Source organism: Dermochelys coriacea, chromosome 6 (genome assembly GCF_009764565.3).
Source record: "Dermochelys coriacea isolate rDerCor1 chromosome 6, rDerCor1.pri.v4, whole genome shotgun sequence".
In the NCBI taxonomy this organism is placed as follows: domain Eukaryota; kingdom Metazoa; phylum Chordata; order Testudines; family Dermochelyidae; genus Dermochelys; species Dermochelys coriacea.
The window spans coordinates 71553116-71772744 of record NC_050073.1 but is presented as its reverse complement, the minus strand read 5'-3'; the positions used below and the strand labels follow the sequence as shown (position 1 = coordinate 71772744).

The 219629-nt window shown below is 42.3% G+C and overlaps 2 protein-coding genes and 2 long non-coding RNA genes across 10 annotated transcripts; 3 read left to right on the top strand and 1 right to left on the bottom strand.

The window, feature by feature from the left end:
- Nucleotides 1-61586: 61586 nt before the first annotated feature.
- Nucleotides 61587-112134, top strand: FAM98B (family with sequence similarity 98 member B). The gene is made up of 8 exons (XM_038406585.2): nucleotides 61587-61742; nucleotides 63961-64109; nucleotides 66636-66770; nucleotides 68349-68527; nucleotides 80137-80217; nucleotides 80633-80749; nucleotides 96570-96737; nucleotides 110052-112134. Exons 1-8 carry the CDS (start codon nucleotides 61678-61680, stop codon nucleotides 110370-110372), a joined length of 1215 nt encoding a protein of 404 aa, XP_038262513.1. The 5' UTR covers nucleotides 61587-61677; the 3' UTR covers nucleotides 110373-112134.
- Nucleotides 112135-123764: 11630 nt separating this feature from the next.
- Nucleotides 123765-214514, bottom strand: RASGRP1 (RAS guanyl releasing protein 1). 7 transcript variants are annotated; one of them, XR_006281839.1, is made up of 19 exons: nucleotides 214252-214468; nucleotides 213383-213457; nucleotides 210928-211109; nucleotides 166055-166160; nucleotides 163212-163274; nucleotides 161499-161630; nucleotides 160141-160294; nucleotides 154773-154946; nucleotides 153982-154098; nucleotides 152950-153225; nucleotides 148179-148259; nucleotides 146246-146350; nucleotides 143754-143863; nucleotides 142683-142827; nucleotides 141974-142010; nucleotides 141144-141290; nucleotides 136355-136728; nucleotides 135303-135439; nucleotides 124281-124418 (listed from the first exon to the last, which is right to left on the bottom strand). XR_006281839.1 is itself a non-coding variant. In XM_038407533.2 (18 exons), exons 3-18 carry the CDS (start codon nucleotides 210998-211000, stop codon nucleotides 124284-124286), a joined length of 2229 nt encoding a protein of 742 aa, XP_038263461.1. In that variant the 5' UTR covers nucleotides 211001-211109; nucleotides 213383-213457; nucleotides 214252-214480; the 3' UTR covers nucleotides 123765-124283. The 7 variants fall into 7 exon arrangements, 6 of the variants coding, with proteins under 6 accessions (XP_038263461.1, XP_043371669.1, XP_038263465.1 ...); XM_038407533.2 differs by lacking the exon at nucleotides 135303-135439 and having other exon boundaries at nucleotides 123765-124418; nucleotides 214252-214480; XM_038407536.2 differs by lacking the exon at nucleotides 124281-124418 and having other exon boundaries at nucleotides 134916-135439; nucleotides 214252-214514.
- LOC122460504 lies at nucleotides 170855-174346 on the top strand. The gene is made up of 2 exons (XR_006281841.1): nucleotides 170855-171277; nucleotides 173989-174346. It is a non-coding gene; the product is annotated as an uncharacterized LOC122460504 (long non-coding RNA).
- LOC122460503 lies at nucleotides 214415-217411 on the top strand. The gene is made up of 3 exons (XR_006281840.1): nucleotides 214415-214542; nucleotides 215178-215240; nucleotides 217073-217411. It is a non-coding gene; the product is annotated as an uncharacterized LOC122460503 (long non-coding RNA).
- The last annotated feature ends 2218 nt before the right edge of the window (nucleotides 217412-219629 follow it).

Below are 219629 nucleotides of genomic sequence, written 5' to 3'. Positions count from 1 at the left end.
GCGTCAATTTTTTGCATGTTCAAATGTAGCATTCCCATTTCTGACTTGTTCTCTTTTGGATGATCTTTCCATGTGTACTTAGAGGATAATATTGAAAACCCACTTGTAAATAATGCACAACTTTTAAATTGGACTTTAAATTTTCACAGAATTTACACCACTATATGTGGACAGAACTGTGATGCATACATATTCATTAAAGGAATATCAAGGTAAGGATTACTGGGTGGGGGGAAGCCTTATGGTACTGTTAGTCAGCAGCCAAGTGGTTAAAACTTCCATATGCTTTGGTGCACTGATAAACGTAATCATTTTTTTCTTAAAGCTTCTTAAATTACAAAAGTTGTTGTTAGTTTTGAGATTTCTAAAGCATTACCTAGTGGAGAAACAGTTGTATTTGAAGTTATAATATAATCTGTACATAGATTTTCATTTGTGAACACTGCCTCCTCTTTTGCTTAGTGCCATTTGCTTTCCACCCTAACGACCTCAAAAGTGCCTCACTTGTATATTATTTCCATTAAAATCTTAACAGCTATTTCTTTCTACTAAACGATGTATGATTTAGTTTAACTCATGTCATAGATGTATTTCTTCTGTGTATAAGAATATAGCTTGTTACTTTTGAGTATATAATGTAAATATGCATATATGTTTGTAACTGTTTTGTTACATCATACACTTGTAAGTTGACATCAGATAATATCATACAACAATTTCAATGTTTTTCTGCAATTACCTGATTAAAACTATCATGAAATTAAACCGGTGACATGTTTTTTCCGTTGTCTTTTGGGGCTGCTCAGAACAGTACATCAGAATTTAAGTATTGTTGCTGGAGAATAGAATACATATAGCATTAATATTTACTAATTAAAGTGTAATCAAATCTCTAATACATTTGAAAAGTTACCAACCACTGTGTTACTTTGAAGCTCTTGCATTCTTTACTCTATCAGTTTTAAAGGTGTTACTATTATGTTTTAATCAAATACTTGGCTGTTCCAGATTACTCTGTGTACATAAATAGTACAACATGAATTGTACCTGCAGTCATACTATAGAGCTGTCTGTTTTTAGGTTAGCTGCTTATATCAGATTTATTTGTTTGAACTTCTGTTGAACCATGCAAGACAATTAACCAATTTCGTGTTAACCTCATATTTGGATTTTAATTTTTAGATTTTTCACAAACATTAGAAAAATGAACACTTACTACAGAAGGAAAAATTAAGTAGGATAGAAAATAAATTAGTAAGTATATGAAGGCCAAAAATCTGTTCAACAAAGAAGAAATTCAGTGAAAGGTGGACCTATAGAAAACATCAACATTGGAAATTATTTGAAAGGTCAGTTGTCAGAATTTAGTACAGACTTCTAAATTGAATTCCATGTGCCTCTAGCTCTTGCAAATGCCCTCACATTTGTTACACATGATAAAGTAATCTCTAGAGGGGCTTTGCTGCATGCTTCCTCAAACTACTCCCTGTGTGTGAATACAGCCACTCATCTAACAAATACCTGAGGATAGTTGGTCTAGTTATGGTCAAAAGGACTGAGCATGTGATTGACATAGCTGACTTCCTGGAGCAGCTAATAGACAGAAAAGGTAGATATTGCCAGAAAAGGGAAGTAGGCAAACTAACACAGAGACCAGTAAGTTTGTAAAAAAAAAAAAAAAAAAAAAAAAAAAAAAAAAAGGAGTACTTGTGGCACCTTAGAGACTAACAAATTTATTTGAGCATAAGCTTTCGTGAGCCACAGCTCACTTCATCGGATGCATTTGATGAAGTGAGCTGTAGCTCACGAAAGCTTATGCTCAAATAAATCTGTTGGTCTCTAAGGTGCCACAAGTACTCCTTTTCTTTTTGCGAATACAGACTAACACGGCTGCTACTCTGAAACCAGTAAGTTTGTGGTTTTCTACAACCCATGGGGGCGGAGAGAGTACCCTGGGGGAAATTCCAAGTTGAAATGCATAAGTACCAAAGGACACTTGACGTAGTATTCCGGCAGAGTCTATTTACAATAATTAAAAATGTAGGGAGTGCCTACTGTCTGGCTCAAGAAATTCATCTCTACCATTGCCACTGTCAACTCGTAGATGACAAATACCTTTTTGTTCTTTTAGAAGGGCAGGACGTGCAAAAGGCTAGATGTGGTTGCTTTTAGCATTAAGTACCAGACTAAACTCAGGTTCTGGGGTATCAAAAAGTTAAATCTAGAACTGAAGGCAACACATAACATACTCTAGCTTGCAGCTAGAAGTCCGAGGGGATAAGAGTGCAAAAACTTTCCAGCTGCACTTAATTGCTTTGTAATTACTGTACAGAGCATGATGTACTTTTAACAGTGTGTAGACAGACATTCATGTCAGCAAGAGAACTTACTATACATTGTATTGAAAATAAATTTTAAAAAAATCCTGAAATCAAATAAAAGGTGGGAAATGTATCTGTGTTTGTAACAAAACAAACTAGATTCACTCTGGAGGAAACAAAATTGAAGTTGTAGTAGTATGAAAGACTAAGAATTACATTTATATTTATGCACAAAGAAAATAGAAATACTACCTTGAAAATCTGATTGGTAGCTTTAATCTTTATGCCTTGATCTAGGAACTTAAAAGGTGTGAGCAGGAAATGTTTCCAAATTTCCAAAGTAGCTGAAATGTCATTCCATCTCAGAGGTTTGCTGTCTGTCAGTGAAAGTTGTGAACAGTAGCTGTTGCCAAATTCCATTCCCTAAAGAATTATATCAGCCAATGAATTATTAGGAACATATAATTTAAGTAAGGTCAGTTTCAAATAAACAATGTACAGGAACTATTTCACAAACGCATCATACCCATTTTTAAGGATCTGGAAGGCCATGGTGGATTGTCTTGTGTTTGACAATGACAAAAAATGTAAATACCACCTGAAATGCCTAGAGAGCAAGGAAAGGTGAACCTAAATGTCAACATGGATGCAGAAGCAAAATCCAGATGCAGAGCCCTGAGCGGATACAAAAGTTGTATCCACAAAAATGATCTGTGGATGCGGATATCCGCAGATAGCAGGGCTCTAGATGCAAAATTTGTTTCCGTATCTGATGTGTGGATATCCAGATTTGGGCCCTATCCATTTGTAGGTAACTCGCTTTCAAAACTTCTGAAAACCAGCACAGCATGAAAACAGACACATCTTGAGTAAAAGCTACTGCTGAGTTTGACCCCCTTTAAAAAAAATTTTTAATAGAAGTAAAGATTTAAACACATACCGGGGGAAAGTCCATACTAAACCTATCTGACTTGACAATCTCACAGAGAGAGCTATTTCAGGATATAGCATGACTTAGAGGGAAAACATGGAGATTTAATTAAAAGTAATCCACTTAGAGCTGGAAAAAAATCATGTTCTTAGCCTCTCATGATAAATGCATGGGGCATCTGATTTTCACTTTTAACCATAAACACTAGAAATAGCTCCAGTACCTGTATCTAAGAGCTTCTATACAGTAATGCAGACTCAATAGTCAGCCTGATTTCTAAAGTGTTGTGAATTAATTGGTCTATGTACACCTTGCTCATACACAGGAAGGTTTCCCTAGTATATTTACCGTAGTGCTGTTTGAAATAGTACTATGACAAAATGCACTAGGGAATATTACAAAGATATGCTACCGTCATGAATGTGTAAAATAGATCTTGGAGTGATTGTGGATGGTTCTCTGAAAATGTCCACTCAATGTGCAGCAGCAGTCAAAAAAGTGAACAGAATGTTGGGCATTAAGAAAGGGATAGGATATTTTCTGTCTTATCTATTGCCGCTATATAAATTCATGGTATGCCCACACCTTGAATACTGCATGCAGATGTGGTCATTCCCGCTCAGAAAATATATTGGAATTGGGAAAGTTTCAGAAAAGGGCAACAAAAATGATTAGGGGTATGGACTGGCTTCCATATGAGGAGAGATTAATAAGACTGGGATTTTTCAGCTTGGAAAAGAAACTACTAAGGGGGGGATATGATTGAGATCTATAAAATCATGACAGGTGTGGAGAAAGTAAATAAGGAAGTTTATTTTATTCCTTCTCATAACACAAGAACTAGGGGTCACCAAATGAAATTAATAGGCAGCAGGTTTAAAACAAACAAAAGGAAGCATTTCTTCACATAACACACAGTCAACTCTGTGGAACTCTTTGCCAGAGGATGTTGTGAAGGCCAAGACTATATAACAGGATTCAAAAAAGAACTAGATCAGTGGTTCTCAAACTTTTGTACTGGTGACCCCTTTCACATAGCAAGTCTCTGAGTGCGACACCCCCACCCCATACATTACAAACACATTTTTATATATTTAACACCATTATAAATGCTGGAAGAAAAGTGGGGTTTGGGGTGGAGGCTGACAGCTTGCGAGCCCCCCCATGTAATAACCTCGAGACCCCTTGAGGGGTCCCGACCCCAGTTTGAGAACCCCTGAACTAGTTAAATGCATGGAGGACAGATCCATCAATGGCTGTTAGCCAGGATGGGTAGGGATAGTGTCCCTAGCCTCTGTTTGCCAGAAGGTGGGAATGAGCGACAAGGAATAGATCACTCGATGATTACCTGTTCATTCCCTCTGGGGCACCTGGCATTGGCCACTGTCGGAAGACAGGATACTGGGCTAGATGAACCTGACCCAGTATGGCCATTCTGATGTATTACTCATTACAGTATATGCAAGGAAATCCTGGAAAAAAAATTTTTTTAGAAAGCAACACAAGTCAAAAATTGCTAAAAATACACCCAAAAATGAAATTAACAAACCCCAAGAAACTGAAGCCCTATAAATACATCTTCATTAGAATTAGTTATCTATGCATCAAAATCTTCGACAATGATGCAGGTAAACAAGGTGAGCCAAGAGGAGTCTATTGAAACTGCTTACGTTGGCCAAACTCTGCCCAAATGCTGATACCACAGAGCGTCTACTTCTACAGCCAATGTCATGACTAGTCTTAAAAGGGTGTCTCTCTAGATGGTGAAAAGAGAAATCATGTTACGTAACATGATTTTAAAATCTCACACATGAGTGCATAAACCCATTTTTCCTGACACAGGTCGCCTTTAAGATCTTTCAGGACCATCATCTAATACACAAGGACCTCTGAAACCTGCTGCTTTTCTGTGGTACAAAATCAGTTGATACCATCTTTGTGTTTGCTGAATATTATGATCAGGCTAGACTATAAACTGCAGCAGAGATCTTGTCTCCTCTCTGTACAGTTCCTAGTTCTCTGTTAGCATTATAAAATAAGGCAGCATCAACACCTTTTTCCCCTCATTTTATTTCCTATTCTTATAGCTGATAAGAGTAGGCTTCAGCTTGAAGCTTTCATTCCCTCTGTCGATCTGTAGGTTATTTAACTAATCAGCCCAGTACTATGTTACTCGCTGCAAAATGAACAGTGAAAATGCCATAGCTTCTAAGGCCCAAAGGGATCATTGTGATCATCTAGAGTGACCTCCTGTATAACATAGGACTTTCCTGAATCTACTCCTATTGGAAGTAGAGCATATCTTTTTGAACTCACGATTGGATGTGTCTAAATTTCCAGTGATGGAGAATCCACCATAGCCCTTGATAAGTTGTTCCAGTGGTTAATATAACCTTACAGTTACATTTGCACCTTACTTCTAGTCTGAATCTGTCAAGCATCAACTTCCGGCCATTGGAGCTTGTTATACCTTGGTCTGCAGTATAGAGTACAGACCCGTTTACGCACAGATGTCCGGAGTCAAGCCATCATGACCGCGTGTTAACGAACTGCGGGTTAAGAGGGCCACATTGAAAAAGGTGTCTGACTCACTTGGGAAAAAACGCCGTTATTTTCCGCTCTTTCTGGCTTCCTTTTTTTTCTTTTTTATGAAGTCTGTCATTTGCTGCAGATGAATGATTTCGATATTTTCTACATTTTGCTGCTCCATAAATCTTACAACAGTTTCTACAGCACTAAGGGCTTCTGTGGGTGAAAATTTGACCTTTTCAATGACATCCTCGCCATCATTTTCACGATCTGACATAGCCTTGCAGCCTGTTCAGAATTTCTGTCCAAGGAAGAAATATTAAGTCGGGCAATCTTCATCCATCTCCAGCCACTCGGTGATGATTTCTGGCGACGTATCCAAACTAAAATCTCTTTTATCATTTGAAAGAGAAGTTTATTTTTATCCTCTTTTGTCTGCGTGCATGTTTGTAGGATGTCGCCTTCTGAAAATCCTTCAAAGTCTGAATCAGTACCACTACTGGAGTTTTCTGAGTCTGAGCCGTCTTTGACAGAAAAGGCATCACCGAAAGCCTTCATCCAGCTGTTTTCAATGGACTTTTGTTTTACTCCGTCCCAAGCTTTTTTAACCTAATAAATAATTTCCTTCATGTTTAACTGTTTCAGGAATTCAGAAATGCCTGAAGATGTGCATCACACGATTGCCAAAATCAGCTCCCATCAATAATTGTTTTTAAAATTCTGAATAATGCTCTGGTCTAAAGGTTTCATTTTGGATGTTGTGTTGAATGATAGGTATAGCACTTCAATTTTTCCATCTCTTGATACCACTGATTCAGCTGGAGGATGGGCTGGACAATTGTCAAGAAGCAAAAGTGCTTTGGCTTCAAGTTTCATCGACTGCAGATGCTTACGAACAGCTGGAACAAAGCTGTTGTGGAACTTGTCGTCGAAAACGTGTCTTGCCATCCGAGTATTTTTGCTGTTAGCATATATTACTGTCAGTTTGGCTCTACTGAGGTGATTAAAGCAGCGAGGGTTATGAAAGCGGCCAATGAGAAGAGGGACAAGCTTTTGGCTGCCTGTCTTATTACTATAAAAAAGAAGAGTCACACGATCTTTTATCTTCTTAAATCCAGCTGTTTTCTGTGTCTCGTAATTAAAGGCTAAAGTCTTATCAAGTAGCAGTTTTGCAAATCAAACTGTTTCATCACAGTTATAATGTTGTTCTTCGTGGTAGTCTTCATTTTGTAAAACAGATTTTAACTCAGTGGGAAATGCGTTCACGGCCAATTCATTGGCTAATCAGCTTTCTCCAGAAATCGATACCTGTGCTATTCCATGACACTTTTTAAAATGACTTATAAACCCTTTGCTGGCTTGCAATGATTCATCCCCCGTTAAATTTCCAAATTTTATCGCTTGAGTTTGAAGAATTGGCCCACTTAGCCTTTCCTGAGCAAACCACATGCACATGGCTTTGTCTGTTGTGGGTTTTCCTGAATAGTGCACACGTTTTCGCTTAAGCCCCGCGGCAGAATCAGTATTTTGTACAAAACCATTCAGTTTAGATTCATTTTTTTAGCCATCCTCGGAGAGTAGATTCAGCAATCCCAATATCTTTTGAAACTTTGGCCTGAGTTTCTCCACTATTTACTCGATCTATCGCAGCTAGCTTTTCTTCTACAGTGTAGGAACACTGACGCTTGCCCTCTGCCATTATTTTAGTCCTAGGGTTAAAATTTTCTAATGTAGTATATATATTACTATATAACTACTATATATTATATCTCTAGCGTGACAATGACTAAGCCTGTGTGATGTGTCTTTACCAATATTGGTAAAGATGTACAACACATTTTCGCTCTGCACTTCCTGTCGGTTTCTATGTCGGTGAGTTCATAAGCAAATCTGTAGCGCTACATAGCAAGTTCCTGTATCGCATGTTAATGAGTCTCATGTGTTTAAATAGGTAGTACTGGGAGGCATGGTACTACCGCGCGTTTACTAGATTCGTGCGTAAATGGGTCTGTACTGTATGTACTGTAGTTGTAGCCATGTTGGTCTCAGGATATTAGAGATCTGAACAAAAGCTCTGTGTAGCTTGAAAGCTTGCCTCTCTCACCAACAGAAGTAGATCCAATAAAAAATATTTACCTGTTGCCCTGTAGGTACTTATAGACTGTGATCAAGTTACCCTATAACCTTCTTTGAGCTCATTTGACTTAATATAGAAGTGTTTTTTAATCCTTTAATCATTCTTGGGCTCTTCTTTGAACCCTCTCCAATCTTTTCTTTCTTTATCTGCACAATATTGCTACAGATCTGGGGTGAAGATGGAGCTCTTTGTACTATATTTTTTAACAGTGATGATAGTGTTTTCCTAAGGCTTTGTCTGTGTTTGGTATTAGCTCCAGTCAGAGCCATCCCTTGGGTCTGGTAAATTGGGGTGACCACTTCGGGCACTGTGCTTGGGGGGGCCCCATGCTTCAGAGTGAGTGTGTGTGTTGTGCGGGGGGTGCTAGGCCGGCCCTGGGGGGGGGAATTAGGGGTGCCTGGGGGTGCTAGGCTGGCCCCGGGGGGGGGCAGGAACTAGGGCTGCCTGGAGGGCACTAGGCTGGCCCTGGGGGAGGTGGGGGGCCTAGCGCTGGCAGCAGAGGTTGGGCCCACACTCACCAGCAGAAAGTGCGCATTGTATATCTTTTTCTTGCTCACCTGCAATTGCACCGGCCGCCAGCATCCTAGCGCCGCCAGAACTCACCAGTGCCAGGCTGACCTCATCCATTGCCCTTCTGCACTGGACCCCTCCCTTTCCTGGGAGGAAAGCACAGCACAGGTGCCACCCTGTGACTCTACATCATCCCTCACCGCCACCCCCCCCCAGCACTGGTGTCCGCTCCCCACCCCGGATTTCACCTGTATAAAAAAATGTGAAGGGGGGGCCTATACAGGCTGATTTGTCTCAGGCACACGCCACACCTCCCTAGCTCCAGTTTAGCAATCAAATGCAGCATTGCAACAAACACTGTGCATAGAGAAAAATGGCTGCACTTTGCGCCATTTGAGCTTTATCCGAATATATCCTTATCTAGGGTTTACATAGGTATTGCTACACCTGTTGGTTGCCACTGATACTCACTCCAAACTACAGACAAGGTCTAAGGTTCTGTAATGAGTGCTAGGAGTGCTTGAATTTTATTTTCATCTCAAATGTCGTACTACTGAAAGCGTCCTTAGCAGACAGCCATGTCCATGCTCTCCGATACAAAGAATGAGCTCAGTCCATTCATTGTTTGCACCTATGTTCAAATTTGTACCTAACCACATTTTTACGGCAGTAGACCCAAATTAGGCCCTTTGGGGAGACAATATCTAATTATCAGTGGACAACTCTTTAAAACAAAGCGCTGAACAGTCCTTGTATGGTTCAAAGAGCAAGAGTATGTATCTGTAGTACAGTTACCTTGTCTCCCCAGTCGGTATTGTCCTGTAGACACAGGAACAAAATAGTCTGAGAGGCTTGCTGTCAGTGGTCTGGGTCCCTTGCCAGTGGTTGAAATGCTCTGCCTGAGGCAGAGTTGCAATGCTCTGCAATGAGTCATTTGCTGTGCTGGATCCCAAGTGCTTGTTTTCCATAATGATGATAGAGTCATGTGTTGTCAGTTGTTCCAGAACTCTGCTTTTGGAATAGAGAGCTCTTTTTTCCTTACAGGGCTACTTCTGTCAGGAGAGTAGTTAATATGGTGAAATGGACTGTACCTTCTTCCCTGAAATAGGCAATATGTGATTTCAGAAGTTTGGAAATGTCTTGGGGCCCACAAAATAAGCTCCATTCATGTGAGTCACCAAAATGAGACATCACACACAACAGATTGTGTACACTCTGAGAGCCACTGGGCTACTTGAGCATGGCTCATCCTTTCTAGGATTTGAATATGCTCTATTACAATTACTGTTATAGTCCTGGGCTTGACTTCTCCTTGCCTGGGTCCAAATGCAAGTAGTGAGATCTTCCAAATGTCATCAACTCATGGCACCAAAAAGGAGATGTCTCTCTCATAACTCATGCAGCTCTATGATCCTCCCACTCCTTTTAAGGAATGAAATGATTCACAACATTGACATTTGAATTAACACCTCATTGTGATAAATGAGGCCATTGGCATCTCTGAGCAATTTTTCCAGGCATCTCTACATCGGTTTCACTCAGTTCATGTTTTTGAGGTTATAGTTGCAAAGACTTCTCATTTAAAGGGAAAAATGTAGCATGGTGACCCCACATGCCAGGTTGCAATACCACTCGCTCAAATTTGGCCAATTCTCCTCATCCTCTTCCCCCCCCTTCCCCCTATGATGGAAGGCCAAACCATCAGAAGGCTTGCTGCATTCCCACAGAAAGGAGGGGGTCCCCAATTTCTGTAGTGCACAGGCCCCCAAAATCTAGCACTGTACTCTCTACACACAATAGTTGCAATGATTTCATTTATACTTTTATTTAAAATATAAGTACATTTATAAATTTTAATATATGAAGGTATATAAATATAGCATTGAGTTCAATAGGGCTACTTCCAGTGCAAGTTGCATAAGTAAGGATCTGCGTGCAGAAGGATAAGTCTTTACAGGAACAAGGGGTGTGATTGAATTGGTGTAGAGAAAATCTGCACAGCCATATCATTACCAAAACTCCTAACCCATCTTAAAACTGGTTTAGTAAAATCAGTTTAGGCTACCCAAGCCTGGGCTATATTACAGCTCCAGCTAAAACTGATTTAAAAACTGGCTGAAGTTTAGGGAAAGCTTCCCCAGAGTCGGCAGGCCTGTAGTGCCTAACCAACAGCCAGCATACTGGAGAGATACCCACAGAGAAAGGCAGCAGCACCAGGGTGGGACAAGATGCTACGGGTTGTTCTATCACATGAGACAGAAGGGGGACTGGCTATGGCTCTGAGATTCTGTACACTCTGTAAAATACAATATGCTGAACTGGTTACAGGAAGACAACTGTGTGTAAGCCTAGGTAGGGGCAAAATGCCCTTAAGTGACCACGATTACTAACTAAGCCCCTGGCTCTGCAACTAGTTGTGCGTATGGACCCATGCAACAGCCTACTGAGGTCAATGAGATTCCGTGCAGGTTCTCTCTGAGGCACAACAAATTGTAGGACGAGTTCAAGTTTTAACCAAGTTTGTGTGAACCCACGTCTTGCTTAGAACCAGCCATGCCAGTAACTGGTTACAAAGTCAATTGAATGTTGTAAGGAAACCTCACAGTTTTCTCTCTCCCTTGTAATCTAACATTCTCCAAACCCTTCCTCCCACCACCACTGTTGTCTTCTCCATTGGCTTGCCTTTATTTCCAAAATACTCCCTTACTTGCTCCCTTTTCTCTTGTCTCTTCCTCATGTTCCCCTTCTCTCTCTGATCTCCACAATCACAATTTTTCTAGATTGAGGCCTCTGATTGGCCTCAACAGTTCATAACCATAGTGGTAGCCCTGATCCTCAACTATATTGTCCCCTTTTCTTACATCTACAAATCTGTTTATCACTGCCATGGCAACATTGCCCACATACACCCTGCTGCTGCTTCATCCCTGCTAAAACTTGAATCCATGCTTTTATTTCCTGTCTCCTTAACTACTAGGGCTCCCTTCTCTATAAAAAATCCTATTTCTCCAGGCTCCAGAATGCACTGAAATATGCTGCCTGCCTGTTCACACATTCAGAGTACACCCATCCTTCAATAATTCCAATGATGCCTTGTTCATTTCAAATTCCAGTTCAAAGCTGCTGGTTATTACATTCCTCCATAGACTTGATCCAGTCCATTACATGGACCTTGTTCCTCTTTCTACTCCCCCCATCTATTTCCTCCACTAATCCTTCTCCTTATCCCTTGACACAATTTCACCACTGCCGATGCAAGAATATTCTCCTTTGCAGGTTGTAAAACCTCCTTTTATCCCACTCCATGAACTGTAGGGGCTTGTCCACACACAAAGTTTCACTAATCTAAGTAATAGTATGACTTAAAATCCATGGCAAAAGGCCATGACACTCTTAGATGGACATAAACCTGGCATATCAATTTAACTTAAATATATTAGGAACAGGTTTGAGACAAGCTGCAATAACCCACTGATGAAATGAAATAACAATGTCTACACAGGGTTTGCACCAGTTTCAATAAATCTGTTTTAAACCAATTAAAACTAAAGCAGTACAACATCTGTATATAAGCTAGGGCTATATCGGATTTCAGGGACGGAGAAACATCTCTTTTCTCCTTCATATGTACCTGTTAATTTCTCCCTCCCTTTGCTTTTTTAAAATTAAACATTTTTTTAAATGAGCAAATCCTCATCACTAAATTCTGTTAGATCAGATTTTTTGCTGATCACATTAAAGCACAAATGGAGGCTATAGCATGTGCTATAATGTAGTAATACACAGAGCGTGAAACAATTTGAAATTATTGAAACATTCTGTGTGGGCAGAATCTGATTCTATCTTTTGGTTATCATGGAACCAAAAACTGTCTGGCCCCTAAATACTGGGATGATTGGCACTCTAAAAATACTAAACACAGACAAGAAAGAGGTATGTTAATGGGAGTATGCTAAGAACCTGTTAGTGTATTCTATCCCCAGAATATTAATGAGAGATGGTTGTTCCTTTTTAGTGGGCTGACCTTTGATACCTCTCTCTCTCTCTCTCTCTGCTGATTATTATCTCTGTAAATGAGAATTGTTTTAGTGGCAGTTTTTATTAAACATACAATTTGATAATGCTTCTTGAAGCTTTTCATTTTCAAACCTCCTTACAAAATACTCAAGGACCTGTGAGAAGTAGATAGGTATACTGTCCTCCATTTACACTTAGGGAAACTGAGGCAGGAGGGTTAGAGACATGCTACATGTGACATTTTTGCACCAGAGTGGTTTGCCTCATAGCAGCTAGCATAATGTAAAAAGTGGCATGCACTGGGATAAGCTGCACCAGTGCAAGTCACTTTTTACACTGAGGTTTGCATCAGTGCAGTGCTGATGCAGCTGCACCAGTGGGGGGAGGGGGGAAAGGGGGAATCACAGACCAGCCCCAAAGTGTTTTGCCTGGGAGAGAGTCACTGACAATCTCCACCAATAACTGACACTTACACTAGTAATACTGCCCCTACACTGGTATAAATCTGGAGACACTTCACTGAAAACTGGAGTTACTCTTGACTTACACTGCTGCCAGGAGCAGACATAGGTAAGATTTTCCAAAGCAGCTAAATCACTTAGGAGCCTAGGTCACATTGGAAGTACGAATGGGACTTAGGTTCCTAAGTAATGGAAACATCTATGAAAATGTGACTTGGGTAATTTTAAAAATGTTACAGGCCTAATTCTGCCATGCACCTTGTGTAGACAGCTACACCAATGAAAAGCAGATGTAAACCACTACTATTTTAATTTGGTAGCATTTTCACTCACCTAAACAGAGGGCAAGGCAGAGGAGAATCAGGGTGTCGGTTGGCAGACACATGAATGACATTTCTGAACCCATCTGTTGAGCGGATGGGGATTGTGCGAGATAAAGGGATAGCTCTCAGCATAGAGATAGGGTCAGAGGTTCAGTTCAATGTTGTGAGGGAAGATTGGGGGCAGGAGAGGACATTCATGGGACAAGGTTGCTTGGTGAGGATTTTAGTGAGTTAACACATTTATGAAAGTAATTATGGGTTTATAGACAAAGGTTTTGTCAGTAATAAAATGTAGATGAAATCTGAGGTCTACATGAGAAATATTTCTTTTTAGCTGAAAGTAGGGTAAGGGAAAGATACGTATGTGGTGTTAAACTATCAAGATGTATCCATAATTGTTTTCAACCTTCATCCCTTCTATTTCATCCACATTTACTGTGGCCCATGCTGCCTCTGAAAATAATGTTGTATTCCGTTGAGTTCTCCACCACCATTAGGAACTTTCATTTTTTTTTAATGCACAATTATTGTTAGAAGTGTAACTTATATGATTTTATAGGCTTTACCTCAGATGAAAGCAGAATGAGGATCCTGGCTTTTAATGGTTCTTATTAACCAGAATGTTGAGACAACTGCCATTTGGGGAAATCCTGACAATGAGAAACTGGCTTGACTAACTAAACTCTATATTTCCATATGATTGAGAGAAATCTTGGCGCTTCAAACTTAAGATGTAAATTTAATGTGCAATACTCAGATCAGGCAGCTGAAATTGATCATGTATCCACTGAAAAGTTGCTTTCAAAGTATTCCCAAGATTTACCATACAATTTTGTTAGCTCTCTAGTGAAAGACTGTCTGAATTAGCATACTGGTTTTGCAGATCTCTTGACTGCTTAAGACATTTTTCATTCTATTTCCTAGCCAACAGAAGTTTCTTTAGATAAACAATGGATATAGTAACTAAAGGACAACAGGTTCCATTTCTGATCAAAGAGCTCTGTTGCTGTGCAAAGAGCCTACATGACTGAAGAAAATATAGCAGCTACACTTGATGGTATATTCAGTGGCCTTGTGTGTAGTAGGGTTATTTTCCCAAAATGTCATAGCAGTTTTAAAATCAGGAAAAGTGCCAGGTGAGCTAGGGGTGCTGCCAGATCTATTTTTATAACCCATTTACTTAAACCTCCTGAAAGCAGGTTTAACTAAACCAGTTCTGAAAAAGTCTATATGGCTAGAGCTGTCTACATTGCAGCTCCAACCAGATTTAACAGCTCAAAAATTTCCCCATGGTAAACCAGGTTAGAGGGTTCAGTGAAGTCCAAGAAATGTGTGTCCAGTGAAGTCTGCTACAGCAGTGGTTCTCAACCAGGGGTACCTGGAGGTACGCAGAGATCTTCCAAGGGCTACATCAACTCATCAAGATATTTGTCTAGTTTTACAACAAGCTACATAAAAAGCACTAGTACAGTCAGTGCAAACTAAAATTTCATACAGAAAATAACTTGTTCAATCTGTTCTGTATACTATATATGGAAATGTTAGTTCAATATTTGTATTCCAATTGATTTATTTTATAATTATATGGTAAAAATAAGAAAGTCAGCCATTTTTCAGTAATAGTGTGCTGTGACACTTTTGTATTTTTATGTCTGATTTTGTAAGCAAGTAGTTTTTAAGTGAGGTGAAACTTGGGGGTATGTAAGACAAATCAGACTCCTGAAAGGGGTACAGTAGTTTGGAAAGGTTGAGAGCCACTGTGTTAGAGAGCCAGTATGGATGGGGGGAACCAGGGAAGAGTGGGTGCAGTTAAAACAGCATTTGACAGCCATATAAGTGCTACCTGTAAAAGGTTTCAGAGTAGCAGCCGTGTTAGTCTGTATTCGCAAAAAGAAAAGGAGTACTTGTGACACCTTAGAGACTAACAAATTTATTTGAGCATAAGCTTTCTTGAGCTACAGTTCACTTCATCGGATGCATTTGGTGGAAAATACAGTGGGGAGATTTATATACACACACACAGAGAACATGAAACAATGGGTTTTATCATATACACTGTAAAGAGAGTGATCATTTAAGTTGAGCCATCACCAGCAGCAGGGGGGGAAGGAGGAAAACCTTTCATGGTGACAAGCAAGGTAAGCCATTTCCAGCAGTTAACAAGAACATCTGAGGAACAGTGGGGGATGAGGTGGAGGGGAGAAATACCATGGGGAAATAGTTTTACTTTGTGTAATGACTCATCCATTCCCAGTCTCTATTCAAGCCTAAGTTAATTGTATCTAGTTTGCAAATTAATTCCAATTCAGCAGTCTCTCATTGGAGTCTGTTTTTCAAGTTTTTTTGTTGAAGGATAGCCACCCTCAGGTCTGTAATTGAGTGACCGGAGAGATTGAAGTGTTCTCCTACTGGCTTTTGAATGTTATAATTCTTGATGTCTGATTTGTGTCCATTTATTCTTTTACATAGAGACTGTCCAGTTTGACCAATGTACATGGCAGAGGGGCATGCTGGCACATGATGGCATATATCACATTGGTAGATGTGCAGGTGAACGAGCCTCTGTAAAAGTGTGACTCTCCTTGCTGTAGGTTAGTCTACAGGGGCTTTATACAGCTGCATTTTTGGACAATTTTCATTCATAAATTAATTTTTAGTTGTGCCAGTTCCATATTTTGTCTCCCTGTTCCGCCATTTTAATGATATACCTCTTAATAAGTCCCAGGCCTGTGAGTTTGTCATTGCTCACTGAGAAAACCACATTGACACATAGAATTTTTGTAAATTGCATGGAATGGCCCTGGTGTTCTCTTCCCTTCTTTCCTCTCTCCCACATAAGTAGTGCACATAAAATTCAGCATTGCTTAGCCACACAAGAATAGGATGCTACTAAGTCAGTGAAAAAGGATGCGACTTCTGGGCCAATCCTGTGAGGGGATGAGCATCCTTAACTTCCCCTGAGGCCAACAGGAGTTAAATGTGTTCAACATCTCACTGATTCAGACCCTTAGCTATTAAAATGTCTCACTTAGATGATTCACAGTAATACCTTTTCCAAGCAAACTAACAGGGAGTTTAGGTACAATACTTCTGGACATAGAAGTGTGAACTTCAGCCCCTGGCTAGAATGAAAATTTGGCCAGTATGCACATTGAATGAATACTTCCAAAATTATGGTTTGGCCCTGCAAGTAGTTATTGTTAAATATTATTGGCTCTAGACCAATATTATTTATATGGAATGTAAACATAACATAAACATAGGTTGCTATGTAATTTAGGAATTTGTGTAGGCAGAAGGCTGTTTGATGCCTATCTAGCTCTGAACTAAAACTCACTTTCAGTTAAAAACTTACACACATCTGTCATAAAAACCTTGAAGATAGCCATAATGCTAAGCAAAATAAATACTGTTAGCGTGACATTTGCTGTAATAATATGTCTCATGAGGTAGTTCTGTACTTTTTTTTTTATTACCTTATTTTCATTGCTCGCTCACTGCATTGGAGTTCTGTTTTGTGGCTTAATCATTATTACATCACTTTCCCTTTTTAATTTAAAGCTGCTGCCCTTTTCCTGTCATTTCATGCCATCTCCTTACTTCTTGAGCTTTGTGCATGTATCCCTCTGGCTCGTCTTATTTAATATTGTTTTCGACACTCATATTTTTGAGTCACCGATGAAGACTGACTGTGAAATTATTTTAAAACATATCTGATTTATAGAAATCACAAATTAGGCAGGTTGTGAAGAATGCGTTAGCATTAGTAAATACTGAAATAAGCATACAGGACAAATATAGAGAGGATAACATGGTGAAATAAATACAACAAAGCATATGAAGTGTACAGGTAGGCAAACCAAGTTGGGGCATTGCCATATCACATCCATATGAAATAAAAACATATGTATTATTAGCTTATGCATTGGTCTCAACACATTTAATAAACCGTGGCCCAATAGCAATGTATTTTGCATATTCTTGTATTTAAAGCTGGTAGGTTGTTCCTTATCCCCACTACTAAAATGCAACATTAATTGCAAATCCACTGCCTGATTTTCAAACATGCTGAGCATGCAGCAGCACCCACTGAAGTCAATGACAGGTTTCAGAGTAGCAGCCATGTTAGTCTGTATTCACAAAAGATATTCTATGATTCTACAAAAAGAAAAGGAGTACCTGTGACACCTTAGAGACTAACAAATTTATTTGAGCATAAGCTTTCGTGAGCTACAGCTCACTTCATCGGATGCATTCAGTGGAAAATACAGTAAGGAGATTTATATATACACACACAGAGAACATGAAACAATGGGTTTTATCATACACACTGTAAGGAGAGGTTTCAGAGTAGCAGCCGTGTTAGTCTGTATTCGCAAAAAGAAAAGGAGTACTTGTGGCACCTTACAGACTAACAAATTTATTAGAGCATAAGTCCAGCCACGAGGAAGTTTCAACTTCATGAAAAAACTCGTACAGATACAGACAGACATCATCTTCCTCTCCAAATGCAAACAGATGGACATCATACCGAAAGGACTGAAGGTAAAAAAATCCATTACAATCTACATACCACACAGACTATGCTGACAGCTTGTGCCACACACTCTCAAAGAAACTGCGGAACCACCTGATCAACATCCTCTACAGCAAACAGGGAAAGATTAAGAATGAGCTTTCAAAACTGGATACTCTCATAAAGAACCAACCTTCCACACAAACTTCCTCGTGGCTGGACTTGTACTGTAAGGAGAGTGATCACTTAAGATGAGCTATTACCAGCAGGAAGGGGGGGAAACCTTTTGTGGTGATAATCAAGGTGGGCCATTTCCAGCAATTAACAAGAACGTCTGAGAAACAGTGGGGAGTGGGGTGGGGGAGAAATAACATGGGGAAATAGTTTTACTTTGTGTAATGACTCATCCACTGCCAGTCTTTATTCAAGCTAAGTTAATTGTATCTAGTTTGCAAATTAATTCCAATTCAGCAGTCTCTCATTGGAGTCTGTTTTTGAAGTTTTTTTGTTGAAGGATAGCCACCCTCAGGTCTGTAATCGAGTGACCGGAGAGATTGAAGTGTTCTCCGACTGGTTTTTGAATGTTATAATTCTTGACGTCTGATTTGTGTCCATTTATTCTTTTACGTAGAGACGTAGGTCCAGTTTGACCAATGTACATGGCAGAGGGGCATTGCTGGCACATGATGGCATATATCACATTGGTAGATGAGCAGGTGAACGAGCCTCTGATAGTGTGGCTGATGTGATTAGGCCCTATGATGGTGTCCCCTGAATAGATATGTGGACAGAGTTGGCAACGGGCTTTGTTGCAAGGATAGGTTCCTGGGTTAGTGATTCTGTTGTGTGGTGTGTGGTTGCTGGTGAGTATTTGCTTCAGGTTGGGGGGCTGTCTGTAAGCAAGGACTGGCCTGTCTCCCAAGATCTTTGAGAGTGATGGGTCGTCCTTCAGGATAGGTTGTAGATCCTTGATGATGCATTGGAGAGGTTTTATTTGGGGGCTGAAGGTGATGGCTAGTGGTGTTCTGTTATCTTTGTTGGGCCTGTCCTGTAGTAGGTGACTTCTGGATACTCTTCTGGCTCTGTCCATCTGTTTCTTCACTTCAGCAGGTGGGTATTGTAGTTGTAAGAATGCGTGATAGAGATCTTGTAGGTGTTTGTCTCTGTCTGAGGGGTTGGAGCAAATGTGGTTATATCGTAGAGCTTGGCTGTAGACAATGGATTGTGTGGTGTGGTCTGAATGAAAGCTGGAGCATGTAGGTAGGCATAGCGGTCAGTAGGTTTCTGGTATAGGGTGGTGTTTATGTGACCATCGCTTATTAGCACCGTAGTCTCCAGGAAGTGGATCTCTTGTGTGGACTGGTCCAGGCTGAGGTTGATGGTGGGATGGAAATTGTTGAAATCATGGTGGAATTCCTCAAGAGCTTCTTTTCCATGGGTCCAGATGATGAAGATGTCATCAATGTAGCACAAGTAGAGATGGGACATTAGGGGACGAGAGCTGAGGAAGCGTTGTTCTAAGTCAGCCATAAAAATGTTGGCATACTGTGGGGCCATGCGGGTACCCATCGCAGTGCCGCTGATTTGAAGGTATACATTGTCCCCAAATGTGAAATAGTTATGGGTGAGGACAAAGTGGATGAGTGCTGCTAGGTGCTCAGCACTTGAAAAAAATGAAGGCACTTATTCAGGTGTCTAAACTCTGAAATCCCTATTGAACTGTAGGTTCAGATTTCTTTTTTAAATTGTGGCCCCCAATTAATTAAAGTGGAAAATTTTAGTGTTCATCACTGGAAAATAACAGAAAATGCACCAACCAGCAAAATAAAACTGGTATGTTCATTTAGTTGTAGAACACAGAATCTTGCTCTTATATGTTTTGAATTTTTCTCCAAAGGTCTATAATATTCCCAACACAGATGTCTAAATATTTTAATTATAGGATTGCATCCTCAGCACTCATTCAGAATCTCACCATTTTATCTGCAAAGGTTTGGACAAAGTAGAGAGTTCCAATGAAAAATCTAACATGGCATATTTCACTGACTGCAGAGTGATGTTCCCATGGGCTGATTCCAGACATCTCTTAAGTTCTGTTTTTCAAACAATATTCTGGAGATACTACCAGATTTTCCAACTCATTTCAGGCAAGACTGTATACAAGTGCTCAGTCAAAAGAAATAGGCAACATGAGATTATTCCAGTTAACTACAACTTCTTGTTTGGTTTGCAAGTTTAATTTGATTTGCAAAAATTCTTGAATATGTGGAAGCCAAATCTTGCAGTCCTTATTCAGATTATACTCAGTCCTAGCTCAGGCAAAATGTTGTAGGCTTCAATAAATCTTTGGCCTAAGTAAGGATTTCAGGATTTGACTCATATATTTAATAAATTCTAGGGCCAGAAGTGACTATTGTGACCATCTCTTTTGACCTCCTGTATAGCACAGGCCATAGAATGCCCCAAAATAATTCCTAGAGCATATCAAAGGTTTTAACTGAAATATGATGAAATAAGAAATTGGTCATAAACTCTTTGTGTAATATTAGCTAATCCTATGGACAGAGCAGTGGTTTCACTGAAATTTATTTAAAAATTCAAAATATCTTCAGAATTGTCAATATAATTTTAAAATGTAAAGGAGGGATGTGATAGGGTTACTGCAAACAATCAGACAGTATGGAGCTGGATGTCATGATATACAGATATATCTGCCCATAAGACTATGGTCCAGATCACTCACCTTAATGTTAAAGGGTATATCTTGCCCTGTGTGGATTTTCTGATTTTTGTCCCAAGGAGTTCCCATGACATTGTAACTGATATTTCTTCCCTCCTGCTCAATGGGCAGGGACTTGAGGCTAATAAACCTGCTGATCTCAAAATACCTGAAGAACCTCAATTCAGTACTTCCTCAAAGCTCCCTGTACAAGTTCCTAAAAGATCCAGGCTTCTGTACTCTTCCTAATAACTGATCCTCATTGAGGGTTCGGTGTTGCCTCATTGGAGGGGAAACCCATGTAAGAGAGTGCTGGGCAGCATTCTTCCTCAAGGAAGCCATAGATTTTCAGGGGCTGGAGACAGGGAAGGAGGCAGACATCTCCGCCTTGCTGCAGAAGTCCAGCCCTGTTACCAAGCCACATAGTGCCCTGACCCCAAAGGAGACCGACGGTGGAGCAGAGCTGCTGGGACCGCCGTCCCCTGTTTACCCAGAGGAGATTGAAGACTTGTAGACAATGGACTCATGCCAATGGACTGTGGTAGGAAGTAGCCCAGGAAAACCAGATATTAGTCCGGTTGTGCTGTTGCAATACGAGTCAGCGTGTTTCAGTAGGAGCCCTGCTGACCCAGTGGCGGGACCATCTACCACTGTCCCTTGCCTGGGACCTTGTAGAGTAGGGTGGGCCTGGGTCCCTCTGCTGCTGACCCCACCCCTGGGATGGCCATCTACTCTCCCTAGCCTGAAGGTCTGTGCCTGACTGCTGTCTGCTCTAGCCAAAAGGCTGGGCTAAAGACTGCCAATTGATTTACACCGCCCAGAGGGTCAGAGCCCTGACTGGGTTTGCTGTCTGCCCTAGCCAGTAGGCTGTGGACTAAAGACTGCTCATTGTTCTTCTCTGCCCAGATGGTCAGAGCCCCAGTCAGTATAAATTACTGTCTGCCCCACCAGGAGGCTTGGGCTATAGACTGAGTGGTGTTCAGCCCTGCCCAAGGGGCCAGGGCCCTAGCCTAATAATAAACTATCTGCTGTGAGATGTAGTGAGGCAGAATGGCCTCCCTCCAAGCTTGTTGGGGAGGGACGACCACAAGCCACTACGCCATACTACCTATGGAGGAATCTACAGAGCAATTTGGGAGAGCAAGGTTCTAAGTGCTATAACCGTTAGTAGACTTAGTACATGGCTTCAGGCATCCATCCCTCTATCCCTCCAGCATAGACAGGAGCACAGATCTGGCTAGCTGTATCGAGAAGCAAAAAGTAAAAGGTCACCTGGTTGCAGAATTCCATATTTTGGCATCTGTTCTCTCTCTCAAGTCTCTTAACATTACTGGACTGAGGAAATACACCAACAGAAAGCATGAGCAGGGAGCCCAGCACATTGTTTCAGGTCATGTTGCACATTCTCTCTGCTGCCTACAACCATAAACTTTTGAAGTCACTACTAGTGGAAAAGGTGGCAGAAAAAAAAAATGATGACAGCAAGTCAAATACTACTGTGACAGTGGTATCAAATAATTCCCTGAACTCCAGGAAGAGCTTCAGAGTAGTAGCCATGTTAGTCTGTATCCGCAAAAAGAAAAGGAGTACTTGTGGCACCTTAAATTTGTTAGTCTTTAAGGTACCACAAGTACTCCTTTTCTTTTTCCAAGAAGAGCATAACTATCACCGAAGGACAGGGACGAAAGATCAAGGTCAGGGACATTCATGAAAAGAGTAGCGGCAAGGTCACACATACTAGAAGTAAAAGGACAATTTTACTGCTGCAACTGTTGTTTGCTATGAACTATCAAAGAACATTTGTTCTCAAATGAAGACCCAGATGGGTCCAACCACATGATACACAACTGAGGGCTACAATGGAAATTACCCATAACTGTGAAACAAGTTCAGTTACAAGTAACATTCAAATTGACAATGGTGAGGGCTGAGGCTAGAAAATCTACCAGCCCAGAAACCTTTTGAGGACAAACCTCAACAGAAAGAAGAGGGCCAAATTAAAATCAAACAACAAAAGAGCAGAAAAGTTCAAAGATTGTGTTGTGAATGGAAAATATTTAACACCTGTATAGAGCAAGAGATAAAAGTAGGCTATACATATGTTGTGCATGTAGATAATATAAAGTGCACCAGCCATTGGCCTGCAAGAGTCTGTAGCAGCTTCCTGAATCTTCCTGACAGCTGAGATCTACAGCTTTGTCGCTTCTCATGATGTGTTTTTAAGTTTTATCTTCCTTCATTCAGACATATTTCTGAACTATGGTTCACAGTGCAAGGTGGCTACTATGCATATAAGATTATTTTTGGCAATAACGGAAATAATACTATTCCTATACTTCCAATACATGCTTTGCTCAGAATGAGATTACAACTGTGGGGAAAAATTAAATTGCATTGGAGAGAGAGAGAGAGAGAGAGGAGTATGCCTCTATGTACAAAAAATTCCTCTTTCAGTGGCAGTGGGTTAGATACTAATCTGTAAAAATCATAATCTGTAACTTCTTTCCCCCCTTGGCATGATTTGCACAGAAGCTCAGCTCATCTGAGGTGATATTTTATGACATCCCTAGAAAAATAGAAACCAGTGCAGTTCTGAGTTGTCTCCCTGCCACAGCTACAGGTCAATTTCCAAGATTACTCTTGGTTTATTTTAAAGACATTGAATTCAAAAGTCTGATTTATGCAATCTTTCCACATATTCATAGCTTACTCCAAGAAAATAACATGGATCAGACAATTCATTGTAGAAAGCCCACAGATTCCAGTATTACTATAGATTCTCTGAAGTTGTTGTGTTATCTTGGCTGGGATAAGATAATGTATCAATCATGCTCCAGATGCAAACTTGTATTGCAAAAGTGGGTTCAGATACCAATAATCTATGTGCAGTTTTCAGAGACTTCAGCTGTTATTCGACAAGAAACATAAAAGAAAAAAAGATTCACTTCTACTCTTTGAGGAGACTTTCATAGGTAGTGTGACCTGCATTCTTTTATTTTTTTTTAACTGGTTGAGGCAAGAATGAGGACTGTGGGGGTTTTGCAGGCTGTTTCAGAAATGCATTTGTGCTCAGGCTAAGTGCTTGATAATGCAACCTTTTCCTCACACTGAGTACCACTTAGTGAGGCAACAATTCTGTTGAAGTCAATAGGCCTTATTGCCTAAGAGGTTCTTGAGTAAGTGTTGTAGAATTTGGCCCTTAATGGTAAGCAGGCTATAATATTGAGGAGATAAAATATACTATCCACTACCAATTGCCTTTAACTCCTCATTAGAGCTCACAGTACATAGTTCTGCTGGAATTCACAGAGATTTCTACAAGGTCAAAGTTAGGCCAGATCTATACTGCAGACTTTTGCCGATATAGCTATGTTGGTCAGTGTGTGATGAGGTGTGATTTGTGACCTAGCTCTGCTGGCATATACTGGCTAAACTGCAATTTTGCTGGTATGGCTTGTTTTGCTCAGGGGAGCTGGACCAGCGTCACATTTAAGGATGAACTGCACCTCAGACCTCTTTCAGACCCCTTAGGTCACAGGCCTGGCTTTCTGTATCTCACTATAAGTGGAATGACTTGGACTAACCGCTCGTATTCAGGATCTCTGAGCTGTGTTTGGCACTTGTCAGCTTTTTCACACTGGAGACCTGAGACAACTGAGGTGACTCAAAAAGAAGCATTTTCAAAACAAAGCATTACTTATTCCTCCCCCCAAAGGTACAAAGCATGTTGAGCAAAGGGTAAAAACCATGGGCTCTACAGTTATATTTCCCTTTACCTTACTCTTAATCTTTCCTGGCCAACTTTTTCATACATTTCAGCTAGCCCAGTTACAGAAGCAGTCCGTCCTGCTCTAAGCATGATCCCTGTCTCTGAGTATCTCCTTGCCTGCTTGTCAGCTCTCACCACCATTCCATGGGCAGACCCAATCACATTCTGGAGTGCAATCCAGACTAGTGAGGGACTGTGTCACTGCCTACCTAGGTTTTGTGCCATTAGAAAATTGGCAACCCTAACACCCCTACCCCGCCCCTTCTCTGAGGCCCCACCCCTGCTCGCTCCATCCCCTTTCCTTCCCCCGCCTCTCTCACTTTCACCAGACTGGGGCAGGGCATTGGGGTGCGGGAGGGGGGTGAGGGCTCCAGCTGGGGATGCGGGCTGGGGACAGGTATGAAGGATTTGGGGTGTGGGAGAGGGCTCTGGGCTGGGACAGGGGGTTGGGGTGTTGGGGGTGTGTGTGTGTGTGTGGGCTCTGGGTGGGAGTTTGGGTCCAGGAGGGGACTCCTGGCTGGTGTAGGGAGTTGGAGTGTGGGATGGGGTTTGAAGTGCAGGGTCCAGGCGGCACTTACTGCGGCTCCCAGGAAGCAGCCACTGGTTCCCTGCAGCTCCTAGGATGGAAGCTACGGAGCTGGCACTGGAAGCAGGGGCAGTGAATGGAGCTTCCCTGATTGTCCCTCTTCCTAGGGGCTGCAAGGACCTGGCGGCCACTTTTAGGAGCTGCACGGAGTTAGGCCAGGCAGGGAGCCTGCCCTAGCCCCATACCCCTGCTGCACTGCTGACTGGACTTTTAATGGCCCGGTCAGCAGTACCACCCAGAGCACCAGGGTCCCTTTTTGACCGGGTGTTCCGGTCAAAAACTCGACACCTAGCAACCCTATGCCTGCCTCACAATCTTGGGTGCCTCATAATGCTTTTCTGCAGTAGCTCCCAACCCTGGCTGCTCTCAAACAGCCTGCCAGCATGCAGGTAACACCCTGAGTGTTTTATAGTTGTAGCCCTGGGCCAGCAGCTCTGACCCTAGCAGCTTGTCGGCAACATATCAGTCACACTCTGGCTTCCATCAGCCTTGGTTACTATTTGCAGGGTGACCCCAACACAGTCTCAGTCCTGAATTTTCCCAAAACATGTGTTCTGTACTTTCTAGTCTTCTCCTGGACAATTCAGATATTAAAGGTCTGTTGCCCCTGTAAAGGATCAATGTTCAACAGTTTGCTACTTTAATGGGAATGACCAAACAGTTCAGTTTAAACACAACACTGGATTAGTTTAGATTAAAAATAAAACAAGTTTATTTAATGACAAAGAGGGAGGTTTTAAGTGAGTGCAAGTACAATGTATTAAAGTCAGAAATGGTTACAAGAGAAATAGATAAAATGCTTTCTAGTAGCTAAAACTTAACAAGCTACACTTGGTTCAAGGTAAAATCTTTACCACTTTTCCAGCAATATGGCTGACCAAATTCTTGTGACTGGTTCCTTTGTCTTCTAAGGTGAGATAGAGAGAGAGAGAGATTGGGGTGGTTTTGCCCCTCAGTTTTATAGTCCAGTCACCCTTTAAAATGCATTTTCCACTGAGAGTTACCCGTGAATAAAGTTCATTCCAGCTGTGAGAAAGGAGACATGGAGTCTTGTAGTGAAAGAGGTTCCATACTGTTATTTGGATGTAGATAGATCTGTTCCTGCCCCCCTTTGTTGCCAAAGAATAGCCAGTTGACAGGTGATTGGCAATCAACTTTGACGACACCTAGCTAGAGGTGTCAGCTTGTTCTTTGTCTTTGAGAAACAGGTTTATCCCCACCCAAGACTTATCTAGTAAATGCAATTTAGTCATAATTTCAGTTTACGTTCATAACTCTTAATATCCATTTTGGATGCACATTACACAATAATATTAATCATTGTGTTATTAGTTTCTAAATGATACCTCACAAGGCGTATTTGGCATTAAGATTATTACAATAATGTGTAGTGTGTGAATATAGAAGTGCTTAGCATCAGAGACCCCACCTTAGTTCATTCAGAGTCCTGTAACTCTTTGATCTCTCTCTCTTCTAACTTTTGCAAAACAGCTATGTTACCAGAGTGGGGGCCTGAGGAGTTGGCTCTTGAAGGCTATAAATCTGGTTATTAGGTTTTGAGTGTGTGTTAGAATGTTCTATATCTAGGTCATTATGTTGCCTTTCCAGCTTTCCCCTAACACCACCTTTTGGTCTAACTCCATAGCAAAAAGAAAAGGAGTACCTGTGGTACCTTAGAGACTAACAAATTTATTTGAGCATAAGCTTTCGTGAGCTACAGCTCACTTCATCACTTCATAGCAAGTAACCCATCATAAACGCACAAAGGCATGCACCATATTCATAAAAATAAGTACAGCTATTTGAAGTTCATCACAGCTGGCAAAAGCACAGCTTTGCTGGTATAAGCTTTGGCCACAAGGGGAATCCTTTGCCAATATAGTATACTCATATTCCTATACGGGCAAAGTGCTCTTTAGTGTAGACTTGGCCTTGGCTTCATCAAGGGAGTTTGATGAAACTCTATAAGTGCTGAAAAATAAGTGGTTCTTGGAGAAGAAAAGAAAGTTTACATGCTTGAATTGCTTAGCTACTTCTCTGTTAAACTGTATATTAAGTTTTAAAATTGTCAGTAAATAAGCCAATTTAAAAAAGAGACTTGAATATTTTTTCTTAACTAAGTGGCTTAGCCACTAGTTAAATTGACTTTTTATTAGAGCTGGGCAAATAATGAGGGGGAGGGGAAATTTACAGAGTATCTATAGGTTTTGTGGGAGTGATGATGCCAGTCCCCTGGCTTCACCATGCCCCCTTCTGAGTTGCAGATTCCCCCTTTCAGGAACTACCATGAGGTCTGGAAAAAAGGGAATAATGTAGCAGATGCAGCAATCAATTATTTCTGTGTTCTTAGGAAGATCACACACACGTACACACACACACACACACACACACACACACACACAACTTTTAGAGACTTCTTGTGTGACCTTTGGCAAATCACTTAGCCTCTCTGTGCCTCATTTCCCCATCTGCAAAGTGGGGATATTAGGACTTCCCTACCTCACAGGGGTGTTGTGAGGGTAAATACAATAAAGATTGGGAAGTATTTTGAGATCTACTGATGAAAAGTAAAGCTAGGTTTTATTATGATCTTTTTATTTCTTGTTTAGTAATTATACATGATGGTATGTACCTGGTTAACGTGTGATGTCATTTGCCAAAGTATATCATACACTGGCTTGATAGCATATCTGATATTTTCCAGGGCTGATATTTTTATGGTTTATAACCAATGTTAATAAGACACACAAAGTCCAGACAAACACTTTCTGTAAGAACTGAAAAGAATCTCAGAATTTCCTGCATATTCCCAAATGGCATGTAAAAAATATCCTTCATGGATAACACTTCTGTTTTCATCCCAACAGCAGTTTGCTGAAGCTCTTGGAATTTGGACAATGCAGACATTTAGAGGAGGTTTCATTTTTAACAGGATTGTGGGGGTTCTGATGGATATTTGATTTTTTTTCCCCCATTAGAGAAAGCTTGGAAATATGTTGAGAGCCTCTTAGGACAATCAACCATGATGTGAAAGTTTGGAGAGAGAGCCACTCACAAAATGAGAATGCAATTGACAAGTCTGCTAGCAGGTCAGAGGAAGAATTCAGTACTATCAGAATGGAGTGGGTCTAACCCTTTTTTCCTGATGGGGGAAATAAATAGCCATAAAAATGATTGTTACTATTTATGAATATCAGGTTGCTAGGTGACATCATGTGATGCTCACTGCTTAAACTGCCACCCACAGTTCTTGAGCAACAGCAAGAGGTGCGGGGAGGGGTGTGGAATAGAGATGGAGGAAAATCAAAGAATCAGAGTGACTGTAAAAATACTCAAAAAGAAAAGGAGTACTTGTGGCACCTTAGAGACTAACAAATTTATTAGAGCATAAGCTTTCGTGAGCTACAGTTCACTTCATCGGATGCATTTGGTGGAAAAAACAGAGGAGAGATTTATATACACACACACAGAGAACATGAAACAATGGGTTTATCATACACACTGTAAGGAGAGTGATCACTTAAGATAAGCCATCACCAGCAGCGGGGGGGGGGGGGGGGGGGTGGGGGGGGAGGAGGAAAACCTTTCATGGTGACAAGCAAGGTAGGCTAATTCCAGCAGTTAACAAGAATATCAGAGGAACAGTGGGGGGTGGGGTGGGGGGGAGAAATACCATGGGGAAATAGTTTTACTTTGTGTAATGACTCATCCATTCCCAGTCTCTTTTAAAAACAATAACAAACGAACTGAGTATTCTAAATGTCACCCGGCCTGTTTTCCCCTCCTTTCTCTCCCCTTTTTTAGCAGATTCCATTATGGATTGGTGAATAGGTTCCTGCAGAAAAAAACACCAGTGAAGTATCTGGCAGAGAAAGCCTAATAGCCAGCCCTGCCTCCCCACCCCAAATGTAAAGCTGAGACACTTTCTATTATATACACATATGTGTATGTGAGTCTGTGCATGCATGAGAGTGGGTAAAATAATATGTAATGTAAAATGTGCGTATGTATTATATATGGGGCTGCTAGCAAAACCTAGTATTGTTCACCTGAAGCTTCCCATTATAAGACACCGTTTTCAGTTATTTAGCTCATTGTCAAACTTTAAGTGGGCTAAATTTTTCCCTGCTGGATGGCTGTCTCAGTCTGAATTTTTGTGGATCTTCAGCCAAACAGTTCAGCCATTTCCAAGAACAGGGCTATTAAAAATAAATAAATAAATAAATAGTCGTTTTGCCCATGTTAAAAAATTCTAATGACCCAGTGTTTGAAAAGTTCCTGCACCATGATGTTTTGGAGCAGGGACTTGAAATTTGGCAGGAGGTGACCTTTGTGTCAGGGTTGTGACTTTTGCCAATCCCATGAAAATCTGCCCAAATTTGGCCAATTTATATGCATCTGAGAACTATTAGTTCACACACGCTCAGTAGAAACTTCTTACATTTTAGCGGCTAAAATCTTCGAAGATTTTTGAGCATCTCACAGCTCTTAGTGTTGATCAGACTGTGCATGTGCCATCCTCACAGAACAACTGAGCATACTCCAGCCCAGGGCTATGGGGCTGCCCTTTTTCTGTAATGGTTGCTCCCTGTTGCTCAGGGCCGGGCATCAGTTCTGAGAACAGGGAGTCAGCCTCTCCTGTGCTGTCAGTGACCTCCCAGATGGCACCCATACAGCATTGAGACGGAAGCTGTCTGATTCAAATGCAGAAGGGATAGAAGCCTGAACAGGGAGGAAGGGAAGGGGTAGATTGTGACAAGGGATCTGGTGAGATTGGGAGTGGAGAGGTGAAGGGTGAGAGAAACTGGGACTTGCAGGGCCAGGAGACTGGGACTGGGAGCCAAAGGGTGGGAGTGGAGAGGGGAGACTGGGACTCGTTGGGAAAAGAGATTGGAACTGGGACCCTACGGCTTTGAAAATCCCAGGCCAGCTGGCTCCCCAAGCTGCCTAACTCAGCTGCTTAATGAAACTGAAAAAAATCATGTCCATTTCAGTCAGCAGCTGCTGGTCCTGGGAAGCATATTTCATTTTGGAAACACCATGTGTCAGTGTTTCTGAAATGAATTTTTTTGGAATTTTCAGTTCCTGGGTAATTTTAAAATACTGAAATTTCTTGCAAACTGGAAATCCTGAATTTTGGCTAGTTCTAGTTGTTATTGTTGTTGTTATTTATTTGTATTATCAAAGCACATAGGAGCCCTGATCATGGACCATGATCCCCTTGTGCTATCATATGTCACACCAATGCTTGCATGAACATAAATCATAAACAACTGTGAATTAGACTGATTTAAGGATGCATGGTAAATAAATGCACCAAAGCTCTCTGATATGAATGATCATAAAAGATGAAAGCAAAGGGGATTATCAGGTCTTCTTCCTGCCTGGGAACCTCTGTCCTACTGCTTTGTCTGTCAGACAAAATAGTTGTTATTTTTCAGCTCTCAGATTTCACACCTCCTTTCCTATCCTAGGATTCTTCTACTGCTTTTTCCCCCACCTTCTTAGACCCAATGTGATGATTTGGGAAATCTGTCTGGACAATTTAAGAAATGTGATTCATATGAAGTTATTATGAAGTTCTTGCCATGAATATTTCTGTATCATTGAATTCCCTGTATAAGTGTGGAATCCACTATTGTGGGTAAGACCTACAGCAGGTACACACCAAAATTAGCATAATGGGGAATACTTAACTTTAATGACTGTATTTTGACCACACAGTGGCTATGCTAAGGAGGGAGAAACCAGCTTAGCCACGTTGGTCTGTAGGGCTCTGGGTTCTTGGAGCAGTGGAAAGTTACCAAGCAGGCGATTAAGCTTGAATTTGTAAAAGGACATACAGAAACAGTCAGGAAGTTTGGGCAGGAGGAAGGAAGGGGACGGACTGGCCAAAGTCAGAGTAATTGAGCTGAGGAAGATAGAAGAACCCTGATCCGAGCCCAAAGAATATTCTGGAGTGATGAGGAAACTGAGGCAGGGAAATGTGTGTCAGGATTATTATTTTTGTATAGCTCTATATATTACTTGTGTGTTTAAGTAAAGGGAAATAGTATGTTAGAATTCTGCACAAAGTGTCTGTGTTATAGGATACATCTACCATATGATCCCTTGAAGAAGTCAACCAGAAGGCTCACACCTTTAGGTGGAGTTCTAGGAGAGGGTTCTTAAGATATAGGGGAGATCTTGGGGATGAGTACTGGTTCTAGGGCTATAGGCAGAAGGTCTGTGAGATTCCATTTCTGGGAAGGGGTAATGGACTGAGAGTCTGTGCCCAGGAAATATGCCAAAGAGAACAAAGGGGAAAACAGTGCTGCAACCCACTGACATCCAGGGAAGCTTTTATAAAGCATATGGGAAATTCAGTGTCTGGATCCCCTCACAGCAGTCTGGTGAGCCGCCAACAGGGGGAGCCTGACTAGATCTTTGACATCTTCCTATACCCATTTTCCAGCTACTACTTTGTATAGAAAGTCCTTAAGAATGTAAATCAAAGGTACTTTTTGCCCATGCATCTCCAAAACTGGTGATGTTCGGTTGGGTTGGCCTCAGTTTCCATCATGAGGCTTCATCTTCATCAGGACTCAGGACCTTCTTAGTTTGAGGATCCCATTTAGGAAAATCCCTTCTAGATACATCCCTCTGAATGAACCTGTTTTTTAGGTTTGGTGGAAGACCTTTCTATCCAGGTTGGTTCATCTTTCATCATTTTTTTTATCCCTTTTCCACAGACCACAGCTCTTCCATTTAGAGTTTTCTTTGCCATCCTCTTGGCTGCTTTTCCCTGAGCTCTGTGGACCCATCTTTATTTTAGTGATTATTCTTTTCACAGCATTTAGATACAGAGTGATCAAAACAAACAAATATATACTAAATGCCCCTTCTCCTCTTCCATTGGTAGGGCCGCCATGTTGCCTCTCTCCTCTCTTGCCCCATCCTGACCTTTTCTGTCATGACACCTACCAGCAGTAAAAGTCAACTGCACTTTTCTGTGGCTGTTTTCATTTTGTTTTGAATATGCGTACATGGGAAATGTTATTGTTCTGGTTTTGTTCTCTAAAGGAAACCCAGTCTTAAATACTGATTTTGCTCTCCCCATAAATTTTCAATGTGTCCCAGATTTTTTTGTATTGCTAAAACAACTGCTTTGTAGAAGTTGTCAGGTTGGGGGGTAGAGGGGAGAAGCTAAAGATTTTGGCAGCTGGATGGGGGACAATTTGGGCTTTAGAGATATGACACTGGGCCAGAAAGGGTTAAGCAACTAGCAGGCTAAATGACCCAAATTAAGCCTTTAAAGACATATTAGGAAAGTCTGTAAATGGTAATTAGGGCTATTCCTTATAAATAGCTAACAAAGCCATGTGAGACAGACTAGAGCTTTGAAATGTAAACCTATATTGTTAGAAGAAAGAAAAGGAGTACTTGTGGCACCTTAGAGAATAACAAATTGTAGCTCAAGAAAGCTTATGCTCAAATAAATTTTAGTCTCTAAAGTGCCACAAGGTGTACTACTTTTCTTTTTGCGAATACAGACTAACACGGCTGCTACTCTGAAACCTATATTGTTAGAGAATTGAAAGAAGATAGTGATTGTAGTGGTCTGTTTACCTATATCTTGTTAGTGCTTAACAATGTAACCAAATGGTTCCTATCTGTTACTATATTCTGTTGATTCAGAGATCAAAAGGGGGATATGACCATTAAGATGGAACTTGGGTGTAATAATATCATTGTCTATATTTCTCTTTGTTTGTAGTAAACTGTCTATGAACTGCTTAATGAATAATTACCTTATGCTGATGAATGCAGATCATTACCCATGTACACATAGGAAATAAGAGGTTTTACTTCAAAGCCACAATGGAAGGCCTGCTGTCAAGAGGCTGGCAGAGATCTATAAAAGAACTCTATGGTCCCATTTCTATATCTCAGATCTGCTTAAGCCTCATCAAGGGAAGTTTGAATCACAAGACTGAGGTCTCCAGCTTCAGTCTGGATCACCTTGATATTGGACATGGTCTGCCTATTTTGGACTATAACCTGATGAACTGATTCTGGAAAGAACTTTTTGCAACTCTACAGTTCACCATCTCTACTATGAAACTGACCTAAGAACTTTATTCATATCTGTATGTATAAAGATCTTTTAACCAATACTCTTTTTCTCTTAAATTAAAGTTTAGTTTAGTTAATAAGAATTGGCTGTAAGGGTGTATTTGGGTAAGATCTGAAATATTCATGGACCTGGTGGGTAATGTGTCTGATCCTTTGGGATTGTTATAACTTTATATATGATGAACAAAATTTTCAGTAATCCTCATCATATTTGACTTGACTGTCTGGGTGGGAGCCCAAGGCGGGGTTGCTTTAAGTGTTTTTGGCTTCTGGGTAACCAGTAAGGTATTGTAGAAACTGTTTTATTGCTAGCTTGGTGAATCTAATTATTAGAATTACCACCAGCTTTGGGGATTGTCTGCCCCATTCTCTGCAGTTTGCCCTGATGGAGGCAAGCTCAGTGTGGGCCTTCTAGGACCCCGGTCATGTGAGATTTGGGCATTGGTGGGAGGTGGTTTGGGATTTGGGAATAAATATGTTAGCTGATATTTTTGCTAAAATGATCAGTTATAAGTTAACAACGTTGACATTTAAATGATCATTATTAGGTTCAGAGTTGAGGATCACCTGAGACAAGTGGGGGCATTTCACACTCTCTTAGAACTAGCATTTTAGGCCATGCACAGCCTCAGGAATATGACACTGCATTGATTTACATTCAGTTCACATTTGATTTTACAACATCATTCTGTGGTAAGGAGTAAATTCTATTGTAGAATACAATATACCGAGATCCACGCCTGCTTTTTTTTATTGCTCACATGTGACCAGCCTTGATGAGAGCTATAGAAATGTCTGTAATAGATTTTTGAGAGGGAAAGACAATACTTTTATTTCATATGCTCATTTGTTTACATTTCATATGTGCATTAAAAAAAATAGACAAATGCACTGGATCCATTTTCTTATACTCACAAAGTAGATTCTTGATTTCTCTTTCTGTGGCAGTCACAGCTTCCAGACAGGGAGTTGCTTTCAAACTTTAGTGGTTCACTCCCTTCCTGCTGGAGACCAGTTGTGTCTCGTTTGCCATACCATTAGTCAAGGGAGCAGCTATGCTGAGGTCTTTCCTTAGCCTACCCTTCCCAAATGGCACTGGGATGCCCTTCTGCCAAGCCACTGGACCAGAGCACTCTTTGTGGCATAGCCTCCTCCCAGTGCACAAGCAATATAACCATTTCAGCATTAGCCACAATGGGTGTGAATTTCAGTCCTCCAAAAGAATTTGAAGCTGTGGCTTGAAAAATGATACTGCCTATTTATTAAAACAGCAAGAATGATCGTACCAAGCCAACTTACTAGTTTAACAGATGGAAGCTTGTTAAAATCTTTATTCCTATATGTTAAGAACCCATTTTTGCTACAAATTGTGAAGTATGACTTGTGAATCAAGCCCCAGAGGAATGGATGGTTCATACTCTTCAGTTCACAGTTTCACCTTCAAGACTGAAAAATCTTGAGTCTTTAAAGAGAGTCTTTGACTCGCTAAAATATTTTTTTCCCCCTGAATAAATGAAATCATTCACATTGTTCTCAATAGTTCTTACCTGTCTTCTGGCTTTTATTTTTTCTAGGACACCCTGAAATCTGCTTTACTAGTGAATGGGGAGCAGAATAAAAATTCTTATTCATTTGAGGCCTGATTCTACCAACTTTATTCACAGTGACTAATCCCTTACTCATTGAGTAATCTGGTTGATTTTAACAGGACTACTCAACCAGTAAAGTATTACTGTGGCAGAATGGACTCTTAAGGAGGATAATTTTAAACTATGAAGGCCTGTAGGAGAAGAACAGCTTAGAAGTTGCTGTGTGCACCCCTTATTGCAACCCTGATGGTAAAGCTGAACACATATCTCACCCCTACCTCTTATTAAAAAAAAAAAAAAAAAAAAGTCTGAGTGGGTAGTTTGCCTTTGTCCTTGCCACAGTCCTCAACCAGAAGGATAATAATGGTATTTCATCAGTAGACCTCACCTGAGATTATCCAAGGACCTGAAAGTGCTTTACAAAGGTAGCCAAGTAGTAGCCTTCCCCTCTCCCATCTTACAGCTGCAGAACCTTTGGCACAGAGAGGCTGAGTGAACTGCACAAGGTCACATAGCGTAAGTGAGTGGCAGAGCCAAGGAAGTGCTTCTCGCCTCATACTCCTGTCCTGCTTCAGCTCATTAAAAGGATCTTCCTCTCTCTGCCTTCCACTCTGTCCTGCCAAGGGAAGCAGCATGGGAAAAAGCACAAGGAGTCCACTGAGCCGTGAGGAAACCATAGCACAAAGAAGCAGATAGGCAGGAAGACAAAATGATGGGTGAAGAAGCTCTAGAGCAGAAAGCGGCTACTTTTTTTTTCTTTTTTTTAAAGGTGTGTTTACTTGGAAGCTCCTTAGTGCACTCTTTGTTTTTAAACTTGGCCTTCAAGTAACATCGAGTCAATATTGTATGAGGCACGGAGCTGTCTCTGTTCTCCTACTGGACATTCAGGATTTGAATTTCTTGAGGATGTAAAGGAGGATCATTTTTTTAAGTGTGGCCCCAGCCCACCTACTGCCCATGACTGTCACAACAAAACTGGAGATTGAAGGGTGAAGGACAGGATGGAGATAAGATGAAAGGGATTCGAAAAAAGAAAAAGAAGTTGAACAGACTATGTTACAAAAGACCACTTGTCTCTTCCTTCTTACCTTTGTGGCCTGTGGAAAGCCTGGGGTCAGTGCAGGTGGAGGAACACTGGGATAGGGCAGCTCCTCTTGGAGGTGGCGTTATTTACTGGTCCTGTGCAATTCAGAATGGCAGGTAGCATAGTTTAGAATAAAAATCTTAAAAACCATGATCTAAATCAAAGAGTAAAGGTCAAATGCCTCTTCCCAGATTCATTGCGAGCACCTCAAGATCTCAAGACAGGTCCATGTCTTTCTGTCTCCTTCTTTTCTGAGATAAGAGACATTTCTTATCTCTTCCTTAACTGACTTGTTTAATGCAATAAGGGCACTTGCCCTGACAGGCAAACTGGAAAGGGGGAACTCTTGCATGCCCGTAAAACAAGATTAGGATGAGGATTCAATATAAAACTACTTAATCCTCTAGGACTTGTAACTGGCTTCTTAGGATGCTTTGAGTTACTTCGCAACATTCCAGTGCCAATTATACACATTTCAGGGATTGCTTTTGGTCTGAGAGTCTTCCCCTATTAAGCCCACAGGACCTGAATACCCAGATATGTGTCCTTCCATCATCATGTTCTAGTTAAACTGCTACTTGAAAAAGACCTGCTGCAAGGTCCATCCATATTGCAGTTCCTCCCTTAGAAGACTGGAAAAGGAGAAGGGTATCAACTACCTATGATTACATCACAGTGCAGGAATAAGGCCTCAAATATAACTTTGTGTATATTCAGGAAGAGATTCATGTAAAATTCAGGTTTCAGAGTAGCAGCCATGTTAGTCTGTATCCACAAAAAGAAAACGAGTACTTTTGGCACCTTAGAGACTAACAAATTTATTTGAGCATAAGCCTTCGTGAGCTACAGCTCACTTCATCGGATGCATTCAGTGGAATATACAGTAGGGAGATTTATATACACAGAGAACATGAAACAATGGGTGTTACAATACATACTGTAACGAGAGTGATCAGGGAAGGTGAGCTATTACCAGCAGGAGAGCGGGGAGGGGGAGAACAGGGGGAACCTTTTCTAGTGATAATCAAGGTGGGCCATTTCCAGCAGTTGACAAGAATGTCTGAGGAACAGTGTGTGTGTGTGTGGGGGATAAACATGGGGAAATAGTTTTACTTTGTGTAATGACTCATCAACTCCCAGTCTTTATTCAAGCTAAGTTAATTGTATCCAGTTTGCAAATTAATTCCAATTCAGCAGTCTCTCGTTGGAGTCTGTTTTTGAAGTTTTTTTGTTGAAGAATTGCCACTTTTAGGTCTGTAATCGAGTGATCAAAGAGATTGAAGTGTTCTCCGACTGGTTTTTGAACGTTATAATTCTTAACGTCTGATTTGTGTCCATTTATTCTTTTACATAGAGACTGTCCAGTTTGACCAATGTACATGGCAGAGGGGCATTGCTGCACATGATGGCATATATCACATTAGTAGATGCGCAGGTGAATGAGCCTCTGATAGCTTGGCTGACGTGATTAGGCCCTATGATGGTGTCCCCTGAATAGATATGTGGACAAAGTTGGCAACGGGCTTTGTTGCAAGGATAGGTTCCTGGGTTAGCGGTTGTGTGCTGTGTGGTTGCTGGTGAGTATTTGCTTCAGATTGGGGGGCTGTCTGTAAGCAAGGACTGGCCTGTCTCCCAAGATCTTTGAGAGTGATGGGTCATCCTTCAGGATAGGTTGTAGATCTTTGATGATGCGTTGGAGAGGTTTTAGTTGGGGGCTGAAGGTGATGGCTAGTGGCGTTCTGTTATTTTCTTTGTTGGGACTGTCCTGTAGTAGGTAACTTCTGGGTACTCTTCTGGCTTTGTCAGTCTGTTTCTTCACTTCAGCAGGTGGGTACTGTAGTTGTAAGAACGCTTGATAGAGATCTTGTACGCGTTTGTCTCTGGAGCAAATGCGGTTGTATCATAGAGCTTGGCTGTAGACAATGGATTGTGTGGTGTGGTCTGAATGAAAGCTGGAGGCATGTAGGTAGGCATAGCAGTCAGTAGGTTTCCGGTATAGGGTGGTGTTTATGTGACCATCGCTTATTAGCACCATAGTGTCCAGGAAGTGGATCTCTTGTGTGGACTGGTCCAGGCTGAGGTTGATGGTGGGTTGGAAATTGTTGAAATCATGGTGGAATTCCTCAAGAACTTCTTTTCCATGAGTCCAGATGATGAAGATGTCATCAATGTAGCACAAGTAGAGATGGGGCATTAGGGGACGAGAGCTGAGGAAGCGTTGTTCTAAGTCAGCCATAAAAATGTTGACATACTGTGGGGTCATGCGAACAAGAGGCTGCTAGGCAGCTCTCCAACACCACTTTCTACAAGCCATTACCCTCTGATCCCACTGAGGGTTACCAAAAGAAACTACACCATTTGCTCAAGAAACTCCCTGAAAAAGCACAGGAACAAATCTGCACAGACACACCCCTAGAACCGCAACCAGGGGTATTCTATCTGCTACCCAAGATCCATAAACCTGGAAATCCTGGATGCCCCATCATCTCAGGCATTGGCACCCTGACAGCAGAATTGTCTGGCTATGTAGACTCCCTCCTCAGGCCTATGCTACCAGCACTCCCAGCTATCTTCGAGACACCACTAACTTCCTGAGGAAACTACAATCCATCGGTGATCTTCCTGAAAACACCATCCTAGCCACTATGGATGCAGAAGCCCTCTACACCAACATTCCACACAAAGATGGACTACAAGCCATCAGGAACAGTATCCCCGATAATGTCACGGCAAACCTGATGGCTGAACTTTGTGACTTTGTCTTCACCCATAACTATTTCACATTTGGGGACAATGTATACCTTCAAATCAGTGGCACTGCTATGGGTACCCGCATGGCCCCACAGAATGTATGTAAATTATGTAAAATTCAGAGAGCCAAAATCAGTCAAGAACACTATGGGCTTGATTCTCAAGTAAACTGTTTTTTGTTCAGCTCCATGGAGTTATGCAAGTGTAAAACCAGTGTAACAGAATGGAGAATCAACCCATCTGTATGCTGCTCTTCACAATAAAACACTTACACTTACCATCTAAGAAATCATCATCATCATAATGTCAATGTAAATCATGATGTGCTGTGCTGAATACTTCCCTGAAAAGATTCATGCCATATGGGCTGAAGAGCAAAATGGGCACTGTTTATTTCTAAAAGAATGAGAAATATGAGCTTGGAATATGCATTGCTTGGTCCTGCCAGGCAGACAGCCAGGATTTGCTGAGGAGGAGGCCAGATCTACTGCATTTCTGGCTTTTTTGCCTGTTTGGTGGCATATGTCCCATGAGTTTGTGGCTTCAGTCTGGTTCTAGTGGAATGATGTCCAGACCACAAAAATCATCACTCCTCAGCAGTATCAGCTGATGCCAAGGATTCAGTGGTCATCATGGAGACTGAATTGCCTTCTTGCGCCTATCGTTTTCTGTCTAAATGTGCCCATTAAAGCAATTTTTTCCTGAGGAAATCCCCAGAGTATTTAGCCATTGTAATGCCTATTGTTTTCCATCTCTGGGGCTGAATTCAAGCCAATGTGATAGAAGTGAAAGGCGCTATTTCTCATTGCCAATCCTGAGCCATCCAGAAATTCCAAGGCCAGAAGTGACCACTGGGATCATGCAGCCTGAGCCACAGAACTTCCCCACAATAATTCTTAGAGCCCTATCTCTTACAAAACATCCAATCTTGATTTTAAACTGTCAGTGATAGAGAATCCACCATGACCGTTGGTAAGTTGTTCCAAATGCTAATTACTCTCACCATTAAACATAAAAAGAAAAGGAGTACTTGTGGCACCTTAGAGACTAACAAATTTATTAGAGCATAAGCTTTCGTGAGCTACAGCTCACTTCATCGGATGCATTCGGTGGAAAAAACAGAGGGGAGATTTATATACACACACAGAGAACATGAAACAATGGGTTTATCATACACACTGTAAGGAGAGTGATCACTTAAGATAAGCCATCACCAGCAGCAGGGGGGCAAAGGAGGAAAACCTTTCATGGTAACAAGCAAGGTAGGCTATTTCCAGCAGTTAACAAGAATATCTGAGGAACAGTGGGGGGTGGGGTGGGGGGGAGAAATAACATGGGGAAATAGTTTTACTTTGTGTAATGACTCATCCATTCCCAATCTCTATTCAAGCCTAAGTTAATTGTATCCAGTTCGCAAATTAATTCCAATTCAGCAGTCTCTCGTTGGAGTCTGTTTTTGAAGCTTTTTTGTTGAAGGATAGCCACTCTTAGGTCTGTGATCGAGTGACCAGAGAGATTGAAGTGTTCTCCAACTGGTTTTTGAATGTTATAATTCTTGACGTCTGATTTGTGTCCATTCATTCTTTACATAGAGACTGTCCAGTTTGGCCAATGTACATGGCAGAGGGGCATTGCTGGCACATGATGGCATATATCACATTGGTAGATGCGCAGGTGAACGAGCCTTTGATAGTGTGGCTGATGTGATTAGGCCCTATGATGGTGTCCCCTGAATAGATATGTGGACAAAGTTGGCAACGGGCTTTGTTGCAAGGATAGGTTCCTGGGTTAGCGGTTGTGTGCTGTGTGGTTGCTGGTGAGTATTTGCTTCAGATTGGGGGGCTGTCTGTAAGCAAGGACTGGCCTGTCTCCCAAGATCTTTGAGAGTGATGGGTCATCCTTCAGGATAGGTTGTAGATCTTTGATGATGCGTTGGAGAGGTTTTAGTTGGGGGCTGAAGGTGATGGCTAGTGGCGTTCTGTTATTTTCTTTGTTGGGACTGTCCTGTAGTAGGTAACTTCTGGGTACTCTTCTGGCTTTGTCAGTCTGTTTCTTCACTTCAGCAGGTGGGTACTGTAGTTGTAAGAACGCTTGATAGAGATCTTGTACGCGTTTGTCTCTGGAGCAAATGCGGTTGTATCATAGAGCTTGGCTGTAGACAATGGATTGTGTGGTGTGGTCTGAATGAAAGCTGGAGGCATGTAGGTAGGCATAGCAGTCAGTAGGTTTCCGGTATAGGGTGGTGTTTATGTGACCATCGCTTATTAGCACCATAGTGTCCAGGAAGTGGATCTCTTGTGTGGACTGGTCCAGGCTGAGGTTGATGGTGGGTTGGAAATTGTTGAAATCATGGTGGAATTCCTCAAGAACTTCTTTTCCATGAGTCCAGATGATGAAGATGTCATCAATGTAGCACAAGTAGAGATGGGGCATTAGGGGACGAGAGCTGAGGAAGCGTTGTTCTAAGTCAGCCATAAAAATGTTGACATACTGTGGGGTCATGCGAACAAGAGGCTGCTAGGCAGCTCTCCAACACCACTTTCTACAAGCCATTACCCTCTGATCCCACTGAGGGTTACCAAAAGAAACTACACCATTTGCTCAAGAAACTCCCTGAAAAAGCACAGGAACAAATCTGCACAGACACACCCCTAGAACCGCAACCAGGGGTATTCTATCTGCTACCCAAGATCCATAAACCTGGAAATCCTGGATGCCCCATCATCTCAGGCATTGGCACCCTGACAGCAGAATTGTCTGGCTATGTAGACTCCCTCCTCAGGCCTATGCTACCAGCACTCCCAGCTATCTTCGAGACACCACTAACTTCCTGAGGAAACTACAATCCATCGGTGATCTTCCTGAAAACACCATCCTAGCCACTATGGATGCAGAAGCCCTCTACACCAACATTCCACACAAAGATGGACTACAAGCCATCAGGAACAGTATCCCCGATAATGTCACGGCAAACCTGATGGCTGAACTTTGTGACTTTGTCTTCACCCATAACTATTTCACATTTGGGGACAATGTATACCTTCAAATCAGTGGCACTGCTATGGGTACCCGCATGGCCCCACAGAATGTATGTAAATTATGTAAAATTCAGAGAGCCAAAATCAGTCAAGAACACTATGGGCTTGATTCTCAAGTAAACTGTTTTTTGTTCAGCTCCATGGAGTTATGCAAGTGTAAAACCAGTGTAACAGAATGGAGAATCAACCCATCTGTATGCTGCTCTTCACAATAAAACACTTACACTTACCATCTAAGAAATCATCATCATCATAATGTCAATGTAAATCATGATGTGCTGTGCTGAATACTTCCCTGAAAAGATTCATGCCATATGGGCTGAAGAGCAAAATGGGCACTGTTTATTTCTAAAAGAATGAGAAATATGAGCTTGGAATATGCATTGCTTGGTCCTGCCAGGCAGACAGCCAGGATTTGCTGAGGAGGAGGCCAGATCTACTGCATTTCTGGCTTTTTTGCCTGTTTGGTGGCATATGTCCCATGAGTTTGTGGCTTCAGTCTGGTTCTAGTGGAATGATGTCCAGACCACAAAAATCATCACTCCTCAGCAGTATCAGCTGATGCCAAGGATTCAGTGGTCATCATGGAGACTGAATTGCCTTCTTGCGCCTATCGTTTTCTGTCTAAATGTGCCCATTAAAGCAATTTTTTCCTGAGGAAATCCCCAGAGTATTTAGCCATTGTAATGCCTATTGTTTTCCATCTCTGGGGCTGAATTCAAGCCAATGTGATAGAAGTGAAAGGCGCTATTTCTCATTGCCAATCCTGAGCCATCCAGAAATTCCAAGGCCAGAAGTGACCACTGGGATCATGCAGCCTGAGCCACAGAACTTCCCCACAATAATTCTTAGAGCCCTATCTCTTACAAAAACATCCAATCTTGATTTTAAAACTGTCAGTGATAGAGAATCCACCATGACCGTTGGTAAGTTGTTCCAAATGCTAATTACTCTCACCATTAAACATAAAAAGAAAAGGAGTACTTGTGGCACCTTAGAGACTAACAAATTTATTAGAGCATAAGCTTTCGTGAGCTACAGCTCACTTCATCGGATGCATTCGGTGGAAAAAACAGAGGGGAGATTTATATACACACACAGAGAACATGAAACAATGGGTTTATCATACACACTGTAAGGAGAGTGATCACTTAAGATAAGCCATCACCAGCAGCAGGGGGGCAAAGGAGGAAAACCTTTCATGGTAACAAGCAAGGTAGGCTATTTCCAGCAGTTAACAAGAATATCTGAGGAACAGTGGGGGGTGGGGTGGGGGGGAGAAATAACATGGGGAAATAGTTTTACTTTGTGTAATGACTCATCCATTCCCAATCTCTATTCAAGCCTAAGTTAATTGTATCCAGTTCGCAAATTAATTCCAATTCAGCAGTCTCTCGTTGGAGTCTGTTTTTGAAGCTTTTTTGTTGAAGGATAGCCACTCTTAGGTCTGTGATCGAGTGACCAGAGAGATTGAAGTGTTCTCCAACTGGTTTTTGAATGTTATAATTCTTGACGTCTGATTTGTGTCCATTCATTCTTTTACATAGAGACTGTCCAGTTTGGCCAATGTACATGGCAGAGGGGCATTGCTGGCACATGATGGCATATATCACATTGGTAGATGCGCAGGTGAACGAGCCTTTGATAGTGTGGCTGATGTGATTAGGCCCTATGATGGTATCCCCTGAATAGATATGTGGACAGAGTTGGCAACGGGCTTTGTTGCAAGGATAGGTTCCTGGGTTAGTGGTTCTGTTGTGTGGTGTGTGGTTGCTGGTGAGTATTTGCTTCAGACTGGGGAGCTCTCTGTAAGCAAGGACTGGCCTGTCTCCCAAGATCTGTGAGAGTGATGGGTCGTCCTTCAGGATAGGTTGTAGATCCTTGATAATGCGTTGGAGAAGTTTTAGTTGGGGGCTTGGCACGTTGACAGCAGGATTGTCTGGCTATGTAGACTCCCTCCTCAGGCCCTACGTTACCAGCATTCCCAGCTATCTTCGAGACACCACTGACTTCCTGAGGAAACTACAGTCCATTGGTGATCTTCCTAAAAACACCATCCTAGCCACTATGGATGTAGAAGCCCTCTACACCAACATTCCACACAAAGATGGACTACAAGCCATCAGGAACAGAATCCCCGATAATGTCACGGCTAACCTGGTGGCTGAACTTTGTGAATTTGTCCTCATCCATAAATATTTCACATTTGGGGACAATGTATACCTTCAAATCAGCGGCACTGCGATGGGTACCCGCATGGCCCCACAGTATGCCAACATTTTTATGGCTGACTTAGAACAACGCTTCCTCAGCTCTCGTCCCCTAATGCCCCTACTCTACTTGCACTACATTGATGACATCTTCATCATCTGGACCCATGGAAAAGAAGCCCTTGAGGAATTCCACCAGGATTTCAACAATTTCCATGCCACCATCAACCTCAGCCTGGACCAGTCCACACAAGAGATCCACTTCCTGGAGACTACGGTGCTAATAAGTGATGGTCACATAAACACCACCCTATATCGGAAACCTACTGACCGCTATTCCTACCTACATGCCTCTAGCTTTTAACCAGATCATACCACACAATCCATTGTCTGCAGCCAAGCTCTACGATATAACCGCATTTGCTCCAACCCCTCAGACAGAGACAAACACCTACAAGATCTCTATCATGCATTCCTACAACTACAATACCCACCTGCTGAAATGAAGAAACAGACTGACAGAGCCAGAAGAGTACCCAGAAGTCACCTACTACAGGACAGGCCCAACAAAGAAAATAACAGAACGCCACTAGCCATCACCTTCAGCCCCCAACTAAAAACTCTCCAACGCATCATAAGGATCTACAACCTATCCTGAAGGACGACCCATCACTCTCACAGATCTTGGGAGACAGGCCAGTCCTTCCTTACAGACAGCCCCCCAGTCTGAAGCAAATACTCACCAGCAACCACACACCACACAACAGAACCACTAACCCAGGAACCTATCCTTGCAACAAAGCCCGTTGCCAACTCTGTCCACATATCTATTCAGGGGATACCATCATAGGGCCTAATCACATCAGCCACACTATCAGAGGCTCGTTCACCTGCGCATCTATCAATGTGATATATGCCATCATGTGCCAGCAATGCCCCTCTGCCATGTACATTGCCCAAACTGGACAGTCTCTACGTAAAAGAATGAATGGACACAAATAAGATGTCAAGAATTATAACATTCAAAAACCAGTTGGAGAACACTTCAATCTCTCTGGTCACTCGATTACAGACCTAAGAGTGGCTATCCTTCAACAAAAAAGCTTCAAAAACAGACTCCAACGAGAGACTGCTGAATTGGAATTACTTTGCAAACTGGATACAATTAACTTAGGCTTGAATAGAGACTGGGAATGGATGAGTCATTACACAAAGTAAAATTATTTCCCCATGTTATTTCTCCCCCCACCCCACCCGCCACTGTTCCTCAGATATTCTTGTTAACTGCTGGAAATAGCCTACCTTGCTTGTCACCATGAAAGGTTTTCCTCCTTTCCCCCCCTGCTGCTGGTGATGGCTTATCTTAAGTGATCACTCTCCTTACAGTGTGTATGATAAACCCATTGTTTCATGTTCTCTGTGTGTGTATATAAATCTCCCCTCTGTTTTTTCCACCGAATGCATCCGATGAAGTGAGCTGTAGCTCACGAAAGCTTATGCTCTAATAAATTTGTTAGTCTCTAAGGTGCCACAAGTACTCCTTTTCTTTTTACGAATACAGACTAACACGGCTGCTACTCTGAAACTTACCATTAAACACGTACACCTTAATTTCATTCTGAATTTGTCTGGCTTCAACTTCCAGCCATTGGGTTGTGTTGTACCGTTCCTTGCCAGATTAGAACCCATTATTAAATATTTGTTCCCCATGCAGATACTTACAGACTGTAACCAAGTCTCTCCTTTACCTTCCCTTTGTTAAGCGAAATAGATTGAGCTCTTTGAGTCTATCACTGTAAGGCATATTTTCTAGTCCTTTAATCTTTCTTGTGGATTTTCTCTGAACCTTCTCCAATTTATCAACACCCTTCCTGAATTATGTGCACCAGAACTGGACACAGTATTCCAGCAGCAGTAGCATCAGTGGCAAATATAGAGGTAAAATTACCTCTGGACTCCAATTTGAGACTCCTCTGTGTAGGCAACTGTGACACTTTCCCAGCATCACCAATCCACCGTTCATAGATGCAAAAAGAGCAGTTCTTTTTGCTCTGTCTATGATGGATATCCAAAGTGTCTTACTTGTCAGCCGGCAAATATTCAAAATGCTCTCTATTGTTTATTCTCTGGTGTGCTGATCCCCATGTTAACTTGGAAGGCAATGTAGCTCCCATTGGATTTGACTTACAATGCTTTATTTACATCAGAGACAGGGCATGGTGAATAGATCTGCTTTGTCTGGGAGAAAACCTGTTTGTCAACTCTGCTTTGTTACACAGTTTAAAACGTATTTTAGTAGGTACATATAACTCTTTAAATGTCATCTGTACATATATTTCCCAATGCTATTGATGATCAGCATGTTCCTGGCTTTCATTTATGATCTCACACAACATTCTTTATAGATAAATACCATGACAGCAATGTGTTGGGTGTAGTGAGTTTGTCAGGCCTGTTAGGAGTCGCTGACACAGCGTGGTGAACCCTTTGCCAGCTGGCACCAATGGGCCTCTGTGTCAGAACATACTAGGATTGCATTAGCTCTTTTGACCACAGCGTAACACTGGAAGCTCATGTTCTGCTGATTGTCTGCCATGACCTCCAAATCCTTTCCAAAGTGAGTGAGTCCCAAGTTCGAGTCCCCTGTCCCATATGGCCTACTTTTTTTGTTCCTAGATGTATACATTTACATTTAGCTGTATTAAAACATATATTGTTTGCTTCAGCCCAGTTTACCAAGCAATCCAGATTGCTTTGAATCAGTAACCTCTCATTACCATAGATTCCAAGGCCAGAAGTGACCACTGGGATCATGCAGCCTGACTTCCCGCATAACACATAGGCCACAGAACTTCATCCGGATTTTGGAGTTGGAGAATCAATTGTGGAGGCCATTGTCATGCAAGCAAGTAGAGCCATTAATCATCTCTTGCTATGCAGGAGTGTGACACTCAGCAATGTGCAGGACATAATGGATGTATTTGCAACAATCAATTTCTTGAACTGTGTTGAGACGATAGCTTGCATGTCTTTATCTTAGTACGAGCCCACCTTGCCACAGAATACACTAACAGAAAGGGCTACTTTTAGCTGCATATGCAAGCGTTGGTGGATCACTGAGGATGATTCACCAGTATCAATATGGGCTACTCTGGGAAGGTGCATGATGCTTGCATCTTTAAGAACGCAGGACTGTTCAGAAAGCTGCAAGCATGGACAGGCGATGTTGAAATGCCAGTGGTGATTCTAGGAGACCCAGCTTAGCCCTTGCTTCCTGGGCTCATAGAGCCATAAACCAGCCAACTTGACAGACTCAAGGAAAGACTCAACCGGTACAGAATGACAGTTAAATGCTCTTTTGGAAGGCTGAAGGGATGCTGGCTTTGTATATTCACAAGATTGGATCTCAGTAAGAAAAACATCCCAATGGTTATAGCTGCCTGCTGCGTCCTGTGTAATATCTATGAGGCAAAGGGGGGAAAGTTGCAGCTGGGTGGAGCAGCTGTCTGCTGACTTTGAACAACCAGACACCAGGGCTATTAGAAGAGCTCAACACAGCGCTACATGGTTTCGGGAGACCTTAAAAGAGCAATTAACAGTCAGGCACAGTAATGTAGTGTGTTGGACTGTGCTTCACTTGACCCTGAAGGTTTGGGAGCTATTAGGAATTATGTAGTACTTGGTGTACATTTATGAATATACCACAGTCTTTTAATACATCTATGAATTATGTGGTGCTTGCGCTACATTTATAATTATTACACTGAGTTTTTCACTGAACCTATGAGTTCTGAGGCTTCATTCAATTACAAATAGTGAGTTCTTTGAGTAGCATCCTGCATTCTATGTTGTGAAGTAATAAACATGAATTTATTTCCACTAAATATAAATTTATTACATACCAATATTAGTGCACAAAAAGGTAATTAAAAATAAATACAATATAAACTTCTAAAATAAATTAATGAAACAAAACTTTAAAATTAAAAATGGTAGAAAACATTCCTTTCCATTGTGGGTACACTACACATATGGCAACCGTGTCTCTCACAGGTCAGTGTATGTGAAGCTGTGGTTGTCCTTGCTGTCCCCCAGTCTGGAGTGGTAGGGGTAGGTGAATGGCTGCTAATGTCACGTGCTGTGCTTAATTTGTAATGAAAGAGGTGCCAGGGCTCAAGCAATTATTTTACTTTCATAACCGACACAGTAAGCCCACAGTTGCCGGGGCTATGAACTACAAAGCCGAGAAGGGGTGGGGCTCAGCCCTGGCAAGCCCTGGCACAAATTAAGCACTTGTCATGTGGAATGTTGGAGAGTGTAGAGAAGTCCTAAAATTGAGTTCTCCATAGACTGCAAAGGGAAGCAAGCCATGATTGTTGGACCTGGAGGTCAACAACTCTGCAGCATTTGTGTTTGCTGCCTGAGAAGACGCATTATGTCCTGGTGCATTTCCCTCTGCTTTTCCTGGGTCTTTTTCCTGTCTTCTCTTTCCTTCTCCATGCTGTCTGCCATAGTCACCTTCCATGCCATGTGTTCACAGTCTGATCCAGCACTGGTTTGCAGGATCTCATTGAATGTATCCTCCTTAGTCATCTTCCTTCTCCTTCTAATCAGGGTCAGGTGTTCCACAAGTGTGGAGGAGAGGCACCCTTCAAGCCACAACGGCAGAAACTACAGATAAAACAGACAGATGAATCATTGGATTTACAGTCACAATGGAAAGGGAAAGGTACATTTCAGAACGCCCATCCCTTATTCCCATAAAAGTTTTAAATAAGACATGCTTATTGCCATGTCAGCTTTTGGAGAGTCTGCACAGCACTCTCCAGCCCCATCAATGGTCAGTATGGCCTCCCACAAGTGAAAGTGGGGGAGGAAAAGAGGAGGGTCTTGTTCAGTTGCATGAAACAATAACATTTCAGTCCCTATTTCCATGGGCGTGGGTTCAGGGCAATGGCACCAAGTATTAGTACTATTTTCCACAGACGGTGGTGATTCTAGCTGATATCTCACTCCTGAGGGTAAAAAAGACAGAGAGGAAAGCTGCTAGTCTGCTTACTGCAATGGTGCCATCCAAAGTCATTGTGGAATGGCGTGGGAAAGTGTCCTACCATAGAGGAAGAACTAAGGCTGCCATTCCTTCAGGAGAGGATTGCAGAGTATCTCCATTAAAGTTTCATTGAGATCTCTCAAGGGGATACAAGGAACTTCCCTATCTACATAAACTGCTCAACATCTTTGCCTCCTTCCACCTCACCCTGCCTAACCATCCAGGGGAATAAAAAGCAGGTAACAATACTATCTCTGTTTGTTGTATCGCTACCTCCTTTCATATGAGTAAAACAATGAAAAGTCCTGTTAACTTGGGGTTGGGGGAGGCGCCTTCTTTACATTTAAACATTGTAAGAAAAAATGCATACACACACTTCCCAAGGTTTCCTTCCCCTTCATTGGACTTGTCGGTGCCTGCCTGGCAGCACTGGCTAGGCTGGGGTGGAGTCTTGAAAAGATCCTGGCTCATGGCATAGCTGGTTCCTCCTGCTACATGTCCTCCCCCCTCCTTCTCCTCGCTGTGCTGTTCTACAAACACAGTTACACTGGTTTAACTAAAGCTGTATTTCTAAACTGATTTAGTTAAACTGGTCCAACTTTGGGTGGAGAGTCTTAAATCAATTTTAAACTGATATCAGTGTGTCCACACATGGGTTTGCACCAGTTTAACCGAATCAGTTTTAAAATCAATTTAACTTACACCAATACAACTTCCATGCGTAGATAGAAAAATATTGCATGCTGCTTTTTAGACTTATGAGGCTAAAAGAACAGTGAGTGCTTCTCTATACTCAATTTGCATAGATTTAATGTATATCTATTTACATTAAACTGGGGCAAAACCCTGTGGCTGCATCTGCACTAAAATGTTATGTTGACCCAGTTACTTTGCTCTGGGGTGTGAAAAATCCACCCCCGTGAGTGACATAGTTAAGCTTACCTAACCCCACTCTAGACAACCCTAGGTCAATGGCAGAATTCAGGTCACTGGAAGAATTCTTCCATTGATCTAGCTATCACCTCGCAGGGAGGTGGATTAACTACAGTGACAGGAGAACCCCACTTGTCACTGTTCTAAATGTCTATGGTAAAGCCGCAGCACTACAACTGTACCCGTGTAATGGTTTAAATGTAGACATAGCCTATGTAAAAGTTCTTATTTTGGTTTAAGAGATTTGGTTTTATTTTATTTTAGTGTAAAATAATTAGTAATCAATTTAAGCTAAATCAATATAAACCAGGGTTATACTGATTGAACAGTGCCCAGACAGCATTTTGTACTGTATTAACTAAATCAATTTTAAATTACATGTTTTCTTAAGTAAGAACAACTTTGCATGTAGATGAGCCCTTTTAAGCACTTTGTATCACTTACTCCCCTTCTTTCTCTGCTACTATGGTCCCCTCTAGTGGTTGATAATTTTCTGCTGTTTCTTTTTATTCTAACAAAAATGCACAGAAAAAAGACTTGTAGACTTGTTGCATTAAAATAATGACTGTGGAGTCTGTATCTCTTTAATTCAATTTACATTTGATCCTGTGGGGGCAGAGAGGCTGTTCCATGCTGCATATTATAAAGGAAAAAACAAGTGGATTTTTTGGAAACATTTACTAATTGTATCTGGAAATATTTATATTTTCTCCATGAAAAAACTGAATACTGCTTTCCCAAAGTTAATCCCTTTATCGCTTCACATCATATAGTGTACATCCTGCAAAGTTCCAGTCACATGGGCCTTGAGACCCTTCTTATTAATAACAACAACTGGAATACCTAAAGGACCTGGGCCTTGAGCTTCTTGGGGGAAAGGTAGGTGAAAAAAGAAACACAAGTTTCAGCTATACTATTATTTTCTCTGTCCAAAGAAAGCTGAACTATTGTATTTAATCCATTATTCTACTGCAGATTTTAAATTAATCTTTTTCCTACACATAAACTTTGATAATAAAAGAGAAGAGAAAATGGATCATATGTTGAGAGCAATACTACTACTACTTTGTGCACTGATCCTCTTGATTCTCACAAACTGAGCAGGCTGAAGACTGGTCAATACTTGGATAGGAAACTAAGAAACTTATTTTTAAAATCCAATTAGTTTTTATTGCTCTGGGCCAACTCCAGATGAATTTTAAAAACAAAATGAATGCAAGATAAAAAAGAGCACCAAAAGGAGGAGAGGCTGAAGAGCAGGAAGGAAACATCCATTTTGCATTAAATGTTTTATTTCAATTTCTGCGAGCCAACCCAGCCTGACTATTCTTCAGAATCCAAGAATGTACTTCTCTAAATACGGACAATATTACGATATTTCAGTAAACTTCAGATTGACCTAAAATCCTGGACAACCACCAATTGAAATTAACTGAAAATGGCATGGGGAGGCAATTTCTTTGTACCATCAGTTGTTAGGATGCTTGGATGTTTTAAATTTGACCCAGAGTTTAACATGTAAGTTCCAAAAGTGTTAAAACATACTAACATTTTAATTACATTTTTTTTAAAAAAACCCTATACTAAAAGAATGTTAAGATTGCAAACTCAAGCATTCAGAAGTTAGGAAATACCAGAATCAATGTTAGCCATGCAACCTTAATTTGATCTGCTTTTATGAATGTATAATAGTCTGGATCAGTATTACGTAGGAATGTGTGACAAACACAGGGATCGTAGAGAGTCCCACTTCAGTGCCTAACTCCCAAGAGAACATCTTTTTTTCATCTGCAGCCCTCTGCCTCATTCATCATCCACCCTAAGCACTGAATGAGGCAAGGGTCCTGTGGCACAAATAATGTCTGATCATGTAATTAAAAATTATATTGCTGCATTGTAATGCACCCACACTGGCAACCTTCACACTGTTTTCCTAACATCTGAGTGCAACCTTTGCAACCATAATATTATCTTAACATATTTTTGATATACAGTTCCCTATTTTTTTAAAAAAGCAACTGAAGCCCCCCACTGAAATTCCAAAATATGAAACCATATTGACACCCCACACGCTCATAAGCAATGCTGGAACCCAGGACTTTTAGATGCACACACCTCTACTACTAGAGCTAAAAGATGGAAGTCGTACTAGGCTGTTCTGCTTTGTGGACCAGCCAGATGAGGAGATTTACACTTTGGCAGAGATTTAAATAACTCTACTGGAGAGCAGAGGACTGTTAGGACTCAAAATCCTAGTTTCTATTCCTGTCTTTGGAGGGGAGTATGATCTAGTGCAGAGATTCTCAACCTTTAACATATCGTGACCATACCAGGACCTCCCTCTTCCCTCCCTTTAGCTGCGATCTAAATAGGGACCCCCTTTCTATTGAGGAACATGGGTTTGATAGGATGGTTGTGATTCCCTGACAGATGTTTGCAACACCCAAAAGTAAAGTAGCAGAAATTTCCACATCATCTCTCGCAAGGGCATTATCATAGTTCAGGCCAGCTGCACCTGTACTCCCCCCTCTATGGGCCAGCAACGACACCGACTCTCAGGTTTCCAGCTCATGGCCACTGCCTTTCTTGGCAGAGACCCACATCTCTCTCCCTTTGGACTGGTATATTTCCAGGTGGAGCAGATCCCTCCCTTCCCTGTGTTATTCCTAAAAAGAGACTCTGCCTAAGCAGATCTGCACACTTCAGAGATTGATAACAGAGTGATTGCCAACCTTTATAAGTTACCACACAGCACTTCCTATGGAAGCCTATTTTATTTTTTTAAAATATAATAAAACAATAAAAGAGCCTACATACATATGCACAAGTTTACCAGAGATTCCCCCCAACTGTCTTCAACATAGGTTCTGACGTGTGTCTTTCAACTCCCACCCCCTCCTACCCAAAAGAGTCTCTCCAGGGTCACAAGTTCATAACAGTCTTGGCTGAGGACTAACACCCAGTCTTATGAGCCCTCACTCACTTATAGGCCAACTTCCTAAGAATTGGGGCCCACTGTGGCCCAGGAGTCCTGTTCGTTAGCTGGATCAGGAGGAAACCCCTGGGCCTGTTTAAAATCAGGCTATTTATCCAAAAATCCATTTTTTGTCTTTTGGTCCCTGGAGAATCCAGTTTGAACTAGTGTACACGAACCTCCCCAGGGAATGGCTTCAAAGGGCTGATAACCAGAGAAATTACATTAGCATTCCCCTCCTCCTAGATGTTACATTCTTTCCACAATAACACATACACAATTGCATTTTTAATATGATGGACCCCAAAGGTATTAAACCTAATTTAATAAGGTTTAATGTAATGCAATGAAGTTGAATCTTAATTCCATAAAGTTTGTCAAGGATATTGTCAGTCTGTCAAAGGCATACTTAATGGTCCTGGAATTAGACCTGGAAAACATATGTTTGGCAAACCTGTAATAAAACTTACAAAAAAGAGTGGGTTAGAGAAATTGCTGCAGTACCTATGTACTGTATCTCTTCAATTATCACATTACTAGTTTTGTTTTGAATGATTATTTCACTTCCAATTGTACTAAAGCTTAATATAATGAACTTTTCTTACCATGCTCCTAGAGTGACAGGAAAATTGCTCGGTTCCTAAAAACAGCTTTAAAACGATGATTCATTAAGGGAAACAGTACTTTGTAGTTGTACTGTTTTTAAAAAGATATCAAAAATAAACTGTTATAATGAAAAGCTTATTCATACCCCATATTTTTCCAGTTTAACATTAATTCGGCATGTCTCTCTACTGTATTACATTCAATTAGATTCAAACTAGAAGTTAATGAATAGTGCTTACTGTTGCTTGGTTAAGAACATGGCGTTTCAAGACTTTAAATGCACGTTATGAAAATGTGAGGGAAAAGTATCCACGTTTATGGGGGTGTGGGAGGCAGGACAGCAGCTGGAGTTCTCACGTGGGATTTTGCCTGACTTAGTGCTCCCACACAGCTCACATTGGCACACCACTTGAATAAGGTACAACATGTTTCCCCCCCCCCCCCAGGCTGCTGCACCCATGGTCCTCTTGCCACATTTCAAATAGCTAATGCCTGGAGATGGGGAGCATTAGGAGTGTACATTCCCCTCAGAAGATTGCCTATTTCCCAAACAAGTACAAAAGAAGATGGGGAAGCTCCTCCTAGCCTCCTCCCACTGGACCCAAGTGCTATCATTTAAAATTCAATCCATCCCTTATGTCTGGAACTCCTTTTCCTCTCTTCATTGAAATCTATCCTTTCAGTTCCGGGCTGAAAAATCACTGTGTAGACGTCTGGCCTCAGGCTGGAGCCCAAGTTCTGGAACTCTGTGAGGGCTGAGTGTCGGTCTCCAGCCTAAGCCTGAATGTCTACATAGCAATTTTTAGCTCCATAGCCCAAGCCCAAGTCAGCTGACCTATGCCCAATGCAGGTCTTTTATCCCTGTGTAGACACACCACTTAGGACAGAAATGGTATTCACGCTCTGTTCTAAATAGCAGATGGGGGTAGGGTGCAGACGAGGGTTTTGAGAAAGCAGTGCTGAGCCACTGATATTGCTGTGCATGGTGGGTTGGCATAAACACAGTGTCCAGTAGATTTTAACATGGTGATTAAGTGGACTGTGCAAGAGTATTTTGATAGAACCCTTGGGCACACTTCAGTTCTGAGACTGGCCCTCGTGGCTGCCTTGGTGTCTGTTTCTTTTGAGTGAAGCTCTTAAACATGCTCTGCTAAGCCAGCATAATTGAGCAGGTTCCTGGAGACAAGAAAGAGAGTAGAGAGAAGGGAGAATGGGATTGTGTGATAACAGGTGTCAGTGTTCCCTGGAGGCAGAGAAACCACAGCTGTTTGCCTGACACAACTGAATGTGTGAGATGACAGCTTGGCTGAGGGCAGGTGCAACAGGACTGCTAAATGCATAGAATCATAGAAGATTAAGGTTGGAAGAGACCTCAAAAGGTCCGCTAGTTCAACCCCCTGCTCAAAGCAGGACCAACCCCAACGATATCAACCCAGCCAGGGCTTTGTCAAGCCGGGCCTTAAAAACCTCTAAGGATGGAGATTCCACCACCCGCATAGGTAACCCATTCCAGTGCTTCACCAGCCTCCTAGTGAAATAGTTTTTCCTAATATCCAACTTAGACCTCCCTCATTGCAACTTGAGACCATTGCTCCTTGTTCTGTCATCTGCCACCACTGAAAACAGCCTAGCTCCATCCTCTTTGGAACCCCACTTCAGGTAGTTGAAGGCTGCTATCAAATCCCCCCTCACTCTTCTCTTCTGCAGACTGAATAAGCCCAGTTCCCTCAGCCTCTCCTTGTAAGTCAGGTGCCACAGCCATAGCCGCCAACTTTAGCCAGCGCTGGTGGGTGCTCGTGCCCCCCCTCTGTCCCCAGTCCCGCCCCCATTCCAACCCCTTCCCCAAATCCCCTGCCCTGCCTCCTCCCCTGGGCGCGCCACATTTCCCCTCCTCCCCAGCAAACTTGGGAGGGAGGGGGGAGAAGCGGCGTGCTCAGGGGAGGAGGCGGAACAGAGGTAAGCGGGGGGGACCCTCAGGAAGTAACCCTGGGGGGGAGCAGAGGAACTGCTCTCCACCCCAGCTCACCTCCGCTCCGCCTCTGAGAGTGCTGCCGCCGCTCCGCTTCTCCCCCCTCCCTCCTGCTCCCAGGCTTGCCGTGCCATTGGAGCGGGAGGGAGGGGGGAGAAGCGGAGTGGCGGCGGTGCGCTCAGGGGAGGAGGCGGAGGTGAGTTGGTGGGCCGCGAGGAGCTGCCAGTGGGTACTGAGCACCCACCAATTTTTCCCTGTGGGTGCTCCAGCCCCAGAGCACCCACGGAGTCGGCACCTATGGCCCCAGCCCCCCAATCATTTTCACTGCCCTCCGCTGGACTCTCTCCAATTTGTTCACATCATTTCTGTAGTGGGTGGCCCAAAACTGGACGCAATACTCCCGATGTGGCCTCACCAGTGCCGAATAGCGGGGAATAATCACTTCCCTCGATCTGCTGGCAATGCTCCTACTAATGCAGCCCAATATGCCATTAGCCTTCTTGGCAACAAGGGCACACTGTTGACTCATATCCAGCTTCTCGTCCACTGTAATGCCCAGGTCCTTTTCTGCAGACCTGCCACTAAGCCAGTCAATGCTACCTCAGCCTGTAGCAGTGCATGGGATTCTTCCATCCTAAGTTCAGGTTTCTGCACTTGTCCTTGTTGGACCTCATCAGATTTCTTTTGGCCCAATCCTCCAATTTGTCTAGGTCACTCTGGACCCTATCCTCTCCCCCTAGCTTAGTGCCATCAGCGAACTTGCTGACGGTGCAATCCATCCCATCATCCAGATCATTAATGAAGATGTTGAACAAAACTGGCCCCCAGACAGACCCCTGGGGCACTCTGCTTGATACCGGCTGCCAACTAGATATCGAGCCGTTGATCACTGTCCATTGAGCCCAATGATCCAGCCAGCTTTCTATCCACCTTATAGTCCATTCATCCAATCCATACTTCTTTAACATGCTGGCAAGAATACTGTGGAAGACCGTATCAAAAGCTTTGCTAAAGTCAAGTATATCACATTCACCGCTTTCCCCATATCCACAGAGCCAGTTATCTCATCATAGAAGGCAATCAGGTTGGTCAGGCATGACTTGCCCTAGGTGAAGCCATGTTGACTGTCCCTGATCACTTTCCTCTCCTCCAAGTGCTTCAAAATGGATCCTTTGAGGACCTGCTCCATGATTTTTCCAGGGACAGAGGTGAGGCTGATTGGTCTATAGTTCTCCAGATTCTTCTTCTTCCCTTTTAAAAAGATGGGCACTATATCTGCCTTTTTCCAACCGTCCAGGACCTCCCCTGATCACCATGAGTTTTCAAAGATAACGGCCAATGGCTCTGCAATCACATCAGCCAACTCCCTCAGCATCCTCGAATGCATTAGATCCGGACCCATGGACTTGTGCATGTCCAGCTTTTCTAAATAGTCCTTAACCTATTCTTTCACCACTGAGGGCTGCTCATCTCCTCCCCATACTGTGCTGCCCATTGCAGCAGTCTGGGAGCTGACCTTGTCTGTGAAGACCAAGGCAAAAAAGCATTGAGTACTTCAGCTTTTTCCACATCATCTGTCACTAGGTTGCCTCCCCCATTCAGTAAGGGTCCCACACTTTCCCTGACCACCTTCTTGTTGCTAATACACCTGTAGAAACCCTTCTTATTACCCTTCACATACATTACTAACTGCAACTCCAATTGTGCTTTGGCCTTCCTGATTACACCCCTACATGCTTGAGCAATATCTTTATACTCCTCCCATGTCATCTGTCCAGAAGTTTCCATTTCTTGTAAGCTTCCTTTTTATGTTTAAGTTCACTGAAGATTTCTCTCTTAAGCCAAGCTGGTCGCCTGCCATATTTGCTATTCTTTCTGCAGATTGGGATGGTTTGTTCCTGCACCCTCTATCAGGCTTCTTTAAAATACAGCCAGCTCTCTTGGACTCCTTTCCCCCCCCATATTAGTCTCCCAGGGGATCCTGCCCATTAGTTCCCTGAGGGAGTCAAAGTCTGCTTTTCTGAAGTCCAGGGTCTGTATTCTGCTGCTCTCCTTTCTTCCTTTTGTCAGGATCCTGAACTCAACCATCTCATGGTCACTGCTGCCCAGGTTGCCACCCACTTTTACTTCCCCTACCAATTCTTCCTTGTTGGTGAGCAGCAGGTCAAGAGTAGCACGACCCTTAGTTGGTTCCTCCAGCACTTGCACCAGGAAGTTGTCCCCAGCACTCTCCAAAAACTTCCTGGATTGCCTATGCACTGCTGTATTGCTCTCCAGCAGATGTCAGGGTGATTTGAAGTCCCCCATGAGATCCGGGACCTGTGATCTGGAAATTTCTGTTAGTTATCCAAAGAAAGCCTCATCCACCTCATCCTGCTGGTCTGGTGGTCTATAGCAGATGCCCACTACGACATCACCCTTGTTTCTCTCACCTCTAAACTTAACCCAAAGACTCTCAACTGGAGCTCTGAACAATCATACTGCTCTCTTACATACAGTGCAACTCGTCCCCCTTTTCTCCCCTGCCTGTCCTTCCTGAACAATTTATAGCCATCCATGACAGTGCTCCAGTCATGTGAGTTACCCCACCAAGTCTCTGTTATTCCAATCACATCAAAGTTCCTTGACTGTGCGAGGACTTCCAATTCCTCCTGCTTGTTTCCGAGGCTTTTTGCATTCATGTACAGGCACCTAAGATAACTAGGTGATTGCCCTACTTTCCCAGTATGAATAAGCAGGCCTCCACTGTTGCACCCCCTTCCTTGCGTTTCCTTCCAGTATCCCACTTACCTCTGGGCTTAGGTCACCATCCCTTGGCAAACCTAGTTTAAAGCCCACCTCACTAGGTTAGCAAGCCTGCCTGCAAAGATGCTCTTCCCCTCTCTTTGCTGGCTACTTCTTCCTAGCAAAAGAATCCAAAGCCCTCTCTCCAACACCATCTGTGTAACCACGCATTTACCTCCACAATTCAATGGTCCCTATCTGGGCCTTTTCCTTCAACAGGGAGGATGGATGAGAACATCACTTACGCCTCAAACTCCTTTATCCTTCTTCCTAGAGCCATGTAGTCTGCAGTGACTGCTCAAGGTCATTCTTGGCAGTGTCATTGATGCCCACATGGAGAAGTAGGCAGGGGTAGTAGTCTGAAGGCTTGATCAGTCTCTGTCACATCCGAATTCTAGCTTCAGGCAAGCAGCACACATCTCAAGTTTCCTGGTCTGGACATCAGATGGATGACTCCATTACCCTTAGGAGGGAGTCCCCGACCACCACCACCCGTCTCCTCCTTTTGGGAGTGGTGGTCGTGGAACCCCCATCCCTAGGACAATGTATTCCATGCCTTCCAGTCGATGGGGTCTCCTCCTGATCCCTTCTCTCAGATGACTCTTCCAAACCATTCTCCACCGTAGTATCTGTGCAGAGAGCCTGAAAACAGTTTCTTACCTCTATCTGCATTGAGGGTACATGGGTTCTCCTCTTTCTTCTTCTGGAGGTCATATGCTGCCAATTTTCTTCCCTGTTCTGCATTGCACTCTCAGATTCTTCAGCATGCTGTGCCTGCTGTACCAAATGCTGACTTCTATCCAGAAAATCTTCATTTTCTCTGATGCAATGCAGAGTTGATACTTGGGTCTCTAGTCCTTTAACCTTCTCTTCCAATATGGAGACCAGCTTGCACTTTGTACAGACGAAGTCGCTTCTATCCTCTGGGAGAAAGACAAACATGGCACATCCTGTGCAGGTCAGAACAGCTGATCGCTCACTATCCATAATGTCTTCCTTCTAAGAGCCTCTTCAGATGTTGTATTTACTGCTCACATAAGCCTGAAAGGCAAAAAAAAAAAACCTCTTTGAGAACTCCCAGGCAAACTCCCTCTGTTTGCCTGTCCTCGGTTTGTTATAGATTCATAGATACTAAGGTCAGAAGGGACCATTCTGATCATCTAGTCCGACCTCCTGCACAGCGCAGGCCACAGATTCTCACCCACCCACTCGGTTGCTCACTCTGTTTGCGATTGGCTGCTTTTTTATAAGGCTGCTGGCTCAAAGCAGTTGGCCCAGCTCAAAGCCTTCCCCCAGTCAACCACTCAAGGCTAACCTGGAACAAAGTACTCCCAATTCCCACTTTTCAAACAAACAAACACATGGTCAAAGAGTCCCTGCAACTAGCTCCAGTCAAACAAATGGTCACAACAGACAGACACTTGGATATTCACCCGACCAGCTCACAACACAGCCCCTGTAATGTAGCATTCACTGTAGCTCCTCTCGGATGGTCCCCAGGCAAATAACCTCTGTTTGCCTGTCCTCAGTTCACCGCTCACTCAGTTCGCAACTGGCTGCTTTTTTATAAGGCTGCTGGCTCGAAGCAATTGGCCCAGCTCAAAGCCTTCCGTCCAAGTGCATAACACTTGGCAGCCCTGTACCACCCCTCAACTGTATTGAGGTCAGTACAGGAGTAGAGGTTTGCTCACTGTAAAGGTTCTTGGGGTACCCAGGACTGTGAGTCACCTTGTTACTCCCTGCCACCAGCAAGAGGGAGTCATGCTTGTGCTTAACTGGGTGTCATCTCCCTAACACCACCAGCTTGTCAGCCGCTTAAGCACTCTCCTCTGGGGGATATGCCAGGATTTACTTTGCCTTGCAGGTTAACAATATGTCTATCCTAGTCCCTGAGTCTCCTGTACTGTTTAGTCCTTTATTCACTCAACACTCACAGAAATGCCAGGTCTGCTGTCTCCAAAGGAACAATATACACGTCAGCTTGTAAGATTCAGCTCAGGAGCAGCACTTTGCTTAATATCACAGCACTTAGATATATTTATAGTGAAATCAAGAATAAATTACCAAAAGTTCAAGATAAGTGACAGTGAGTTAGAAAACATATAATTACATAGAAAATTTTAACATGCTTTTCTAGAGAGTAAACTTAACTAATGGGTTAATTTCTTGCTTAAAGAAACTTTATCTCACCCAAAGTCTGCAGTGTTTTCAGCCAAGGCTGGCTGTGATCCTGTTTTCATGAATGCAAATATGGCGTTAGTTTACTTCCAAAGTGCAGGATGAGGATGGTGTCTGCTTTGCCTTCTACGTGTACCCCCCCCCCCCCCCGGAGTTAATTGTCTGTACTCAGAGCCAGGATAACCACCCATGGCTTATTTTTTCTGTGCTGCTTTTCAGTTGACTTTACATCTCTTTATTAACATTTGTATGTAAACGGGAATTCATTGTTGGCGTACAGTGCTTCATTTACATCCCTACAGAGAGAGAGAAACATTCCTTATCTCCTGTCTTAGAGAAAAACCTGTTTTTCACCTCTGGTGACTAATTCCTTGACACAGATTTTAAAACCATATTTTCAGGATATACACATAACTCCTTACACAGTATCTGTACATACATTTCACAATGCTATTAATGATCAGTGTTTTTCACCTCTGCTGGTGCCTAATTCCTTGACACAGACTTTACAACCATATTTTCAGTATATACACATAACTCCTTACACAGTATGTGTCCATACATTTCACAATGATCAGTGTGACCCCCAGCTTTCATTTAAGACCTCACTTGACATTCTTTGGTGAACCAGGATGTACATAGCAGAATCAAGATACACCTGTAACCTTCTTGCCCGCTGGCATTAAGGGTTTCTTAAGCCACCTTCTCATTACTGAGTACCAGAGGAAGTCCTGATGAGTGCCCATGTGTCAGAGACGACTGACTGGGGCAGTCTATGGAGGGAGCTCAGAGACCAGGGCAATGCTGTGGGGCAGAGGTGGGAAGACATGAAAAATAATTTGTTTTTAAAATGCATGTGTAAACTCTGGCCTCCTTTATCCTTGACGTCCATCTCAGTCACCCTGCTCTGAGCTGGAAAGCTTCCTGCAGAAGCCAAGCACGGATACTCTGGCCTCCCGTGCCTCTGGGAGGCGGCCTGGGGAAGGCTGGGGCTGGGGCTGGGGCTGGGGCAGGGGCAGAGTGCGGCTTCCCCCACGCCGTGCAGGTCACCAGAGGGACACTCCACTTCCTGCCCCAAATTGCCGACCAGCTTCCTCGGGCCCCGTATGGAGATGGCGGGTCGGAGGGGCCCTGGCTCTGGCCTGAGCATGTCAGGAAGCGCCTCGGCCTCTCTGTGCCGATCTGGTCAGGAACGTTTGACGCTCCCCCGTTCAGCGCGCCCCCGCACCGGGAGGGCTGCGTGTAAAAGGTGCCGGGCCTGGCTCGCTCGCTGGCGGCCAGCAGCGCCTAGCGGCCCCAGAGGGGCGAGCGGCGGGACCCGCGTGAGGGGGCGGCGGACACCCGGCGCCCTGCGGGGCGGGGCCTGTGTGAGGGGAAGCGGGAACCCGAGGCGGGGCGGGGGCGGGGCCTGTGGGGGGAAGCTGAGGCCGTGCGGGGCGGGGCGGGGCGGGGCCTGTGTGAGGGGAAGCGGGAACCCGAGGCGGGGGCGGGGCCTGTGTGAGGGGGAAAGCCGAGGCCGTGCGAAGCCGGGAGCCGGACGGGGCGGAGTCTGGGGGCGGCGGGGCCGCGCCAGCAGCATGAGGGCGCGCGAGCGGGAGCTGAAAATGGAGAGCGACGTTCTAGACGCGCTGGAGGCGTTGGGGTGAGTGTGCGGGGGCGGCCGCCTGCCCTCCTCAGCCCCCGGCGCCGCCGGGCCTGTCTGCCGTTCCCGTTGTGCAGAGGCTCCGTGGGCCCCGTTTGCAGGGGGGCGGGGTAGCCGTCGCTCCCCGCAGCCCCACTACAGCAGCCTGCACTGGATCCTCTGCGCCACAGTCCCTCGCCTCAGCCCCTGAAGCCTTGTGAGCAGCTCGGCCTCCCCCGGCGCTGTCCGCCTGCGACGGGGGCTGCTCGGGCGGGACACGGGGGCGCCAGCCCCGGCGTGTCTCTCGCGCCGAGAAATGGCCTCCAGCTGGGACGGGAGGGGGGGGGGGAGCGAGAGTGGGAAGAAGGGGAAACTGCGGCGGAAGGAGCGTCCCCAAGGGGATCTTTGGGGGCCAACGGTCTGTGCTGATTCAAAGAGTTGTGCCCCCCCCCCCCCGGCAGTGTGGGTGAGAAGGGGGCAGGGGTGCTGTGGTGCCGCCTAGGAAGGGCCGATCCTCTGGAGGGGGCGGGGGGGGGGAAGGTGTGGAGATGGGTATGGGAGAAGTGGGCACACAGGCTCGAGGGATGGGTGCAGGGACTTCGTAAACCGTAGTGCGTGTGTGTGTGAACCTGGGAGATCTGGGTAGTTCATCTGTGGTGTGTGCTCACCCTGTCAGAACCATATGTTGGAAAGGGGAAGAGAGCTAGAGTGCTCTAGCATGTGACGCTTCTGTGGGAATAAAATAAACTATATATATGTATCTATGTCATGATAAAGGATTCCATAAAATGACTATTGGAAGACTAGAAATCAATAAATGCTAAACGGTACAAGTAGTGGACGTGTGTTTTTCTCCAGTGTATTCATTCAACTTTGTCTTCCTTAAAGTAAGTCCTACTGCATTCTATTTGTTGGGAATAGTTCGGAGTATAGGGTACCCGTCCTGCAAGTTGCTCCGTGTGGGTGGAAGCCCTATTGAAGTCAGTGGGGCTCCATAGAGGCACATACAGTGCACTTCTCAGGATTGGGCCTTAAGATTTCAAAATAACCCTTTTGTGATACAGTGGCTATCAAGAATATAATCACACAAATTGGTAAGATCTTGGATGTTTAATAGAAAATATATTTAGATCATATATGGAAAAGCAAGACTTTCTTTACGTTTTACTACCTATTTGACTCCTACTTAGAGTTAATCATTTGATGGATTTGAACGTATTAGGATAGTGAAAACTATATATATTTATTTCTCCCTCAAGTGTAATCATGAAATAGAGATCTCAGATGCACATCTCATGGAAGTGGGAAGAGTTGCACTAACTCTGTGTCTGTAAAGCTAGAAACGATGACCAACATTGTAAGCTTGCATGAGATTATGAAAAGGCAATGAAGATATTTCTTCTATTCTGCATAGGTTGTATTGGTATCTAAGCACCTATATGCTATTAGGAGACCAAGCAAGAAATAAAGGAGAATTCTATGTAGCAGGGCCTTTTACTCGGTACAGAAATTCATCAGAACAGAGTCCCACAACAATAGAATGTGCCAATCCTGAAAAAGCCTAGGTTCTTTGAACTGCTAGAGATAATGATTTGAAGAAATGAAAATAAGGATGAGTTTACAGTGTAATTTTAAAAATTGCAATGAGAACTGTTTTTAAACATTTCCCTATAGTACCTGAACCCCAAACGTTGCAGCACTAGGAACCTGAAAGTGAAATATATTATGAGCAAAATCAAAGAGATTTTATTTATTTTCATTGACCAAACTCAGGGAAATGCAAAAAGTAAACAGGGCATAAATAATGAGAAGTACATTTGATTTTCAAATTATTTCATTGCTAGTAATTTGAAGCAATAGGTAAAAGTTTCCTTTACAATTTTTTTTTAAATTGACTAAGTCCATTTAAATTATGTCCTGATTTATAATCTCTTCAACATAGTCCAAATCTTAAATAAAAATATAAATATGTGTAAGTGATTTCACATATCTGTGATATACAAACACATGCATGCTGTCTGCATTGTCAGAAGATCAACATTAGTACAGCATAACTTCTTTTACAATATTTAACATTTAGGAAAACTTGTAAGAGATGTGAATTATGAATTTAGTGATTCAAAAAACTGTAATGGATTAGTCCCGTTTCTAACTGTGAAACAATTTACATGAAAATAAATTTAAAATCCAGGAGCTGTATTTGTCAGACTTTTTTTTTTTTTTTTTTTCCCCTGTTCAGGTATGAAGGTCCCCTGTTAGGGGAGGAAGCACTTAGCAAAGCAGTAGAAAATGGATTATCTTCACCAGACTTTTCTGAGCTTTGTGTTTGGTTAAGTTCTGAAATAAAATCAGTGTGTGACCTGGAAGAAAGCATCACTTCAATAGCTGGTATTTCCACAAAATTTGAACTTTAATTTATTGAAATAATGTAGTGGTTAAGACTGTTTATTGTTTATATTTTGTTTAATAATAACCTTGTAATCTTAGTCAAAGAAACAGTATTGATGCTTAGGAGTAAGATAGTTGTAGTAAAGAACAAACCCAAGGGTAAAACTCATGTGTTGGTGTGTCTGTTTTTAATTGTTTAAAATTTTCTTAAATCTTACTATAAAAAGACATTCACATACAACCTACAAATAATTGTAGACTTTATATTTTTGTAATGAAATGGTAAAACAATATGTACGTACCTCATTTAGTTAAGTTTTCCCTCCATAACTTCTTCATGTGAACACATCCTACGAGATTGACTCATAGACATTAATGCCAGAAGGGACCATAGTGATCATCTAGTATGACCTTCTGCACGTTGCTGGCCACAGACCTCTTCTGCCCACTCCTGTAATAGACCTGTAATCACTGTCTGAGTTACTGAAGTCCTCAAATCATGAGACTCCTCCATTATAGAGTATCCACCATTTATGGTAGTTGAAACATGCAAGTGATGCGTGCCCCGTGTTGCAGAGGAAGGTAGAAACCCCTGGGTTCTCTACCAATGTGACCTGGGGAAAATTCCTTTCTGACCCCAAGTAAGGTGATCAGTTACACTCCAAGCATGTGGGCAAAATCCACCAGCCAGCCAGCTGGGAAAAAATTCCCTGTAATAAAAGTCAGAGCCCTCCCCATCTAGTGTCCCTTGGACTGTTGGAGATATTTGCTACTAGCAGTCGCAGATTGTCTATATGCCATTGTAGGCAGGTGCATCCGATGAATTGAGCTGTAGCTCATGAAAGCTTATGCTCAAATAAATTTGTTAGTCTCTAAGGTGCCACAAGTACTCCTTTTCTCATACTACCCTCCATAAACTTATCAAGCTCAGTCTTGAAGCAAGCTAGGTATTTTTACCTCCACTACCCCCTTGGAAGGCTGTTCCAGAACTTAACTCCTCTGATGATTAGAACCCTTTATCTAATTTCAAGTCTAAATTTATTGATGGCCAGTATATATCCATTTGTCCTTATTAACTCTGACACTTAAATAATTCTTGCACATCCCTGGAATTTATCCCTTTGATGTATTTATAGAGAAAATCAGCCTTCTTTCGATTAGGCTAGTGGTTTTCAACTTTTTTTTGCATTTTCAGACCCCTAAAAAATTTCAAATGGAGTTACGGACCCCTTTGGAAATTTTCGAGTCTGTGGACCCCCCAGGGTCTGCGGACCACAGGTTAAAAACCACTGGGTTAGGCTAAACAAACCAAGCTCTTTGAATTTCCTATCATAAGGTTGGTTTTCCATTCCTACGATCATGCTAGTAGCCCTTCTTTGGTCCTGTAATCAATCAGTAGACCTAGGTCTTTCTCCTCTGTCACTTCCAATTAAATTCCCAGTTTATAGCAAAAATTTCTGTTGTTCGTTCCTAATTGCATGACCTTGCACTTCGCACTATTAAATTTCATCCTATTACTATGATTAGGACCCTACCAAATTCACAGCCACAAAAAAACGCATCACAGACTGTGAAATCTGGTCTCCCCCTGTGAAATCTGTATAGTATAGGGTAAAAGCACATAAAAGACTAGATTTCATGGGAGAGACCCAGCATTTCTCAAATTGGGAGTTCTGACCCAAAAGGGAGTTGCAGGGGAGTCACAAAATTATTTTAGGGGGGTTCCAGTATTGCCACCCTTCTGCGCTGCCTTCAGAGCTGGTTGGCCAGAGAGCGGTGGCAGTTGGCCAGGTGCCCAACACTGAAGGCAGTGCCCCAGCAGCAGTGGTGCAGAAGTAAGGGTGGCAATACTATACCATGCCACCCTTACTTCTGCGCTGCTGGTGGCAGTGGCTCTGCCTTCAGAGCTGGGCTCCCAGCCGGCAGCTGCCACTCACCAGCTCCCCAGCTCTGAAGGCAGCACTGCCGCCAGCAGCAGTAAGAGTAGCAGTATTGCGATCTCCCTGCCATAACTCCTTTTGGGGTCAGGACTCCTGCAATTACAACACTGTGAAATTTCAGATTTAAATAGCTGAAATCATGAAATTTACTATTTTAAAAACCCTCTGACTGTGAATTTGACAGGGCCCTAACTATGATCTATGATTTTTGATATAAAAATGACACCCATGTTGTTATGGTTTGAAAGGAAAATAAAGCCTATCCCACTCACTTTACACTAGTTGTAAACTACTAGTCCACTTCAACTGATTGCGTTGGTTCCTTGGGGGATCATTATAGCGTTCTCTTCTGGTTTTGAAATGTGAAGGTGTTATTGTTTCTTCTAATTTAAAATTCTTGCTTATTTATGTATAGGACTCCATTTTTAATTTAACAAAGTCCTATTGCGTTGGTCTCTACCATAAACTAATATATTATGTTTAAACTTGTAATTATAATTAATTTTCGTAATAACAAATATGAGTTTAAAATAAAATAAAAAAATGCTGAATTTTTGCAGTGATCTTTTTTTCTTACTTTCTTAAGGTGGGGAAGATGTAGAGAGCTTCCAGCTTGAGATTAGTGGTTTTTTAAAAGAAATGGCTTGCCCATATTCAACACTTGTGTCTGGAGACATTAAGGACAGGTTAAAAAAGAAAGAAGATTGTCTTAAACTCCTGTGTAAGTTGCAACAATTTTCCCTCTTGCAAAAATATTTATTTTTTGTAAGCTCTTTGTTGTCGTCTTTAATATTTTGCATATTTATCATCTCTAACATCGTAGTTTGTTTCATGTTTTTGGTTGCTTATCTTCCACTGTCTTCAGTGTTGATATTTTTTTTGCCTCATATTTGTCTTCACAGTTATGTTTTGAAGCCCTTGATCTATAAGTATAACTCAATGGGAGTTTTGTGCAGTAATTAAGAACACCCAGTAGACTTTAGGGTTCAAGTGGCATAGAAAATACTAGTTGTTTTTTAACATCAGTGATGCTCTACCTCCCCCATTCTGAGTGTCAGAATATGCTGTTTTCTGGTTGCTAATTATATTACACACCAGAAACTGTGTTTAAAAGATTAACTTTTCAAAGTCAAGCATGTAAAAGTTAAAAAATACCAGCATAAATGTTGCCTGTGTATATGCATGCGAGTGCTTTAGCTGAGATTAAAGTAGCTAAGATCTCTGAAGATTCCATCAGCACTGAGCATGCTGCAGCCATTCACTTTCTGTGTGTCACCAGAAAGTACATGTGCATCCCAACAGAATAACTGCATATGCTCTACCCTGGAGATACAGTGAAGAAGCTGGACTTTCCCTGTAACAGCCGCTTCGGGTTAGGTATGTCAGTGGAACTGAGAGCAGGGAGTCTGTCTCTCCTGTGCTCTCAATGACCTCCCTGCTGGCACCTAGGTAGCATGGAGGAAGCAACTGCCTGACTCAAATGTAAAGGGAACGAGAACTGGACCTTTGGGGCAGGGAGATACATTGCGACAAGGAACCCAAGGGACTGTCTGGACAAGGAGACTGGCACTGGAAGTCCAGTGATATGTGGAGGGGAAGCTTGAACTGGTTGGACATAGAGATTCAGACTATGGCTTAACTTGTAACTTTTAAGTGTAGACCAGCCTGAGGTTGCAAAGTCAAGTGTTCAAAAGTTAGGAAATGCTAGAAATTAGCTTATCTGTCAACCTTAATTCATGCTGTATGGATTATGATACAGTCTTTAATGACATCACATAGGCAACCTCAGTTTTGACCTTTCATGACTTTTGAACCCGGCTTGAAAAATTTCAGCCCGGACTATTAAAGTTTGACAAAGTTTTATAAACAACTGAAAACGGGGTCATGTAATATGATATATTAGGCAATCTTAATAGGTGGCATTGCCAGTTCCACATGTAAGGGCAATATTCTGAGGATTTTTAGAGGAAATATAACTCTCTTATGATGAATCTAAAAATGTATAAGAAAATCCCATATTTAGAGGAAAAACAGAATTATATTGGTGGTCTTTGTCAGGAAGGAAGTAGGCCTCTTCCCAAAAAACTGAGTACCAATCAGTTACATGCTTATAACGCTTTCTGATACGTTTGTATAAAGTAGTAGCTCTTTGGAATTTTTCATTAAGTTTGCAGTATTCTGGCTACTTCTTTTCTGTTATGTTTGTATTACATGTATGTTTTATTTACTATGAGAATACCAGCACAAAAATATTCAAGATGTCTTAAAGATGCTATTATAACACTTTTTCTCTCTCTAGTATTTTTAAGTACAGAACTTCAAGCTTTACAAATATTGCACAGCAAGCAACTTAAAAGTTCTCATTTGGAAAAGAATAACGAAATCTATCAGGAAGTGCAAACTCTCTGTGACTCGCTGGGCCTATCAAAGTCATCATCTTCTGACATTCCTCTCTTGTTAAGCAATGTGGAGTCAAAGGTACAGAATTTTTAATCTTTAAATATTCTTTTACTATATGTTTAAGTGTGAAACCCAACCTTCTAGTTCATTAAAGTCCTGTCCAACTAGCACAAAGGTATTCTGGTTTTGAAAATAGTTTAACCCTCTCTAAATTATATGTAACTGTTTTACACTAACCCATTTCAGTTACAATGTTAAATACGTGTGCTGCACTCACAATGAGATGTGCTTTATATCTGGTGATGTAGACTTTTCAGTCTATAGCTTTGTGGGACAAGGTGAAGTAGTGTACTAATTTTCCTGATATGCAATGCAAGTCATTTTAAGTAATAAAGGGGAAAAGTTTTTATGTTAGGTGCACATAACTGGTTGTGCAAAAATTTATCTGAATAAGTAGTGATCCAAGTATGTATGTGAATATGATCATACCAAACCTCCACTTTTATTTCTTGGTTTGAAAATATTTACAAGTACTTACTTTGTGAATGCCATTCTGTGAATTATGGAATTGCCTGAAAGGGCCTGACTAAGTTAGCCACTTCACCAAACAACTTAAGGAAAACTGTTTTTGAGACTTTACCCTACCAAGTTCTAACTTGTTTGATTCTAAATTGACTTCTGTGCTGTAGAATATAGAATAGGCTTTAGTTTCTTATATCATTTTTAAAAAATAATTTAAAATGATTAAGTATTAGAGGGAACACCAGTATGCATTTCTGTCCCTCAGAGTCCTCTCCAGTCTTGAGTGTTGTTGGGCTTTTGGTGAGTTCCTTTCTCCTGGACCCCACTTTCCCATCTCAGGCTTCTTTTCCTGATCAGGGAATCTTCTCTCACTCCTGCAACAAGCTCCCTTTACCTTGTTCAGAACCAGTGGTTTAAAGGTTCTCCCTCTTCAAAGAACCTTTGTTACCTAGAGTCTGTATTTATTAAAAAAAAAAAAAATGTTCTAACACCATGTTTTACTTTGTTTCTTCTTTTCTGCTGTGGATTTTCAGCTGATCAGCCCCTTCTCCTCTAGCGCAGTGGTTCTCAAAGCCGGTCCGCCGCTTGTTCAGGGAATGTCCCTGGCGGGCCAGACCGGTTTGTCTACCTGCCGCATCCACAGGTTCAGCCGATTGTGGCTCCCAGTGGCTGTGGTTCGCCGCTTCAGGCCACTGGGGCTGCGGGAAGGGCGGCCAGCATGTCCCTTGACCCACGCCGCTTCCTGCAGCCCCCATTGGCCTGGAGCAGTGAACCGCGGCCACTGGGAACCGCGATCGCCTGAACCTGTGGATGTGGCAGATAAACAAACTGGTCTGGCCCACTAGGGGCTTTCCCTGAACAAGCAGCGGACTGGCTTTGAGAACCACTGCTCTAGACAAACTGGGTAGAACTGGCTTTCCCCTAGACTGCAGACATCCCAAGTGCTCCCATTTGAAGGGAAGGCCGTTCAGTTTTAATGACTCTCTCTCTTTTTCCTGAGCCTTGAGATATGTGACACTAGCACTGGTAACAAATGACTTGTTCAGTGATAGAGCAATTTCATAGAATCAACCCAAATTCACAAATTTCACATAGACACATTTCCCAGACTGTCATGATTCCTATTGTAAAATGGGAATAATTATTTCAGAAGGATGTATGCTTTTATTTCAGTTGCCAGTATTGGTCTCAAATGCTGCAAATGCAAAAAATATTGTATTAGTATGGTAAGACTGGTAACACCTTGCATTTTAAATCCCTGAATCCCACAAATCAAAGTATTCTTTCAGCCATGTAACTTTTCTATTGTTTTCAAGGATGTGCCTGTACAACAGGCTAGATTACATAAGTGAATCAAGATATTGACCCATTTATCAAAATCTTTGCAATAACAGACACAAGTAGCCTAATTAGGCTTATTTGTAGGGATGTCAAGCGATTGAAAACATTAATTGCAATTAATCGCACTGTTAAACAATAATAGAATACATTTATTTAAATATTTTTGGATGTTTTCCATATTTTCAAATATATTGATTTCAGTTACAACACAGAATACAAAGTGTACAGTGCTCACTTTATATTTTTTTATTACAAATGTTTCCATTGTAAAAAAAGAAATAGTATTCAATTCACCTGATAAAAGTACTGTAGTGTAATCTCTTTATCATTAAAGTTGGACTTACAAATGTAGAATTATGTACAAAAAATAACCGCATTCAAAAATAAAACAATGTAAAACTTCAGAGCCTACAAGTCCATTCAGTCCTACTTCTTGTTCAGCCAATCGATCAGACAGACAAGTTTGTTCACATTTGCAGGAGATAATACTGCCCACTGCTTGTTTACAATGTCACCTGAAAGTGAGAACAGGTGTTCGCATGGCACTGTTGTAGCTGGCATCACAAGATACTTACGTGCCAGATGCACTAAATATTCATGTGTCCCTTCATGCTTCAACCACCATTCCAGAAGAGAGACGTGTCCATGCTGATGACCGGTTTTGCTTGATAATGATGCAAAGAAGTAGGGACCAACGCATGTTCATTTTCATCATCTGAGTCAGATGCCACCAGCAGAAAGTTGATTTTCTTTTTTCATGGTTTGTCTTCCGTAGTTTCTGCTGCAGAGTGTTGTTCTTTTAAGGCTTCTGAAAGCATGTGCTACACCTCATCCCTCAGAGATTTTGGAAGGCGCTTCAGATTCTTAAACCTAGGTGAAGTGCTGTAGCTATCTTTAGAAATCTCACATTGGTACCTTTTTTGCATTTTGCCAAATCTGAAGTGAAAGTGTTCTTAAAACGAACATGTGCTGGGTCATCATCTGAGATTACCATGACATGAAATATATGGGGAGGCATACAATTCTCCCCCAAGGAGTTGAGTCACAAATTTATTTAACGCATTATTTTTTAATGAGTGTTGTCAGCTTGAAATCATGTCCTCTGGAATGGTGGCTGAAGCATGAAGTGACATATGAATCTTTAGCATATCTGGCACAAAAATGCCTTGCAATGCCGGCTACAAAGGTGTCATGCTTATGCCTGTTCTCACTTTCAGGTGACATTGTAAATAAGAAGCCGGCAACATTATCTCCTGAAAATGTAAACAAACTTGTTTGTCTTAGCGATTGGCTGAAAAAGGAGTAGGACTGAGTGGATTTGTAAACTCTGAAGTTTTACATTGTTTTGTTTTTGAGTGCAGTTATATTTAAAAAAAAAAAAAAATCTACATTTGTAAATTGCACTTTCAGGAGAGAGATTGCCCTATAGTACTTGTATAAGGTGAATTGAAAAATTATTTTTTTAAAATTTTACAGTGCAAATATTTGTAATAAATAATATAAAGTGAGCACTGTACAGTTTGTATTCTGTGTTGTAATTAAAAGCAGTATATTTGAAAATGTAGGAAAACATCCAAATATGTTTAATAAATTTCAGTTGGTATTCTATTGTTTAACAGTGTGATTTTAAACTGTGATTAATCACAATTAATTTTTTTGAGTTAAACCCGTGAGGTAACTGCAGTTAATTTACAGCCCTACTTATTTGCCATCTCTTTTTAATCAACTGTTTTCTCTCCAGTTCTCAAGATCAATAAGATTTATAGGCAAGGAAGCTAGCCAGCAGACCTCTGTAAATTTTAAAAAACTCACGTACAGTATGTCTGCACAGTGATTAAAAACCTGCGGCTGGCCTGTGCCAGCTGACTCGGGCTTGTGGGGCTTGGCTAAGGGATTGTTTAATTGCAGTGCAAATGTTCAGGTTCGGGCCTATGAGATGGGAGGGTCCCAGAACCTGAGTCTAAACGTCCACACTGCAATTGAACTGCCCTGTGAGCCTGAGTCAGCTGGCATGGACCAGCTGTAGTATCTAATTGCAGTGCAGGCATACCCCTAGTGTGATTGCTTAAATCATGTTGTCAAAGTTGTAAGAGACAACAAAAGAAATCTTTTCAAGCAAATAATTTTAAACCTACATTTTCAGCTCAGACTGATTATTTTGAATGTTTAGTACACACATAGCTGCTAGTACTAAACATTCCTATGTACTTTTGTGTGCCATGATGAAAACTTATACAACAGCATTAAAAGACCACTTCCCTAGAAGTTGATTCAGGTTCACTTAGCATTAACAACTGCACTGCATCTGCTGGTTTTACTGTAAAATTCAAAGAGGAATCCTAGAATCTAATTTAGCTGAAAAGGCCTTTGAAAAACCCTTTCATACTAGTAATACTCAATTTAGCAATGGGTATTATGTGAAGATAAAATTAATCATCATCCTAATTGATTATCAAGTGTAATTCTATATGTTCCTTGACTAGTCCCTGTCATTTTTTTCAGCAGGTCAATATAAACACTTTTAAAATTTACATTTGCTCTATGTGCTAAAAAAAAAAATATAAAATGGAACAGTATTTAATGTCAAATAAACATTATTTCATAATTCTGCCGTAAAAGGGGGGTTGTCTGAGGTGGCTAGGCAAGAGCATGTAGGGTAAGCAATTTCATCCTGCAGTTAGGCAGGCTGCTACAAGCTCTGTAGTATGAACTGAAGTGTGTGTGCGTGTGTGTGTGTGTGTGTGCGCGCGCGTGTACGTACACGTGTAAATTTTTTTTATACATAATATACAAGACGTGCACCACGTCTGATATCATCACTGAAATTGTTATACAATGGAAGACTGATATTCATGAGCTCTGGGAGGGAAGCCTATTTTGCCCTAATTTTGAAACAAAAAACCTCTCTCGTTCTGAATGTTGAGGTGAGCCACAGATATATCTGACAGAATGGGGAAAAATAAGGAATCCAGCAAATATTCATCAGACTCTTACATCTCCCAGGTCTATCATATCTGGCAAACTTGAAGGTTTATTTTTTCCAAAAAGATATCCTTTTATCTGCACGGATGTATAAAAATGTTACTGCTGTAATTTATGGAGAATTACAACAGATACTAAAACAAACAGAAGATTCCGGTGCAAACTTTTCTTTTTATGTGAAAACTATTTCATACTTCTCTTCCAAAATGCCTGCCAATTCAGCAATGAATTGATACCAGCTACGCTTGCTTTGGGGTCTTTATAGGTGTCAAAACTAGTGTATTAATCCATTGTGGCATATTCCATGCAGCTATTAAGAATTAATGTGCAAATGTTTCTTCACATACTCGTTTTATACATATTATAGTTTTCCTTGTCCTAGTGCTTGAGAAATATTATAGAATCTTTGTGCATCTTCGATTTTTATACTCCAAGGCTTAATTTTAAATGGCACAGGTTCACAATTTATCTTGACATATCAGAAGGAATTCCATGTATCTGTAGGGGGAGCTGCATTAGGAGGGATAATAGTGATGCCTTTATTTTGTTGGTCTCTTCAATAATAAAAAAAAAAAGGCAATTTTTTAGAATTAGTGATTATGCCTTTCTTAGTATTAGTTGCTTGTAAGCGTTCACTTGAAATAAATTCTTGGATTTTCAAATGTCTGTTACATTTGACTTAATTTGGTTCCATGTAAAATTATATTATTAACTTATAATTTCATGTTTGTCATTTGTAATAGAAACTTACACTCTTATCAGTTTTATCCAATTTTCAAATGTGTTTGCTGTATTTCAACATGTCTGCTCTTTCTCTGTCTAGCCTCATCACCAATGTCAGTAGCTGTGGGAATAGTTCTGAGAATAGTGTTTGATAGACTGCTGCTGCAAAGCCAAAGGGACAGATCACACATTGTATTTTGGTATGGCACATCAGAATGTTGATTGTGTTTTTAATAATGTCTCAGATTATTTTAAAGATAAGTATAAAATCCAAACCGCTTTCTTCACTGTGACTATAACACTTATGGTGTAACAAATTTTGGACTTGAAGAGGTTGAAAATATCTCTTCAGATTTACATTTCTTATGGCAAACTGGTGCAGTGGTTACCAAACTATTTAAGACAGTGATACTCAGACCTCAGTGATTCAGGAGCCAAATTAGTAGTCAACATTACCCAAAAGAACCACAGTAGTGTGAATTCATTGTTTCATTTACTGTAGTACTATATATTCATATTTAAACAGTATAATGGGAAATATTTAGGCTTTTTTATATGTATAATTCTCACAATAAAATAGCTGACCAAGTATTATTTTATCAACTAAAGTTGGTTAATAACATAGGAAAAGTAACCTGATTAGTTAATAACTTAGACTGGTCAATAATTAAATCACACAGTGTTTTAATATAGTGTGCTGCACAGAGCCACAGGCGACACATTAAAGAGCCACTTGTGGCTCAAGAGCCTCTGTCTGGGTATCATTGATTTAAGACAATGTGAAGAATTAAGTCAGTTTAATGCTGCAGTGACCACAATACTAGATTTATTTACTCCAGTAGGTAGGTTGAAAAATTAGTATGGCAACTTGAAGTTTGCTTGTCAGGATGTTATTCTACTCTGGAATTGCACTGGAGGGGTAAACTGAGGTAGAAACATTGACATTTAGTACAAAGGAAGCACAATGTTGGCACAAACACCAAATCCAGGAGAGTCACAGGAATTTAGTATCCTGTGGTTCATACTTTTCTCACGTGCAAGATTGTGTGAATTTAATAACTGTTTGGAAAGGAACAAAGAAAAAGTGACTAACATCTATATGAAATAATAATATAAAGATTTTAAAATGTCTTCTGTCACCTAAATGTTGCCTTATATACTGTGGTCATGTGTACAATAGAAAAGATCTAAATCCTTTAAGTAGCAGACAATGAAATGAAACACTAAAGAATGATTGAAAGCTTTTGAAAAAATATTTAAAAGTTGAAAAAAGAGGGAGTTACTTTACTTTCTCGTGTTTTAGTTATTTTTACAAAAGTTAAATTTTCTGTAGTTTACTTTTTAAATTGAAGCTAGCATGTTGTCTTTAACATGATTAGTTTTCAAAAGCATGTTTGTATGGCATTCACTAAACCTACAGTCTAACAATGAATAATGCACTTTAACATAACAACATAGTTAGTTATTAAAGAACATGGCAGATGTGTTCTGTTGTTATAGACTATATAACTGAACAGGTCAGAGTAAACATGCATAAAAGTCAAGCAAAAAATGTCTTTAAAGACTGACAAATACCACACCAACACAAGCTTCTGGTAAATGGGGGGAGGAAGGAGGGAATGGATGTAAAATGTTTGATACTAATGGTTTTCATATGATTGTTTTGTAAATGTGTCACTTTACAGATAGTGAAGGGTAAATCTGCCCTTCGAGGTGGGTCGTGATTCCCAGTTTGAGGAGTCATACTTGTGCTAGCTCTCATCAAGCTAGTGTGCTAAAAATAGAATGTAATGACGGGATCTAGCCTCACTTGCTGCTGTAGCAGCTACATTCTGTTTTTAGTGTGCTAGCTTGATGAGAGCTAGGGCAAGGATGGCTCCTCGAGTTGAAATTCACACCACAGCTCAAAGTGTAGATATACCGTAAGATCAATGCCCTTTTTCTGGAAGAGTTTACAGTTTAAGATAAATTAATGTTATAGTTCAACTCTTAGGGCCAGATTTTTCAAAGCATCAGAACCCTTATGAGCACATACAAATCTGATACTTACACGAACACGGGGTCAAGCAGAAAGAAAGAACTATCCTTACCGTCTCTCATAAGATAGTCTAGAAAAAAACAGTATGTATTAGAAGATGGAACTTTTAAAACTTATCAAAGAGCTACAGGCTTAAAAAAAATCAAAGGAAGAAAGCAGATTTAACGCATGGGATTTTAAATTGGTAGGTACAGGACAGCTGCATATTTTAAAACATAATAGATTTTAGTGCAATATCCAGAAACTTGGCTGTGTCTCTTTTTAAACAATAGAAAAACAGATCAAATGATTCAGTGACTAACATATTTACTAGAGGATAAAAATAATCAAAGAATTGCCCTAAAAATGCACAGTGGTGACAGTGACTTTGGAAAAAATCTCTGTTAATTAGTCAAATGTGTGCTCCTGCAACTGTGATTTGTGGAATTACGATGGATCGAGTTGTCTTTTAGGACTTTGATCTACTCATATGTTTAAGTACACAACAACCATATGCTGAGGTTGCTTTCATAACGCATGGTTCTAAATTCGCTTTAAAGTGTATGTCTTCACTGTAGAGTTAGTCTAGGCTCTTATCTGGGTATTTCTGCTAACCCCTCTCTGTTCCACATGCAAAATACCTGTGACGTGAGTTTATTGGTCCTTTCTATTCAGGCTTGCTGGCTTGTTTGGGACAGTAGGCTAAAGCATGTAAGCTGCTTTCACGCAGGCTGGTAACCCATCCAGTTTGCAGTGAGAACACAGGCTAAAGCACATGTGTGTGCTGATAGTTGTCCAGTGCCTTCTCCCAAACTCCCGTGTGCCCAGACAGCAAACAAATTCTCCCACAACTCACTGGGAAAAAATCAGAGTGGTTCAGGTTGCAGCAGTACAAAGAACCATGGGATATTCCCCCCCCCCCCCCCCCAAAAGTCCTACTGACACATGTCACCAGTGAGAACACAGTAACTTGCATATGGCTTTGTAGTGTGGCTGCTCACGCCCAGACTCTGTTGATTGTGGTGCTGATGTGGCATACCCAAAATGTTGCTACATTTTTAAATTAATGTTGCTGACTAATAAAGTTGATTCTGGATGGAAGTGTGTATGTATTCTTTTAAACTCACAAAAGTATGGTATAGAAGTTAGAGAATTTTCACAGCTCATCAGTTTAATCTCCCCGCCAATACAAGGTTGTTTCCTCTAGAACATCTTACAGTTTTTGTCTCGTTTCTTATAAACAATGGGGAATCTCAGTTTGAGGACACTTTTCCTGATGTTTAAATTGTCTGTTACTTAGTGTCATTGCATATGGTATAGTCTACCTTTGTGTGTTGTCTGTAAATATTAGGAGAGTTGAATCTCTCTCCCTCTTCCCTTCACATTGCTAAACCGTATGCATTTAGCACTTCTTAATCTTTCCTCATGAGTCCATTCCTCCAACCCACTCCTTTTTGTTCCTCTTCTCGAGATTCCCTGTTATGTCTCAATCCTTATGCTAATGACAGGTGCACGGAGCTGACCTCAGCATTCCAATTGTGCCTGTCCTGTATTTAGCATATTATCTGTGTTTATAGCTTCTTCCTAATAATTATTGGATATGGAGCCCAGAATTGTAGTACCCTTGTATAGTAACCCTATCCCATTGCAAATTCATCTCTGATTTGCTGTTAACTCTCATTTCTAGGTCTCTTTCAACATCAGTGCTTTCCAGATTTTCTTTCCTACATTATGCTTGTTTTAGATTGAGATGTATATTTTTTTCTTTTTCCTCTCGGATGTCTGGGTTTATATTTTTTCCAAAGTGAATCTCACTTTGGTGCATTTTGCTCTTCTTTGTGATCATTAGAGCATTTAAAATTACATTTCTGTCCCTAACTGTGTGTGTGCGCGCAACTTCTTAGTATCATTTCTAATGATCATTTAATGTGCTTCTTATTCCCTCTTCCCATCGATCCTTGCAGTTCACCAACTCTACCATCACAAAGGTTGTTACTTTGCTATTTATTAACTTTAGTTAATCCATTTTTCACGTCCCATGATAGTATTTATTTAAGCCAATTTGACTTTTGAGGCAGATGTTATGATATTGTATACAAATAGTTTTACTAAAATCCAGGCACAGTGGCCAGACCCTTGGCTATGGCTGAGGAATGCGCAGCTCATGCTAGCGTTTGAACGCAGGGCTTTGAAATTCTCCTGATCCTGGTATGGATATACACGAGAGTGGTACCCCTGTTAATTTGGACAAGCCTGAAGTTGGCTGTAAATTATGCAGGCTGCTGATGCCCTCAAGGAGCCAGTATAGCAGATGGGGGATCAGTGGAGCATAAGGAAGCCCTGGCCATGTCCTCTTTTCTTATCCATAGTCTTATTGTGAGCAGCACTGGGGCGGGGTTGGCAGAGGAGATTCTAAACTACCAGAGGATCACCTTACACTGTATAGCAGGCCATTTTGTGCTGGAGTCAAAGCAGTAAGTTTCCAGACCATTTTCTATTCATTTCAGTGTGCTATTGGTTAATAGTCTGTAAGGCGAAATCACAGTTTGAAGAAACTTATTTCAGTGCCTTCTATCTGTGTCACTGGTGATGTAAGAGAAAACAAACACAAAATACCATATTTTCCAAAAGAAAAGTGGGGGAAAGGTTCTTGCTCTCCTTGGGCTATATAAACACTTATATATGAGACATACTGAAAAGAAATTTTCCTCTTGGTTTTGTTGACACCAAGAAAAATAAAACCATGAATCAGATATTAAAAAAAAAAAAAGGAAAACGGGAATTAATTAACTCACTTAAAAATATTGCTACTAAAATAGATTTCTTAACACATTGATGATGCTGTAGATTTTGATTCCTAGTGACAGCCTAAAGCTGCTTCTTAACGATTATTGCAAAGATCCTATAATGTATATAAAATATGGCACACCTCTACCCTCTGACGGAAAGGTCTAAGATTGGTGGAGTTTTAGTGGAAAGAGAATTTGGAATTTATCCTTATACCATGTATCTTCTTCAAATGCCTGAGTGTGTGTACATGCAGATAATTTCAGCCCTGAGGAAATGATCTGTTGGTTTGCCTTGGGTCTAGGGTTATAATGGCATCCTTTCTTCATAGAGTGTAAAATTGCATCAGTTCTAGCTTTATTTTCATTTGTTTATTTGGACAATAATCATCCACAGTTTTGTGTATGTTTAAAAAAAAAAAAAAGAGGATATTGTCCCTTCTCCAAGCATCCCAAGTTCACATCCTAAATTTGCTGTGGACCATACTGTTCAGATGCGCAGAATCCTGCATAAAGGATCAAACATTTCAATGATTGCCCACATAATTTCTACATGACTTTGGGGCCAATTGAAGAACTGCACATGAAGAAAACGGCTGAATGAAGAGGGAGCTTACATCAAGGTGGTATGGAACAGTTTGCTATGATGAAAGGGATGATGCAGCTAGAGCAGTTATGAGGAAGGTAGAGGAGGGCATAGAGAACATAAGGGGAAATAGGAAACAAAAGGCAGAAATGAAAGCAGGGGTGGTGCTGGTCAGATCTCTGAAGAGAAGTCTGTAGAATTGGATACAGAAGAAAGCTAGTAACGGGATTAAGAGACAAATGGCAAGACAAGATCTTTAGCTACTACTTTTAATACTAGTGCTTATCTTTAACTTCATATATGAGGTAGTTGCTCCCAAAATATTTCACTTCACAATTACTGATGGGTCATTTGGTGCTGGATTTCTTTGTTTCCAGCTGCTACATTGCATTAGATAGCTTAAAATACAATAAATATTTCACTCATTCTAATTTTCACTGTAAGTAATTGCCGAAGTTGTCACAGGGCTATTATGTGATTGTGGGTGGCCCACATAATTGCAGTTGACGGTGGAAGTGATTCATGAGACGGTTAAGATGTGGTCCCTGCTATGGAAATATTTGAGAGCTCCCCTTACAAGGGATGTTAGCAAGCTAAAATATCCTAGTATAATTTTATATGAAGATAATGAACACCGCATAATAGGACCAATTTTTCGTAAAAACTTGTGCTGAAGTACATTTGGGAATATGAGTTGTTTTCTGAGAAGGGTGTGTGTGTTTTGTTTCAGATCAAGGACATTCTTTCAAAAGTAAAAAATACCCACGTGGGGAAACCACTGCTAACAACACCTTTGAATCCTGATCAGATGGTAAAACCCCTCTCCATTTTACTTTCCTTATTTCATATAATGGGCAAAATTAATGCTGGTGACCTTTTTTTCTGGCTTTTCATACTTGCTTTGCGGTTTCTAATTTAAGTAGTGTGATAGTGAATGATCAGTGTTAAATTTGATTTAATGGTACAATACCATTATGACCTCCAGTTCAGATACTTCATATGCTAGTTTGTTTATAGATTTAAATTAATGTAACAAAATCATATAAAAAGTTGTAGAAGATATTCACTTACATTGTAGCAGTTGGTCACAGCCTAATTTTTGTTAAGTGGTTTTTCATGATGGTCAACTGTTGACAGACATTTTCATTGGTGAGGCAGGTTAGCTTGTGGGGCCTTGTGTATTTTAATGGAATCAAATATCTGTCCTATTTATTGCAATGCCGTAGGAAAGACTGGAAAAAATCAATGATGCCCTCTGCAATGAATATGAATGTCGTCGTCGGATGTTAATGAAGCGGCTTGATGTGACCGTGCAATCCTTTGGATGGTCTGATAGAGCAAAGGTAAACATGTTTTATTGTTTGCTTCTTGTAGGTGGTGGTAGTTTGTTACAATTCTCTAAGCTGTCTTACCAAAGACATCTCATTACAACTAACTTTTCTGAGCACTACTTGTAACGTGCATGTTGTGAAGAGAGAAGGATTTGACTAAACAGTTAAATCAACCAATCCTTGTGATCCTAGATAGAAATCCACATAGATTTCAGTGGTGTTCTTCACTTGAAGATGTCAGTCTCCCTTTGTTTTTCCCTTGTGCTATTGTAGGAAAAAGCTTCAAAGTGTTCCTCATACAGAGAGACACCCATCCACCCACCCCTCAAGGAGAGCTACAGAATCCTTGGGATCTTTCTGAAGAACCTACTAACTGTGAATGCCGCCAGTTAATGAACCCCAAGCTTCTGAACCAAGCACAAGGCCATATTCAAATAGCCATTTGTGTCTCCTCTGCTAGTTTCAATTCATACTTTATCAAGATGAATAGTAGCTTGTATCAGAAAAATTCACGGTTATCTGTAATGGTTCAGTGAGCCATAAAGGTGGTATCTGCTTCATGGGGAAGCTTCCAAATCACTACTATAGGGTATGCCTGCTGGTGTCAGAATTTTTCCAGAAGACTTAAAAAAAGATAGTTACTGTGGAATAAACCATTTATGCATCAGTAACTGTCTGTCCCACCATCCTAATGGCTGAGTATGTTTTCAGATTATGTTTAGGCATTTCTATGGTGCTCACTGTCTTACTCATTTTTTTCAAGTATTCATATATTATTAATCATCCCAGCATCTCTGAGAGGTAGAGAAGTATTATCAGGGGTGCAGAGAGATTTTTGGGGAGGCCGAGGCAAAATCTGAAACAGTCCCCCCCACCTTTGCAAAAAAAACAAACAAAAAAACATGGATTCCATGACCAGACGAGACCATTGTGAGGTATCTACTTTGACCTCCTGCAAAACACTGGTCATAGACCTTCCCAAAAATAATTCCTACAGCATACTTTTAGACAAACATCCAATCTTGATCTAAAAATTATTAGTGATGGAGAATCCACCAGAACCCTTGGTAAATTGTTTCAGTGGTTACAAATGTATACCTTATTTCCATCAGAATTTGTCTAGCTCCAACTTCCAGCGATAGGATCATGTTAAACCTTTTCTCTCCTATACTGAAGAGCCCATTATTAAATATTTGTTCCCCATATACATACTTACACTTTAATCAAGTCATTTTTAACCTTCTCTTTGTTAAGCTAAATAGTCACTATAAGGCATATTTTTTAATACTTTAATCATTCTCATGGCTTTTCTCTGAACCCTCTCCAATTTATCAACATCCTTCTTGAATTGTGAGCACCAAAACTGGACGCAGTATTCCAGCAGTGGTCACACCAGTGTGAAACATAGAGGCAAAACAATCCTCTCTGCTCAAGACTCCTGTGTTTGTGCATCCCTTGCATTAGCTTTTTTGACCACTGTGTCACAGTGGAAGCTTGTGTTCAGCTGATTACCCATCCTGACTCTCAACTCTTTTGCAGAGTCACTGCTTTCCAGGAGAGAGTCCTTCATCCTATAAGTATTTGGAACATTCTTTGTCCTTGATGTATATATTTACATTTAACTATATTAAAATGTATATTGTTTGCCTTCACCTAGTCTACCAAACAATCCAGATCACTCTGAATCAGTGACCTGTCCTCTTAATTATTTACCACTCCCCCAATTTTTGTGTCATCTGCAAACTTTATTGGTGGTGATTTTATGCTTTCTTCCAGGTCATTGGTAAAAAAATTAAATAGCATAGGTTCAAGAACCGATCCTGCGGGACTTCACTGGAACACAACTGCTCAATGCTAAGACTAAGATTTTGTCATGGTTATTTTTAGTGAAATTCACAGACAAGTCATGGGCAATAAACAAAAATTCACAAAGCCTGTGACCTATCCATGACTTTACTAAAAATAATGGGGGGGCGGGGGCAGGGCTAAATGGGGGGAGGATAGCTCAGTGGTTTGAGCATTGGCCTGCTAAGCCCAGGGTTGTGAGTTCCACTTTATTAACCAAACTTGTAATCTCATCCAAAAAAGAGATCCGGCTATTTTGACAGGATCTTTTTTCCACAAATGCATGCTTATTGGTATTAATTATATTACCCTCCTTTAATTCTTTATTAATCAAGCACATATCAGCCTCTCCATTCTGATCTTGCCTAAGATTGATGTCAGGCTGACAGGCCTATAATTATCTGGGTCATCCCATTTACCCTTTTTAACAATTGGCACAACTTTAGCTTTCTTCCAGTCTTCTGGAATTTCCCCAGTGCTTCATGACTTATTACAAAAAATCAACATTTAAATATCCAACAAGCTCCTGAGCCAGCTCTTTTTAAACTCTTGGATGCAAGGTATCTGGACCAGATAATTTAAAAATGAAAAGGAGTACTTGTGGCACCTTAGAGACTAACAAATTTATTAGAGCATAAGCTTTCGTGAGCTACAGCTCACTTCATCGGATGCATTTGGTGGAAAAAACAGAGGAGAGATTTATATACACACACACACACAGAGAACATGAAACAATGGGTTTATCATACACACTGTAAGGAGAGTGATCACTTAAGATAAGCCATCACCAGCAGCAGGGGGGGGAAAGGAGGAAAACTTTTCATGGTGACAAGCAAGGTAGGCTAATTCCAGCAGTTAATGAAGTGAGCTGTAGCTCACGAAAGCTTATGCTCTAATAAATTTGTTAGTCTCTAAGAATATCAGAGGAACAATGGGGGGTGGGGTGGGAGGGAGAAATATCATGGGGAAATAGTTTTACTTTGTGTAATGACTCATCCATTCCCAGTCTCTATTCAAGCCTAAGTTAATTGTATCCAGTTTGCAAATTAATTCCAATTCAGCAGTCTCTCGTTGGAGTCTGTTTTTGAAGTTTTTTTGTTGAAGAATTGCCACTTTTAGGTCTGTAATCGAGTGATCAAAGAGATTGAAGTGTTCTCCGACTGGTTTTTGAACGTTATAATTCTTAACGTCTGATTTGTGTCCATTTATTCTTTTACATAGAGACTGTCCAGTTTGACCAATGTACATGGCAGAGGGGCATTACTGCACATGATGGCATATATCACATTGGTAGATGCGCAGGTGAACGAGCCTCTGTAAAAGTGGTTCTGTTGTGTGGTGTGTGGTTGCTGGTGAGTATTTGCTTCAGATTGGGGGGCTGTCTGTAAGCAAGGACTGGTCTGATCTGGATGAAAGCTAGAGGCATGTAGGTAGGAATAGCGGTCAGTAGGTTTCCAATATAGGGTGGTGTTTATGTGACCATCGCTTATTAGCACCGTAGTGTCCAGGAAGTGGATCTCTTGTGTGGACTGGTCCAGGCTGAGGTTGATGGTGGGATGGAAATTGTTGAAATCAATCAACTAGCTTTCATCCAGATCATACCATTCGATCCATTGTCTACAGCCAAGCGCTACGATATAACCGCATTTGCTCCAACCCCTCAGACAGAGACAAACACCTACAAGATCTCTATCATGCATTTCTACAACTACAATACCCACCTGCTGAAGTGAAGAAACAGATTGACAGAGCCAGAAGAGTACACAGAAGTCACCTACTACAGGACAGGCCCAATAAAGAAAACAACAGAACGCCACTAGCCATCACCTTCAGCCCCCAACTAAAACCTCTCCAACGCATCATCAAGGATCTACAACCTATCCTGAAGGACGACCCATCACTCTCACAGATCTTGGGAGACAGACCAGTCCTTGCTTACAGACAGCCCCCCAATCTGAAGCAAATACTCACCAGCAACCACACACCACACAACAGAACCACTAACCCAGGAACCTATCCTTGCAACAAAGCCCGTTGCCAACTCTGTCCACATATCTATTCAGGGGATACCATCATAGGGCCTAATCACATCAGCCACACTATCAGAGGCTCGTTCACCTGCGCATCTACCAATGTGATATATGCCATCATGTGCCAGCAATGCCCCTCTGCCATGTACATTGGCCAAACTGGACAGTCTCTACGTAAAAGAATGAATGGACACAAATCAGACGTCAAGAATTATAACATTCAAAAACCAGTTGGAGAACACTTCAATCTCTCTGGTCACTCGATCACAGACCTAAGAGTGGCTATCCTTCAACAAAAAGCTTCAAAAACAGACTCCAACGAGAGACTGCTGAATTGGAATTAATTTGCAAACTGGATACAATTAACTTAGGCTTGAATAGAGACTGGGAATGGATGAGTCATTACACAAAGTAAAACTATTTCCCCATGGTATTTCTCCCTCCCACCCCACCCCCCACTGTTCCTCTGATATTCTTGTTAACTGCTGGAATTAGCCTACCTTGCTTGTCACCATGAAAGGTTTTCCTCCTTTTTCCCCCCCCTGCTGCTGGTGATGGCTTATCTTAAGTGATCACTCTCCTTACAGTGTGTATGATAAACCCATTGTTTCATGTTCTCTGTGTGTGTGTATATAAATCTCTCCTCTGTTTTTTCCACCAAATGCATCCGATGAAGTGAGCTGTAGCTCACGAAAGCTTATGCTCTAATAAATTTGTTAGTCTCTAAGGTGCCACAAGTACTCCTTTTCTTTTTGCAAATACAGACTAACACGGCTGCTACTCTGAAACCTATAATTTAAAAATGTTTCACTTTAGTTTCTATTTAACATCCTCCAGAGATACCAGTAAAATGGAATAGTGTTATCACCATATGAGGAAACAATATTATCTGCTTTTCTCCCAGATACAGAACAGAAATATTTATTGAACACTTCTGCCTTTTCTGCAATATTATTCATAATTCTACTATTTCCATCTAGTAAAGGACCTATATCTTTGTCAAGATTCTTTTTATTTCTAATATATTTTAAAAATTTCCTTAGTGTTCTTAACACTGCTGGCCTTAGATTTATCTGTGTCCATTTGTTTCCCTTATCAATTTCTCTATTCCTAACTTCAGCTTTATATTCATTATTGTTAACTTCCCCCTTCCTCCATTTGTTTTTTCACTTACTCTCTAAACCTGGTCAGTTTTTTGACCAGTAGGCCGCCTTCCTGGATATCAGTTACTCAGAAACAGGCAATGCCATTTTTGACATAAAAAGGGAGAGAGAGTGGCTTTCTCCCACTCAATCCTTCTAAATAGTTTATAACCATTGATTTTTAACATTCCAATTGTGTGAATCATCCCACCAGGTTTCAGTAATACCCAAGTAGATTGAATTTATGCTCATAAATGAGTAATTTTAATTCCTCTCGTTCGTTATCCACAGTCTTAGCATTGGTGGATGGGCAATTCAAGTATTATTTCTTTTCATGTCCCTTGGTTCCCTGATGAATTATGTTCTCAACATCTTGATTTTTGTGTGGAGTGTTCCTATCTTCTCTCTCTCTCTCTTTTTTTTATTTTTATTTTTTTTAAGTCTCCCTTTATTGCTGAGGAGAGGCACTTCTGTGGGTTTTGGAGAACAAGCTTACCTTGAAGCTGTGGCTCCTATCCTGTTGGTCTGGGCCCAGCTCTCTGTTTCAGGTTGTGCGACCTGGTGCCAGGTTGTAATGCTGCTCGCTCAAATTTACCCAGCTGCCTCTCCTGAGTGGCACTGCAACTCTTTATGCCAGGCTGCAATGCCATCAGTTTGAGGAAGAGGGCGGGGAAATGAGGCCCAGGGCAAATTATCCCTTTTCGTCCCTTGTCCCCCTCCCCTAGCAGCTCTGGTTATTTTGCAAATTAGGAAGCTGAGACACAGTGAGGTTGTGATTTGACCAGTAGACATACAGGAAGCTTACGGAAGCACTGGAAATAGCGCACAGACATCCTAACTCCCAGTTCTGTGCATGAACCAGAAGACTACCTTTCCTTACAAAGGAATACAATAGTTTAGGTCCTGTTCATTTTTAAACCGGTTTAAGGCTTTGCATGTATACTGAAAATAATGGAAAACAATGTACAGTTTGTTTTTAAAAACCTACCTGGTGGTGTCTGTTGTAGCTTTAGTGCAAGTGCAGACAAAACCTCAGTTGTATGACTTTCATTAAATATCAGTGGGAGTGATGCAGCTACATCTTCGTATACAGAGTTGAAAATTTATTCTCAAACATGCAGCTATGGCTTCTTTGTGCACCTCTCACCTCAGCAGCTTGCAGGAATTTTGATGCACTGTAGGAAAGGAAAGGAAAAGGGAGTTAACTCACTGTGGTAAGGAGACTACTGCATACATTTCTTTCTTTTCTCCCTCTCCACAAACACACACTTTTTTTTTTCTTACCTTATGACTGAAGAGCAACTGATCCAGTAGAATTCGGAGCAAGGCAAATTTTATTTTGGTGCCTAAATAGGATGTAAGTACCTAATTTTAGACACCCAAGCTTGAAGGTATAGGCCTATATTCTTATGATTTTATACCAAGGATAAAGTAGAGATTGTTTGTCTGTCTTATATGGTCCCACACTGCTCTTTGTGTACAACTATATAAATCTTCACATTTAAATAATTTAAAATAATATTAATAAATAATATTATTAAAATTGTATTTAATTTATTACTGTAGCTTAAATTGACTTAATTTGAGTCATTTGACATCGTATTAGTCCCTAGATGTGACATTAAACACTATTTAAATGGTTTTTGTTCAATCATGAAGAAAGTGTACCATTGTTTTATTTAATGAAGTTAAAGTGGTGAGATGAGTCAGCAGCCTGTTCTTAGAAACTCTGCAAAAACAAAATACAGTTACTGAGATTTCCAGGCGGCCTATTGTAATCTTGCATTAAAGGTTGAAATTACATTACTGGGTAGATTTTTAAAGAGTTGAAGTGCAGCATCCCTTTTGAGGGTACAATTTTTGCCTGCAAAAATGAATTGAAGTGCAAATCTGAGTACTTATGTCTCTTCATACCTGAACACAGATACACGTGAGGTAGCAAGAGGCACAAGTACTCAGTTTTATAGCTATTGTTAAAATTATGTAAAATGCAGGTATAATATTGGTGGGTGTAGATTGCACCTGAAAAAAAAAAACTGCCCTTTTGGAAAATTTTAAACTTAGCTTTGAGAAATCAATTTTCAGTTGCGTATAGCTTTTCATAGCATGTAACATGGAATCTTATAAATATTTAGCTGAGAACAATATATATTTACAAGAGCAGATTTCAGATATATATGATATTTTCATATGACAGATGGGCAAACTATGGCTCGCAGGCCACATCCGGCCCATGGGACCCTGCCGCCCAGTCCCTGAGTTCCTGGCCCGGGAGGCTAGCCCCCCCGCTGTTCCCCCTCCCCCTCAGCCTCAGCTCACTGCTCTGCCGGCGCAATGCTCTGGGCGGCAGGGCTGCGAGCTCCTGGGGCAGTGCAGCTGCAGAGCTCGGCCTGACCCAGTGCTCTGAGCTGCATGGTGGTGTGGCTGGCTCCAGCTGGACAGCTCGGCTGTAGTGCCGCCAGCCACCGGCGCTCCAGGCAGCGTGGAAGGGAGCGGGGGGCGGGGCCGTGTTGGATAGAGGGCAGAGACGGTCGGGGGAAAGGGGTGTGGATAGGAGTCAGGGCAGTCAGGAATGAGAGGAAGGGGGGTTGAATGGGGGCAGGGGTCCCGGGGGAGGGCAATCAGGAATGAGAGGAAGGGTTGGATGGGGCAGCAGGGGGTAGTCGGGGCGGAGGGTCCAGGGGCGGTCAGGGGATGGTGGATGGGGCAGGAGTCCCGGGGGGCCGTTAAGGGGGCAAGAAGCAGAGGGGATTGGTAGGGGTCGGGGATTGGGCCATGCCTGGCTGTTTAGGGCGGCACAGCCTCCCCTAACTGGCCCTCCATAGAATTTTGGAAACCCGATGTGGCCCTGAGGCCAAACAGTTGGCCCGCCCCTGTCATATGACCTACTGTTTTGTTTTTTGTATAGCTTGCAATATTCTGGGGGTCAGGGCTTTGAGCCAGATGACTCCTTAATTGGGAACTGAGGTTACAGAAGAAGCTGCAGAGATCCAGATCCTTCTCTCCCTGTTTTCCTTAGTACTTTCAGCTCTAGCAGTAGGTGGAAAGGTTCATTCCTTGAAATGTGCAGCTCTTCTTAGAGATACCAAAATCAAGGACTATCTTCAGAGAGGCATTTTCTCTCCTCCCTACCTTCAGGTGTGGAGCCATGTAGTCTAGGCAGCCTCCTTCACCTCATATTGTCCTGAATGTTATACAGTTGGGAAGGATCTCAGTTAATGCTGGGTGAGATTTAACTTAGTTCTGTTTGATTAGTTGAGAAGTGGGGAGCAGAGCTGAAGAGAACATCCATTTCCCACCCTTTTCACATCAGGCTTGCCACTTCTCTAACTGTAGATTACTCAGGGAGGAGCTGCAGAGAGGAATAGGGAACTATGCAGAGAAGAGACAACTCCTTTATTCTGTGTCCCCACCAGCTTTTTGTCCCCTCTCCTCATGCAGGTGGAAGGAACAATTTGACCCTTTGTTTAACTAAATTTAACCTTTTGCATATTATGTGTAAAATTTTATCTTTAGGTTCTTCCTCTTTTTCTGTAGTAATAGTAAAAACGTTAGTTTATTTCTCATAGTTTATAACTTCCCCAAACAGAAGGATAATTTCAGTCCAAAATGTTACTGAGTCCAGAGGTGAATTGCCTTTATTCATTTAGATCAGGAGTCGGCAAACTACGGCCCGCAGGCCATGTCCAGCCCATCAGGCCTTTTAATCTGGTGCTTGAGCTCCCGCCAGGGAGCAGGGTCAGGGGCTTGCTGCACAGCTCCCAGAAGCAACAGCATGTTTCCCCTCCAGCTCCTACACATAGGGGCAGCCAGGGGGCTCTGTATGCTGACCCCACCCCAAACAGCTCCCATTGGCTGGAATCGCGGTTAATGAGAGCTGGAGGGGTGACGCCTGTTGATGGGGAAGCACACAGATCCACATGGCTGGCGCCATGCCACCGCATAGGAGCCGTAGGGGGGCATGCCACTGCTTCTGGGAGCTGTGGGGGTGGCGCCTGCAGACAGGGCAGCGCGTAGAGCCGCTTGGCCGCATCTCCGCATAGGAGCCGGAGTGGGGACATGCTGCTGCTTCTGGTAAGTGCTGCCCGGAGCCTGCACCACTGAGGTTTCTTCTCCCCCCACAACTCCCTGCCTCAGCCCTGATCCCTCTCTGAACACCTTGGTCCCACCTTCCTGCACCCCAAACTCATCATCCTACCCTCACTCCAGAGCCTGCACCCCCAGCCAGAGCCCTCAGCCCCCCTCTCCCAACTCTCTGCCTCAGCTCAGAGTCCCCTCCTGTTGTCCAAACCCCTCGGTCTTAGCCAGGGCACCCTTCTGCACCCCAACCCCTTTTCCTCAGCCCCACCCCAGAGCCCACATCCCCAGCAGGAGCCCTCATCTGCTCCCCTGCCCCAGCCTGGAGTCCACTCTCCCCCCACACACCCTGAACTCCTCATTTCTGGCCCCACCCCAGAGCCTGAACCCCAAGTTGGAACCCTCACCCCCTCCTGCACTCCCAACTCCCAATTTTGTGAACATTCATGGCTTGCCATACAATTTTTATACCCACATGTGGCCCTCAGGCCAAAAAGTTTGCCCACCCCTGATTTAGATATTATTGGCCCCTGTGTTTGTTTTTTGACCATGGTGTTTTTTTAATTCAGGTTTTCAGTTTCCCACAGTGGGAAAGTCCTACTGTCAGTCATTCCTTAACAATATATTATTGCAGAGAACAGTGTGTGTCCAGTGTCAGTGGGCAAATGTCCAGTTGCTCTGAAGCTCCCAGTTCCCAAGGAACATTTTTTTTTCTCCTTTTTTCCTGTTTTAAAAAGTTCATATTTTCTCTCCTTCTCAGTTTCTTTTCACATTCTGCACAATGTCATTGTAGTTTTGCCCTTCTTGCTGGTATCTGTGCAATACTGATTTTTTTTGGTAATCGATTGACCATATTTTCAAGATGTTATGTTTTCATGTTGCTCATCATTGGGTGCATTTAAATCCCTTAAAATAGCAGCCTCATTTCGAAAGTGCTAGAGTTTTGGGTACTTTGGAAAATAGAGATTCCATTTGTTTCCAGTGAGAAGGAGAGGTGTTGTCGTGGTATGATGAATGTGGAAATTCTCAATATTTTTATGAGCTATCTGTATGACTCTGTACCTGTCATGTTGGCATTGCTGTCCATTGCGGGGGGCGGGATTTATTTTCTCCATACGATGTGGGAGTTCAGGGTAGCTATTTGAGACATATTGCCACTAGGACTGTCTGGGCTGGAATAACATATTTGAGTGGAAGCCCTACAGAGACAATGGAAACTGCAATGGTCAAAACTTAACACATAGCTGCAGAGGCAGCTGAAGATGTGGACACAGCATGGCTGTGTCCAGAGAACAAAGACAAAAGGTACCAGGTGTCTATGTTAAGAGCTGAGCTATTACAGATACAGGATAGTCACCTGAAACTAATGGAAATGAAACAAGACAGAGAAGGGAGGCAGAGATGGTTCTTTCAGCAACATGGCTCAAGGGAGCCTTGTCTTGAGCCAGTCTGAACTATCTTAACTTTCAGTTCTCTATGCTAACCTAAGCACTTTTAGATTATGTATACCAGGTGACTAAGGGTATGTCTACACTACGAAATTAGGTCGAATTTATAGAAGCCGGTTTTGTAGAAAGCTTTTTTTTATACAGTCAAGTGTGTGTGTCCCCACAAAAATGCTTTAAGTGCATGTAGTCAGCGGACTTTGTCCACATTACCGAGGCAACAGTCGGCTTTTGGAGCTTTGCACTGTGGGTAGCTATCCCACAATTTCCGCAGTCTCCACTGCCCATTTGAATTCTAGGTAGAAATCCCAGTGCCTGATGGGGCTAAAACATTGTCGCGAGTGGTTCTGGGTACATATCGTCAGGCCCCCATTCCCTCCCTCCCTCCATAAAAGCAAGGGCATACAATTGTTTTGCACCTTTTTTCTTGAGTTACCTGTGCAGACACCATACCACTGCAAGCATGGAGCCCGCTCAGCTAACCGTCACCGTATGTCTCCTGGGTGCTGGCGGACATGGTACTGCATTGCTACACAGCAGCAGTTTATTGCCTTTTGGCAGCAGACAGTGCAGTATGACTGGTAGCCGTCGTCGACTTAGTCCTGGGTGCTTTTTTAACTGGGTGCCTGGGCAAACATGGGAGAGACTCAGCCAGGTCATTTCCCTTGTTTTGTCTCGTGATTGAGTCCTACCGGCAGTGCACTGTCTTTTAATTTGCAGCCAGCAGAAGACGATGGCCAGTAGTCATACTGCACCGTCTTCTGCCGAGCACCCACGAGGTGACGATGGCTAGTGGTCATACTGCACAGTCTGCTGCCAGTATGATGTGTAAAGATAGATGAAGTGGCTCAAAACAAGAAATAGACCAGATTTGTTTTGTATTCATTTTTTCCTCCCTCCCTCTGTGAAATCGACGGCCTGCTAAACCCAGTTTTGAGTTCTTTCCTTGAGGTTTTGAGTTCTATCCTTGAGGCGGTCATTCAGTTTCTCGCAAAGCCACCCCCTTTGTTGATTTTAATTCCCTGTAAGCCAACCCTGTAAGCCATGTTGTCAATCGCCCCACCCTCCGTCAGGGCAACAGCAGACAATTGTTCAGCGCCTTTTTTCTGTGCAGATGCCATACCACAGCAAGCATGGAGCCTGCTCAGATCACTTTGGCAATTAGGAGCACATTAAACACCACATGCATTATCCAGCAGTATATGCAGCACCAGAACCTGGCAAAGTGAAACGGGGCGAGTAGGCAACATCAGCGCGGTGACAAGAGTGATGAGTACATGGACACAGACTTCTCTCAAAGCACGGGCCCTGCCAATGTAGGCATCATGGTGCTAATGGGGCAGGTTCATGCGGTGGAATGCCGATTCTGGGCTCGGGAAACAAGCACAGACTGGTGGGCTCGCATAGTGTTGCATGTCTGGGACGATTCCCAGTGGCTGTGAAACTTTCGCATGCGTAAGGGCACTTTCATGGAACTTTGTGACTTGCTTTCCCCTGCCCTGAGATGCAAGAATACCAAGATGAGGAGAGCAGCCCTCATAGTTGAGAAGCAAGTGGCAATAGCCCTGTGGAAGCTTGCAACGCCAGACAGCTACCTGTCAGTCGGGAATCAATTTGGAATGGGAAAATCTACTGTGGGAGCTGCTGTGATGCAAGTAGCCAACGCAATCAAAGATCTGCTGATATCAAGGGTAGTGACCCTGGGAAATGTGCAGGTCATAGTGGATGGCTTTGCTGCAATGGGATTCCCTAACTATGGTGGGGCCATAGACGGAACCTATATCCGTATCTTGGCACCGGAGCACCAAGCCAGCGAGTACATAAACCGCAAGGGGTACTTTTCAATAGTGCTGCAAGCACTGGTGGATCACAAGGGATGTTTCACCAACGTCAACATGGGATGGCTGGGAAAGGTACATGACACTCGCATCTTCAGGAACTCTGGTCTGTTTGAAAAGCTGCAGGAAGGGACTTTCTTCCCAGACCAGAAAATAACCGTTGGGGATGTTGAAATGCCAATAGTTATTCTTGAGGACTCAGCCTACCCCTTAATGCCATGCTCAGGAAGCCATACATAGGCAGCCTGGAGAGTAGTCAGGAGCTGTTCAACTACAGGCTGAGCAAGTGCAGAATGGTGGTAGAATGTGCATTTGGACGTTTAAAAGTGCGCTGGCGCAGTTTACTGATTGGTTAGACCTCAGTGAAATCAATATTCCCACTGTTATTACTGCTTGCTGTTCGCTCCACAATATCTGTGAGAGTAAGGGGGAGATGTTTATGGCAGGGTGGGAGGTTGAGGCAAATCGCCTGGCTGCTGGTTCATAGATTCATAGATACTAAGGTCAGAAGGGACTATTCTGATCATCTAGTCCGACCTCCTGCACAGCGCAGGCCACAGAATCTCACCCACCCACTCCTACGAAAAACCTCACCTGGTTATGCACAGCCAGACACCAGGGCAGTTAGAAGAGCACAGGAGGGTGCAGTGCGCATCAGAGAAGCTTTGAAAACCAGTTTCATGACTGGCCAGGCTACGGTGTGAAAGTTCTGTTTCTCCTTGATGAAATCCCCCACCCCTTGGTTCACTCTACTTCCCTGTAAGCTAACCACCCTCCCCACCTCCCTTTGATCACTGCTTGTAGAGGCAATAAAGTCATTGTTGCTTCACATTCATGCATTCTTTATTAATTCATCACACAAATAGGGGAATAATTACCAAGGTAGCCCAGGAGGGGTGGTGGAGGAGGGAAGGCCACACAGCACTTTAAAAGTTTAAAACTTATTGAATGCCAGCCTTCTGTTACATGGGCAATCCTCTGGGGTGGAGTGGCTGGGTGGCCGGAGGCCCCCACAACGCGTCTTGGGCATCTGAGTGAGGAGGCTATGGAACTTGGGGAGGAGAGCGGTTGGTTACACAGGGGCTGAAGCAGTGGCCTGTGCTCCTGCTGCCTTTCCTGCAGCTCAACCATACTCTGGAGCATATTAGTTTGATCCTCCAGCAGCCTCAGCATTGAATCCTTGCCTCCTCTCATCACGCTGCCGCCACCTTTCAGCTTCAGCCCTCTCTTCAGCCCGCCACCTTGCCTCCCGGTCATTTTGTGCTTTCCTGCATTCTGACATTGTCTGCCTCCATGCATTCATCTGTGCTCTGTCGGTGTGGGAGGACAGCATGAGCTCAGAGAACATTTCATTGCGAGTGCATTTTTTTCGCCTTCTAATCTTCGCTAGCCTCTGGGAAGGAGAAGATCCTGTGATCCTTGAAACACATGCAGCTGGTGGAGAAAAAAAAAAGACGGTATTTGAAAAGACACATTTTATAGAACAATGGGTACACTCTTTCACGGTAAACCTTGCTGTTAACATTACATACATAGCACATGTGCTTTCGTTACAAGGTCGCATTTTGCCTCCTCCCCACCCCCCGCTTCGCTAACAGCAGGGAACATTTCTGTTCAGCCATAGGCAAACAGCCCAGCAGGAACGGGCACCTCTGAATGTCCCCTTAAGAAAAGCACCCTATTTCAACCAGGTGACCATGAACGATATCGCTCTCCTGAGGATAACACAGAGAGATAAAGAACCGATGTTGTTTGAACACCAGCAAACATACACTGCAATGCTTTGTTCTACAATGATTCCCGAGTACGTGCTACTGGCCTGGAGTGATAGTGTCCTACCATTGTGGATGGAATAAGGCTGCCCTCCCCAGAAACCTTTTGCAAAGGCCTTGGGAGTATATCCAGGAGAGCCATGAATGCCAGGGCAAATGAATCATTAAACATGCTGGCTTTTAAACTTTGTATAGTATTTTAAAAGGTACACTCACCAGAGGTCCCTTCTCCACCTGGTGGGTCCGGGGGGTACTGGCTCTAGGTCCAGGGTGAGAAACCGTTCCTGGCTGTCGGGAAAACCGGTTTCTCTGCTTGTTTGCTGTGAGCTATCTACAGCCTCCTCATCATCTTCCTAGTCCCCAAAACCTGCTTCCGTGTTGCCTCCATCTTCATTGAAGGAGTCAAACAACACGGCTGGGGTAGTGGTGGCTGAACCCCTTAAAATGGCATGCAGCTCATCATAGAAGCAGCATGTTTGGGGCTCTGACCCGGAGTGGCTGTTCGCCTCTCTGATTTTCTGGTAGGCTTGCCTCAGCTCCTTAAGTTTCACGTGGCACTGCTTTGGGTCCCTGTTATGGCCTCTGTCCTTCATGCCCTGGAAGATTTTTACAAATGTTTTGGCATTTCGAAAACTGGAACGTAGTTCTGATAGCACGGATTCCTCTCCCCATACAGTGATCAGATCCCGTACCTCCTGTTCGGTCCATGCTGGAGCTCTTTTGCGATTCTGGGACTCCATCATGGCCACCTCTGCTGATGAGCTCTGCATGGTCACCTGCAGCTTGCCACACTGGCCAAACAGGAAATTGAAATTCAAAAGTTCCCGGGCCTTTTCCTGTCTACCTGGTCAGTGCATCTGAGTTGAGAGTGCTGTCCAGAGCAGTCACAATGGAGCACTCTGGGATAGCTCCCGGAGGCCAATACCATCTAATTGCGTCCACAGTACCCCAAATTCGACCCAGCAAAACCGATTTCAGCGCTAATCCCCTTGTCAGGGGTGGAGTAAGGAAATCGATTTTAAGAGCCCTTTAAGTCGGAAAAAAGGGCTTCGTCATGTGGACGGGTGCAGGGTTACATCGATTTAACGCTGCTAAATTCAACCTCAACGCCTAGTGTAGACCAGGGCTAATAAATTGTTACCTTGTTTTTGAAAAGGCTGCCTGCATATACATACTGAGAGCATTGCACCATGAAGGGGTACAGTACAAGCCTCCCGCAGGCATCTGGCTTGGCTGGATTTGCTGCAGGGAGCCACACAGAGAAAGAGGGATGGCTGGTACTCAAAGGTCCAGTTTTGGACCCCTGGACGCTGTGGGCCTTCCCCTGTAGAACTGTGTGGACCCTTGGGGTTTGACACATTAAAGGGGTCACTCACAAGGAACTGGTTACAGCTGGGGCATGGACTAGACCGTATCAATTTGTGACAGGGAATACTAGGATTCAGCACTAATGAAACATCTGCATTACCATTTTTTTTGTGTACAGTAGCTGATTGTTGTGAGCAAGGCCAGGAGACATTTATAAGAGTGACTGGCACTGTTTTTACTAAGGTAGTTTGAATGTCTAAACTTTGTGCTCTGTGTATAAGTCACCAAACAGCACATGAAGAACAGCCATTGAGCGTTTGCATTTTTATACGTGAAATACTTAGCAACTGAATTATATTTGACTTTATCATTTAGGTTAAAACAGATGACATAGCGAGAATTTATCAGCCCAAGCGTTACGCACTGTCTCCTAAAACAACCATTACGTTTGCCCACCTTCTCGCTGCTCGAGAAGACTTATCAAAGATCATAAGGACAAGTAGTGGACCTACACGAGAAAAGACAGCCTGCGCCATCAATAAGGTATACTTTTCTTTTGTGGATTCACAGATCTATTGAAAGTAATGTGGCATAATAACTGATGATGTGTAATTAATGATACCTTTAGCAAGAATGTTGACTTTTGCTTATCCTCTAATACGGTTTTCCTTCTTTTTTGCAAACTATTTGTATTTAGCGCACTGGAAAAGGAAGGGCTGCAGCACTCCCATAAGCATCACTACAGCTCCATTGTCCTAGTTTTTGTTACAAAGTACACTGCACACTCCTTTTGGTGGCCTGTAGAGTACATACACTACACCCCTGCCCTGTACGGGTATAAATAGCAGCATAGATGGTGAGGCATTGCTTAGGCAGGTAAAGACTCTCTGGAACCTTGTGGGTATGAACCCTATAGGGCTTTCTACTCACCCATGCAGTGCTTTCCCTGTCTACACTGCTATTTTTAGTGTTTTTATTTTTAGTGTCCCACTGCCTCCCTGCTGCAGGATCCTTGCCCTGCTGCAGTGAAAGACTCCAGCAGCAAGGAAGGGCTCTGACAATTCCGCACTGATGAGCTTTTCTGATCTGCCTCCCCCGTGCCAGAGCCTTTCACTGTTACATGTAGCTACACGCTGCAGCGTGAACATAGCCTGCTTTTCATTGTGGTGCATAACTATGCATACCCTACATGCATCCTCAAGAGGTAAGTAGTGTATATATAGATCTACAGTCGCTTTCATACTGAGATAAAACAGTTCTAGATAAGAATTGCAGTGGATGGAAAAAGGAGGATTTAGAATCTCACGCCTCCTACATTGGTATTTCTTTCTTATGCTTCAGGAGGCAGGACCAAATCTGTCAGTCCTGGGTATGACAAATGCTTGACTCTTTTCTGGAAAATTTGCCAGTTCACTGCCTCCCAGTAGCAACAACAGATGGTCCACCATCCTGCTTTCTCTGAGCAGGTCACATATGCAACTTGGAGCGAGCCTATGTATAAGAATGAACTGTCTACTTCAAGATCTCCTCTCTCAGAGGAGAAATTCCTTTCAGGATAAAGCTAGGAAGTAGAGGTGGTCATACCTGTGGGTACTGGGTACTCAATCATATAAATAAAAAAAAAATGTGGATACTCAATCATATAAATAAAAAAAAAATTTCCTTCAACTTTCATAAGAGAGCTCGGTATACCTCTAATAATTACAAAAGCATGTGGTAATTCCCACTCCAATTTAACTAAACAAGATTAAGAGGCTCTCTAATCTGTCTAAAAAATCTTGTGCTGGTACAAAACAAAAAATCAGACTGTCAGCCTCCCAATAGTTGATTCAGCCATTGCTAAACTTATGGATTAATTGGACAGCCATTCAAAGGCAACCTTCTACCAAAAGAGCCAGCTAAGCCTCCACTACTACTGCAGTTAGGCAGGGTTGGCAGGCTCCCTATCAAAGGAGAACCCACTGAACCTAAGGGAGGAAGGACGGTTCTGTGATTGAGGTATTAGGTCTCAGGAGATCTGGGTTCAGTTCCTGGAGATCTTGGGCTAATCACTTAATCTCTCTGTGTCTGGGTTCCCCTTCTGTAAAATTGGGGATATACTTCACATTTTTGTTGTAAAGATAACTCCTTTAATATTTGTGAATGCTATGATGCTGGGGACCACAGAAGTACCTAGCCTACACCAGAACACCATTATTTCTAGATAAGATGGAACTGTCCTCTTTTTCTCTTTACCACTTTTGAAAGACCTCCTAAATCAAGGATTGGTCGTGCATCTAGACCTACGGATACTCAACAGTGTAGATGCTAAATAGAAACAACTGCTGGGAGAGGGGAAGCAACTAATTGTCTCCTGGCTTTGAGAAAAAAATAAACAGACTTGGAATATGCTAAAATTTGGTTCAGTTGTGCTTCATGATGTAGAGAAGAACATGAAGAATCAAAGCATCAAAAACATTTCTAATTCTGGAATACTGCTGGGGTAGTCTGGCGATTGAACTAAAGGCATAAGCTCTCTAAAAGCATTCATCAGCATATTGGGGGTGAATAGTTCTAAGAGTCTTTCCACTTATATCAAGTGCTTTTTCACAGCAGTCTCCCTATTTAACCTTCTGGAAATATATAGGGGAGCCCTGTGGAAGTTGAATCTGTAGTTGGACACATTAGTTTTGATTTACTTCTCCATTGAAGGAGCATTACAAGTGGCTATCACTTGAGCAATGGAAGTCTTGGGAACTGGGAGAATTATTGGGAACTGGGAGTGGTAGTACTGTACCTTCAATGTGATAAAGAGGTATTCTTCCTGGAGCCTGGTTTAATTCCAAAAGTTAACTGTGTCTTTCACAGAGTGGAGATGATTCTTTCCCAATTTGCACCAAAACACCCCAAAGAAAGGCAATGATACATGCTAAATGTCTGCAGGGTGCTCAAAAATATAAGATCACAGGCCTGTATAAAGTCTTGTGTCCTAGTTGTACTATAACACCCATGAGGTAAAAAAGATATCTATTAGGTAGTTTAAAATTTTGCATCAAGAAGGCTTGCAAAACAAAAGCTCTAAAATCTTTAGGTAAAAGTTAAGTCAGCAAAGCAGAGCAGTATCCCCTTCATGGGTAGAGAACTCCTTTGCATCATATGAAGAAATCTGCAAGGTAGCAACTTGTCTATCTCTGCATGTGTTCATGAGACTTGACGTGTTAGCCATCCAAACTTCAGCAGATATCTCCTTCAGAAGACTCTACATTGTGGTACCTCAGTCTATTTTCTGAATACAGCCTGCAACTAATTAGCGTTAAAAGCCTGCTCTTGAAGTTGCACTGCTGTTTTTAAAAAAAAAAAAAAAAAAAAATCCCACTGAAAGGATGGTGAGCCTGTATGAAAGTGAGAGTGAAAGATGGTACCTGATGATTCTTTGAGTGGCCCAGTATATTCCTGCTTATGGGTGCAGTGCAGCCCAACTGTGGAATCTTCTCCAAGCAGTCCTGTAGGAGTGCTCATGCATCCCCACCTATCCTTCCCCTCAGTGTTTGCTAATGTTCTGAGGGGAAGGGCATAAAAGGGGTTTCTTCGTTTCTTCCAACTTCAGCACCGGACGAAGTGAATAGTCTGTTCCTGAGGATCCAGGGTTTTCTCCTACTGTAGTGTCTTATAGGAATAGTCTATTAATATTAGATAATTAGTTTTCTGTAGTTTTAATATAGTATGAAACATCGCATCTGGTATTTAACATTTTAGGAGCTCCTTCGAGAAGTAGGACGGACTTTTGCAACCTGTTAAACAGGTTGGCAGGAAGCAAGAGCTGCACAAACTAATTTCTAAGAGGGCAGATAAACACACAATGTCTTCCTGATGGCCCCGTGTTTAGCAAGGGAGAGCAATGTGTTTGGCAGATCAATTAAGCAGGGACAGCTCTCAGATGCGTGAGTGGTCGTTAAAGGACCAAGTGTTGTAGGCCGGTTTGCAACCAGGTTCAACAAAAAGTTGTCACCGTGCCTTCATGGGTCACAACTGAATACCAAATTCAGGACAATCTGCTGGGGAAAAGAGCAGACACCCCCCCCACCCCCCACAAACTGGTGGTTATTCTTCCATGAGATATACCAAACCAGGAACAAAAGTAAACTTCTGGCTCACCTCACTGGCTAACAAGTCAGAAATGCAGCCTCCATAGGTATTCCAGTCTTGGATTCAACATCCAGACACTAGACTTAATGATGAGTGGTTATGTAAAACCAACTTCATCAAACAAAAGGTTCTTCTGATCCCAAAGGACCAGCCACACACCCGGTCAATATACAACTCAGATCTTATCCAGTAATCACACTGATGCCAATCCTTTAGGATCTAAAATTTAAAGGTTTGTTTATAAAAAGAATGAGAGGTGAGAGTTAAAATTAGTAAAGGAATCAAATTCATACAATAAATGCAAAGTTCTTGGTTCAGGCTTGTAGCGGTGATGGAATAAACTGCTGGCTTGTTAAATCTCTGGTTGCTTCCAAATCATTGGAAGGTCCTCAGTCCTTCGCTTAGAATGCTTCCATTAGTAGAAGTTCATAATCCAGGGGCTAAGCAAGAAAGAGGCCAAATAGAGATGTCTCCAGGGTTTTTTACAGCATCTGCCAAGTGAAGGGAATTCCATTGTTCTCACTGTTGAAAATTACAGGTAACAAGATGGTGGTTGGAGTCACATGAGCAAGTCACATGTCCATGCATGCTTCGCTTAGTCATAGCAGAGGTCACTACCCATATTCCAGTTAGAACGTTCACAGAAAAGTCCATTAAGTGTAGATAGGCATCTTCCATTGTGAGTTAAGTGTTCTTTGATGGGCCATTCAACTTAAATAGTTCCTTCACAATATGCTGGCTAAAAACCTTGTGGGTGCTACCCAAAAGCAAATGCATTTGAAATACATATATAGAGCCAATACTCATAACTTCAAATACAAAAATGATACATGCATACAAATTGGATAATCATATTCAGCAAATCGTAACTTTTGTATAGACCCCTTACTTGACATACTTTGTATAAGTTTTGTTGCGATTATATAACAGCGGTGGCAACAATGATCTACGTGGCCATATTTTAATCAGATAACGTCAGAGAAGTGTCATCTCTTTTATCCAAGAGTAGAAAAGGACAACTGGTCTATCTCCTACTTTCCTAGTGCACTGGGAAAAGTGGCTTCTGTATACAGTAAAAGCTGTGTTATCCGGCACTTTACCAACTGAAAAGCTTTAGAAACCAGCATTTTTGATCTCTCCCAATACAAATTTTCAATAGAGTTGCCAGGTGTTTGGATTTAGACCAGAACGCCCAGTCTAAAAGGGACCCTGGTCAGCACTGCTGACAGCACAGCAAGCAGCGGCATGTCCCTGCTGCTCCTAGGTGGAGGAATGGCCAAGGGGGTTCTGTGCGCTGCCCCTACCCCGAGGGCTGGCTCCACCGCCAATGGGTGGAGGTAGCGTGCATAGTCCCCTGGTCACGCCTCTGCCTAGGAGCAGCAGGGACATGTCACCGCTTGCAGGGAGCCACCTGAGGTGAGCACTGCCTGGATCTGGTACCCTAAAACCCCTGCCCCGAGCCTGCTCCCGTGGTCAAATTCCCTCCCAGAGCCCATGCCCCGCACTCCTTCCCATGCCCCAACCCATTAGTAAGTATAATTCTTAATTAACCAGAATTTTTAGCTAACCAGCACCCCCCCATTCCTCCAACGTGCCGGATAACAAAGCTTTTACTTTACTTCTCTCCTCCCCCCGACCACCTTTCCATTAATTCGGAAGGTGGTGAAGAACATGAGATAAGACGAGGCAAGGTTAATTTGTGTCACATGGCTTGGCAAGGACAGATGGTATATGGATATAGACCTGCTTCAGCTGTCAGGAGGAGTGTATTGACTGCTTCCCTTGTCTTTGTACCTGGTGTTACAATAGTATGGCAGAATTCTTCATCCGTATCCTCAGTCTCTTCATCTGATGGCCTGGTTTGTCAGACTCTGACTAGTGTAAGAGCAATCCCATTTAGTAATGGTTCAGAATTATTGCTTACCTTTAGAAAGCAGTCTGCAAGAAAATGTTGTCACTTGCAGTGGGCTCGGTTTGCCTCTTCTATAATGCAGTGTAAATTTGAGTTGCAGTTACTGCTTCTGTTCTGTGTTTTGGAATATGTGATCTATTTAAAGCCTAAAGTTTTATGATTCCTCTCAGAATCCACTTGGTGGCTCTGTCAGCTTATTTTGTCTTTATGGATGGTAGATCATTATTTGCGCATGGTGCAGTTAAAAAGTTCTTAAAGGGGTTATGTAATGGGTCTCCTTTCTTGAGAGATACTGTTGCAGCATGGGATCTTAAGTTTTGTCTGTGCTTATGAAGCTGCCTTTTGAAACTTTGCCAAGAGTCATCTTTCTTTATCTGTTAATATTGTTTATTATTGCTATAACATCTGCTGGGAGGGTGAGTGAATTGTATGCATTGATGGCAGACCTGCCATTTATCATTTTTCATAGGGATGAACTGTTCCTTACATCTGACCCAAGGGTTTTGCCAAAAATAGTGTCAGAGTTTCACATCAGGCAATAAATTTACTGTTTGGTTTTTTTTTACTCAAAGCCAAACACTATTAATGTGCAAGGGTCTGGAGGGCAAGAATCTGGGACCATGGAGATCGTGGGCTGCTGACACCTCTGAATCACTTCTAGAGGCTACTCCTGGGGGAATTCTGCAGGTGTGCAGAATTCATGTCCCCTGTAGATTGTATTTTCTCCGGGGGGAGGGGGTGAGAGGTGCTGTAGTTACACCTTTCACCCACCAAGGTCTGCTGTGGCACCAGAACAGAGGGCAGCTGGCTCACAGACTGGAGCAGCCAGCTGTGACGAGGCTGCGTTCCTCACAGTGCCCTGCCTGCGGGTCCAGGTGAGAGGTTATGGTGAGGGGGGACAGTGTGGGGTAGACTATGCTTCTGGGGGGGTGTCATATGAGCTGGGATTCAGAAGGGCTAGTAAAGGTGGGATAGACTGGGACAGAGGCACAGGAGCTAGTGAGGTGACAGCATTGAGCCAGGGGCTGAATGGGAGTGGGGGTGCAGGGCCACATGGGGGAGGGGGGTGCAGGAACATATGGGGACGGGGGAAGGAGGGGTGGCTGAGTGGGGGTGCAGGGATACATGGGGATGAGGGGAGTGGAGGGATACATGGGGATGCAGGGAGGAGGGGTAGCTAAGTGGGAGTGCAGGGATGCATGGGGACAGGGAGAAGGGGGTGGCTGAGTTGGGGTGCAGAGACACATGGGGATGGGGCAGATGTGCCTGACTGAATGGAGAGGCTAGGGATCAGCCAGAGTATGCATGGGGGAGGCCCACTAACACCCCCCCCCCCCCCCAAAAAAACCCAAAAAACCCTGTTCCATACTTCTTCCATCTAAACCCAGCAATCCTTCAGGTTCATTCCCAGGCTCCTTCCCAGCAACTGCTTCCCTCGCCCTCCATTTCTCTGCTACCCCTGACTCCCATAAGCCTTTGCACTGCTTCTCAGGGGTGCAAGAAATACATTTCTTCTTCGATTGATTGCTCAAATTTATTCCAATTAGGTGTGAGCGCACTGCGCACATGACTGTCAGAAAGTTTTTCTCCTAGCCAATGTTCCCTCTAATTTTTGACAGGCCGTGTGTGCAAAAAATTTCTTCTGTACAAATTTTTGTGCATGCGGTGTTTTGCCATGTGCATGGGGTTTAGGATCTGTGTGCGCATGCACACAGCTTAGGGAACAGTGCCCCTAACAGCATCCATTGGGTCGGCTGTGGAGCCCCCTGGAGTGGCACCTCCATAGCGCTCAATATATGACCCTGCCGACTTGGCGCCTCCTCAGTTCCTTCTTACCGCCCATGATGGTCGTTGGAACTGTGGCGTCTTGTTAGCAAGTTCTTCACGTTTCCTTAGCTTGATTCTAATAGTAGTTTGTTCTTTCTTGTAGTTTCTTTTTCGTTTTTGTTGTAGTTAGTAGCAGTTGGGTTGGGGGGTTTCCCTCTGCTCTGATTGCTTTCCCTTGGGAGGGCTCTCATGCCCAAATCCCTGGATTCAAACCCTGCAAATCCTGCGACAAGTTCATGCCAACGAGCGATCCCCAGGACTCTTGTGTGAAGTGTCTGGGGGAGGCTCACCAAGCCGAAAATTGCAGGATCTTTAAGGGGTTTCGTCCTAGGACCAAAAAGGAACGGGACTTTCATCTCAAGTGCCACCTCCATAAGGCGCTGCTTAGACCCCAGCCTCCTTCGGTGCAGCAGGACCCGGCACCGAGTTCTTTGGTGCGCCACGCCCTGGCAGCAGTGGTGGAAGCGGCACCATGGATGGACTCCGGCCGAGACCTGCCGCTCCAGGAGCAGGAGAAGAGTGGAGGCCCACCCTCCCGGAGCCGGCCAATTGGGCATGTCCCAGAGAGGCAGGGCCTGCTCCAGGCACCAGCTTTCCAAGCAGGTGCTTAGGGTGGCATTCAGAATGGGGCGGCAGTCCGTGTCCTGCAGTGGCAATTCGGAGGCAGCTCCGCCGCTCTTTCGGGCGCAGCAGCAATTCAGTGGCGACTGCTTGGGGCAGCAAAATTGGTAGAGCCACCCCTGCAGAGAGACGTGCCCGGGGGCAAATGCTGTGGATGCAGCACTGTCGACTTCAGCCCCACAAGGGGAGCCGTTGAGTCCAATGCCCTTGGACTCCCCGACCCACAGCATTGTGGAAGTACAGCTGCCGTCCACCCCGGACACCTTTGCGGCTGCGAGGGACCTCATCGCCATGACAGCACAGGGGTCTCCTCTTCTCCACGCCAAGTATCTGGTGCCTCAGTCTCGAGGCAAGCCAGCATTGATCTAACCGTCGGTTGAACCTCGGCACCGTTCAAGGTCCTGGCACTGCTCGGAGTCCCAGCACTGGTCGCGATCATGGCATTGGTCAGACTTTCAGCACCACTTCTGATCATGGTGCCGCTCCGTACGGCGGTCGCTTTCGTGGAGCAGGTCCCAGACTCAGCACTGGTCCTGACGCAGTTCACCATCTCAGTACTGCTCCAGGTCATGACACTGCTCCCCAGCCTTACGATGCCGCTCTCCAGCTTCTTGGCGCTGTTCGCTGGAGCAGGTCCGCTCGGAACCTCCCTGGCCGTTGCGGTCCAGATCCCATTCCTCGGGCTCGGAGACGGGGTCTCGGTATTCGGAGTGGGACTGGTGCTGGTCAGACCGTGGATGCCCTGATGTGGGGGCAGGCCCATAGCAGGCGCACTGGTAAGCACCCGCTCAGTGACCATTTTGGACCCCATGGGCATACCAGCAGGCCCAGAGTGTGCAGTCTGGAGCTTCCCGGTCGGCCACATCTGAACCGAGAGTGCCGGAAGCTTCGGCCAGTCGGCCCACTTCTAGGGGTGCGGAGGAGACCCCCCTCCCCGGCCTCTTCGTCCTCCTCTCCTGACGATGCTGTAGCAGGCACCTCCATCTCCGGGCCGCCCCCGTAGACAGCTGCATCCACCAGGATCTTCTGCGCAGTGACCGAGTTGTGGGTGGTTTGGCCTGGTGGTCAGGAACCCGAGGCCAAGGGGTAGGTCCAGAATCAGGAGCTAGGTGTCTGAGCCAAAAATGGGAACGGGGTCAGACAAGAAACGGGAGCTGAAGCCAAGAGACATTGCTGAGTTGGAAGTCAAAGAGCCATGGTCTGAGCCAGAGCAGTCAGTCACCAGGCCAACAGTGTTCAGGTCCTGAAACAAGACAAAGGACAGGAGCCAGAAACAGGGCAGCGTTGAAGGCAGGAACTGGGGACGAAGCCGGGAGTCAGGAAGTGGACAGCGGGGGCCGCAGTATCAGCTTGCCAGGATCTGCCTAGTTGCATAGACTACTTCCTGTGTCTCTTTTGTCACGTAACAAGTGATCAGCAGCCCAAAGGTCCCTCAAGGTGAAGTTCCAAAGGCTTAATATATAGATGGGAGTTTACAGTCCATTCCTCCAAGTATTTCCTAGGAATTCCACTTCAGACATATTGTCCCAAAAGATCATTCGTGTCTGCTACATTGTTCAGCATAGTTTTTTGAAACTCACGGTACTTCCTAGAGATCACCTTAATCCTGTCTTCCTCTTAAAGATATTCCGTACGGTCCCACAGTAATACATAAACAGTTGCTTTTTTAATACAACGAACTCCTAAAGTACTTAAATTTTAATTCAATAAGATTTCTCCAGAATATTGCAGGAAATGGCCATAAATGTCACAAGAATCCTTAGTTGTATGAAGTGTTGTTGTAGCCGTGTCGGTCCCAGGATATTAGAGAAACAAGGTGGGTGAGGTAATATCTTTTGTTGGACCAACTTCTGTTGGTGTGAGAGAGAAGCTTTTGAACTTACACAGAGCTCTTCTTCAGCTCTGGGAAACTTACTCAGGGCTTGTCTTCACATACAGTGCTGCAGCGGTGTGCAGCTGAGCTCCTGTAGTACTTTAGTGAAGACATTACCATGCTGACGGGAGAGTTTCTCCCATCAGCATTGTTAATCCACCTCCCCAAGAGCCGGTAGCTGTCTCAACTGGAGAAGCTCTCCCATTGACATAGTGCTATCTACACGGCGGTTAGGTAAGTATAATTATGTTGCTCAGGGGTGTTGATTTTTCACGCCCCTGAGTGACATAGTCATACCGATTATAGGTCTGAAATGTAGACCTGGCCTGAGTAAGTTTTTTCCAGACCTGAAGAAGAGCTCTGTGTAAATTCGAAAGCTTGTTTCTCGCACTGACAGAAGTTGGTCCAACAAAAGATATTACCTCACTCACCTTCTCTCTCATAAGAATCCTTGTACATTTTCCAATTTCGGAAGCAGCTTCACTGGGCAGATTTCAGAGCCAGCCTACCTTTCCCTGGAAGCTAACAGGTGTGAGCCTGCTTTTTTGAAGCTACAGAGCAGAAGAAACCCATTGTAGAAATGGCAAGCCTGGATACTTCAAGAAAAAAATGATCAGATATCACTTTTTGATTCCCTGGATTTGCTACAAAATCTTCTAATCAGTAGAGACTGTCAAAGTGGATTTGTGCAGACCTGCAAGGAGTCTTGAGAAATCTGAAGAGCATCCAAACATTTTCTTGCAAGGAGAACCTCAGAGAAAAACTGAATTTATCATTGGTCATCAGTGCTTTGCTAACAGGGACTCAAGTCACAAGAGATGTTAAAGTGTACATTGTTTCTTGAGTAGGAGAAACTTTGCTGAGATCATTCTTTTTATGAACTAGTGAAATGAAGTGAATTTCCAGATTGCTCAACCAGCAGAACTTGAAATTGGGAATGTGAGGAACTGAGGCTTCATATTATTGAGGCGCTTGTCTGATCAATGTAAATTGTCTGATATTTTGAAATCACAGTTGAGGATCAATATGCTTTTCACAATTTGTGTAACTATTTAATGAAAGTGGTCTCCAGGGTTAAGAAATATTATGATCATAATTACATGCAAATGAGTTATTCAGACCATATACTATACTCCTGTGATTAAATCATAATGGAAAAAAGATTCTCACTTTTTAACTGCTCTCCAAAATCATAAAATGACATTAACTTTAATCAGAAAATAGCTTGCTATTGAAAATATTAATCTTTAGGGGGTTTTTTTATACCTTACTAAATCCAGCTTTGGATGGTTCCCCCACTTGCCTCTCATTTAAAATGACTTTGTCATTTATTTCTGACAGTTTTTTCCCACCATTTTATTTTGTAACATCTAAATCTGCTGCCTAATTAGAAACAGGATTATCTGGGGAATGTTATTTTTTTGTACATATTTATTGCTGATAGATCTTTGGTTCATTTTAATAGTGACAAGTGCTTTTTTAACAGTGTAAAGCCACAAAGCTGTAAAGGATCTCCGTGGGGTTTATAGTCTCTATTTCAGGACTTGTAGCTAAATGTAGTAGCCAATATGTCCAAATGCATTATTTATTCTTGATACTTTACTTACAACAATGGGCCCCAATTATGCACATGCTTAACTTTACATTTGTCTGAAGTTAAGCATATGCTTAAGTGTTTCTAGGATGAAGGCCTTAGCTACTAAATATCAGGTTTTGTAATTCCTTCCATCACAGAAATATTATGCATACCATAACAGCTAAGGATTTAAAAGGATTTTCATTATGGCCTAATGTTCTGAGATTTATAACTCATTGATAATTTTAAAACTTTTTGTTGAAACTAGGCACAACAAGCATCTATGGGAATGAAATTATTACTACAAAATTAAAAAAAATATATTGTGGTTTACCTATGTAAATGTGATAGCTACATATGAATGATGAAACTCAATAACTACAAACAATGTTATTAGTTTGTTATAATTTTTTTCATAATTACTCAAATGAAGATGAAACAAATTACTTAACTATTTATCTAAACCCTTTGAAAGACTTTTTAGAAGGAATACATAATCACTACTATAGTCCCATGTTTCTTATTTATTTAAGGGGTAAGTTGGAATCTTGCTGAGGAATCCTATTTGATGTTAATTGCAGTGATGGGTGAGCAAAGGGGGCAGATTGCTGAGGGTTTGGAAAGTAGAAGCAGATGGAATGGGGTGCAAATGGAATAAGGTAGTAATTGCAGGGTGCAGGAGCCAGTTGAAAGGGATGGGTATTGCAGGTTAGACACAGGCAGACTTAGGGGAGGATTGGCTTTGGAATACTTGGGAAGTGGGTGATTCGGTTAGATCATGAAGTGTGTGTGGGCCAAAAGAGCAAGAAACTGAGAAAGCAGCAGGAGAGGTGCAGATCGAGAGTGAGCTGGAGACAAGAGGAGACATTAGATGTGGATCAGGCAGTATCCTGAATAGTAATAAAAAAGTAAGACCCAAGGGTTGTATGTCAAACAAAACTGGTATGTCCCTTTGGCATGCAAGTGATCCCAGGACATCACATGAGTGGCCAACTGGAATCTAGGGGTTTACTTGACACATGCTTCCTTGTTTTTGTAAATACTAATTTAGTACACAGTATATGTGTTAATGCTATTTTGACTGAGAGTGATCTGAGTAGCTTGCATGTTGGTATACATTATGGTGGGGTGGGGTGAGAGGGAACCTCTGAAAGCAGGAAAATTAACAACAAGATACTTGGGTAACTAAAACTGTCATGTCTTTCTGCATGACAGCTTAGAAGTAAGCTGACTGGAGTACAGTGTCTCTTCATGTTAGAATGACATGCTGTGTGAATATTTTTTTCCAAATAATGTTCTCTTTGTACATCAATTCATGTCAAGTGAATCTCAAGATAACACTTTTCACTTGAAGGTGCTACTATAGCATTGCATTATGGACTTGTTTGCTTTTTCAGTTCTCTACACTGCATCAGTAATGCCTGATTGAAAAGAAAGCAACGAACATTTTATAGTTGCATATGGTTACCCATTTTGTCAGATGATATATGCTACCCACTATAGCTGTCAGAGCATTTTTTTCTGATGGGATTTGAATTGATGTTTGCCATTCTGGTTGAATTTAAACAGCATCATAATAGAAGGATTAAGGAGCCATGAGCATTGATCACCCTTATGTAGCACCTGTGATTTAAAAAAATCTCAAAGCTCACTATAAACAATTAACCCTGACCACCCTAGGCAGTAGCTAGTTGGTGGTACTGATGGAAAACTGACTCTGAGAGGCTGTCTGTTGTCACATGGGAAGTCTGTGGCAGACATGGGATGATAACCTGGAAGTCTGAACTCCCACAGATCGCTCTGGGTCAGATTGCATTCCCTGTGATGAGTAGGCAGATGCTCTTCATCCACAAGATTACTTCTGTATCCTTTCAGCAGTCTTATTGTTATGTAAATATAAGCATTGTGTATTTCTCTACACAGGTCCTGATGGGGAGAGTGCCAGACCGTGGAGGCAGACCAACTGAGATTGAACCACCACCTCCTGAAATGCCCCCTTGGCAGAAGAGACAAGAAGGTGGTGGGAGGGGTGGTTGGGGGGGAGCAGGTGGTGGTGGGAGGGGTGGTTGGGGGGGAGGAGGTGGCAGAGGAGGAGGAGGTGGTGGCTTCAGTGGTGGTGGTAGAGGTGGTTTCCAAGGACGCGGAGACTATGGGGGAAGGGGAGGTTACCGTGGTAGAGGTGGCTATGGAGATCCATACGGTGGAAGGGGAGGGGGAGGAGGAGGAGGATACAGAAGATACTAACAACAACATTGTAAATACTAATAACTGACAAAACGTGGTTGTGATTTTACTGGTAGCAGGAGGTGTGTATATTAGCAATGGATTAGTGTTATGATAGGAAAATTAATTATGATCTCTTTAGTAATGAATCACTGCATTTGATCCCAGATATTATTGAATCCTGTTAGTCAACTCAACATTTATTTTATACAGAAATATGATGTCTTAAAGTAGTCCTCGTTTTGCACTGCTCGTGTGTATTCTTAAACAGTTTAGTTTTTTAAATAACAGACTTCAGAAAAGTGAATAGAAACAATGAATTTTCCTTTTTTCAATGTTACTATTTTATGTTCAGATCTCTTTAATTATTGCCTGTCATACCCAGAATACAGGAAGTGATTTAGGGGGAATTTGGCTTTGTAGGCCATACTTAGTTTTATATGCTTTAAAAGGACTGTAGAATGCTGGATCCAGCTTCTTGTCTTCTTTCAGTCCTCTGTATGGGACAATTGAAAAAAATGAAACTTCAGAAGTTTAATCTAAAATATTCTAAAAATTTTAAAACAAAAAAGCTTCATTGTTTCCAAGTGATGCTATTCCATGATCAGCAAAACAAGGCTATGCTGTATTTATATATAATGTATAAAAATATTTCAAAGCCAAAAACTTACATTGTAAAAGCTGATTTGTGATGAACCTTAATAGGTAAAATGAAAATGATCTGCTAGAAGTGGCATTCTATGAAACTTGCTTTAAAATCAGACCCTGTTACCCATGATGGAAAATTTCCCCAACCATCGCACCTAGTCAGTCGGTCACTTACATGGTCTTCTGTAGCACATAATCCCCAGAAGGCTGAGTAAGATGGCTGTGCACTGAACTGTCCTGTGAGTGGAGAACCCTTGAATCCTACGTGAAGGGGGTCATGAGCAAACAAAGGGCACTATTTTGAAAAAACTGTTCATAGAATTAGGAAAGTTAGCTAACCATCAGCACGTCCTGGCCTATTGTAGCTGTCAGCTGACTGTTTCTCTCAGCTGCTGGCGCTACACAACATCACCACCATCTCCTCTCCTACATGTGCTTCTTGTGTAAGAGGAGAGCCTCTGACAGCCTCCTGCTGCATTAGGGAGAGAAGGAGGTAGGGAGTGAGGAGAGCCGTGTTTCCAGGTATGTTTAGCTTAGCTCTGTCCTGTCAGATACTTTTGGTCAGGATGGGGACAGAAGTTCAATACAGAACTCTGTTGTCCCCAAGCTGGCTCTGTAGAAGAAGAGCCAGGAGAGAAAGGAAAGGAAGGGAACAGTTTCCCTTTCTCTCACACAGTCCCTAAGGTGAAATTCTGCCTGTTTGTCCCAAAGTAGTGTTCTGATGACTTCTGCTACAAGTGACATCTGAATAGCACCAAGAGGCTGAGGCTGGAAAATGTAAGGGCTTGTCTATATGCTATAGTTGCAACAGTTTAAATAAAGGTGAAATATCTTACTGGTTTTTAGTTAAACAGGCACAGCTGTGTGTAGCCACTCTTACATTGGATTTGAACTAGCTTAGCATGCCTGTGACAGGATTGATGGGGAGATGCTAAACAGACATAAATCAAGGTTAAACCCATGTAAGAGTGGCCACACAGTCGTTGCACCGATTTTAGTTAAATTAGTACATCACACCTTTAGTTATATCCGTGCACCTTCAGCATGTAGACCAGACCTAAAACAATCTAAAATAAAAGTGAAATAAATTTGGTGGTTTTTTTTTTAAATCTGAAGAGTTAAGAAAGTAAAAACAGTAAAATGAACAAGTATGTACACTTCAGAGACGACATTTTGTCTCCCCTGTTCTCAGTATGTATGTTTTTAACTTTCAAAAGATGCAATAAAATCTTCTAAAAATATATTTGATTTAAACCTGTTTTCAAAATCTTTTTTTATGTTTCCGTCCTGAACAATGAATTTTCAAGACTTTGGTTTTGAGTAAATACAGCTTATGTTTTGGGAGGGTAATGTGGATTTTGTTGTATATGTTTGTGAACATTTGATTTTTTTTTAAAAAGTTCTCATTTAGTGATCATCCATCCAAAATGTGGGGGGAGGGTTGTTTGAGAGTGGAGAAAAAATTATTTTCAGGATTTAAGAAAACACTTTAATAGCTGTGAACACTGAAAAATAAAGTACTGTATTTAAAGTTTGTTTGCGTCTTTTATACAGTGTGGTTGAGATCTGTCATACATTGCTTCTGTATTTGAAAGAATTGTCTCCCATTGGTAGCTTGCAAGAATGGAAGAATTAACTTTGAGTTAATGGGAAGAAAAGAGATATCTTGAGGCCTGCCATTTTGAATTCTTGAGACAGTTCCGCGTGGTCTGGTAGCCACTAATCGTCATTGAGCTGGGTGTGTTGTGCTTTTCAAAGTATTTCATGAAAAATAAAAGCCTCACAAGGATTGGTGGGATGAATACATTACATTACATCTGGGCAGGCTACTGTACTAGTCAAAATGGCATAATGTTTAATTTGTGTCAAGTTCTGTCCTTGAAAAGGAGACGGTTTTGAACATAAAGATGAAAGCATAGCATGTTTGTATAGTCATCCCCCCCACCCCGCCATGGAATAACTAATAGGCTTTATCTATCCTGTGAAAACATAATGGAGGCAAGGCTCTTCAGTTTTACTGTTAAGATAAACTAGATGAGATCAATCACAAGTGGGATATGGTGCAACCTCACCTAGCTGCCTCAGCAAACACTCCAGACTTTTAGGATTTTACAGTGAGATAACTAATGTGCATCAGTTATCTTGCTGGAGGGAAAAAAAGGCTTTGTGTCAACGAAGACAAAGCCTTCGTGCCTGGAAGATGAGTGTGTGGCAAAAGTCTTGGCTAACTGCAGAGTTTCAGAAGTAACAGCTTTTGAGAAAACTTAGCAACTTACATGAGTAAAGAGAGGCAGAGTTCAAAAGTAAGGATTGTAGTAGTTAAAAATGGAAAAGATCATTCAGATGTCAATCTGTCCTCCATATGTGTGTCAGATATTGGACTGAAGGAAGATGAATGGGAACAGAAGTGGTCAAAGAAATATCCTGAAGCTCCTAGTTCATCATGCAGAGATGCCGATTCCAGAGTAGAGATCTTGTTGGATGTATTTTAGGCGTCAGGCAAGTCTGCCAGAGAAAAAGGTTTTGGATGCTTATGGGACAAAAAAAATTACAATAGGCATTCAGTTGTTTTTAGCAACTTTTATAATATAAATATTACATAAAGAAAACTTACTTGTATGTAAAAAAATCTTTACAATCTGTACATTTGGTCAGTTGTCTTTAACATTTATCTTCAGACAGAATTCTACAAATTACTACCACTGTAGAAGTCAAACAAATTTACAGAAACAATAATGCAGATTGCTACTATTGCAACATTTTCTTTGCATTTTCCAATACATATAAGTTACTTTACAGTAATTACACGTGACTCCTCTGTTAGGCAAACAGTAATAAATGTTAGTCCTAGTTTCTTGTACCGTACTAACCAATCAACACTTCAAATGATTAGACTAGAAATCCAAGGATAAGCAGTATTTCCTTTAAAGGGACACCATCCACTTAAAAAAAACAAAAAACCAAATTATGCTTCTCTAAATTTTTTTTTCTGTTGTGTTTCCTATTTTTTTTAATATTAATGCCTTAGCTACAGTAGGGAAAGAAGTGGGTGTTTTTAATTGGATAAGTCATGATATGTTAACACAATTTTAAAGGCGTTAAAACCTATCTAAACTAGTTTCTAGACAGCATCCAATTCTAATGTCAGCTAACACATTTGTAAAAACTCACCATTGTCCCTAGTCTCGACAAGGCCTACAATGACTAGAAATGAAATATATTTTTATAAAGTTTTTTTCCAGTTTATTTACTTTGTGCTTTTCACTTTGGTGTTGTCAGTTCATTTCCCCCCGTTTAGTCAGTTTCTGCTGTTATGGGTCTTTCACAGAGCAAGAGAGGATATAAAAATAGGAAAATATTAATATAAAACTGCAAATATTCACTTAACGGGGACTTAATGGGCAGGTATAGTACCTGAAACTACTATTATTGCCCTGAAATTTCCAGATTTTAGCTACTTATCTTTTGGTTGAATACTTCCAATATATGTGAAACAATCATACCTATCTTGGGAAGTCTCTGGTAAATGGATCTCTCCCAGTCACTCAAATAATCCTTGTACAACCACCGAGTGTACAGTACACAGGCTGATATCCAATTTCTACCCCAAACTTTCACCTGCCTCATTTTTTGTGTTTTTGCTGGGATGAATGTAGTTTGAAGCAGCTGACAATCAAGACACAAGTATAGCAGAGCCAAAATGGCAGCTAATTGACTGGATTTTAATATTTAACTAAGATGAATATTTTTGCTTGATGTGGAAAAGGGGGGAGAGGCAGTCTAGCCAGTCCTTAAACTTGAACAGGAGAGCTTTGATTAGTTTTAGCTCTGATCTATAACGTTTTGATGTAATATGACTCATATTTAGGCTCTTTTGATATCCTTATGACAATACTGCATGCACCAAAATGAAAGAAGAAGGGAAAAGGAGAAGTTGAGATGGAGTAAAGAGAAAAATAAAACTGAGATTGCAAAAACCTTTCCTTACATGAAGCCCTGATTCTGGATGTGATTTACAGGACAGAAGTGCTGGTTCAGACAGGGTCTGCAAATCTCATTCCAAACACGCTATTTGCACCACTAATGCTAGTTTATTGCACTGGGCCTGGATAAATCCCGTGTGTGCATGAAAATCCCATGGGATATCTGCCAAATTGTAATTTAGAGAGAGTGTGAATTTATTTATTTTTATTTTTTTATATATTCTTCCTCTTATTAATGCCTTTGATTGTCACAAGTGGAAAAGTTTAAAAAAGAAATTTTTTTTTGCTATGTATGCTATAAAAAGTTATCGTAACATTTCACTTAATTTGGAGAAATAGGTTTAAGCTGGTAAATTTCACTGTTTTACGTCAGTTTTACTTTTTGGTTCTCTTGCTTTAGGTACAATGGCTTTGTGGTTAGATTCACATAACTTCAGAGAACTCTTTAATTTTAAAATGTATTTCTATTCATCTATTATACGAAATCAGATTTTTATCATTTTAGCCCTAAAATTAGTTGACAGGGTTCTTTTAAGCAGGTAGCCAGGTTCTTCAGGCTTTATTTAATTTGCTGGATAATCTCCAAATATGTGACAATAGATGCAACATCTATCTAGTTCATTCAGTAGCTACAGATGTAAGAAAGTGGATACTAAAATATAAAGCATCTTGCTAATTTAAAATTGAAAGTCATCTTAGACTTGTAGAGCACTTCCCTTGCTTTAATTCTTTTCATAAAGAAAAAAATATGAAAGAGGGCAAAGCAAGTTTGCAAGTATGGTCCAAGATCAGTTGGGATTACTTTGTTGAACACAGACATGCAATTTATTATGCTTATCGGTTATCCTGGATCGTTCAAGTTTAGTGTATGAGTAACAGAAGCTGCAGAGAATTCACAGCTACTGATTAAAAAAAAAAAAAGTCACATGCATAACAATTATCTTTACATACTGTACATGTATTTACAGTCAGTAAAATAGCACTGGACCTAGAAATCATCTTAGCTTATATCTCTGCTTGGTTTACCCAACAATAGAGATACCAGCCCAAGACCCAAGTTCAAAACAAGAATTTAAAATTACAGAGTTTTACAAGTAGTTTCAACTGGACTTTTAAAACTTTTTTTTTTAAATAAAAGCTACATACACTTCATATTTAACAATTTCAATTGCTGTAATGGGGTAAATATACATTTATTACCGTACACATGCTCTTTTTGTTCCGTCAGCTAAGACTTCAGTGTACAATAAACTCCATACAGTATTTTACAAGAATGTGTTCTTGAAGAGCTCTGAGTAGATGTTGCACATAAATATCTTCAGTTACACAAGTTTCTGATATTTAGTTGAATTACATTGGATAATGGTTCCCCATTCAGTCAATGTGAACAATGTGTTATACACCTGAAAGTCTAATGAATCTTTGTCTTGAAACACACACAGGTTTCATCCTGGCCAGATGGATGCTCATCTGACAATAATTTGAAAGACTAATCAGTTGCCTCTTAACAGTATCGACACTTTCTTGCTTTAAAAGTAGACTGGGTTAAACTCACTCTAGCACCTTCAGCCAGGGAAAATTGACTTGCAAACATAGGATCCAGTCCTTGACTTTAGGGTGAGTAAGGTGGAGGAGAGATTAAGGTGGCATTTGAACTGCTAGGTTTTGAGAGGGAAAATACTGAGCTAGAAGGGGAGGATGCTCGATGTTACAGGAGACCCAGCTGTTGTATGGAGGCTATTACTCCCACCTCCCAATTAAACATTACAATGTTAGGACAGTATCTAGCAGATGTATGTAGGTAGGTAGGTAGGTAGATCCTTGATGATGCGTTGGAGAGGTTTTAGCCATCACCTTCAGCCCCCAACTAAAACCTCTCCAACGCATCATCAAGGATCTACAACCTATCCTGAAGGACGAGCCATCACTCTCACAGATCTTGGGAGACAGACCAGTCCTTGCTTACAGACAGCCCCCCAATCTGAAGCAAATACTCACCAGCAACCACACACCACACAACAGAACCACTAACCCAGGAACCTATCCTTGCAACAAAGCCCGTTGCCAACTCTGTCCACATATCTATTCAGGGGATACCATCATAGGGCCTAATCACATCAGCCACACTATCAGAGGCTCGTTCACCTGCGCATCTACCAATGTGATATATGCCATCATGTGCCAGCAATGCCCCTCTGCCATGTACATTGGCCAAACTGGACAGTCTCTACGTAAAAGAATGAATGGACACAAATCAGACGTCAAGAATTATAACATTCAAAAACCAGTTGGAGAACACTTCAATCTCTCTGGTCACTCGATCACAGACCTAAGAGTGGCTATCCTTCAACAAAAAAGCTTCAAAAACAGACTCCAACGAGAGACTGCTGAATTGGAATTAATTTGCAAACTGGATACAATTAACTTAGGCTTGAATAGAGACTGGGAATGGATGAGTCATTACACAAAGTAAAACTATTTCCCCATGGTATTTATCCCTCCCACCCCACCCCCCACTGTTCCTCTGATATTCTTGTTAACTGCTGGAATTAGCCTACCTTGCTTGTCACCATGAAAGGTTTTCCTCCTTTCCCCGCCCTGCTGCTGGTGATGGCTTATCTTAAGTGATCACTCTCCTTACAGTGTGTATGATAAACCCATTGTTTCATGTTCTCTGTGTGTGTGTATATAAATCTCTCCTCTGTTTTTTCCACCAAATGCATCCGATGAAGTGAGCTGTAGCTCACGAAAGCTTATGCTCTAATAAATTTGTTAGTCTCTAAGGTGCCACAAGTACTCCTTTTCTTTTTAAAAAATTAATGGCGATTAATCACAGTTTTAATTGCACTGTTAATAGAATACCAATTGAAATTTATTAAATATTTTGGATGTTTTTTCTACATTTTCAAATAAATTGATTTCAATTACAACACAGAATATAGTGAACTTTATATTAATTTTACTGCAAATATGTGCACTTTAAAAATGATAAAAGAAATAGTATTGTTCAATTCACCTCATACATTTACCATAGTGCAATCTCTTTATCATGAAAGTGCAACTTACAAATGTAATTTTTTTGTTTGTTACATAACTGCACTCAAAAACAAAACAGTGTAAAACTGTAGGGCCTACAAGTCCACTCAGTTCTACTTCTTGTTCAGCCAATCGCTAAGAGAAACTAGTTTGTTTACATTTACAGGAGATAATGCTGCCCTCTTCTTACTTACAATGTTGCCTGAAAGCAAGAACAGACATTCGCACGGCACTTTTGTAGCCAGCACTGCCAGGTATTTACATGCCAGATACAAAAATTTTACTAAAGCTAATGTTTAAAAAAGTATATAATACATAGGTTGGGGAAAGTGTGTCTGTATATCTGAGTATAGTGCTTAGATTATCCACAAATACAAAGTTAGTTTTTTAAAAGCCATATGCTACCCAGAGTACATAATCAGCAATAACCCAAATTTAGGTGAATAGATTTAACAATACAGTTTAGATATTAGAATCCGAATACTTGAGTACATCACTCATGAAAAGTTGTACAGAGATTTGGTTGTGGAAAACAAAATACATCAATGAGTGAAGATTGTCCCTCAGTAATTGAGAATTAGGTTGGTTGTCCATTTAGAAAATACAATCCATGAGGAAAGTATTTGTTACTTTACTGACTGCACTTCTCATCAGCACTCCAGGTCATCCTTCCTGGTATTGCCGATGTCCAGTGATGTGTTCTATGTAGATGTCCCTCGACTACTTGATGGCGTCTGATACCATGAGTTGCCACATCAGCCAAGTGTAGCATTGACCGATTCCACATTCTCTCAGCACTCACTCATACTGCGGTCCCATGTGCCTAAGGCTCCAGCGATCAGTGCACGTGTCTGCCCTGGTAACCCCTAGCTCTCAAGGTTTTGTCCAGAGGGGGATATTTCTCTACCTTTCAAGCTCGGGCATTGTAGAAGGCTGGGGTCCTGTTCTCGAACGGCACTGTGATGTCCACCGTGATGATCTTCCAGTCCTCCTTGGTGATGACTATGTTCGCTCGCAGTTGGCTGTCGGGTCCGGGGTTGATAGAGTTTATGGCAACCTTCCCCAACAGGTGGCAGGTTGGCTCTGGCCAGGCTATCTTGGATGGTGTGGTGTCACAGCTGCCAAGTTCTTGAATGAAGCTTGCAGCTACACAGGACATGGGGTAGCATCTTTGGCGTAGCCACACTTCCTGCATCGCTTGTCCCAATTCCCGTGGCGGACAGTTCCGTTCAGTGGTATGCAGTTGAGCCTGGTCCTGTGGATGAACCTCCAATCGGCAAATCGGGTGAAACTGCCCCCGGGGAGGAAGTGGTTGTTGGTGTCCCACTTGCTCATCACCTCGAATGCCTTGCCCTAGTCCGGCTTCCGTTTCAAGTTTTCCACATATTGGTATCAGAGTAGCAGCCGTGTTAGTCTGTATTCGCAAAAAAGAAAAGGAGTACTTGTGGCACCTTAGAGACTAAACAAATTTATTTAAGCATAAGCTTTTGTGAGCTACAGCTCACTTCATCGGATGACATGCATCCAATGAAGTGAGCTGTAGCTCACGAAAGCTTATGCTCAAATAAATTTGTTAGTCTCTAAGGTGCCACAAGTACTCTTTTTTATTTCCCCCCACATATTGGTAGTGGATGGCATCCTTCAGGGTCCTCTCCAGCATGGTTCTAGCTCTGAGTGATGATAGTGTGAGCTGTATTCTTCACCTGTGGCACCAGGACTCCAAGCTTCTGGCATTCCTCGCACCACGTCCAGTGGCAGCCGATACGCTTCTCCAGTCGTTGCGTAGCGTTGCGGGCACAAGTCCAGAGTGAAGCAAAGTCTCCCGTCTCTTCCAAATTTACCTTCCAGCGAGCCGCTCAGGTAGGCGGCGACATCTTGGTTGGAGGGGGTCCTGGCAATTCGCTTCTTGACGGCATCCGTTAAAGCACTCTCCGCAATGTTCCTCACCCATGGTGTCCAGGCACATCAGAAGGCGGAGGGCATGAGTGATCACGGCAACATCACACAGATCACCCATTTGAGGGATGTTGGCACCGTCCTGCCTGTGCAAGATGTACACCAGTTCATTGCTGGCCCTCTGGGAAAGAAACATCCACTTCTTCACGAGCTGCCAGATGATGATCTCTGCCTTGTTCAGTGGTACCTTCGCCATAGAAGATCCCCTCAGGACAAATGAGATCGGGGATCAGGAGGATGTTCAAGGCGTTGATCTTCTGCCATGGTGCCAGTAGGGAGGAGTTGATTCTGGTCACATCTCATAGGATCTCCACGATAATATCCTTATTTACAGTGTCCCCTGAAAGCGGGAACAGACATTCACACAGCACTTTTGTAGCCAGCATTGCAAGGTGTTTACATGCCAGAAATGCTAAACATTCATATGCTCCTTCATTCTTTGGCCACCATTTCAGAGGACATGCTTCCATGCTGCTGATGCTCGTTAAAAAGTAATGCATTCTTTAAATTTGTGGCTGATCTCCTTTGGGGAGCATTGTATGTCTACTGCTCTGTGTTTTACCTGCATTCTGCCATATATTTCATGTTATAGCAGTCTCCGACAATAACCCATGTTGTTTGTTTTTAAGAACACTTTCACTGCAGATTTGACAAAATGCAAAGAAGGTACCAATGTGAGATTTCTAAAGATAGCTACAGCACTTGACCCAAGGTTTAAGAATCTGAAGTGCCTTCCAAAATCTGAGAGGGACGGGGTATGGAGCATGCTTTGAGAAGTCTTAAAAGAGCAACACTCCAATGGGGAACTACAGACCCTGAACCACCAAAAAAGAAAATCAACCTTCTGCTGGTGGCATCTGACTCATATGATGAAAACATGCATCGCTCTGCACTGCTTTGGATCGTTATCAAGCAGAACCCATCATCAGCATGGACACGTCCTCTGGAATGGTGGTTAAACATGAAGGAACATATGAATCTTGAGTGCATCTGTAAATATCTTGCAACACCAGCTACAACAGTGCCATGCGAACGCCTGTTCTCACTTTCAGGTGACATTGTAAACAAGAAGTGGGCAGCATTATCTCCTAAAAATGTAGACAAACTTGTCTGTCTGATTTGGCTGAACAAGAAGTTGGACTGAGTGGACTCGTAGACTCTAAAGTTTTACATTGTTTTATTTTTGAATGCAGTTATTTTTTGTATATAATTCCACATTTGTAAGTTCAGCTTTCGTGATAAAGAGATTGCACTACAGTATTTGTATTAGGTGTATTGAAAAATACAATTTTTTATTTTTGCAGTGCAAATATTTATAATAAAAATAAATATAAAGTGAGCACTGTACACTTCATATTCTGTGTTGTAACTGAAATCAGTATATTGGAAAAGATGGAAAACATCCATAAATATTTATATAAATAGTATTCCATTATTGTTTAACAGCGTGATTAATTGAGATTAATTTTTTTTAATTGCTTGGCAGCTCTAATTTTTATTTATGGGTTTGTCTATACAGAGAAGTTAGTTCAGATTAAAGTTGGATTTAAATTTAAAGTTGATCTTGTTTAACTCCCTGTGTAGATGTTTTTATTCTGGAATAAGAATGCTTTATTCTGAATTAGCTTAATCTAAAATTGGTTAAGGGAGTTAATCAAGAATAGCTATTCCGCTTTAAATTCATGCTTTACCTAAATCTGAATTAACTTCCCTGTGTAGACAAGCCCACAGCAAATAAAAATACATCCTATTTCTAAGAGTTTGTCATAAGGAGAACCTATCTAGCTGAATTTTACAGTGTCCGATTAAAAGTGTATACAGAGCCTTGTTTTAATGGGTTTCTCTCTATGCGTAATGAAACTAAGACCCCCTGAAATGTATTTACATTAAAACATGCTTATGCCGGTAGATTGTAAAGGGACTTTGTAAATGAGCATCCGGGTTTTGAAAACTAGACTGTTATTTGGGAACTCTAGGCAGATCATCCGAGGGAGGTACAGAAACCTTCAGCCTCTAAGAAGAGGTAGCGAAAGGAGAGTGTCTGAAACCTTCACCACTCAGGCTTCTTGGTCAAAAAGGCACAGGCTGAGGAGCTCTCTCCTATAAAGAGTGTTTCTTGCATTATCACAGTGTGACAGACATTCAGGGATACTAGGCCTACAGATAAGAATCGAGTTTCAGAAAGAAAGGGAGGTATTTTTATATCTGTGCAAAAATCAGAAATGTAGTTACATGACTTGCATGTGCTAGGGCTTGTTCTTTTTCCCAGCTAAGCCAATGGAGGTTTTGCTGTTGATTTCAGTGGGAGCTAGGTACAGCCCCAAATGCAGGTTCCACACACAAATCAACAGTCTGTTTAAAAAATCTGACTCACACGGGCATGAATGTTTAGATAAGGCAGTTGAAGGACTTTGCAAATGGCCTTAGCAAGCTGATGATCCAGCCAGTGACCTAGGACCAGAGAGAGGGAATGTGTGCAGAAGGGCAGGTGTAGCAGGGTCCTGAGAGCAGAGCAGGAAATTTAATTGCAGGGAAGAACCTCTTGCTGCTGAGGACTCCCGTTAGGAAAAGACTTTTTATTGCACCAAATTAACACAAATGTAAGGGTGGGGGGAGAAGAGATGGAGGAAACGAATTTTGAGAGGGCACATTTGGGGAAGGGGATTAATTGCTCAGGGACTGGAGCCAGGAAAGAGTACATGGATTTAATACAGAATGGGGACAGGCAGGGATTCAGGAAACCCCAAATCTCCCCAGCTTCCATATGAGAGATGAAAAGAGATGAAGGCTAGAGGCTCCTTGCTAGTGTGAAGGACAGGATTGCCGTGGATTCTGGTTGCTTAGCTGAACCGTTAGTGAACTAAGCTACCCCCAATAACAACCTGAAATTTCCCATGATGTACATGCAACTCCACTAGCCTTGCTTCTCAGAACTGTTTCATGGCCACTTTTTTCTGAAATGCTGGCAACCATGTAATAATGACATATAAAGTCTGTTTTGTATTTATGCCGATAAATCCTAGAGCATGAGCTCTTGGGAGCAGGAAGTGCCTTCATATTATTTGTTTATACAGTGCTTAGCCCAGTAGAGTCCTCGACCCTGACGGGTACCCTTGTGCCAGAAATAATAAATAACAATAACTTAAGCTATAGAGGAAGGCTGTCAATGGTGAGGAGGCTTTGTACTTCCCCAACTTTGATAGGTTCCATAGTTGGAGGCCATGACAGTTAAATGCTATCATGGACTGAAAATTCCCCTTCCTTCATTTTAATAATCATATTTTATGATTAAATTTTGAAATATAAGAACATATTGCACGCTTATAAATCAAGGACTGAAAGATGGAGAAAAGTTAAAGAAAATAGTCAACATCTTTTTTCTCCTGTCAGTAAAATCTGTCTTCAACCATTAACCACTGAGCCAGCAGGGCCAGTATCAAGACTATTTGACCTGAATGGTAGCATGGAACTTTAAAGTGGAAGCAATACTCCAGTGTGAAATCTCTAGTCTCGTGCTCTGTATGAGGCACTATAATTCTTAGTTTTGCAGGGTTAAAAGTGTGGGTAGCTAGAACCTCTAAGGCCAGCTCAGAAAGCAAAGATTTTAAAGAAATGCTTAATTTTAATCATAGTTGTAAAAATATTTATATACCACATCTTAGAGCATTAAAAAGGAAAGACTTAAAATGTTATTCGTTTCACTACTTGACGGTTCATATTTCCAATGTTGGATGATGAAAATCAATGAACTCAGTTGCACTTTCCAGTTCTTAATGCAGCAATCACTGGGTCCATGAAATTTCTATCTTTATCAAAAATTGCTCAAAAGTCTTAGATTTATCAAATGTTTGTTTATCAAATGTTTCAGAAAACCTGAATTTGGGCCAAAATTGAGTTGATAATGTCCGCTTAATTACATACCTTGTTGGAACACTTGTAGATGGGCACTGGGGACTTGATAGAAACAGTAGCTACTTGTAGAGTCACATCATGCATCATCCATATTGGACATGGAAGTTGCTTACTGATGATAAATATAAACTTCAGGACCTATATCACCCTTCTTGAGAGAGAATCCAGAATGTATTAATTCTCATGTTCAGAAGATAAATTATTTTAAACTGTCGGAGAAAGGAACACATTTATACATTCAGCAGTATATTGAACAGGCAAAATACGCTGATTCAACAGAGTGTATCTCTGTTTAAAATCTTTCAGTCTCTTGTTTCCTGTTTACTTGAATACAGCAGCTTTGTCACAGTTCAAAAAGCCCTCTCTTTCATCCAGAGGAGAGCTCCTGCCTTGTCAGCTACGCGCAGTCTCTGTGTTGTGTATTGTCCAATACATGATTTCTGCGTTGAATACTGAGAGATTCAATTGTTTTGTGTGCCTGTTTAAGCTGAATCTTTAAAGCTTCATTTTCTGCCTTTAGAATATTTCTTTCCTAAACAAAAACAGAGAATGGCAGGCATCATATGAATGGTATTGGATTTTAAATAAATTTCACCCGTTTGCGGGTGCACTTGCTTGATTGGCATCTCACATTTTCCGTGAGAGACTATTTAACTATTCTCCAAATGGTTATTATGCACTGAACAGTAAATGGCATGTTAAACAAAAAAGATCAGCATGAGCAAATGGCAATTAATTTTCTGTTTGCACCTCTAAAGAATGTATTTGGTTACCTGGTAAATTAACCATTTCATGCTTGGAACCAGTATTTTTCAATATGACTCATGCAGAATATATTTGTTCTAAATGTACTGAGCTTTCAGCCACACGGTGCAAAGGAGATACAAAGATGGGGGAGAAGATTTGGGTGGTAGGTGGGAGTCCGTGTTTCAAGGATGGGTGGGAGAGGTTTTAGTTTTGGACATTGCTTGGGTTTGTAGATAGATATAACATGGATTATTACTGTGGTGTGTTTTTCACAAAGACTGAAGACTTCATGGGGCAGCGACAGGCTGTCTCTTAATTCCATTGCCTAGTGTAATGACAGTGTACTAGCTGAACCCTTTCCTTATTTCCTTTTTCCTATGCATTAATATGCAAAGGTCCACAATGTGCTGGCTGCCTGCAAACTGTGTGAAGTGAGCTTGCTTTATTCTTGCTTGCCTGAGATTTCAGGACAGTGATGCTGATTGGAGTTAGGATTTTAATCATTTCAATTTTCATTTGAATTGTTTAACTTTTGTAAGAGGAAGGGATCATCTTGTGGTTAAAGCACTGGACAGAGATTCAGATCTGGGTTTAAATCCTGGATGTGTCACAGGCTTCCTCCATTACCTTAGGCAAGTCACTTAATTGTACTGGGCTTCAAGCCCTTCTCAGTAAACAATGCTTGCTTTCTCCCACCTTTTATCTGTCTTGTCAGTTTAGGGCCCAATCCAACTCCTAGTGACAAATGAGAGTTTTTCCCATTGACTTCAATGTGAATTGGATCAGGTAAGCTTGTAAGAAGAGAACTGTTACTTACTTACCTTACAGTAGATGTAGTTCTGCAAGTTGTGATGTCCATGTGGATCTCACTGTTGATGTGCTTGTGCCCCATGTGCACAAGATCAGAATTTTCTAGCAAGTAGGGTCTGTTGGGGGCTGGGTACCTGCACCCTGAACATCCTCGCCCCTCCCTTCCACCATCCCCAGCTAAGCACACAATGGGCTACATGGATCCAACCAAATCTGTTCCCTCAGTAATTCAGAATCCCAGAGATAAGGACTCCAAAAGAGCAGGGATGAAGTGTGTGTCATGGGATCCACATGGACAAGACTTCGCAAAGAATTACAGTAACTGTATGATAAGTAACTGTTCTTTCCTCTTTGCGTCCTTGTCCACGTGGATCCCACTGGTGCTGGCTAGCAAGCAGTAATCCTCACAGGATAGACTGAGGGGTCTTGTCTAACTATCTAACTTAATCAAAGAGAGAACCGAGAACAGCCCTTACAAATATGGCATTAGCTTTGGCAGCCTGGGATTTTGTGAGTGACGCATCAGTTTCAGAAAATTATTGCTTCTTGACAAAGGGAGGAGTGAGCACCATTTTGTCTGATGAATATTGCAGATGTATTGTCCATCAAAGATCCCTTGATCAGTGACAACATCTTGAAAGTTGGCCTGATCACTCAAAACTCCAGGATGTTAATGTGAAGGCAGGCGTTGCTTTGGGACCTGATTCACCTTGTCGTAGAAGCATCTGTGACTACTATTAGTGATGGGCATAATGTCTGAAATGGATCTCCTCTCCTCGTGCTAGGGTTCATCCACCATGTGAGAAAGTCCAATGTATAGCACTGTGATAAGAGTCCATGGGGTTTCTAAAAGGCTGCTACACTATTCTGAGCCAGGACTGCAGTGGAGATATGCAAAGTTTGACAAGAAGCATCACATTCGTGCATGAAGCAAGATGACCTAGTAGCTTTAAGCAAAACCTTACTGATGTCATTGGTTGGTTTGAGAGAGTAAATATAAGAGATTTGATGGTGTGAAATCTATTGATATGGGGGCAAGCCCTTCTTGAGTTTGTCAAGAAGAGTTGTGATAAATTCTATCCTCTGTGAGGAACAACTTGGCATAGATCACTCTCTGTCCTAGATAATGAAAGAGATTCAGAACATTGGTGATGGTTGTGGAGACTTCTTGGCTGGACTTTCTCTTTAGGAGTCAGTTGTCCAGGTACAGATCATTTTGTCAGTGTAAATGAGCTACCACAATAGCTAGGCATTTCGTAAAGGCCCTTAGTACTGACAAAAGGGAGTACTCACACTCCTGTCTCTCTCCATCTGTTCTCTCTTGTGTTACACTTAGGTTAGAAGCTCTTTGAGGCAGGGACAGTCTTTTTGTTCTGTTTGTATAGCACTTAGCATGATGGGGGTCCTGGTCCATGACGGGCTCGCAGGTACTACAGTAATACAAATAATAATAATAAATAAAATGATACTTCCTGTGTGCAAGGTCGATGGCAATTTGGAAGTAATGCATTCTGGATGTTGAGAGCCATGGACCAATACTGAGCTTTCAGAGCAGGTATAACAGAGGCTTGGGAGATCATCCTTTTGGATGTACCTACTGAGATGTCTCTCATCCAGGGTGGGGCACAGCACACCATTACTTTTGGATTGAAGGAAATAATGGGAACAGAATCCCTTCTCCTTTGAACTCTGAAGGAATTGTCTCTAGGGCTTCTGTGAGTGGGAAGGAGTCCATCTCTTTTCCCAGCTGTTTCTTGTGAGAAGGGTCCCTGAAAAGGGATGGGGAAGAAGGTTGGGAGGGAGGCAGTGATTGGAATTGTATAGGGTAACCCTTTATGATTTCCGTGACCTGTATGTCCAAAGATATTCCAGTCCATTCATGTATGAGAGAAGCAAAATAAATGGCAACCGAATATAAGTGGGCTTTTAGGGAGCTCTGTAGTGATTGGTTGGGAGCTCAGTATTCTCATCAAACCTGCTTATTTTGAGGAGAAAGCTGCAAGGATTATAGCCTTAGAATCTATGAGGTAGAAGCTGAAGGTGTCTTCCTCCTTGAAAATCTAGACCTCCACTTAGATGAGAAGTCAGTAGACCTTTTTTGGTAGGAAGATGATGATCTCTGTTTTGGTTCTGGAAACAGATTGCCTTCCTTCTAGTGACCAATGTATAGATCCCTAAAGACCTATGCATGACTCTCTAATCTTAAAGCCTCATCGATTTGGGAACAGAAGAGATCGGGTTCCTTGAAAAGATAGAACTTCAGTGGTATACTGGACCTATTTCAGGATTCCTGATGGCTGAAGACAGGATGCTTGGTTGTTGTTGTGGCCAGGAATCGAACAGCTGCATTGGACGCAGCTTGGTGAGAGGTCTTGGCCATTATTGACCTTTTGCTTCACTGCCTTCAGTTCTATTCTTTGGTCGAGAGAGAGAAAGAAAGAACCTTGGCAAGTAATGCCTGATAAGTGTTTGGCAAGTAATGCCTGATAAGTGGCAAGGATACTGAGGAATATGGTTTTCTACCAAATAAGTCCAACCTCTTTAGATCATTTTCCTTAGGAGTGGACCGAGTCAGGGTTGGCTGTCAGGCCTTTTCTAATATTGCTGAGACCACAAGAGAGCCTGGGGTAGGGTGAGAAGCGACATTCATATCCCTTTTGCAGAGTACTTGGTAACTCCTCTCAGCCCTTAGACATAGAGGAGTTGAGGCTGACATCTGCCATGAGTCCTTTGTTGGCTCTAAGATGCCTTCACAGCAGAGCAGCTCACAGCAGGAGTTTGCCTGGGACTGGTAAGTATCCGAGTGTGTGTGTTTGCTTGCTGAGGAAGTATCCGAGCGTGTGTTTGCTGGGAGGGCAGGGAGAGAGCCTGAGTGAGTGTCTGATTGGCTGCTAGCCTGCAGGGGGCGGGCATTAGGGTGTCTGTGTGTTTGCGTCAGGGAAGCCTGGCTGTTTGAAAATAGCCAGAGCCTCGCGAACCAGCTGAGCGGCAGCGAACCAGCGGGGACAGCAGAGCAGCTCACAGCAGGAGTTTGCCTGGGAGTTCGCCTGGAGTGAGCCCAGTGAGGCTTACATCTTGCCAACGTCTCTGAGGAAGCTCATAGTAGGTAGGTGATATGGAAGGGGGGGGTTCAGCTATTGTGACCTGCACTGGATGTGCCATGTTTGTCTTTCTTCCACAGGACAGAAGCGACTTTGTCTGTACAAAGTGCAAGCTGGTCTCCATATTGGAAGAGAAGATTGAAGGTCTGGAGCAACAGGTAACGACCCTGCGTTGTATACGAGAGACTGAGGATTTTCTGGACCAAACTCAGGATAGCCTTCTAGGGGCACAAAGCTCTAAAGATATAGAGCAGGTTGCACAGAGGAGCCAAGAGGCCAGTGAAGAAGCTTGGCAACATGTGACCTCCAGAAGAGGTAAGCGGAATGTCCGGGTTCCAGTAACACAGACACAGGTAACTAACCGCTTTCATGTTCTCTCCACAGGTACCATTGCGGAGAGTGGACCAGATGATATGTCTGGGGGGAGAAAGCAGAAGGAGACCCCGCTGGTTGGGAGGCATGAGATGCGATGTCCTGAGGTTGGGGGTTCCACGACCACCACTCCCAAGAGGAGGAGAAGGCGGGTGGTGGTGGTCGGGGACTCTCTCCTCCGGGGGACTGAGTCATCTATCTGCCGCCCTGACCGGGAAAACCGAGAAGTCTGCTGCTTGCCAGGGGCTAAGATTCGTGATGTGACGGAGAGACTGCCGAGACTCATCAAGCCCTCGGATCGCTACCCCTTCCTGCTTCTCCACGTGGGCACCAATGATACTGCCAAGAATGACCTTGAGCAGATCACTGCGGACTACGTGGCTCTGGGAAGAAGGATAAAGGAGTTGGAGGCGCAAGTGGTGTTCTCGTCCATCCTCCCCGTGGAAGGAAAAGGCCTGGGTAGGGACCGTCGAATCGTGGAGGTCAACGAATGGCTACGCAGGTGGTGTCGGAGAGAAGGCTTTGGATTCTTTGACCATGGGATGGTGTTCCATGAAGGAGGAGTGCTGGGCAGAGACGGGCTCCATCTTACGAAGAGAGGGAAGAACATCTTTGCCAGCAGGCTGGCTAACCTAGTGAGGAGGGCTTTAAACTAGGTTCACCGGGGGAAGGAGACCAAAGCCCTGAGGTAAGTGGGAAAGCGGGATATCGGGAGGAAGCACAGGCAGGAATGTCTATGAGGGGAGGGCTCCTGCCTCATACTGGGAATGAGGGGCGATCAACAGGTTATCTCAAGTGCTTATATACAAATGCACAAAGCCTTGGAAACAAGCAGGGAGAACTGGAGGTCCTGGTGATGTCAAGGAATTATGACGTGATTGGAATAACAGAGACTTGGTGGGATAACTCACATGACTGGAGTACAGTCATGGATGGTTATAAACTGTTCAGGAAGGACAGGCAGGGCAGAAAAGGTGGGGGAGTAGCACTGTATGTAAGGGAGCAGTATGACTGTTCAGAGCTCCGGTACGAAACTGTGGAAAAACCTGAGGGTCTCTGGATTAAGTTTAGAAGTGTGTGCAACAAGAGTGATGTCATGGTGGGAGTCTGCTATAGACCACCGGACCAGGGGGATGAGGTGGATGAGGCTTTCTTCCGGCAACTCACGGAAGCTACTAGATCGCATGCCCTGATTCTCATGGGTGACTTTAATTTTCCTGATATCTGCTGGGAGAGCAATACAGCGGTGCATAGACAATCCAGGAAGTTTTTGGAAAGTGTAGGGGACAATTTCCTGGTGCAAGTGCTAGGGGAGCCAACTAGGGGGAGCGCTTTTCTTGACCTGCTGCTCACAAACCGGGTAGAATTAGTGGGGGAAGCAAAAGTGGATGGGAATCTGGGAGGCAGTGACCATGAGTTGGTTGAGTTCAGGATCCTGACGCAGGGAAGAAAGGTAAGCAGCAGGATACGGACCCTGGACTTCAGGAAAGCAGACTTTGACTCCCTCAGGGAACAGATGGCTAGGATCCCCTGGGGGACTAACATGAAAGGGAAGGGAGTCCAGGAGAGCTGGCTGTATTTCAAGGAATCCCTGTTGAGGTTACAGGGACAAACCATCCCGATGAGTCGAAAGAATAGTAAATATGGCAGGCGACCAGCTTGGCTTAATGGTGAAATCCTAGCGGATCTTAAACATAAAAAAGAAGCTTACAAGAAGTGGAAGGTTGGACATATGACCAGGGAAGAGTATAAAAATATTGCTCGGGCATGTAGGAAAGATATCAGGAGGGCCAAATCGCACCTGGAGCTGCAGCTAGCAAGAGATGTCAAGAGTAACAAGAAGGGTTTCTTCAGGTATGTTGGCAACAAGAAGAAAGCCAAGGAAAGTGTGGGCCCCTTACTGAATGAGGGAGGCAAGCTAGTGACAGAGGATGTGGAAAAAGCTAATGTACTCAATGCTTTTTTTGCCTCTGTTTTCACTAACAAGGTCAGCTCCCAGACTGCTGTGCTGGGCAACACAAAATGGGGAAGAGATGGCCAGCCCTCTGTAGAGATAGAGGTGGTTAGGGACTATTTAGAAAAGCTGGACGTGCACAAGTCCATGGGGCCGGACGAATTGCATCCGAGAGTGCTGAAGGAATTGGCGGCTGTGATTGCAGAGCCCTTGGCCATTATCTTTGAAAACTCGTGGCGAACGGGGGAAGTCCCGGATGACTGGAAAAAGGCTAATGTAGTGCCCATCTTTAAAAAAGGGAAGAAGGAGGATCCTGGGAACTACAGGCCAGTCAGCCTCACCTCAGTCCCTGGAAAAATCATGGAGCAGGTCCTCAAAGAATCAATCCTGAAGCACTTAGAGGAGAGGAAAGTGATCAGGAACAGTCAGCATGGATTCACCAAGGGAAGGTCATGCCTGACTAATCTAATCGCCTTTTATGATGAGATTACTGGTTCTGTGGATGAAGGGAAAGCAGTGGATGTATTGTTTCTTGACTTTAGCAAAGCTTTTGACACGGTCTCCCACAGCATTCTTGTCAGCAAGTTAAGGAAGTATGGGCTGGATGAATGCACTATAAGGTGGGTAGAAAGCTGGCTAGATTGTCGGGCTCAACGGGTAGTGATCAATGGCTCCATGTCTAGTTGGCAGCCGGTGTCAAGTGGAGTGCCCCAGGGGTCGGTCCTGGGGCCCGTTTTGTTCAATATCTTCATAAATGATCTGGAGGATGGTGTGGATTGCACTCTCAGCAAATTTGCGGATGATACTAAACTGGGAGGAGTGATAGATACGCTGGAGGGGAGGGATAGGATACAGAAGGACCTAGACAAATTGGAGGATTGGGCCAAAAGAAATCTAATGAGGTTCAATAAGGATAAGTGCAGGGTCCTGCACTTAGGATGGAAGAATCCAATGCACCGCTACAGACTAGGGACCGAATGGCTCGGCAGCAGTTCTGCGGAAAAGGACCTAGGGGTGACAGTGGACGAGAAGCTGGATATGAGTCAGCAGTGTGCCCTTGTTGCCAAGAAGGCCAATGGCATTTTGGGATGTATAAGTAGGGGCATAGCGAGCAGATCGAGGGACGTGATCGTTCCCCTCTATTCGACACTGGTGAGGCCTCATCTGGAGTACTGTGTCCAGTTTTGGGCCCCACACTACAGGAAGGATGTGGATAAATTGGAAAGAGTACAACGAAGGGCAACGAAAATGATTAGGGGTCTAGAGCACATGACTTATGAGGAGAGGCTGAGGGAGCTGGGATTGTTTAGTCTGCAGAAGAGAAGAATGAGGGGGGATTTGATAGCTGCTTTCAACTACCTGAAAGGGGGTTTCAAAGAGGATGGCTCTAGACTGTTCTCAATGGTAGCAGATGACAGAACGAGGAGTAATGGTCTCAAGTTGCAATGGGGGAGGTTTAGATTGGATATTAGGAAAAACTTTTTCACTAAGAGGGTGGTGAAACACTGGAATGCGTTACCTAGGGAGGTGGTAGAATCTCCTTCCTTAGAGGTTTTTAAGGTCAGGCTTGACAAAGCCCTGGCTGGGATGATTTAACTGGGACTTGGTCCTGCTTTGAGCAGGGGGTTGGACTAGATGACCTTCTGGGGTCCCTTCCAACCCTGATATTCTATGATTCTATGATTCTATGATAGGCATGACCAGTCTCGCTACATGCGCTTTGGTGGCTTTTCTTGGTGCACTGAAAGCAATAACCCAAGTATTGGCTATTCTCCCGAGCAGGTCTTGAAATGCCCTAAAACAAAGGTCTTCAAACAGTGGGGCACGCCCCCCTAGGTGGGCATGGAGGAATGTTCGGGGGGGGGGGAGGGAAAGTGGCGGTGGCAGGTAGCTCCAGCCATCCCCACACGGCAGGGCTCAGCAACCACCCCCGACTTTTTTTTTCTTCTCTTTTTGTCTGTGTTGGGGGCACAACCAAAAATTTGAACTCCAAAGGTGGGGGGTTCAGCTCAAAAAATTAGAAAACCACTGCCTAAAATCAGCTGCAGGCAGGATCAGTACAGGATGACTGCCTCAGCAGGAGATAATGAATGAGCAGCAGGTGGTTTTATCATTTCATCAACCGGATCTCTGGAGGAACCCTCCTCTTCATATTCAGGCCCTGACTCTCTGACTTTGTGGCTATGTCTACATTGATAACAGTGTATGGCATATGGGCACCACACATGTAGCAACATACTGCAGGGAACAGTATGCCTCCTGCCTTTCCCTGCTGTCTCCCCTTGCCAGAGCCTTTCCTTGCTGCAGTGAAAGGCTCCAACAACAGGGAGCCTCAGTGCAGCGAGAAAAGGCTCCAGCAGCAGGAAGGCAGAAGGAAAAGGCTGCCTCTTCCCCCACCCCCTGCCAGAGCCTTTCCCTGCTTCCCTGTGGCAGGGAAAGGCTCCAGCAGCAGGGTACTGCTAAAAGTACCAGTGTAGATGTAGAAAGCACTGCTTGGGTGTAGAGTATCTATCCTGAGGGTTCCTGCATGTAGGGCACTCTTCTGGCCTAAGCCATGTCTCACTGAACACATGCTAGCTGGGCATGCAGTGTCCGTATTCTGCATGTTGCCATATATATAGACATCTTTAGTGTGTGGGTGACGCTGCCCTTTGCATAAAAGTTGAACTTGTTCCTTTTCTAGCTGAAGGTACAGGAGAGTGGGACCTAGAGGTACATGAAGCTGCACTCCAGTATGCCCAATAAAGACAGGAAGGGTAGAAAGACTGAGAAGGAGGAGAAGTAGCCTTCCAAAGTCTTTCAACTATGTAATGCGGGAGGTGCCTTTCCTGAAGGGAAACTAGGGTAATATCCCTACTTTGGCTCTTAAGAGCATGGGAATGCTCCTTAGCAGAAGCTGAGTGGAGGTAGGAGGATGGGGAAGATGAGGAATAAATTGGGTCTGTAGAAAGTGCTGATGGGATCAGCAGTGGGAGAATTAGTACTGAGGAGGAGGGTTCCAGTGCTTAATTTGTAATGAAAGAGGTGCCACGGCTCAGCCCCAGAAAGCCCTGGCATAAATTAAGCACTGGTTGATTGGCTGGAGAGCGGCGGCGGCTGGCTGGGTGCCTAGCTCTGAAGGCAGCACCACCACCAGCAGCAAGGCAGAAATAAGGATGGTGTGGTATGGTGTGTTGCCATCCTTATTTCTGCGTTCCTGCTGGTGGCGGTGCTGCTTTCAGAGCTGGGCAGCTGGAGAGCGGCAGCTGCTGGCTGGGAGCCCAGAGGTGCCAAGACTAGAGGTGCTGGGCTGAGCCCCAGAACAAATTAAGCACTGGAGGGTTCCCTGAGGGCAGGTAACAGGATGGCTAACTGAGCCTTGTACCAGAGAGTAAAAGGTCTTTTGGTATTGAGAGAGACTCTAGTATCTGAGGATTCTATCGTTGCCGAGTCAGTCAATACCGTGCTACAGTCCTGGAGCTGAAGTGGGCTCCTCTTGTCCTGAGGGAGATGGCGAGCTAGTCAGGGTCACTTTCTTGAGCTGATCTATATTCTTGGCCTTAGAGTTATCAGAGTCACAGGGCTTCAGGCTCCTCTTACACACCTTTGCTTTATTCTGTTCCAGGGAAGGAGAATGGCAGTGTCATCTGGCCCTGCGTGGGGGGCAGAATCAGCCTGTTGCAGAAAGAGTAGAACTCGAGCGCTGAGGGTTTGAAGTCTATCATAGAGGTGGTAAGGCACAAACATCTAAGAACGTTCCCTGGGACAAAAGGGGACTGGAAAGCTGCCAAATGGGCAGAAAAACTATTAACTAATAATCTAAATCTATACATACAAATAATAACAAAAAAAACTATTGGACTAGTTGCAAGCGAAAGGAGGACGCCATAGTTCCCACCTTACTGCCCCTACTGAGTTTTTGTGGCCATTTACACCTTAGGATTGTGGGAAGCACAAGCGCGTACTGGGCACAGGTGTGATCGCAATGGACACTGCTTTCCAGAAAGTTTGAAACTCATTTTCATGGAACACACGTGCACCAATAACAGCGAGAGCCACACAGGCAAGGATTTGAAGAACAGTTTCTTACTATGTGTTTTGTACAGTGCTTAGAACAATGCCCCAATCTAGGTTCGGGCTTCTATGTAGTTATTTTACAATTGTTAATATTGTATATAGATTTTACAGTTCCCCATTGCTGATTGTCTGGTTTGTCCATTTTAATCTGCTGAATGCCTTTCATTTCTATAAAGTTCTATTTCTCTCTCTTTCATTAGTCCTCATCTGTCTCTCTTCTGGTTTTATTCTCAGCTGCTATCTGTGCCCTCCCGTATCATGAATTCCATGCTATTCTTTTCTCTTATTTACATTTCTTTGGGATATTTTTTTTTCTTATTTTTACCCTCACAATCATGTGCTTGTCATTCCCTTCCAGCTTTCTTATTTCTATTACACTTCTTGTTTTCTCCATAGCTGAGTAGCCCACACATTCAATGTCTTTTTTTCTGTATATTCACTTCAGTTTCATTGGTTCCAGCCTCTTGTTCTCCAGTGTCATTTCTCTTTCTCTGCTTGACCACTCAGACTTTTCTAGGTGTTAAATGCAAAAAACTTAATGCAACTTCTACACAGTAAAAATCAGAGTCAGGAAAGTGTAATATTTCAACAGCAAAGTGAACTTGGCCACATTACCCTTCCAATCAATTTTATGATGTGTACATATTACAACAAACTGTTATACACTTGCCTGTTCTTTTAAATAGAAAATGGAATTAGAAATGCTAAATTCTGTTCTGCAGAGTTAAGGTTATTTATGGAAGGAGTTTTTATGATTAACTGTATCACCTTGAAGTTGCATTCAGAGTTTTTTTGGGGAGGCTTTGATGTCCTATGGATTTTTTAAAGAAATGCATAAAAAAGAAAAAACTATAATATTTAATGATCCCAATTAAATTTTGAAGTTCACATCTTTTTCATGGTAAAGTCTGGTTTTGTTAGTGCTACTGTTTAGCTAGAGAGAGTTTTTGGCAAGGCAGGGTTAACCTGGCATCAGCATAGTGGCTTACAGTTTAATGGCAACATCTTCACTGTGGAAACTAATTTGCAAACTATTGCCTGGTTTGGAGCGTCCCTAAAATTGATGACTAGATTTATGGAGTAAAATCCTGGCTCCAATGACTTCAATGAGAATAGGATTTCACCTATGGATGTAAAGGCCGTAAGGGATCATTGTGATATTTAGTCTGACCTCCTGCATAAGAAAGGCCTAATAATTTCTGCATCAAGCTCAATAGCTTATGCTTGAACTAGAGCATAACTTTTAGAAATACATCCAATCTTGATTTAACGTTTTCAAGGGATGGAGACTCTACAAATATCCCTTATTAATTGTTCCAGTAGTTCGTTATCCTGGCAGTGCAAAAGGGTAGATTGTTAAATCAACTTAAAGGACTCTTTACTGTGCCACTATAGTGTAAAGGAGAATATGATCCATTGGGTAAGTACCTGCTCCAGTTCCTGGTATGAGGGTATATGGATGCGCAGCTCGTCCTTTCGTTTCTGACTCGAGTCTTTGTTTTCCCATTTTACATAAGCCTTTTTGCGGCTTAGAACTGGGCTTGGGCATGGAGATGGTGTTGCAGGCTGTAAATAAATATTTTCCGATGGCATCCCATGCTCCTTCTCCATCTGCCTGCTGGGTACATCGCTATTTGCCAGTGTTGGCTCAGTCTGTGTGCTCTTGTCAAGAACAGCTGGCTTCACTCTCACTGAGATTTTTTGGGACGAGACGCCCATAAGCATAATTGTTCGGTCCTTGCTCTCTTCATTGTGTTCAGCCACTTCTCCATTAGGAAATGTAAATGGTCCTTCCTCCTGCCCTGCAGAACAGAAACAACGAACTGAGTTAATCGGAGACCTGCATTGGGAAGGAAGATATATAGCCATAGTCATGCAGTGTGCCTTTTTAAAACAATGTACTATGCAATATTTAAGCTGAACTGGTGTTTATATTCACATCTCTCTGAATTTGGTCTAGTAGCAGAGGCTCTGAAACTTTTTCCAGAGTGTGGACACCTCCCCTCCGATTCACAGTCCCATAAAATCCCTGCAGCAACTGCAATAATTATTTACATGGAAAAGTATTAGGAAAGTATTACTGTAAATGTAGCTATCTTTAAGATGATGTAGCATCATAGAAGTGTAAAACTGGAAGGTCAATAGGTCATCTAGTCCTGTCCCCTGCACTCAAGGCAGGACTAAGTAATAATTAGACCATTCCTGACAGTGTGTTTGTCTAACCGGTTCTTAAAAACCTCCTCTGATGGAGATTCCATAATCTCCCTAGGCAATTTATTCCAGTGCTTAACCACCCTGACAGTTAGGAAGTTTGTCCAACCTAAACCTCCCTTGCTTCAATTTAAGCCCACTGCTTCTTGTTCTATCCTCAGAGGTTAACGAGAACAATTTTTCACCCTCCTCCTTTTAACAACTTTTATGTACTATGAATGAAAATGAAATAATACAGACTAGAGAACTTCCTCCTAATAATTCCTGCAGCAGATCTTTTAGGAAAACATCCAATCTTGATTTTATTACCACACTGATGGAGAATGGTAAATTGTTCCAATGGTTAATTACCCTCACTGTTAAAAATGTACACCTTACTTCCCGTCTGAATTAGTCTAGCTTCAACCGCCAGCCATTCAATCATGTTATACCTCTTGTTTGCTTGATTGAAGAGCCCGTTATTAAATATTTGTTCCCCATGTAGGTACTTAGAGAATGTAATCGAGTTACCCCTTAGCCTTCTCTTTGTAAGCTAAGTAGATTGAGCTCTTTGCATCTGCCACTGCAAGGATGTTTTCTAATCTTTTAATCATTCTCTGGGCTCTTCTCTGAACCCTCTCCAATTTATCAACATCCCTCTTGAATTGTGGACTCCAGAACTGGACACAGTATTCCAGCAGTGGTCACACCAGTGCCAAATACAAAGGTAAAACAACCTCTCTACACCTTTATATACCCTTCCTTTCCCCGTGGCCTTGGGAAAAAAAAAAAATCACAATCTTTGTGTTAGCTTACCCCTCTAAAATGAAATACTTCATTTTGCAATGTCTTTCATATAAGTGATCCCAAAAACAAGCCAAACGCAATGGGAGCTATATTTGCATTTCAAATCAGCAGTAGGATCTGAAGACAACTTGGAGGCATCACAATGGATGGGTGGGTAGGAGGGGGCAATCCTGACTGTGGGGTCAAAACAATGAGTTTGGCTTTTTGCTTCTCCTTTTATTTCCCATTTTGGTATCTCCTTACTGAGGAAACCCCTTGAAGGGTGTCACGATAGTTATGAAAACTTGGGTCCTGGTTTTGACTGAAAACCAGCAGCTCTTTCATAACTGAATCCTTGGGAGAAGATCTACTTTATAAAACAGGAAAGGTAACCTTTAATAAGTGTAGACCTTGGATTGCATTTTATGTTTTGTTTTATATGCGTAATCAGTTCTGTTTCCACTCATTATCCTGTATCAATATGTCTCAAATCATAATCTTTGTTAATAAGCATAGAAATAGATTATACTGCTGTGGTGTTATAAAAAGATCACACCCTGAGATGTGCCAGCTAAGCTGTTTGTACATTGTTGCTTGGGGGACAGTTATTGTAAGTGTCCAGTGAGAGGGACTGGATACTGCAGGGAGCACTCAGGAGGTTAGTCCTAGCTGGCACAGAGAAGGCGAGCTCTGTGGAGGCTGGGATACCAGTGATTGTGGGACCAGAAGCTTTGCTTTCAGGTAGGGTTGCCAACTTTCTTACTGAATAAAACCAAACATCCCTGGCCCCATTCCTTCTCCAAGGCCCTGCCCCACTAACTCCATCCCCCCTTTCTCCGTTACTCGCTCTCCCCCACCCTCACTCATTTTCACCGGGCTGGAGAGGGTCCCTTTTTGACCACGTGTTCGGTTGAAAACTGGATACCTGGCAACCCTAGTTTCAGGAAGTTGACCCACAACAGACATGGACAAGACCCTTTCACAGAAAGGGCAGGTGGTGGCAAGGTGCCTCACAACCCTGCAAACCCCTGGGGTGTCACAAGAAGCAGAGTGGAAAAGAGAGGTCTTCCCATGAGATTTGAAAATGGTTGAAGATCTGATCACGTGAGAGATACAGGGGAGCCAGTCCAGATGGCAGAACTTCAGAGAAAACTTTCTCCTCAGTAGTGGCGCGTGAATGGGACGTGAGACGATAAGGCTGTGACTAAATGTGCGTACAGACAGGGGAAAAGGATGGGAAAGAGGCAAGTCTGACTGCAGTAACTATGTGGGGCAAGCACTTGAGGTGACAATGGAGACAATTTGAGAACTTTTAAATGAACGGGGGAGTCAGTGAAGCTAATGAAGGATGCAGCTGTGGCTCTTTGTACCTGGGGCAAGATGGATGGCCATATATGTATGTGTTACAGCCCTGCATATTCTGGAGGCTGAAGAGAGATGGGCCTGAGGGAGGGCATAGAGCAGGTCAGTGAGAGCTTCCAAGGCCAGAAGGGGCCCCTGTGATAATCTAGCCTGCCCTTCTTTATCACGCAGGCCATAGAACTTCCCAAAAATAATTCCTAGTGCATATTGTTTAGAAAAACCTCCAGCCTTAGTTTAAAGATTGCTAGCAATGGAGAATCCACCATGACCCTCAGTAAACTGTTCCAATGGTTAATTACTATCACTATGAAACATTTACATCTTATATGGAGGCATGGGTGAGAATTCCACCATCAGAGCAGTTGAGGCAGTGGTGTACATGGGCAATGCTGGAGGTGTGGTTACAGGCAGATTTACAGACACAGGCGATCCGCAAAGAGCAGGAGAGCTCGAAGATGATGAGAGTGAATACCCTGGGGAAATCTGAGTCAAAAAAGAAACACTTCTTTTGGATGTTTAACCGATTACATCTGAGATTAAGCCATGTTTCCTGGCTTGAGATAGGCAGGAAAGAATGAGCAGTTAGTAAAAATCTGTACAGCTGAGTATTAATGTAAGGGGTTAGTGAAAGTTAAGGTGACCAAGAGGGAGTCTGAAATCACCTAGGGAAGTGAAGAAAAGAATGTAATTATGGCTCTTAATTTTCTTGGTGCACTGATATGTACATGAGTTGATTTTAGAAACCCAGAAGCGAAACTTGAATTTAACTCTGAGCCACTTATTTAATATTGCAATTGCTTCCTGCCAAGTGGTAGAAACTAGAGCACACTGCAATCTGCTTGTCACAAGGTGGCACAATTAGTTAACACATCAGCCTTTCACTTCTAGATAGCTGGGCTCAGATCCTCCGAGTCACAGCTCAGAAAAGTTGGACAGCGTCTTCGCTCAGCTCATGGGAATTTGTGCACGTCATACAATTTTACACAACTGGAGGTCTCTGCTCAGGAAATGTCCAAGCCTGAAATAATTAGCAATATTGTGGGCAGGAGAGGGATAGTGGTGGGTGCTCCCAGAGCTAGGTTTACTTATGTCTTGCTCTAGCCACAGTCCAGACTAACATGGTGACCCCTCTGATACTAGTCAATATGTTGTTGTTAATGAATTCTAGTGTTTATTAACTAATGCTATTCAATCATGGAAGGCGGGTATAAGCCTTTGCTGGCACAGCTCTCTGCTCTGTCCCTTCCCCGAGCCCCCCGCCACTGCCTGGTGAGTCTCTCCTTGCCCCTCCACAAGTCCCCACTGCTTGCCATGTCCCTACTCTCCTCCCCCCAATTCTCCCCCCCACGTCCCTCCTCTCCTCCACCCCCCTCTTCCCTGCAAGGCTGCCTGCACATCTGCTGCATCGCTCCTCTCCTCCACCCCTCCCTGCAAGAGCCATCCACCCGCTGCTCGCCACATCCCTCCTCACCCCCCTACCCACCCCCACAGGACCAGGGACATGGAGGAGAGGAGGGATGCAGAGAGCTTGAGTCGTGGGGGCATCAGGGAAGAGAGGGTGGAGGAGAGGAGGGATGTGGAGATCTTGAGTGGTGGGGGCTTCGGTGGGGAGGGGTAAGGGGAGGAGAAATGCGGCAGGTGCTGGGGCCCTCACAAGGGAGGGGAAGTGGGGGAGCTGAGCAGGGAGGGGGCCTGGGCAGAGCAGTGGGGAGCGTGGGCAGGGCTGCAGGTGGAAGAGGTGGGACAGGGAGCTAGCCTCTCCTAGGGGAAGCTTCACATACCACCCAGGTATTCAATCAATCAATCAACATGTTGGGGGAGGGGATAAAGGAGGGGTCCTATATGGTACTTTGATCTTAGATATCTGAACCTTCCTCACCATGGAATTGCTCTTTGACTCCTACAGGGCAGAGGCTAGAAGCAAGGGCTGAGGTCGGGCTGTTATCTGCAGTCATGCTTTTGGATCTTTTCTTGCACTCAAATACAATCAGGTCTTTGCATTGCTTGTGACAGTTCATTCCACAGTCTGTAAACAAGTAAAACAAGGTTTGTAGCATTTAGTGGTTTTGCTGCAGTATCTGAGATCCGTTCCCACACTGTATTACCTCCCCAGGAAACTGCAGAGGCCTTCTTACATGTTCTGTAAGGCTTGGTATGAAACCACAAATGGATGGTAAATATACCAACTGCATCCCTGTGCAATGTACCATTCAAACCCACTTTTATACTGAAGATATCCCACTAGCAAACACTCAGCCAAGCAGAACACATTAGAATGGTACTGGCTCAGGTGGCTACTTAATATTGCATGGTCACATTGTCTTCTCCCATGCAAAAGCCTGCAGGAGCATATTCAGAGGAAGGAAAACCCTGCAAGATTTCCATTGTGGAGCTCCCCAAATAGTTCTGTTGGGAGCTGGGGTTTGCTTCCCTAGGAGTGTCCATTACAGATTTGCAGAGGGCTAGGGCCATCCACTGTGAGGTCCTATGACTTCAAACTGGCTGACGGCCACCTGCCCCTCCTCCAGATCACAGGCCATGGCTTCCTCTGCCAGCAGATGCCCCTAGGATCTGCCTCTTTAGGGGGGAGGGATTGAAGTGAGGCTATGGAAAAGGTAATGTAGCCTCAGGCTATACAATCTTATCATTAATTTTGCAGGGCACCTTCACAACTATGCATTCAGTCAACAGAAGAGGAATAGTAATTACCTTTGCATCTATATCCTTGTTTAATAACTCCCCAGAGCTGGAATTCAGGCACAAAGGAAAAAAAGGCATATTTGTGTTAAGATATTTCATTGAATTTTGGCATGTCGGATGGCCCTCTCCAGGCATAAGAATGTGACAAAGCCCACCCATTTGTTTTGAAGCTTGATACTTTTTCTTGCCAGTCAATCATGTCTGCCGATCTGAAAAGAGGTTCCAGAATTGGAGTAGCAGGGGTGTTACAAGTCATGTCTATTGTGCTTTTGTAAAGCCTAGTCTCCGGCTTGTGACACGCTTTCAGGAGCCATCACTAACGCATATCAGACATTACCCCACAGGGAGCAGCATAGTCAGCTTGCCCTGTCTTCCTTTGCTAAACAGGAAGCAGGCCCAGCTTCGCTCAGTGCTGGGCCAGTCCCAACAAACTCTGGGAGAGGGAGGTGCTAGGCTTTGAACCTCTTGCCTGACAGTGATGCAGCTTGAAAAACGACTGCCTTGGCAGCCAGAACACCACAAGGGAGAAGGAGCAACATTAGAGAAGCAAAACTACCACCAAGGAGGGAAAAGGCTCCATTGAAACATGGTCAACAACATTAAACATGTAAATTGTCCCAAGATTTCAATATTAAATGATAAATGTTTGCTTACTAGACTGAAGAAACATTGTTATGCTAATAGATGTTAATGTAATGTACTTAAAAAATAAGCTTACAAATCCAGCACAGTTGTCACAGAACGTAGGCTTTAGGTAAGTGGTCTCTTGGAAGTTGTGAGCAAAGCCAAGACCTAATTTAGAATAGATCGAGCTAGCCCTCATAAAGTAAGCTGTTATTTCATCCCTGCTAATCAGACCTTCCCTGCAAATAAACGAGAGAGATGGTTAATAGGGGCTCTGCTTTCCAGCAACACAAGAAGAGTTAACTACATCTTCCACCCCCCCACACTTTTAACAGCTGTAGATGTCAGAATTATTCAATAATCTGGCCATGGGTTCTACAGAAACTCATTTATGAATTAAAATGCAGTTTATACAACTAAACAAAATAACTTCTTGTGAAGTGCAACCTCACAACACCTTCAGAACACTGTGCACAATTATTAAAACAAAGCAAAAAAAATATGAAGCAAGGGAATAATTCCTTCCAACAGGAATTCACGCTGTTCTTTACAATTTCTAAAGCGGTGTTAGAAAGCGTGCTCTCTCATAGGAGGAGGAAAAAGATACTACGCATTTCTGGCAGAGTCAAATTTTAATTTTCTCTGCTTTCTAATTTTAATCCTTAGCAGGCCAGAGAAACTCCAAATGACCACAGCCGCATTTTTCTATATTCTGAGGAACATTTTTGGCTAACACACAAATCTGTTGTCATTTGATCAAAACACAGGTTTCACTGATCTGTGCCAAACATAAATTTATTTCTCTACATGGTCTTTAACAACGACAACAACAAAAGCCTGTTCTGAGACACAGTTTTACCTTAGAAAAATGTTCAATACAGTTAATGTTATTGAATATAATTCAATAAAGAATCTTTAAGATATTACACTTCAATTTTCTTCAATCGGTCTAAGCAGAGTATTGGAGTCTCACAACAGACAATGGCTTGATTTTCTGCAGGGGGGCGAGATCATTTGCAACTAACTCAGAAGGTGCTTTTGTGAGTTACATTTCCACTTTCATTTTGGGAGAAGGGAAGGTGATTTTAACATCTCTTATGACAACTATCTGTTAAGAAGCTCACATGCAGAAACAGATGTAAAAATGAGGTTCACAGACACACACCTGTCCTTGTCCATGACACAAAATGAGAATGGAAAGCTGGCTGCAATCTTTTCAAATTCTTCCTGAGAAATGTATCCATCCTGATCATGGTCATAATTTTTGAAGACAGACTGGATAAGATAATAATAGAGGAAATTATAATGAAGTTGGACAATTTACTTATCACCTTTTTTGGGGAAAAAATTAAGTTCAAAATATATTGGCATCGCAGACAAAAACATGTATTGCTTCCAAGTCATTCAGTGTAAAATAAACTTTAATGGTTTTCTTTAAAACAGTGGAAGGACCTTTCTCGCTGCCTGCCCTGCTTAAGTCTATAGAACCATCGTACATTCTGGATTGATGTCAAAACCCAAAGGTAAATTCTAAACAACATGGGCCAAATTCTGTACTGCTCCATAGTGTGTGCAATCCCACTGCCTGGGTAAGGTGGTACTTCCCTTCCACAAATCCCTTTGTTTTTTCACACTCAGCCCCTTTCCCCCCCTCTCTAAGCCACTATGGCCAGATCCACACACAAAGGTTGCATCACTGTAGCCCTCTTTATTAAAGTGGGATTAGGCGCGGGCGCATGCACACACCATCTCCCAGAGCTAAATCTCTGTAGTTAAACCAAAATAGTTGCCCGGCTTATTTTATCAGGGCAGCTCTACGTTGGAGGGAGTGTTAAATCAATGGAGTAGCACCATAGACATAGTTTCATTAATATAGCAACATCAATTCAAGTAATTCTCCCACTTCTAGCCTACACTGCAGCAGTGACTGATGCACTGAGGTGTGGTGACTTTTCTGCACTCTCTATCTAGTCATCGGCTTGTCCCAAAGTCACTCCAACTTTAATATGTTTTACAAACTCCCAAGATCCCCATTTGCAAGCCACTAGAATGCCAAACCTTTCAGAGCATTCTTGGGTTCACCAAAGGGGCTATATTGCCTAGCACATTTGCCTAGACATGAAGTTAGAGAATTGACTTCCTTGCTCTCTGGGGCAAGAAGCATGTGTAAACAGAGCTCAGAAACTCTCACCCAAAACAAGGTCGTCTACCAGTACCTGTCATACAAGAGGGCAGCTCTGAGCTCAGGAGCTCCTTCCGATTCTCAGCGCCTGCTGCCTTTGTTATTTGAAACCAGGCAGAAACAGCTATCGGGGAGGGCAGAAGTGTCCTTCCCTTCTCTATATCCCCATAGCTCCTACAACACTACTGGCCATTTCCCCTGCTTTCTCTGCTTGGTGTTTTCTGCCTTCTCCCACACAACATCACCTGTCACCCTCTCAGTTTGGGCTGCCAGGCCCCCACTGCCTCTCTGTCTCCTAGTTCCCTCCTTTAAAATGTTCACTATAATCGCCTCCATGCCAACAAGGCTGTGCGACCCCAGTGATGTCTGTACCTGTGCAAGTGCAATGGTGTGAATGCACTCAATCAAAATACTTGGATCGATTTAACTACTCCAGTATAACTTGCACCTGCACAACTTGTATGTGTAGACAAGCCAAAAGTTACCTTCTCTCTTGTAGGCCCCCAACTCAGCAAAGTACTTACGCACATGCTTAACTCTGAGATCATGGGCAGCCCAGCGACAACACTGGGACTGCCCACATACTTAAGTGCCTGGCTGAATTAAGGCCATTTCTGCAACCCTTGCGCCCATTGAGTAACACCACTGACGTTCATGTGACTGCTTGCTTCTATTAAGTATAAGGATTGCAAAATCCGGTCCTAACTCTTAACTTTAAAAGTTCCTCTAGCTCATGACAAATTCTTTTTATCAAGCAATATGTGAAAACACATGTGAAACACTGGCAGGGACCATGGGTTATTAATCCTGGTCCATAGCGCTCATTGGAGTTATCCGGTTCCACCCTGCACTTCAGAGCCTTACTAACTCTTGTCAGAATCGAAGCTGAACACATACAGAGGGCCCCTGTCCTGGAAGCTTGATTGGTTCAAAGTGCTATTTAAACCCAGCACAGGAACAGGAAGATGTCCATACAACTGGGATCCACCTTGCTATGGACTGTGTACTTCTGCTCCCCTAGCTTGACTTTCTGGTATCCTGACCTGGCCCAACTCTGGTTCCTGATCTCTGGGTTGGCTCTCAAGCTTGTCTCCTGACCCTACCTGCCTCCTGACATTTGACTCTTGGTTCACCCTCTGACTTTCTGGTATATGACCTGGCCTGATTCTTGCTTTGACCACTAGGTCAGACAGCCCATATCCCAGTCATGACAAACACACTGTATCAAAATAAACTTTAGCAAAAAAAGAATGTGTGCTGCAGTTTAAGCAGCAGTGCAGTTAGTTGATACCCCTGATGGGACTACAGCTACTATAACAAAATTGTGCTTTCAAACAATGCAATGTTTTTAATATGGTTTGCAAATAGACTCAGCACAGGTTTGAAGATGTCTGGTTTTTGGTATGCAGCTTCTCATAACATATATTATCATATACAGGAGGTAATCAAACATACGTGGTAAAATGGCCACTTACATCAACCATTCTCTGAACGTGCTTGCTGATTGTCTTTGGATCAGGTTTTGGAGCTATGCCTGAGGCCCAGTCTGCAACTACTGGTGGTTTGGAAGGTGTCAAAGGCTAAAATGAACATTATAGAAACTTATTACCATCTCATCAAGTATTTTCAACAACCAAGTTCTTTCCTTTGTCTAACAGAAGAATAAGAATGGCTAGCCAGGAGCAGTTCAGTGGCCCAGTTGGTCCAGTATCCTGTGTCTGACAGTAGTCAGAGAGGAAGGTCTTCACTGAGCTATTTACAGTGGTACTTAGGTCTTTTCCCCAAGTTATTACAGTTCATTCAGAGCCCAGTAAGGTGGGTGAGTAGTTCTGCCAAGGTGCAGTTCTTTGCTGTTTTTTTCCCAACACAAACGAATCCACCACCATGGCTGTCTGTTCATCCATCCTTATTGGCTACCGCTGCAATTCCTTACATGATTTTTCAGTCTTGATTAGTCTAAAAAAATTGTGTCATCTGCAAATTTTGCTACTTCATTTTTCACCCCCTGCTCCAGCTCAGTGAGTATATATTGCACAACACCTGTCTTTGTATGGAGCCTTTGCCATCCTGTTAAACTACTGACCATTTAACTTTTCTTTTCTATCTGAGTTTCTGCTTCCTGACAACACTATGTATCCCACCCCATGACTATTTAATTTACTTACTAGCCTTTTGTGAAGGAATTTGTCAAAGGCATTTTGAACTGTCAATTAGTGAGGCACAATTTTCCTTTATAACAGATGGTTAGTCTCTATGATATCATGAACACTTAATTATTATTGTTTCTACCTATTTACCAAGAACAGCAGTAATTTCCCCATTGCTACTACATTCAGTCCTATGCATTTTGATTAACAGTAGATCAGTTTCATGCAATGTAAGGGTGACCTTAAAAGCCCTCAATGCATAATGGCAAAGAGATCATATAACAGCAACTGCTATCAGGCCTGACAGACTCACTACACCTAACACATTGCTGTCATGGTACTTATCTGTAAAGAATGTTGTGTAACGTGTCAGTTGAAAAAACTTATATCACACTGGTCATCACAATCCCTGTGTAATATATGTGTGGGTAACCATTACACAGTTGAGTATATACTGAAAATATGTTCAAACCAGGCAGGGCTGATAAGCAAGGTTTTCCTAGACAACGGAATGTTGATTTATCTGTCTGCCTAAGTCTCAGATGTCAATCGTGCATGGTAAAAGTCAAAAACAAAGCAAGCACATTAAGTCAATAGGAAAAGCAAAGGGAAGGCTCTTCCAGGGGGTTGGGCACTAGGATGCACCAAGTGTTACCTGCAAGGCAAAGTAAGGGCTGGCAGAGTCCTAAGGCATTTGTTTGGCTGGCTAACCAACTGGGGTGGCAGGGTGTTGTCAGTTGGTTTAGCATCAGCAAATCTCTCTTTTGTAAAGGCAGAGGGCTAACAAGGTGACTGACAGTTCTGGATGCCTTGAGAGAGTGTCACAGTAAGCAGCTTTCTTTTCCGTTTTTATTTAAAAAAATTGAAAAAATAAAATATAAAAATGCCTTGGGGTAGATTATTGGAATTGTTAGAGGCCTGTTGCTTTAGAGGAATTAGAGTTCACTATCAATGGGGCAACTCATGGGCCTGATGTCTCCACTCATGCTGATATAAATCAGGAGTAACTCCATATATTTCAAATACATCATTTGAAATAAATGGAGTTAAACTGGTATCATAAGAGTGAGAGGAGATGCAGGCCTGTATACAGAGTTGTTATTACTATTCTGGTTCACTAACATGCTGTTGTTTGTAACAACAATATACCACAAACACATCAGTGTCTTTAATGAGCCATAGGCTAAACCCAAGTGTCTACCAAGGATGAAATGTATATTGCTGTTAAATCATTTTGTTAAGGTTCTGAAAAGGCTCTTACTGCAGCTCGGTGGCTTCTTGGCTCTCGTGCATATGATAGTTCATATATTTCATCTTCAGTGTAGTAAAGATCAAGTGACAGCTGAAAATAAACACAGAACTGGATTAGTCTCTAAGCAGTTGCTGTTATTCCATGGATTTACTTGTTTCTAGTGCACCTACAACTTGCTGGTGAATTAATTGTTAATTAAGGCTGTGCTACAAAACCATACATTTGGGGGAACATGCATTCAAAGCCTAGGTGCTGATAGCAATTTGAAATGGGCACATTTCCAAATGCCAATCTGTTGTTCCCATTGCCTAAGAAATGAACGCAAATACTATCAGATATTGGTATCTAGCAGTGAGAGTTAATAAGTGACCCGAGAACAGTCTGTTGTCCCCATGACATTACAATGGGGGTTCTATCACATCCACGAGAGAAGTCTGCCTGTCTGCACTCTTATAATTCAAACTCTATTTTGGTAGATTTGTCTTTAATGGCTACCCAAGAAATTTAGGGCAAAATTAGGTTTCTGTGCAACAAAATTATGTTTCAATATTTTAATTATTTAGAATTAATTTCAGTAAAGATTTTATTCAAGCATGCCACACACAAATGTAACTGTAAAGAAAGAAGTAGTCTAACTAGCCTCTCTGAATTGACATGGCTCCTGTAGAGTTCAGTGACCCCTTCTCCCTCCTCCCCCAACTCCCGCAAAAAGAGAAAAGTTATCTAAGCCGCACAGGTCATTTTTAGCACTATTGCGATATCCACAAATTCAAGGAAGTAATTCCCAAGAACTATTGAGTTTCTTGCTGAGTTGGTTATTTGTGGATGTGGTATGGTATCTCTTTTGGTTTCCATATGCTCAGCAGAGTCTGGAAAGCCATTTTTAATTGAAAAAAGAAAAGTAGTACTTGTGGCACCTTAGAGACTAACAAATTTATTTGAGCATCTGATGAAGTGAGCTGTAGCTCACGAAAGCTTATGCTCAAATAAATTTGTTAGTCTCTAAGGTGCCACAAGTCCTCCTTTTCTTTTTGTGGATACAGACTAACACAGCTGCTACTCTGAACTCCATTTTTAACTGGGTTTCTCAGAGGGAGAGGCTGTGCTCTCTACCTATGAGTAGCCTGTTAAGAAAGTCAGAAAAATACATAACCCCTCTCGATAAGTCTGTATCCAGTAGACAGTAGCTTAGAACATTTTATACTATTATAATTCAAAACAGTTACGCAGAAGTGCTGCTATTGCTTGATACCTCTCATATGCTACTGCATTTTTACAAGGAAAATAAGTGGTCTCCACTCCACTTTAGGCTTACTATATGGAGTTTCTGTGGTTATTATTGCCCAGACACTGCACTATTTGTTTAGCTATACCTGAGATTTGAGTTTCACGTTATTACACTACTTTTTACAAGGAAATAATCTCTTTGGAAAGACGAAAATTCTGTTGTCGCATCGCACAAAGGCCAAGTGTCAGTTCTGTGTATTTCTGGAAGAGTCCTCCACTCCCGAAGGCTGCTAAACCCAACCCTCTGGAATTCTCTCCATTTTTACTTTCTGGGAACTGTTTTATGGGATAGACTCATCTAATGTAAGTTTCACCAGCAGATATTTCTGAGCAAGTGTAGAGGGCCAGGAGCTGTAGTGGTGGCAATGAGGCTATTGTAGGGTGAGCATTCGCTCTTGTGAGATGGTCTTTATCCAAGAACAATGATCCTGAGACTTGTAGTCCAGTGATCATGGGAACTGTAAGCTGCTAACAAAGCATGTTTGGTATAAAAGGTTTTTCCTCAGTATGGGAGATGGTAGCTACTTCTGTGAGCCTCTCTGTCCAGGAGGAGACTAGATGAGGGTAGGAATGCTCATCTTGTCAAAGAGAAAGGGACTTAAGGAAGAAGATTGGAGAGGAGCTGAGCAAAGAACCATTTGGCAGGGCTACAGGAAGACTGATCAAGCCCCTCCAATAGAGGGAAGAAAAGTGTCCACTCAGACCCTGATGAAAAAGCTGTAGCCTAGTGTCTAGGTTTTTCCTTCTTTTTGACTATTTTTTATCCTGGAAAGTGGTAATTTTTTGGGTCACGTGGGAGGCTAACCCAACCAACCAACAGGGGACACTGGGATACAGACCAAATCTGATAATGGTGGAAGTTGAACTACACCATCATAGTCCTCAAAAGCAATAGCAAGGGTCCATCACTGGACATGGAAAACCCGACACAGGAACTGAAGGAGGCGGCACATAACTTCATTGCTATTACTCTTCACCTCAGTTTATGCTGCTGTCTGCCTGAAATCTGCTGTTTCAACATCTTGAATTCATCAAACCCAGCTGGGATCATAAACAGTGGGTAAGTACATGCCAGAGCCAGAAGATGAAGTTGCTTATTCATACTGAGAATCCTGGTGCTACCACCATTAATTTTAGAAGGGGGCTGTTATTGTGCCTGGATGAGATAGAATTTTTTTTTAAAAAAAGCTGGCCTACATCCCCTTTTGCCTTGGTTTCTGCAAATATTCCAGCAAATAAGTTTAGTGACAGGAAGTTCTTGCAAATAACTGATTCTCAGCTGGTACTAGATAATTTTCACAGGAAGTGAATCTGGAACTCTTGCATACAAATTCACACTAGAAAGCTGATTCTAGGAGTTATGTTTATGTAAGCGACAAAAGAATGTTTGTACAGGTCCCCCTCTGTAACTAATCGAGAGCTTCAGCAGCTCATGCCCTTAGCTCTAGAGGTCCCCAGTTCAATTCCTGCTGTACCAGCCAAGATGATGTCTCTCATACTTGTATAACCAAGGTCCAGAAATATAGCATGTGACATATCCAAACAAAACTGAACAAGGCTGCTCAAGTTTCTGATTTCAAATGTATGCAAAAAACCACTTGAACAACCTACAGATCAAGAATTATTACTGCAATAGTAGTAGTGATAATTTCAAATAACCAATAAATCTTAAACTGGTTTCTGGCAATTCAAAACAACAAGCTAATTTTGTCAAATAATATTTTCATTATGAATTAGTCACTCCTTCCTGCAATTACCACCACCTCTTCAAACTGACATGTCTGCTGATGCAAAAGCAGTGACTAAAGGCAACGGGAAGGAGTAGGATGGAGGCTGATGTGAGCCTGGGGAAGGAATAAGCTAACCCCAGGCCCTGGAATGCCAGAGAAAAGCTACTATTGTCATGTCTTCTTTCAACAAAGCCAGAGTAACGTACATCTGATACAGAGAGTCATAAAACACCCACCATTTTCAAGGCTTTGCACTGAAATTGTGAATGACTGCAGTTGTATACGTAAAATTATTTTTGCGAAAATGTTATGGAAAATAAAAGTTTAGGGACATAAAAATCACTTTAAACAAGGTATTAAAAGCTTTTTTTATTTTTTTGGAGGGGTGGGGCTGGGGGAAATTCAGTACATAGCAAGGCTCTGTAGGAAAACCTGATGGACTATGGCCCTGATTCAGTAACACAGGTGTTTTATTTCGAGCACATGGTAGTCCCAGTGGTAGAGCTACTCCTGTGCTTAAAGTTAAGTACGTATTTAATTGCTTTGCTGAAACAGGGTCTGTAAGCTGAAAGCAAAACTGGCCCATCTTGTTAAATTGAAACCTGCTAAAAATAAACAGCACAATATGGGAAAAGTACGTACGTATTAAAAATTCTTCATAGTCTGATAATACTCTAGGAGCAACTAGAATCATAGGACTGGAAGGGACCTCGAGAGATCCTTTAGTCCAGTCCCCTGCACTCATGGCAGGACTAAGTATTATCTAACCTGCTAACTTGCTCTTAAAGATGTCCAATGTCTAACCTGCTCTTAAAGATGTCCAATGATGGAGATTTCACAACCTTCCTAGGCAAATTATTCCAGTGCTTAACCACCCTGACAGTCAGGAAGTTTTTCCTAATGTCCAACCTAAACCGCCCTTGCCGCAATTTAAGCCCATTGCTGCTTGTCCTATCCTCAGAGGTTAAGGAGAACTATTTTTCTCCCTCCTCCTTGTAACAACCTTTTATGTATTTGAAAACTGTTATGTCCCCCCCTCAATCTTCTCTTCTCCAACTAAACAAACCCAGTTTTTAAAATCTTCCCACATAGATCATGTTTTCTAGACCTTTACTTATTTTTGACTAAAACAATGATATTGAGACACACCCCCATCTCTTATTTAATTTGGAGAGCATCCCTGCAAAACTAGTAACATTCTCCTGGCAGAGATATTCCAGAAAGAACCACCATAAACACAGGCTAATTCCAGACAATCTTTGCTGGTACCATACAGCAACTTCACAAAGAAAAGTAAAACATTCCTCAGAACTGAGGTACCTTTATCCCAACAGCATCTTATGATGCCTCCCCCTTCTCACGTTGAAGCACACAGCAGCTACTATCAGTAACAGGCACAGCAAACCCCTCCAGCATGCCTGAAGACTTTTATAAGATCTTCTGTCTTTCCAGGAGTATCCGGGGAGTAAAGGCAGCTCTGCCCCTAGTTAGTGCCTCCTTAGTGAAGGTGTGCAGGCTGTGCTTGCTAATGTAGAATGTCTCCATTCCTTCCTATAGAACTAACCCCAAGGAGACTACCAAACAGCCTGTATTATCAAATATCTTTTCCTATAGCCCATGTCCTCACCGGGACTACTGTACCCTAAAAACCTTAGATATTTTGTTTTCATATTAGCTGAAGTATATATTTTGCTTTAAACACGTGAGAAATGCAGGAAAAGCCGTTCAAAATAGGCATTGTTTCTGTGATCTTAGAGACCTACCGTGAGCAGATGAACAAGATCCTTATTAGCTTCTAAGGGAGGTGCCATCTCCTGGAGTTGTATCAGTTCATTTATGTGGTTATACAGAGACTGCAGTTTATGCACATTAATTTTTTGGTCCTCCAAGTAATTTGGCATGGCCTCATAAAGGGAGATCAGGTCCTTCAAGTGGACCCCAAGGATTGGGATCTTAAAGTTAGTGCACTCATTGTAGGCACGTCGATAATTGTCATAGTTCCTATAAGATGAGAGCAGTTCTGTCATTTCATTAAACACCTAAAGAAAATAAACAAAGTAGCAAAATTAATTGCATTTTCTGTGTTCATGATTTTGTTCATGTGAACATATTTGTCTCTTCAGATGGTATAGAGACAGCCCATGTTATTGTTCACTGACGTGTTTTTATCCTTCAGAAAGCCAAGCCAAGATTTACAAAACAAAACAGAAGTCACCCTAAAGATCTAAATCTTCTGGCTTCAAATGAAACCTAGTTTACAACTGCTTACACAAATATTACTGACAGGTTTCAGAGTAGCAGCCGTGTTAGTCTGTATTTGCAAAAAGAAAAGCAGTACTTGTGGCACCTTAGAGACTAACAAATTTATTAGAGCATAAGCTTTCGTGAGATGCGTCCGATGAAGTGAGCTGTAGCTCACGAAAGCTTATGCTCTAATAAATTTGTTAGTCTCTAAGGTGCCACAAGTACTGCTTTTCTTTTTACAAATATTACTGCCATTTAATAATATTTTAAAAAGCAATCCACCACTATTTTCAGATTCTGAACCAATTAATCCCTCAGATTTTATCTTCACAAATTAAGATTTTTAATTAGGTATCCTTAAAAATACAGCCTCAAATCACCAACTCCCCATCTTTCCCCTCACCCCACTTCCACCACCACATATTTGGAATCTTTTAATCTGTAAATGTAATTGGGGGGAAAAATAAAAATTGTTTGCCTGAAGATTGTCCAATCTGTATTACTTGATATCTAAACTGTACGTTTATGATACTGAGGACAGCAGTACTGACCTTGTTGACCTCATGAGGAACATAAGAACTTGTTTCCTTGAGTCTGGAGATTGAGCTGTGACAGAGACCTCCTATCACTGCCATTAAAGTATTGAAATTCTGCAACTGGTGGAGCTTCTGTATTGACAAAATATCAATTACTTAAAGTTTGAAGTTGTGCAATGTATACATCCAAACTATGCTTTCCTTTTTAGCTGGGGCCTAGGTACTGTTGGTTCTACAGAGTTCCTAAAAATGTCCTTTCTAGCACATCATTCTTGGTTACCATTTTTAAACAGTCTTACTCCGTTTTTATACTCAAATAGTGTTCTCATTTGTTGGAGTGCTGTGTGAGCTCTTCCTTTATACAAAAAGCTTTTTTATTCTACAAGCAGAGAGCATCTACAAAGGACACCTCTCTTCAATGCAAAGGTGAGATTTTAACAATGTTCAATGTTCCTGTTCAGGAGAATCTTGAGCATATTCTCTTTATCAGTAATTCACTAGCAAATACGGTCTCTAAATAGTGACACCTCTGGAAGGTTAAGGAAAAGTACTGAGTGGTTCAAAAGGAAGTTTAGCTGCTTTGGGCAAACGGGTCTGCAATATGGGTCTCCAGGGAGAGACCTACTGCAGTTGAAAATAAGGTGATACTCGAGCATTTGGTATAAAAATAGAAACCACTGCCAACTCTCCTTCCCAGCTGACCCCACTGGAGAGTACAAGTAGTGGTGAAGGAGGAATAATTAAAGGGCTGACAGTTTCAAAGAAAGGACATATGACGAACCCAAAAAGGTTGAAATGAAACTGACCTGTGCAACATGAATAAACTTGATGAACACTTCAGCCCGAAGCTGCGGTGTTGGCCTACTGAGTACCATTAGCTGTACCCATTGGGAGATACCATTACAAAGAGCAATGGACCTTTCCATTGTTGGATTTTCCTTTACGCAGCTGTTTACAATGTAATTCTGGTAATCTGAGAACTAAAAAACAAAAACAAAATTAAACCTCATCCAGGCTTTGTATATTCCATGAAGCCTGTGTGCAGATATAGATCTTCTTGTTAAATAAAATACAGTGACATGTTATGTATTTTATATTGATCTATAGAGTGGAAATCTTCCCCCATCCCTAAGCTCTTCTCAGCACAGGGAGGTAGAGCAGCTTCAGTCTGGGAGCCAGGTGATGCTCCCCAAATGACCGTATGCCAGTGTCAGATATAGGTAGCAAAACTCCGTTCCACATGTTCCTATCCTGTTCCCCCAGCATGCAATAATGCCGAAGATGAAAGGAGGACTGCTGGCACAACAGGAAGCTACGCCTCTGACAATTTGACACCAGTTGAGATTTCTCTTACATAAGGGGAATTCTCTACTGGCCACCTCTGGCAAAAATATGTCCACTTCACATTGCGTGAGTGGCACAAAGTGGTTGTGATGAACCAAAAAATCCAGCTCATAATCTGTACTATGTACTATTCATGAAATGGAATGGTGGTGGAATTCTATCTCAATGCTTCCAATGTTTCACCTTCCTCTGCTGTGCTTGAAGGCAGACAAAGTGACAGGTATGTTGTTTTTTTATTTAGAGCTGTTAGCAAGCAGCAAGCATCTTTTGAATTAGGATCTCTCAAAGGGAGGTTCTTGTGGGGTATGTAAGTGATCATGATTTAGAATGCTAGTACCCAGCAACTTCTGACTTCTACTATTAGTGAAAACAAATTTCAGAGTAGCAGCCATGTTAGTCTGTATTCGCAAAAAGAAAAGGAGTACTTGTGGCACCTTACAGACTAACAAATTTATTTGAGCATAAGCTTTCGTGAGCTACAGCTCACTTCATCGGATGCATTTTTCCACCGAATGCATCTGATGAAGTGAACTGTAGTCATGAAAGCTTATGCTCAAATAAATTTGTTAGTCTCTAAGGTGCCACAAGTACTCCTTTTCTTTTTTTGAAAACAAATTGAGTTTTATTCTATGCACCCATTCCAAAGGAAATTGACTGATGCGAATTGACTAAATATTACAGCGGCAAAGAGTTCTGTGGCACCTTACAGACTAACAGAGTCTAAGCTTTCGTGGGTGAATACTCACTTCAGGAAGAATGATTGAACTAACCTTGTTATCCCTAGCCTGATTTTTGCTTGCATATTTACACTGCCTCTGGAAATTTCCACTACATGCATCCGACGAAGTGGGTATTCACTCACGAAAGCTTATGCTCCAACATGTCTGCTAGTCTATCAGGTGCCACAGAACTCTTTGCCACTTTTACAGATCCAGACTAACACGTCTACCCCTCTGGTACTAAATATTACAGCCATCTTGTGGTCACTGCTCATGGTAACCATACAAAGATGCAGAAGACCTGTCTGATGTAGAAGTTTTTAATTTACATTAACCTGCAATATGTGGCTGTGCATCTTGCCAAAGCCACTCATGTCTGAAACACGCAATCAAGCCAGTCTCAGGGAAGGAAACAGGCGGTGTGTGAAAAGCATTCCCTGGGGTCCACCAGTTTTAGTCACAGACCAGCAAGGGAACAAGGGTGGGGAGAGATATAGGGCCTTCAATCCTGCATTCCCAGCTGGGATAGTCTAGAAGACTCAGTCTGGCTTTGAGCCTTCTGACACAGAAGCTCCTAACCTTGGTTGGTAGGAGAGGCACATGTACTTGTTCCACCTTGAGCAACTTCATGGATTCACCTAATTCAGGGATCCTTAAGGGAAGGTTACAGAGTGAGGTTAATGGCTCAATCCAGCCCCTAGAGAAGTATCTTTATTTTAGGGAAATTGGAGGGAAGATATAACATTTTTATCTCGAGGCACTGATTCTGATCTCACTTATGCTGGTGTAAATATTCCAATGAAGGAACAATTCCAATGAAGTCAACATAATTTCAGAATCAGGCTTGTGACTTCTTATTTTGCCATGTAGCTTGCATTGTAAAACAATGCCTTATTTAATTTAATCACAAAATGGTCCAAAGTGTAAGGGAACACCTGCATTTGTTACAACAGTCAAGAAAGAATGCTCATCTTTATCAAAGCCACTTTGCTCATCAAGATCAAGGGAAATATCCGATTCCATGTATTGAACCAATGTCGAGCCTTTGAATTTCCTTAATACTTCAGGATCATTTACTATGCAAGTATTTAATTCAGCCTGGAACAATCCAAACTGTGAAAAAAATTTAGGCTCAGATCCACAGCCTATGCACCAATTCTGACTTATTAAATTTTATTTTATACCAAGTGGAAAATTAATTTCTCTAGTAAGCCTATAAGAACAGAAACTAGAAGAGATGAATCTATAACAAAAAGTAGTAAATTGTCAGCTCATAAAGATGCTTTATGTTCCCTACAGCCTCTTATTTTATTTTCTCTCTTTTGTTTTTTTTTTAAACTAATAAGAGCTATCAGCTGTTCAAAATCCATGTAAAAAAGCAGAGATGACAACAGACAACCTTGGTTTGTTCCCCTTGCTAAACTAAAAATGGAATAAATATTAACACTAATAAGCAGAGTTGTCTGTGAGATTACATTGTGTTCACGTACATTGTTTGAATTTTGGACCAAAGCCAGATTTGGCAACATGGAACCCAAGTAGCCACTCTACAGAGCTGGATGATTTTTCAGTATTTAACTATATAATTATTGTCTTTGTATTGGTTTCAGTACAATCATTAATACATTTGATTAGATTATCTTGGTTACCAGAAGTTCTCCCTTCTGGAAAAGTCCAGAAGGCTTCCCTATAATGTTGGGCACATTTTTATATAATGTATTAGACAAGCTTTCAGAAGAATGTTGGTGTCTGAATTATTATTAAGATTATTTAATAAGGTTGCAAAGGAAAGTAATTTTGCACAGAGCGAATAAACATACGTTTTAATCTCCGACTTGTATTTGCACTAAGAACAAACACAGTTCATCTGCCCTAAACTAAACAAGACAAAGGCTGAGTGAAACAACTGAAAACAGCATAGACTCATAGATGGCCAGTGTGAGAGATCTGAATTCAAAGGTCATTTTGTTTTTGCTCTAGCTTGCAGCATTGGAGCAATGATGTTTTCAGCTTGGAGCATTTGAATATCAGTCATTCATCAGCCTACCTTAATATCTTTTTTAGATAATTATGGAGGGGGATCTATTAACCATCCTGTTACAAGGTTGCATCCCACAACTAGATAGGAAAAGGAGTGGAATTCAAATGGCAAAACTGCGGCCCAGAATGCTGGGGACATTGAAGAGGTGAAATATCATAGACCTGATTTCTGAGTACTTGGGTATTTTTTGTAAAATGGAAACCACCACAAGTCTTGTAACACCATTAAATGGAGTTCACCAGTACACTGTCCTAAAAAAAGTCTCATTCTATGTAAGTGTCTCCTGAAGTTCAAATGGCTTAGCTATTTCGAGATTTAGGACCTATATAGGTTATCAGACCCTATGAACAAACACATGCGTTATCCCACCATTCTGTAACAATTCCATCAAACTCAAAAGCTCAGCTCTTAAAACCAGTGATTTTTGCAATGGTAACATCTTGTTCACACTGGACATGCTCAGAGAATTAAACACAGACATTAACACATTTGGATGGAATGACTAGAAATTAAAGCCAAACAAATTCAAATGAGAAATACAGTTGTGGCGGGGGGGTGGGGGAGAGAAATACAGTTGTCGGGGGGGCTTCCCCCCCCCCCAAAAAAAAACAGTGAGGGTAATTAACCTTTGGAACAAACTACCAAGAGAAGTGGTGGATTGTCTCTCAGTATCAAAACTGAATGCCTTTTTTGAAAGATATGCTGTAGTCAGACACAAGCTCCTGGACACAACACAGGAAATACTGGATGAACATTAATGATTTGATGGTAACTTCTAGCCTTAGAATGAATGAATGTATGAATAGTTACTCTCATGTTAGCATTACATCATCTAATTTGCAAAGTCTCAGTCATAACAGGGACAAGTATTAGGCTACTATAGTAGGGAAGCATTCTGCAAGGAGTTAAATAATCACATTGTTTAATGGATAAAGCACTTTCTTTTCCTAACCAAGTCCCAGTGAACTAATTTTTTTATCTCAGATTATCACTAGTAAAGTATGCAGGAACCTATGTTACACAGCTAAGTAATTGGCTGAGAACTATGAGGGAACCAAGACTCTGACTGTGCATCATACTTGTTATTCCCATTAATCATTCATTAATTAGTGTCTGCACAGAGCTTTGAAAATGTTAAGCATTATGTAATCATTAAGTATTATTACTGCCCACAGGTAGGACCCTATGCATAAATGTGTGACTTCAGTCCCAAGGCTGTTAGATTTTAACTAACACATGAGGAGTCACGTACCTGGAGCTTAAAATAAAGTGCACTGATGCGTGACTAGGAGAGGTTTTTTTTGCAATCTGTTCAACATCCCTCTAACGGCAAAACTTACACTTCAGATTCTAGTGCTACCATCCAAAAGATGAGTCTCTTTGTTCTTTTAGCTGTGCATCTTATCTCAGCAGCTTTCAAACCAGTATTGTACACATTTCCGGGGTGGGGAAAGGATCAACTATACCCACAAACACACTGTCCCTCCTTGCTGATTTGAACCTGCTGTGCACTCTTTTGTTTGACACACAAAGAATACCAAACCATACTGGCCTTTTCTTTAATGTGACAAAGAAAAAAAGACAGTCAGGTACAGCCCCCATTGGCCTGTTTAAAACAAAGTGTTACTTCAATATTTAAGGGGTTTCAGGGCTCTTCAGGAGCCCTTGTAAAGAAGTGCTGCAGTGCCCCTCTGCTGTCATAGTGGGGTGAGTACCCCAGGGAGACAAAATCAGACAGCCTAGCTCCTGTAGTGCTTTGCTCTCCCCATTCTCCAGTCTCCCTCACCACCACCCCTCTGCCCTCCCCGCAATACCACTTGCATCAGCTTAAACACTGTTTTGAGTGAAAGGAGATTGCTTGTTCCTCAACCTCGCCTTCCTGATTGAATCTACTGTCTGAATATAAGGAGGATCAAAACTCTCTGCCCTGTCCACTGCTAACTCCCCCAACCCAATACATGCACTTTTTGAAAAGACAAAGTAAGGATCAGGATGAAAATGAGTACAACTGCATGCACAGAAGCTTAGTTGTTTTGTTTTGTTTTTCCTAGCCAAAAGCTGATCACTTACTGATATTCTTCGGAAGGACTTAAATTCAAGGTAGGTGAGGTGGTCTGATAGCTCTTCCGGCTCTAGATGATCAAAGAGAAGTGAGACTTTCCTTTTCTTACTAGTGTTGGGCTTTATCCGCTGTGTAAGCTTTCGGGACCAATCCCGGGAATTTCTTTTTATAAAAAATAGGAAAAAGTTTACATGAAAATGGAGGTTGCTTTTGCAGGAAAACTAATTTACATTTCCCCCAAAACAAAAAACTGTATCAGTTGCATGATTTATTGCAGCTGAAAACCAACGAATGATTTCAAAAGAACAATTTCTTTATATTCATTATGAATGATGGATATTATGACATATGCAGTGTAGTTGTAGCCATGTTGGTCCCAGGATATTAGAGAGACATGGTGGGTGAGGTAGTATCTTTTACCGGAAGTTGGTCCAGTAAAAGATATGACAACAGTCCTGTTGAATGCTTTTAGCTTGCATTTTAAAAGTACTCTTTAAAGATAGTAAAATTACATTATGAAATAGAATACAGCCATAGTGATATCTCCTCAGCATTGCTGTGTTTAACTCACTCCAGTTTGCTGTATCCACTGGATCAAATCCCAGTCCCATTAAAGTCAATGGGATTCAGCGGCAACAGGTCTGTTGTCTGTTATGCCTTAGTTATTCTCAGGAGAGAGCCACGTGAGATACAGCCCTTGTGCACTTTATTTTTCTAGGTGTTCTGGGATCAATCCTTGACCAGATAATAAGACCAGCAACAACACATAAAATAACATTAGGAATTAGACATAATGAAATGAACCCTATATTGTCTTCCTAGTGGACTTTGGCTTTTAAAAAGTCCACTGTTTTACCTGATGTACACTCTGAGTAAAATGTGTTCTTTTTCACTGTCCTTTCAAGGAATTAAGTCTTTCAAAATCTTTCTTCATTTAAAGTCTTCTGTGTGCCTTAAAGTGAAGTTTACCCTGTTCAGAGGTTGGCATGAGATTTCTGCAACAATTAAGTTAAACTTAAGCCATATTTTGAGAGCTTTAATAGGACTTAAATTGTCACATGCTGGCCCTTTGCACAGGGGTAAATTTCACCCTCAGTAAACTCAGGTTTCAGAGTAGCAGCCGTGTTAGTCCGATGAATGCATCCGATGAAGTGAGCTGTAGCTCACGAAAGCTTATGCTCTAATAAATTTGTTAGTCTCTAAGGTGCCACAAGTACTCCTTTCCTCAGTAAACTGAGATCTTTTGCACATAGGACACTTGGAAATATTCCTAATCTAGCTATTGGAGATTGGTTACTATTATTTTAGGGAAGTGAGATGGTAATATTGTTTTGTTTTCCAAACAAATTAAAACCTTGACACTCACATTTGAGTTGTGTCAATTAGGCGACAGTGTAACTCCTCACCATTAGCTCTCGCCAATTTCTGAAATTCCTCCATGGTGTTAGTTAGACTAGAATCCATTTTGAACATGATCCAGAACTCTGTTATCCAATACCTATTGTGAATGGGAAATATAATAATAAAATAGTGAATTTTGCTGGTTATTTATGTAACTGAAACACCAGTAATGCTGCAAGGCAAACATCCAGTCTAGTTTATAACTTCTATGCTCTTTTGGTCACTCAGATTTTAAATTTTACTTCAAAGTACCTTCTCCAAAGTACACTGTTCTATCAAATAGAGAGTTTATAATGCAAGAATCAAACACTTGTATTGACACTACCAACTCTGACTTATTGCTTTGTAATGACTGTGTATGTGACAAACTTCAACGTATCTGATCACCTCACCATAATATCTACACATACATGTATATTAAACAACACAGTGAACTGGCTCAGTGCTCAGACCTTTAAATATATTGGGCAGATCCTCAGCTTGTGTAAATCAGTGTAGCTCCACTGACTTCAATGAAGCTACACAGATTTACACAAGCCAAGAATCTAGCCTATTACTTTTTCTTTATATGGTGTTTATCTGTACCGCCAAATTCTACAACAAACTCAATTTCTTGAAATCAGTTAGTTTGACAGTAAAGGCAATGCCTTGTTCTTATTTTTGTTTATTATATATTGGGTGGGGGAGTGGAAACCTACCACCCACAAATAAATAGAAATCCTTTTGGGTGATACAGTTTAACTTGATATGTACAAGGTATTTCCTGAGAAACAGTGCCTTGTACATAAGGTGGTCAGATTGCATGTATTATGTCTCATCATTCCATTCATCTTATTTGGCTTGTAAGCCATGCACACACACAACCTGGGTTTTCTCCAATAAATGGACATCTGTACTCTCCTGTAGGTGTGTGCATTTGTGAATTTTAGATGTGCACAATTTGAAAATATATTCCATAATATCCTGTAAAATATGGAACCATTCTGCACTAATGAAGTACCCCTTTTTGAGGTAGTAAAATGGTTATTATTAAAAAGCCAACATTTGCCAGCATCTACCATTTATTTCCTGGTCTAAGTACTGATGAAAGCATTAGTGCTATGCAAAAATTGTTGGCAAATGCTGACTCTCTAATAAAAACATTCTTTAAACTAAAATATCAACCATTAAATTAAATGTAATAGAAGGAAAAAGGAAATTATTTCCTAGGGTAACACTGCAATTGATTAAGTACAGCTCCTTATTGACTGCAATCAGGAGTTGTGCTTCATACTGATATAGCCCAAATATTCAACACTGCTTTATTTGAAAGAGAAAACTGTATGGTAACATAGGGCCCAATTCAACCAGCTGCTGATCACTCTCAACTTTCAGTGATGTCAAAACAAGTTGAGGGTGCTCAGGTTTTTGGATGCTCAGGGCTGTAATTATGCACCCATAACAGAGAGCTGAAATTCATCCATTGATTTTAATGGATTTGTGGGCCATTGTGCAGAGATCTGTGCAAGTAAAACTTTAAGGAAGGCTATGGAATATCATTCCTCTTTTGAATGCTAACTTAAGAATTGCAAAGCCACTCTTATTTGTGGCACCACATGACCAGCTTGAACAGTAATAGCGAGCATGACATTGTATCACTTATTTTATTTCACAGATAGACTATGCAAAAAATTCTTACCTTACAAAATAGCATATCTGTACACAAAGCCCAGAAGATTTCTTTTCTAAAGCATCCAGATATGTAGAGAATTGTTAAGGAAAACATGGCAGTTCACCCACGATCTGAAACTTGACATGTTCAATATTTCTTGGGGCCTGATCCAATGCTCACTGATTGAAGCTAGTGTGAACTTTTCCATTGCCTTCTGTGGACATTGGATCAGGGCTCTGACGCATATAATTCTTCTGAAATCATTAGTGAAAGACAGATATAAATAGGACAGTTATAAATAACACTGACGTATTTCATCAAGTGCTGAGAGGTGTTAAGTAGTTAAATGAACCTTTGCTTTTTAGTTTGCTTCTTGGTAATTTTATTCCCAGTTTTCATTAGGACTTATCCATTCATATAGCTTGTTAAAGTATGAAACAAAAGGTTATAAAATAGTACTAAATTCATCAAGGACCATTTTTATGGAGAACTGCTTGTAACTGTTGTGATTTACCGGAGATAATGCTGGAGAGAAATATTTTTGAAGTGTGAAATTTATATTAACTGCAGAGAGAACATTTATTTTTATTCTATAAATGGTAATTCACATATAGAATCATAGAATATTAGGGTTGGAAGAGACCTCAAGAGGTCATTTAGTCCAATCCCCTGCTCAAAGTAGGACCAACACCAACTAAATCATCCCAGCCAGGGCTTTGTCAAGCCGGGCCTTAAAAACCTCTAAGGATGGAGATTCCACCACCTCCTTCGGTAACCCATTCCAGTGCTTCATCACCCTCCTAGTGAAATAGTGTTTCCTAATATCTAACCTAGACCTCCCCCACTGCAACTTGAGACTATTGCTTCTTGTTCTGTCATCTGCCACCACTGAGAACAGCCTAGCTCCATCCTCTTTGGAACCACATTTCAGGTAGTTGAAGGCTGCTATCAAATCCCCCCTCACTCTTCTCTCCTGCAGACTAAATAAGCCCTGTTCCCTCAGCCTCTCCTCATAAGTCATGTGTCCCAGCCCCCAAATCATTTTCGTTGCCCACCAGTGCTGAATAGAGGGGAATAATTACTTCCCTCAATCTGCTGGCAATGCTCCAACTAATACGGCCATGGTATAGATGGAAGATCAGTTCAGGAAAAATATATTATGGGCATTATGGATATTTTTCTCCTGCAGATCTTTTATGCATCTCTTGTGCACCTATTCAAAGAAGATAATTTACAGACTGTCAAAGGGCCAGATCAATCTAAATGTGACTCAAATCTACTGCAAATTGACCAGAGCGGGTCATGTATTTTTGAGGGATGAAGAGTGGTGGAGCTGCAAATTTGAAGGCAACTTCAAAAACCTCAAAGCCCAGATTAGCTGATCCATTCAAATCTGCTTTACGCCACCACTGGCTTTGCAAATACATATATCTGGCTGGAAAGTCTGTGTGTGTGGAATTTAAAAATTGACAAGTGAATTACGTCCCTGACTGCAGAAAACCCAAGTTCCATAGGGAAGATGTAAACAATTATTTTGTTCCATTTATTAAAAAAAAAATGATCAGAAAGGAGTGGGGACTTTCAGCCACAGCTTGAAGTGAATTTGAACCCAACTCCTATTTATTGAGGATTGAGGCCTCTATAATTGATCACATGGTATATTTGGGTTGGTGTGGAATCAAGTCCCCTTTGTTTCTACCATTGTAGAGCAAAACCCCCTCACTTTAATATATCTATATCTATCTATCTTATTTACAGGTGACTGACATAAGTTTTGCCTTCACTTACAAAGGTGCTACTCCAGTTGTGGATAACTATTATTATTATTGATTGAAAATAGGCTTGTTTTCTTGACTCTGGGAAGCAAGTTGCCTCTGTAAGTCAGCTATTTGTTTGGTTTACACTGTAAACGGGAATGGCTCAACGGATGTGAGAATTGAGCCCCATATCTTGTTATTTCTGAGGAAATGCAGGACCCTAAATTAAATGACACTTATTCTACAACCCAAAAAGTAACTGCCTGATATCCTGGATGCTGCATATTGTGGGTATCTAGGGAAGTCTGACTGCTAATGTCATGGCAGGTCTGTTTTGCACAGCTATGCTAATTGGAAACCAATAAAAATTAGAGTTGTGGGGAGAAGTACTAACTAAAACAAGTTCTACCAAGTAAATGACTGACTCAGAGGTTCCTGGTGTCTCTCAGGATTGGTTCCTAATTATGTTATGATCCATTAATTATGAACAAACATTCAGTAAAGCTAATAGAGTTAGGCAGTATCTTCCACAGCTAAGAATCCTCTAGATAAGAGAGAGCAGTTATGCCCATATTCATGCTATTAGCATCTTTTTTTATGAGCATCTGATGGGCCACAAACTCATTTTGTGAAAATATATAAAACTTTGCGGTCCCAAAATACGATAATTAGACTGGGATTGTTTTAAAATTTACCAACTTCATTTTTGGAACATTTTAACTTTTATTTGCATGGAGAAGGTAATCCAACACATTGTGCATTTCTTTCAATGATTTTCAGATATAGACTAGGTTCGCATAATATGAAGACCTTTCTGTACATAAATAATTACAAATATTGGGTCTGAGATTGCAACTGCCATGTAATTTTCTGGAAAGCTTTCTCCATATACCTTCTACTCTAGGTCACTGTTAACATCTTTCTAGGTTTGTTTTAAAATATGCGGACTTTTCTTAAGCACTAAATTTAGCTTTTCAGTTATGAGATGCAGAGGTGAACGCACTGATTTATTAATATAGACCTGTAGGTTGTATACACTTTACTTACCATTCTGTCAATGTATTTCTGTATTACCTTACCTTAATAACTACAGGTGAGCATTATAAAGGATATAGATCAATTAGTTTTTGGAGCACATCCTCAGAAGGGATGATAACTCTGTGCATGGTCAGTGTTATCTGTAGCAGCTGGTTGTTTTTACACAGGTTTCCTTCTGAATCTGAAAAGTGAGGTGAAGCATTCTTATCAGGAACATAATAAGACTTGTTATACAAGAGGATAGGGTTTTTTTCAGCTTTCCTGTTCTGATCAGGCCAGTTCACATAAGCGATATCAGAGACAGTAGCTACTCTCAGTTTCAGAGTAGCAGCTGTGTTAGTCTGTATCCGCAGAAAGAAAAGGAGTACTTGTGGCACCATAGAGACTATTTATTTGAGCATAAGCTTTCGTGAGCTACAGCTGAAGTGATCTGTAGCTCTCAAAAGCTTATGCTCAAATAAATTTGTTAGTCTCTAAGATGCCACAAGTACTCCTTTTCTTTTTAGAAGCTACCCTGTTGCATCAGTGAGATGAGATTATATTGCAAGCAGAGATGCATGGAAATCATTTGTACTTGCATAAAATATTTCATCCAAGGATTTGAAAGCCTTTTACAAAGATTAGTTCAACCTCAAAACATCCTGCAGAGATACACAAGTATAATGGCCCCAATACAGCAAAGCACATTTTAAGCAAGTGAGTATAACCATTGAAACAAATTGATAAATTGAGGTGGAGAGGTTAGGTGAGGTGACTTATCCAAATCAAACAGTGAATCAGTAGTGGAACTGGATGTAGGTCCCAACAGGCAGATTTTTAAAAGGGCACATGCATTTTTTTCACACCTGACTTGCATGCCCAAGACCTTAGGGTACACATAGAAGTCAGGATTTACACTTACACACAACTATGCATGCACAATTCTAATAAGAGTGTGTATATCAGGAGATTTTGCACGTGCAGAAATCCAGCGATGTGCCCACTTAAGAAAAAAAAAAAAAATCTAGCCCCAAAAGTCTTAACACAAAGTTCTCTTACTTTATCCATTACATTCACTGTACTACTATTAGTTTTTAGATACACATTTGTGTTTCTCATATCTATACTTGGGAAGAATCCAGGACATCAAGTATTTCAGACATGTTTAAATTAACATTACTGTAAATTTGTTACATAAATGCAAATATAATTACACCGAGTATTTTATAAAAATTCAAAGAAGGTATTTTATACCAACTCTGGAGAGAGAGGCTTCGCTTCTTCTTCAATGCTTAGCCAGAGAGTCGGCTGTAGTGATCGTTCACCATTTGGTCTGTTCCTGCGCAACCACAAAGGTTTGACGGTCTGAGAGTCCAACATGGGAACAGACTTGATAAATCTATTTAATAGGGGGTCTTACTCTGGGCCACCTCCACCCCTCGGTTGGTGGAATTTTATCCCGGATGTTACATGCCACACAGAGAATGATGTTTGCTGGAACGTCTTGTGGCATCCTTGCGACATGTCCAAAAAAGCGTAAGGTGCTGCCTGCGGACAATGGCCCCAGTAGTCCATAGACCTGAACGACCATAAACATCTGCATTAAAGATGAAGTCATTCCACTTTATGCCCAATATACAATGTTAACATTTTGTGTGGAAAGCCTCCAGCTTTGTCCAGTCTGTGTGGCATACTGTCCATGTTTTGCAGCTGTACAACAGTATGGGAAGGATACAACTCGAATAAATCCTGAACTTGGTTGTCATACTAAGATGATGTTGATTCCATATCCGTTGTAAACAGTCCATGGCAGATGCTGCAATGCCAATCCGATGGAGAACTTCCGTGTGAGAACCGAAGGAGCTGGTAAGCATAGAACCCAGATAGCAAAAGCTGGAAACTGATTTGATGGTTTCATTGTTCAAAGAGCTTGGAGTCACAGGTGGACCGGATCCTAGATTTTGCAGTTTTGTCTTTGATCATGAAACATGGAGACCAATCTTAGCTGACTCCTACTCCGTATGCCAGAGTGCCTCACAAAACCTGTCGGGGCTCTGTACTAAAAGAACAATGTTATCAGCATAGTCAAGGTCTGTGAGCAAGAGATGACTGATCTCAATGCCTATGTACCTGATGGAATGCTGCATTACAAAATTCATTGCCTGACAAAAGAGTGCAGGGGCCAGAACGTAACCCTGCCTAACACCAGATATTGATTTAAAAGGAGCTGACATCCAGTTCCCCAGACGAACACGGACAGTGGTTCCATTATCAGGGACACCTACACCTTTAAGGCCTTCTATAACGTGACATGGTCTACTGAATCAAATGCAGCCTTAATATCAACATACACTACATGCAGGGGCTTTCTGAACTCACGATGTATCTCTGACAACAAGCTAAGGGCCAAAATGGCATCTAATGCGGACCTGTTCCTCGTAAAGCCCGACTGTTGGGGGACGACGTTTCTGGTGTGGCAAAGGCTCCAGGCGAGCCAGCAAAAATTGTGCAAATACCTTCCCTGGAACGGAGAGCAAGGTGATCGGCCTGTAGCTCTTACATTCACTGTGCAGTCCCTTGCCCTTACAGGGTGAGATCACAATACCTTCCTTCCAGGTGGTTGGCAGGGTTCCACTGCTCCACACCAGACAAAAGATGGCCAGAAGTGATTCTGCTGCAGGATCAATAGCACATTTTAGCAGCTCTATGGGAATGCCATCAGCACTGGCTGTGCGTCCGTTTTTCAGTTTAGAGATGACACACTTCACTTCATCCAATGTTGGTGAATCAGAACAAATGTCTGAAGCCGGAACCACAGTGACAGCCAGATCATCCATCTCCGAACAAGAGACAGTTGAAGGATGATTCAGGACACTATGACAATGTTCCACCCAGCGTGAGAGAGTGTCATCATCCAATTTACATAGAAGGCCTTGGCTATCATTCAGGATGCCATTTGTAGTGATTACCTCTTGACCCCTGGGGTTGCAAATGGCATGGAATACTAGCTTCAAGTCGCCCCAGCTAAGCCAAATTTGACATCATCTGCCACTTGGTTATAATATGCCTCATGATCGCTGAGTGCCAGGATGTTAAATTTTCACTTCAGCTGATTACGAGTGCACTTATCACCACGCTTGCGAGCTGCGGCCTTCAATTTAATTATCTGGAAGGCCTCCTACAATACCCGGGGTTGGCGTGCTGGATGCCTATAGCCAATCATCTGCTCAGCAGATTGATTGTGGGTAGAAGTGAACAGGAACCAGGCAACCTCCATGTCATCTGGCAGATTAGCTAGAGCCGAGAATGTGTTGCTTTGACAGATACAAAACCTGTTGCTAAACCTGGCACACGTAGTGCGTCGATGTCAAACTTCTTCATCATCATAGAGGGCTTACCTGCTCGTCAACATCAACACCATACTGGCGACCACTAGATGGTGGAGAGGCTGGCTGGTTCAAATAGAAATTTGACTGACTTGTGATTTGAAAATAAAATGTAAGCTGTTTGAGTGCTTTTAAATATATTCCCCTCCAAGAGCCTGCATTTATGTTACAAGTTGAGAAGAACAGCTGAAAACCAAAATAGCATAAAAATATTCTTGAAATAATGCTTAATGAGGAGAAGGCAAAATGGAAACTGTAGGCAAAACCCCAGAAACACAGCATATTTGGCTGCATATATTGTTAGAGGAAAAACATTTTCAATTTGCGTATCACCCGTATGGAGGTGCTGTCAAGGTTAATCCACCTAAAAAACAATATAATGAAGAGGCAGATGTCAGGTAAGGGTTTTGGTGCTATCGGAAGGTGCCAACTGGGGAAGGTGGACTCCAGATCTGAAATCTCTCCTACCAATCAAAAATCTAGGATGAGAAGCCTCCCTAAGTCTTTGCCTTTCTCCTGTGTCTCAATTACAGACCTAAAAGTGGCAATACTTCAACAAAAAAACTTCAAAAACAGACTCCAATGAGAGACTGCCAAATTGGAATTAATTTGCAAACTGGATACAATTAACTTAGGCTTGAATAGAGACTGGGAGTGGATAGGTCATTACACAAAGTAAAACTATTTCCCCATGTTTATCCCATCCCACCCCCCAACCCCCACTGTTCCTCAGACGTTCTCATCAACTGCTGGAAATGGCACACCTTGATTATCACTACAAAAGATTCCCCTCCCCCCCACTCCTGCTGGTAATCGCTCACCTTAAGTGATCACTCTGGTTACAGTGAGTATGGTAACACCCATTGTTTCATATTCTCTGTGTATATAAATCTCCCCACTGTATTTTCCACTAAATGCATCCGATGAAGTGAGCTGTAGCTCACGAAAGCTTATGCTCAAATAAATTTGTTAGTCTCTAAGTTGCCACAAGTACTCCTTTTCTTTTTGCAAATACAGACTAACACGGCTGCTACTCTGAAATGTGTCTGAGTTGTACATCAAAAGATAGGAGAAGCTGGGTCACCTTTAAGTCAACAGTTCATAAATTTCTTCAGCCTTGGTGCCTCAGCTCACTCACTTTAATGAAGATTTCTGTATTATGGCTCTCCCTGTGCTAAATACAGGACATCTAGCAGACAAAATAAGATACAGATCTACCATCGTTTCATAGCCAATTTTTATTGACTCGGGAAACATCCTAGAACTTCTCCCTAACCCCTCCAAGTCAATTTAGGGTCCTTTTAACCTTGTGGGATTTTGAAACATGTCCTACTTCTTCTTGAATGTATTTACACTACTTACTTTGGTTGCTGGCTCTGAGGTGATGTTCACCACACACCACCCAGGAAGGGTTTAAGGTAGCTCAGAAGGAGCTAATTAAGCTAGTAGGCTGCACCTGGAGGGAGATTTAGGCTTGACTAACAAGCATTAATTGAAGATGGAGCCCATCTGGGAAGGAGTAGTCAGGGCTTGTATAAAGCCAGGAAGGGAGCACAGAAGGGTGCTACAGCATAGAAGTTTGGAGTCACTTTCTGGGTGTAGGGAGGAGAAAAGAACAAAACTCATTGGGGGAGCAGAAGTCCCAGGATCCTAACCCCTGAGGGAGCTAGAAAAGAAAGCCAGTGGAGGGCAAATTAGGAAGGAGAGTGGGAAGACTTGCCTGGAATGGCACCTGGACAGCTACTCCAGTGAGACTTCCTTACCCTGGAAGGAGGAAAACTGTATAGTGTCCTGGTTGGTGGGCCAATCCGCAAAGACAAAGCATTGCAATTCCTAGAGAGCAAGAGGAGCCATGGCATGAGTGAGCAAAGGAAGGGGATATTAGACTGGGCAGAGCTAATTGCCAGATGCAGGCACAAGGGGTGCCCCAAAGGTGAGTAACACCTGTTATGCTGGCTCCGACAAACGGTGGTGTCTTTTTTGTTGTACTGTTTTTGGAATTACACTGTCCAAATTGTTTACACGGTAGTTCCCTCTTCAACATCTGTTTGACTAAATCTTTAGAATTAATAGCCATCTTCATTTTTAATGATGCACTAATTTTCTTTCTGGATCATTTATAACTCTTAGTTTCCTCAACCCATCAGCCTGTTTATAAGCAATCAAGCTAAATCTGGTCAAACTGAACTCATTTACATCCCAGTAAACAAACATTTTGGTTGCACTCCATTAAACCCTTTCATACACATCTTCCTTTAATAGTTCCACAAATATCGCTGCTCTATGGTTCTCCACTGAGACTGGGCTAGTCTGCCTGAAGACGGGCCTAGTTTATGGATCACATCTCTTAATCTAAAAGGGACCAATTCTGGCTTCAGTTACATGGGTGGGAGTCTCTAGGCCTTGCACTCATGTAACTGAGGGCAGAACTGGGCCCTATCTGCATATAAAGAGCATATGAGCAGCAAAAAGAAAACACCATAATATGGATGCATGTGGTTGTGCAAAAGAAACCCACACTGTGGCTGTAGGGTGACTGTTGTATATTTCGCACAGAAACACTTTGGCCTTAACAGCTTACTTTCTTTAAAGGATTAAGTGTGTGTTTTTTGAATAAAAACATCTTGATAAGCAAAAATTCTAAGTCCATATCCTGGGATGCTGCTCTGGCAGGATAATGTGGACAGAAAGGGGGCTTGAGCAGCTAGCTGAAGATTCCCCTTGTTATGCCCTAGGTGGCATAAATCTGGTAGTTGATTTATACCATCTGTTCCTACTCCTCCTGGTGCAGAGAGAGTACTGAAGAGACAGGAGGACATGTAACTGGAGCATGCTGCATTCTGGCAACTCTGGGCCAATAGAACAGGGCCCCTAGGGGTAGAGTACACTGATGAGAGCAGCCTGAGGATAAGCTAACTTGAATGAGGGGCTGAGCCAGCTCTATTTCCCCCAGGATAAAGGGAAAGCAGCAGAAAGCATGGAAATGTACTTTCTCTTTAGAGATGTTCATCTCTGAATATTTTGACAGGTTCAAGAGGAAAAGCCTTAGCAGACAGTTTTAGAGAAGAATTTTTTGTGTGCTTCTCAACAAGCCTGCTAACAGCACATCCTTGTTAGATGGGCTGTGAGGGTGTGCAGGTGCACTCACCACTAGTGAGAGGTAGTGAACATTCTGGCAGGCAGATAAATGAATGGAGACCATTTTGAATTGCCCATGACATATAGGGGGAATGTGGAGGACATAATATACCTAGACCTCAGCAGGCTTTTGACATAGTCCAACATAACATTCTGATAAGTAAGCTGGAGAAATACAGGTTTGGTGGAACTACAATTAAATGGATATATAACTGGTTAAACAACCACAAACAAAGAGTAACTATCAATTGAATTATGTCAGTTTAGAGGGAGGTCTCAAGTGTGGTTCCACAGGGATCTGTTCTGGACCTGGTGTTCCACATCTTAATTACATGGATGTAAGTAAGAGAGCATACTGATCACATTTTCAGATGAGACAAAGCTGGGGGTGGGGAGTTGCCAAGACTTTGAAGGACAGAGCTAAAATTCAGAGGGATCTTGATAAACTGGTGAACAACAAAATGAAATTAAATAAGGACAAATGTAAGGCATTTACGGAAGAAAAACCAAATGCACAAATTCAGAATGGGGGGTAACCAGCTTGGCAGCAGCACTGCTGAAAAAGATCTGGGAGTTGTGGTGGATCACAGACCTAACATGAGTCAGCAATGTGATACCATTGCAAAAAAAGCAAATAAAATTTTAGGTTGCATTAACAGACGCATAGCAGGCAAGTCACAGGAGGTGACAGTACCGCTCTTCATGGCACTAGTTAGGCCTCAGCTGGAATATCGTGTCCAATTTTGGTAACTAATGTATAGAAAGGATGTGGAGAATCTGGAAAGGATCCAGAGGTGAGCAATAAAGATGAATCAAAGTGATGGAAGGCAAGGCATATGAGCAAAAGTTGAAGGAACTGGGTATGTTTAGTTAGGAAGAGAGGAGATTAAGGGGGGACAGGATAGCTTTCTTCAAATACTTGAAATGCTGCATAAAAAGATGAACTACATGCAATGGGGTCAAACTACAGCACAGCAGTTTTTGATTAAATCTCAGGAAAAACTCCCTAACAATAATAATAATAAATAAAAAAAACCAGTAGGACAATGGAACAGACTGTCTCTGGAGGTTTTGGAAGCTCCTTCACCTGAGGTTTTCAAAAGGAGGCTGGACAGCCATCTGCCTTGGATGGTTTAGACACAACAAATCCTGCATCTTAGGAGGGGGTTGGACTAGATGACCCTTGCGGTCTCTTCCAACACTATGATTCTATAAACTCACTCTATTCCCCCAAAATGGAAATGTCCTTGAAAGTCAGACAACAACCTTTTGGTTTCCATGTGTGCAAGTGGATAGAAAGTATTTTGACTCCTGCACCAAAACACCTGTTTGTAGGCTTCAATTCCCTTCAAGGAACCAGTAAGACATTAAAGCTCAGTGTTAGCAATTGGTATTTTGAACTGAAGCAATGCAGGTTCCCATATGGAGGCAGTTATAAACCAGATCTCTACTGCAATAATGTGATATTTATTCATCATAACTGATGGTGCCTTTTTTTGTATCCAGATAAAAAAAAAGAAACTAGTAATTGATCTTAGCAGCTGGAAGCCAGAAGAAATCCACTTTAGAGTTCTTGAAGAAACAGCAGGAGAAATTGTGGAGCTGTTATGAATAGGTTGAGTGCCAATAAGGTATTTCCATATCAGATGACTACCTTTTTTGTTCTTTTTCAATCTCCCAAAAGGGAAAGAAAAGAGACCCATGACATTGCTGACCACTTACTTAAACTCTTTACTTTACAAAATCTTGGAAATAAAAATCACAAAATCAATAGGTATGTAGATTAAAATATCTAGAGCTGTTTATTGTCAAAGATTCTTGGGCTGTCTATCGACCTGTATATTAAACTTTCTATTAAGTGTGATATTGAGGTCTGGGTCTTCACTGTTAGTGTTTAAAGTTCATTTAATTCATTATTTAGTTGTACTTTTGTGTCTGTGAAGCCACAGCCTGCATTGGGAATATGGTATGGAGCTCTTCAGCCAGAATTCACCTCGGGCAATAGGGAATGTCAACACCTGTTAATGTGGTGAAGCAGGGCCTCAGCCTCTTTAAGTGTGGCATCATTTACATTCAAAGTGCCTCCAGCAGCACTACAACTCCCCCAGTTCTTGTACTCGGAGGTGCAGATCATAATCTCCTGTGGCTTAAAAAAACTGATGGAGACACTGGAGGAGTGCTTAACAGTTTCCATTTAGAGCCCCAGTCCAGGAAAGCACTTAAGTACTCATTTAACTTTGAAGCCAATGGGACTAGTGCTTTGCAGAACTGGGGCCATATGGACTTAAGTGCCAGCTTTTGAAAAGTCCTCAGCACCTCCCATTGTGAGTGCTATTAAATGTCTACTTGAATGCTTTGATGATATCTCCTCTATCTGCATTTCTAAACACAATCTACTGAGCTTTTTACAGTGATCGCTTTCAATGCCAGCCCTAGGCATGAACAAAGTACATCAACATGCAGACCCCGTACCACTCACTTTATCAGCACCTCCTCTCTACAGATACTGAAGCCTTCTCACACCCCATGATCTGTTGTCACCCTCACCATACACAGGCACACTACATGCATCTTGGAAGGCAATTGCAGGGCTGGCTTTCTTAGTTGCCAGCCCCCCAGCGCCTTCCTTCTACCAGTAGCTGCTGAAAGCCTTCAGATCCTCTTTGCTGAAGTCTTAATTACAAGCATTTCTGAACTGGCCAGCTGTCAAATCCAACCCCCAGAACTGTCACGTGCCAGTTTGGAGCTCTTATTCTGTGGACTGCTTTGTAAAACATCCCCTGGGTCACCTAGTTACTCAGACTTCAAAGACCCCACTACCATGGTCTCATAGTATTTAATTCTGTGGACCAATATGATGACCTCCACAGACTAAGAATTGCGCTCAGGGGTTTAGCACCTCTGGAAACAAGGGCACTTATTTACGAGCATAACTATGGATTTAGCTGCTTAATGTTCAAAGGTACCTCTTTGAAAACCTGGGCCATGGTCCATACTGTGATTAGACAAGGAACTACTCAAATATAACTTCATGAAAGTTTACTTAAGTTTATGTAATTTCTTATCTTCATGAAACATATGGAGCCAGTGAGTGGCACCTTCTTGAATCAATCCCTGTTGTAAGAATTTGCACGTTTCCACATGCACTTGAACCATGAGTGTTAGGATATAGATATTCAGGCCTGTCTGTAAAGGCCTATACTCTAAGAATTTAGGTGTATTCTTATCTCTTAGCTAGTTATAGAGGTATAAAAGAAAATCAAAATCACTGTCTGCCGATGTAAGGTCCTCCTCTTACTGTGACAGTCTGAGGCCCTGTGCTTAGGCTAAGGTCTTTGGCTAAGCAGCAGAGGCAGCCATAAGCTGGGAAGCGACCGGTCACATCCTCGCATTCCAAACTAGTCACATTGAAATAAGGTGCTATTGGGCTGTTAGGAGTACAATGCTGTCCTGATAATGCCTATCACCTCCAGAGAACAGGAAGTGCCTAGAAGATGTAAAAGGAAACTTAGTTTGATAGCATCCTGTCTGGCAAGAACTCACTTATCACTAGCTGGGATGTGAAATCCTCATTTCTTTAAAAGAAAAGGAGTATTTGTGGCACCTTAGAGACTAACAAATTTATTAGAGCATAAGCTTTCGTGAGCTACAGCTCACTTCATCGGATGCATTTGGTGGAAAAAACAGAGGAGAGATTTATATACACACACACAGAGAACATGAAACAATGGGTTTATCATTTCTTTGTTCTATCATTGTAGTCCCCATTTCCCTATTGTTTGTCTGTATAAACTGTCTGGTTCTGTGATTGTTTGTCTGCTATATAATTAATTTTGCTGGGTGTAAACTAATTAAGGTGGTGCAGTGGTGAGCTGGAGCCGGTTTGTACCAGTTTGCTAGAACCAGTTGTTAAATTTAGAAGCCCTTTTAGAACCAGTTGTTCCGCAAGGGACAACTGGTTCTAAAAGGGCTTCTAAATTTAACTGGCCATAAGCGGCACCTTAAGCGCTGACTCCACGGGTGCTCCACCCCTGGAGCACCCAAGGGGAAAATTTGGTGGGTGCAGAGCACCCACCGGCAGATCCCAGCTCACCTCCGCCTCCTCCCCTGAACGCGCCGCCCCGCTCTGCTTCTCTGCCCCTTCCCCCAGCTTCCCACGAATCAGCTGTTCACGCGGGAAGCCGGGGCAGGTTGCGAAGCAAGCGGCAGCTTCCCGCTCAGGCCCAGGGAGGCGGAGGTGAGCTGGGGCGGGGGGGGGGGGACATGAGGAGGGCTGCCTGCGCTGCAGCAGTTAACCTGGGGGGAGGGGAGCGCACAGGGGAACCGCTCCCCATCCCAGCTCTCCTCTGCCACCCTCGGCCTGAGCGGGAAGCTGCGGCTTGCTTCTCAGCTCTCCCCAGCTTCCCACTGAACAGCTGATTCGCGGGAAGCCGAGGGGGGGAGCATAGAGAAGCAGAGCGGGGCTGTGCATTCGGGGCGGATGCGGAGGTGAGCCGGGGCCGGGGATGGGGCGGGGAGCTGCCGGTGGGTGCAGAGCAGCCCTGGAGCACCCAGGGAGTCGGCGCCTAAGGCACCACTTTTGAGGTGATCAGTGGGGGAGCGGCTGCTCCCCTTGCTCCCCCCCCCAGCTATGCTCCCCCACCCCTAGGAGCCAGAGGGACCTGCCGGATGCTTCCTGGGAGCTGCCCCAGGTAAGCACTGCCGAGACTCCCCACCTCGACCCCCGGCAGGTGCCTCTGGCTCTTAGGGGAGGGGTGGGCACCCATTACGGTGGCCCATGAGACCCTCCTGTCCGATTCCAGGGGCAGTCGGGATGGGGGTGGATGGGGCAGAGGTCCTGGGATGGGGGGCATCAAGGAACGCAGAGGGGTTGGATGGGGCAGGAGTCCCCAGGGGGCAGGGGTGGGCAACGACCCCTCTCGTGGGGTGAGGAGGGAACCCGTTAAGATTTTGGCAGCTCATTACTGAGGTGGTGGGATATAATTGGTTAAATAATCATGTTACAATATGTTAGGATTGGTTAAGGTATAGCTAAGCAGAACTCAAGTTTTACTATATAGTCTGCAGTCAATCAGGAAGTGTGTGTGGGGGGGGGGGGAAATGGGAACAGGGAATGGGGGTGAGGAAATTGGAATCATGTCCTGCAAAGGGCAGGAATAGGAACAGGGCCACAGGTAAGGCTCTGTGGTGTCAGAGCAGGGAAGGGGACACTAAGGAAGGAAACTTGAATCATGCTTGCTGGAAGTTCATCCCAGTAAACATCAAATTGTTTGCACCTTTGGACTTCGGGTATTGTTGCTCTCTGTTCATGCGAAAAGGACCAGGGAAGTAAATGGGTGAAGGAATAAGCCCCCTAACAATGAGCAGTTTATTTTTACGTTTATAAGTTGAAAGCTTCTTGAGACTCATTTTCATTTCCGCTTGTATACCTGTTACTAAGCCACACACCCTGCTGAGCAAAACCACTGAGTGAATACTAAATAAATTGGAATGGGTGCGTGTCAGTGTTGTATCATTTTACATTAGGAAGTGCTGCAAAATAGCATAAAAGTGTTAGTTTTGTTTTAGTGCATTTGTTTAAAAAAAAAACCCAGAACAACCCATGTGCTTTCATTCCTTTTTTCTGTAAAATACATATGCTATGTAGATGTGGGAATTTTTCAGCCAGTATGCATGCTACTCAAATGGGCAGATAAAATAGAACATCCCAATCTAGATCTATTTGCCACCATCAGCCACTATTTAAAAAAAAAAAAAAAATCCAGTCACCAATAACTGGGAGAACATCTGAAATAGAAATGCCTTGCAGCATGTCCTGAAGGCTGCCACAGCTGGGCTCTGAGGGGCTCTCGGAAGGAGTATGTTCCACAGTCAGGATCCCTCTACTGAGGCCTGGCTGCCAGTTCATAAGAGTTCAACCCTGGGGGACAGCAAGAGTGCCCCAGATTAACTGAAAACTTGTAGCAAGGGAACACCTAGAGGTCATATTTGGGGATGGATATTTCATAACCAACATCTATCTATAGGGGTTCCTCTTTATCACTGTGGTATCTAAACTGTACTTCTGAAGTGAATCAGAAGCCAATTCAGGCATGGAGTACTGATATCACATGCTCTCAGTAACCAAACCTCTAAGAAGGTGAATAACTTTTCTCAAGTTTCAGAGTAGCAGCCGTGTTAGTCTGTATTCGCAAAAAGAAAAGGAGTACTTGTGGCACCTTAAAGACTAACAAATTTATTAGAGCATAAGCTTTCGTGAGCTACAGCTCATCCGATGAAGTGAGCTGTAGCTCACGAAAGCTTATGCTCTAATAAATTTGTTAGTCTCTAAGGTGCCACAAGTACTCCTTTTCTTTTTGCGAACTTTTCTCAAGTACCTGAAGTCTCCTAGTAGTTCTCAAAACATAGCACCCTAGAGAACACATTGCAGTAACTAAGCCAAAATCATAGATAGCTGCATGGAGGTTCATCTCACTTGATGCTGCAGTCACTCACTACTTAGAACTCCTAGGGATAGCGGCCTTCAAAGTGCTATTTGTGATGACTTAAATAGCCACCTCCCAATAGTGGGAGACACTCATATAATCATAGGAGCATAGTGTTACAAATGTTCACCCCAGGAGATAATTAAAGCAGCATACCTCCATAGCACAGGTGGGAGAATCAAAGTACTCAAAAGCCCATATCAAAGACCTAAGGAAACATATATAGGAGTACAAAAAAAATATGAAGGCTTATCCAGGAGCTCAGAAAACTGTTACCATCCTACTCATGCTTACTGTTCTGCATCTCTGCTCCAGATGGAAGCAGATGCAGGACTAAAAGAGAACCTTAGGAACACAAGAAACAACTTAAGTTGGAAGGGGCTCTGTCATGAGTTCTATGGTGCTCTGCAAAAGGTACTACTCATTTATGTCCTCTTCAATTGCAAACACCACAGATAGCATTGCAGGCCCTCATGTTGTCTCATCAGTTTTAAATCAATTTCCGCTAAAAACTCCCCATTCTCTCTAATGCTATGCAATGTGAGGCAGAAACTGTAAGGGAGCCCCAATGGTTCTGGTGGTTTTTAGCTTAAAAATTTAAATTTTACTCCCTTCTCAAACTCAAAAACTGCCCCTTCCAACAAGTTGGCAAAGTACTAAAGAAGGAGCAAGAGGATGAGTGGGGAGTAGTTAGCACCCCCCAACAGTCAAGTCGCTATTTGAGGTATATGATCACTTCTGTCTTCAGGCCTCTTGCTCGTCACACACATTTTATTTGATTGAATATGCCCTCAGTGGGCATGCTTGGTAGACAGACATTTATATTACGAAAACTGTGCAAATTACCTCCCCCATTGTGTTCTAAATATTCAGTGACTTCCCAGCCAAAAAATGCTTTTGTCCCCTCCTCTGTGTATTCTTCTGTGGTTTGAATTCTCATTTGCTAAATATATTAAAGCAGGCTATTACTTTGGTCAGCTCTTCAAGACCACTATACAGCCTCCACTCTCTTGGAAATTCCTAAATAGAACCCTGAGGTTACATGTATGTTATCTGGTGCAAACAATCATACTGATACTTTATATGTAAATTATGGCTACATTAATGTCAACCAAGATGTGAAACTATTTCTGGAAGCTTTTCTCTAGGTATCTTTCACTTTCTTTCATATACTGTTCTTCATTTTGTTTGCTTATTGAAAAAGAAATGGACAAAAGTATTTTGAGCTTCATTTACAGCAGCTCCCCAAGAACTTGACCAAAATCTAATTCCTGAAGCTATACTTGTCTTTCCACCGACTGGCCTATGTTCTTGGAATCTCGAGCTGGTTATTGCTCCATCTTTCATACAGCAGATTTACCCACATTGCCTATTGCTGCAGTTGTGATGCTTTAAATTAGCAACCACTGCAGCTGTGGCTATCTAATGGCAGATATAGTCATTGAGACCCAGAACCTCAAAGGTATTTAAGTGAATACCTGAATACCTTTTGAGGATTTGGGCCTAAGTTACTGATTGCCTAATGGATCCAGACGAGGTCATGATCAAGCTGGGTAGAGGAACTTGCTCATCATAAATTCATAGATACTAAGGTCAGAAGGGACCATTCTGATCATCTAGTCCGACCTCCTGCACAGCGCAGGCCACAGAATCTCACCCACGCACTCCTATGAAAAACCTCACCCATGTCTGAGCTATTGAAGTCCTTAAATCATGGTTCAAAGACTTCAAGGAGCAGAGAAGCCTCCCTCAAGTCAACCATGCCCCATGCTACAGAGGAAGGCGAAAAACCTCCAGGGCCTCTCCAATCTGCCCTGGAGGAAAATTCCTTCCCGACCCCAAATATGGCAATCAGCTAAACCCTGAGCATATGGGCAAGATTCACCAGCCAGATACCCAGGAAAGAATTTTCTATAGTAACTCAGATCCCATCCATCTAATATCCCATCTCAGGGGATTTGGCCTATTTACCCTGAATATTTAAAGATCAATTACTTACCAAAATCCCATTATCCCATCATACCATCTCCTCCATAAACTTATCAAGTAGAATCTTAAAACCAGATAGATCTTTTGCCCCCACTGCTTCCCTTGGAAGGTTATTCCAAAACTTCACTCCTCTGATGGTTAAAAACCTTCGTCTGATTTCAAGTCTAAACTTCCTGGTGGCCAGTTTATATCCACTTGTTCTTGTGTCCACATCGGTACTGAGCTTAAATAATTCCTCTCCCTCTCCGGTATTTATCCCTCTGATATATTTATAGAGAGCAATCATATCTCCCCTCAACCTTCTTTTAGTTAGGCTAAACAAGCCAAGCTCCTTAAGTCTCCTTTCATAAGGCAAGTTTTCCATTCCTCGGATCATCCTAGTAGCCCTTCTCTGTACCTGCTCCAGTTTGAATTCATCCTTTTTAAACATGGGAGACCAGAACTGCACACTGTATTCTAGGTGAGGTCTCACCAGTGCCTTGTATAACGGTACTAAAACCTCCTTATCCCTACTGGAAATGCCTCTCCTGATGCATCCCAAAACCGCATTAGCTTTTTTCACAGCCATATCACATTGGCAGCTCATAGTCATCCTATGATCAACCAATACTCCAAGGTCCTTCTCCTCTTCCGTTACTTCTAATTGATGCGTCCCCAACTTATAACTAAAATTCTTGTTATTAATCCCTAAATGCATAACCTTACACTTCTCACTATTAAATTTCATCCTATTACTATTACTCCAGTTTACAAGGTCATCCAGATCCTCCTGTATAATATCCCGATCCTTCTCCGAATTGGCAATACCTCCCAGCTTTGTATCATCTGCAAACTTTATTAGCACACTCCCACTTTTTGTGCCAAGGTCAGTAATAAAAAGATTAAATAAGATTGGTCCCAAAACCGATCCTGAGGAACTCCACTGGTAACCTCCCTCCAACCTGACAGTTCACCTTTCAGGAGGACCCGTTGCAGTCTCCCCTTTAACCAATTCCTTATCCACCTTTTGATGTTCATATTGATCCCCATCTTCTCCAATTTAATAATTCCCAATGTGGCACGGTATCAAATGCCTTACTGAAATCTAGGTAAATTAGATCCACTGCATTTCCTTCATCTAAAAAGTCTGTTACTTTTTCAAAAAAGGAGATTAGGTTGGTTTGGCACGATCTACCTTTTGTAAAACCATGTTGTATTTTGTCCCATTTACCATTGACTTCAATGTCCTTAACTAATTTCTCCTTCAAAATTTTTTCCAGGACCTTGCATACTACAGATGTCAAACTAACTGGCCTGTAGTTACCCAGATCACTTTTTTTTTTTCCTTAAAAATAGGAACTATATTAGCAATTCTCCACTCATTCGGTACTATTCCTGAGTTTACAGATTCATTAAAAATTCTTGCTAATGGGCTTGCAATTTCAGGTGCCAATTCCTTTAATATTCTTGGATGAAGATTATCTGGGCCCCCCGATTTAGTCCCATTAAGCTGTTTCAGTTTCGCTTCTACCTCTGATATGGTAATATCTACCTCTATATCCTCCTTCCCATTTGTCATATTTTATGGCAGCCTTTATATTAATAAATAGGGGTGGGGCATGCAAACTAAATTCAGGTGATTCCCTTTCAGCAGTAAACCATCACTTCTCTACTACCTGAGCTTCAGACATGATGCACCACTCATTTATCAAGCCTCTTAGAGCTTTTTTTTTTTTTTTTTTTTTTTTAAAAGGGGGAGATTTTCTCTCTTGGGGAAGAGGCAGAAGATAGAATGTTGCAGCAGTTCTGTTTACATTACAATTACATTCATATTGGGGATATCCAATCATGTGACAACCATGCTACAACATTCCTGGGTTTTGTTTGAATAGAGGGACCAAATCATGTTCAGGGTACTACCCTATAGACAGCACTAAAAAGGTCTGGCCTGTAACATGATTATTGGCCCTATTAACGCAGGAAAAAATCAATCCATGCTTTAAAATGGCTAAGGCCCATACACAGTAGTAAACTTCTCTTCCCTAACTACACAAAGGTAAGTACCATTCATGCTCCATTTGTATCAGACACACATGAGGCATATATCTCTCCATCTCATGCACAAACAGGGCCTGATCCAACTCTCACTGAAGCTAATGGAAAGGAGTCCACAAAGAGGAGAGACTATAAAATTAAATGAGAATGCACCAGGATCTTGGCCAGAGGAAGGAATATTAACATCACTTTCCATATTCAGCTCTGCAAAAGGATCCCTAAACAACAAGCCAATAAAACACGAGTGTTGCAAGAAACCCCATACTTTGAAATGAAAATTCTCGAGTGTCTTTTCCCCTGTGAGACAATTGGGGAATCTGTATATGTACAACCCATGAATTGTCTGATACAGATACATGTAACAATTCTCCAGTCTCATTCTGAATGTGGGGTTTATTTGCTTTTTCTCAGGTTCTCTTGGATTTCAAGGGGCAGTGTCCAAGGGCTAACAATAGTGTCCATTAAACCTTGATGGTCTTCTTTTCAAATAGAAGCACCCTAGACTAAACGCTGGATGCTATGCAAGAGAACTGCTTTATCAGGGGATGGAATGACGGGCAAAAGAATCACCTGGTAGTGGTCTCTTCTGTTGAGACAAAGCAGGAGGTCACATGACACAGAAGGCAGGAAGGCTATAAAAGGGCAGGAGCCGCTCTTTGTCACAAACCTCTCAAAACCACGTTTGGCCTTTTTATAGTCGCTCCTAGCGGCTAGCCCTGTGTATTATTTTAAAGTGAAATGGCTAGTGAATCAACTACCATCAAGCAATATGGATAGTCTTATCCCTACATCCACTTTATTCAGGCAAGGGATGGATTGAGTCTGTCTGTCTGTCCATCCACATGAGAATCCTGCTTATTTTCTTAGATTAATTTGATTAGCTCTTTCTCTTAGTAGACTGCAGTATTTCCCCTCCATAAAACCATTCAAGGGAGCTTTTGGTGCAACTGCAAAGAAACTCAAGGTGGAATTTGACAGAAATGAGAGCCAGACTATAGTTGCCTTCTCTCAGGAGCAACCTTTATGAAGTTACTCACACTTACAGGGAAAGGTAACGCTCTGAAGTAGAAAGAAAAGACAAATTGGATGATTTTGAAAAGTTCAAATGTATTTGGAGACACCAAACTTACGTGGGTGAAAAGCATTTCATTATTTGGTCTGATTTTTCCAAAATAATAGAAGCTAAAACAAAGCGTAAAGGGGAAAAAATACCTGATGTTCATTGTCCTATGGAATGTTAAAAATGTTCATTCTTGCAAATTTATGGCATAGATGAGACAACTTTTTACAAGATTATCTTTGCTACAAAGCCTACAGAACAGATTGAATGTGGAAGCTTCACAGAAAAAGTTCTAATAGCATAAATTTATAATTCTTTATCACCAAGCTGAAGAACACTGCTAATTCATTAGAATTACCCTTTGCCCTGGGACTGAGTCTTAACTTCACGACAAGAACATCCAATTTAGACCTCACTGGAACAAACATGGTGGGGTTTAGTCCAGGTCTTATATGCCTTCATTTAGCCAACCAAAACAAACAAATGTAGTATTCTCCTGGTGATATCTCCTTAAGATACCTCTTTGCGAGCCCAGTGGTAAATTTCATAAGCATATTTGCCAACCTCTGGGGAAACAACAGCAAAACCAATTTCAGACCACCAAACTGAAAACACTGCCAAAGATGTTGCCACACTGCCCCTTTTTCTTTCTCATCAGCTGTTTTCCAAAAGAGTTGCTATTTGAAAGAATAAATCACTTGACCACCATTGGTGGAGTTTTCCAATGCAGAAAGACATCAAGGAGCTATTTTTTCATGTTATATTAGCTCTTCCACAATCATTATGACCAAGACCTAAAGTGACTTGTTTAAAAACAAGTGTGGTAGGATCGCCCACAGATATCTAAGGTAGCTTGTGTACTTTTGGCCCCCTGTTTGAAAAAATATCTAAATAGCTAAAATGATCTGCAGTCATGGAAAGCCCCACTTCACATTCCTCAATATCTGAAACTTTCTATTGGACTCATACCAGAATTTCCTTTAGGTAAGCTTCCTTTCCAGTACAGAGGTTTCCTCTTCAGCCTCATCTCAAAGTATTTGTCTAATCCTGGTCTCAGGTCCTCTCTTAGATGGACAGGGTAAGAGACATAATTTCTAACACAAGTATCAAGGTACTCCGAACTTGTGTAGCATCTAAGAATTATCATTCACCAGCTGTTTCAGTGCTAATATAGTCTTTTTCCACTTAAAGGTGTATTTGTCTTGCATTTCTTTGCCCTCCCTTCCTTTTATCACAGCTCAGTATTCTTTGCATCTCTTCAAACTAATTGCCCTACCTTGTAGCACTGAAGCATACTTCCATTCTAAATTGTTCACAGATCTTTCTACCATCGTGGGGTTATCTGGAAGAAAAATTTTACAGGTTCTTTTGCATTGTTTTCCTGTTAAAATTTTCATTAACTAGTAAACTAATAAAATAATAATATGAAAGTCTGTTTGAAGAGTCCAATTTGGGTTAATGTTGGAAGAATCTTGCTTGAAGTGAATGCCTCATTTGTAGGGCCCTATCAAATTCACAGTCCATTTTGGTCAATTTCACTGTCATAGGATATTAAAAATCATAAATTTCATGATTTCAGCTATTTAAATCTGAAATTTCACAGTGTTGGAGTTGTAGGGGGTCGCAAGGTTATTGTGTGTGGAGGGGGGAGGGGGAAGGTGCTACCCTTACTTCTGCATTGCTGCCTTCAGAGCCAAACAGCTGGAGAGCATCGGCTCCTGGCCAGAAGCCCAGCTCTGAAGGACGAGCTGCCACCAGCAGCACAGAAGTAAGGATGGCATGGTATGGCTTTGCCACCCTTACTTCTGTGCTGCTGCCTTCAGAGCTGGGCACCTGGCCAACAGCCACCACTCTCTCGCCACCCAGCTCTGAAGGTAGTGCAGAAATAAGGGTGGCAATACCGCAATCTCCCTAAAATAATCTTGCAACCCCCCTGCAACTCACTTTTGGGTCAGACTCCCTGTTTGAGAATACTGGTCTCCCCCATGAAATCTGTACAGTATACAGTAAAAGCACACAAAAGACTGGATTTCATGGTGGGAGACCAGATTTCACAGTCCGTGATACATTTTTCATGGCCATGAATTGACTAGAGCCCTACCCATTTAAGTTATTTAACTTATCTGCAACCAAAGATTGCTGTTTAACCTGAGACCAGGAGGCTATGATAAGTGGATAAGACCTAATATTTTAACATTTTAAACTTATTGCCCACTTCCACCGTGCATTTTTGTCCTCCCATACAACTTATCATACGTGCCCCATAATCCAGGGTGGAATTTTCAAAAGCACTTAAGTAATTTATGAGCAAAAATCCCATAGGCTTTCAGTACTTAAGTCACTTCGTTCTTTTGAAAATCGCACCCTTGATGTCTGTCTAGCTGATTTGTAGGCACAATCGGATATCTGGCTGCTATCACATACACTCAAATATTCCAGGCACAAAGCTTCCTATCCTACTCCCACTGAAGTCAGTGGGAATCTTACGTGCCAGTTTTCAAAATCAGGACCTTAAAGTTTAGCGAGTTAAAGAGGACAAACTGACTTAAATAGCAATAGAGAAGAATAATTTGATAGGGAGTGGAAAAGGCTTAATGAGAACTATTTGATAATATGAAGCTCCTTTCTACCACTCTCTCTCTCCTTCATGTCTAAATTAAAACAGCAAATATGGAATGGCCGTAGCTGCCAACTTCTAGCATCTTATGCAAATTTACAATGAACTAATTTGCATATTCATAAATAATTTACATGTCCCCATAAACTTCAGCCTTTGGTCAACACATTCTGCTCTAAGCAGTGGTGTGTGTGTAGGTCATGGAGCTGCCAAAAGTTGGTATCTATGGATGGGAAAGGAATCTTGGAGGCTGTCATGGTAGGTGAGCGAGTCTTGGAGAGTGACTGGGTCAGTGATGGGAGTATGGAATTGCCAAAGGATTTCTGGGTATGCTGAATTGGATAGGTTGCAGTGCTGGGGGTGGGATTGCTGGGTAGGTATATGGTGGGAGAAATCTTGTGGCTGAGTAGGGAAGTCTGGTGTGGGGCTGTCTGGAGTGTAAACTGGGGGCTACTGAGAGATGAATATATGGGGGAAAACTAGTGACTGACTAGGGGGGGAAGATCGTGTCTGGAGAGGAATCCTGGATCTGGGGGAGCCTGGTACTAGTACTGAACCCCTCACCACTTCCTCCCTGGCTGCTGGAGGAGCAAGTGTCTCCTCTTAGCTGTTTCTTCCCCACTGATTCAGCAGGGGAGACAGAGGCCATTTGGCTGCCCCAGCATAGTGGCCACTGGTGGCTGACAGCTGCATTTGCAGCCTATTACTGGAGCCCAACTGGATGCATGACCTCTCATCTGGGCTGCAGGAATATGACATGGTTGCCCAATACATGAGCGTCACATAAGACATGACACTTAGCAGCTCTGAATGGGCAAAACATGATAAAATCCTAATTCCTCACTGTCCCAGTTCTGTGCTCACTCTCATTGAAATCTGAGTCTCAAAGTCAATGGGCATTACACACACACTTGCTGGTTCAGATTTGTTGGAGTATGTTCAATTCTGAGTGATAAATCTTTCCCAGGTCTACTTAGATTCTAGACTCTGGGGCAGAGACCATCTTTGGTCTGTGTTTGTACAGCACCTAGCACACTGGAGTCCTGCTCCATGTCTAGAGCTCCTAGGAGCTACAGAAATACACAAATTAATTTGCTAATTTTGTAGGTTATTCTAAACAATTTTCATTTGTCAATATTGCTTTTTAAACAAATAACACATTTGTATGAATTGGAGGCTGATGTTTAATGTTGCTGATCAGCACTGGGGAGTGGGAGAAAAAATCCCATCTATCCCAAAATGAGGAATTATAGAAGATAGAAACCATCCAAAATAAATGTTCTGAAGGAGAGTCAAGTTCAAAGGCTGAGCAAAACAGATCTTGATGTCACATTATTGATCCCTGCCATATGAACTCCACACTTCAAAGACATGACACATACTGAAAAACTTCACTTGGAGATATGACACTTCACCACCATATGTATGCAACTGGGCACTGACTTAAAGTTCACTCTGTGTACATTTGAGTCTAAAAGGCGCAGTGCTCAAAGACTCCTGAAATCCATCTCCCATGCATGAGTAGCAGCGATTGCCCCAATGACTGCTGCCTCCCCTTTGCCCTTCCCCAGATGCTTGCTTCAAATTCTGAATTAGGTATCAGGGATGGGATGAAAAGAAGTTTAGGAAAAAATGTCTTGATTTTTTTTCCAGCCTAAAACAGCAAGATCTATTAGACTGTGTAATAATCTCTCATGGGATGTGGAAGCTACGTTGTTTCAGTCATTTAAAATTGGTGCAAAGTACTAGAGAATATACTGTGGTGGTGATCTTAAGGACTGGCAGTGTGAATAGTAATGTACTATTGTAATAGTAATGTACAAGAGAAAAAATACTGAAAGTTCCTGCTTCAAAGAACTTACAATCTAAACAAGATAGACACAGATTAAATAGGATGCACTGGGAAATCCCGAGAGGAATTAATTGGATTTTATTTTTTGCTACTGCTTCACATATTGGCTGGAGGAAAGAATGGACACTAATAAAGGTTTCTTTGGAGACTGAATTGGTCATCACTTTTAAATGCCTAAACTTTTGCGAAATGTAGAGAGATTACATCCTTTTCCTCAACTGATATACACATTTTTCTCCCAGATACCTCTAAAAGGCATTCACTAAGGGACCTAGGGAGAACTTTCATCCTTTTTAACCACTTTCATAAAAATTGAACATGGAGGGCCAGATCCACAGCTGGTGTAAACTGACCTAGCTCCACAGATGTCAACAGAACGATTCACACTTGCACTAGCTGACGATCCAGTATATTTTGACTAGTAATAGTCCTTGGTATATTCCCTCTTTCAATCGGAGATAATCATTGACACGCCGTAGTCAAATCCCATATTTTACATGCAACATCATCCTACAAAGTAGAATTTTTTTCATTTCAGTTGTCCAAAGTCAACATGCAGATCAGCCCATCCTTTTATGGCTGGGGTCTTGGATCTAGAGATTCTGGGAGCAGGTAATTAGTAGCCAATGGAAAAGGCTGAGGTTTTGCATAACTGGGTTGGAGGGGTACATTTGCATTCACCTCCTCCTAGATATTTCCTAGGAAACTCACTTAACCAAAAGTTCATTCATATCTGGCACATTCTTTAAACAAGTCCTTTGAAGCTAATACCACTTCCCAGTGTTTACATTAGTCATGTCTGCCCACAGAGAGGTTCCATACAATCCCACAATAATACATGAACATCTGCAAAAGGCTAATGCAGTGCCCATCTTTAAAAAAGGGAAGGAGGAGGATCCAAGGAACTACAGGCCAGTCAGACTCACCTCAGTCCCAGGGCAAATCGTGGAGCAGGTCCTAAAGAAATTAATTTTGAAGCACTTAGAGGAGAGGAAAGTGATCAGGAACAGTCAGCATGGATTCACCAAGGGCAAGTTATGCCTGACTAACCTAATTGCCTTCTATGATGAGATAACTGGCTCTGTGAATGAGGGGAAAACAGTGGACGTGTTATTCCTTGACTTTACCAAAACTTTTGATACGGTCTCCCACAGTATTCTTGCCAGCAAGTTAAAGAAGTATGGACTGGATGAATGAACTATAAGGTGGATAGAAAGCTGGCTAGATCGTCAGGCTCAAGAGGTAGTGATCAATGGCTCCATGTTTAGTTGGCAGCTGGTATCAAGTGGCATGCTCCAAGGTCGGTCCTGGGGCCGGTTTGTTCAATATCTTCATTAATGATCTGGAGGATGGCATGGATTGCACCCTCAGCAAGTTTGCAGATGACACTAAACTGGGAGGAGAGGTAGATACGCTGGAGGGTAGGAATAGGATACAGAGGGCCCTAGACAAATTAGAGGATTAGGCCAAAAGAAATCTGATGAGGTTCAACAAGGACAAGTGCAGAGTCCTGCATTTAGGATGGAAGAATCCCATGCACTGCTACAGACTCAGACTTCGGCAGCAGTTCTGCAGAAAAGGCCTAGGGGTTACAGTGGACGAGAAGCTGGATATGAGTCAACAGTGTGCCCTTGTGGCCAAGAAGGCCAATGGCATTTTGGGATATATAAGTAGGGATATTTCCAGCAGATCGAGGGGCGTGATCGTTCCCCTCTATTCAACATTGGTGAGGCCTCATCTGGAGTACTGTGTCCAGTTTTGGGCCCCACGCTACAAGAAGGATGTTGAAAAATTGGACAGCGTCCAGCAGAGGGCAACAAAAATGATCAGGGGGCTGGAGCACATGACTTATGAGGAGAGGCTGAGGGAACTGGGATTATTTAGTCTGCAGAAGAAGAATGACGGGGGATTTGGTAGCTGCTTTCAACTACCTGAAAGGGGGTTCCAAAGAGGATGGATCTAAACTGTTCTCAGTGGTAACAGATGACAGAACAAGGAGTAATGGTCTCAAGTTGCAGTGGGGGAGGTTTAGGTTGGATATTAGGAAAAACTTTTTCACTAGGAGGGTGGCGAAGCACTGGAATGGGTTACCTAGGGAGGTGGTGGAATCTCCTTAGAGATTTTTAAGGTCAGGCTTGACAAAGCCCTGTCTGGGATGATTTGCTTTGAGCAGTCGGTTGGACAAGATGACCTCCTGTGGTCCCTTCCAACCCTGATATTCTATGATTCTATGAAAAGAAAGAAATAAGACTGAGGGTCAATAAATTTTTTTGTCTTTGAAACAGCTTTTTAAAAAACTAATTCAAATTTTTGGCAGCATCTCCTATGGAAAATGTTAAATTATCAATGGCTGTTTTACATTTGTTACAACTACAATCAGCTTTAGTTAACTAAATTAGCATTTAGCATTCTAAAGAGCAGTAACAACTCTTCTATGCTTGTAATGTCATTAGCTCCTTATTAACAATTTCTGTTGCCAAGCAACTAAAGCTTCTATGCCATATTTGATGGAATTATGCCAAGATTATGTAAAAGCATAAAGATCAATTCCATTTTAAACAGAGTAAAACTGAGCTAACTGATGAGTACTTTATCTAATAGAAACGTCAATTTTCAGTTTAGGATGGTAATATTTAAGAGGTGGGGGGAAAACCCAGAAATTGAAGGATAAAAGGTAAACAAAATGCCATTTCCAGGTGAACCTAGTAGCGAAAAACTAAATGATAAAGATAATTTGCTTCAATGTGGGTGTGTATTCACTTATAAAATACGTAACTGCCTTTGAGTCAGAATTCTGTGTTACAGTTTGTATGAATTAAGCTGACTTTCTAAGCTTTCCATCAGTGGCAACATGATTTGAGCAGGTAGGGAATGCTGACCTCACATATAACATCTGACTTTGTTTTTAAAATGTCAGTGTTTAATATTTTTAAAATTGCCAGGTTGATGGGATTTGATGAATATATTGTACCCCAAGCTTGCCTTATATATGGCTGGAATATCAAACAGGATGCTTTTTTAAACAACTAAATGCATGGAAGTCTAACTTCATGGAAGTCTAACCAGCTCTTGATGATTTGGGCTACAGTTTAATAACTTATATATTGCAAAGAGAACTGTGTAAGCAGACCCTTCTAGTCACAAGGAGATGCACTGAAATCATTAGGGTTCCACACAAGCCTGGGTGGCTGCCCACATGGCCTTCTTTGCAGGACTGGGGCCTATGGCAATTACTAAGGCTCTCTAGAGTTGCAGTAAATTTTATTCTTCTAAAAAAAAACCCCAGAGATTGTTGGCCATGGAGAAATAAGTGTGGTCCAGTGGTCTGGGCACAGGAGGCCAGGAACTCCTAAGTGCTGAGAGGAGCACTGATACTGACTTCCTCTCTGGCTTGTGGTATGTAACTTATTATTTAAGTCAGCTTCTGTACCAGATGACTGGAGAATAGCTAATGTGATGCCAATTTTTAAAAAAGGTTCCAGAGGTGATCCCGGCAATTACAGGCAACTTCCGTACCGGGCAAACTGGTTGAAATGATAGTAAAGAACAAAATTGTTAGACACATAGATGAACATGATGTGTTGGAAGAGTCAACATAGTTTTTGCAAAGGGAAATCATTCCTCACCAATCTACTAGAATTCTTTGAGAGGGTCAACAAACATGTGGACAAGGGTGTTCCAGTCCATATACTATATTTCAGAAATCCTTTGACAAGATCCATCACCAAAGGCTTTTAAGCAAAATAAGCTGTCATGGGATAAGAGGGGAAGGTCCTCTCGAGGATCAGTAAGTGGTTAAAAGATAGGAAACAAAGGGTAGGAATAAATGGTCCATTTTCAGAATGGAGAGAGGTAAATAGTGGTCCCCCAGGGGTTTGTACTGGGACAAGTACTGTTCAACATATTCATCAATGATCTGGAAAAAGGGGTAAACAGTAAGGTGGCAAAATTTGCAGAGGATACAAAACTACTCAAGATAGTTAAATCCAAAGCAGATGAAGAGTTACAAAGGGATCTCACAAAACTGGGTGACTGGGCAACAAAATGGCAGATGAAATTCAATGTTGATAAATGCAAAGTAATGCACATTGGAAAACCTAATCCCAACTATACATATAAAATGATGGGGTCTAAATTAGCTTTTACCCATCAAGAAAGATCTTGGAGTCATTGTGGATAGTTCTTTGAAAACATCCACTCAATGTGCAATGGCAGTCAAAGTGAACAGAATGTTGGGAATCATTAAAAAAGGAATAGATAATAAGACAGAAAATATCATAGGATATGCCCACATCTTGAATACAGTACACAGATGTGGTCGACCCAGCTCAAAAACATATATTGCAATTGGAAGTTTCAGAAAAGGGCAAAAGAAATTATTAGGGGTAGGAATAGCTTCCATATGAGACTTTAATTAATAAGACAGACTCTTCAGCTTAAAAAAAAGAGATTACTAAAGGGGGATATGATAGCGGTCTATAAAATCATGACTGGTATGGAGAAGAGTAAATAACACTTTCTTATTTACTCCTCATAACACAAGAACTAGGGGTCATCAAATGAAATTAATAGGCAGCAGGTTTAAAACAAGCACAAGGAAGTATTTTTTTCACACAGCACAGTCAACCTGTGGAACTCCTTGCCAGAGGATGTTGCGAAGGCCAAGACTATAACAGGGTTCAAAAAAGAACGAGATAAATTCATGGAGGACAGGTCCATCGATGGCTATTAACCAGGGTGGGCAGGGATGGTGTCACAGAAACACTGCCTATTTTGAACTGCTTTTCATGCATTTCTGAAGTGTTTAAAGCTAAATATATTCCTTTCTACTGCTAATATAAAAACAAAATATCTAAGGTTTTTAGGGTACAGTAGCCCTGGTGAGGACATGGGCTGTAGAGAAAGATAGTGGGAGTTAAAAGGTTAGCTTAACTTACCTGGCAGTGTAGGGAGAGGTGGTTGATAATGCAGCTATCTGGTAGTCTGCTTGGGGTTATTTCTATAGGAAGGAATGGAGACATTTGTCTGCTCTCCTACATTAGCAAAGACTGCCTGCACATCTTCACTAGGGAGGCACTAACTAGGGGCAGAGCTGCCTTTACTCCCCGGATACTCCTGGAAAGGTAGAAGGTTTTTATAAAAATCTTCAGGCATGCTGGAGGGGTTTGCTGTGCCTGTTACTGATAGTGTGCTTCAACATGAGAAGGGGGAGGCACCATAAGATGTTGTTGAGATAAAGGTATCTCAGTTCTGAGGAATATTTTATTTTTCTTTATGAAGTTGCTGTATGGTACCAGCAAAGATTGTCTGGAATTAGCTTGTGTTTATGGTGGTTCTTTCTGGAATCTCTCTTCTAGAACAATGACAGACTATAACAGCGTTCAAAAAAAGAACAAGATAAGTTCATAGAGGATAGGTCCACCAATGGTTATTAGCCAGGATGGGCAGGGATAGTCTTTCTAGCCTCCTGTTTGCCAGAAGCTGGGAATGGGTGACAGAGGATGGATTACTTGATGATTACCTGTTCTGTTCATTCCCCCTGTGGCACCTGACATTGATCACTGTCAGAAGACAGAATACTGGGCTAGATGGATTTTTGGTCTGACCCACATGTTCTTGGCAAGTCTCAAAGACCATCTACAAAGGATTTTCAAAAATTTAGGTTTATGCCCCTTTGTGTTTTTACTGATGTATAAAGTAGGCCTGAAACATGTAGAGTATTATTCCCACTTGTCCTTTTTATCTTAGAAGTATCACAGACATTAATTCAGATCTTCCCTGGTTCTGCTGGAAGGTTTACTGTGGATTTCACATGATGCATACTGCTAGTGTTTCCACAATACCTGAGGGGATGAGGGTGCCCAATGTTTAATACAGATGCTTTCTCCAAAATGTTGTTTAGACATTGAAATTAAGTACATGTTAACAAAACAAACAGAAATAGTTGTAAGCAGTCTGAATAAAAGTTGTTTGGCTCTTGTGAAGTTGTTTCACTAGTTCTCATGATCTGCCAGCCTGGGTGAACTAGTGTGTGTGGTTAGTGTGTATGGTCTTATGTGTGGGTTGTTTCTTTAAATAAAAAAAAAAAGCGGGGAGGTATGGAGGGCAGAAACTGAACAAACCTTTCAGAGAAAAGGGCATAGCCTAATTTTTTTCCCCTAGTGGATGATCTTTAACATGTCTGTTTGTTTATCCAACTGTAAAACAGGGATAAGATTTATCTTCTTGGAGGTGCTGTGGAGGATCAATAGTTTTCTGTACAGTTCTGAAGAGGAAACGTGTTACAGAAGTATTCTAATCTATAGAGCAGGTGCAGTCATGTTTAACTTTTTTTGTAAAACACCTACTGGCAATTATATCAATTTCAGGGTATGGTGGAGAGGGAAGTACATTCAGACTGCCAGCACCATTCCCAGATTCACATCACTACATTATAAATATCTATATAGTGCTTTCATTCAAATAGGTCCTCAAGAGCTTCTCAAGTTATGTTATGCTGACTCTACAAGGTGTGCTTATAAATATATCACTTTTCCCAGTGACTGAAGTGCTGTTTAACACTAAACAAGCAATACTATATATCAATTATCAGGAAGTTAAGAATACGATAACCATGTGAATTTACAGATAGAAGTTGTGGACAAAATGAAATTATCCAATTTAAAAATTGGCCAAGACCCCGAGTTAAGACTCCTAGCTCTCCTGCAAAGCACCACAGTATCTCTAACTATGATCAATCTTGTTGTTTACGATTCAAGTGAAATATCTTGCTATGGGAATACTGCATACAATTCTGAACAATTATTTCCAGTATAGTTTCAGAGTTAGGCTTCTAAGTGCAGGACCAAATCAAATAATTATATTAATCCATGTTATATTGTAGTACATATGGTATGGGAAGCTATTTTTACTGTCAGATGCATAATGCAATGAGATGTACAGTGCCTATTGACTACAAAAATCTATATTCCACAACTTTTTGTTTTGTGTTGCCCTTATGATTCAAGTACTTCCCACTTTGAGCCATTCTAACAGGCACAGTTTTGTTCCTCCGAAGATGATTGAAATGTAGACAAGCTCTGCATATGTCTATTCATTCCAGTAGGTTGACGTATTATAGTCTTTCCATAGCTCTTCCCTTTGTTAGAGCTTTAGTAAAAGAAACAGACTTAGGGATGTGAATTGTGACATGTATTTAAGGAAGCTGTTTCAAGCATCCTTTTTCTAATAAGCTTTCTTCTCTGCTATTTAGGATTACAGGTCTGTGGTGAGACCTGAAGGGTCCCCGGGTTGTCTAGAAGAGATGAAACACATGAATAGGAAAGCATTGTTTAATCTTATTAGCACTAAGGGGGGAAAAAAACATGTTCAGAGGGCAGAAGTAAAGATCGTGGGCAGTTGACTGATCTGATGACAGAATGTTGCATACAATATAAATTTCAAAGACTTAAGGTCCGCACAGCATCACCAGAGGAATCCTGCACTGCTTTTTAAAGCACAACGGAAGGGTTTGTCATATAAGTAAAAGGTGTGTTAGGTGTTTGCTCATGTTCTGAAATTCTAGCGTAGACAAAGCAGCTGGACATTATCTGCAAATCCTAGCCACAGTGGTCAATAGAAAAACTTCCACTGACCTCAGTGGGGCCAGGATTTCACCCTAATACAAAAGCTTGAGTGGAAGCCTATGCTTCCCTCTAAGGGCTGGTTGTATTTAGGAGAAAAGGTTGTTTTAAAAACATTTTAAGTAATGCGTTAGGTAGTAGAAGTGACCATTAGAGTTTTAAAATGTAAGTTAAAATACAACTTGCCCTGTTTACACTAGGGTTTTAAAATATGCTTATTAACATTTTTGCTAACACACTTAGCCTAGTGGTGAGCAAACTTTTTGGCCCGAGGGCCACATCTGGGAATAGAAATTGTATGGCGGGCCATGAATGCTCACAAAATTGGGGTTGGGGTGAAGGAGGGGGTGAGGGCTCCAGGGTAGAGCCAAAAATTGGGAGTTTGGGGTGCTTGAGGGGGCTCCGGGCTGGAGGGGGGAGTGAGATGCAGGGGGGAGTGAGGGCTCCAGCTGGGAGTGCAGGCGCTGGGGATGAGGTGTTTGGGGTGCAGTAGGGTTCTCTGGGCCAGGATCAAGGAGTTTGAAGTGCAGGATCAGGGCTGGAGCAGGGGATTGAGGCATGGGGAGAGGCTCAATGGTGCAGGCTCCGGGCGGCGCTTACCTCAAGTGGCTCCTGGAAGCAGCAGCATCTCTCTTCTCCAGCTACTGCACAGCCTGGCAGCTCTGCATGCTGCCCCATCTGCAGGCACCGCCCCTGCAGCTCCCATTGGAGCACCAGAGGGGGCCATTGGAGCGCATAGGCACTGGAGGGAGGCCATGCCACTGTTTCCTGGAGCCACATGGAGCAGCCCCCAACCCTGCGTCATGGCTGGAGTGGGGCCATGTGGCTGCTTCTGGGAACCGCATGCAGCAGTCCCCGATCCTGCTCACTGCTGGAGCGGGGTAAGCCCCAGACCCTGTTCCCCAGTGGGAGCTCAAGGGCTGGCTTAAAACAGCTGACAGGCCGGATCCGGCCCGCAGGCCGTAATTTGCCCAACCCTGTTTTAGCCTATTCTAGACCAGCCGTAGGCTTCAACTCAATGAGCTTAGTATGTGTTAAAGTCTAAACTACCTGATCTACACTAGTTTTGGAACATGTGAGTTGCAGTTTTCTAATGACATCTCTAAACCCTAATCATGATAAACCCAAAGGTAGAGCTATCTGGGAGAGATACAAAATCGCAGGAAAGGGGGAGGGCTCTTATCACCATACTTTTTACTTACACACATATATAATTAAGTACAAAATTACCAGCTATGACAAATTTCTACTACATAATGGATCTCAAACCCCAGAATGCTATGCTCATAATTACAGAAGAAGCTGGTGTGGATGAGTGTGTTGTGAACAGTTCACATTTCCATACCCAGTATACATACAGCTGACAGACATGATCATCCAGTGACCACCACTGAACTATTCATCCTTTCAGCGGTTGACCAGCCAGGCTATTCTGTGAAGAAATATCACACCTTCTGCACTTAAAATATCAACACTGAGCCTCGTATATTTAAAATTAGTTCATTTATCAAATGTATTTAGCCCTTCCTGTGCCACAGCTTGCTGCCTGCCTGATTTACAGGTTAAGGTTTCTGTCAGAAAAGTGATTAAAAATGGAACAGTCCTATTCAAGATATCTATTGCCTGTGTTTGCTTAAATCAGACACTGTCCACACCACATAGCCGATACAGCTGGGGAAGAACTAGTTAGCTTCTATTCTACCTCAATCATCAACAAAATTGAGCTTTCAAGAGTCTTTATTGTTGGCAGTGATGTCAGAGGCAGAAAGCCAGCTTGAGTTGCAGATCCCAGGTTGAGTTTGCAGGGTGTCAGTTGGAAAACCCTTCTTTTGACTTGTAAATTGAACAGACATGATATGAAAACACTGGATTCAATAGGCTCTCTTTCAGACCCAGTGTCATTGTTGGTGACATGTTCTGTTATCTGTGCTTCTGAAATGCAATTATGAGAAAAGTGACACTAATACAGACTACTTCTACTACAAATTCACTCTCTAATGTTGTGCTTTAGCCAACAGCCAATCTTTAGCCAAGCAGCACAACTTCTGCATTCTCATTGTTCCCAAACTCTCAGCCTCAGCCCCTTTTGGTACCTGCAACCTACTCAAACCCTCCTTCCTGTCTGCTCAGGATCTTGCTACATTCTTCAAAAAGAAAACTGACATGATCCAAGGGTACCTCCCTGTCCCCTCCTTATTCCCATCACCAGCATCTCTTCCCTGTCCTTATCAATGAAATTGTGATTTCTCTCATGCTTTCATTCGCTAATCCCTGCACTTGCCCCAGTGGCCACAACTCATCCCATCTGATTTCCCTCTCTGTGCAGTCTCATCCCTTCCCTCACATTTCTGCTTCGCTTCTCCTGATGGCTTGTCTGCTCTGAGATGTAGTGTGTGGCAAGCCAGAACGTAAATCTACAGCATGCTGGCTTGCTGTGCACTAACTGGCAGTACTATAACGACCACACACTAAAGCTATGACTGTACTGCAGCTGGGAGTGAGTCTCCCATCCCAGATAGACTCTCACTACCAAGGTTTGAACTAGTGCAGTGAAAAATAGCAGTCTGGATGCTGCAGCTTGGGCTCTCCAATCCAGCTTCCACCCTTTTATTCCACTGAAACAGCTCACACCAACGTCTCTCATGTATTCATGGCCTGTTCTCAGGACCAGCACTCCATTTTCATCCTTCTCCACTTGCCTACTGCCTTCAACTATCAACCATGTTCTTAATAGCTTGTCCTCCCACCCTTCCCCAGTTCTCCTCCTAGCTCTCTAGTTGCTCTCAGTGTTTCATTCGCAGGATGAATCCCATTCATCCTCACTCCAGCCCTCATTGGGGTTCCCACAGAGCTCCATTCCTGGCCCGTTTCTTCTTCTCCCTATCTCAGGGGATCTCATTCAGTAATATGGTTTTAAGTATCATCTTTACATGTATGACTCAGGGTATGTCTAATCTTGCAGTGTAAGGTTCAAACACAGGCTCAATCCTAACCACCCTCCTTTACATTAATCACACTAACCCAGAGCTCAGATCCAGGGTCTCAGGACCACACAGGAGTGGCATGTCCAAGTCTGAGTCAAACTGGGACACAGGGATCAAGCCCTATTGGTTTGCAGTGCAGACACAGCCTCATAGGACTCATGGTCAGGGAGTCCATCAAAAGCATTCCACAATCCATGGGCTAAGTTTTTGTCTTCTGGACAGTCAAGTTTTTCCTCACGCTGCATCTGAACAAAGGGCTAAAGCAGCTACATTTTGAAAGGCCTCTAGGAAGTCTGGAATATGGGTGGTTGAACTAAGGCCCAGGTAATGCCCTGCAGATGCTAGGGCCTCAGGTTCAGACCCAGGGTTTAGTAATTCCTAACCTGGGTTACAAATAAGTGTAGATACACAAACCCTAGGTTAGCAGACCCTGAGTTTATTAACTTGAGTTCTACTAACTTTTTAAGCTTACACTGCAATGTAGACATACCCGCAGATCTACCTTTCCACTCCAGACCTCCCTCATTCCTTTCCAAGTAAAATTCAAAGCTGTCTTTCTGAAAACTCCTTATGGATGTTTAGCTATCACTTTAAGCTCAACGTAGCCAAAACTGAGTTCTTGATCTTTCCCCTAAAGCCCTCCTCACTTTCATCATCACTACGTACAACACTAACATCCTTCCTAACATTGAGGTCCATTGTCTTTGACCCAGCCCCCTCTCTGGACCACACTTCCGGACTCTGCCTAAATCTTGCTTTTTCCTTCACACACATAGAATCATAGAATCATAGAATATCAGGGTTAATAAATAACCCTGAAATAGATAAATAGATAAATTTCCACTATGAGAAAAAATTGCCTATGAGAAAAAGTACTGTGACAAAGTTCCTGCTCGACCTTGGTGGGTCTTACACTTATTGGTGGGTTTGCTCGCCTTGGAGCTTCACGGCAGTCCTCAGCTTGGCCGTTTTTCTGAACCCCCAGTCCAGGTCGACGACTCCTGTGTGGGAGGACTTCGGGGGAACCCGGGCTCGCCCTCTACTCTGGGTTCCAGCCCAGGGCCCTGTGGAATGCAGCTGTCTAGAATGCCTCCAGGAACAGCTGTGCGACAGATACAACTCCCTGGGCTACTTCCCCATGGCCTCCTCCAAACACCTTCTTTATCCTCACCATAGGACCTTCCTCCTGGTGTCTGATAATGCTTGTACACCTCGGTCCTCCAGCAGTCCGCGTTCTCACTCTCAGCTCCTAGTGCCTCTTGCTCCCAACTCCTCACACACACACCACAAACTGAAGTGAACTCCTTTTTAAAACCCAGGTGCCCTGATTAGCCTGCTTTAATTGATTCTAAAAGCTTCTTGATTGGCTGCAAGTATTCTAATCAGCCTGTCTTAATTGTCTCCAAAAGGTTCTTGATTGTTCTCAAACCTTCCCTGTTACCTTACCCAGGGAAAAGGGACCTACTTAGACTGGGGCTAATATATCTGCCTTCTATTACTCTCCTACAGCCATCTGGCCTGACCCTGTCACAGTATTCATTACCTGATAGGTCATGTACACTCTACAACACACATTCATTGTACCTGTACCCATTTTAGACCTGTAAAAAGTGTCTAGTATGGTAAGAAAATTGACAGGACATAATGGATTCCAAGATATCTATAAACATGGAAAGCTTAACAATTTTAAATTGTCATAAGATGGAGCCACCTACTAAGACAGCTGGCAGCCAGGCAGTCAAAAGGATCTATGTGTTCATCTGAAGATATGTTTCAGCTCCTATAATGTACTAAAAGTCTGAGCATATATTTCAATTTATCTGGACCTGAGTCCATAGTTGTATTTTGATGAACTAATCTCAAAAGTTAATATCATTTCCAATTTCCATTTATGCCAGCCCACCTCCAAAATGTTCAGTAGCATTACATTGTTTTTATAAAATGAAGAAAGGATCAAAATGTCCTCCACAAAAATTTATGGAAGTTGACACAACAAACTATAATAATTACTGCTAAAGTGCCTCTTGAACTTTTTAATGGACAGCAGAATAGAACTGCGGGCTTTCTACTCCCAAAAGACAAGCCCTTAGCTTTTAAAATCAAGTTGAGTCTGTGTTTGCTGGAATAGTATTAGGCCTTATATAACCAGTGAGTCAACCATTAGAGAGTGACATGCTAGAATGCACTTAAGTAATTCTGGCAATCTGTTCAGTTGAGGGTAGTGTTACACCCATATATCCACACACTCCCACCACTGTGGTCTGTAATATAAATATATATTTATATTAAAATGAACACTATGTAAATGCATATTAAGGCTAAAATCCTGATCCTATTGAAGTGGAGTGGAAAGGACTGTATGCTCCTTTCCTGGAACAAAGGTCAAAAATGTCACTGAAAGAGTGATGGGATCTGGAAAATTATGGTCAAGGCTTTACTGATAATGACACACACTGGAACGAATGACATTACTGCCTTAGAAGACAATTCAGAGATCATTAAAAGTTTCAGGGAGCTGTAAAAGAGGAAATTACAGGTGATCATCCCTGAGATCCTTGCTTCCCACAAGAAGAAAGATTGACAGCAGACGATATTAGAGGTAAACCATCTACTAGATAAGTGGTATAAAGTAGAGGGGGTTTTTTTTGGTGGAACATTGGGCCATCTTCCATAAAAAAGGAGGATGTTTGGCCTGGTGCTATCTGAATATAAAGGAACCAATCTTCTGGGTAGCAGACTCGCTGGAGTAACCAGCAGGGCTTTAAACCAGCATTTAAGGAGAGGTTGCTATGAGTATATATACAGTACACACACACAAACAAATAACTCATGCTCAAGATAGGATAAATATAAAGAATCAAGGCCCCAAGGGATGTAAAGAGAAGAAGTTCTTCAATTATCTAGATGCCATTGCTAGAAGCCTGTGTAAAAAAGAAGAAGAATTAGAAATATCAAATTTATTTCCATAAATGAATATGATTGGTATTGCTTAAACCTGGTGGGATGATTCACATGGCTGCTTACACTCAATTTAGGAAGGACAGAGAAAACAGAAGGGAAGGTGGGGTAACATGCTACATTAAAGATACCATTGCCTGCTTCAGAGTTATTAACAAATTAGAAAGACAGGACTTTGAATGCTTATGGATTAATGTACCAACTGATCAATCACAAAATGATACTGGGGGGGGGGGGTTTGCAGTAGACCACCAAACTGGATGAGGGACAAGATGAGTAGCTCTCTAAACATCTGTCTATAATGTATAGAAAGAAAAATTGCATTATCATGGGGAATTTCAGTCTTGGGAACATGAGCATGCCACCATCAGTGAAAGCATCTTTGGAATTTCTAAAACGTATAGAATATAACTTTCTAATACAAAAAGCACTGAAATCAATTCATGGTAATTCTATATTAGACCACATTCTGAAGGATGAAGATGAAATGAATACTGAACTAAAAACTAATAGTTGCCTAAGTGCAAATGATCATTCTAATTTCATTTTCTATGTGCTGGCTGAATATAGTCCCATCCATTTATATGTATACTTTATCCCACTCAATTTTGCTCACTGTTGTTTTTAGCTTTGGGAAATTGGCCTTTTTGAAACACCAAGTGTAAGTATAGAGAGAAAGAAAGTGAAAATAGAGAGGACCAAGTGTGAATATAGAGAGAACTTCACCCCCCTTGTCTCTTTCATATCCTGGGACCAACACAGCTTCAGCCACACTGCATACAAGTGTGTATACTCTCTCTTGGTGTTTCAGAAAGGCCCATTTCCCAAAGCTGAAGCCAATAGTGAACAAAATTTAGTGGGATGAAATATATAAACATAAAAATGTGAATGATAGTTGGGAATTGTTTAAAAATACTCTATTAGATGCCCTCTCCCCCCGCCCCCACAATTATGCAATTAGAGAAAGGGGAGGTAAAAGAAGTAATAAAAAAACAACATATAACAAACAGAGAAGCTGACAGGAATGTGTACAAATCAACAGTTAGGTGATGCTAACAATTGATACGGGAAGCTAAAGGTTACAGTGAAAAAATGTATGGCCCATTTTTAAGAACAATAAGAAGGAATTCTTTAAATATACCAGGAAAAATAAAATCCTAGCAATGATATAGACCTGATCCTGGAGAAGCATGGTAAAATTATCAATCATGATGCAGAAAAGGCAGAAGTATTCAATATTTCTGTTCTGAATTTGGAAAGCAGGATGATGTATTCATATTGTATGGTAATAATGAAATATTTTCTATTCCATCAATAATTAGGGAATAAATAGTAGGGAAGATGTTAATTAGTGACTATTAAAGGTAAACATTTTTAAATCTGCAGGACCATATAACTTGCACCCAAAAGTATTAAAAGAATTGGCTGAGGCATTCTCATCATTATTAACATTGGCTTTTTAACAAATCTTGAAATAGTGGGAAGTTCCAGTAAAAAGTGAATATTGTGCCAATATTTAAAAAGGGTAAACAGGCTGGCCTGCATAACTATAGGACATTGATCCCAAGCAAAATCATAGAAATGCTGATATGGGATGCAATCAGTAAAGAATTAAAAGATAGAATCATAATAATTGCATAATAAACAGCATAGTTATGTAGAACATAAATCTTATCAAACAAACTTAATTTTGTGTTGATGAGCTTATAAGTTTGGTTGATAAAGATATCTGTGTTGACATAATATACTTAAATTTCTGTAAGGCATTTGATTTAGTCCCATTTACCATTTTGATAAAAAAAATATCACTATGCGAAATCTATGTAGCCCATATTAAATGAAATAAAAACTGGTTAACTGATAGATTGCAAAAAGTAATTGTAAATGGGGAATTGTCATGCACTGGGAGTGTTTCTAGTGGGGTCCTGCAGGGACTGGTTCTCAGCCCAGTGCTATTCAATATCTTTATAAATTATCAGCATGAAAACAAAGTAATTTTGGGTCAAATTTGCAGATGAAATAGAAGTTGGTGGAGTGGTAAATAAAGATGGGGACAGTTAGCATATTAAACAGACAGCATATTAAAAAAATTAGTTCTGAAGACTGACCTGATCACTTGGTAAAGTGGACTCATTTGAACAACATATCATAGAATCATAGAATATCAGGGTTGGAAGGGACCCCAGAAGGTCATCTAGTCCAACCCCCTGCTCAAAGCAGGACCAAGTCCCAGTTAAATCATCCTAGCCAGGGCTTTGTCAAGCCTGACCTTAAAACCTCTAAGGAAGGAGATTCTACCACCTCCCTAGGTAACGCATTCCAGTGTTTCACCACCCTCTTAGTGAAAAAGTTTTTCCTAATATCCAATCTAAACCTCCCCCATTGCAACTTGAGACCATTACTCCTCGTTCTGTCATCTGCTACCATTGAGAACAGTCTAGAGCCATCCTCTTTGAAACCCCCTTTCAGGTAGTTGAAAGCAGCTATCAAATCCCCCCTCATTCTTCTCTTCTGCAGACTAAACAATCCCAGCTCCCTCAGCCTCTCCTCATAAGTCATGTGCTCTAGACCCCTAATCATTTTTGTTGCCCTTCGCTGTACTCTTTCCAATTTATCCACATCCTTCTTGTAGTGTGGGGCCCAAAACTGGACACAGTACTCCAGATGAGGCCTCACCAGTGTCGAATAGAGGGGAACGATCACGTCCCTCGATCTGCTCGCTATGCCCCTACTTATACATCCCAAAATGCCATTGGCCTTCTTGGCAACAAGGGCACACTGCTGACTCATATCCAGCTTCTCGTCCACTGTCACCCCTAGGTCCTTTTCCGCAGAACTGCTGCCGAGCCATTCGGTCCCTAGTCTGTAGCGGTGCATTGGATTCTTCCATCCTAAGTGCAGGACCCTGCACTTATCCTTATTGAACCTCATTAGATTTCTTTTGGCCCAATCTTCCAATTTGTCTAGGTCCTTCTGTATCCTATCCCTCCCCTCCAGCGTATCTACCACTCCTCCCAGTTTAGTATCATCCGCAAATTTGCTGAGAGTGCAATCCACACCATCCTCCAGATCATTTATGAAGATATTGAACAAAACGGGCCCCAGGACCGACCCCTGGGGCACTCCACTTGACACCGGCTGCCAACTAGACATGGAGCCATTGATCACTACCCGTTGAGCCCGACAATCTAGCCAGCTTTCTACCCACCTTATAGTGCATTCATCCAGCCCATACTTCCTTAACTTGCTGACAAGAATGCTGTGGGAGACCGTGTCAAAAGCTTTGCTAAAGTCAAGAAACAATACATCCACTGCTTTCCCTTCATCCACAGAACCAGTAATCTCATCATAAAAGGCGATTAGATTAGTCAGGCATGACCTTCCCTTGGTGAATCCATGCTGACTGTTCCTGATCACTTTCCTCTCCTCTAAGTGCTTCAGGATTGATTCTTTGAGGACCTGCTCCATGATTTTTCCAGGGACTGAGGTGAGGTGACCGGCCTGTAGTTCCCAGGATCCTCCTTCTTTCCTTTTTTAAAGATGGGCACTACATTAGCCTTTTTCCAGTCATCCGGGACTTCCCCCGTTCGCCACGAGTTTTCAAAGATAATGGCCAAGGGCTCTGCAATCACAGCCGCCAATTCCCTCAGCACTCTCGGATGCAATTCGTCCGGCCCCATGGACTTGTGCACGTCCAGCTTTTCTAAATAGTCCCTAACCACCTCTATCTCTACAGAGGGCTGGCCATCTCTTCCCCATTTTGTGATGCCCAGCACAGCAGTCTGGGAGCTGACCTTGTTAGTGAAAACAGAGGCAAAAAAAGCATTGAGTACATTAGCTTTTTCCACATCCTCTGTCACTAGCTTGCCTCCCTCATTCAGTAAGGGGCCCACACTTTCCTTGGCTTTCTTCTTGTTGCCAACATACCTGAAGAAACCCTTCTTGTTACTCTTGACATCTCTTGCTAGCTGCAGCTCCAGGTGCGATTTGGCCCTCCTGATATCTTTCCTACATGCCCGAGCAATATTTTTATACTCTTCCCTGGTCATATGTCCAACCTTCCACTTCTTGTAAGCTTCTTTTTTATGTTTAAGATCCGCTAGGATTTCACCATTAAGCCAAGCTGGTCGCCTGCCATATTTACTATTCTTTCGACTCATCGGGATGGTTTGTCCCTGTAACCTCAACAGGGATTCCTTGAAATACAGCCAGCTCTCCTGGACTCCCTTCCCTTTCATGTTAGTCCCCCAGGGGATCCTGGCCATCTGTTCCCTGAGGGAGTCAAAGTCTGCTTTCCTGAAGTCCAGGGTCCGTATCCTGCTGCTTACCTTTCTTCCCTGCATCAGGATCCTGAACTCAACCAACTCATGGTCACTGCCTCCCAGATTCCCATCCACTTTTGCTTCCCCCACTAATTCTACCCGGTTTGTGAGCAGCAGGTCAAGAAAAGCGCTCCCCCTAGTTGGCTCCCCTAGCACTTGCACCAGGAAATTGTCCCCTACGCTTTCCAAAAACTTCCTGGATTGTCTATGCACCGCTGTATTGCTCTCCCAGCAGATATCAGGAAAATTAAAGTCACCCATGAGAATCAGGGCATGCGATCTAGTAGCTTCCGTGAGTTGCCGGAAGAAAACCTCATCCACCTCATCCCCCTGGTCCGGTGGTCTATAGCAGACTCCCACCATGACATCACTCTTGTTGCACACACTTCTAAACTTAATCCAGAGACACTCAGGTTTTTCCACAGTTTCGTACCGGAGCTCTGAGCAGTCATACTGCTCCCTTACATACAGTGCTACTCCCCCACCTTTTCTGCCCTGCCTGTCCTTCCTGAACAGTTTATAACCATCCATGACTGTACTCCAGTCATGCGAGTTATCCCACCAAGTCTCTGTTATTCCAATCACGTCATAATTCCTTGACATCACCAGGACTTCAGTTCTCCCTGCTTGTTTCCAAGGCTTTGTGCATTTGTATATAAGCACTTGAGATATACTGGGAATGAGGGGCGATCAACAGGTTGAGGCAGGAGCCCTCCCCTCACAGACTTTCCTGCCTGTGCTTCCTCCCGGTATCCCGCTTTCCCACTTACCTCAGGGCTTTGGTCTCCTTCCCCCGGTGAACCTAGTTTAAAGCCCTCCTCACTAGGTTAGCCAGCCTGCTGGCAAAGATGTTCTTCCCTCTCTTCGTAAGATGGAGCCCGTCTCTGCCCAGCACTCCTCCTTCATGGAACACCATCCCATGGTCAAAGAATCCAAAGCCTTCTCTCCGACACCACCTGCGTAGCCATTCGTTGACCTCCACGATTCGACGGTCCCTACCCAGGCCTTTTCCTTCCACGGGGAGGATGGACGAGAACACCACTTGCGCCTCCAACTCCTTTATCCTTCTTCCCAGAGCCACGTAGTCCACAGTGATCCGCTCAAGGTCATTGGATTCTCTTAGATCTGGCCTTTCCTCTCTATTCATACTGCTAAACCTTCATACAGGTCCTCTTTATCTCACATCTTGTCACTCCAACTTGCTCCTTTCTGTTCTTGACAAAGGTCATCTTGTCCCCACCCTTCCTTACATCCATTTACCACACTGCTACCCCAAAAAAAAAAAAAAAAAAAAATCATCTTCCTCAGTCATTGCAACCTTTCACTGGTTTCCCCTTTTCCACTGCATGACACAAAACAAGTGCAAACTATTTGTCTTCATTTTTAAGACTACTTGACTTGGCCCTGTGCTAATTATCATCTCTGATATGGAATAGGGCTGTCAGCTCCCACCTACACTCTCCTACTGCTGCCAGCCTTTATGGCCCATTAGACACACATCAGTTTACAAACTGTTTTTGTCTGTGTGCAGGATCCAACATGATGGGGATGTGATCCCTGACTGGGACCTCTAGGTGCTATTGCAAATATTAATGGAATAGCATAATGTACAGTGTGCATTTTAAAGTATGTTGTGTGCTTTCTTTTGGGGCTATTATATACTGAATTTTCATAGCAGAGAACTCTTTTTCAACAAGTAACCCTAAGCATTAGTTTCCCTACTGTGCTTCCAATACTAATTTAATAAAATATAGATCTAACATTAAAGTAAAACCATTGCACAGTTTCCAGCACTGGATTTATCAGGGGTGATTATCTATAAACTTTGCAAATCACAGTGTTTTCTAGAGTGATTTTCTGAGATGCAGAAGGAAGAAAAATTCAGTCTGGAATAGAATTGTGACTGTACAAGGCAGGGGTGGCCAACCTAGCCTCAGAAGGAGCCAGAATTTACCAACGTACATTGCCAAAGAGCCACAGTAATACGTTAGCAGCCCCACATCAGCTCCCCCCAGCTCCCAGCGCCTCCCGCCCAGGGGCAGCTCCACCTATCAGCACCTCCTCCTCCCTCTCTCCCCGCACCTCCCGATCAGCAGTTTCATGGCATGCAGGAGGCTCTGGGGGGGAGGAGGAGGAGGAGGAGGAGTGAGGGCATGGCAGGGGGCAGGAAGGGGTGGAGTGAGGGCAGGACCTGTGGCAGAACCAGGGATTGAGCAGTGAGCACCCCCCAGCAAATTGGAAAGTTGGCAACTTTGGCTCCAACCCCGGAGTCGGTGCCAAAACAAGGAGACTCATAATAACTTCTGAAGAGCCGCATGTGGCTCCGGAGCCACGGGTTGCCCACCCCGGTCCAAGGTAACTGGATAGCATGCATTGCAATTTCAGGCATAGAGTGGACTCACTCAGTCTGTTGATTGACTTGTACTAATTTAGCATCTAACAGTTTTTGTTTTTTTTTTTTAACCTGATCACAAAGCAAAATTTTGTCTCCCCATCCCTTCTCCTGAAATGGACTCCAGGGAAGGTTGTTTGCAGTTAACCCTCGAAAGAACCCTCTGTAAGCAATGTCTTTATGTAGTTGTACCAGCCTCATTTCATGCTTTATTAAATACTCTCCTGTGAAGTCCTAAGATATTTTAAGAATTTGCACAGTTTCAAGGAAAACAAAACACATAAGCTATATAGAAAGAAAGATTTGAATAAGCTCATTGAATGGAAGAGATTGTGAAGTGCCTTTGGCATATATAAGATTGTGTGGATTTCTACAGTACAACACAGTTCTCTCAAACAAGCTCTTCCATAAATCTTATGGTTACATATGCATTATTATTCATTTAGAAGGATTAAAATATAATTGACACAAATATGTATATTGACTAAAACAAATAGAAATATTGGATGAAATCCTGGCCTCATTGAAGTCCATGGCAAACACCACATTGATGTCAATGGGGGCAGGATTTCATCTACATTATTTGAAACAAGTCACTGCAACCATTCTGCTATCTTTTAATATAAAATGCATATCCTTTTTTCTTTTACAAAAATATAGGTACAAATTGAGAAGATTGATTAATGAGCTAAGACAAATACAATATATGTGTGTATATATAGGCTTACTTTAGCACTTAGTTTGGCTCAGTTTGTCTGAAGAGAGGTAAACAAACGTTAGTAATTTGCGGGGGGGGTTGCAAGAGTGAGGGCTTTTTAGTGGTTTAATGGATTTTCTTATGCAGTAAAATTCAATGTGTAGATTAAAATTAGATGGAGGAGAAAAAACATTGTTGGTTCTCTTCTTCTGCAGATATATAATTCTTCCCTTGCAAGTTCTTTATAATCAGTAAGTAACAATGCATGCTTTCCTCACTGGGGTGTTGCAAGGATTTAGTCATGGTTTGTAGAGTGCTTTGAAGAGGTAAAGCACCATATCAATACTAAGTCTTATTTAACTCCTATAAATACTTCACTGAAAAGAAACCGAACTGCAACTCACCCTATGTATACGTACAAATACAACTTCCACTGCTCTGCCTGTTTTTTTGCAACTGACAACAAGTAGCTCATTGGACATTTAAAAAATTGGTGTCATACTCGGCTTAATCTCCATTTGAAAAATCTGCAGTTTTCATGTTTGTTTACAGCTATAAAAAGGTGAACTCTACAAATAAATGGGATGCCACAAGCTGCTGCTGGGGACTGAAATATCCAGCACATAGCATGGAAGGCTATAGTATTGGCAGTAACAAAAGAAAATGGTACTCTATAGTCAAAGAAATACATAATTTAAAAAACAAATGATTTGAAAATACTTTAGATTTCTATCTTTATTCTTTGTAAAGGCTTTGAAGCCCTCCATCCAATTCCATAAAATATCCAAAAATAGTGTTGGCTAATGAAAATAGAAAGCATTTTTTTTTGCTTTTTGCATAAGTTATACATCTCAAATGGCGCTTTTCAATGTAGATATTTTGCTGGTGAAAGCAAGAAATCATGAATAATTCATAACCCCAAAAGTATATCATTAGGCTTTTCACTTGAATCTTTTTTCCTTAAGAGCTGATTTTTTTAAGTATCTCTTCTGATTAAGTAACAAGCATTCCTACTTTGCTGCACCTAGCCCCAAAACAACTCTTCTAATTTCTGACTAGACGATATAAACTCATTTACACAGGTTGAGAATATTGCACTCTCCATTTTGCAACATTTACTTGTTAAATATCCATCCATATGCAAAGAATTTTCTGTTCTGTACATCAAGTAACAAAAAATGAAATGAAAATCACTTCACTTCCAAATGCCTGGTAATTTTACTGTACTAATTAGGAGAGTCTTCCCAGAAAAAAATAAGTTATCATTCTAAACTCTCATCCTATATTACACATATTTATAGATCCATATTTTATATATATATATATATTAAAAATACTTGACTATATCTTAACATTTCACAAATTACCTAAACTGCTACTGTACAAAGGTCTGAAAACATTTACACACAATTGTTTCAAATCAGGACACTCACCAAAAGACTGAAGGCAGGTTTCAATGAGATTCTCCAGGCTGGCGCCTTTGGCTAAGTGTCCCAAAGGCATCATTATTCTAAACTCAGTGATCTGGGTAGGTTTTGAATGGGAGGCACAATGACTGATCTGCTTCAGTTCAAGTGCTGTTTTAGGGGCAGTGCTGCATCCTTGTGCAGGTTTCCTAAAGGAAAGGATAACAGTCAAGTGAGTACAATGAGAGCAAGGCAGTGACAAATTTCACACAAGCCTCCACTGCAGGTTGGAAAAGGAGGAGATTTAAAAGGCAATTAGCTCCCTGGAGTTGGGTTGGTGAAAAACATAACCCTCCCACTTGGCAAATGCACCAAAGAGACCTCTCTTTTTATAAAATATACTTTCGGGGCGAAATATGGCTCTTTAGAGCGTGGTTATAGAGCTCTTCATTTTTTAAATCTATATATTTCAATCTTAATGTAAACATAATTCCCAAGCAAAGCAACAGGCATTCATATAATCTGACACTTCACCTAAAATCAAACAATGTACATTATAAAACAGGGAAAGTGTCCTAGTAATAAGAAAAGGAGTACTTGTGGCACCTTAGAGACTAACAAATTTATTTGAGCATAAGCTTTCGTGAGCTACAGCTCACTTCATCGGATGCATTCAGTGGAAAAAACATCCGATGAAGTGAGCTGTAGCTCACGAAAGCTTATGCTCAAATAAATTTGTTAGTCTCTAAGGTGCCACAAGTACTCCTTTTCTTTTCGCGAATACAGACTAACATGGCTGCTACTCTGAAACCTGTCCTAGTAATGACCATCCAACCTATCGATATTTACATTTGGGCACTATGATGAAAGTGAATGGATTTAAGCCCATAGTCAAACCCTGAACAATGCTTGAAGACATCTACCTTTAAAAAAAACAAAAAAAACCTGTTAAGAAATAATGATAGAGCTCATGCCTGAAATATTAGCATGATTTTACAGTGGAATATTTTATAGTTACATGTTTTATTTCTACTCTTAACTGCTCCTGTAAATGTCCACTTATACTGAATTTTTCTTGCTAAGTTACGAATAAATGTATTAACAATCTTATTAGTCAGACTTTCCAAGGTGGCCATTAAAACTGCACCCATAATTCTGCAAGTGCCTATTTTTCACACCTAAAGGTTTTGTAAGTACAAAACCCTTCTGTTTACAAACAGCATTTGAGTTTACCTTACTTGTAAATACAATTTTCATGCAAACATAAAGAGATTGAGAAGGCACAAAAATCATAGATAAAATGCGTGCTCAAATTTGCATTTGCAAAGTTGCAGGCACCATTTTGAAATGCCTTTGAAAATATGACCTGATAGTTCCCAGTCAGTGATCACCGCTCTATTTGATAAAACGGTTAGCTGTTTCAAGGAATGTAAGTTGCACCCCACTAAACCATCTTCTAAGAGAGAATGTTAATCATATGTGGGGTGAATTTTACTGATGATGGAAGTAAGACACAGATGGCACTGCCTGGAACAAAACTTTGTACCGTAAGCAGCAGTGCAGATCTCCTTCATGCACAGTTCGAACCCTGCAGTGAAACTCCTGTTTTAACTCCTGTAGGTTCAGGTGTAAATATAAAATACTTATTCAATACAGTTTTTCCTAACAAAAGCACTTAAGATATTAATTAATGAAGTCTAGCAAGGGCCCTGTAAGGTAGGTTTTTAGAGTTAAATTGTTTCTGGTGTAAACCCTCTGTCTGTGTATTACCGATAAGGAAGACAAGGTGGAGTGATTTTAGTGTCAGATCTGAAAGTAGAATTTGGGCATCCCTGACTCCAGTTTTGTGCTCCAAGGGGAATTATGCATGCCTAATGAAGAGAATAGTATCCCTATGCCATAGCTCTAGCAATGAATCACAATCCTTATCTGCAATTTCTCTGCTATTACAGTGCCGTGTAGTTCATGAAACTCATTTCACATATAACCACGCTTGAAGCCAGATCACCAGAAATACAAACCTAGTGTATGATGGTGCTGCTGATAGAGCAGATGCTAAACACGCCCATCCATTCCTGTTGAAGTTAGAATTCTTCACACAGCATGTCTCCTATTTTGTCTAAATGTTCCTGCCCTTAGCTTTATTACGTGACCTCATGGTCTCAGTTTATAGGACTAGGTAACAGGAAGGGACCAAACAGCTTACAAGATGCCCTTTGTTGATTCCCTTCCAATTCCCCTTCAAGCCAGGCCGCTACAGCATTACAGTGGCAGTGAAACAAAAGTTACATGCAGCAGGCATGTATTTATTTTGGCTGGTACCAAGAACACACTCAGAACTGAACGGTGCATGAAAAAAAGACAGCCCCCACCCCCTAGAGCTTACAGCATGGCACTTTCTGCTTTCAAAGCAGGGTACAGAGGGTAACTAATCAATGACATTAGCTGAATTCATCAATTAAGGAAAAATATGTCCACTTACAGCAATTAGTCGGCGTGCAAGGGGAGTAGAAGTGAACAGGCTTCTTTTTTCCCCACCCTGGATGTCCATTGCAAACTTTGGAAGAGAAGAAGAAATCACAAAAGTAATGAACGTCAGCTCGTGGGCTAGCACCCAGCACTAGGCGGCGTTTCCCGTGGGAGAGGACTAGCACCAAAGCGATGACTTCTCTCACACCACACTATAGACTAAAGCACGTTACCCCAAAGGGACAGGTGACTAGAGTTCTTAGACAGAATCAGAGATTCCACAGCTCGGACATTCCTGCAACAGCAACCCCAGGGGACGCAAGATGAGGCCAGCAGCGTTCCTGCGAGGACACCCCATTTATTACAACTTTCGGGGTATGCTCAGTCCACCCCGCTTTCCAAAGCAAGACAAAAGCCCAGCTCCAGCTGGGAAAGTTACGATCAAGATGGGGAAGTAGGATGTTTTTACCACCACATTTCCCTCCCCTCTGTCCCCCCGGAGGAATTGGGTAGGAAAGCGATGGGCTTTAGACACTCTACTGCAGCAGCCTGGATTTCAGCCTTCAGGGCACTGCTTTCCCTTGTAGGTGGCTTCATCCCATCCTCCCTGCAAGCGCGGCAGCCAGGCACCTCTGGCCAAGCCACCCCCCCGGCCCTAGCCCAGCGCGGCCTCTCCAGAACCGGGAGCGGGTCTGGGCGCCCAGGGGCCGCGAACTCTGCCTTTCAGTGCGACGACGGCGGAGGGGGCCCCGGGAACAGCCCCGGCCCGTCCATGTGCCGTGCGTTCCTCCCGCCTGCATCCGCCGCCCCTTCATCCCCGCGCGCCGCCGGGGAGTTGCAGCCGCGGAGCGGGATCACGAGGCCAAGTCACGGCAAGCTTACGGGCTCTCTCTCCTCTTCCCTCAGGTGCCCATGTCGGAGCCAGCCTCAGCCCTGCCGGGGTCCCCTGGCGAGCGGAGTCACCAGGAGGAGCGAGGTTTTGGGGGAGCAGCCCCGGGCATTGCATCTCTCCCTCTCCCCACTCGCTGTTTCCACCCCCACCCCAGAGCAGCTTCTCTAGAGGAGCAGCCGCGAGCGGTGCAGCCGCCGCCAGCTGTGACGAATGAGAGCGAAGATCTTATCGCCAGAAGGAAGTGCTCTGCTGCTCTTCTCCGAAGCCACCGCGCTTAGCAGGTAAGGAACCGCAGCAGACTCCTGCTCGCTCGGGCTTATGGCAGCAGCAGCAGCATGTTCCAGGGCAGGGCTCTGTCTGCAACCCACTTGCTTACCCTGGCGGGCCGAGAGGGCTTCAAAGCCCAGCGGAGTTTCATGCTAACCGGAGAAACTCGTTTTCCATCGAAAGGGTTTGTGGGTTGTTTCTTTTTTCTTTTTTTTTTTTTTTTTTTCCAGTGGAACACAGTTTTTGGTTTGGTGGGGGGTTGTTGTTTTTGGGGGGGGGGGATTTTTGCATAATTTTGGTCACCCTGGCAGCCAAAAACTGGGTCCGAAAATGTTCAGGGTTTTAACAAAATCCCAAAAAACTTCAAAGAACTAATTCACTGCCAACTAAATTCTGTTCATATTTGCTGATTCCTCCCTACCCCCGGAACAAAAATTCTTTCCAAGCCAACTGTATTATAAACCCATCCAGACCCTCTATTCCCCCTATCAATTGATAGCATACCCTATCCTCCCTGCATCTCAGCTTCCTCACCTGTAGAATGGGGATAAAGACGCCTGGCAACACCTGTCAGATCTATCTGTTTCAGCTCTATCTGTTAAGAGCTTTCTCTATATACTAAGAATTCTTCCATTTATTTATATAACAGAAGATGTGCCTGGAGCTTATGGGCAAGGAAAAAAACAAAAGAGTTGCCCTTCTGCAAGTCAAGGTAAGCAAAAAGCAGAGGGGAAGGGAGGGAAATGGCAGGAGAAATGCCAGATCCAAGGAAGCCCCATATGGAGACCATGTTCCATTAGAACCATAGGATTAGAAGGGCCCACAAGAGTCATCTAGTCTAACCCCATGCCAAGATGCAGGATTTGTTGTGTCTAAACCATCCAAGGCAGATGGCTGTCCAGCCTTCTTTTGAAAACCTCCAGTGAAGAAGCTTCCACAACCTCCCTAGGTAGTCTGTTCCATTGTCTTACTGTTCTTACAGTTAGGAACTTTTTCCTGAGATTCAATCTAAATCTGCTATGCTGTAGTTTGAACCCACTGTTTCTTGTCTGCCCTGTGTGGACAAAGAACTGCTTCCATCTTTTTTGTGTCAGCCTTTCAAGTATCTGAAGTCAGCTATCGTATCCCCCCCTTAATCTCTTTTTCCAAGTGAAACATACACAGTTCCTTCAGCCTTTGCTCATATGGTATGCATTTTACTCCTTTGATCATTGATCTGGAGGAGGCAGGGCTGGAGTGGGCAGCCATTCTCCACATCATCATCCCCCTTCAATCATTACTCCTGGGGGAATTTTGCACCACTGCACATACAGAGAATTTCTTTCCCCCGCAGATTTCTTTGCTTTCCCGCAGAAAAATGACTTTCTGATGGGGAAGCAGGGGGAAGCAGAGGGAAGCCACAAAAGCGGTCATGCGGCCCTCCTCAGCAGTATGTTTTGGGTGCCCAGGGTAGCTGTCAGAGAGGTAAATCACTGTGGGGCAGGAGGTGGAACTTGAGGAGACCCGATTGGTGCCTCTGACTCTGTGCTGGGCTCAGCTACGAGTCTGGGCTGGGGAGGATGGGACTCCCTCTTCCCCTGCACGGCATCAAGGGCCAGGTCAGACCCACCCCCACCCACCACTTCGTGCACCCATTGCTCCTCAGCTGCAGGGAGAAGGATCCCTGTATAGGGAGCTGCTCCCCCATCCGCCCAACCCCTGTGCATCCAGACCCTGTCATACCCAGGCCCTCCTGCCATCCCTCACCCGCGCCCCCGTACTCAGAAGCCCCCCAATGAGTCGCCCTGCACCTGGACCACCCCGACGAGTCACCCGCACCCAGATCCTCACCAAGTCCCAACCAATTGCACCAATTCCACCCCACACACACAGTATCTGGACCACACATTGAGCCCACCACATGCAGACCCCCTCACCTGAGCTCTATTCCCCTCACCCCCAAATCCCCCCCAGCTGATCCCCAGCTCCCTCCACCTGGACCCCCCTGTAGAGTCACATTACCATTGCACTCAGAACCCACTAACAAGCCCCTGTGCATCCAGAACACTCCACACCCAGATTCCCCACTGAGCCAACTGCACCCAGATTGCCCCACACAGAACCCTCTCAACCCACACTGGGATCCCCCCAAACTAAGCTCCTCCACACTTGAATCCTGCCTTGCTGAGCCTACCTGGTGCACCTGGCACAGACGGGCAGGGCCCTGGGGTGTTTCTGGAGTAGTCAAGCCCAGTCCTTGCACTGTGTCAGGGTTGGGTGGAGCCTCACCGTTGAGTCAGTGTCCAGGGGATAGGTGGAGAGCTGCACAGTCATCTCCCACCTCTGTGCAACCAGTGGCCAGTGCTTCCTAGTGCCATGCTGGAGCCTCCACATTTATTTGACAAATAAAATTTGCAGAATTTTAAAATATTGTGCATAGAATTCTTAATTTTTTGGTGCAGAATGCCCTCAGGAAATCATGCAGGAATTCCAACAAGAAACGAAATGTTCCAAAACTTCACTAACACGGTTAAGATTGACCAGTGGTGCCTCCTTCCTTTCCAGACACTCAGTAAACCCCTGAAGGGGAAGATCACTGGAGGATCCATCCTATGCTGTTGTGAAGGCTGGAGGGATTGAGGAACTGTGTGAGCATGCTAATTTAGAATTACTTCTCTCATTCAAACTAAATAATTCCTGCCGTTAGTTTCACTGTGCGACCTCCTAGTCTTTGTTTTATGGAACAGAGTAAAAAAAGAGGGACTGATCCATTTTCATTGTCCTCTTACCTGGCTTAAACAAAGGGCCTGAAATTCTTTTTCATTCTGTGAGGTGACAAACCCTTTTGCCCAATCAGGCAGAAAATCTGCGAGTCTAAACTCACTGCATTTCCTGTCTCTTACATAGGGGAAAATCTGATCCAAGGTTCTTGCCTTGAGGGATTAAAAATCTAAATTAATTAGGATGTACTGAAGGCCTTGAAGTTGTAATTTAGCAGGGTGTGGATAATGGATATTATGTGACATCAGAGTAGTGACTATCTCAGCATATTCATTTCCAGCATAAAAAGCCACTGGCAGGTGAGTGAGGTGGCTCAAGAAATCTTTAATGGAATACAACGGTCATTAATTCAAGTCTGACTAGTTTGATAGTGGCTGAAAGAAGTTACCTTCCAGATGTTCTGTGGGTTATGTGAAATGAGTTGTTGAGTTCAGTTCCTAGTGGAACATCCCAGGTCACATCAAAGTTCACCATCCCAGTTCGTACTAATTGGCATCCTCATATACAGTCTTGTCAGAAAGTCCAAAGGCTGAATTGCCCATTGAGTTCTAGAGGTGGTGACTTGAAGCAGCACATTGATGGGATGGGAGAGCATTCACGGGCAGTGCCTTCCCTGTTTAGTGAATAGTTATAAATCTCCTAGGCCATCAAATGAACCAATCATTTAACTGCTCTGCTGAATTCTATGTCAGCCATAACAGCGCATTTTACAATATCACATCCCTGGACTTTCAAGGAGAGCCTCAAATGTTGAACTTGGTCACACCAGTCACCTCTCCTTCCCAAACCACATTTCTGCAAATAAAGGAGCATCCTTTACCCTCTAGTTCACGTTGAAAGCAATGGCATGAAATTGAATCGCTTTGTATGGGCAAACTACCTTCTCAGAGGGTGCCTGATATAAAAATGAGACTCAGTGGCCCTTTCCAAATCAATTTTAATTATCAGCTAAAACCTCATTTTGTTAATGTTTGTCAAAATATAGACATTATAGTAAAAAGATTTATAAGAGTCAGTGGAGATTTGTGACTCAGACTTTCAAGACCAGGATACTCAGAGATGCGTCTGCAGATAAGAATGGTGCCATACAGTAGGTCATTGTTTAAAAATGCAATTGGATGAAGGACTAAAGGTAAAGAGTGGCTCTTTAGTTGTGATTCAGAGTTTCAACTGAAAGGGCAAACATTAGTCATAATGTTAATAGCAGCAAATACATGTCCTGAAAGCATAAGGCATTGTACTTTCCAATACTTCTTTAGGGACTGTTGCTCTTTAGCTGGTAGATGTTCCCAGAACATCCTTGATTGGTGCTGTTCTGTCTCTCACTCCACTTCTCACTTCCTCTTCCCTCCTCACCATGCTGCTAAAGTAGGGATCAGCAACCTCTGGCATGCGGCCCACCAGGGTAAGCCTCCTGGCGGGCCGAGCTGGTTTGTTTACCTGCCGCATCCGCAGGTTTGGCTGATCGCAGCTCCCACTGGCCGCAGTTCACCGCTCCAGGCCAATGGGGGCTGCGGAAAGCGACGCAAGCCGAGGGATGAGCCCTGAGGTGCTAGAAAAACTATGTAAGAGATTCTCTCTAAAGAACCACCTGCATGGCCACCAGTGCTCATTAATCACAACTCTTTGCTGCTGCACTATAAACGGCTCAGGTTTAGGTGCTGGGATTGTGTTATCAAAGGTAGCTCAGTCATCATCCTGCCTAAGGCTTTCATAAGCCAGCCAACGTAGGCTTCGACAGCAGGGTTCAGTGTCACACAGTTTCAGGATTAATGGTATCTGTATTTCCCCTCTTTTCCATCAAGGACAGCCACTTAAGGTTTCCTGCTCCCAGCCAGCACCTCTTTTGGATGGAGAACCACATCTCTCCCCCTCCTGACCAGGATTTTAAGGCTGCACACCCCTTGCCATCCTCTGTGACATACCTAGCAAAACAGATTGCATAAAGGACGGCCCCTGCATTTTGTTTTCTCTCTGCAGGCAGTGACTGTGTTTTTACCAGCAGTTAATACTCCACTTTTCCTAAGCAAGCACATTCAAACTTCTGGTAAAAACATTACAGAGAAAACATAATAAAAACAGATTTAAGCACAGTAAACATAACAGGATTCACCCATCAGTCTTATGGGGGCCCGAATTGGCCAAAGTCTTTTCAACCCTTCAACAAAGGTTGCCTCCCCTCCCCCATGAACAGATGATCATGTCTATTTTCTGGATCAGAAAGAAGGCCTAAGTCAGTTTAAACCCAGCTGTTTTACATCAAAAGCCCTTTCTTTGTCTGGTCTCTGGAAAACCCAGTTAGAAGCAGTATATGAAGCCTCTGCAGTGGGAGGTACCTCTC

Bases quoted from the DNA above. Each gene is read 5' to 3' on its own strand.
- FAM98B (XM_038406585.2), top strand. From the start codon at position 61,678: ATGAGGGCGCGCGAGCGGGAGCTGAAAATGGAGAGCGACGTTCTAGAC. The intron at 61,743-63,960 runs GTGAGTGTGCGG...TCCCCTGTTCAG, and splicing joins GACGCGCTGGAGGCGTTGGG to GTATGAAGGTCCCCTGTTAG. The intron at 68,528-80,136 runs GTACAGAATTTT...GTTTTGTTTCAG, and splicing joins TAAGCAATGTGGAGTCAAAG to ATCAAGGACATTCTTTCAAA.
- RASGRP1 (XM_038407533.2), bottom strand. From the start codon at position 211,000: ATGATGCCTTTGGGACACTTAGCCAAAGGCGCCAGCCTGGAGAATCTC. The intron at 166,161-210,927 runs GTGAGTGTCCTG...CTCACTTTTCAG, and splicing joins AACCTGCCTTCAGTCTTTTG to ATTCAGAAGGAAACCTGTGT. The intron at 142,828-143,753 runs GTGTGTGTCTGT...GTTTATTTGCAG, and splicing joins TGTGTCATGGACAAGGACAG to GGAAGGTCTGATTAGCAGGG.